Source organism: Lathamus discolor, chromosome 3 (assembly GCF_037157495.1).
Source record: "Lathamus discolor isolate bLatDis1 chromosome 3, bLatDis1.hap1, whole genome shotgun sequence".
NCBI lineage: Eukaryota > Metazoa > Chordata > Aves > Psittaciformes > Psittacidae > Lathamus > Lathamus discolor.
The window spans coordinates 73,588,424-73,822,748 of NC_088886.1; the positions used below are offsets into that span (position 1 = coordinate 73,588,424).

Genomic DNA, 234,325 nt, shown 5'->3' on the forward strand with positions numbered 1-234,325 from the left:
TTCTTGCAGAAAGTGATGCCGGGCCATTAGGAAATTGAATTATTCAACCTTCATATTGCTTTTTCTTTACCATATAGCTGACGTTATCACGCAGGGGCGCTTGCTTTGAGCTAGAATGGTTTGATTTGACAGCTCTCCTCACTCCTTTGCTTTCCTCTCTTTACCACCCCATCATTTCCAAGAGGAGGAGGTTTTGAAAGCCGTGTTGTGGAGTCATTCTGCTCCACCGTCAGGCTCCCCTTGTTGGCAGCCACACCAATGACGAGATTTGCCTGTCTCCGTACACAAACAGATCAGCCCGTTCGCTACCAGCCTCAGCACCGACACCACAGTATCCATGGCAACGCGCCAGCCTGCGCAAGCATCCGCAGGCGCCTCAAAATCCGAAATGCCGAGAGTGATGACAAGGAGTTGCTTCAGACAATGGATGTTTATAGGTGTCACAACCACCTGAAATGCTTCCCTCTCCACCCATCGGCTCCTTGATTATAATCTGCTTTACATTTGCCTTGCAGCTCCTTCGTCAGGATACAAGATTCCAGGGAGAATTAATCCTTGTTTTAATGTTGTTTTCTTCTAGATTTAGATCACTGGCAGAGTTGCCTCCTGGGAATGAGCACCCCAAGCTCCACTGCTGTCTTCCCTCTTTCAACAGTGCGGTTTCTTCAAATGGTAAAATCTGAAGTCATAGTTGAAGTGGCCTGTGTCAACTAAACTAACAGCTGGAGCTGTGTGACCACGAGGCTGAGTGGTGATTTGCCTCATCACATTGCATGAACTACTGTTTTCCTAGAGTGACAATAGAATCGCAGAACCATATAATGGTTTGTGTTGGAAGGGACCTTAAAGCTCATCCTGTTCCAACCCCCTGCCACGGGCAGGGACACCTTCCACTAGAGGAGGTTGCTTCAAGCTCCTTTGTCCACCCTGGCCTTGAACACTGCCAGGGATGGGGCAGCCACAGCTTCTCTGGGCACCCTGTGCCAGTGCCTCAGCACCCTCACAGGGAAGAGCTTCTGCCTCATCTCTAACCTGACCTTCCCCTGTTTCAGTCTGAACCCATCACCCCTCGTCCTATCACTGCAGTCCCTGATAAAGAGTCCCTCTCTGACAACCTTGTAGCCCCTTTCAGATACTGGAAGGCTGCTCTGAGGTCATAGATTTAATAAGATCCAATCAGTCATTTAGGGAGAATATTTTTTACATAAGATCATCCACTCTCTGGCATGGCAGGCACGCTGCTGTGTTTGCAGCCCATAGTCTTCACTGATCCTCTGGGTTCTTCAGCTCTGCTTTCAGGAGATAGCATCCAGGTGCTCAGGCTGCATTTCTGAAGCTGATTGCAGTAACTGCATCAGTTCATTAGTACAGGCACTTACATGCAAAACCATCTGTAATTCAGATTAGGTAACAGCACAGAGAGTACTGATTTGTGCAGCTGGATAACTGGGCAAATGTATAGGCATAGGTTAGCATGGGATGGATGTGCTGCTCCTCAGGACCCCACCTGTCATCTTTCATGTATGAAGCAGGCTGTTAGAAGCATGTACTGATAATGACCCTGAGTGAGGGGCAGTTTTATAACACAGCAAACCAACAGGTAGTCTTCAGAGGTTCAGGACCATGTTCTGCCACACTAGGATGTGATGGGGGCTGTTCATTGATCAGGCTGAGGCCATTCTCAAAACTAGGCTGGACCTATTTGTTGTTTGCACAAGAGGCTGAATTTAAAGCTTGGTCACGGGAAAGAGCTGAACTACATTAATGCTCAACTTAAAGCCACAGTTTTGGTGAGAAAATAGCCCTTCATTCTGTCTGCAATGTTTCCTCTCTCTTAACAGAGTGTTTTATACATAGAAAGGCAAAAACAAATACAAAGCTCAAACCCAAGATAAAGTAGGTTGCCCCATATTGTAGTGTTAACTTGATTAGGCTAATCTGTTTTCAGATGGTAACTTAAGCTTTAGGCTTGGAAAATGCAGTAACATTTGCATCTCCAAATATAACAAGAGAAGCCTATTAAAAGGCCTTACCAAAATCCCATATTAATAAAACAAGCTATCAGTGCATCAGAGAACTGAAGAACTTCCATGTGCAAGCATAGTAATGGATTCCTTCTAAGGTGTTTTCTCCTCAGTAGATACTGTTGGAAAGCTTCAGGGTTTTCCTAGAGCAGGAAATTAACTCTCAGAATTAGTGTACCTCTCCTGTTCAGTTTGACTGCTAACTTATACATCATATTTATTTTGAAAAGCAACCTTTTCATATCGTACAGTTTTGCTCCAGATGCAATGGGTAAAGAGATTTCACTATTTACACCCTAATGTATGTTCTGTTTGTCTTCAGTTTGATCTTGTAGGTAAGCAGTCAATGTTTGGGTGTTTTAATTTCATTAGAAGACCTAGTTAAGACTCAATGGTGCACTAGTTTTATTCCCACAGCTTTTGGGACAGATAAAGAAGGCAGTGCTTGTACTAGTGAGAAGGTAGAGATGGCAAAACAAACAACACAAGCTCAAGCTTGCATTTATTACTTCCTAGCAGTCATCATTCCCTGTTATAACTAGAAAATGTAAGTGCAACAAATCTTATTTTCCTAGAGGGTTTGGGTTGTTTTTCTTCTTGTGGGGATAGAACATTACAGCTGAACTGTTTCTCTGTACCTGAGAAAATGGGTTAAAGCAGTGAAAATTGGTTAAGGTTTAGAACTTTCTGCAGCTGAATCCTGCAGGGATCAGTAATCCCCCTGCTTCCTTTTGAATGTGTTTACAAAACTTCCCGTGAGATGTCTCTAACATGACATGTCTGACATCCAGCTTTTCCCTCTTCCGCAAAGGAGCCAGCCCCATAACCAAGATGTCACAAAGCATCAAGAGCTGAGAGGAGAAAGTAGCTGGCTTTAGGTAAATGACAGGGGAAGGAGGAAGCTCTGCACATAACCGCATACTCTGTAAGGGACCTCTAGCTGTCCCTTTTACCCATTGGCATGTTATCTGGGGAACCTTCACTTTCAATCACAGCCATGAGAAATGGAGATGTCCACTGGAGGGTATTCTCTACTTTAAGTCTTGTGTCCTTACATCTCCCAAAGCAGGTGGCACCAGGAGTTTGTATCCTCTCTCTGCTTTCAAATTATTCTACTTCTCATGCACAGACTGGCTTTTGACACTAAAACCATTTAGTAAATTACAGTGTAGCTCCCTAAAGCTAATTCTTCCATCATAATTCACATGGGTACCTACAGTCCCTTGGATAAAAACACCAAAGATAACTAAGGTCTACAAAGGCAGCACTGCTCTGGTACAAGCCCTTCCACTCTGGCTAGATCTCACCTTTGCTGAAAGCTTTCCTGTAGCAAGCTGAGGCATACATTTACAAGCAGGTAATATCTCCAAATAATCTTTAAAAGGTAAATGTTATCAACGGGAGACAGGCATGAAGGCTTTTACATGGTAATGTTACTATATGAGCTGATGAGATACAGTTGAGTTTCTTATCCAAAACAAAAACAAACTGAACATAGTTTGTTATTCAACACCAGGAATAAGTATGTACTATTTTCAGCCGAAGCTTTTATTTTTGCTTAGTGATTGACTTTCACCTTTCTTCCCCACTGCCTCCGTTGGTCACTAGAGGGACCCTAGAGTTTTCCAACCGATAGAAGCAGCAGCAATACCGAGGCAGGAGCACTGCGTTTCCCGGTCACCTTAGCCAAGGTGTATCTAAGGGGAACGGTGACAAAAACACTGCTCAACCGGTTGCTGAACGTGCCCAGAGACTGCAAACATGCCACTGGGGAAAGTGCGGCGCCATAGCCATACTTGCCCTTGTTTCATCCTCTCGTTGGTGCGCACAGCTCTTCCCATCACGAATAAATCAGAGCTGGCTTTGCCTTGACTGCTCTGTTCATTTGGATAATGTTGTGACTTTGGCACCAAGGCTTGAGTCACACTGTGCTTTTGAGAAATTAAAAGTTTCCTTCCTCAGTCTGAAGGGAAGCCAAACACCGAAGTTGCCAACAACTGCATCTCAATAAACTGTCATAGGAGCAGCAGCGGCTTGTTATTATAGCTATATAGCAAGAGAAGAACATATATTGACACAAGTCCCTTTTCAAACAGCATTTCCCAGCCACAGCTTCAAACGTATCTGTTCTAAACAGAGATACAGACAATGCCATTCTTTTTCTTTTTAGCAGGCAAGCAAAAATCCTCTGTGTTTGACTTACAAGACCTCCACACAGAGATCCATCAATGGATGGATCAGCATGTAAAAGCTTTACTATAAAGCTCATGGCTTGTGAAGTTATGTAAAAATTCATTTTTCCTTTGTACCCGAAAGATCTTTCCCCACTATCTCTTAGTGGGATGATGCTTTTTGATCTCTGCATGAATGTTTCTAATGACAATATGTGCATGCATTTTAATCTCCAACAGAAATTAAGGGAATTTTTCCCTGTCTTAATGTCTAGTGCCAACACTGCTGCTGAATATTTAATGTAAAGTATAATGTAATTTGACTAGATAATTATCTCGGGGAAAACGGCGAATGCCACGTTGTTTTTTTTCTGTGTCTATATTTCATCAGCTTTGATGATTGCTTAAAGCAGAGCAGCAGCTGAATGACTAACTTCCAGGATCCACTGGCTGCTGCTGAAGAGAGACAGGCTGCTACCGTACTGTATCTGAGCTAGAGGCCCTGGCTCCTCCATGGCACATGGGGTATTCTGAGTGTTTCTCTGGGTAGTTATATCACCCCTCTGATCTCTAGGAATGTTTATGGACACTGCGCAGTTGATATATTGTACGTGGTGTCTTTCTGCTAAGGCATCTCGTCAAGGATACCCAGCATTTGTATGCAGTACTTGTTTCCAACAAAAGTGTAAGCTCTCCTTTCCCTTTTAAATTGTTTTAATATTGTAAGCTTTAAATAAATCTAATTTCCATTTGGATGAAGTGTAACTGTTTCTCCTTGATCAAGTCAACTGCTCGTTCTCTTTCAGGGCTCCTTCTGATTAGGCTTTATGTAAGCCTGCATTCCTGTTATCTAGATGGTGAAAGGAAGGGCAAAGTCCCAGTGCTTGAGGGGAAAGCTCCACCAAGGTCTTTGCAAGGCCACGTAAGCTTCCAAGGGGAGGCACAGAAGAAGACAGGAGGGAAAAGGCACTGCTGATCCTTAGGGTGCTGGAGATGCTGGTGCACATTCCTGGTGCTCCTGGAAGAGCAAAATCTGGAAGAAAGACTGCAGCAAATCCATTTCCTCTGGAAAGCATCTCCTCTGGATGGATATATATCACTGAGAGTGGGTAACCAGAGGGGAACGTGATGGATTTGTTCTCTTGGCAAGCTCCTGCTCCCTTTGCATGCCGCCGATCTACAGATAAAATGCTCAAAGAGGGAAGCAGCAATGGTGGGAAGTTCTCCCAGACAGCTTGAGAAGGGTTCAGGAAAGGGACTGGAAGTGATGCCTGTAGCCTTGACGCACAAACTCAGACCTTTGAAGGAAAAGAAGGTGTTCTGATTTACAAATATAGCAACATATGTAACAGGATCATTTGGCATCCCCAAGTCACTTTATTGACATTAATATGAGACTGGAATACAACCTGATGCAGTTGAGTGATGGCCATCTCTGTATTGCAGCTGAAGCAACAGGAGCAATGGCAGGAGCCATGCCTCCCTGAGCCTGTGTTTTAACCGCATTTGTTAGGCTAATGCATACATGACATGCTCAGAGGGGCTGGTTAAAATTCTGACAGACTGGATTTTGCACTTTCATTTTTAACAAACCATTTGGACTAATTTGTTTAGGAAATAGGAAAGGTCAGAGAGTACCATTTCACTCCTTCATCTCCAGCAAAGGGAACTGAAGGGGTTCTGACTAGAAAGTGTGAGATGAGCCAGTGCTGTAGCTCCACCACACCAGAGGCACTGCTTGATGGATGGCTTTGCCCTTGCCTGCTTTATGGAATATGGAAACAGTAATGGGTTTCCTTAGGGGCTGAGGAGGAAAGTTCACTTGGAGAAGCTGGTAAATGACAAAGTAATAGATCTTTAATTGCCAGATTCCAGGAAACGGCTGGAGACCTTGGCCCTGCAAGAGCACAATTTGTAAGTTAGGCGCTGTAAAATTGTTTTTGTAACCTATCTCACCATTATGTGTCTTCTTTCTGTAGAGCGTAAAGGAGAAATTATATTGAGCTCAGACTTGCATTGTTGGAAAACTCTGATGGAATCAGATGAGGGACTCTCAGGATGCTTCTTCACGACTGAATGCCAGAGAGGGACTCTTCATCAGGGACTGTAGTGCTAGGACAAGGGGTGATGGGTTCAAAGTAAAACAGGGGAACTTGAGGTCAGATGTAAGGAGGAAATTCTTTCCTGTTAGGGTGTGAGGCCCTGGAATGGATTGTCCAAAGAAGTTGTGAGTGCTCCATCCCTGGCAGTGTTCAAGGCCAGGTTGGATGAAGCCGTGTGTGGGATGGTTTAGTGTGAGGTGTCCCTGCCCATGGCAGGGGTGTTGGACCCTGATGACCTTAAGGTCCTTTCCAACCCAGACCAGGCGGGGATTCTCTGACTGCCCACGGGCAGGGCAGGGCAGGGCAGGGCAGGGCAGGGCAGGGCAGGGCAGGACGACACCCGCTCGGCTGGGCGCTGGGTGCCGGAGCACCGCGGCGGCGATGCGCCCCCAGCGCCGCGCAAACCCCTCCGGCCGCGGGGCCCCTCCGCAATGCAGGGGCCGCGGCGGGGCGGTGCCGTGCCGAGGGGCCGGACCCGCCGCTGCCGCCGCGGGGGCCCTGCGGGAGCGGCGCCGGGGCGGGGCCGGGGGGCGGAGGAGCGGGGCGGGTCCCGGGAGCTCGCGGCGCGCAGGCGGCCGCGTCCCGGCGACAGCCCCGAGAGCGGCGGGGCGGGCTGAGGCGGGCACGGCGGCCGCGCGTCCTCCCTCTGTGCCTCGGCGCGTCCCGGTGCCGGCAGCCGCCGCGGCGTCAGGTAAGGACCCTTGCGCCGCCGCCCCGCTGCGGGCGGGCCGGTACCGGGCAGGAGGGCGGGCGCCTGGTGGAAGAGGAGAAGGAAAAGACCGAGAGCCATCGGGGGTAGTTGGGTGTCTGGGGGGCCGTCGGGAACCGTTGGGAACCGTTGGGAACCGTTAGGAGCCGTCGGGGGTCGCGCTCGCTTCCGTGGGCGGACCCGGGCCGAAGTTGGCAGCGGGTCGGCGCGGTGGCCCGAGGTAAAGCGGGCGGGCGGCTCCCCGGTAACGGCCGTTCTACCTCCATAAAGGGGCAGCCGACTTTTGCCTTGAAGGGTTTTGAGCATCTCTGGACGGTAAAACCCTCTAAAGGATGTAACCTTCCGTCCTCTCCTGCCCCCGCCCCTGCTAAGCTCCCCTAAAGGGATCTGTGAGGCTGAACAAAGAACGTCGTGCGAGACAAGGGGGTGCGGTGGTTGTAGGCGCTTTTAGTTTGCATCGGGGAGAGGGGGGCAAGACGTACATTAAAGAAAGACTCATTCCGTGTACCGAATGGGTGAGCTGCGGAGGGGAACCGTGCCGCTGGGGAGGCTGTAACCGCAGTGAGGCGGTGGAGAACAAAGCCTTTTTATGTAAGAGAGAATTATGCAAAATGTGCCTCGCTTGAGCTGCTGCAGGTACGAGCCGTGAGCATATGCAGCTCTGCGGTGCCCTAACGCTGCGCCCGATGTGGTGCTGCAAAGAAAGGCTGGCTCGCCTCAGTTTGTTGCATGTATGTTTGCGATGCTAATTGTGACCTGCCGTTTGAATGAGATGCGCTTTATGAAACACCTTTGGGAAAGAAGGGGGTGTGCCGGATGCCGGAAGAGTTGCTTTCTGTATGTGAGATACCAGCGTTGTTTCCTTCCCCATGCTAAGCAGGAGCTCCCAGTTTGCCTCTGAATAAAGGTATTCTCTACTTTGTTGGTTGGTTTCGATGTAGGTTTCTTCCGATGTAAAGTAGCAGGGCTTCATGTCTGAGTGGTTATTAACATAAAACCATGCAGCAGAATCGGGTGTCTTTTGTCAGTTTTACTTACTCTAGGTCTCTAGCATCCCGTTTTCATGTGTCATGTTTTTGTGTCAATAATCTTACTCCATCCTTTCTCAGAAAATCATTTGCTGTCCAGCATTTGTGCTGCTTGTGGTTCAGAAAACCCGCCCCTTTTGTTTTCACAAGGGTTATTCTTCGCAAGATTGAGGCACATGTCCATTCTGTTCTGTTTCTCTCCATTTCCTCCCCAAACCTTTGTTTTCTGGCTGTGAAAGAACCTGTTTCTTTTCACCTGTGCTGGTTTAGACTTGCAGCGATGTCTAGACTCCAGGTCTCATATGCACCCAAGAAGAGGCTCAGCAGCAGAATGTATTTTCTATAGCTCTTGACTGGATGACGTGATCACAGCGTCTCAATGCCTGCTGGGAAGAGAATGTGCTGAGAAAGCATTACCTGCTGAAGTTACCCCTGCCATTACTTCATAGATCACTAAGAAGTGATTCACCAGCATTGACAGGATGGGCACCTTCCCAGTGTGTGCTGGAAACTTCCTTCGGTTAGCATAGAGACGGCTCAGTTCAGTTTGTGGATGGGTGTATATTTCTGCTGCTGATGTTCTGACAGTGTGAGATGTAAAATGGAGCCCAGCGTGCCCCTTGCAGTGCCCAGGTTGAGGAATGGCTGAATTCCTCGCCGTGTGTTTCAGTGCACCCGTTTGCAAAACACCTCTGGTGCACTCAGCAATGGGCAAGTCCTCAGGTAATGTTTTACCAGGCTCCTGGAGCTCAGGGATTTGCTAACACACTGAAAACAACCCCAGCGGCTTGCACCATTCAGTGTGAAAGGTGCAAGTGAGCCCTTGTGCAGCAGGGCTCTGGGAAGAGGGGTGATTTCAGCAGTGAGGGGCAGTGGCATAAACTCTGTCTCTCTTCCACATCGTTTACCCAAGGGACAGGATTTGGTTAATGTAACTTAACAGTTTGTTGCACCCATATTGTGCATTGCCTGGGGGGGTTTGAGAGGAGCCAAAGAGCTGTCATCCTGAGAATAAAAAGTCGCTGTTCTGCGGGGAGTTTTAGCACGCTTTGAATGTGGAGGGCAGTTCATTGTGCTCGTAACGCGGTCCCCTACAGAAAGCGGCATTTGCTGCCTTGATTTAGAGATCTGATGTAATTGTTATGGTATGTTATGTCAGTGCCCACTTAGCCGTGCTCTTTAAGTATGTTCTCACAATAAAGAAGAAGTTGTAATTTAATGATCCCTGAGGTGCTGTGCCTCGGCATGAGTGATCTGATCACAGCAGTCCCTAAATGAATCTCTGCAGTCTGTGGCTGAAGAATTCCCTTGTTTATAGATGTTTTTCCAGGATACCTTTCCTTTCAGCCTGTGGCATGCTGCTTTCTGTATTAGTTATCGTTTGCTAAACCATATACCTGCATTCAGGAGAGCAAACATTTGCTATGTGCGCTGATGCCAGAGCAGGCTCTGGCCCCTGTAGCTCTGACCCTGTGCTCACTTAGCAGTTGTCTGAGCTGTGGAAATTGCTAGAAATAGCTAAACAGAGAAATGGGTGGGTGAGGCCCTTTGCAGGCTCTGATGGACTGTTTCAGCTATCACCCCCAAATGTGGCATTCCATACATGTGTTGGAGACAGACTTGTTTTATTAAAGGGGTAGGAAGAAGTAGGAAAAACCAATTAGCAAGCACCTGGTGATGATGGCTTTCAGAACATTTACCTCTTTGTTACTACAAGCTCTATGAAGTCTCAAGGTACTGACAGAGCTTGTAATATAGCTACAGTGTTTGTGGGATCTGAGATCTGATCTGCCATGCTGAACGAATTACAATTAGTTTAAGAAAGGAGGAAAAAGCCCCACTCTGATGGTAGTGTTTCTCTATAAATTGTGGGTCAGTCCAAAGGCCTGAGTTCCTTACGACTCTTCTGTAGATCACTGTAGATCACTGCACAGGCAGTGATTGTGCTGAGAAATGATCTGGTATAAAAGCCACCTCTTGGCTTTATTGTGGTTCCCCAAAGAGGCGCCGCTGCCTGCAGGACATTGGTAACTGAACTGAAGCCAGATGTAGAAAGGGATCAGGGAATGTCAAAGTTAACATGCACGTGAATGAGTGACAGCCAGAAACAGGCTGAGGGAGCTGGGCTGGTTCAGCCTGGAGAAGGCTCCTTAAAGGGAGACCTCAGAGCAGCTCCAGTGCCTAAAGGGGCTACAGGAAACCTGGAGAGAGGCTTTGGACAAGGGCCTCTAGGGACAGGGTAAGGGGAATGGCTTTAACCTGCCAGAACAGGGGAGACTGAGATGAGCTCTTAGGCAGAAGCTCTTCCCTGTGAGGGTGCTGAGGCGCTGGCACAGGGTGCCCAGAGAAGCTGTGGCTGCCCCATCCCTGGCAGTGTTCAAGGCCAGGTTGGACACAGGGGCTTGGAGCACCCTGCTCTAGTGGAAGGTGTCCCTGCCTGTGGCAGGGGTTGGAACTGGAGGAGCTTTAAGGTCCCTTCCAGTGCAAACCATTCTGTGATGATTCTATGAAATTCGGTAAGGTGTAGTATCCTGGGGTCTTAGGAGTAGGTGACTTCCCAAGGTCCCTTCTAAACTGAATTATCTGACAGTCTGGTTATTTTGTTTGTGTGCTGCTTTAAAGTCCATGTGTATACTTGATGAAGAAATAAAATTATCTATGAGCTTATAAGTAGAATTGTTCCCTAATACTCCAGGATGCTTGTTTTGGTCCATCTGGATTTATTCAGTTGTTTAAAATGCAAGCTTAATTGCCCATGAAAATGAGCCTTATGCATGCTTAAAAGTTGAGCATGTTTTTAACAGAAAAGGCAATATTTTTATTGCGAAGGGAAGGAGTGTAAATTCGGGGTGTGTAGGCTCAGTGGTGGGAAACCCTCAGTGATGTTTGGCGGTGCCAAGTGCCTCCAGAGAAAGCATGGAAATGAACAACGTTCCGTGAAACCCCCATGTTGCTTATCCCTCCCCAAACACACATGCACACGCTAAGGGAGAGGGGTTGGGCGTAACATGTTTAAGGGTGGTGCTTTTTCTTACATTCTTCTGCATCGTGTACAGGTGTGGTCATTAGCAGCATCTCAGCTAATAAGAGAAACAGCACGACACTGATTTCCATAGGGTGGAGCTGACATTAGAGGATTGGTGCTGCAAACAGAGGTGGTTTCTTAAGCCACCTGCCTCAGCAGAGGAAAAAGCTTCTATTTCATGGGTAGGTTTAATCACAGGTTATGCTACTAAACTATAGGAGGGTGTTTTAGAAGGTGATTCAGTGTAATATTCATAATTGCTTTCTAGGTATTGGAGGAAAGGGCTGATGTATCCATGGGGTTAATTTGGATTGCTGTGGCCACATGGATTGACTACGCTAGCTGTTAAGAAGATTTGAGGTCTTGATTGACCCATTTTATTTTAACACTAATTGTTTGCTGCTGTAGCAAGGAGAAAAGATGAGCTAATGCTGTTGCTCCTTATGGTTTTACACTCATAGGTGGTTTTCCCTAGAGCAGTCTTGCAGATGAAATTGATCTTTGTTCTTTTGTCTTGACGGGGGAGGTGGCTGGGAGCCTGTCACACTCATTCAGAATGATAAAGAAGGGGTTTCAGTGTCGGTGTTTGTACTCGGTATCTTGCATCTTTGTTAGGGTGCTAATTGGAAAGGAATTGTGATGAAAAGGGGAGGCTTGGGCAGCGACTGAAATATAAAGATTTATTAAACTGCGTTGTTTGCTGTAATCTGTGAGACAGGTTAGTGCTGCTTGATAGGTTTGAACAGTGTTACAGTGCACTGTTTCTGCTTTAAAGCACGTTGTTTTTCTAACTTTCCGTGGTATAATAAGCATTTGGGTTTCTTAGTGCGTAGTGTCCATCTTCCATATGAAATGTATACATGTGTCTGTTCATGTAGCATAAGGGAGACAATAACCCTATTACAAGCAGGAGTGTGAAGTGGAGAAAATCAATGTAACTGTGTTGGAGTCATTGAATCTACACCTGACTTGCACCATCTGGGAAAAGACAATGCCCCTTTCAGCTTTGCTTTCTCACTATTGCAAATCCGGTGTACTTTTCCCCTTCAGGGAAATAATCTGTGTATAGCTGTGTATTCCTAAGTTATGGATTTGTAGGTAAAATTCAGCCCCTCTGGCAGATTTTGCTCCTTCATTTGCAATCAGCACTCATGGGTACAGGCATCTGAGAAATACTTCTTGTCTTGTGTTGGTCAAGCCCCTGGCAAGAAGTAGGAGGATTGTTCTGCTGGTACTTCTACAGCTGTAATGCAGTTAGGTTAGAGTAGCTTCCAGTGAGCTGAGGCTATGAAAGCTTACTTTTCTGTTTGTGAAACTTGTCATTTTGTCCCCTGAGGGAGATTTAAACTACCTTTCAGTAGCTGTTTGCAATATTAGCTGTATTTAAAGTGCATCCAACCTCTGGATAAACAACATGAACAAAAACCCCCAAACCAAAACCAGCAGGCCAATCATGTCAGCTAACTTGGCAGCATTTAATTATAAGACCTATTGATTCAATTAACCCCATGGTTTCACTTTATTTTCTGGAGGGAATGATAGGGGCTGGTTTCTGGTTTAAAACCATGAGCTGTCAGTTCTGTTCTTAGGAACATACATTATCTGTTAGAAGAGCCACTTTGCCGTGCAAAACTTGCCGTTTTCACTAAGGTTCTGATCTTGGATGAACAAAAAGAGTTTGTCAAATGAGAACATAGTGTAGGAATATTATAGAGGTTCAGGACACAGTTAGGGTTGTGCTTTTGAAAACTGCATCAGTGGTCCAGATATGATCCAGAGGTGAGCAGAAGAAGAAGGCTGTGGACCGTCAAAAGTGACCTGGGTACTTCCCTCCTGGGCCGGAAAACCAGATTTGCTGGCTTTAGGTGCAGCTCTGCAGTGGTTGGCCTGCTTCCCTACACAGGGAAGAGCTAAGTCTCTTCGCTCTCTTCTGTTCTCCTCCCTTGCTGTTAGAAGGTATCTGTATATCTTGTTAAGCCAATTGCAAGGTACCAGGTCTTAAGTTCAGGGCCCCTCTTAGCCTCTGGGAAAGCTCGGAGACTGAGGAAAGCCTGTTTGCTGTGAAAAGGGCTGAAAGTGATGATCAAAATGATTTGACTTTAAAGAGGGTTCAGGTCTAGATCTGAATTCTGCTTAGCTGCAAATCTGGTTAGCTTGTTTTAACTCACCAGCTCTTTTGTGCCAAGTTACTCTGTTTTCTGCAGTAGCCTTTCTCTGACTGCCAGGTCTGAGCAGATTGTTTCCCCTCATGGAGAACTAAGGCTGTACGCTGCAGTGTAACGACTCCCATCCCAACATCCAGCATTTGCTCATGTTAATGTGATTCCACTGCCCCCTGACCGATTGTGGGACAAAGCGACCCCACAGCCTTGTAAAGCCCCTGTCCTGTGTTTGCAGCTGCTTCCTTGTGACCAGTAAGGTACGCTTGGGCACCCACTCCTGTTCTGGCCAGGTGGTATCACTCAGAAAGCAGAGCTACTACCTTTGTTTGAGCTACTGTGATTGTGCCTTGATCAGCAGGAGCTGTATGGTTGCATGCAGGGTGCCCCTTGCTGGCAAATCCCTGTCTGCTGGTGCCTGATGTGATTTTTGGGTGTCTCGAGCTGCTGGTGATGGTTGTGTCGCAGGGTGTGGTAGGCAGGCAGGCAGGCTGGCTGCTGTTCCTGCTTGCAGCAAGACTGTGTTCATGCAGTTAGGTGTTTGCCTGCTTCCTTTGAGTCACGCTGAAATCAATACTAGCTTTTATTTCCCCCAGTAATTAGAAAATGTTCAGGAAGGCTTGAGGAAGAAATCCAAGGGCTCAAAAAGGAGAGAGGCAGGGGTGGAGCTGAATGATTTTTTTCAAAGGAAAAGGAGAGTAGAGCTTGCTCAAGGGTTCGGCTGGGTATTTGGTCGCTCATATCCCATCCTGCTTGTCAACCTGCAGCTTAGGGTGGGAGTTGGAAATGAAGCTGGGTGTGCTGGCTCTAAGCTGCTTCCTCCCCTGCAGAACTGTCTTCAGCATTCCCCCCTACCTGCATTAGAAAATACATGGTGCAGGGACATAGCTACAAGAATAGGAGAGAGTTTTCTGAATTAACAGTCAGCTCCTCCAGATACGTGTTGGAGTTGGTTTTGATTTGTACTGATTCAGTCAGTGTGGAGTTTGGCCCTAAGGATGCTCTTCACAGGCTGTCAGCATGCTCATAATACACCTGGGAGTTAGAGTTGGTGTAGCTATGAGTCCAGAGCAGGCTTGGCATTTAGGATTGGCACTAAGTGTGGCTGGAAGGAAAGTGGCAAGGTAGTTTTTTGTCCCCATCCCTGTCTTTCCTAATATGATTGATTTGATGTCCTGTAAAGAAAATCTTCCCCAGGAAAGTGATGAAGAAATGCATAAATCAGGAGCAAGGAAACTGTGTATTTATTTTGGATTAGGGAGATAAAATACGTCTATTTCCTGAAGTAGTAAAGGGAAAGTTGGCAAACATTATGTGAGAGAGTCATTAAAGGAAAAGGCAAAAGAAAACCAAACAAACTGCTGTGCATGTGAATGAGCGGTTAATAACTTGATTCATTCTGAAAAGCAAGGGATAGAGTGTGGTAAATAAGAGCTTTCATTCCACGTCGTTGCTTTTCTGGCTATGAAGAGCTGGTTATACTTCTGAATAAGACTTAGCAAAATATTGAAGTGTTTTGTATTATCCAGTGCTATCTATTACAGCATATAATGAATTTATGTGTAAGATTTTGACTAAACGGCATTTGGTAATATGACAAATTAATATCTATAATTTTATATTCCACATAGTTTGCCAAAATTAGCAGCAGTGATTTATAGGTAATACTTACAGTCCTTTCGATTAGATCATTTTAAATGGCATGCTACTGGTGTTGCGTAAAACACTGTCAGTGGTTTGAATGCAAGATCAGAAATACTCTTAAATGTGCCTTTCAATATGAATAGTTACGATCTTTTTGTGGAATGCATTTGAAAAATGTAGTTAAATTGCATTCACTTTTTGACTTGTTTTGGCCCACTGTATACTTTCAGCATTGCTGTTAGCAGTGAGTGGAATTAATCATATATTGCAAAGTTTATTTGATAATTACAGGCACTTGGAGGTTAGCAACACGTTTTCTCATTTTGCGATATTTATGATATTGGTTCTACCTGCCTGAATGGCTGGGTGTTGTTTAGGTGGTAATGCTGCTATCAGGATGCCAGCACAGCCCTGCCTCATTACCTGCAATTACCAACAGGCACAGAGTCAGTCAAAGCTTTCCTATCAACTGCCCCAGCAGCCCTTGAGTCCAGTAACGCTGACTTTTGGGCGAGCACTGGCTTGTGCAGGTGCTGCTGGTGCTGCCTGGTGTGCCTCTGAACTAACAGGGTGTTCTGTTCTTTGGTTCGTCGGCATGCAGGCTTTGACACACTGATAGTAAGTCAAGTAGTAGCTACTGAAGCCTTATGGCTTGCTTTGAAATCTCTTTATGAACTTGATTCTTTTTGCTGTCTTGCAGCACAAATGGGCACGTACGCTGCCACTTATGGAGAGAGTAGCCCTTGCTTTCTTAAAGATACTGACAGTGGCAGCGTTTCCTTGATGGAAGATGGGTACCTTCCTGAGCCAGCACATACAAATGCTACTGGTTGTTTTAAGGCAGATACTCCTTTCTTGGGTGGGGTCGTGAATTTTCTGTTCCAGTGACAGGGACAGAGCAACATGGTGGTGGTGCAAGCTGTACTTTGAGTAGCTAACTCGTTTACACTTTGAATTAAGTGTTTTAAGACTGATTTCCACCAGCCCCCGACCCCTCAAGCCTGTTACAAGCAGGAGGAGGGAAGAACTACTTGGAAAAAAACATTGGGCAACCCTAATGTTTTCCATACTTCAGGACACGAAGCTATATTTAATACTAGGATCAGAAAGAACTATTTCCTTGAAGACATGGTATTGCAGAGTTGGCATTATGGGTCGTTGCCCTGAAATAGCAATAGTCATCAGCAGGTGATCTGCTGTGCCCTTACTGCCCTGCCGTTCTCAGGTGGATTTCAGTTCTGAGGTTTTAGTCACTTGGAAGATGGGAGATGTTTTGTTTCTAATTCCTTTTATATACTGGTAGAAGTAGTGATTTATTTCTGAAGAGGGTGAAATGTTCTTCTGCATGTGAACTTGTTGCAGGATCAGCCCCAGTGACATTGCTTATTCCAGCATGAAGTAGAGTAACTGATCTGTGCCCCAGGATGGGCGAGGGAATGAATGTTTTAGCTGTAGTGTGGGTTTGTGTTTTCTGTGGCAATGTTTTGGTGGGTTTCCCTCGCTTGCCTAAGGGAAAGGGAAGGTGAGTGAAAAATCAGTTTTCCTCCAGTGGGGGGAGGATGATCTCTGCATCAATCAATAAGGTAAAAAGAGAGGTCAGAAGCATTTGTTATGCTTTTATTGAAGAATCAGCTGTGGAGACTTGTTTCAGCTGTTACTGGTTGGTTTCTGAGCTGACACAACAGTAGGAATAGGATTTGCCTGTCCAGGATTTCTGGAGACTGTTGAACAACAGCTGTCTCCCTACGTTCACTTCTTTTCCTCATCCAAGCACAATATTCTGTTCCCCTCATGCCTTTGCATGTTGGAAAGACTGGTGTATTTATTGTTTGTTCTGGTGCCTTTACCTGCAGGCAAGGCATGATCTAGATCGAAGTATAATCCTGGTTGACTGTAAACAAGCCCTGCTCCATGCTTGTGTCACTAAGCAGATGAGTAGCGCTTTGAAGAATGTTTTGAGCCTTGCAAGAATAATATCTAGCAGAAACTTTCCTTTTACAAGATGCAAATAGTCAAATGAGCAAGCAAATGTGCCTCAAGAAGAAAGGTGCTGTGACTCTAGTCACTTATTAATGCCTCTCTTACTTCACAGCATGAAAATCCTGGTAGTGGTACTGTGCAGTTTTCCCTTCCCCTGTAGGTCTGGCTGCATTCAAGTGTTCCTCTCTTATCCTACTAATTCCAGTGGGAGCATCAAGCCTGACATTCTGGAGCTCCCCAGCACAGGCCCTTTCCATACACTGCGAGGAGTCACAAGGCCTTTTCTTTTTCTGTAGCGAACCACAGTTTTCCCTACCCTGTCTGAGAAATACCGAGGCAATTTGCTCTGTCATGTCCTGGTACTTGTATATCACCAGTCTGAAACCGTTCCTGAGAGGTGACTACTGCAAGTGCCCAAGTAAAGGTTTGTTGGCTTTAGCCTGAAACGTGAGATGCTTTAAGCAAACTAAATCTTGGTGCAATAGCAGAGACCAGGAGAAGCCTTCCAGTTTGGCAGCCTGGGATACGGTCTCTCTGCAGCCAAGGCTTATCTCAGCTGCTGCTGTGGGGGTCCTGTGCCTCTTTGCTCCCACGGTGCATAGTCCTTGCCTGACCCCATGGGAAGGCAGCTCAGGAAGCGGAGCCGGGGCAATGCCAGTGCTGGGCAAAAATGACTTTCTACCAGTCCAAGGCTCTGCAATGCTTGAGAGCACTGAGGACAGGGAGAGGCAGGAATGTATATCCGAATCTGAGAGCTGGAAGGCATTTACCTGTCTGAAAAACAGGGATTTGAATGAAGTTATTGCTCCATTTTGAAAATAAAGTTTAATTTTTATTTTTTAAATTATTTTAGTTTTGATTGTGATTTGAAGGGCACAAGACATAGGGTTACAGGAAAAATGTTGTACTTGGCTCTCTTCCCGTGAACAGTCAGAAATACACTTGGCACAGTCTTTTGCTGGTTGTCACAGGCAGATATGTATGGTAATAAAAAGCCCTTCCAGGCTTGCTGCTGCTGGCTCTGAACATTGCTGTGCTGCAGTCGACTTGTTTGCAATAAAGCCCCTGTCTGTGCCTTTAATGAGGGACTGTCCTGAGGTAGAAATTGCCTTCCTTGGAATTAGAGGAGGAGGAGGAGGGATGTGTGTTGTGAGGAAAAGCTAAGCCAAGGAACACCTGGCAACCAGATGGCCCCTAGCATGCTGCATCATACCCACATCTTCATTAAGGATTATTGTGGCTGTCTCTGGGTAATAGATTTAGAAGTTGGGGGTCACAAGGAATTAGAAAATTGTGACCAGTCACAATTAAACACAAGTAATTTTTAGAAAACAAAGAACTGAGCCGAAAGCCAAATTAGAGCTACTCGAAATGTTAGGGCTCAATTGGCTGCTGTTTTCTGAGCGACCAACAAAAGAGCCCATGCATTTGAGTTGGAGGCACAAAGCAGCCCAGGGTGGTGGCAGGTGGACTGGAGACAGCAAAGCTGAGCAGCAGCAGTAACATGGAACTGGCATTATTCTGCTTCCCCAAGGCAACTGGTGGTGTGTACTTGTCTCTGAATATTTATGTGTGCCACAGATAAGGGTTGCTCAGACCCTTAGTAGGACAGGACTGTGTTGTTTGCACTGATTTGTATGAGCCTGACTCGGTATCTTCTGCTAATGTTTTACTTGTATTTAATATTACTTTCTATTTGCCTTTCAGTGTGCCTGCGATCCAGAAAGGGCAAACTTGAAGGTTTCAGGTGAATTATGAGAATACCAGTAGGAAAAGAGAGGTTTGGGAAGAACTGTGCTGGCACACAAACCTTTTCAGTGCTGGTGGCCAGTCAGTAGCAGCAGTTGGTAATGTGATCAGGAAGCCAGGCTAGCCCTGTGTGGGTGCACAGAAGGGAGCAGTGAGGAAGCTGCTCTCACTCCTGCATCGCCTGTACTCGCCTCTGTACTCTGGCAGGTAAAAGAGGCACGGCAGTACTGAGATGCGTGGGGAGATTTTGGCTGGCTCACTGCTGCGCTGGAAGATGGGGGATGCCTCGTTTTCAGGGAGTTGTTTCTGTGAATCAGTGGCTCTTGCTGAATCTGAGACTGATACCATCTTGCACTGTTAACCTGCTCTCTGTTCTGCTCTTTAAAAGCTCTTCAGGTATGTGACAGGAATAACACAGAAGAAACTTTGCTAGTCCAGGGGCTATATAAACTCTGATTGCCTTCCTTACAGACGCTTTGGAGCATCCATAGGAAGCTTGAATGGGTTGTTCATTGCTTCCGTTCTGGTGACGTTGATGGAGTAGTAAGAGCATTGCTAGCTTTTGTCCTATATGTATTTTGTGCAGCTTCTATGTGGGCAGTGTATCTTATGTCACTTTCATGTTAAAATATCGATAAGCACAACTTCAAAACACTTATCATTGAAACATCTATGTAATTGCTAGGTAGTATTGATTTCAGTGCCCGTTTTGAATTTCATGTGAGTTCTGAGGAATCCACCTCAAAAAACTTATTTTAAATCTCACTTCAGTTTTTAAGGTTACTACCTATGGGGTTGGTTCTGCAGCTGAGATCCTTGTTGAAGATGAGCTAACTTGCATTATGTAATGTGTAAGTACTTGTATCTTATTAAAGACAAGCCAGTGGCACCCTACCACATGATATGGGGCAGCCACATGAATATGGAGCAACTCTGTCTTGAAAGGGTGGATCAAATTGTTCAGTAGGTCTTTTCATTTTCTAATCTCTCTGCATCTGAAAGGCTCTATGGTATTCCTTATTCTACCCTCGGGAGAGAAAAAGAAACCTCAGTTCTTGAAAGCTACTGCCCCAGGTTAGGCAGTCCTTACATCAACAGTTCATTATCCAGAGAAGCTGGAATATCCTTTTGTTGTGTGTTGATGGCCGTCTTCAACCAGTGCAAAACTGCACAGCAGTAACTTGGAAAGCAAAAATGGGGGAAGCGTGCCTGAAGGATTGACTGTGCTGCTGTTGGTTTTCCCCCGAGAGGAGCCCAGCTGTCTTGAAGCTGAAATTAAAATGCAAATCCGAAAATAGGCATAATTAGGGTACTTCCTTTAGACAATGTCTGGAGCAAGCAGCTTCAGTTTTTGGGGATGTGTTTCTTTTTTCAGTGGAGAAGTGTTTGAGCAGTGAATGAGGGAGAGGATGATTAGCAGCCGCACACTGTGGTGAGAAAGTGGTGCTCTCCAGCTTGCGAAAGTTGTAAGAGAACAGAGCAATGAGTTCTTTTTCCACGCCAGTCCTTCTGCTACCGTGTGTAAACCTGATGAAGACTTTGGAATGTACAGAATTGCTGTAACACATTGGGACTAAAATGAGCAGAAGGTGCTGGACTGGATCCTGTTGGAATTTTACATGGCATTTTGCAGAGTCAGGATGGAGAGCTCCTGGGGCGCTCATTTTAGTGGGGGCTGCCATGGTCCTGCTGAAGTGCTTAAAGACCTCTGTGAATTGGGCTTGCCATTGGTAGGAGCCTGTATTTTGGCACGGATGGACTTGGATTAGTCCTTCAAAGAAGCGTATCTTGCAGATACACACTGAAAGCAGAAAACCAGGCACAAGAACCTAATTTTTGTCAGGGAATTTGGGTTAGTTGTAATGCTGTGTGGAGCTTGCCGGAGACCTGAGCATGTATGAAGCAGTAGGGAGAGTCAGAGTTAGGTTTTAGTTGGAATAAGCCTGGGGAAGCAGGCTGGGACTTGTTCCCAGCTGAGAACTGAGTGGCTGTGGTGGTTGTTTTTCTTCTCTTTTGGCATCTGCTTTCACACTAAATCATCTGTTGGGAATGTGATCTATCTATGTACAGGTACTTAGAGCTCTGTGTGTGTGTCTGACAACATCGATGTATTTGCCTTACAGGTGGTATTTAGTTCTTTCTCCTAGGAAGACTTGTGTAATTACGTAGGGGATGTTAATGACAGAATAGTTTCAAGACTCCAAACTTGTGCCCACTTAATAGTAGTAATTATTGTTTCTAATATTAATTTTCATAGGGAATGCAATGCAGTACTTTATTGGGGGTAAGTTTGATGCAGTCATTCATGATCTAAAGAGATCTTAAATGTTCTTGAGTTTATTGCTAAGGTCCCTTTCAGCCTGGCTTTTTGACAGTGTTATAAAGTGGTGTTGTGTTTGATTTACTTATGGTCCTGTACATCAATGTTCATTCATGTCTCTGAGCCATCAAGATTAATCTTAAAAGAGTGCTTTAAAATACTGTTTTGGTTTGTAGTTTAGTTTTCTCACATTGCCAAGCTTAACACATTAAAACCCCCAAACTCGTGAGGGAGAAATCGGAGCAGATGCTTATTTTCCTTTTTCCATACTAAAAAAGGGTGTAGTTCTGTTTTGGTTTTGCCATTTGGATTTTTATGGTGACAACTGGTGAAACCATGCTGTTTGTCAGATGGAAACCCACGTTTTTATGCATTGGATTTAAGATACTGGAAAATGCCCAGCTGGGCTAACAATGTTGCTTACTCTAAGTAAATAGCTCTGATACTTTCTGTGCTCTCCTGGAGTCATGTAATGGTCTACTTTAAATCCTGTATTCATGAATCTTGGGCTATGGCTCAGTGCTTTGGGTTTTTTTCTCACTTGGGAAGGGACTGGGATAGAGGTGACTTTCCACAAGAGCCTAATCCTGAATCTGACAGAATTTTGTAAGAGAATTACTGCATTTCTGTCAAAGTTTTAAACCAAGCCCTGTCATTTACTAGAGAACTATCCCTGTTTCATAATGCCATCTGTTAGTTACTAAAAATTCTTGGGGAAGAGTATGTATAAATATATATGTGTATATATATGTGTGTGTGTACATACATATATATATATAATTTTTCCAAAGTGTTGAGGATATCAGAGTTTCTTGCAGAACTGAGTTACATCCCTGTGAAGTTCCCCAAGGCTTTTTCCATACTGATCAGTGTAGGTGCCTTGTAATATTTTTTAGTGAACTTTCCATTGTACATTCTTACTCTTAAAAGCATATGTGCGTGTATGTATAGATGCGCTTATGTAACTCCACTGAGCTGAATGGAACTTCTTATACCAATACTACCGGAGCCTAGTACTTGGACTGTGTTAAACAGAAATAGTGTCAACAGTAGGACCATTGCTGTCAGTACAGGAGAGCTGTCACCTGGATGCTTTCAAAGTGAAATGTTTTACCTGCAGTGTTAACTTCATTCGGTTCTGCATTGCTGCACACGGATGACTGTGAGTCCTTCTGCATGCTACATTCACATGCTAAAGCAATAGCTCTTCTATATATGGAAGGACTCTAAACAGGAAGCTTTTCCTATGACAGTAATGGCTTCTGCAACAAGAATAACGTGGTACTGTACCAAAGGAAAGAAATTGTTGTAAAGACCATCTTTGGATAGTCTCTCAGACATGATGTGCAGTAATTTATATGGAGTCTCTGTCAGTTCATTGAAAAACTCTGAAATAAAAAGAATGACAGAATAAACTGTGCATGTGTGTTGAAATATGAACATTTATCTTGTAACCATCTTTATAATCAACTGATAAGAAAAGAGCCATTAAATCATCGTATTCATTTCCTGTTTTGCCCTACTTGCTTTGCTGACACCTGGAGGACTTCTACAGTGTTTATTGGTAACTTTGCCCCTCATTCCTCTTCTGTCAGTGGCTCAGTAGCATTTTTGTTTGTATAAATTGTAACTGTGAGGACCTCATAGGTAAGAAACAGGTTTTCTTCCTTGCTGTGCAAGGGGGAAGGGTCTGTGATGTGTTTCCCATTGCAGTGGGAGAAGTTACACTGTTGTGAGCTGGTTGTCAAGAGACTGGTGTCATCATCAGTTGTGAGCCTCAGCTTCTTGATTGGCAGCTTTGTCCTAAAGGAAGGTAGTGGTCATGGAGGACTTTACCGGGATAGCAGCTCAGGCTTGGGAATTTCAGTGTGAATTCAATAGGAGAGCAGGAATAAAGGGTAGAAAGGTGGTGATATGTGATCTACATCCTGTTTGATTCAATGAAAAGAACCATGTATTAGTAATTAGCATATTCTATTGAAAGAGTTTCAAAAGGCAGATTGTATGTTGTGAGAAAACCCATAATCATCACTAATACAATCTCCTACTGAGATGTTCTTTACCTAGAATTACTAGAAGAGTTAAGGAATGTTTTGTTTTCAGTTGGTAAAGTTAGTTCAGCACCCATGTTATAACAAGCCTACAGCTTTCACTGATTCTCTATAAAGCCTGTGGGAAGGCCAGTAATAACTTGAATGAGATTGCTAGTGATTTTCAGTTATATTTGCTTTGTTTTTATTCATTACACCTATCAGAAATAGTAAATTAACCATAATTTTCTTGACTGCCTTACAAGTGAGCAGCATATAGACCTTGCTAAAGATTGGGGCTTAATTGCTGATGTATGAGGATTTATGAAAGGAGTCCTTGGAGACCGAGGGCAGTGTGTAGCAAAATCAGTGGCCTGCCAAGCTCTGGAACATCATCTTTCATCAAAGGGTGAAGGTGCACATATTTCAATGTCACTTGCCAATTATTGCATCTAACCTGCATTGTGACTTTTGGGGAGGAGGGAGGTTTCCTGCCAGCTTGGGCCATGAATATAAGGAGGCAAATACATGTAAGAATATCAGAGTCGGGCATTCATGCTTCTCTACTTCACTGTAGTATCAGGGAGAGAGAGATTGGTTTGTGCTGGGTCAGAATCTTAACTGCATTGTTTCAAAGGTAGTTGAAATTTCTATTCTCTGTATGGTATTCTACAGACTTGATAGTGCAATGACTATTAGCCCAGTCTGTAATCTCTGGACATCTTGTGAGTGTGATAGAGTTATGTTCCAGTAAAAGAGGTAGTGGCTTTATAAAATCTTGTGTCAGTGGAAGGTACCCTGCTAGAACACTGCCCAGCAGGATTTGCTGCTTAGGTATAAGTGAAATCTGAATTACTTGTTGGCCATTAGTTAATTTTTAGTTATTGTATGAGTTTAATTTTGACATTTTCTAAACGGGGCCAAAACCTGGTTTTGGGTGGTTTTGCCAGGTCCTAGTTCTCTAGCAAAAAGCAGGTACCTGTGGCACCAATGCCACAGCTCCCAGCCTCTTCATTAAAGAGTCTGTGCTTGTAGGGTATGTTGCAGGATTAGTACTTAAAGCATGATTATGTGCTTACCAGCTTGATTATTCCCTTTACTGCCCTTTGAACAGTGCACACCCTGCTGAGGCACTGTCCTTAGACCTTGCAGACCTCTGGGGCAAAATTTATCCTTTGCTCAGAACAGCCTATGTCAGGAGAGAATCTGTGGGCATAAATTTGACCCTTTTAAGTGTATTAACAAAAAGGCGGGTTTCAGTCTTCCTTTGCAGGTTTGGCTGTTGTCACGGTGCACTAAGGCAAGGGATGCTCCTAAATATGCAGGGAGAACCATGTTGGTGCCAAGGGATTCAGAGAGGAAAGACTTGTTTGAACTGAGTGTTTTGTCTGCATTGCTGCTCCCTTGGTCCTGGACTTCTGTGTTGCTGCTGAGGTAGGTGTTTGTGTTTGGCTGTTAGGTTGAACTGATGATTGTCAGTGAATGCTTATGGAAGTGGCAGTTGCCTTCTTTGCCCTACCTCCTGCACTAGTAGTATGGGCAGAAAGGAGAGTGCTGCCTTCTGGGAGACAACACTTCACAGTTCCTCTGTCCTGCAGGGATCTCTGGGCAATTTTGTCTGATTTCCTTCATGGTTTTGAGCTCAAGAACATTATATTTGGGGTAGGTTCTTAATGCTCTAACGCTCTTTCCAGCTGTGCTGCCGATAGCACCGCGCACTGCCCAGATAACCATGCAGACCTCCTGATGCATAAATGTTCATCAGTTTGTGTCATCCATGTTAATCCCATGAGCCAGCTCCAGTCAGCAGCTGAATTTGGGCCAGACTTATTAGGGGAGCCAACAAGTGTCTCTTTGAAGGCCAGGCACACAAGAGGAGAAAAGGGCAAGTCCTAAATCAGTTTAATTGTTTTTATTTTCTCAGAGGCCCTGAAGCAATGTAATGTAATGCAGGTTTTTCAAAGCTGACATCCCAAAATACTGGACGCGCTGCCAAGTTCCATGTGGGTGGAGAAGAAAGGAGGTGTTCTTGATTTTTATAAACACTTGTGCTTCTATTCTCAAGGAAGAAAAAAGGAACAAACTTTCCCCAATGATCTTCTGAGAATGTAAATGCCACATGAGCGTTTTGGCTAATGGCAGGAATGGCATTTCCTGCGCTGTCTTCACTGCTCAGTGCTCTTGTCCTAGTTACATAAGTTGTGTTTTATCAACTGGAGCATATGCATCAAAAACCAGTTGGAGAACTCTAAGAGTCATTTATCACCTCCTCACAACTTCCAGCAGAATTACTCATACAGCTGCTCTGAAATTGAGTGTTCAGGTGTTCTGCATCAAAGCATTGGTGCTGCATCCTTTCCCCTGCCAACTAAATATTTTATGTCTTGTATCTGGTGATACTTAGGTTGCAAAACCTGAAACTGAGCATGAATATCCATCATTTTCCTTAGGAAAGAACCTCAGAAGATTTTAGCACTTAAGCTGCTCTCTTACCGAGGGAGGATTGTTGAGCTAAATTCATCCTTGATAAAGCTTCATTTCTCTTAGTGCTTGGAGAGGAATTGCTTTTCACACTTATTTACAGCTTCTGTGGTGTGCAGCATGGGAGGGATGCCTGTCACCAGTTTACACTAATCATATGCTTTACAACAATATATTGACCAGCCCAATAGAGTGTTCTATTTACGTAACCAAATCTAAAGAAGATGCTTTTCATTCTGATGTTCTGTGTGTAGAAAATGAATTATGACACTTGTGGAAATGGTGTTCAGGTCATTGTTTATTCCTTAAAAGAGCTTGGCCAGTCACTTTTTGAGTGTTTGGCAGTTCATGGTGGAAACAAAGGCTCTTTAGAGGCTGTTCAGTTAGATTGATTCATAGTAGAAGAGGCTGAGAACTTCCTGGAGTCTTCACGCTGTTTGACTGGAGCTGCTTTTATCCATCTTTAAGAACCTGTGTTCTTGCTAATGCTGATACAAGATGGCTCTTTAAAGATGCTCTTTAGGTCTTATTAATCTTGTTATCAAGTGTACTCTACATAAAAGGGTGCTTTGCTGATTCAGAGCTCTGAGATGCTGCAGGGCTGGAGCAATGTTACTGGAAATAATGATGATCAACTCAGTTTCTGGCAAGCAAAGAAGGGGGATACGGGAAGAAGACAAATTAAAAACTCTGGTCCCAAATGGAGCAGAGGACACAGTGTTTAGCATAGCTGAGAGTGGTTTGGATGTGTGAATCTGAAAGGCCTACCTTATGTGGAGAGGGGCTCTTTGTCAGGGACTGGAGTGATAGGACAAGGGGTGATGGGTTCAGACTGAAATAGGGGAAGTTATTAAGGATGATCTTAAGGTCATTTCTAACCCAAACCATTCTATGATTCTGTGTTGCATATTGCTGTTTATGGGACTGGGGAATTGTGTAGTGTCTTCAGGAAAGTATTCATGTTCTCTGAGGACCTTGGGAAGGTGAATGGAGGAGCACGTTTGGCTTTGCCTCTTTTTGCATGCCTAACCTGAATGTGCTTGCAGGTGGAAGCTGTTAGCTGTGGAGCTGTTGATCCCAGCAGGGAAAACAGCTTGCTCTACTAATCATTGGGGCAGGTAGCAGACTGCTAAATCTTGTTTGCTTTAATTGGCCTAGTAGAGCCTTTGAATCAGTGTGGCTTGGGTGAATAATGTACTCAAGATTTGTGCTGGTATCTTTATTGTAGGCCATAGGTCTTACAATGTAAACTATTAAATTACTGGCAAGATTGGTGTTGGAGTCCCTTGGGGATTGTGGAATTGCAAATTAACTCCTCACCATTTACTCCATCAGAGTGGGTATTTAGTTTTCAGAAGACATTCTCTTGTGAGAAAGGTTCTTGAAGCAGCTAATTGGAACCGAGGTGCAGCTGGGACTCCCAGCTCCTGCTCAGAGGAGCAAGCTCCTTTGGTGTGTTTCTTTGTCTGCTCTCTGTGATATACTTAATGTGAGGACTTTACATGGAACCTCTGTCAGGGGCAGATAGGACCAAATCCCTCAGCTTTCAGTATGGAGGAAAGGAAAATGATTAGCTTCAGGTTCTTTCCCAGAAGTCTTGGCAAATGATGACTTAACGTGACACAGAAATGCACATGGGTCAGAATAACTGTGCTGACACCATGCCTTGTAGGTAATGGGGTTTGCTCCCAGTGTTCAATGTGTTCTTCTTTCTTTCCACTGTAATTAATGCTGTGGCAGATATTTTGGTTAATGCTACTTTTCTTCCAAAATGAGCATTTCTGCTGTTTTGCGACAAAGTGATGTGTCTACAGCTCCGTTGGATCTGCAGTGTCTACAGTTTGTGTAGTTTGGATTGTAGAACATAGCACAGGATCTTTCCTGACAGGCTGAAAAAGGTCCTCGGAGAAAATGAATGCAAATGTTTGTTTCTTCTGTACTTGATCTGTTGTCATTTACATGCTTGTAGGTATGGACCTTGGGGCCAAACCTTGAAGTCGGGCATTTTCTAAAGGATCTAAGGAGCGAAATGCAGTGAGGATCAGGGTGCACACAGATCCTGAATTTGATTGTACACAGTGCCATTAAATCACATGCAGATCCTGGGTGCTTGTGGCTACACCTGTAATGTGTTCCCTTGCATGTAATGTGAAGTAAAATGTTTCCCTTCCGAGCAGCTCAGTGTCTGGGTGGGTGACAGCATGGAGCTGTGTGTGCTCGGCATTCCCTGTGTCTACTGGTGGCTCCCAGTTATCCCAGAGGACCTGAGGGTAAGTCTTGGAGGCTATGTTTATGGGCATACCATTGATGTTGGTGGCCTAATTCCCTCCATGCAGTGTAAGACCAAAAGAGATCAAGGCCTTTGGGTCTTGAGTACAAGGATAGTATTTCTACTCAGAAGTGTACCACTATTTCAACTCGTGAGATGGAATGAGGATAGCGGTCGTATCTGGTTTTTATTGAAATAGGGAGAGAAGATGTGAACTTGTCTCTTTACCTAGTGTTCCTTAAATTTCAGTGCGTTTGCATTGTGCTCACATTGTCTGATCAGCTTGCAATTACTGTTTTATTCTCTCCCCCATTTCTCCTCTCCTCCATCACCGTGAGAGTAAGCATTCTATAGCAGTAGGTTTTGCTGCTCAGAAAGAAGGGAGTTCTGTTTAATAGAAGTTAATTTGGTGTCCAAAAGTGGAGAAGCCCTGGCTTGTCTCCTGGGTCAGGTGGTTACCTGAAGGCCACCCATCGCAGGAGTGTTTTGTTCTTGGGGACAAGCATTCTTCTGACTAAGAAGGATATGCAGCTTTAGGAAATGGGGAATTGTAGCTACTTTAAGGTCTGATATCAACCAAAGAAATGAACTGAGTGTGCTCAGATATCAGAGTATCATTTTTCTGTAGTTAAGGCTGGGTTTCCATCATAAGGACTTCCAATATCTACAGGAATTACAGGATAATCATTTAGCAAGTAAAATAAAATATTTGGCACTGGAAATTGGCTCCTGATGTGTTCTCCTGAGGGGATTGCTTTAACGGCATCATAAAAAAAAAAATACTGTTCTATTTAGATTATATCAGATTAGAGCAGTTCCTAGCAGCCTGTCATCTGGGGTTGTGTCTCTGTGCGGAGAACAGCCACCTTGAAAGCAAAAATGCAGTTTTGCTGTTGCCACTTGAAATCTTACTGGTTTGGGTAGAGCTTTGTAAAATGCATTGGTGATTTCCAGCTGGGTTTGTTTTAAAGAGCGCTCATCCTTCCTGTAGCTGCAAACAATCCTGGTGTCTACAGATCCCAGCTTTTACTGGAAGTGCTGGGAGGTGAAGTGCCAGTGGTAAATCCCAGCATGTTCCACTGTGCCCCTCTGAAGACATTTAAGGTTGTGTCCCTGCATGCCACTGGCTTTCAGTGGGAGCTGGCTTCTTAGTCATGCTATGACACTTCCATGTGGATGCCCCTTTGTTGGATACAGATCTTGTGCCTGCTGTAGAGCTGTTGTGGTTCCACTGGGGTCCTCTGAAAAGGAGTGCTTTGCTCTGGGAAGCTGAGGCTCTGCACATGGCACAGCTTTCCATTACCCTCGTACCTTGAGGAGAACTGGTGCCTTGCACAAAACCCAGATGATCTGCAGGAGCTCATTCCAGCCTGCTTTGCAATGTTTTTTCTCTTCAAGTGGTTTGTTTGGTAAACGAGCAATAGTGTCTGGCATAGGGTGCATGGCTTAATGAAAGAAAAACAAACATGCCCTTTAATATGAAGAGTTAACTTATGTGTTTCTGTTTTGGAAATGAGTTTTTGCACTGTTCTGGAAGCTGGATGGAAGTGTCCTGGAAGCATTCCAGAAACAGGAATAGCAAACCTGAAGCGTGAGTGCAGTATTTGAGGTGCTGTCCTCCTCTGTAGAAGCAGACCTGGAGACTCCACCTTTGAGGTGGAGCTGCTGAAACAATCCTCTGTAAATACCAGATTTGAGTGTTTGTTTTGCTGTTTTTGTAACAAGCCATTTGTGACTCATTGTTTTCGTTATTCATCCAGCCCCAGAGACAGAGAAATAACATACAATGAATTCGTGCACTAATAGTTTTCCATCAATGACTGACTAAATTACAGGAAGGTGAGGCATCCTCTTCCCTTTGAGGTGTGCGACCACTCAGTCCTTGGCCTCTTTGCTGGTGCTGGCACTGAAGGGGCCAGCTGCGTGGATAATGGATCTTCTGACCTGGATTTCTGTCCGTGAGCAGCTGGATTGCACCATCAAGGAATTCCAGCCAAGCTGTTTGCATGGAGGTTGGGTGGATGGAGCAGCAGGGTGAGGCCTGGGGAAGGGCAGTACAGACAGGCAATGCTGTGGTACCCTCTGGAATAAGAAGCTCTTGTTTGTTCTCTTCCTAGAGCACCTGTGCATGTAGCAGAGGTTAATGCTGCAGCCACTGATGCCCATTCCTGGCTAAGCTACCTGTGTCTGTAGGCTCCATCTCCCAGTTTGAACTGAGTTACTGTGCAGTGGTAACTCTGCTAACTTAGCTTGGTACAATGAACTCATGCAAGTGGCTGCATTGGCAGCTTGTGTTAATGGTGCCTAGGGAGCAATGACTGGGAGAGCTACTGATGTGTTTTCTTTCATAGGCAATATAGGAAGGCCAGTTTTGTGTTTAATTTCTGTTTTTAAAACTTTCTTGCAATTGAAGTCCAGCTCTCCATTTAGAGCAGGGGTTTGCATTTCAGCCCATGGAACTGCTGGCAACGCTTGCAGACTGACATCTCAGCTAATACATAGTCCCCCTTCAGTTCTCCGGCAGTTTGGGAAGGAAGATTAAAAGCCTTGGAAGACTGGTATGGATGAGTTGAAAACAAACTGGATTGGTCTAACCTGTAATTGTTGAGAGATGTGTTCACCTGTATTGTAGGACAGGACGCTTTGAAGGCCTTGCACTTGCTGAGAATAAACCAGTGGTGTCTCACAGCTGGATGGGATGGAATGTCTGACCAAATGATGCCGACAGTTTGTTAAAGGTGCTGTGGTTGCTGAACACCCTACTTCATAGAATAGAATAGTTAGGGTTGGAAAGGACCTTAAGATCACCCAGCTCCAACCCCACTGCCATGGGTGGGGACACCTCACACTAAACCATCTCACCCAAGGCTTCGTCCAACCTGGCCTTGAACACTGCCAGGGATGGAGCACTCACAACTTCCCTGGGCAATGCTTCATGCTTTAGAGGGTTGCAGTCACTGAAAGTGGGGGATCAGAAACACGTGAGATGAGTTCCTCTTGCAGAGTTTTGTTTAGTTGAATGGAGTATTGTGTGCAGTTCTGGTGTCCTCAACATAAAAAGGACATGGAACTTTTGGAACAAGTCCAGAGGAGGGCCATGAGGATGATCAGGGGACTGGAGCACCTCCCGTATGAAGATAGGCTGAGGAAGTTGGGGCTGTTCAGCCTGGAGAAGAGAAGGCTGCGTGGGGACCTAATAGCAGCCTTCCAGTGTCTGAAGGGGGCCTATAGGGATGCTGGGGAGGGACTCTTCGTCAGGGACTGTAGTGACAGGACAAGGGGTAATGGGTTAAAACTTAAACAGGGGAAGTTTAGATTGGATATAAGGAGGAAATTCTTTCCTGTTAGGGTGGTGAGACACTGGAATGGGTTGCCCAGGGAGGTTGTGAGTGCTCCATCCCTGGCAGTGTTCAAGGCCAGGTTGGATGAAGCCTTGTGTGGGATGGTTTAGTGTGAGGTGTCCCTGTCCATGGCAAGGGGGTTGGAACTAGATGATCTTGAGGTCCTTTCCAACCCTAACTATTCTATGATTCTATGATCATGCGGCACTGAGACCACCCTCTCCAGCCATTCAGATGTTCTTGCTGCAGAGACTGAAGTTTGTTTTCAGAACCTGGTGAAGATTTTGCCTTTCACTCGGGCTCAGCTTTCTGAGTCACTTAGGGAAGCTTTATTATGTTCTCTTCTTAGTAGGCAGTCCCTCTGCTGGGAGCTCAAACGGTTGCTGTCCTCTGTGTGAGAAGTACCTCTGTCCTTGCAGGCAGCGTGGATAGACCTGAACTCCACATATCCCATTGCAGCTCCAGGAGCTTCCAGAGCGGAGATACAACGTGTCATTGGGAGTTACTGTGCTGTTTGCTAGTAAGATTTAGCTCTGAACTGGAGCTTGTACCTGTAAAATACATGCTTTTGTTGGGATGTAATACACTGCGTCAGGGTGTGTGCAGGTGGGATTTCAAGATGGGAAACACAATGGAATTGCCAATGTGCACTGGAATGAGTACAATGGAGGGCCACTAGGGTGATAAGGGGACAAAGAGGTATGAGGAGAGACAGAGGGAGAAATTATTTTCTCCCATCTGGAAGGAGGGACACTCTGAGGGAATCTCAATGCTGCCTTTACCTACCCTGTGGGTAGGGAAGTTATTGCCGAACTATTCGTGGAAGTGCATGATGAACGGGCCAGGGCAAAGCATGCAAGTTACAAGGGAAACGGCAGGTAGATACAGCAATGTATCCATGACAGTTGATACCACGACAGTTGGTCAGATGCTGGAACAGAGGCTGTGAGGGGTTGTAGACTGTTCAGTCCCAGAGGGCAGAAGCTGAACTGGATGAGATCTCAGTCACCTTCTTGGGAGAGGCATTTGGACTAGAGACCTCCAGAGGCCATTCCAACCTATTTTGTTCTGTGTAAGGACCATGGCCTCTTGAATGGGAACTGACACTCAACTGCTGAACAACCACAGGGTCTGCGTGCGATTCATGACCACAACAGCTGTTTCTGCACGGCATCTATTCTCTCTCAGCAGCAGAGCGTGTCCACTGATCGCAGGTTACTTTATCCTCCTCTGGCCAGTCTGTGGGTGACAAATGTTTTTACCAAGATCAAGCTGCTGGCTGTTGTTGTAGCTTGTGCCAAGATTAAATCTCTTCTGCTTGGTTAAGGCTGACTTTTGTAAGGTGGGATGTGAAAAGCGCATGAGCCTGGGAGAAAATCAGAGGAGAGCAATACCGGCTTCTGGTTTGTCTCAGTACTTCCTTGGCAGTCTGCTATGGGAATGCTTAGACTACAAACTATCTTTTTCTAAAGGTTGAAAACATCTTTCAGAAGCTCTTAAAAAGTGCTTGAGGTAAGCAACACCCTTCATTTGCTGCTAGTATCACAACATGATTAAGATTTACTGCTTTCACAATGATTTCTTCAATCCAATGAATTACTGCACTTGGGCCCTCTGCCAGCCTTGAGCTGTGCCCAGTATCCCTTAGCAAATGAACATGGTGTGTGAACATGATACTCATGTGTCAATCACCCTAACAGAGCAGGACTCCTGAAATGTTATTTAATAGGTTCTGATCAGACAAAATTAGTCTGCATCATTTCCCTCTGCTGCTCTGTGCTTTTAGCTTCTGCAGTTTGAGACTTGTCTATAGGCTATTATCAGGCACCGTAAAGCCACAGCTGTCCATGTCCTTGAGTTGATTTATGTCTTCTGAAGAAGACTTGAAACTAGCAAACACTGTAGGTAGAATCACCCTATTCACAGAGGCTCTCAGTGGGGTTCAGCCCCACAGATGTGAACCTTGGAGCCTCGGTGTATCAAAACAGACCCCATGCAGCCTGAGTTGAAAGCTTTATGTGCTTTGCAAAATGGGGTTTTGGAAGATCTGCCAGGGTGCATTTCCTGAACAAATCACACTGTGGTACTTCCCCAGGACAGAGAAGCAATGATAATCCTCTAGAAACACTTGTTTCCCATCTGTCTTGGTGAATGAGAAAGGGAGCTGGAGTAGAAGACCTAAACTTGGCTTTAAAGGGCTTCTCACAAGCAACATTACCTATAGGCAGTGTGTTGTTTAATTACCAAGGGTCTGTTTGCTTAAGCTACTGGAAATCAGCCAGGAACACTTTACTTTTCTCAGTATTAGTACATTCTTTGGAAGTAAAAAGTTTGTTTGTTCTTGCTGTCCCAATGTTATTACTACCCAAAAAAAATTGGTGTATCCTTTGCAGTTCTATTTGAATAGATGGGTCGCACACAAAGACAAATAAATGTTGAAGAAGCAAACTCAAACCAGCCAAACCACCAAGAAAGCGAGCAAAACAACTGTGTCTGGATAGAGATGTTTGTTTAATTCTGCTGTGTGGTCTCTTTCTTACCCTTCTAACATTGCTGGAGTTAATATTAAAAATATATATGTTAATGTTTCCCAAACATGTAGTGTTTGGGTATTGCCCCACGCAGTAGCTGTGGTGTGTGGAGGTTGAGCTGGGGATGCTCGAGTACCAGGACCTCTGCCTTCACCTCTCCCTGTCCTCCCTGCTTAGACAGGTGCTGCAGGAGCTGTGCTGCCCCCCGTGGGGCTGTGTTTGGTGTCCTTAAATGAGAAACTCTTCCAAACAGAAGTCCTTAGAGTACTTATGATGCAGCACATGACTCAAGTGAGGTCCTGATTCCATCTGCGGCTCCACGACACATTTGGTATAAAGAAAATAGCATTTTATTTTCACGCTTGGTAAGTTGTTGCATACCATTGACCTTTCCTTAACAGGATATGTTTATTTCTGCTGCTACTAATTATAGTAAGATAAAGAAATAGATGTACTGCAGGCAGTAAAAGTGGCTTTCTGTGAATGGGAAATGCAACATCATTTTTAAGTGTCATGGTACTAAATGAATTGCATTTGCATCAAATAATTATTCATTTTCCATATGGCTGTTCCTGGTTTGCTGCTATTTTCCTGCTATTAATTATTGATTTCAGTTTGAACAGAGTAGCTTTTTTTGACTGCCTTTTTACTGTGGGTCAGGTTCCTGTGTATAATGACCAATGAGTTCCACTCATTGTAGATTTCCACATTCTTGACTGACAAGACTGTGCCAGATGTGCATCCCAGGATTTGTTGTCCAAGAAGATAAGTCATTTCCTGTGGGCCTCTGATATTCTGAACTTGGAGCTATAATCCATGAAGCTAATTCTGAATTGGGCTTGAGGGCATAAATGTTATTGTAGATGAGCCAGTAATAAAATTCCTAGGAGAGAAGCTGAACAACAGTGAATTGTTAATCAAGACTTGCTTTCCCTTCCTAAATAGAGTGGAAAGAAGTGTGTCCATCAAATGAGTACAGAAATCACTGTTCGTCCTTCCAAAGGGCCTTCTGGCTGTAATGAAAACTGCGTACACAATTAAGAAGAACCGAAACCAAAATATTTGTCTAGATGAGAAGCCATGAAGAGGAGATAAACAAGGCAATGAGAATGGGACAGTCAGAACTGCCGGAAAACCAGAGGAACAGAGGAGAAAATCAGTTTGGATTTCAGCAGCTGATTTAGGACAGAAGGTCACTGAGGGCAGCAAAACCCAACCTTTATCAGTATTTAGAGTATGTGCTAATATGTCCCAGGGCAGCTGTTTATTATTTTTCTTGCTGGGCTCGGAGACGTTGTTTAGCTCCAAAAGCAGAGCTTTCCCTTCTTATATTCAGCCAGTAGAGGAGAAGTTGAAGCCTGGTGAGTTGCAGCAGGGCTGAGAAATGCTGAAGTGACTCTTGCAAGCTACATGAAAACTTAAGTCCCGATTTCATTGGTGCTATAAAACTGTGCTGTAGCAGCATCTACCTGCTGCAGGGAAGTCTGCCTAGGCTAGACAACATAAAGACTGGTGGCAAGATGTGCATGGTTGTTCTGGACAATTGATATCAGAGTGGGGCAGAGATGGAGGGGTGCTGGGCACTGGTTCACCCACAGTTATTTGAGGGAGAGTGGGGGTGTGTGTGAGGGGTGTGTGGGAAGTGTTGTGTAGGAGCCTGACCTGCTGAGTGCCATCCCTGCCTATCCCCACACACCAGGGAAATGTTTGCTTTGTCTGTGGTCCCCAAACTGCACATGAGGGTGCTGAGGCGCTGGCACAGGGTGCCCAGAGAAGCTGTGGCTGCCCCATCCCTGGCAGTGTTCAAGGCCAGGGTGGACACAGGGGCTTGAAGCGACCTCCTCCAGTGGAAGGTGTCCCTGCCCGTGGCAGGGGTTGGAACTGGAGGAGCTTTAAGGTCTCTTCTAACCCAAACCAGTCTGTGGTTCTAGGAAGGGGAATAGCTGCATTTGAAGGGCTGTAGAAGGTAGTTTTCTTCCCTGAGCTGGTTAGAGCTGTTCCTTACAGGTCTTGCATTCAAAGGGGCTGAAAATGTCCATCTTTGGCTATTGGTACTTCATATGTGGGTTACAGCAGCTCCTGTTTAATAGCACAACTGTGAACTCAGTTCCAGAATGACCGAGGACCAGGTGTGAGGTGCTTACATTAGTGCTGATGTGTAATGAGGTATGATGTTGTACCAGCTGCTCACCACGCTGTACCAGACTGAGACATTCTCTGAAGTTAATCCTTGTGGTGCATCTTGCTGCTGAAATAATTGCTTATCAAAGGACATGCAGGAGTTGTTTCCCTCCTGCATCAAGATACTTCACCTTTACCTTCATGGATTGTGAAGTTTCTTGGTCTTGTGCCATATTCCCTCCCTACTCCACTTCCCGCTTTCCCACAGCATTGATTCTATGGTCCCATCCTGTTGAACCGCCCTGGATCCTGCCATTCCTACAGGCTGAGAAGTATAGCACATGGCTGGGCACTCTTGAAAAGAGACATCGGAGTAATAAATAAGATGAATTAACCTAAATATGCCAGACAGCCCTGGACACCCAAAGAGGATGCTCAAGGTGTTTTAAATTAACTATTACAGGGTGTGATTGAGTTTATATTAGTTTAAATCAGTCTGTCTTATAGCTGCATTTAAAAGGGAGAGGGATTTTCCCCTCCAAATGCTGCATCTAGTTCTTTTCCACAATCTTGGAATCACAGACTTTTCTGAAGCTCTTGACATCACCAGGTAGTATATGCTGGCAAACAAGGAGTATTTATTTCATGTAAGTCAGGCCAGCCTGATAGATGTAAAGGGTGGGGAGAGGGAGGTAATGAGACATCTGTGCTTTAATCCCCCTCTGGCTGTTTTTCTGGCAGTAAGAGCTAGATGAGGAGTCACATTTGCAGTAAGAAGTTCTTTGCTCGGCTTTGCTTTGCACTGACACTGGTTTTACTTGTGCACACGCTATGTGTTTGTGTTTTGGTTAAGACCACATTCTAACCGCAAACCAACCCAGCTGGAGCAGCAAGAGCAGACTCCCTTACTGTGCAGCTGGAGCAGGTCTTAGCGATGTGCGACAGATGTTGCCCACTGGATGACAGGCATTTAAAATCAGCTGTAAAACTGGATTCAGGATTTGGCAAATGAAGTTGAATGAGGACAAGTGCTATTTAACAGTCTGCGTGCTTTAACAGAGAACTGTATTTCTGTTACACCGAAGTTCTGAAAGAGAGCAAAAGCCAAGGAATTCTGCTTTAAGAAACAGGGCGCTGAGTTGTGTGGACATGGAGCTGTTGGAGCAACTCCAGAGAAGGGCCACGAGGATGATCAGGGGCTGGAGCACCTCCCATATGAAGATAGGCTGAGAAGGTTGGGGCTGTTCAACCTGGAGAAGAGAAGCTGCATGGACACTTCATAGCAGCATGTGGACTCTTACAAAGCCAGGTTTAGTCCTTGTTTTGTGTACAGATTGCACTTAGGTGACCCTATGTAGCTAGTGAAGTGGCATGCATGCTATATGATGCAGAGATCCCTGATGTAGTCCAAGACCTTGATGTGAGGATATTAATGTAGGTGTGAAGCCAATAGCCATTGTACTGCATGGAGACTTTTTTCTTGAGGTTTGCTACTGTATAATATACTGCAGATCTTCATAGGAAAAAATGCAACACCAAAGTACTGATGTCTTTTCTAGTTTCAAAATATTTATGTGGAGTAGAGGGCAAGACATCAAGCATCTGTTTGTGGTGAATTAAGGAGCACCAACAACAAAGTGAGAAGCGCAGAAGGAGTGAATAAAACACATTTTCCCCAGAAGGTTGCTGTGTACAGAGGGAACTCCTTTAATGGTTTGAATGTAGAATCCCTTTGTAAAACTTGGATCAGTTTGATGAAGAAGTTGAGGGATTTCCACTGGGAAAACTTGAGATCTAAGGAATAATCGTAAGGAACAGCGTATAAAATAGAACACAAAGATCCCCAAAACTATGTGTTTGACTTCTGTATGCAAAAAGCAGGCTGAAGAAGAGCATGCAGAGAGCATTCTTTGCTACATCTGATGTACGCAACACTAAAAATGATTGGGAATGTTTTCACAGTTTACATGTTATTATAAGAGCTAATTTAGAAAGGAATCCCAAACATTTGTGTCTGATGGACAAGTTTCAAACCCAGCATTTTCAAATTTATCTACTAAAGTAAATTCTTCTTTCAGTAGCAACAGGATCTTGTAATTGCTAATAATGATCTTAATGAAAACGTCCAGTATGCTGTTGTTGCTGTAATGGATTTTATGGCTTGGTGGGTTGAAAAGGATGGCAAACTTTCACCAGCAAAGGTTAGGGGAAGTTACTTATTGTTTGTCTTTGCAAATTTGTCTGTCTTTCACCTAAACGACTTGCACATTGTTTGCAGTCAGTTTGAATTTGGAAAATCCCGGTCCCAGAAACTGAACAAATAAGGCATGACCAGCAGGTTGAAGGAGGGGATCCTGCCCCTCTACTCTTCTCTTGTGAGACCTCACCTGGAGTATTGTGTGCAGTTCTGGTGTCCTCAGCATAAAAAGGACATGGAGCTGTTGGAACAAGTCCAGAGGAGGGCCACGAGGATGATCAGGGGACTGGAGCACCTCCCGTATGAAGACAGGCTGAGGAAGTTGGGGCTGTTCAGCCTGGAGAAGGGAAGCTGCGTGGAGACCTCATAGCAGCCTTCCAGTGTCTGAAGGAGGCATATAAGGATGCTGGGGAGGGACTCTTCATTAGGGACTGTAGTGGTAGGACAAGAGATGGTGGGTTTAAACTGGAACAGGGGAAGTTCATGTTAGATACAAGAAAGAAGTTCTTTACTGTGAGGGTGGTGAGGCACTGGAATCTGTTGCCCAGGGAAGTTGTGAATGCTCCATCCCTGGCAGTGTTCAAGGCCAGGCTGGACAGAGCCTTGGGTGGAATGGTTTGGTGTGAGGTGTCCCTGCCCACTGCGGTGGGTCAGAACTAAAAGAGCTTAAAGTCCTTTCCAACCCAAACCATTCTGTGATTCCTTTATTGGTGGTCAAAGCAAAGCAAGCAATCCTGAATATTAAAGAGACTTGAGTCAAACTGGAAAGGTTTTTGCTGGTTTTATCCAGGTAATAACATTTCACAAGATTTTACCTGTTGCAATCTGCAGCCAGGACATCATTGGAAAAGCAGTATTCCCATGGGGACTTTTTTTGTCTGTGGAAAACTAGATTTTAAAAAAACCACCCCAAATCATCGTCTTCTGTTTGCTTGAAAGTTTTTAATGGGCAGAAGTGCAGCAACTCCGAAGAGCAATAGATAAGTAATATTGTTGACAGCTTAATGAGACTTCTTGGTTACAGCATAACAGTGACATAGAAAGTACTGAGATCCTTGGTTTTCTCTTCCCCTGCGGCTTTTGCCAGATCAGTTGCAAAGTATCCAAACAAGATACATGCAAGCTCTGTGCAGCAAGATGCAGCTTTTTCTTCCTTGATTGCAGAAAGATCTTAGATTTGGCTTGATGAATGAAGAGTGGTCAAAGAATATGGTTTGTAATTCACAGTTCTAGATCTTAGTTTGGGTATAGGTAGTACTGTGGGTCCTGTTTCCCTCTTCAAAAGGGACTGACTATTTGAATGTGTGCTTTTATTGAAAGGGGATCAGGAATTTGCATTCTGTGGTCTTAAATTCTACCATGTTTCTAAAACTTTCTACCATAAAGGTAAGAAGTCTAAAGAATCAGGGCAACATATCCATTGTCTTGGAAAGCAAGAGGAATTTGATGCAGTTATTTTCTAATCTAAGAAAATAATAATTCCTTTACTGAAATGGATTCCATCTATACCATGTTTGGCATATCTTCGCTAAGGAAATCCTTGTTATAGCAGATTACTGAATAATACGGATGATTCAGAGACATATAGGGTTAGAATGTACAGGTTTATATTATAGGTGCTGGATAGGAATCAGAACTGCTGTCCTGGACAGGTAAGAATGGTGAAAGCAAAGCTGTCAGTGCGTATCGTCAGAGTTAACACTGGGTGGGATGATTAGAATGATCTTCCTGTGAAGATAAAGCATGTGAAAATGAATAAACCGCTCAGCAGCCACTGATTCTTCATTTACTCCTTTCCTATCCTTCAAGACAAGGAAAAGTGCAAACAATGTTCCGTGATGAGGCTGGTGAGGTGTGTTCCCTTTGCTTGCCTCATTTATTTAATGTTTGATTTATAGTCTCTGTTGGGAGTTTGTGTGTTGGTTCTATGCCTTGTCTTGGGGTTGGTACTTGCTGAGCAGATGTGAATGACAGAAAACACACAGGCTGTGACCACAGGACCAAGCGTTGTGTGCTGAATGTGTGTTTGATAGTTGTGCTTGCCTGCAGTACTGCTGTGTTCTGCTGCAGCACTCGGCCCTGCCATGCTGTGGTGATGGCTTCCTCTGCTGTGCCTGCCTGTGTCAGCTCTCCTGAACAAGATCTATTCCCAGTGCTCAAGTGACCTGCAGGTAAAAGCAGGTACTGAAGCTTTCTATTACTGGGGTTGTTCTGGCTTTCAAGTCAACCTTTACCAAATGTTGTGTCCATAGGCAGAATTATCCAGTTATTTGGTTCAGTTACCATTAGTGCTGGCATATTTGCCTTTGAGCTGGGGGCAGCACAGAATAGGTTCTAGCCTTAAAGACATCATCAACTCAATGTACCTATGTATGTAACCATGATTGCATTTGACTTGAGTGCTCTTTGTTGGTAATTTGCTCTACTGAATGCTCTTTCTTCCATGGTCAAGTGCAGAAGAGCCCTATCTGAGGTAATTATGGCTATGCAGTGTTATCCATAAGGCTTTAGCAAAAAAAGTTTGCCTCTCAAGGGCATGTAAGATCCCATTCTTAACAATTGAGGAGAGGAGATGGGAAAAATCCCAAAACCTGGGCAGAAAAGCACACACTTATATAGTTTTCAAATAAATTTTCACCCTAAAGATTCTTGCCTGAGTGTAGTAGACAGAGTCTGCCTCTATTTGTCATGGTGAAGAGTATCCAGCCACCCAAAGCTGGTGTACGTCTCACTAATGTTATTTAAGAAGAGTGATGAAAGGATGAGTATAGGAAGTGATTTGTCTGCATCACTGAGAAATCACAAAATGCTGCACAGCAAATTGGGAGGGGTGGACAGGAGAGAAAGCCTAAAACATAAAGCCAGTGTAATGCAGCCAGAAACTGAAATTGGATGATCTGCCTTACCAGTAAGAGACAACAGATTCTTTTCTGTAGAATTGTATATAGCAGAGAAAAACTGCTATATAGTAGAAGGGTGTTGTATAGCTACAAGCGTGGAAGGGCACTGTACAGCTACAAGCATGGAAGGGTGCTATACAGCTACAAGCGTGGAAGGGTGCTGTATAGCTACAAGTATAGAAGGGTACTATACAGCTACAAGTGCGGAAGGCTGCTGTATAGCTACAAGTGTGGAAGTATGCAGTGAGACTGCAGTCGTTAAGTTTCCTGTAACTCCTATAAGGTCCAGGGTCTGTTCAGCAGGGTTCAGCGGGCTGTTGCAGGCAGAGTCTCACCAGAGGTGAGCAGCAGAACTGAGTCTTTGGCTCACATGTCCAGTGACTGAATGGTCAGCAGTGGAGTTCCTGAACTCAACCTTTCTGATTTAAAGTGCCTGTACCTAAATTTAGGGACTGGTATTGCCCTTAGGAAATCAGTTTTGCTTGCAGTCTGCTCTTACAGCTCATGGGCTTACTATACCTCTGTGGATCACATACAGGTAATTCTGCCTATGGTTTGGCATTGATGCGTGTGAGGAGATTGCAGCCATTAGTACAGGCTTTGCATAGAAGTGATGTGGCATCTGAAGTCCTTTTCTTGTTGTGCTGTCCTTTGCATTGCTCTGTTAATGATCTGATTGGTGCTTTCTGAAGCCTGCAATTACAGTGAGCTCTGTGACGGATGGGAAGCAACATTAAAGGATTAATGAGTAGAACTGAATATTTGGTGATTCCTTGAAGTGTCAACATCAGCATGCAACAGCAAATGGCTGATTAGCCTGATTCAGCCTTTGGCAGCCAGCACAAGGCATTATCCTGATATAGTGTGCACTTCAGCTCCTGCAGAAGGACTCGGGGTCAGACTTAGTGTGATGCAGGATTAAGAAAACCCCCAGCAACAAGACAAACCTCTTTAAAAGTGGATCCATGGCTTGCATGCATTGCAGGTATAAATTGACATGACATGAAGGCTCAAATCAGGTGTGCTCTTGATTTTGCCTTACAAAGTGTAAGTAGTCATTCTTTGCTCTTCAGGCATTTGTGTCGTGGCTGCCTTTCCTTTTCTACGTGCTTTCCTTTCTGGGCTCTCCTTTAAAAACAATAAGGAGTTTGTGCAGTTAAAAATCACGCATACAGGCACATCCATACATGTGCACTGAAATATTAAGGATCGGAACATGTGTAGCTTTCATAAAGCCTTTGTTCTCTTTGATGTGGGTCCTGAATGTAATTACTTTAAGTGGCCTCTGCCTGTGTGGTTAGGTTAACGTTGCATGCCCTGTCAGACAGCTCTATCTCGAATCAACACATGGCCTAGAGACTTGACAAGTGTATTCTAATTTATTTAATGCTGCAGCTGTACTTGCTTGCTCCCAAGTGTTTTCCTTGTATCTCTTGGAATAAGACATCCAGAACAAAAATGTGTCAGTGGAAAGGTTGCATGGGATCCCTTGGGCCCTGTGCTTGGTATGTCTTGGTTTTACAAATGGCTTTGTGGTAGGACTGACTGAGGTTAGTAGGGCTGCCTGCATGATTCAGGACTCCTTTCAAGGATCATGGCTTGCTGCGTCAGAGCCCACTCTCATCTTTTGCTCACTGGAATAGTTGCCACAGCGCTCACCATAGGCCTGCTGGAGCACCTTGCTGTCTTCTTTGAGTGACCAGCCCCCTATTAAATCAGATCCCACCATTCTGAAAGCCCCTGAGTGTCTGAAAATCTCTACCATGCAAAAAGCAGGAGATGAATTATTTATGTAGCTGTCTGAAGTGTACCAAGACAAACTCTTTGCTCAGCACCTATAATTACAAACAGTGTTCTGATCCTGAATAGAGGGCTTTAAAAGATCACATTTGAAGCTGCTCATTATGTTACTGAGCGTCAGCCCTTTTAATAAAAGAAAAATTGCATTCTTCCTTGGCTGAAATAGAAATAATGTTACTGCCCAAGGACGGATTATTTCAGACTAAAGTGATACTTGTGCCCACTAATTGAAAGTTAATAAACCTGTAAAAAATGGAATTTCTAAGCCAGATTTGAATGAGTTTGCTATTGTCACTTGTGACTGTGCTGTCTGGCTGAGGTGCCCAGAAAGCCCTGCTATGTGCCCTTTTCTTCCCAAGTTAACTTTTAGACTGGGTAGTGTTGTTAATGTGCTGCCACTGTCATTCATGCAGAGACTTGGAGGCCACCAAACCCCTAATATTTATATATTTTTATTCATAATAATAATAAAAAGCTTATTTTAAAGGTTGCTTTAATGACTTCCAAGTTCTGTGCACTTCCACACATGTTTCTAGTATGACTGTAGGAATAGATTGAGTGCTAGTCAGCCCTTGTAGCTCAGACAGTGCCCCTTTTGTCATGTTGCAGCACAAAATGTTACTCAGATTCTTAATGCACTTGACCTCAGTTACATCTAGATGATGTATCACAGACTGGGAAAGCTGTTAAAGGAACCTTTGAACATCAGCAAGCCAAATGGCTCATTTCAGGAAATACTGGAATAAAGGGTGTTTGTGCAGGCTTTGTGGCAGCCTTACTCCTTACATATTATAAAGCAGTCTTTAATTATGAGATCACATTATTATTGCTGCCTCCTTAAGTGCATGATACAGATGTTGCCCCATTTGGGAAGAGCCACTCTGTTTTTGGGTTTTCTCTTGTATTTTTAGCGCAAGCCTTCATTCTTTTTATTTCTTACTGTTCTGAAAATACTGGACCAGTCATTCTGACATTATCTTGGCTGCATCACGTGTTTAGGAGTTTGTAGTTCAGAACCCTGCAGTGAAATGGAGGTGCACTCACATTGTAGAGGTGAACAAACTCTTAAAGTCCAAGTACATAAAGTCCCAGTGAGACCCCACTTGCAGCACTGTGTGCAGTTCTTGTGTCCCCAATATAAGAAGGACATGGAACTGTTGGAGCAAGTCCAGAGGAGGCCACGAGGATGATTAGGGACTGGAGTGCCTCCTGTACAAAGATGGGCTGAGAAAGTTGGGGCTGTTCAGCCTGGAGAAGAGAAGGCTGCGTGGAGACCTCATAGCAGCCTTCCAGTATCTGAAGGGGGCTGCAAGGATGCTGGAGAGGGACTCTTCATTAGGGACTGTAGTGACAGGGCAAGGGGTGACGGGTTCAGACTGAAACAGGGGAAGTTTAGACTGGATATAAGGAGGAAGTTCTTCACTGTAAGGGTGGTGAGGCCCTGGAATGGGTTGTCCAAAGAAGTTGTGAATGCTCCATCTCTGGTGGTGTTCAAGGCCAGGTTGGACAGAGCCTTGGGTGACATGGTCTAGTGTAAGGCCCATGCCAGGGGGTTGGAATTAGATGATCCTTAAGGTTCTTTCTAACTCAAACCATTCTGTTATTCTAACCCTACGTGTAGGTGTCCAGTGGAAGCTGCTCAGCTTCGCTGTGGAGTCACCCACCTTCTGCTCTGACCCTGTGTGAGCTGTCTGGGCATAGAGGTGCAGGTATGACACCAGAGACTGGGAATGAAACAGCTGTGCAGGACATCCTGCTTTGACTCTGAGGCCGACATCCTCACACCTGCACACTCCTTTCCTCATCCTCAGTCCTTGGTTTATTATGTGCCTTTGAGTCATGGTGTCAGGCAGAGCTGTCCTACAGATGCCTCCTGTGCTTCTTCCCTGAAGTAGCTTTAATTTCTGTAAGAGTGAGGAGCAGGTCCTGTGGAAAGCCACTGTGATTTTATGATTGAAACCTGTCCATCAGGAAGCTGGAGTTTAAACTGCTCAGAAAAGTGAATTCTTTAATTTCTTACCTTTTTTTAAATTATTTTTAACCTAGAATGGCAGAGTCGTCTTAGAGTATTCCAGACTCGTATTTACCAAAATAGCCCATTTGAGTGTTTCAGATCTTGAAGGTTACCACAGACTGCATTGATCTGTTATCTAATGAAAAAGCATGCTTCCCCAAATTAATCCTTCATGCTGTGACACTTCAAAACTGCAGAAGGACTCTCACTGATTTCTGATGTGAATACCTTAAATTGAACTTGATTTTCAGAAATTAGCATCATTTGGTTGCTCTTCCCCCCAAGACTGTAGGCTGGGAGATATTTGGACATAAATATAGTAGGAGCCTGTAAGACAGAGGGAGACTGTTCATTTAATGCTTCCTCTTGCAAAGCTGTGATTGGCAGGGCTGAGTGTGGTAATGGGGTTTGCAAGCGGTGGGCAGTGGTGAAGCTCTGATTGACTTTGTGGGCTCAGGAGAGAGTAAGATGAGGAGCGCTCAAGGATGTGTTTTAGGGAGAGAATGGGAACATGTAGGTTCTCAGGCAGCAGAAGCAAGCGAAGATACTTTTAAGGCATCTTTTCATCACTGCAGAGAAAGAAGCAGCTCACGTTGTGGTTACCCAAGGCACGTATCAAAGACGAATCCTTAACTACTATGAATCAGTGGCGTTCCCTGGCATTTTGGTAGAACTGTGCTGGTCTGCCCTTCTTAGGAGTCAGGCTGTTGAGTATGGAATCTCACTGAAGAATGAAGAAGTTTGAGGCAATTCTTCCCTTACGGAAATCTTCCAACATCTTTTACATTGTTGGTGCTAATAAGTTGAAAGTTGTCTAAGCAGGTAATAAAAAGATGTGATTTGGTTTAGTTTCACTTGCGACTCCAAAGGACTTGGGTAAACTTCCTGGAAATCAGAATTGCTATGAGGAAGAAGTTGTCTATGAATGAGAATAGAAAGCAATTCAGAATTTACAGGTTCGTACTGGCAGAAGTGCCTTGTCATGAGCGGATAATGAATTTCCTGGAATAGGAGCAGTGCTGGAGCCACACTGATTGCTCTCTAAAGGAATTCTTTTGTTGTTACTTATTTTCTTGCACTGTTGGCACCCTTGCAGGGTGTTGAGTTGCTTCTTTGAAAATGTGTTTAAACATTGAAAAATGGCAAAAGGATAACAGGATTAGCCAAAGAACCAAACAGGAACTTTGAAGTCCTTTTGCTGCAGAAGTATTGACAGCAGACCATGTCTTTTGGTGTGAATTCCTGTCCCTGAAATGGGGAGATTCAACTTGAAAGGGTATGTGGTCCATAGAGCTCCTGGGAAGCTGGGTTCTCAGCTTCCATTAATGATATCCAGTGTGTATCTGCTGCTTTTTTGCACAGCAGGGAACATGCCTCACAGATCTGTTCTATTACTCCCTCTTCAGCTCTGAGCCATAGATCACTTTTCATATGTAACCAGTCTAAAATATTCTGGGGTTTTTAGAACTCATTACACTACAAATTTCAATGGACATAGCAAGAGGGGCTAACAAAGGTACCACAGCAGCTGAGGAACAGTCTCTCTCCAATTAGAGAGAAAGCAGGGTTTGAAATTCCTGGCTTTCTAAAGAAACAAAAGATGAATTTGTTCTTATTTCATAGTGATGGCTGTGAGCGGGCTGCAGCAGTAGGCTTTGTCTGTGAACCTCACTTCGCTTGTGTATTGTCAAGGGTGAGGCCTTCATAGTACATCTACAGCTCCTGCTGCTCAGTTTCATCGCATGTAGGCAGGCAAACAGCCAAAACTTTCGGACTGTCCCTTATCTGCAGTGGACACATCAAAGAAAGGTAGATGCCCAAGGCTGGAAGGAAGTGCAGGAGATGCGATGCAGACCTTGGTTGAAGAGGCAGGTTCCCCAGGGTAACCCTGTCCTGTTTACCTGGTTCCTTTTGACTGCCCAGAAAAGGTGGTGTACAGTTTCCGTAGGTTCCTAATTTAGTTAGATTAGCCTAAATCTCTTTTGCAAGTCTTTCAGACATGTTGAACAACTGCTAGTTTTATACTTTGGAGGTTTATCTCTGTGTTAAGGCGTGTCTGTGTGCAGACAACAGTTGACAGTACTAGGTTGACAGCTCTGGTAAAAGAGCTCTGGAAAATCTGATTGTGGAAGCTGAATATCCAGTTCACTTTGCTTTTCTGTGGGGTGTGACTTGCCTCTGCTTAGGAGTCAGCACAGCAGAGTGATGTGGGCTTGCACCAGCTCCTCCAGTGCAAAGTGATGTACCTGGGCTCAGCCCTTTGGGTCTCAGCTAAGATGTTGGTGCAAGAAGCTATGTGCTGAAACATTCACTTTTGCTGCCTCTGCTTTGCATCATTGAGGGTCATAGCATTGGTTCTTGGATGATTTTGGACCTCATGAAATGCTTGTGAAGTCAGTTCAGTGTTCTCTTCCTGCCAGTCACATAACGTTATTGCAGAGAAGTGAGCCTCAGACTGACCCCTCTGAGAACTCGCTCAACCCCCTGAAGAGCAGAGCACATCTGGACTGCTCTTTTTCTGTTAAATGTGCTATACTGTAACAGAAAACTAGGTTAGAGTGGTTTGTGTTGGTTCTTTACAGGAGCAGATTTGCTGATTTTGATCCTCTAACCATTTTTGGGTATTAATAATTGATTACCGATTTATTTCAGCAATCTGAGTTACACTGACAGGTCTCTGGTTGTCTGTGTGGTCACCATCCTCTTTCCTTTATACCATGGCCCTGTGCTTGCCCTTGGGCAGTGCTTTAGGGCTTCCCTCCTCTCCCATAAGCTTGCAGTGCCAGTGGGTTCATCCATTCATGTGTGGTTGGTTGGTTGGTTTGTGGTTGGTGTTTTGTGGATGTTGTTTTGCATTTAAAAGATGTTGTAGTTCATAAAAGAACTGTACTTTAATCTGTTTCATCTGATTTACCTACATGAGTCTCTGCTTAATATTCTTTAGACATATCTCTCTCTTTTGGTCAGCACTGTAGTTACTTATGTCCTAGCATACTATTGCCCCAGATAGTTTACCTTTGTATCTTTATTCCGTCCCCATGGAGCTTCCCTGCACTCTCTTGGCCTCCCACGGATCCCTGCTGACCTGTGCAGAGTTGCTTGGAATCTGTCTTGTCTTTTTTTGAGCTTCACTGCCCTCAACCTGCTGCACTTGTTCCTTTCTTCTGTTTGAATGGTAGTGTCAGTTCAGGCTCACCTTACCCAATGCATCTCCTGCCTTCAGTTTCAAACAGCTTCTCCTTCTACCAAACCAGCTCAGTCTCCTGAAATGGAACATACCCAGGGTGTTAGAAGATCTAGATGTGTCCAGCTGTGCCAATGGGTATTTAGGATAAACACAGCTGTCTTCATAACATGTGCCTCTCTTGCAGAGCTGGAGTAGGCTGAAAGATGGGAAATGCTGGACAGCTTTCTCTTCCTATTGCATGTTGCTGGTAAGCTGTTAGTGAAGGACTTTGCGAACCAGACCTGCCAGTGTGACCCCTTGCAGGAACACCAACTTCATATTAAAGCTGATAGCATTAGCAAATGCTGCTGTATTTACAGGTGAGGGGTGGGTAGATTATTCAGTGTAGGTGTGTTCTTTAAAACCACCTCCTGATTTTGTTACCCAGCAAGTGTTCACAGGGCAAAATGCCAAGATGTAGCAGTGCTAATTGTGTTTTCTCTGAGCCAAACAGTAGACCTGGCACTTAATTATTAGTAGTCTTTTCCTACGTGTGACCTGGGTGTTCACCACAGGCTGCATGAGTCAGGGTTTTGACTCTGAAAATCCTCAGGTTCCTAAAGCAGAAAGAAGTGGTGAATGCCCCATCCCTGGCAGTGTTCAGTGCCAGTCTGGACAGAGCCCTGTGCGACCTGGTCTAGTGTGAGGTGAGCCCATGGCAGGGGTTTGGAACTGGATGATCTTAAGGTCCTTTTCAACCCAAACCATTCTATGAGCCTATAACTGTAGCAGAAAAGTAAATATGTGTCTGATTGATATTTCAGAGCCATATTATCTTGCTAGCAATAAGTCGTGTTTCCCTTTTATCATGACCTAAGATACTTGGATGAGTCTGAGTCTCTCAGGGAGTAAACACTGTGGACTGGGCCTTAAAGATGCTGGAAGCTGGTAGAGGTGCCAGGGTTATGTGCTGATCAGAAGTATTATAAAAGAGATCCTCCTTGTACCATCCCTACTCATCTCTTGCTTTGGATATGGATTGGGAGCTGCTCGGAGATTACGAGGTGCTGAATGGGGTTTTGCTCAAGAGGGGAATATTATATAGGAGTTGTGAGATGACTGTGTTTTGCTGACCATTATTGGCAGTGTCTGGAGGAGTAGCATCTTCCCAAGGAATGCCGAATCTTTGGTGCATGACACTACACCTGGGGGTGCGGCTGTAGACAAATCTCATTTAGCAAGTCTAACCGGCTTAGAGCTGTTTTCCTTCTCAGACATATGGAATTAACCAGAGATAATGGGGACCACGCCTGGGCAGTGTATTGTAAGAAATGACTTTTAATTTTCTGGTACTGGGAGGAAAGAAGAAAGAGCTGAGCTTGAGGTGTTTTCCACTTTTCCCCTGGTTGCACTTGGATCTTTCTCCTCAGTTACGGCAGCAATGTGCAGCACAGAGTTAGTCGTCTTTTTTGCTCTTAGAAAGTTGTACCTTAAAAGCAGGAGGTAGGGATGTTGTCCTGGCTTTCTGCTCCTGATTCAGCTAGTGACACGTTAACTTTGACAAGATGCTGAATGTGCCCTTCACTACCTTTCACTGTAATGCAATGCTTCCTTACCAAGTTCCAAGTCAAAGGCAAGAACCCCCTTGCTTTCAGTGACAACCCCTATGCTCATGGGTACAGTGAGACATAACAAAATTGATGCAAAGTACTTTTGTTCCTGCTAGTGTGTATCCTCTCCCCACCTTTCTTCTTTCAAGCAGTGAGTATTTTATTCAGTTCTGTTCAGCTGTGATTTTTGTTACCCATGTTCTGGCGGAAGTTAATGTTGCAGGTAGGGTGCATGCTGATGAAGAGTGATTTACAGGAAAATGGTCCATTTGCTGGCTGTTGGCCTGAAACTGGGAAGGGAAGTCTGTCTGTTCTTCTTGAGCAATTCATAGATACCAACCATTTGCACTTTATAGGAGCTTCTCCCCTGCCCGGCCTTTCCCAGGATTTGCAAAGCGGTAATTAATCCTCATTTATGCTGTTGCGATGATACTAAACTCATCATAAGATCTGGTAGTAACTAGAGCACAGAGTAGTTAAAGATGTGCCTAAGGTCATGCAATAAACAGCTGTAGCACCAGAAAGAATTCTCCTCTGTGAGTGCTCAGCAGCACTTCCCTACTGCAGCTTTTCTGTGGTACATGATACTCAATTACATGGTATTCAGTTTATAGGTCCCATAGGTCTGGGCTGCTGCTTGTAAGCACATAATTTTTTACTGCGCAGTGAAACTGTGGGATTCCAGAAAACAAAACTTTTGGTAACTGAAGTCACATAATCTCCATTCTTTGTTTGTTGGCTCCTTGTATTGTCAGTTGTTGCTGTTACCATCTTTTGTTAATTTGAGGTGAATGATCCCCAGTGAATCTGATACATGAAAGGTCTTCTGCCTGTGCATCATCTTGTTTCTGTAAAGGAAGAAGGGGCTTACTTGTGTCTGTGAAACTCCGGTCCTGACAGAAACCATCTGTTTTTAGCCTGGGTTTCAGTGGAATCTGCTTTTCTGTGGATACATGCTTTGTGTGGGAACAGGCATTCTAAAGGCCCAAGCTGGTTGGTGGGACATGGTCTGATGGATGAGAAGGCATTTAAGCTGTGATGACAGGAGAGGTTCTAGTCACTGGAAAGGAGAGTTTAGTGTAACTTTGCACATATTACCAGGGTAGAGAAGGAAGGTATTTTCTTAATCACACATTGCAGTTCACAAGCCTTTAAAGCATTCAGTAGAATGAGAGCCTTTTCCCTTTAGCAGCTGTCACTAACTGAGCGCTTTTGCTTTGTTTCAGGTGTGGAAACCTGAACTGAAATATCCTGTGACTGAGAACGTTACGACACCAAGAGGTGGGTTTTCTGTGTTTGTTCATCTCTTATCAGCCATTCCAGAGCACTGGATATGCTGTACGTCTTGACTTTCCTAGGATGGACTGCCTGATGAATCTCTGTGGCTTGTTCAGACAAAACCAAGGACAGGACTCCTCCCATGTCTGTGCATGCATGTGTTCAGTTGAAACAAACAGAGGGTGTCCATTTCCTGGGCTGCACAGTGAGAGGTGTCTATGGCATGGAGGTGGAAACTTAAGTGAAAATAAGAATGCGTTGGGGTTTTGCCAACCATTTTGTGCAGGTGTCTGTTCCCCGTAGGGAATGTCCGTTGGCAGTAGGAGTTGAGCTATCCAGAAGCTGTGCTGCTGAGTGCGAGCACTGCAAGGTGAATCTGTGACGTGGCATTTTCCTCCTCTCACACTTCAGATTTAGGCTTCATGGTTGCCAAGAATGTTTTATGCAATGTGCTCAGTACCTGTCTGTCAGTCGCCACATGCTCACCTTGTTTGAGGGTTTTGTTGCTCGGCTTTGTTGCAGTGCTTTATTGTGGTTGTTGACGGAATATGGAAATCTGCAATGCAGCCAGAAATGCTGATCCCTGGGTTTCCCACTGCAGCCTGGCATTAGCTGTTCAGAGAAAGGTTTGTGTAATGGGTGCAGGCAGCTTTTGCTGATTTGAACAGCTCAAGTGAAAACCAGCTGGTAAATACCATGTTGGTTTTATTCAGTGGTTGTTGCAAGAACAAGTATTTGGTCATTCCTCTTCAGCAATGGAGGTGCTCATCTCAGCTATACCTGAAGTTTTCAAGCATCAGGTTTATGTAGTGGCAAGGCACAGCCATGATGAAGTCATAGGTTTGGGTTTGGTTTGTTTTTTCTTTCCTGGAGCTAGTTCTTGCCCCTCTTTATAGGATGGGGAATGGAGTAGAAACTGGGACATGTGTTACTCACATCTGTGTGCTGAGGGCAGTTTCTTCTTGCTGCCTTTCCAGCTGCCCCTCATTTCTCTCTTGGAGGTCATAATTCTTTTTCCGATGTCTGAAGGCATGAGTCTTCCTGCAGTACATGTCCACAGCAGGAGGGCAAGCAGCAGCAGTATTTCAGTGCAGAGCAATAGTCTCTCTGTTGAGTATTTGAGTGCAGCGTTAGTCGCCAGCTCTGGAGTACTGCATTGCGACTGTGAGGGGCTGCACTGCAGACATGCTGCTTGCGTTTTTAAGAGGCTAAATGTATTGCCACAGTCATGTAAGCTTTGTCTTGTGTGTTTGTGGAAGGCAGTGAGAGAAACAGGTAAGGTGTGAAAATGTGTCAGCCAGGCTGCAGTTGTCAACATACTTGAAATGAAATGGCCAGTGTCATTGGCGTTAATACCAGCTCATGGTATTAATCCTTGTTCAGTGAGAAGGTGTCTGGCTTTGATTTCAGTGAGCTCAGGATGCTTCTTTTCGCTGCTCCTCTGCATGCCATTAAACAGGATTCATTAGGCAAAAAGGTCAGATGGTTGGCAGGAGCTGGAACTTTCAAAATGGTACTGAGGCCAGTCCAGTAACTCCAATGGAAGGGAGCGATTTGAGGATCTGAGCTTGAAGTGTAGACAGAGCTGTTTGGTGGATGCTCTTTGCAAAGAGCAACGCTGAAGTTGGGGAGAGTTCACTCTGCAGTCGAATTCACTTGTGCTAATTTGAGCTTCAAGAGCCTTGATGGCAGGTGTTGAATGTGCTGTCGGCTCTTACTGAGAGCTCCTTATGAACAGCAATGTGTGTAACCAGGAAAGTCAGCGCAGGCAGCTGAGCTGTCAGCTGAGCGGGATAGGTAAGCTGTCTGCTCTTAGAAGTGAGTAGTAATCCAGTTCTCTCAGTACCCATAATATGGGTACTTTCAGCTGTGTTTGAGCTGAATTTTGTCGTATAGAGATTTATCATATAGAGAAGTGGAGAGCAAAAAAAACTTACTGTATTAAAATAATCAGTTTCCTATATTTCATTTTAGTAAGCTGATCAAGCAGTGAGTGCAGGCTGCAGGAGCCGCCCTGGACCAAGGCTGAATCAACACTTGAAACATCTGAACTTTATTAGCTCTTGTTCTTCTCTCTGATAGTGTTCTTTCCCTCTTCTGCTATGTGAATCTAAGGCACATTCAGATGATGTTACATTTTCACAGCATGGTAAATATTCAGCTCTCCCTTTTGTCTTGATAACCTTCCTTATAACCTTCTCTTAACCTTGCATACAACCTGCTTAAGGGCAGAGAAGAAATTTACACCCGTTTCTTGGTCTCACTCTGTTGCATCACTTTCTGAACTGCCCCAAAGGACCTTCCCTCGCCTTCTTGCTCATCACATAGCAGTTGTGTATCTTGCACAAAGGAATGAAAGCAAGGTCATTTGTCTTGAGCCTGTCCCTGCAAGCTCAGGCACGTATTGAATCACACAGAGCATAAAACCCAAATCATCAAAACAAAACATGAAATATAAGGGCAACAGTTGTGTTTTACTGTGAATCTGGGAAAAAAAATCCTAACCCAACCCAAAACAAACAAAAACATGGAATCCCAGACTGGTTTGGCTTGGAAGGGACTTTAAAGCTCATTCAGTTCCAACCCTCTGCCATGGGCTGGGATACCTTTCACTAGAGCAGGTTGCAGATGAAGAACATAAGTGCATGTAGGAAATGGTTCCCAGACCTGTACTAACTCATGGTGAATTTCCATGTGATATGAACAAAAAAACTGAGAGAATTAGGTAATTTTATCAACAACTTGAAGACCTGCATTGCCTGCCTTAACATTAGGCTCTTGTGCGTGGCTACTGCTAGCAAGAAGTGTGCTCACCCTGCTCTTCGCTTGCAGAGAGCAGACTCTTTCTGGAGAACATCTCTTTCCACTGGGTCTAGAAGAAGCTTTTGGTGTTTGGATACCTCTGTTCTGTTCAATGCGAGGTATGAAGGAGCTGTGTGACCTCATGTTCTTACAAGCTCTGTAAACAGAGCTAGTTGAGCATTTACCCTCTACACTGTTAAAAGAGTGATATGAGAACTGTGATCACAACTTATCCCATGGAGACTTTTGCACTTCTGTCTTTAACAATGCTGATCTTTTGGGCTGCTTCTCTTGCAAAAGTGGTCTGCTACAGCACAGCAAGTAAATGATTGTAGTAAGGCACCTGATCTCTTGAAGAAATCTGTCGTTCCACCAGGGTGTACTGGTTCTCTGGTTCACAGCGTAAGATGATGCACCTCAAGCTGTTTTCTGAAGCTGCTCACATACACTTGCCATTACCACTGTCTCCTACCCTGCTGCTAGGAATGGAAAGTGTGAAAGGATTCAAGAATGCAAAGAGCTGCCACAGCAAAGGTTCCTGGGGAGGTTGATGCCACGTGTATGGTACAGGGAGTAAGAGCAATCTGCCCTGCCAAGCAACATGGATGTTATCCTTAGGCCCACTCCTTTCTCTGTCACAGGTTTCCTCTGTGATATTCTATTTGTGCTAAAATAAAACCAGAGAAAGCCGGACCCACTTCCCTGTTGAAGGCCTTGACATCACATCCAGCATCCTTTGGTTTGATGCTAAGGGCTGTTAAATACCACGGAGAGTCATGTGAGGCAGAAGCTAGATAGACTGAGCCTTGGCCGTTCATGTTGAAGTCACAAGAGACTTGAACTTACCCCCTGCAAGAAAAAAATCCAGTTGTTTGGAAGTGCTTGTTCTATTGTTGTTCCAAATGCTCCTCTTGTGAGACGGAGCCCTCCAGCATGTGGGTCTTGCAGACCTGTGCCATATGGAAAAGTAGGAAGGGTACTGGTATCATGCCTTCCTCCCCAAAAGCCTGTGTGTAGGATGAGGACCTAGGAGCCCATTTGCCCTGTGCTAGGGAGGAAATGAAGGGGGAGGTGTTGAATGAAGGTTGTGGCTGTACTGTTTCTTCTCCAGTAGTGCAAGCAACCCAGCTGGCGCCCACAGGACCCTGCACCAGCTAGACCTGCAGTGTTAAGTCTGATGGGCCAGATTTCGCTGCTGAAGTCAGCACAAGCATGTCAGTATTGCACAGCAGCAGAACTGGCTTCTTGTTTGTGTTGTCTTTCACGTGCCATCTGGGCAGTCTGAGTACCTGTCCAAACCTCACTTGCTCAAGTAATTCAAAGTCTGAGATGTAGTGACAGGGTAAGGGAATGGTTTTCAACTGAAAGAGGGTGGATGTAGATTAAATGTTAGGCAGAAGCTCTTCCCTGTGAGGGTGCTGAGGCGCTGGCACAGGGTGCCCAGAGAAGCTGTGGCTGCCCCATCCCTGGCAGTGTTCAAGGCCAGGTTGGACACAGGGGCTTGGAGCACCCTGCTCTAGTGGAAGGTGTCCCTGCCCGTGGCAGGGGGTTGGAACTGTGTGAGTTCTAAGGTCCCTTCCAACCCAACCCATTCTATGATTCTGTGATTATGAATATACAGAAATAGGTGCTCCTTTTGAGGGCCACTTCGTTTTTCGTTGTCTGACAGTACATATAATGTCTAAAGATGAAGAGTTTAAACCCCAGCACTTTTCTGAGTGCTAGCAAATGCTTGAGTTAATGTTCTACCAAACACCAGATGTGAAACCCGAAGGCAGGGCCAGAAAAATATTTATTGAGGGAGTATCATCTGAGGAAGCTGTTCTTATTGACGCCAGCATCTCTTGAGTGCTGGTGAGTTAACCAAGTAAGTGTTTGTGGGTTGTTTTGTAATGACTAATTCTATTGCCAGCAATGTCTTCAGGATAAAACAGCAAATGGAAGGAACAGGTGGGACACGACTTCTTTAACAGGAAACAACATATTGTAGAACTGCAAGCGTCTGCTTCTACTTAATGCTCAGTCTTCAAATGCTCTGTGAGGCAGTTCATTTCTGTGGAATAAATGACTAGACCAGCCAGCAGGCCTATACAATACCTTCATATTTTAAAAAACTCCTTATTTTAGTGATTCAGTGGGGTAAAAACGTCTGCCTTGTGCCCTCCTGCATGCCGTACCAGGAGGCTTGAAGGCACTAAGGAGAACAACAATTCTGATTAAATCCTTTTCCATAGCAATGAGTGGGAGTTTTGCTCCTGACTTCAGTGGGAGTAGGAGCCAGGCCCTTTCTTTGTAGTGCAGCAGTGACGTCTTCTTACACAGTATTAAAGAAGAGGTGTTATGCCCTTTAATCTGAAAAGCTTAAATTAAGCAAGACAAGTCTCTTTGAAAGGAGAAATCATCTTTTATGAGACGTTTGCTCCTCCTAAGTGATACAGCAGGGAAACCAGGTGAGTTTGCAGGTGAATGGTAAAGACCTGGGTAAAAGTTTCTATTCCCAAAAGCTTTTCTTGGTGTTTTGTTCTTTTTTTCCCCCTAGCTGTAGGAGATGCTATCACTACAAGGTCTGCTTTGCTTCCAGCTTTTAAGATAGTGGCTGTACTGCCTTTGACTCGAGTATCTTTTGTTATTGGTGGGGAGAAAGCATTTCAGTGTGTAGCATTCAGAAATAGAAGCTTTTCTGTTACTTATGGTCCCGATTCATATCCTGTTCACAGATTTTTTTATTCCAGTGCTTATATCCTCACATGTTTCTGGAGCCATTACCACTCAACATGTGATGTTAAGAGTTTTTCCTTTCTCCCATAAGGTCACTTGGGGGTTTTTTGCATTGGTACCAGCAACAACAGAACCAGGGTGGAAGCTCTTTGATCTGGTAGGGCAGCATGGAAGGTCTTACTGCAGGGCTGCCTAAAGGGAATGTCAGGTTTATGGCCAGGTCTGTTAGAGAAAAGGGAGGAGGGCATCCTGAGGGAAAGGAGATGACAGTCACAGGAAGAATCGGTTATGTTTCTTACAGCTCTTAACTGCTGTAGGCGTAACCATGCCTCATTGTCTAAAGGCACTGCAGTATCTTGTTTAGTGTTGCTTCTCACCTTGGAACCATATGGGATTAATGGCAGCCATTCACCAAATTCTTAATTTTCAGACTTTGAAGGTAGGTTGTAGAATTCAGTTCATTTGTCTGAACAATGTATAAAGGCAACAGTTATTTCACTTTAACACTTTCGCACAAAACCCCTCTGGTTTTGTTTGGAACTGATTTGCCTCTTTACTATTATAACTATCTGGTTATTTTACTGTATGAATGAAACACATGAAACACATGAGGATACATAAATCTTACATCTTCTGTTACCTCTCTTCTGAATATTTGTGTGTAGCTGAAATAACTTTGTCATTTGGCTTATAATTCCTAGTCTGTTTAGGATTGATTCTCAAATCCTGAGGAAATCAAGTCAGCCCTGTTGTTCTAGGGAATGTGGTCTGATTCAGTATGGGGAATGTTAGCTGGGAGTTGGGCATGAGTGGGACCTTATAACATTTTGATCCTGACCAGAAAAGAGGAAAATACTTGGTTAGAGATCCATGACAGTATCAACCTTATTTAACCACTGTAGAACAAGGAGCTGTTTATGCTTTCCTGGTTTTCTCCATCAGATAGGTTTATAATCCAAATGCTATACAGCACGGTGCTGTGCATTGCTTGAGGTCGATATGAATGCTGTTATCTTGTACTTTGATGCTGCAGTAGCAGTTGCTTTGAGCTAAGGCTTCCAAAGACACATCTCGACATGAGTCGAGGGGAATTGTGTGGCTGAAAATGTGAAAACCTCGATCCTTAGTTTTCAAGTGTAGTCCTAGGAGAAATTTGGCTATGGCACAGGACTGAAGGCAAGAATTGAACTGATTTGTTGCTTTTAGCTGAGCTGTTGCACTCGGCCTGCTCTTTTCAACTATTTAATCAAAAGCTCAGCACTAGGGAAGATACAATGCAATGGGGATACAAGCCAGTGTGGGGCAAGGCTCTGTTTTAGTGTTTGCACTGAAGAGAGGCTTTTGGATCTGGGGCTGGTTTGGAAAAACACCAGTCAGGGGGATAGTGCCTGCTCAGGAATCCTTGCTATGGAGGTGGGATGGGAGGTGAATGAAAAGGTGCCTGTTTCCAAGCCCAAACCTGTACTGGGTCATAAATGAGTTTGAACTCATACAGGAGTGTGGGTAGAGGGAAGCCCGTGTTCCCCAGCAGTGTACAGCCCACCCTGTGATTTAGGGGACTAAGGTTAGGAGCCAGAAAAATGCCATGTTACTGTGTTTAATTCCAGAGCCGAGGCAGATGGAGAGTGAAGGAGGAGCCTCCTTGGAGATCCACTCCTGAAGGGAGCATTAGTACCTCCTGTTCACACATGAGAAGATGAGGCACTTCTCAAGACATTAATACTATCTGCAGACAGTAGGCAAGTCTGTGCCCCAGCTGGGATCAGACTCCAGTCTGCTGGGTCCCATGCAGGGCTTTGTTGTCTTTCGTGTCAAAGTACCTGTTTCTGCTGTATGTCTTAACTAAACAGCTTACCCATATCTAACAAATAAGCAATAGCTATGCAGTGCAAAGAGTAACAGCATGGACAGATATGTGCATAAGCCTGCATTTTGTTTGTAATCGCATCACGGGTGCGTGCGGCTGAGGCATGGTGTACTCAGAAGGAGAAAACATGGAGCCTTACCCATCAAGTGGGAAACTATTGCTTTGAATGGAAAGCTCTTGGTTTTCTCAAGCAAATGCAAAGACAAGTTTTGGATGTGAGCTGTGGGAGCTGACTTGGAAAGCTTGGACTGATTCTGCCAGTAGTTTTGAGTCTACAATTATGCGTTTTCATAATAAGCAGGGGCTGAAACTAAGGATTCGTGTGTTTAAGCTCCTCGTGTCAGAATGCAGTTGTTTGTGCTAGAAAACTTGAAGCATCAGAAGCAGATGCTTATTTACCTCTGAAATTGCTGTAGCTCCATTGATTTCAGCAGACCTGCGCCCACATGCATTTATAACAGCCAGCAAGCAGGCTCTTGAGTCTCAGAAATGCACTATGAAGATGCCAAGCAACATCTGTAACATAGCAACAGGAAAGTCTTTATGCTGTTCTTGTCACTGCTGGTCTCAGAGGTTGGTGGAAATGGTAAGCATATGGTGGAGAATAGAATGCCTGCTGAATTTAAAACAACTGTCAGTTATGGTGGTGGGGTCAAGAGCCTCGGCTTTGGTTCAGAGGGAAGGCTTGGGAAGGCATCACACAGCAGCATGTCTCTATGGTTTCTTCTTGCTCTTCATGGGATTAATGCTTCCCCTGTGTGAAGTGTGACCTTCCTGAATCCATCAGGAACTTTGCCAGCAGGGTCTGGCATCTTTGTTTTCCCCTTCCAGGCTGTCTGGAGCGCTGCTGTGGGCTGCATGGGACCTTTGGTTTTGCTATGTCTGGGGATGAAAAGGAAATGAGTTTTGTGCATGGTAGAGAAGGAGGTGCTGGGGCTGGGAAAACAGCCATGGGCCATGAGCAGGGATTATGCGTTCCTCAGGATCAGCATCTCTGCCAGTGTTAATCAGCGCCGAGGCCTGAGATCAGTGCAGCACCTGCTGCTGCTGCTTCTTGCCTGCTGTCAGGTGTCTCACAGTCTTAGGCAAATAAACCATTTAAGGAAATGAATTACTTGGATCAAGCTGCTCTGAAATGAATAGCACCAGCTCCTGTACCAGCCAGGCAGACACCTGAAAGATGTCCTGTATTTACACAACACGGAGCAATTAGGTTTTCCCCTGGCACCTCTTGTAGTTTTCACATTGTTTGCCTATTATTTCTGCAAGGGCAGAGGGGGAGGGAATGTGAGTGTCGTAACTACTGCCTGTAATTATGCAGCCAAAAGAAGCAGGGGAGAAAAGCCTTCTGGGTGTTTTCTGCCCCTTGGGACTTATTAGGTGTCCTGTGCTGACAGAATGAGATGTAAAATTGGTTTCAGTATTCATCTGTCACTATGTGAGATGGAAGGAGCAAGTCTCACGGAAGTCCTGTAGCACAGAACTTGCCTATCATGGGCAATTCTCTCCCTTTTTTAGATGGCTTTCTGGTCTTGCAGTGCCCAAGTGCTGTGTCACTCCTTGCTGGAAAGACCAGAGAAGGATCAAAGAGGCATGGGGGATTCAGGCAGAGCCAGCTGCTGCTGGTGGGAAGACACTGCTGTTGGGAGCCCCCAGACCATGTTTTGTGTTGTGTGGTTGCAATGAAAGCAGCAGGTTTGGAGCTGGGTGGGCCTTGCAGCCTGTTTGCTGAGCCAAGAAGGTTAGAATTCAGCAGGGCAGTGCATGGAGATGCTGCCTGGTTGGAGACCTGTGGGTCTCACATGGGATGTAGACCCCACAGGCTGCCTGGACAAGCTGTGTGCCAGGTAAGTTCATCTGGGGTAGTTGCAAACCCTGATCCAGGAGCCAGGGTGTCTGTTTCCTTCATGCTGGTTTCACTCACCCTTCCTCTGTGAGTACCTGGGTCTGTGAAGAGAGTGAAAGCCATGACTGGCGCAGGGATGCCGCTCTCGTGTGTGGAAGCGTCTGCTGTATTTCTGGTTGAAAAGATGAATTCTGAGGATGCAAGCAGCCCTTTTTGGGAGCAGAATTTGTTTGGTGTATCACAGGCACACTGGGCACTGACGTCGCTGATGCAGTCTTTTTAAAGCTGTAATCTATTTGGGCATGTTCCGATGTGAACGTCATGCTGTCCGTGGTTTTAGCTGAAGCGTGTCAGGTGGTCGTGTCACCTCCTCATTGTAAATGGCTTTTAGAATGCTGCTTTTGCTGCCATGCAACCTGAATGAGTATTTGCCCAGAAGCAACAGGTTAAGGGCTGCCTTAAGAAGACTCTTGTTTTTTACAGGGTTTCCAGAAGCTGCTTTCTCCAGCCTGTATCTGGCGATGCTGATGTTTTGAAGATGTGGGATCTTAGAGCTCGTCTCTGAGTGCGAATGGGTTTTTTGCTGTTATTCAGCTTAGCTATGGAGAGAAGAAAGGCGTGGGAGATGCTAAGGGTAGTAACTTGCCTGTATGGTTCATGTTTTGCAGGTAAGATGCAGCTGAGGCTGAAGGTTACCCATCTCTCATGAAGGTTATGGAGTGTATTTGTGGAAGAAGCAATCTGCATCTCATTTTTAATCTTTAGAATTAGCGTCAGTGCAGAAGGGAGCAGGCAAGCCTCAGACAACTTTATTGTGGTTATGAAACATGTGTCTGGGCACAGCAACTGTGATTTGTGGTTTGAGGCATTTTTTGAAGTGCATGAGTTTGTGGATAAAACTTGCTCTTGCGGGATGGGGAGGGGGAAAGGGTAGTGAAGTGGGAAAGAGAGAGCGGCATTCGGCCAAGGTGGAGTGGCTGAGAGCTGCTCCAGAAATCCTTGAACAGCAAAGGGGTGTTTTTCTGTGTGTTAACCATCAGTTCAGAGCCTTTGAGCAGGAAAACCCAAGCTCAGCCCTGCAGGTCTGGAAATGCTGTTGGCCTGTCTGCAAATCCTGTTTTCCCCCTGCCAGAACCCTGTGGAGCAGGAGCAGGAAGTGGCATCTTGTAGAACTTTGTACCAGCGAGGGCAGTGTGACTCAGGCCTGCAGCCAGGTCAGTGTGGTTGAACCCATGCTGTAAGGCTGAGGATGGTCAGAACGTCCTTCTCTGGAATGGTGCAGACAGACATTGCCCTACCTCTTAGGTTGTGTCTGCCTCCATTAGGAAGCAGTATTAGCTTCCCAATTAGCTTTATACAGCAGTTGGAAGTTGGGGTTTGGGTATAGGTTCAGCAGCAGCAAGTGTGTGGAATTGGGAGAGGTGGGAAAGCAGGGGGAAGTCTGAATTTGCAGTTGCAGTCGTAATCATAGAATCATAAAATAGTTAGGGTTGGAAAGGACCTCAAGATCATCCAGTTCCAACCCCCCTGCCATGGGCAGGGACACCTCACACTAAACCATCTCACCCAAGGCTTCATCCAACCTGGCCTTGAACACCACCAGGGATGGAGCATTCACAGCTTCCCTGGGCAACCGATTCCAGTGCCTCACCACCGACCCTTACAGTAAAGAATTTCTTCCTTATATCCAATCTAAACTTCCCCTGTTTAAGTTTTAACCCTTTACCCCTTGTCCTGTCACTACAGTCCCTAATGAAGTCCCTCCCCAGCATCCCTATAGCCCCCCTTCAGATATTGGAAGGCTGCTATGAGGTCTCCACGCAGCCTTCTCTTCTCCAGGCTGAACAGCCCCAACTTTCTCAGGCTGTCTTCATAATATAGCCTATAAGCCTATCTTCATAATGGAGTTTCTCAGAGATACTGGCCCGCAGTATGTTTTTCATATCAGCTTTCACAAGAGCTGCAGATCTTGGGAGACTGTCATCTACCTTGGGAGACGACTGGAAACGTCTTGTTTGAGCAGGGGATAAGCAAAGGTGATGCTGCTGTGCTAATTGAAAGGGCTTGGGACCTGGTCTGGTCAGGTTGCTCCTGGCCTGTTCTCCAGGCAGATTGAACAAAATGGTTTAACAGTGAAATAAATCCATGTTCCTGAGAAGCAGCCTGTGAAATGTCAGTGCTTGCATTGCTAGAAAGGCTACTTTCTTCAGCTCCAATTGATAGCCCCTGCAAATACCCTCTGCAAAGTTTTGTAGGGTTATGTGGACATTGTGTGCCAGTGGACTGTCACATTTACCGCTTTGATTTAAAACTGAATCTCCTGTTTAATTCTTGCCCTTCTGATTTCCACTGGTTTGAAAAATATGCTGTAGACCCTCTTCTCCACCAGTGAGCAGTGGATGGGTGCATTGATGCATTGTTGAGAGATGAGTGCTGCCCTTGTCCCCGCTGCAGAGACCAGTCTGTATTTGGTGTACCCCTGTGATAGCATGTCTTGTCTTGGTCTTGTGTAGTGCAGTTGTGCTAGATCACACTTTTAAACTGCAGGACTTCTGAGTGCTGATTGCAAACTGAACAGGAAAGATTGCTTGTAATATCAGCAGGAACACAGTAGAAGGCATGACCTTTATTCTGCTCCTTAGGGCAGAGCAGAGATTTCTGTAGCATTCTGCTTTGAAACCAATTGGTAAATAGCAGGGATTTCTTAATCTATAACATGTTTAGCTGCTGAGGTGTCCATGGGCTTCTGAGGTGCTGAAGGAGATGGGGTGGAAAATACATTAAATAGAGACAAGAGCCTAAAAAAAGCCAGTCATGCAGAGATGTGGAAATAGCTTATTCAGGCAGGAATAACAAAATGTAGGAAAATTATGCCAAATCAAGCATTGCATATGAATTTTGCCTGAGCACAGGCTGTGACTATTTACTGTCGTGAGGTTAGATTGGGGATAGTGCGAGCTGCAGGGAGTGCAGCAGCTAGGAAATAAAAGTGGCCATAAGGTCAGTGCTCAGAGCCAGGTAAATGAGCCATGCTGTAGGACAGGACAGGGGCAGTGCCAGAGCTCCCTGGAGATCTGATTCCAGAAGTGGCTTATTCTGGTGTCGACCTTGACAAGGAGAACAGGGCTGACAGTGACTGGCTATTCCTTATGTACTTGTTTGAGTTAATGTGGGAATTGCTGTGATAAAGGCGGTGCAGCATGGCCTGCGTGTAAGGGACAAGGGGAAAATTTCAGGACTCTCTATGACCTTGTCGTGGTTTAAGCCCAGCCTCATGCATCATGCAGCCACTCACTCACACCCCCGGCTTCTTTGCCTGGTGGGATGGGGAGGAGAATCGAAAGCATATAAACCCCATGGGTTGAGGTGAGAACAGTTCAGCAGCTATGGTATAATTCAAACCCACTGCTACTACCACTAATAATAATAAGGGAAATAACAAAGTGAGAGAATATAAAACTATAAGAGGAAACGGAAAAGAAAACAAGAAACACAAATGATGCACAATACAACCGCTCACCACCCACCGACCAATACCCAGCCCGACCTGAGCAACGATCTGGGCCTTCTGGGTAACTGCCCCCAGTTTATATACTGGGCATGACGTGCTGTGGTATGGAATACCTCTTTGGTTAGTTTGGGTCAGGTGTCCTGCCTCTGCTTCCCCCCAGCTTCCCCTCCTCCCTGGCAGAGCGTGAGACTGAGAAGTCCTTGGTCAGAGTAAACATTACTGAGCAATAACTAAAACCATCGGTGTTATCAGCGCTGTTCCCAGGCTGAAAGTCAAAACCACAGCACTGCACCAGCTACCAAGAAGGAGAAAAATTACTGCTACTGCTGAACCAGGACAGACCTTCTTTTTTAACAGCTTTCATACTTCACAGTACCTGGGGTCACATATGATATAGGAGGAGAGACAGCTTGCCCCTTGGAGTGAAGAGGAGCCTAACAAACCTCTGAGTTTTGCAAGGGGCTGGAAAGAGCCTCCAACCCCCTCCTGATGGGCAGGGTGCAAAAAGGCTCCTGGGAGAGAGAGGCACTGTGTTTCAGCCCCATCTTATGTAAAAGCATGTTTTCATCTGGAAATGGTGCTGGTTTCAGATGTTAATGCTGGTGCAGAATAAAGGGAAAAGGGGTGTCTTAAACACCAAGAACTTTAAATCGTCTTTTAATAAGAGTACCTTTCAGATCCCCTTTTCTGTTTGCTAGCTGCTAGAAGATAATTTCCTTTATCTAACATGACCTGAGTATGTCTCCTGTGCCTTCAGGATCAATTCCTTGGCAAGTACTGGGGAAAAGCACGTATCTGCATATTAGAGGATACTTCTTTGCAGTATTTTTCTTTCAAAATACAAATAGGAAAAGATACCTGTTAGAGAAACGTAGGAGCAGTTGGTGCATGGTTTTATTGTGAAGGATCTAAAATAGGCATCACAGTGGCCTTAAATCCTAACTTCGAAATTCCTGGAATTTCTGACCATGTTATAGTTCCGAGAGCGAGTGCTGGGAGGTGACAGTAATGCCACATCTGGCCTGTGCCTTCGGGTGGGGAATCCAACAGCTTCTCTAGGCTTCCTAGGCCAGATGTTTTATGCGTTACGCATTTAAACCTTGCTGTTTCATATAACTTCTCCCCAGGCTGGTCCTTTCTTAGTCTCTACATTTTGGCATTCCTATCCATTGCTGCAGCCCAGTACTTGAATGAATTGCGAGTGAATGGTTTGGCTTTTTTTGAGAGAAGGCTGCCTGCAGAGCACTGAGGAGTAACTAGTGAAAGCTGCTTGAAGTCCTAGCCAGACCACAGGGCCAAATGGTGATTGTGACTGCACATCGCAGAAGCTGTCTGTTTGGAGGAGATGGAGCTATTTGTTCATTCATGGCTTAGACCCCATCATGCAACAGCAGCCACGTTTGTGCAAATATTCACTCATTCTGTGACAAACCCACTCCTATTGGCAGGTTAGGAAGTGTAGCATTTTCGTATTAAAAGGCAATAGGTAAGCTTTGCCTGTAGCTGTAGACCTGGTTAAGAAATATGCAATTAAGCTCAATTAGAGCGGCATGGGGAAAATAGGTGTAATACTTCTGCAATGAAACACCATGTAAAGACCTGAACAAATGAGATGTTGTTACTGCTCCCTCATGTGAGTAGAACCACTGCAGTCGGGGGCCATGTTCTGTTAACTTTGTTTTGATGCTTTATGTTGGCTGAAACATTTTAATGTTTATTTGAAAACTTCAGTAACAAACTTGCTAATGCACTGCGCAGAGCATCTTTGGGGACGCTTTTTGCTTTGCTGGTATGGATTGAGAGGGAGCAGCTTCTCCATTCCCTTTCTCCCTAGCCATACAGGATTGGAAGGTAGGTTGTCCTGTGGTAATGTGCTTTTTTTCAGTGTGTGCAAAACCATCCTGTCTCTGCATGATCCATGTAATACATGGGAAAAAAATTTCCCATCTAGTAACTGATGAGGGCAATTTCCTGTAAGCTGGTTCTTTTTGTGGTCTCTGGTTTCCAGCCAGTTCTATTTTTACTGCCTTCTCATTTTTTTTTCTCCCTCCTCCCTTAGTTTCTTTGTCTCTTTTTATTAAACAAAAAAGCTGTTTCTGTTTGACAATCTGGTACTATGATAGTTCTTATACCCAGGCAGGCTACAGTCTTAAAAGGTGCCAGCAAAAGCCATGAAGGTAATGTGTATCCTGATGAACTCTAAGCTTTTGAGCCACATCATAAAGTCCGCATCAGCTGATGGGAGCAGATGCAAGTCAAGCCTTTGCTGTGCTGGTACTGCTGAGCTAAAGCCAGGTCTAGGTAATTCCATATTATTGTAGTCAAAATTGTGTTGTTCCTGACCCTGCAAACACTTGGATTGATGTACCATCCTACTTATGTGAATAAGAATCTCTGAGCACGTAAGTAGTTGCAGTAGCAGGCCTGATACTTGACCTAACTGTAGTGAGTAAAGCTGGGGAGACTTACAGTGAGTGTGCAAGAGGAATCCAGTGCTCTGAAATCTGGTGTCAGTGGAGAAGGTCTGAATGTATGGGCGAAGTGAGGAAATGAAAGGAGATCTAAGTAGAAGCACAGGAGAGCAGAGATGTGAGAGGGGGCTCATTTGAACAGTCACTTTCCATTAAAGTAAATGGAAATCTTGGCCGCAGTTACAGAAATGTCATGCTGCACGGCCTGTGTGTATTTAAAACCAATCTCAGTCTGTTTGAACTTTTTCCCAAGACTTCAGGAATGTGGGAACCTTGGAAAAACCAGCAAATGTCATGCAGGAGAGCGGGTTGGAGTCACGGCTTTAGGATTGAAATTGTGCTTGAAAGGCATTCTGATAGCTGGATTCGTAGAAATACAAAAGGAAGAAAGCAAGGTAATGCCATGACAACACTTTCACAGGTGATGCTGTCAGCTTTGGAGTGTTTTGACCTTACTTAGGGAAGATTTGGCCCTTCTTCAGGCATATTTCCCCCCTGCCGCTTTGCAAATCACAGCTTTGGACTGGATCAAGAAAGCTGCCCATTCTGCAAGCCAAATACCACAGGAATGCAGCAAATACATAGGGCAAAGGGTGCATTTCCTAACTAAGGGGCAATGGATGTGGATTTTGGTGCTTGCAAACAGTTGCCCCGCTTTATGCCCACAGCAGTTAGTTAGCTGATTTGGAAGATGGGTATCTCTGCTTTCTCACATATAGTAACAGCTGACAAAAGGTGCTGAGAACTTAGCCCCAGGAGTCATCTGGCATCTGAAGCACAGTTTGTACAAGTCAGATCTAGCATCAGTTGCATTTTCTTCCCATTACATTAATTTCTTGAGTGTTTGAATGATACTGTTTGAAGTGTTTATTAATGTGGCTGCTCTGGAATGAGCACATCTGGTCCTGTGATATTGGAGAGGGGAAGCATTTGTCAAATGGCTTTCAGGTTTTCTCTGTGGTTTCTGGGTATCGGTCCTTCAATGCAGTAAGATATTTGTTAGTTTTCAATATTCAGAAAAGTGTGTGCTGAAATGCCCCTTTTCCCTTGTGAAATGTCAAAATTTTTGTGCTACAATGACAGTCATCAGGGTGGCAGATTTGGAAAGTAGTGTGACTTCTGCCCTCCTGACAATGGTGCCATCATTGCTTTGACCCATCGCCTCAGTCAATTCCATTCTAGCAACAAATACTTAGGTATGAGTGCAAAATATCTTAAGGAACAGGAGGTGCTGTTTGTTACTGCTGAACTCCGAAGGTGTTTGCTTCTGTTGTGCGTTTATTCTGCTTTCATTTTGCACTGAAATAGCCATGAATGACTGGAAAACATTGAAATCAATCGTATAGCTCTTGCTGCAGGTGGAATCTTTAAAGACATTCATTTCTGAGGTTCTAAACTGTGAACATTAAATAATAAAGCAAATAAATTTGCCTTGGAAGGTTGCTATTTCCTATCGCTTTAGTAAATCATAGGCTTTCTCCCTCCAGGAAAATAATCCAAGTACAGTCTTAATTTTCAAGCCCATAAATAGACTCTAGGGGATTACGTGCATGATTCAAGTTACAAGACCTACGTAAGGCCTTTTTTGTCAAGGCTAGAGCCAGAATTCTTAGTTGTGAATGTTTCTGTTTGTTGTCTGCTTAAATGGCCTTCTGCTCTGGGCTTCTGGTCATGCAGAAGGGAGGTTGCTGAACTCCACTCCTATCCTAAGAACATCGATGTCACAGTCAGGTTACCCGGATTACACCTTTCCAAGAAAGAGTGTGTTAATGCTACCACAGGAAGGACTCTCCAGCTGTTTAACAGATGAAAGAGACAATTCCTTCTCCATTGCAGCTGAATCCTTGAAGCTTTGGAGGGTCCAGGCTTGCGGTGTGTGCATCCACCTTCATCTGAATGACTTTGTTTTCCTTAGCAAAACTAAACTGCTCACTATTGCCCCCGTCTTTGGGATTGCACGGGTTTCTTGTTTGACTTTAGACTGATTTGGGCTGTAGAATTCTGCCCCCTCCCTGCTCTGATTTTGAATGTTTTCCATGAGGCAAGGAAATGAGTGCTCTAGGTGAAGCATACAGGAGGTATCTATGGATGCAGCTGTAGATCAGGCAGTTGAGGCAGATTCTTCAGGAGCTTGAGAATTAACAGAGGAGGTTTTGTGCTTCTGTGGGTGGAAACCAGTTTGTGCCAGTACTTTCAGGACTGTCCTAGCATTGGTTCACCTAACCGAGAAACATCAAAGGCCTGGACTGGTTGTGTTCTCCAAAGCTCCTGTTGCTTTTCAGAAGTGGAAGATCATTATCAAAGTGATGACTCGCCCAAATGGCTTGTTTTATCTACCCTGGCCTTTGGCCAGCTGCCTTTCCAGTTTAATGACATCAAGTCCTACCTTCCATTTCTACCCTTCAAGTCACAGACATCTCTCTTGTTGTCTGCTTAAGCAGAGCAAGAGAGGATTCAAGATGCTTTTCAGGCAGGAGAGTGGGGAAATCTTCTGTGATGCTCACTGAGTGTCAGGAAGGAGCTGCTCCAGCTTGATTCACAGTCTTGTAGGAAGGACCGCAGTGATGACACCTATGTGAAAGGCCAGGTTTCTCAGCACTGATGCAAGCCATAGCCTTGCTTTCCTGGTGTGCATGGGGCAGTTGGCAAAGGGGGAGCTTTGCTGGCAGGAGGCTTCTCCGCTAAAGCAGGTGCTCTGTGCCCCCATTGGACTGCCCAGGTGTGAAGCTTGGGACTGAGAACTGATCCCTGGGTTTCTAATCATTACAAGCCTGGATGTGTGCTTTTTGTTTCCTTACCTGCAGTGCATCTGAGAGTTCTGACTTGGATCCATTTCCATTTCTTTTTTTTTCTTGTTTTTCTTTCAGCTTCTTTCTCTCATAATCTCTGTAATGGGGTATATGTTGTGTAAGCTTTAGCAGGTTGGAAAACAGGTAGGTTGGTATTTGTATGGGAGACTTTTATCCCCTTTTTTGTGTTGCTCATGTTAGGACAGCAAGTTTTGTTTAATAAATAGCACATGACCCGCTCATGTTTTTGTGAGCCTATAATGACATGCAGTGTTTTATGCAAGCTATAAACCATGATACATGCATCTTCCATTTAAAAGGCTGTGTGCACTTTCTTTCTTTGATGTAATTGGGTTGACAGCAGTGGGGTTGTTCCTGTCTCGCACCTCGATAAATGAACAGGGAGTAAAGAGCAACACAAGTTCACACCCAGTGTCTGCTGACTCATCTGCTCATGATCTTATGTGTAGCAGAAAATGCTTTCAGAGTACTCCTGGGGAATGCAGCAAAGTAGTGTCTCGGATACCAAGTTCAAGGTGAGGTACGCTTAGCTGAGGGCTGTGTAAAGCCAGGAGATTGTGAGAGGATTTGTAATGAAGGTGAAAATGGGTGTTTTCAAACCAACAGTCACTGACCTGAGCAATTAACTATGATTTATTTATTTATTGATTCATTGCATTTCTAATTAAATTGGACCAAAGGGTGATTTTAAATGGGCTGCTTCTGGACAAAGAGTTGTTGATATGAACAAATGCAACCCTGCTTGTGCAGAGGCGGATGGGACTAGACAATCTCCAGAAGTCCCTGCCAACCTCAACGAGTCTGTGGTTCTGTTCCAGGGATGCACAAGGACTTTTGCTGTTGATAAAGTAGTTTGCTTTATGCTCTGCTTAGTTTCTGGTTGGGTGTTTCATTTGGGATGTTTCCAGTCTGTGATTTACCTCATCTCAAATTCCTCCTTGCCTTCTCCTTTGCTCTGCTGGGTCCCGATTCAGATGTTGATGTTTCATCATGGTGGTCTAGGAAAAAGTTGTCTTCTTGTGGTAGTTCTTGTATGTCTCTTAGCTCTGGATGGTTTTTGCAAAGTGTCATAGTTTAAACCAATCCACACAGGTCGTCCACTCACCCCCCCCCGACCCTCCCCACTCCCGGAGGGATGGGGAGGAAAATCAGGAGAATGTTAACTCCCACGGGTTGAGATAAGAACAGCCCAGTAACTAAGGTATAACACAAATCACTGCTGCTGCCACCAATGATAATATTGATAAGAGAAAATAACAAGAGAATACGATACCACCGCCGAACGAGTTCAACCCCCCCGGAAGAGAGAGAGCCTGCCCCTTCCGGGTAACTCCCAGTTCCCTCTCCGGGCATGACGTGCTGTGGTATGGAATACCTCTTTGGCTAGTTTGGGTCAGGTGTCCTGTCTCTGCTTCCTCCCGGCCTCCCTCGTCCCCAGCAGAGCATGAGACTCACAGAGTCCTTGGCCAGAATAAACATTACTTAACAACAATTAAAAACAATCGGTGTTATCAGCTCTCTGCCCAGGCTGGAAGTCAAAACACAGAGCTTGCACCAGTTACTAAGAAGGAGCAAAACGGCTCCTGGTAAACCCAGGACACAATGTGAAATAAGAAGTAGGCTCCAGCACATCAGAACTCACTGCGGATTGCCAGAGCCTGGCTTTGTGTCTTGGTTGAAGCTTCTGAAGAGTGCTTAGGTGGAGTCGTCTTCTCTAGTCTGCTGGTGGGCTGTCAGTAGCTTGCTTTGCTTTTCCTATGCCAAAGCCATCCAGATCACACCAATAGTCTGGGCCTCTGCTAAGATGCTGAATGTGACTAATCTCTTTGTCCAGAGAGCTTGGCTTGAAGCGTCTTCTTAGCATGAGCCAGGGATTTACAATATGGGTGGTGGGTGAGTCTGATCTGACAGCAGGCGCTTAAATGATGGTGTAGACATGTGCTTAGTGTCTTCTGTTTCTCTGAGGCTTTCAGAGGACAGCTTGGTCCTGCCTGAACACCTTGCTGGATCAGTTTTCTCTTCAGCCAGTGCTCTATGGTGTCCTAGTTAGCTTTTTCTTCTGTGTACACAGAAAGTGGGTGGCTCTGAAGAAGAAATGTCTTGCTCTCCTGTCTACAGCATTTCTAGGTTAATAAATACAGATCTCATCCAGGGGAACATAATGTATTGAAACTGGTGAAGATAAGTCATTGTCATTTAGGACTCTATTGCGATGTCCAGACCTTGGTGGTAGAGTGTCAGTACACCAAAGATTGATGGCTGGGAGTTCAGAGCCAATGTTTTTTTGATTAAGGATTACTTTATTTGATGAATGGTAACAGAAGTAGCTGAATTAGCAGCAAGCTTGCCAATGACTTTGGGCTTGTGATGAAAACTGGTCAGTAGTTGATCCACAGCTCAAACTGTATGCAGAAATCAGTGCCAGAAGTAAGTCCTATAGACCATTAACCTTGGAACCTGCAGAGGGCAAAATCCAGAGCCTTGTTTGGAGCACCTGGAGTAACTCAGTGTTTGGAGATTTGCATGGTGGGAAGACATCTAAATAAAAGCCACATAAACAACTGTTGGCTGAAGGGGAGGGGAAGGATGTGGTAGTTTCAGATGTGTTGCCATGGTGACAAGAGCCAGTAAACTAGAGCAAAACCAGGACTAGTCCATAATTGAGAAGTGTAGCAGCCGCAAAGTGGCGTTGCTGTTTGCAGGGACTCGGGTACATGGATGTGCTGTAGGTTTGCTACCATAGTGCTCAGTCCTGCCCTCATCCTGAAAAATAATGTTATTTACTGCTGGTTTCCAAAGGTTTCTTGTCGCTGAAACCATGGACACTTACTTCTGTTAACAGCACATTAATGGCACCTGCCAACATCTGATCCCAATCAGAGCTTTTTACGTACTGCATACAACAGGCTTGCAATGCACATACTCTGTCTGTTAACCATACTGTCTTCAAAAAGCGAAGCCAGTTTTGGTCTCTAACTTCTGGAGCTGTTGGCTCTGTATTTCGCTTGCACTGTGGAAGCTGGATAGTCCTATAAAGGCATCACATTAAAGCCTTGAGTCAGTGAAGCCACTAAGCACATGATTTACTGTAAGTGCTTAAGTGCTCTGCTCAGTGAGGCTGGATTGCCCAAGTGCCTGAAGTTATACAGATGCTTAAATGCTTTGTAAACTCGGTGTTTAAGGACCGTATCCCAAAGGATGCTGTAGGAACTTCTACTGAAGTAAGTTAGGATGAAGGGGACCTCCTGCCATGCTCAGCAGCTACAAGGATTGTGTGAGAGGACATTGACTCTTGCATATTTTAGCATGATCAAAAAAACACCAAAGGGCAGATTTCTGGGTTTGGGATGGTGTTTTTTTTGGTGTGCATGTACAGTGTGATTACAGTTTGGATAATATAGTATTAAAACCTGCCTTGAATATAAAACCAGTATAAGTGGGGAACAGGGCAGAATTCCCCAGGCAGTCCATGCCGCCAAGGTTGTGAGGAGTCCTTTTCATTTCCAGAAACACTTAAAAAATTGTTAAAATAGGAAGGAAATCTTGTCATTCAAAATCACGTTTAATGTTTATGATCCGTCCCTTGCAGCAGTACTCAAACTGATGCGGACACACTGGGGGACTTGTATTTCAATGTTATGGATCAGGGTTAGTGGAACGGTGCACTGTTTTACTTAGGTTTAAAACAAGAGAGACACTTTAAAACCAAACAAATCCTACTACAAAATGCCAACTCTCTACAAGTTCCCAACAAGTGAAAATAGGTGCCTATAACTTCATGCAACTTTATTGCACAGAAGAAGAGGTCCTGGAGTTGCTAGAAGATGTGCTTGTGGTACACTTTTCCTGCTCATTTTCCACAACACTGATGCTATGCAACATCTACATATCTATATAAATAGTCTTGCAGTGTGTTTGTACCTGGTACAGTGCCACCCCAGTCTCAGCTGTTTCCTGAACACTGCTGCAGTCAAAAGAAGCAGTAATAATCTTTGGCTTAGTAGGTGTAAGCTACTATAAACTTGCTCACAGAAGTGCTCAGGAATACCGCTGTGCTGAGGCAGCAATCTGAGTGTGGATGGGAAGGAGCATCTTGTGGGAAAAGAGAACAGCTAAGAGGAGCTTTTCAGTGTGGTGCCTGCTAGCTGGGCTTTGAGTCCAAGCATGCGCAGAGAGGGCAGACCTGCAGCACCGTGTGCTGCCACAGCCCTTGCTGGGTGCAGGGCAGGATGTCAGCTGTAGTATCTGTTGGTTTCTGCTTACTTGGCCAAGTTGGTGCTGAGACATGAATCCCTTTTAGAAAGGAGCCTGCTTTGTCTTGTTGCAGTCATAGCAGTCACTGATGGGGAAAGGGAGCTGCTGAAGTGAAGCATCAGCACAGCATCACGTCTGGCCTTGCGACGAGTGAGCAAAACATGAGGAGAGGACTTCATCTCCATGAAGTGGAGCAGCCACCTGGTCCTGGCTGAGCACCAGAACATAAAACTCTAAGACACCATCACCTCTGCAGAGCAATTGAGCACCATTACAAGTTTCTTGCTGGTTGTAAGGTTGGGGTTTTTGGTACTGGTGGCGAGATGTGTAAGCTGTGCCAAGCCTTGATGTGAAGGAGGCAAATCAAATTCTTCCCCATTGAGCTTAATTCCACAACCCTTATAGGGCCGTTTTTCACATTGGCCTGACCAGTTCAGTGTGAGACATTTCAGGAAGGAAAAATCTTGTGATTGGACAAAACGTTTCAGCTTCATTGCAGTTCTTCTGCTTTGATGGGGAGGGCCGGAGTGGCAAAACCCAAATAAATCCCCTAAGGAGGCAAGCTAAAAGGCTGGAGGATTTTGTGACTGTTTTTATTCTTGCACTTCCATATTTTTCCAGTTCAGATACTATGTTTCCCTTGAACTTAGATATTTACCCCAGTACTTGTAAGGCTCGGAGTTCTGTGCAAGAGGAGGAAGGCAGCCAAGCATTCTCTTTCGCTTGTGCCCATGTGTTCATATCCTGCTCAATTACATCCTGTGTTCACGCAGCTAAAGAAGATAATTGTTTTCCTCCTAACCTTGCTTGAAAACAGCCCTTGTTAAACTCTTTGCTGGTAGTGGGATTGGATGGGACACCAGCACATTAAAGGGCTTCTCTGTCTGGTTTAGGGAGCACCTTAGCTTAAGGAGCAGTCTCACCAGGGCAGAGCTGAGGGCATGGGGGCAGACGGCACTGTGGAATGTGACAAGAACTGGGATCCCATATAGAGATCTTGGAGCCCTGGGGTGGCCCTGGAGGAACAACGTGGTGGTACTTCCCCACCAGCCAAAGCACCTCTGTGCTGTGCCAGATGGAAGCTACATGTTGGCAGAGCCCTGTGGCTGCCTGCTGGGGTGAAATGGGCACAGAGCTGCATCCGGCCCTTTTACTACAGACAGGCATTGCAAAGGAGACAAGGCTTTGTCATCTAATGGCACCCTGGTGCTTGAAGGAATGATTGGTCTTTTTATGGCGATATATATATAGCACTTTTCTTATGCTTTCCTAGCTGCTTTTTCTCACCAAATGATCCAGCTAGTGCCTAGAAAGTGTTCCTGGAATTGCTTCTGAATTAAAAACTTTGTGCAGTGTAGCAATATGTACCCCATGGTGCATCGTGCATCGCAGAAAATGGAAAGCTAAAATCTAGCAGAAAGGCTCTTTCCTGCCCCTAGCAGAAGGGTATTTTCTCCAAGGGAATGGAGCAGGATGTAATGATGGTGTATTAAATTGAAAATCACAGTAATGGAGGGGAGAAGCAGCTGTATGGGGAGCTGCCAAAGCTGCAAACAAAAGTATTTGGGTGTGTGGGGGAAGTTGGTTAGCCAGAAGTTAGAGCTTGTTCCTCAGTTCCCTCGCTGTAGTTCAGGGATGTAGCGCATAGACTGGTGCTAGCGCTGCTTTACTTCTGATTCACTGTCCTTATTGATAGAAAACTTCTCTGAGTAACTACGCAGATTTTGAGTGCTTTGATACTCCTATTTTTCATATCCACTGCACGCATTCTCTGTGGTGCACAGCAGTCTTATACGTGTTTGAATATGATACTTTTATTATATCACTTCTTGGTGGCATCTGAGCTTTACTCCTGTTAATTCAGTCTTTCTGTGTGAGTGTTGCTTTACTGAAATAGAGTGACTTTTATTGCTGCAGCAGGCTGGGTAGCCGAGGGGACTGAACTCCAAATAATCCTCGCAGGAATGGCTATCAGTCTGCAGTGTTGATGGAGGGACTGCACTGTCTTTGACAGCTCTGCTGTCCTGAGCTGCAGATCTATGACACAGGTGAGGAGGGGAATGCTGCTGATACACAGATGAAATCAGAGTATGTCTTGTAATGTTCCGAAGTCCTATCTGCAATTGTATTTGGTTCAGTGGCTCTGCAAGTGGTTGCTTAAATCTGAGCTTTTTTTTTTCCTGCCCTGTCAGCTTTATCCTTGGCCACATCAAGTACTCAGAGCAAGTTGCCTTGGAGAATTCAGCCTTTGGCTGCTTCTAATTCAGAAGACAGATTTTCTGGATTGTGAATAACGTGTTTGCATCCTTGCATTTCCCTGCGGTTCTGTCAAACTGGAGTTCTTGTATTTCAGCTCAGAGGGACAGCGAGAGGTGGAAAGGGATGAGTTGAAAAAGGCAGAACTGCATTCAGTTCAGGAAGAAATGTACTCTGCACCATCATGGCCTGCTGTGTACAGCGGCTGTCCTGCTGCTTGTCATGCAGCCTGGCCCTGGCTCTGGTGGGCATATGTATGGGCGAACACCCTGTTGACATTGAAAGACTTGTCTTTCCAAGACAGTACAGCACTTCTGCCATATAGCAAGCCTACCTGGAGTCAGGCATTAGGAGGTTTGCACCATGAAAGACTACAATCCTGTAGATATTTAGGGTTTGTTTATATATGTAGACATACTTCACTTTACTGTAGAGCTAACAGAACAGTGATTTAACAGTAAGTGGGCTGTGTGACAATGTAGTAACTACTTAAGTGAGCGAGATACTTCGTGCTCTGTGTTAGTTTCCTGTTCATATGGGAATTTCTTGCAGACCTCTGGTCCTGTATGGGGCTCTGGGGAGATAGCAGAGGGGATCACAGGGCTACTTCAGCATGCTGCTTACGGAGGTGTCTGTTCTGGGCTAAAGGCTTTGCTGCTGCATGTGTATACGGCTGCGGCAGCATCAGTATCAGCATTTGTGCTTGTGAGAGTCTGGTCTTTGAGAGCAAGCGTTATCCTCTGCGAGTGAGAGGAAGAGCGCGTGTCCTGGGCGAGCAAGCTGGGAGAGCGGTCTCATGCTGGTGCGGCTGCACATGGTAAGTGTAGGGTGAAAAAGGCTGCTACAACAACATAATTCATGTTATTTAGGAAGTGCTCCCGAGTAAATTGGTGGGCCGGACACCAGTTTGCGACAATGCATGATGAAGGGTATTGCCTTGTGCCTGCCTGCTGCTTTTTTTGTGGCTTCTCTTGCCCTATTTCACATTGAGGAATTTGGGTAGGTGTTGTAATTTAAGTTTTATCTCTCTCCTAACACTAGGAGATAGACATGACATGGTACATATTATGATGCATCAGGTTCCCTTGGTCTGTTCACTGGATTCTCATTTGGTTTAGTAATGCCTATAAATCTTGCAGCTGCTTCCATATAGAACCTACACCTGTGGTTTATCAGCCAGAAAGAAGATGGGTAGGTGAGGGCAAGCTGTGAAATAGCAATCTATTAATGGTTGGTTACCAGAGCTGTTTCTACCAAGAGTTTATGGTGGTATAAGAATGAACAGCAATGAATTTTGTGCAGTCCATAAACCTTTAGAACAGAGCCAATTTGGGCATGTAGCTCATAAACCACATAACCCCATCTCTGAAATAACAGTGGGTTCTTAAGCACACATGCATAAGAGTTGCTACTAAAGCGGCGATTTATACAGGATGTTTAAGAAACTGTTTCAGGTATCTGACTCAGGAAGTGTATTTCATGTTTCTTACCACCAGGTTCTTTTGCTTGCATATGCTCTAGCTTTAGTTAAGAGTTTTCAGTAAGACTAGCTTTACATTTAAAGTCACAGGTATTATGCTGCTGCTGTCCTTGAAGGAGGAGCTTGTTCCTTTGGTGGTCCAATATGTTAAGAAATAGTCTTCCGTGCAGTGATGTAAACATCTTTAAGCAGTAGTTAGAAAGGAGATGTAACATGTGCCTTTGCCCATTAGGACAGGCATAGACGAGTGAAATGGAATCTTGGTTTATTGGAAGTGAGGAGTGCAGTGTGCTGGATGGAGAGTCCTGGTGTCTCATCCAGACCGGATAGATAATAACTGGTGCAAGCATCTCTAGATGCTCTCCATCATTTGGGGTAGCAGAAGTCCTGTGCTTTCAAGCAAAGGACTTGGAGTCCTCGCTTTCCAACAGCATGTGAGCAAAACATTCGTGGTAGTTATATTTATCTGAATATTTGTTATGTTGATTCATGACATTGGCATTAGGCTGCTGAATTAAAGATTGCTTGACCCTAGAAACTGTTTGTGCTCACAAGAGAACAAAACGTCGCTTTGTGCGATGGTGCAAATGGGACCCTGTTGCATTATGGGTGAAACATAAGCATCGAGCTTACTTCTACCAGCAGCTGAAATGGGGAAATCTGGTCCCGCAGTCCACACAGGAGAAGCATCCGACCGCTTCTAGATAGTGTGATGAAGATACAGTATTTGGCACAAGAGTCTGGTGTGAGGAAGCACGGCTCTGGGGAGCGTGCCGAGTCTCTCTGCAGTGGCATGGGACTCTCTGCGGCTAAAACTCCAGAGAGGAGGAAGAAAGCCAACCAGAGTCACATGTCAGTGTTTTGTGGGTCCCTTTAGGTAAGGTTTATTTGGGGAGCTGCGGTATTTAATCTGACCTGAAGCAGCAAACAGATGGAGGGGTATATTCTGTCAGAGAGCTGTATTTTTGGCTTTGACTTCAAGCAAGAGGTTTGTAGGTGGCTTGCTTACTGTTCTATGAATTTGATGCTCTATATATTGTGAAACCGGGCCTTTTTTCTGCAAGTACCATACATACTTTTTCAGTCTCTTTTAAGTTTAAACTTCTTTGCCCAGAAGTTAAAAACAGGTTCCTGCAAAATGAGGTGTCCTGTTAGACCACACGTTCTGTGGCTGCAGGGAGCAACTCATTCGTGTTGTCTTAACTGGGAGTTATTTATACCCTGAAGTGGGACCATGTATTTCACTTTTCAGATGAACCAGTGAATTCTGGTTCTATGCTTGCATATCTAAAATACAGGATTCTTTTCTTTATAAGGCTTTAAAGTGAACAGAGGCTTTTTCCTCATGGAGCTCAACTTTCATCTGTATGTGTGGAAATTTCCCCCCTCTCCCTTAGCCCATGTCCAGTTAATAGAGGAGGGGAAAAGTGAACATTCCTGGGAAGGTTTGTTCTCATTGTGCAGTAATTTCTTATAAAATAAAAACAAGAACAGAATTACTGCAATGCTACTTAAATGGCGGTAGAAGTCAGGGGCTTGGAAAGAGCGGGGTTCTCCCTTTTTCAGGGTAAGCTGCTCAGCATTCCAAACTGGCTTGTGCTGGGAGAAGCAGACATCACCAGCAAGGTATTTCCTGGCTCCTTTTGGCAAATGCTAGTAATAATAATAACAACAATAATAGAAATAATAACAAAAAAAGGCTCAAATCTGAACGAAGCCCCTTGTGACTTCATTTGGCAGCACAGGCCTGTTCTACGTAACTTCTGCCTTACGTTTGTTACTCGTATGCCTGCCAAGAGCTTCTGAATTAATTTGCCCCCTTCTTTTTCCTCCCCCTCTTCCCCCCAGTGAAGCAAAGGCATAGCATATCACAGCCCGTGAGCCAGAGGAACATATGGGCTGGGGGAGCTTCAGCTGACCAGATTGAGGGCTTGGCTGCGAGCTACTCTGAGCAAGGGCAGTACCTTGGCTGCAGAGGCTGGGGGGGTCTTTCTCCTTGGGCTCCATCTCAGGCATGCTGCTTCTGCTGAGCTCTTGCTCCTTGAGGGTTTAATCCCTTGCTGGCTTTTCCTAGTGGTTGTGTCTCAGCTTGGTTCTCCCAGTTGAGTTTGGCCACAATGGCTATGAGGGATAGTTGCCCACCATTTCTTCCCTACCTCCTTGAGAGAAGGAGTAGAAACCTCCTTTATTCGTGCTAGTCTAATGAGAAGACAGCTTTTGTGGGAGCGCCGGGTCCCTGTTCCTTTATGTGGGTGCCTAATCCATGTCAGATCATAGCCCTCCTTTAAGATGCTTCACATCCCTTGATCTGTGGTTACATTGGGGCTAGTGAAATAAAATGTCTACAGTGGTGGTAAGAGACTTTGTATGTGGAGGGTGAAAGCCTGACCTGCTGCGGATGTGCAACAAGAAGGCACATCCTTGCCAACACATTCCAGTGTTGCATGGAAAGATAGGGGAGTGTTTCTGAAGTTTGAGTCCTGCAGAGTAACCAGGAAGGAATGACTGGGAATTCCTTTGTCATTGAGGGAAAAGGAAATACAAGAGGCTCGAAGCTGGCTCTGCTTGTGAAATGGTGGTACCCTGAAGAGGCAGGCGAAGATTTGTGGTACATTAAAATGAAGTAACAGTTTCATGGTAATTGATAGTGGTTTATGACACATCAGTTCCAGTTTCTGCTCTGTTAAACACTTTTAAAGCTGCTTCAGTGCACCCAGCTTCCCTTCCTGAACTGCTGGGAACTCTGTGAACCACTAGCTTGTCTCAACTCAGAGCTGGAAATGCTGGATTGGTCCCAGCCTCCTCCCATTTTGCCTAGGCAGTGCGGGCATTTCCTCAGGTAAAATCTAACATGCAAATGTGAGCATCATTTCTGGTATCAGTTAGAAACTGTATTCATGTGGTCCTCTGTGTATGTGTGTGTGAGCTGCTTTTCTTTCAGTTGTTGAATTTGTTGTGAAAGAAAATGCATCCAGTGATGCCTGATTCCAATGAGCCCCTACAATTAAAAGGAAAGGAGTTATTGTCCAGAAATCACTTTCCTTTGGCACATGTTCCCTGTAATTTTCTGTGACCTCACCTGAAGCTTTATACCTGACATTGGTTTTGGATGAAGTCTGCATCACTGATGGTGCATTTGGCTGGAAAGATGAGGTTGGTAATGGTTTTATTGATTTTTCAAGGGTAAGGGAAAATGCAGTTCTTGATAACCATTGCAGTTTCACGTAATATATGCTCTCACTGCTGTATGGGCTGCTCAGAGCCGATAATAACCTGGCTGACCTGACCTGCTGTGGCTTTAAAATGCCTGGTAGAGCTTGCGGTGGCCTTGTAAAGAGATTTTTCATCTTCCTGTCTGTCTGCTGATGGATCCCTGCTGTGAGTCTCCCTAGCTTTGCTTCAGGATTTAATTACCAGCATACAAACAAACCAGGTTGCTCCAATTATTTCTCCTGCCAAGACTTTGACTGTGTTGTTGGGGGGTGAAAAAACCCTCCTGGCTTATACCAGAGGACAAAAACCAGTGTGGGCTCTTCTTTAGCTGTTTCTTGGGGCAGCACACAATTCATGTGTGTCTTGATGGTGTTTCTTGAAAGCTCAGACTAATAAATACCATGGTAGCTTTGACAGTGAAAACTGGGCATCCGTATTAAGACATCTCACAGCTACTTCAGGAGGGCAGCAGGAGGCTGGGGAAACTGCAGTGCGTTAGCTCCTGCCTGACCTACTATTGCTGCTGCTCCCACCAAGGAGCTCAGAGGGAAACTGAGCTTTATTTCAGAGCACTAAAAGCTATTGAAGGGTTTGGAGATGAGTTGTCAGTGCTGGAAGTGGGGCTTGCCAGAAGTAGTGACAGACCAGGCTCAGAAGGCAAACAATGCTGCACCGTGGACTGACAATATCCCCCATAATCTGTGTTAAAAATAGATTTTTACGGGCTCTGGTTTTAGCATGATCCATTCAGTATTTCATATGGCATTCCATATGTTAGGGTGAGAGGAAGGTGGAAATAGTGGGAGTGGGGGGAAAAAGACACTGACTGATCCAGATCCTTATGCCATTTCAGTTCAGTTAATTGCATGCGTTTAAAGTGTTGTAACGTGAGCAGATGGGGTGTTTCACAGTTACGTGGTCTATGTGTGTACATACACATACACATATATATATGAAGTTCTCTAGCACTTCATTCCTCAGAGCTGCATTGAGGCTTTACCAACAGCCCAGGTTGGGCATGTATGGGAAAGAGGATGGCAGTAATCAGTGGTAGGATGGGGCGAGTGATTGATCTAACACTGGGATCCCCAAAACGGTGTCAGATGTGCATGTGGGCAATGAATGGTCCATAGCTTGCAGCTTTGTTGCATGTGCTGGCAACCTCAAGGCACCCTTTCTGAGGTTGTTGGGTCTCCTTGTTAAAATCCACCCGGCTCTAAAAGCAGTAAACAAACATCTTCAGGGACCTGCACCTCAAGGTTGCTTAGTGCTTGGACACCAGGGCAGCATCGTTCATCCGAGGAGGAGAGTTTGCCCTGGAAGCAGCGACTTTGTGTGCTGTGGAGTTGGCAGGACTGTGGGTTCCCTCCCCTGGCCAAGACTGCTGGAGCAGCAGCGAACACCATCCAGCTCTGGCGATGCTCTGGTTACAGCCAGGATAAGGGATGTTCCCCTGAGCACGGATGGAATCCCACTGACCCTATCTCTGTGGTCTCCCTGCTCCCCTCGCTGCAGTGCTGGCACTCAGCCTGCAATGAACCCGAGTCATGGCCATGTGAGATGAGAGTGCTCTGCTCTTTGCAGCCATTTCCCCAGTGCTGTTCCTCCTGCCTGCCCCACACTTCAGCCCCTTCCCTGTGGGTGCTCTTGTGGATGGGGCAGCCTCCCATTGGCACAGAGCAGCCTGCTCACCCCTGCTGTACAGAGGGAGGATGGCAAACAGGCTGCCTGCCTCCTCCCTGCTACAGCCTCTTGAAGGGTAGAGTGAAGCAGATGGTGCTGTGCTCATACATAATAAACAGCGAGCAAATGAAGAAGCCTGTGTCAGCTTGGGCTTTGCTTTGCACCATCTATCCCTTGTTGGCAAGTGCTGGGCCTTTCTGCTGGAACATCTATTCCTGCTGGGAGCTCTCTGGGGAGAGGTTTGCCTGGAAGGGCCCATCCCATCTGCCCCAAAACCTCTGGTCCGGCTTTGCTCAGATCACCCATTCCCTGACAGCAGCCAGTCTTTCAGCAGGACATTGATGTAGGGTTGGCCTTCACTTAGTGCAAGGTCATCTCGCTGAATCTTTAGGTAAGACAGAGTTTTTTCTTTCTTACTCCTTTTTCTCTTCTATTTTTCTTACCTTAAAGTATTCTGTGTTCTAGTCTTCAGGTTTTAATAGCTTGAAGGGACCTGGCCATCAGGAGTTTGGCTTTCACTCTCACTGGTAGAGACATTGCATTTGCTTGGCCAAGGTCAGCATGAGCTGTAAGAGGTTTGGACCTGCTTTCTGCTTACAGGGATTTTGTTGGGGGGGGGGGGGGGGGGGGTGTGTTGTGTGTGTTATTCCTGTTCCCAGTCCAAACAGCACTTGCTGCTTGTTTTCAAGCTGTATTCTCTCTGCTTTCATTCCTGCTTTCCCTCCATGTGGGTTGGGAGGTGCTTGTGCAGCTGAGAAAGCTCCCACTCCTGAAGTGCCTGTGTGGACTTCAGAGGGAAAATAGTAATAATGGGACTAGGCAGTGCAGGCAAGGATCAGCTGCCGCTGCCCTTGGTATGCCCGGGGGAGATAAGGAGATTCAGTCCAGTGCCTTTCAGGAATGAAAGATTAATTCGGGATGAGAGTGTCTTTTGGTCTCTTAAAAGGGGCAAAACATTGAGCCACAGAAATTAAACAGCAACATGTGGGGTGGTAGTTAAATAAAGTGAAAAAGCCTTAAGCTTTTTAGGTTATCTTGTTCTCCGACTAGTCTATCAGATGGCAGGTACCTGCTCAGTGTAGTGGATATTAGGGGCATGCTGTTTGGAGGCTTACCTTCAAGTGATACCCGCCTCTGCACTCTGCCTTTTGCTCATCATATTGCATGTTGCAGGGTGGAAGGTGTTTGCTGGTCACAGTGACTTGTTTTTCAAGTTACTGAACTGTGAAATCATTTCTGCCAAGGCATAAAAAATAAGTGTTCAGTTATTTCTATCTTGGCCATGTGCTGGAGTCAATCTGAACCAATGTGTGTGTGTATACTTATTAATAATATATAGCTTTATAAAGAGAAGGCTCCTGCACTTGATTTCTCCCTTGTTCATGGGGATGGAGAGAGATGAGGGAAAAGGCTGTAAGGTTAGGTGGGAAGGGTGTAGAGAAGACACTGCTCCATTTTGCTTGCCCCACTGGCACGCTCATTGGATTTTTGGGAGCAGTTTGACAATGGGGTCCAGCACATATACTAAAGCTTTCACTTGAGGATTGAGGCATGCATTGCAAAAGAGTAAGGATTTAGGCCTCCTGACATGACCACTGTGGGATGATTAAGCAGCATTTGGTCTGCTTGGGATGAGGAGGAGTGAGAATCAGAGGGTGGAGGAGTGCAGTGAAGGATGCACCGGGGCACTGGGTGGGTTTGGAGCATGGTGGGGTGTGAGTATTTGTGCCGCATGGAGGATGACCTGGCTGGGGCATGCATGTAGTATGCACCCAAGGAGCTGCAGCATGTAGAGGGCATGTATTGTGGCTGTGGAAGCCTTGCTCTTGGGAGGGCTGGGAGATTGCAGGCCTTTAGTAGGAGCCTGGGCAGATGGCAGGCACGGCCACAGCGATGAAATGGACAAGGTGACCTGGCAGAGCTGGTGCAAACCTTGAGGGCATGAGTGATGGAGAAAGATGAGAAATTGAATGGAAGATAATACAGAGTTGCAAAGAAGCAGCAGGAAGGGGAAAGGGATGGATGGAAGACAAAGAGTCAGGATTGTTAGATATTACAGAAAAGGTTGAAGAGGAGAAAAGATGGAAGAAGTGGAGTGCCAGTATTGTAACGTTGCACATTGAGCTCACTTTAGATTTATTTACATTTGCTGTTACATTTATAACACGGAAGCATTTCCGAATTATCCTAAATGTTTCAGGAGAGGCCAGTGTTTCCTTTCTCTGAAAGCTTGAGGTGTGACCCCTGGGTGACTCAGGGAGCAGAAATCGGAGGATAAGATAAGCTCATGGGTTTACCTTTCTAAATGGAAGGTTTGACTATTCTAAGTATTCACAGCTTTTAACTGTGTTCAGTGGTTCGCAGATGCTGTTAAACTCTAGAGCGACAGAGTATTTTGGAATTTGGGAAAGGTGGGAGGCAGGAATCAGCTGACTGTTTCACAGTCAGTAGATGGGACATGTGCAGAGAGATGTTTCTACTAAGAAGATGCTCCAAGTGTCTCCAAAAGGTGCAAGGGAAAGAAAGCCCTTTCATCCTGCCAGATTCTTTTGGCTGGATGTGTTCCTTCCATGACTTGCCTCTGTAATGTTGAACCCTGCCCTCCAGACTGACTGAAGAAGAGAACAGAGAAGAGATCTGTGAGCGTAAGAGTGGGGAACAGGGCAGGAAGAAAATCTGTTCTGAGAAAGCTGATTGCATTAGGGCTCCCTCCTGATGGACTAACAGGGCTCAGCAACTGGAAGCGGCCTAAATCAAGCAAGAAGGATCAGCAAATACAATCTGCTGGGAGAGCAAAAAGGGCTGGAGGAAACGTGTCTTCCGCAGCGCTGCAGTGGTTAAAGCTCAGATGATTTCAGCATGCAGGTATAACCAGGGGGATGCTGTTGGAGAAACACTTGGCGTGCATTTTTCTGGAGCTCCCAATCTGTTGATGGCTTTAACAGATGATGTCTTGTGGCAAAGAATCAAAATAGCCTGGAGAAATATCCTAAGCTAACAAAGGCTCGGGCAGCCTTTCCAGATGTGAAGGTTCTGACTCCTGACCTGCAACTCCCCACAGCAGGTGTAGGCTTCTTGTGTCTTGTTTGTGTGCTGGGTTTTTTGTGTGTGAAAGCTGGTTGTTTTGGCATGGCTCTCTGGGTTTTTATTAGTAAAGCTGTTCATGATTTATTAATGACTGTCATGGTTTCCCTTTATTAAGGAATGCAGTAAATATTTATTTCTCTTCAAAATATAGTCTATTAATAGGGCAGAATAAGGAATTCAGTTGAAGGAAGAATTGGTAGTTTCCAAATGAACACACAGGCTGATTTTATCCCTTAGAAACCTCACATATGCAACAAATAGAGAATAAATCCTATAATGAAAACTCATTTCTTTTCCACTAATCTCTTGTCCCATGAAAGCTCTGTCAGGCAGAAGATTTATATCTAAGTGTAAGCAATGGAACGCTGAAGGATGATGTTGCCAGTTGTCCAGGTTCAGAGGTTTTTGGCATGCATTGACTGGCAAGCAGAAATGATTGATGAAGGCATACGAAGTATTAGGCAATTTGCAAGTCCTGTAAGTAAGGGCTGTCTTGGAGTTTAGTTTCTAGTCTAAGCTAAAGTCAAGGCTCTGTTCTAAGCGTGTGTCTCTGTGGAGACTTAGTACTGATTGAACTGAGGTTAAATCAGTGAGTAAATGGGTGAATTGTCTCTGGAGCTACCTCCTTGCCACTTCTGTGGCTCCATGCATGTGCCTGGCAAGTGCAGCTCTGCAGCGTCTGTCCTGCCACACCTCCCTCAGCCGAGTCACTGTTCCAGGTCCAGTCCTGCTGATTGTGGTGGGGTATTCAGAGGACAGCAGCAGGTGACTTGTGCAAAGCTATCAGAGCAGAAAATGCACTCTGTGCCGGTGGGAGGAAGTCCTGCGGGTGTGAAGAGTTGCAGGAGGGCACACCCTCCTCCTGTCTATGGTTTAGGTTCAGGTGGAGCTGCAGGCTGGTTCTGTTGTGTTGTGATGCTCTCTTGCGTTTTCTGTCTTAGTTCCCTATACAGTAGTGGCTCGGTTGTTTCCCATTGACTTAGCTGTGGCGAGTGATGTTGTTATAGTGGAATTGTGAAAATGCCTTTGTGGTTTACTCTGCCCTGTTCCTGGGGCTTGAAAGGGTTTGCAAGAATAGCTTTTTGGGTGAATATATCAGCTATTAAGTTGGAGTCAGTTACTGTGACAGAGCTTTTGGTTCATGACCAGTTGCTAGTAGCTCTTTCTGCAGATGATGTAGAGTTGTGGGTTTTTTTGATGGTTTTTTGTTTGTTTGGCCCTTGCCCCCTTTCCCTCCATCCTATGAGATGTACCTAATCTGATATTTTCTGTACTGTTCTTGAAATTGTAGCTTTTCGTTCTTTCTGATGAAAACAATGCATTTCAGTCTTACTGAGTTTTCATTAACATCTTTCCCCTCAGCTATGGCAGCGAGCCAGTAAAATTAACATGCCCTTTGTTTGTCTCGTTTCACAGTAACTGTCTTGTGCAAAACTCAAGGCTTTGAACCAGAGGCAGACATGAGTGTGCCTGACTCCACTGCTGATGGCCTTCAAAAGGTATCGGTGGAGATTCCTATGTCCAAGATTTGACTCCTACAATGTCCTCCCAATCTCTTTTACTAGTAATGGGGTCTGCAGGGCCAACTTCCAAAAGCAGCGAAAGCTTAAGCTCCCATCAACTACATGCAGAGAATCATCAGAGTTAAGAAAAGTTCAGGAGATTGGATGCTTGTTAGGGTTGGAAGGGCCCTTAAAGCTCACCCAGTTCCAACCCCTGCCATGGGCAGGGACACCTTCCACTAGAGCAGGGTGCTCCAAGCCCCTGTGTCCAACCTGGCCTTGAACACTGCCAGGGATGGGGCAGCCACAGCTTCTCTGGCACCCTGTAACAGCGCCTCAGCACCCTCACAGGGAAGAGCTTCTTCCCAATATCTAACCTAAATCTCCTCTGTCAGTTTAAAACTATACCCCCTTGTCCCATCCCTACACATCCTTGTAAAAAGTCCCTCTCCAGCTTTTTTGTAGGCCCCCGTTGGGTACTGGAAGGCTGTTATTCATCCTTTAATGATTTGAGAGGCTAAAAAGTATAAACAAATGACACTTTCTGTTTTGCTACAGCAGTCTCCTATCCTTGTTTAATATTGTTAGTGGAGAGCTTGTGTCCAAAGGGTGTTCAGTGACACCGTCAGCTGAATAAGGTCTTTCAGATGCGCCTGTCTGTGTTAGTAATGAGAATACTTGCTCTCATTTTACAGAGGAACCTCTTCTTTTAACTATAACCCCCTCCTTCCTAGTCCTCAAATGATACCATCATCAGAATTCTCATTACTGTCCTCTTTCATCCCTTTATCTCATGTTGGCTGAAAATGCCATTGTCTTCGAGTTCCTTCACTTATTAATGATTCAGATGTATTCTTTTTGCCAATTGGTGCAGAGCAAACCTTGGAGCTAATGTGCATTAGCTATTCCATTTATTCTCTCCTCAGCATTCCTTCTGTGTGTTTTGGGGTTTTTTCTTCTTCTTTTAATCATACTGCTCTCCTGGTTCTTCACTTGCAAGTTCCACATCGTTGCTTGTGTTTTTTTGGCTCAAATACAGGAGCCATTGTGCCCCAAAGACTGACTTTGATTCTGAAATGCTTTACAAAGGGGTAGGGAACCTTCGTGTAAATGCTAGGAGTATCTCTGTTCTTCAGTCTCTACTTCGATGTTAATAAGTGGACAGATATCTTCATCTGAACCAGTCCCATGCTGTGGACCAGCTGGAAATCTGGGGGATGGCAGGTCACAGACCCAGTGAAGCTTTGCTCACAGACCCTAAAGAATGACCTCAGTGGCAGCCTTACTGCCCTCCCCATCCTGCTGCGGTGCTCCAGCAGCAAAGAGGGGAGCACTAGGTAGGATTCTCATGGAAGACCTACAGGGCTTATCACACCTGCCTTGTCCTCTGAGACTGTGTTACTGCAGTTGGAGCAGCGTCGGTACTGTGCTGCCCTTTGCGTGCCTTTTTCAGACCCAGTGTCCCTAGAGCTGTAGGCATTGTGGTTCTCTGAACCCTAATGGCAGACTGGGGCTGAAGCTGAGGTCCCCAGCACCATGGCTGGCCCACATGAGAAAAGTGTGGAGGGAGCAATGTTGGTGCAGTGCCATGTTCTGCACCAGCGATCCTGATTTGGCTTCATGGGAAGCTTCTGAAGGATGGAGGGAAGTGGTTGTGGTTTAAGCCTTTAAGCCCTGCTTAATAATTGATCTAAAAGTAAAATACAATAATAATACTAGGAAATAGAGAAATAACCACACACACCTCCTTCTTACCTTCCCCAGAAGTGATGCACAATACAATCGCTCACCACCCACTGACACATGAGTGACTCAGCCTGACCCCAGCAGCAATCAGGCCCTCCCAGCTAACTGCCCCCAGTTTCTATACTGGGCATGATGTGCCTTTGGCTAGTTTGGGTCAGGTGTCCTGTCTCTGCTTCCTCCCTGCTTCCCGTGCCCCTCCTCACTGGCAGAGCATGAGACTGAAAAGTCCTTGATCAGGATAAGTGCCTGTAGAATAGGACAATGGGATCCTCATTGACTCCGAGGAGGATGCCAGCGAGTCTAGGCACTGTCCTTGGGGCTCTTTTAAAAACAAGCACATAAATAAATGGTTTAAATGGTTTGACCTTCCTCAGGAACAGGTTGGTTGTTGTTGGGTTTAGCACCACACCAAAACCTTATCTTCATTTTCAATTAGTCCAGTGAATTCCTCGTTTATTTTTTCCCCTATACACCACTTTGATTTAGAATGTCATTGCTTGATTGATCTTCACAAGTGATATAATCTGGACAATTCTTATTACTGTTTGGTTTTCTGTATTTGAAGAAATCTATTTGGAACATGTGCTTTACAAGGAAAGGTTAGAAGAATGTTTTCCCACACTCTCCCTTTTTCTCATAGCTGAGCTCTCCCCAGTTTGCCAATATCTTTCTTACTGTGCAAATCCCAAATTCTGGCACTTCTCCCGCTGAGACATCACCACCAACAAAGAAAATGGAATAATTATCCCAGTGTTTTCAGGACAGCATGCCCATTAGGATAAATAAAACCGTGATATGTCTCTTTTTTTGCCCACAGTAAGCCTTTCCTGCCAAGCAACTGCCTAGCTACTTACTCCTGATTTGTCTAGTTACGTGTTTGAGGCCTCAGCTCTCACTATGATGATCAGTCTTTCACTTTCTTGGTTTCCTGCTTTCAGATCTGGGAGGTGCTGTGCAGCATGCTGCCATGAAGTCTTGTTGCAGATGCTTACCTCAGTGTGACAAGCTCATTCCAACTTGGGCTCAGACCCCAATTTTATAGATGCAAAATCAGGAGGGAACGAGATGAAATGCTGGGACTTGTTACTCACCATTGCATATTGCCAGCAGTATGTTTTCAGTAGTGCTCTTGTTCTGTAGGTGCTTGTAAAATGCTTGTTTAGTTCTTCAAAGTCTTTGTAAGGATGAGGTTTAACTGACTGGTTTATCATTTCCCAAGGCTTCCTTTCAAGAGAGCCTGCCGTGTTTGATCGTCCCTAGGGTCTGTGCTGAAACCTTAAATGCTCCTCTTGAGTCAAGGAGGATTCACAGAATATTCTGAGCTGTGTCTGTCTTGTGTTGAGTGTTTCTTAAGATGCTCTTTCCTATCCTGACCCGAGGTTCCACAGCTCCTTAAAACTAATTGCATGCAGTGCTGCTGATTGCTGATCTTAACTTGTGAAAATTGAGGCAGATGTTGGGTATGCAGAGTCGTGCCCTTCTGAGCATCGTCTTTGCTGGGCCTCGCTGCTGAACCGTGACTTGCCCCATCTGCTTTTCACGTTGTATTTAATCGTTTTTGGTTGCCTTTTCTGTTCCTTTCTAATTCATTTTGTTCCTTAGCTTTCTGATCGTATTCCTGTGCTTTCGCTGTCTCTTAGTTACATGATGTTTGTCTCTGGTTTTTGTATGATTTTTATTTGAGTATTTGGGATCTTAAAAAGCTTAGCGTATTCTTCCTCTGTACTAGTAGAGTTTGTTGTTAAAGCCGCTAAACTCTCCTATATCTGTCTCTCCTTTCTGGTTCTGTGTTTCTTGGGAGCCTTGCACAGAGCATAAACCCTCAGCTGTTGAGCTGCCCATGCTTTCTTCTTTTGCCTGCCAATGTGAACTGAAATACTCCAAATAAACCCAGGCAGGATGGTAGAGAAGCTGAGACTGGCAGTTTCTTTCTCTGTTCTTTCTCTCACTTTTATCTACACACTGTATTCGCATTGGTGCCCTAGTGTTGCTGAACAGTACCAACCTTTGAGTACAGCCTAAACCAGTGTCTGGATGACTTACAGTAGCAAGAATTCCTGTATCAGTTGTTGAAATGGCAGGAGAAATTCCCTGACTTACCGGCACTGCTGCTGTTTGGGCCCATCATCTAAAATGCCATTGATGTCCTACTTCATCTAAAAGAAGGTCACATCCCTTAAGGTATATCAGATAAGTTCCAAGGTCCTTCATTTATCTGAAACTCCATTTTTCCTAATGACTTTCTTGTTTTCCATCCCATTCTGGTAAACCAGATTTGACTATAATCACATTACACCTCCCAAAAGTCTCCCTGGTGATGGCGATTGGATGTGGCACTGTTCCCTTCATCCCCTGAGCTCATGGGCAGTGTAACTGAGTGCTGTTAAACAGCTCCTCCTGCTTTTCATCCTCGAGGCAACTACCTGGTGGAGATGTAATTCTCATGTACAAAGAGGTTAAAAATCATTTTGGACAGCGCTGTGAGACCAGGGTCAGTGAAACCTGCGTTTAAGTTACCCAGTCCAAGTCTCCAGTTGTTGATCCAGTCTTGATGCAGCAAATGCTGGGGACTCAGTGGAGCGGTGGCTGACTTAAATGTGTGTAAGCAAAGAGGGAATCGCATCATTATGTTAACCACAGGAAATCTGATTTTATGGTGATGAAACAAGAATCAGTCACAAGAAGCTAATGAATTAGCCTGCAGTATCTGCAAAGTTCATTTCTCCGTAAATGCAACAGAATCCATTAAAGAGCCTTTTGGAAAGGGGTCTTCTGCATAGACAGAGTCTGTAACATGCAGTGCATGCACTGCCAGCTGTCCTTGCCTTTAGCTGAAGCTTTCCGAGAGCATGTGTGAAATACAAGTTCTGATCCAAATGTGCTGAAGTCAAGGAGGAGCTTCTGGTGGGTTTAGCTGGGCTTTTTCACAGAGGTTAAAGTGGCTGTCAGTTGCTGGTTTTACTGGAAGCTATTGGACAGGCACATATGCATGCAAAGGACCTGGATGCCCATACAGTGAGGGAGTAAGCTGTGGTATAATGCTGGCATGGTGTCATATCTGCACCCATGTGGGTCAAGCTGACTGTTAGGAGCATCCTCATAAGGCAGCTTTTGTTGTCTCTTCTTTGGAGCGAGGACAGAGCTGCTTCCCCTCCACGTGGCTCAGGGGCTGGCATCTCTACCGCAGGTTTCTGCCTGACTGCCTTCCTTACATAAAGTCTGCTAAGTGAGAAGCTGTTCAGAGCAGTTCTGCTCCATGTTACTACATGTTACTGCAATCGCTATTGCTTGTCTGGTTTTGCTGTCGAGGAAACACAGTGAGTTGTTAGGGCTGACCAGTTTTTAAGCCAATGTCTTGAAGGGAAGTGTGAACACGGGAGGAAGTAACTAACTGGGGGCTTCTAGGAAGGCAGCACTCAGCTGCTAGGGAAGGTATCTCTAGGAAAAGATTGATCTTTAGATTGACTTGCAAAAGCAAAGGAGCAAATACCTTTTCTCTGAAAGGAATCGACCCATTTCAGGGAAACCTCTCTTTTCCATCCTGTGTTTCACTACATGCCAGTGTCCCACATTGTCCTAAATGTGAATGGGATTTAAATCAAAATACTACCCCAAACCTATGATTAGACAAAACAGAGGTATTTGTGCATTCTACATTGCAGTTACTGCTTTATAGATGGTCAGGGCCATGCCAGCTCAGAGTTTATCTTCAAATTAATGTGTCATGCCAAATCTGAATCAACAAATGATTCATGAATGTAAAATGTTTTACTTATAAATTTAATACAGAATAATAACTAAAGCTTCCGCTGTGAGGTATGACATGGCAGCTAATTGAAAAACATTAGGTTACATGGTTAAATGAAGTACACACTGACATTTGAATAACTCCTGCCACGGTAGCTGTGATATTTTACTAGAAGCAAGTTTTTGTCTTGATTCGACACCCCACTGGTAGGTAAGGAGAGAGAAGAGATGAGAAGAAGCAGCAGGGTTTGTATCTGCAGTATTTCCTTAGTCTTAAGCCATGTGATAGGGTGGAGAAACACTCAGTGTGTCTCTAAGCTGCACATGGCATGCCAGGCTTTCGCATGGACAAGGGCTGTGTGTACTCAAGGGCTACCAGAGCACTGTGGCTAAGTTGAGGTTAAGGCTGGGGTTGAAGAGAGTGGTACCAACCATTATATGCTGTCAGGAGTGTCAGTCATTCTAGGCAGAAGTGTAATGGGGAAGTTGGCCATGGTTTTCAGCATTAACTGGTGGGTTTGCATCCCTCAGCTTTAGGAGCTTGGTTTAAACACCTCTCAATAGGATGCATGTGTGTGTTGGGCAATCAATTTCCTTCTGTCAGCAAGCAGAGAGTGAAGGGCAGTATTGCCCCTCAAGGCAGGATGAAGCTGTGGAGGAAGGACTAATGCAGACAAGTAGAGTAAGTAATGCAGTGTTCAATGGATGTCATGCAGCACTCATCTCTGTGTCCTTTACCTGCTGGGAGGAGGCAAGGGTTGTTGTGGGGAGGCATCAGTAAGAGGGAGATGAAAGAAGGATGCCTGAAAAAGAAAGGGCAGTGAGGGAAGTGAAAGGAGAAGAGCAGGAAACATGGAACAGGAAGAGTGAGGATGAAGCAGCATCTGGAAACTGCCAGCTACCTGCCTCTATCTCTTGTTGACTCTGACAGAGTCTGTCTATCTCCTAGTGGTGTGTGAGGGAGGATTTGTAGGAAAAACTGTGAGTGAATACTATTCCCTGAAAACGTGCCCTCCGTTGCTTGCTGTGGCTATAACACTACAGCTACTACTTCATGTGGTAATGCAAATCTATGCAGATTAGCTCCCTTCGGGAAGCAGAATTAAGGATGAAACAAACATTAAAAAGAAGAGTAGACCCACATCTTTCACTTACAAGCTTAAACCAATAATGAATCCATTGTTGACACTCGGGAATGTCAGAGAGGAGCTTTGTGTTAGCTCGTGTCATCTTTGAGGCTCCTAATACTACAGTGTTGACTGCCTGTCTCTCAGGACATTGTGCTCATGGGTGTGTGCAGTGGTTTTGTGGGAAGTCATGGCACTCTCAGGTGTCGCTGGTTTCTGCAACAGTGTTGGTGCGATCGATTATTTCCAGTATTGCAGGCTCCAGGAACCACCTGAAAATAGGAATTGCCTTCCAGAGCCAGTTGGGAAATCACTGGGTCCAGTGTGTTGGTGGCAAGGTACTTGCAGGCTGAGATGATAGGGACACGTCGGATGAGTTTAGTGATGTTTCAGTACTTCTCAGAGATGGAGGTTTTATTCTGCTGTGTCAGAATATGGAATGTAACCACTCCTTCATGTCTTTACTTCTTGTTTTCCCTCTATGGATGGATTTTGAGCTTGGGGTGTTTTACCCAACTGACACTGGCCCCCCAGAAGCAGTGGGCTGAACGAGCGGTGAGGCTGTTCCGCTCCACCTGCAGTACCCAGTGCAGAGGTGATGGCTTATTATGGGGGTTTTATACAGAAGCTTGCATTGCAGCTTTTAACAGTAACAACACCAAATATACATACAAGGGACTAACAAACACCTTTCATGGATTTTGCTTTCTTGTTCTTTTGGTCTCACTGGGTCTCTGAGCTGGAAACCAAGGATTTCCCAAGGAAACCCAAGAATGTGCTTATGTGGTAGCCTCAAAGGGTTCTGTGCAGAATTGGTTGTTCTGAAATGCAGGCCTGGGAGGATTTGAATATCGTACCTCTTCCAGCTTGATTTCAGTGACATGCTGGCAGAGGGCGAAATAGAAATAGGAGATCCTTTCTCTGTATTCCTCATATCTATTATTTAGTTAAGGAGAGACAGCTTGGGTTCCCAAAAGACAGATTATGCCTAAAAACATCTGTCTGAAAGGTTTCAAACAAATAAGCTGAGATAGGAGAAAAGGAAGACATCATTTGCCTGGGTTTAGAAGGCTTGTTTCTAGAACCATGCTACACAAAAGCCTGTGTTGTATCAGCTGCTGGTTTAATGGCTGCTGTGGTACTTGGCATGGAGGGATGCATTTGCGTGGATGCTGGAAAAGGACAGTGTCATCAGTGCAGGCCTGTTTTATTGGTAGCTGGGAGGAAGGAGAGGTCAGTCCTGTAAAGATGCTGAAATCTGCTGTGGAAACAAAGCTGGGGGCACCACTGGTGTGAAAGAAATGATGCAGTTGAACAGGCTCTAGCGGGGCTGTTTCATGAGGTGGGTACATCAGGTAGTGCACACTTGTTCTTTGGGGGTCAGGCCAGCCTCTGCATCCTGAAAGCTTCTAACCTGCCTTGAAATCCCTTGCACCTTGTTACCCACAAGAGCTGCCCACTCAGCCTGCGGCTTTTCCCAGATCCTCTGTTATCAGTAACCATAGATACAGATGGTGACTTCAGCCTCAGCTTTCCTCACCGTGTAGCCCCAGTGAAAGAGCCAGTCTGCTGTACTGCGTGTGTGTCTCCAGGATTCATTAATGCCCTGCTATTCTGGTTTTTGCCTCTCAAGGAAGTGGGGGTGGGGAAGGCAAGGTTATCCCTCAGATGTCTGATAAAGTAGGATAGTCTGATGTATATTACTGCTGCAGAAGAATAGGCAATACTTACAGAGTCTGGTGAAGTATCTGTCTCCTCTCAAGCTCTCCAGAGCCATCCATCCCCAGCACTGTTCTGAGTGGTAACACAATAGTGAATAAAGAAGTAAATTCCCTGTTCCAGGGCTGTTTTTACCAGAGTGGTGCAGTTTCTGTTCAGTAGATTTACTCCTTATCATCTACATCACTGATGATATGGGTTGCTATTTTAGGCATTGCATAAAATGTTCACCCCTTCTTTGCTAAAGAAGAAGCAACCAGCCTCTAAGTCCTTTGTTAAAGGTTATTAAGGTTTTGGCAGTGGCAGTAGATCTGAGGTTCTAGGAGGGTCTTCCAGCTTGGCTTGGCAACAGAGGCTGTGTGTTTCATCATGACAGTGAGGAGGATGCTGCCACTACCCCCTTTTGTGGTTTGGCTCTTGTAAGTGATCCATTATAACAGAAGCTGTCTCCTGTTCTGCCCAGCACTTTGCACAGAGGGGCCCAGTATGCAGCCAGATTTTCTAAGCTCTCCTACAATGCAGTGATGAAGCTGAGTGCACTGTCGTGCCTGAATCTCAGAATTAAAGAGAAAAGCCCACCTGAACCTGCTGCAAGGGCTTTTAGAGTTTTTAGACCAGGTTTTTGAAGTCACAGTCTTCCCACGTCCTTTGCTGAGACTGTAAACGTCGTTATGCCTCTTTGAGAGCTATGGCACTGAAAGTGGTGCTGCAGAGCATGAGGTCATCATTTAAACGTTTCCAGGACATTGCCTTGTCAACTTCCTAATGTTTGTGTCTTCTTTTTGCTCGCAAGTATTCCTGTTTCAGTGTGTTGGAGTGCGTTAATTGTGTGTGATAAGTTTGCTTTGTGGCTGATGCTGTTTTCCTGTCTGAGCCAGGAAAACATGAGGTTAAATCTCTAAGGATGAGAGTTTTCTGTGTTCCAGCATTTACCTGGATTAGGCCCTTCATCCCTGTCTCCTCCTGCGCCTTTTGTCTTGTCAGAAATACAAATTGTAGGGCAGCCAGAACAAACTTGATCATTAAGATTGTTTCCTATTTGCAGTATCTTATGATGAAACCATTTTCATGGGCTGTTTTGGCAGATTGGGTGCCTGGAAATGCTTGCATGGGCAGAGTGAAGGCGATTTGGATGGTTGGATGAAGATTCAGCCATGGGCTCCAGCATGGCAATGTGTGTCAGTCCCTTGGGAACTACACGAGGTCCGTCAGGAACATCCGAGAGAAACTAGAGGGCAGTTTTCAGCACTTCATGATACTCTTTCGCCACCCCAGCTCCATGGTGCTCTTTCTGGACCTCCCAGAACTCCTGATTGCTTTGGGGCAAGGGCGGCTGGTGGAGGGGAGCTGTAGAAGTGAGGAGGGGATGGCAGCAGTGCTGTGAACAAGCGCCAACTTTTAGATGGTGGAGCTGGGGAAGACGAGGGCAGGCTTAGGGTTTCCTTGGTTTCTGCAGAGGAAGAGCTCTGCAGTGGGAGGTTTGGCAGCAGCAGGCACCCTTCTGATGAGTCACGGGAGGCTTTCTCAGAGGAGAGGTCCAGGATTTGCACTAGTGCTGCTCTTGCTCATTTTTTCCCTTCCTTCTGAAGGCCTTTTGCCACCATACGTTACCTTCTCCACCACCAGCCCTGTCCCATCCAGGCTGGCTTTAGGGGCCGTATTCCTCCATTTTGTTGTCCTCTTCACTGTTGTGGTGGTTTAGAGAGTGTGGGGAAAACTGTTTGGTCAGGACAGATGCTTTTAAGACAGTAGGATCTGTTTATAGCAATGAGGGTGGAACTTGTGGTTGATGCAAAGTTTGATGGGTCTGTGAAAAGTCATCTTCTTGTGGTTGGAGGGGGAAGCAAAAGGGAATCTATTCCCTTTGCAGCCTTCCACCCTGACAGCGAGAGAAGCCCTGGAGATCCATGGGAGGGGAGGTTTGTTACTCCTTCCTGTGATCCCCTTGTCCCTCTCAAAGGTAAATGGGGTTTGTTGCCCTCTCCCAAACTTTGTGACAGGGAGATGTTTCCTTCCCTTATTGACATCCTGCTGTCTCAAGGACTCTGCTGTCACAGGGACTGAGAAACACCAGCTTGCTGCTGGAAACTGGATCGTGTTGGCTTCATGTTCCTCCATTCCTTCTCTGCTGCCCCTCTCTAGCCATGCTGGGTCTTCTCTCAAAACACTGCCTCATTTCCCAATGCTCAGGTCCCTCGTGCTGCTCAGATTAACATTGGTCTGAAGAAAGCCTTGGAAGGAGGTGAGATCAAGGCAGATGGTGGCTGAAGAATGGCAGTAAAACTGCACCCCTCACAGCAGCTTGTTAGCAAGCTGAACTGTGCAGTGAGCTCTGCTCCACTCATGTACTAGTCCCAAAGCATCCCTGCAGTCCTGCAGCACTTCTGCATTTTCCCTGGTTTTATTTCCCTGTTGGTGGCTTAAATAACAGCATAGCCGAGCTGGTTCCAACACGTGAGCAGAAGTGCTAGATAGAAAAATAAAGGGGGGAGAGCGAATCGCCCTCCTAATCCATAGTGCAGAAAATGCTAAATCCCTCAAGACCTCCTTTTCAGTGTGTACCATCCCTAAAACCTGTTTAGGATTTGGATCGGCATCGCAGCGGAGACCGGGTGTGCTGCTGCCTGTGTGCGGTGCCTGCCTGTGTGTGCTTGGCAGCAGCACAAAAGAAACCAGTTGATGATATCTGCAGGATTAAAGGCCCCGTTCCTGGGGACACACTTGGTTGGATGCAATTAAAATGCCTGTCAGGCATTCGATACCAGCACCCCCTTGACAAACTGCTTCAGCAGCCGCGAGGTGCAGCATCCTATTGTAAGTGGATGATGGCGGAGCTGGCTGGTTTGTCATCATTCTGGAAATTTCTGTGGCCAGTGAACTCCCTCTTCCTCTCCCACTCACCCTCTTTTCCTTTTCACCACTGCGGGGACTTCTTCTAATTTGCAGTTTTCCTTTTCCTGACGTACACATGGTAGAGACAAGCTGGTGGCTTGCAGACTGCGTCTGTCTGGAGATAGGCAGCGAGCCGATGGATAACAACACTCCATGAGAATGATTATGCAGCAGTTATTTAAGAATAGGCTTTTGGGGTATGGCAGCGTGTGAGCTGGTAATGATTTTCCTTTAAAAATGTCAGCTTTGTTTGCTTGCTGAGGGTTTGAAAGAGTTTATCCCTTTATGCTGTAGCTTTCTGGGTTTGATCTGCTTGTGAGTTAAATTCTACAGTGGTGCACACTGCATGAATTAAAATGTATAGGCAATAAACTTCTGTAGCTCTGTTTATAAATCTATTTGATGCATACATTATACGCATACACCTTCATAAACATGTCTGGCTATCTTTATGCATCTGTGTCTTTGTATAATAGACAAAACCTTCTTATAGCTGAAAACTGTTTTCCAGAAAAAAAAATAAGTATTTTCAGTTTTTTTTTCCCTCCTGTTTGTTTTATATTAACAGATTCTCTGGTATATAGGCTTGGACGTGACTCACTGATTGGAATCTGCTTGTTCACGGATCAAAAAGGTAGGACACCTCTGTGTTTGAATGCGACTTTGGGAATGGGGGAATGAATATGATAAAGGGTTTGGACTGGGTTGTGTTTTTTTGGTGTTTAGTTTTTACTGCTATTTAAACAATACCTGTTATTCTGCGTTGTTATCCTGCATTTTGTCAAGCTGTGTTTTTTTGCAGCTTTGCATAGGTTTTCAAATAGCTTTGGCAGGCTCTGTAAAGTTATTTTTGCTGTGTACGCATATGCTCTTGCTATTTAATCAGTCCTTTCAGCTGCAGCTACCGAAGGGTGAGATACAAACCCGGGTGCTTGTCAGTTGTCTTGGGTCAGTATAGTGAGGGTGCAAAACTGCCTTTGGTTATATCAGATGTGGGTTGTTTCGGTATTGAGTTTAGCATCAGCAAGAGCAGGGTTAAAATCACTGCTTGGCTCAGAGCAGATAGGATCTATCGGCACACAGCAGAAAGCATAGTGGAGGTTTCATACTGGATCTCTTTCCCGGAGGAGGGAAACTTCTTTTAACCCCTTTATTGCTGCCCCAAACCCACATGTGTGTCAGCTCAGGGTTTAATGCACAGCATTTCAGTAGCCAGGCAGGGCTGGAAGAGCCACTGATGGCTTCTTGACATATCACCAGCACTGCAGAAGTGATTTCTCTGTATCAAAATAAAGCAAACAGACTGGGGGTTTTGACAGTGTCATTGCTAGTTCCTAAGAGAAGCAGTTTGTTATCCTCTTCCCCCCAATATCTTTCGGGTTTGGTTCCTTGCTGTAAAGGAAACTGTGAGATAAACCCCTGCAGAATAAAAATGCATTCATTTTTTGATATTAAACTTTGAGATGTGCGAAGCGGTTGGGGAGTGCACATCTCATTGGTTTGCAATGGGGACTGTGCCCTTAAAAATACATAAACACCCCCCAGATCCCAGCAGGATTGAAAATCTGCTCCCTCCACCTCTATGGAGAGAAGGAAAGGTGTATCCATCATGTATTAACTTCTGAGGTGCCAGTTCTCACCCAATAGCTTCCAAACCGTGTGTGTTCTTCCCCAGTGTCCTACAGGTGATTGTATTTCTTAGCTCTACATTTAGACCTGGAGGGAATATGTGTGTTTGTAGGGCAGCAGTCAAAATCTGTATGTGTTTTAGTCTGGAGTTCCAGGGTGCCTCTTGGAAACCTGGTAAGCCAGGAGTAATGATCACCCTGTGAGCAAGCCTGCTCTCCTGGAAGGGCCAGTCTGGATCCCCAGGCAAGCAGGAACCCCGGACCAGAACAGCAGCACTAGCAAGGGCATGGGCCACTGCTAGCAGTAATGCATCCCTCTGGAATGTGATGAGTAATCAATTTTATGGCAATAAATTACTAGGGCTGATTGATAGCTGCTGTTTCCTGTGGGAAAGCATTTGTGATGTTTTCAGGCTATGCTCTCTCCTGTTTTTACATACAATTCTGTTCCTTGTTTTCCTCTTCTACACATCTTTGTTTTCTCAGTCCTTGTATTTTTTCCATCCTTGGCAGAAGGCTTCTTACCTTATAGCTTTTCCTGGCTAAATAAAGTGCTTCAAAGGAATGCTTTACCTGTTAGTTTTTCTTAGTTGCTTTTAATTTCCTCCTGGTATCAATTATCACTAAAGTGAAGTGAAAACCCAAAGTAAATAGCGTATAAAGTGCTTTAATTCTTGAGAAACGCATTCAGCGATCTGTTTCTAGCTATGAACAACCCCCTCTTCCCTCTACTTTTAATTTCACTTCCATTATCCAAGGGCAGCAAGCCAAGCTGCAGTCTGATTTCATTAATGTTTTGCAAACTCTGTCTCAAGGACTAGCACTGCTTGCTGGGCTTGCTGTCAGGATCCAAGATTTTGCTGCAGCATAGGGAAGGGGAAGGCAAGCAGCTCTCCCATATAGAAGCGATGGTATTGTCATCAGGCAAGTAGAACTGCTTGTGTTTTACAGCATCAGTGGGTAATGAGTCAGATCTGTTGACTGTGTGATCCCCTCAGATGAATGCTTTTCATCTCCTATGGGGCTGCCTCCTGTGCACAGCATCTTACCAGTCCTCTCTGGTCTCCTAAAACCAAAGACAGGGTGTTAGCTATTTGTTAATAGATCAGCGGTGGCGAGGAGGTTTGTATTTTTAATAAACAATACCTCTGTATTTTGCACCTCTGATTTATCAGTCGTTTTAACCTCCTCCTCTGATCAGGGTTTTTAAGATTCACATTACAAATCATTCCTTCGGGCCGCAAAGAAGAAAATGAGATGTTAGGCTGGCAAAAAATGGAAATCATTTCAAGCAATGTAATTTTCTTGAAGTAGAGGTAAGGGGCACTTATGCTGTAAGAAGAGAAATGATTCCAGATTGGCAGGACTTAAAGGTCCTGTGGCCACAGGGGTAGCAGATGATGGCTTGGAGTACCAAGAGAAAAAAATTGTGTTAGCTGATACAGAAAGGCAACAGGAGCCAGAGTGTACAGTGGCAGGGAGGTGTGTTGGGTTACAGTCTGTCGACTCCAGGGCATGCACCCAGAATGACTTGATGTTTGGCAGTGGCCTTCGTTTAAACAATCACATGGTGACCACACATGCAGGAGACTTTAAGAAGCGGTGTGTGGCATCAGTTCATCACCAGGGAGCAGCCGCAGGAGCGAGCCTGGGATGCTGTGCTTAGCTCTGGCCTGAGATCATCGCCCCTTCTTTAAGCCCATGTGTTAGACAGCCCTGTTAGAGCATGTGCCATGGAGGTAGGCAGGGAGTTTGTTTTGCAGCTGTTTCAGGCTGGGTCTCAACATCCTCAGTTTTACTAAGTAGTTTTACTAAGGTAGGTTAGGTCACCAGTATTAACGTTGTCTTGTCCTGTGCTTGCATGAAACAAGTATTTTTCTGAGCACCAGAATAAATGGTTTTGGCTTTCCTGTTGATTTAGAATCATAGAAGGGCTTCGGTTGGAAAGCACCTTAAATGTCATCCAAGTCCCAACCCTTGCCATGGGCAGGGACACCTTCCACTAGAGCAGGGTGCTCCAAGCCCCTGTGTCCAACCTGGCCTTGAACACTGCCAGGGATGGGGCAGCCACAGCTTCTCTGGGCACCCTGTGCCCGTGCCTCAGCACCCTCACAGGGAAGAGCTTCTTTGTTATCTCCAACCTGAACTTCCTCTATTTAAGTCTGAAATTAAGATTTATGTCTTGTGCTTGATGAGAAGTTCTTAGTGAAGATTCTCCTGCTGATCTATCGATTACAAAGTCTGTCTCTTTGGCAGATTTTTCAGTGCAAATAGGGGTCCTATGTTATAGCTTTCCTTCCGGTTGTGACATGAGGGGAGGGTCGCTTGCAGGGTCCATCTTTTCTCCTTGGATGTATGCTTTCATATGAAGTGTAGGAAGACAGTTATCTCTGCTTCTGCATCAAAGCAGGCTGAAATTGTTCAATGGACTAAAAAATTATAGCTGGGGAGAACACAATCCTCATGAAAACGGTTTTCTGTGGGGAAGACTGGAGTTAATGGTCCTGATAAGAGTTGTTTTCCCACAGCTTTATGTCTTTTGTCCTCCCCTACCACGTTTTCCCTTACTTTGGCACCAGAGTACCCCAGTTTCTCTGTGGCCCTTCTGTCAGCTGGGCAGGACATGGCATGTGCTATAGCTGCTCCGGGGTGCTGGCTGCCTATCATGCGCATGTATTGCCAGCTTGGAAGATCAAAGGCATCAAGTGGTGAGGTTACGTCAATGCTTTCTTCATTTCAGGGAAGGGAGCACTCATTTCAGCTTAGGTTTTCATTTCTAGGAAGAAAATACGTTTGTCCTTTGCTCTCTGTCAAGCTATGTTTAAATAGTGAGTGAGAGACAGCAGAAGTTGGGTTTAGTAACTTTAGGAAGGACCTTGTATAACCTGTCAAGAAAATAATGACTGCCAAAGTGCAGAAATCCAGTGAAAGATGAACAGGATCAGGAGTTCAGCTGACATGGCCTCAACTGGAGGATGGAGTGATTAAGTGCAGGCCTGTAGTTGAAGGCTGTAGGCTGCCATGTTCATTTCTGCAAGTTTGTGTCTTCCTTCTTTTCCTTGTCTTTGTCTGTAAACCAAAGCAGTGCCAATGTACCCATCATTAGGGGTATTCGTTGGGTTCACAAAATGATTGAGAATCCTTGGTTAGAGGAAGCTGCATGTGTGCAAAATTGCATCATGAGACGTGTTATGGTGTTTTTTGTTGTGAGTGCAGTAACAAAGGTGGCCATGGTGTTACTGTAGAAGCAGGACCAGTGAGAATGAAAAGACTTGATTTCCCCCACATTCACCCATCAGCTTGACTCTTTCTTCCTGTGGAGCTCTTTGCTGTGAAGAATTATATTGCGAGCATACAGGACTGCGATGACTTTTAATATGATAACGAACAGATGGCAATCAATACACCTGTCCCATTTGATACAAAGGGTATCTATTTCCCTATGGACACTTGTGCTGCCATACCAAAGCTGAGAAATGCGAGTAGCATCTGGTAGGGAAAAACCTCTATAGCAGCAATGCTGCTGAGTCATGCTTTAAAAACCTGGAACATTCCCCAAAAGGCTGGAGATGCAGAGTAACTTCCTTTCCCTGGACTGGTCAGGGGATTATTTGCCACCAAGTGAGGCCTCTGGATAGTTATGTGCCGCTGACGTTTTATGGAGGGCATTAGCATGGAGCTTGTGAGAAATAATGGCCAATTTCTTTTAATGCAACGGGTGTCAGTCAGTGCTAAATCACAGGAGCTATTTACATTTGTTTTCTGAATCATCCTGGTTCCTGCAATAAGGTGATTTTTCAGTATGTGTGGTTAGAAAATTGGGTTCATCTTTCCTTTTTCCTCCTTGGCGTACATATTTGCTCTTAAAAATGCAAATGTATGCCTAATTGGCTAAAAGAAAGTGACTCGGATTTAAGGAAGTGCCTTTCTTGAGCCTTTTAATCATCAAGGGGAAGAGGTCCATGACTGCTAGAGACAGGAATAGAGTGCAGTGGGGGGGAGTGATCACAGAACTGTGTATTTAAATGTCAGTATAAAACTCCCCATATCATTCAGTTCCATGTCTTTCTGGTTCCTGAGTCGTTTCCATCCACGTGCCCAAAGGGACCTGAGCACTTCACTGATGAGATACCAGTCATGCTAAACTGACACCTTGTTTTTGCACTGGGGAAAGCCCCTAGCTCTGCTCTGCAGCAAGGCGCACTGTTCACCACTCTGTTCATCAGTAGTGTTGGTCAGCACGCTGTCAGGACCTTCTGACAGCAGTGCACAGCCTACTGACTGCTACTCGCTTGCTGGTTTACATCCTCTCCGAGTGTCAGGAAGACTGTTTGGGTTTTATGGGCATTTCTGCGCTGAGAATTCCCAACCTAAGATGTCAATAGAACTGATTTGAAGTGTCACAGGGTTGGAAGCCTCTCTTGCCACTGTAGACTCCTCCAAATTCCCCTGCTATTTTTCTAACCATTTGTGACTGAGATACTGTGGAGAAAGGGCAGGAGTGGAAAACATGGGGTTGTAAGGATCTGGAGATGGATCAAGTTCTGCCTTTGGGCACTAGCACTGGAAACCAGGCTGCCCTGTGCCGGACTCAGCACTGCTGAGTCTTTGGTCCCTGAGCACACACAGGAATCTCTCACGGATAGCTCCAGTTTGCTTTTGTTTCTATCTGGAAGCAAAGGCTTCAAAATGCTGTCTGCAGTCACAGCCCACCTGAAGTGCTCGGAGAAGGGGCAAACCCAGTAACATTTAATGATTTAGGGCAGAGTTACCTTCTTCAGGATTTCTATAGTCTCAGCAATGTAACTGAAATCTGTTGTAAGGGTGGATTTGCTTTCTATGCATCTAAACCCCTTTGCAGCACTGCTTCATCTGGTCATGGTGGCCTGGCTGATGGTTGGCATTAGGGTCCTCCATAACAACTTAATGCAGTATAAACCATGTTTATAATGATTCAGGATGGCTGATAACTTGATAACTTGATGTTAAGTCAGGGCTTTGTTACTGCTGCAGTTTCACTGTATGCCAGCAAGTCTGTGTTGCAAGGTCTCATCTGGTGCTACAGCAGGGTGTAATCCTGGCCAGCCATGGAGGTGCTCTGCCTGCTTCTGACCAAGTTGAGTAGAGTCTGACTTCAGATCCACTTGTCTCTCTAAGGTTCATAGGACATTTGAAACACAAGTGAAACAAAGTGCAGCTGAATGTGCTGTGCAGTGAGCTCCCCACTCGTGTGCTCTGCTAGAGCCAGCGTGCGGCTTCTACACTGTATGCTCCGAATCTGTAAAGGACAAGACAACAGTTGAGTAATCTTTTCTTGGTTTTAGCAACATGATGATAAAGCTCAAGGAACATTAGGTGCCAAAGGATGAGTCAAGATTGCACTGGTAATTGTTTCTTTTTCAGTCATGGTAAGATAGAAGCTCAAGCAACAAATTGGGATGCTCAGTAATGTGCTGAGTGCCCACAGGGAAGAGAGAAATCTGGGATATAAATCTCTGTGATCTCCCCCTCACCCCGTAGTCATATATATATATATATGTCTATATGACTACATATATATATATGTATATATGACTACATATATATATATACACATACATACACACATGTACCAAAGGGGTCTCTGTCTCTTTTCAAAACCCACTTTCATCCTCACAGGCTTGTGCTCTCAGCTCCTGATGCTGTGGGCTTGCTGTACTCAGAGCTGTGGTTAACACCCCCCCGAGCTTGGGTTCTCCTTGGATGGATGTGCAGTTCCTAGGAAAATTGAATCTTCCTTGGAAAGTTGCCACTGCAGTACAACTAAGTATATTAATAATCATCAGAATAAGTATTGAGGCTATTTGTAGTGGTGGTATGTAATGATAATAATTGTAATGGCAGCCCTGAGACATGGACAGAATTGCTCACTGCAGCAACCTTTCTTGGAGGATACACAAAATGCCCTTGAGTATTCCAATGAATGTGATTATTCTTAGGTTTGTTGTATTTAGTGTCCATTAGTGAAAACGTCTTTCGGCAACACTTGTGGAAGTAATTATGAACAGGTAAATTGAAGACAGATGTATACAACTACTAAAAGTACTTTTTCAATTGTAGAACTAGCCAGTGTGTGTGAAAACTTTAAATACCAACGTGTGCATTACTCACAAGCAGGAAACCTCAGCACTTCAGTGATTAATTACAGAACAGAAGGGATGGAGACCATGCTCCGTAATACAAGTAATGCGTTCATGTGACTTGCGGTTTGCAAACCAAGAATAATTCCCTGAAAGAACTCACTAAAGAATAATGGAATTAAAATAGCTTCCAAACTCTGTAGCTTTATCATAGACAAAAGGAAACTAAGAGACTGCCATTGTGAACTGTTGTACTACTCAGCTGGTCCTCATTCTGTCTGCTGTGTGGCCTTAGTGTTGTGTTTGCTGAGGGGAGCATAAGAGCGAGCACTGTGTACAGTTCTGGTGTGCCCAACATAAGAAGCACATGGGGCTGTTGGAGCAAGTCCAGAGTAGGCCACAAGGATGATCAGGGGCTGGAGCACTCCCATATGAAGACAGGCTGAGAAAGTTGGGACTGTTCAGCCTGGAGAAGAGAACCTGCGTGGAGACCACAGAGCAGCCTTCCAGTATCTGAAGGGGGTTACAAGGATGCTGGAGAGGGACTCTTCGTCAGGGACTGCAGTGATAGGACGAGGGGTGATGGGTTCAGACTGAAACAGGGGAAGTTCAGGTTGGAGATAAGGCAGAAGCTCTTCCCTGTGAGGGTGCTGAGGCGCTGGCACAGGGTGCCCAGAGAAGCTGTGGCTGCCCCATCCCTGGCAGTGTTCAAGGCCAGGTTGGACACAGGGGCTTGGAGCACCCTGCTCTAGTGGAAGGTGTCCCTGCCCGTGGCAGGGGTTGGAACTGGATGAGCTTTGAGGTCCCTTCCACCACAGACCAGTCTGGGATCCTTTCTTGCAGTATCCAGATGGGCAGGAGGGATAACAAAACAAGTGTTTCTTCCTAATATCAATGAAGATGTGCTGGAGTTAAAAGTATTTTTTGGGAGCTCTGTTGGAATATAGTACTGTGGACAAAGTAATTACTTGGAACAAATCAGCTTCTCTCTGTAACCAGGTACGAATTTGGCCTTTGTATATATGTGTATGTGTGTAATCATAATAGAATACAGAAAAGTAGACTTAAAGTCCATAATACTGGGGGGAGAGGGGGGAAGGATTCACTCAGCCGGAATTTCACTCAGTTTATGAAGAAACAGTGGGGCTTTCTTTTAGCTTTCTACCTGTCAAATGGGAGATGCTTATTTCTGTCTTGTCTGTCAAAAAAGATTATTTGGGTGGTTTTGAATACTGTTACTGAATTAAAATTGATTAAAAGTACCTTTACTGGGCCTATCTAACATCTATGGAGTTGACTGATGACTTGAAAGCCTTATCCTGGGCTTGTAGTGAAGGGTAGTCCCAGATGCAAGCATCTCCTTTCCACCTGCATTCTGTTTGTATAGTTCACTAATGTGATAAGGGGCCCAAAACTGCTCATAAGCATCCTGCCAAAAAGATGTTATCACCTTTGGATTCAGTTCATGTCACAGTGCTAATACACCTCTTTGCCATTATGCACCCTTTCTTTTATGACCAGGGGAAGAAAAAGTTGTATAATAAACAGTGTCATGGGAAAGAAAGTCATATGTTATGACAGAGCTTAAAAAGGCTTTTGAGGATTTACAGCTGGGAGTGTTTAAGAGAACTGAACCCGGAGCATTTTCAATTCCCAGCAATGCTGCTCGCAGAGATCGTCATAAGACGGGCCTATATAAAGATGAAGTAGTGCAGGATGTCAGTCAGGTGGCAAGTGGGGCACTTGGCCCCCTGCAAGAAGCTATAGCTGCTCTGGCCATGCTTGAGACACTGACTAGGCAGGCTGGGGCAGCAGGCAGGCAGTGGCACTCTGTCTTGTGCAGGTTGGCTGTAGGCAGGTTAAGTCTATGGATGGAGGTAATCCTTACAATCCTCGAAGCCCCAGTTGTGCAGTGTCTGGGGAGGAAGGGTCTGTCTGACTTGACAGAAACTTGCTGACATGGTCTTTCCCACCAGCCCTCTGATGCCTCCCCTCTGGCTTTTCCACTTGTCTTTAGCCACTGGTTTCTCAGGCTCAACAGCACCTTTGCTTTTGGTAGAATGCTCCCTATAGCAGAAACTGGCCTTGGATCCGAGGCCCTTGGCTCGTAGTGCCATTAAATCATCCACTGATCTATGCCAGTCAATATTCACTGCAGCCTGCCCACTCGTACCACCCTGGCTGACACTATCAGCTTTCTGTTCCCTTTTCCCTGCCTGTCACTGATTCTGTCACTGAATGTCTGCCTGGGCATGGCCTGCATCTCTGAAGTGGTACGGGCATCACTTGTGCAGCCCTCTGCCATCCATGGCAGCTTGTCTCTGCTGGGGCTCAGAAACCCCATGAAGCACTGGGCTTGCCAGGCTGAGCACTGCATTCCCAATGCAGTGCTGCTGTGGTGCTTTGTCCTGGGCTCTGAAGCAAGACACAGAGGCGTAGCTTATCGCTGCTGGGCAGGAGCATCTGTCCTGGGCTCTGCTTTTTTTGTGCTCGGTGGAGAGAATGGGCAGATTTGTAAATGAGAGCATGGAAGGAAAAACCGTGACCCCTGCGCCTGTCTCAGGTTAGAGGGCTCCATGCGATCAGAGCCAGTCTTTGAATTAGCACATGTGGAGAGCTGGAGTGGGCCTAGGGAGGCTACTTATCTGTTTAAATAGACTTGATGGCTATTGTGTGCCTGCCATCTGTCCTCTTTCACACAGGATAACTTCCCTTGATTATTATCTTTAAGCATATCTCACTAGGTCTCTAAACTGCTGGTCAGTCTGCATTCAGTGTTGGATAAAGGAGCTGCCACTTTGCTTAACAGAGGGTAATCTTACTACAATAGTGGTACATGAGCCTTTCTCCTGCTTTTTTAGCACAAGTACCTTTCTGCACAAGAAATGTGATTGATAACAGGGGCCTTTCTACAGCATTTATCATCTTGATTAGTCCTTGCTTTAAACAGAAGACTGTAGCCCTATAAACACTAGCTGAGGCATTAAGCGTTGAAAGCCAAAATACCTTTTATGATTTAATACATTAGGAGGAAAATGCAAGTTTTAGAGAAGAACAAATGTTGGACATGGAAGATGCTTCAGGGAACTCCGTAAAGATCTTGCTAGCAAGAGCTGGAATGTTTGGAGTTTTAACGTGGGCTAACATTAATAAAAACATCATGGCAAATGTGTAGCGTACTGCGAACACTGTTCGTTGTGCCAGTTCATGTCCAAATCGGTCTGCTCACCTGCTGTCAGGAGGTGGTACCGGTGCATACGCCAGTGGTGGATCTGCTGTCTGTGCAGCAGGGTTGAGCAGACTGAAGGTCTTTGCATCCCTGGACTGAGTCCAGACCCGGTTACGTGCAGCATCTGCAGAAGGTCTGCAGCACTGCATGCAACTAGAAGTAGGAATCAGGCTGCAGTTCATGTTTTATTGATCTGTTCTACCCAGGTGTCTCAGTATCAGCGATGAAGACTTATTAAAAGGGCTGCAAGCATTGACATGCCCAAGTGAAGTTCTTCCCTTTGACAAACTGTCCAAGCCCCAAGGCTTTTAAGAAGAGCAAGAAAGCAGGAATATTCTGGAAGATCTCTGAAGGTGTTTATGATCCTGGCCCCTGAGCTGCAGGGTAGCCCCGTGGTTTTACAGAGGGTGGAGACTATTGAACTGTCCTTGGGTGCTTAACAAAGCCTGTTGCTTGGCGGTGCACGTCCATGAATGAAAACTTAGCTCACTCCATAGCAAAATCATGTACAGCTTCCTGTGCTGGCAGGCTTTTGGGAAGGGGTGACTCCTCCAGCATGTGAAATGCAGCAACACTCCCAAGACCTTTCTTCCTTCACTGGATGTGAAAGCTGGGAGGTGGTTGGTGCACGACTGGGTTAATAAACTTCTAAATTTTGAGGTCTTTGCTGTTATGTATTGCTCCTTTTTTGGCAGTTTTCAGTCCTTGGCTCATAGATATCTGTTGAACTTCTACAGAAGGTTTGAAGCACCCCATTAAGCACCACATAAATCCATTCTTAATCCATCCTAAAGGGTATGTTTTTATGGAGTGCTGTGCCTGTGCTGTTGAGTCAGAACAAGCTGAATAGGGTGAGCAAGACATGATTTTCCCCTGATTCTCCTGGTCACAGATACAGTGTGTTGGGGGTCCCTTGCAGGAAGGTGGCTGCTGAAGGGTCACTTGCCAAGACTGGGCCTAGATCTTGCAGGAGGCTTGCAGTCCTCCCAGGAGGTTTGCGGGTTGAAGGCATTGCTGTGGGAATGTGGTTGATGTGTGTTGATGGGGTGAGTGCAAAGAGCTGAGTGACAGTATTTTGATTTTTGCAGCAAGCAGACACTGCAGTCTGTAGCATGGGAGGGCACTAGCCCAGCAATCACTTGTATAAGCACAAATGGCAAATGCTTTTCCTGTGATCCTTAAAATACCAGAAATGAACAGTTTGACTGCCTAAAATTCACTGTATGTAAAACTTGCCATTAAGGCCAAAGGTGTATTGCACAGCATATGTTATATGAAATTCCTGTAGGCACTCTTGGGTCTTGAAACTGCCAGGAAAGCCACTTCAAGGGTGAATCCTGTTGGATTGTGTTGAGGCAGAGCTCTCAAAGAGCCTGGGTGTAGTAGTTTCCTGGTGTAAGAAAAACCCAGTTGTTGATACTGAAGGCCAGAAACAAGATAAATGCTCCTGGACTTAAGGCAAAGAACTCCATACTATGTTTTACTGCGCTCCCTCACAGAGTTGGGATCTAACAACCGATGTTAGCAGTTTAACATGCAGGTTCACCTTCCTGGTGATTGTCCTCTTCCTTGAATCATCTCACTGTGTCATGGCATGGAGTGAGTCTGTGTGTGTGTGCGTGCAGTCAGTTCTTGTAGGCTTGTCTGCATGCAAAACCTCTACTGTTTCGCCCAGACATGCATTAAGGGGCTATAGATAATTAAAGAAACTTGCATTTTCTTTGTTTCTAGGGTCCAAGAAACTCTGAAGTTTCTTTCGTTGTGGGGCCATGCCCTCTTCTTCTTTTCAGTCCATCTGGATCTTAGATCTGGAGAGATTTTTATGTTATGTGAGATGTTGTTTGGTGTTGTGTCACTCTTGTTCAATGGTCTGTGTGGTTTCAGCCTTGATATGTGAGTTCCCATCTGGGAGAGAACTCTCTCCCTGGGAGAGGGTTAAGGACTGGAGGTGATGTCCACAGGGGCAAATACTCTGCTCCTGTAAATAGTCTCTCTGCATATCTACATCCAAGAAGGAAGCAGATTTGCTTCCTCTGAGAATATACCCCACATTGCCACTGGGTCTCTTCAGCTGATAGCTGTCGGTGCACTGTGCACCACAGCTATGAAATCGTCTTGTGATGAATTCCTGAAATCATCTCTTAGGTCCTAACTACTGCTGGTGTAACAGAATGATCCTTTTGACCACTCTTTTCTGAAGGTCAGGAGGACACAGGGTTAGGTTAAAACAGATTCTCTCCCTCTTCTCCTTATGTATCTTGTGGGAAGGGTATGATGGTATCAATAGAACTTGGTTCAGAGCCTACTGGAGCCCAGGTAAAAACTGATTAGCTTCAGTGGGTTTTGGATTGGGCCCCTAAGGACCTGCTTTCATCAGTGAAGAGAGCACACTCGGCCAGTTTAGATAATGGCATGAGAAGGGCTGCTCTTGCTAGTGGGGGCTTTTTTTGGTGAGGTCCATAGGATGAAGTTAGTGGTTCTTTGGCTTGCATTCTGCTGCCAAGGGAAGTAGAGGCATCTCAGCCCAGCAGCTGGAAAGGATGCATGCCAAATGATGGCTTGCACAACATGCAGAGTGTTGTACAAACTGGAGTTGAGGTGGTGTGACCTATATGACTTAGAAGACCACTTCACTTCCACTGCAGTCAGTCTTGTTCTGAGAGAAGATGGAGTAAACATGCATTTTTTAACAGGTGACCTGTGAGACAAAGACTAGGAAAGTTAATTGGAATTGTCACCGCAGAGCCTCTTGCCAGAGGCTGTCATTATGCTGAAAAGTAACATTAATGATGTTGGCAGGGTGGGACAATTTAATATTAACTACTAAAACTCACCTTTGAGTTATTCACTCATGTTGAAGTGGTAGAGCTTTGGCCTCCTTTGGTTCCCAAATTGCCATTTCCTTGAAAATGCTCATGGCACACTTGTAACACAACTCTTACATCCAAAAAACTCTGAACATCTGCTTTTTGCTGGTGGTATCTATTTCTTGGTTGATCATCTTCAGTAAAGTGGCGTAATGACACCCCATATATTGCTGGTGAAGGTGTAGTTGTCGTGTAAATGTGGCGGTGTTCAGGTATATGCTATGCTTACACAGACAAAGGTATTTTAATTCACATATCTATATAGTTATAATGAACACCTAGGCAGCAGTTGTTATGGACTTAGCTGAATGTTTAAGGGTCAGAATGGTGGGAGGAAATACCAAAAAGGTTGCTTAAACTTTGTTTCTTCCAAGTGGTTTAATAGCAACACACGCGTCTGTGTGGGCTCAACCTTAAAGCTGAAACTCATATTGAAATGCTTTGATTTCCATATTCAAACAGATTTATGTGGTTTTAGTGATAGGTTGCAAACAGTACATTAAAGCATATGCTGTCAAAATTAGGGCACTGTTTCCCACAGTGTAGTTCCTTTCTGTGTATTATTTACTCTTTCCATCTACAGAAAACCCGGTGGCAGAAGTCCCTGCATATGTTCTCCATAAACCTACCAATGATGTGTGTGTGTTACAAAGAATGGGGTTCATTAACAGTGTGAAAATAGTGCAGAGTTTTGAGGTGGCTTTTAGCTTTCTTGTACAAGTTTCTGGGTTTCAGAATACATTAGAAATGACTGGTTCTCGGTTGAGCACCTTCTTAGCTGTTGGAGATCACTGAAAGTTGGACGTGAGCTTTGAACTCATGGCGTTCATAGGACAGGCTACAGTGAGTATCCCCCCTTTTGCTCCCTTGTGGCTTCCTTTAACTGTTGCCAGTTGATGCTGGCTTCCTCTTAAACTACCTCACTTCTATAAGTTTTTTTCCATCAGTTGGTGCTATTAATCAGTGTAGTTATAGAAACAACTTGTAGCAGGATGTCCTTTTGGCTCAGTTACCTTCATACAAAGGCAGTTGTGTGTAGAACAAAAGAAGCCTTTTATGCCCTTGTGGCTCTCAGTTTCTTATATCTGGAAACAAGTCACACACTAGTCCTCACTATGCAAGGGATTGCTTCACGTTCAGTGTAGTTCAGTTATTGTTTCCAATGATAAAATACCTTTTTGCAAGATTTTTTCTGCAGGCAGCAAGGTTGGGGTGGATTATTTGTTTATTTTAACAAGTTAATTTATTTTTCTTGGGAATAATAAGATTGGAACAAGTAATTCACAGCATGCAATTTATCTGAAGAGTAAGTCCCTCTTCCAACCTCTTGAGGTGTGTAAGCACCCATTAGACTCTTAACATTAAACCAGCCATGTGGACATGGAGTAGTGTTAGGCTGGTTCTTCATTGACTGTTAATCAACAGTGGAAAATCACTGAAGCAAACTGATTACAAGTGCACACATAAATACGGGAAATAGTTTTGCAGTAGTGTTTTCTTGCTTGAAACAGTTACCTTCGTACCACGCAAGTGCTCATCTTTGTTTCAGCATTTCTTTGTATTGCTTTCCTTGGAGTTTGTGCTGGTTGATTAAATCCTCTTCACCTGTTCAAGCTGTTACTTGTGAAGCTGGAACTAAGGGATGCTATCTCCTACAGCCATTGAATTGAAAATACCATGGCTAACTTTGCTGAGTGAGCCACTGAGGTATGAGAATATAGAAGAATGATTTTATCCAGTAATCACTGATTAGGAAGTGGTTGGGTTTGTGTAGCTGTGCAGTTGCCAAGTAGAGGTTGGTGACAGCAGGAGGATGTAGCTTGATTAAGGCAAATGGATTATTTATCTTGTGACACTGAGCACATGTACTGGGTTACAGAAGATTCATTCTGTCTTCTGCTTCCCAGACTCCGTTGCCCTCCTGTCGCATATATTCAGGATGAGTTCTGTCCTGTCCATATTTACTTCTAGTGGAACCTGTTACTGGAACACCTTATGTCTCTACAGAATTCAGACACACATTCTTGGTACTGTTATTTTGGTGGCAGCTTCTCCTGTCCTTATGCCCTTGCTTTTCCTGAGTGAAGAGCACCGTGTTGTAGTTCTGCCTTTGTAAGTCAGACTGGACTCGGTTGTTGGCAGGAGGCCTTTCAACTTCCTTGTCTCAGCTTTAGGAATTAAGGTCTCCGCTATCCCCATCATCAAGCTGCCATGCAGCCCAGCCTGCTGCACTCACCTATGGGCTCTTTTGCCACAGGAGGGAAGACTGTAGTTACCCTCAAGTAATTTGGGGCTAATGTCCTCATGACTGGTGTATAGCAAGGACATAAAAGATGATGATATTCAATAAGGAGAGCAAAATACATCTTCGTGAAAATATGCGCAGCCAAATGGCAATTCCTTTTGAAAACCATTTTAATTGGTGTGGAGTAATTTGGGGTGAACTACTTCCCATGGCATATGTTTTCAGGGAAATGGGCCAGCTCTGTAACAAGCTACCAGAAAATTGGCACTACATACATGGATGCAAGGGGCTCAGAGGATGAAGCCTTGATAAAGGCTGATAGTACCTGAATAACCTCACAGAGGCTCAGTGTGGGTGCCTTGTAGTTTCCAGGAGTACTGACAGTTCTGCTGCCATGACCAGGTGTTGTACTGGTGAACAAACTTAGAGGTCTACCTGAACTAGCTCCTGCTCTGAGGCCATATCCTTGGCTGGTACAATCTAGAGTTGTGCCATTTAGGTCACTGTGGCTGGTTTGACTCGGGTCAGGTAACAGTATACCGCTTTAGGCAGAGATACAGTTCTGGTCAGGTAGGCATTGGGAAGTGTAGGTGTGATTAAGTTAGGTGCAATTGTATTGATAAGGTGCAGTTGGATATCTGATCATGAGGGGCCAGACAAAGCGCCCTGCTCATTTCCTGCTTTCATGTATTCCCCCAATTCCTGCAAAACCCAGCAAAGACTGTTTCTTAATGCCTGAGAACGAGCAGCAGTAAAGCACTGGGATTTCGAAGGTTGCATTAAAAATGCCATGCCTTCTAATCATCTCAGAGCAACAGACATGAAAGCTCCTTCCAGAGAGATGTCACAAAAGGTCACACGTTTTCCTTTGAATAATGAGCGGTGCTTTTAAAGGAGCTTTGGATAAACTTGAGTCCTGTAGCTCTTATGATCTGTTTACTGCAGCCCTTAGCTAAGCAGAAGCAGTGATTCTGTTGCTCCAGCCCAGACTGAAACTCAGGAAATCTTCTGTGCACTTCCCTGTTGTGCTATAGAGCCTGTGCGTGTTTCCAGGCAAGGCATTTTGTCTTCCTTGGCCTCAATTCATAGCCTTAAAATAAAAATTACTATAATAATAATACCATAACACAGTTCTTAAAACTGTTTTCCTTCAGAATGCATCCACAGATAATCCTCAAAAATCAGAGGCAATAGAGCAACAGCTGGGGAATAGGGGACAGGTTGTGGAAGACCAACTCACCTTGCCCTTATGCTTTTCTAGCGCACAAGTTTGCCCTCAGTAGAACTCGTAGGCTGAGAGGTGCTCAACCAAGAGCAATCCCTGAACTTTGGACCAAGGATGGCATGTGTCACTACGTCCTCTTGCACATGATGGTGTGGGCAGAACGTGATTCTGGAGTTGAAAGCGAGGCCTTTTACTTGTGGCATTGTGTTATATCCCTAAGCAGTGCGGTTCATCCTCTTCTTTTAAGGAGATTCAGTATCTCTTCACATTTATGGAAACAGTTTCTGAGCTAGAGGGTGGTTTATAAAATTGTAATATCCCCAAAATAGAAAGTATAAATTCTGTTAGCAAATGCATCAGTGCAGAAGTTGAGATTCTCCTTATTGCTCGTTGCTCTCCACGAGTGTTTTAAAACGGCTTCCTATTGCTCTGTAATGTTGTCTCCAGATCTGTGAATCCATTTTCAAATGTGTGAATTGAAAGCGGATTGGGAATGTAAAGAAGAGTACCTGTTGGAGGGCAGACGTGCTGGTCTCTGTGTAACTGAATTTTCTTTAGGACTTCCCATACTGTGTGTGACTCATTTGACGTGAGGTCTAAATTGTGCTGAAGTACCTTAAAGCCTCTGTTATAGAAGGCTGCAGCCCCTGTGGTCAGTTGGGTCAGTAACCTTTGGGTTTCAGTCACTTTAATCTTTTTAAGGTGTATATGTTACACAGCATAGTGTTATAAGGAAGCTATTATGCACTTCTGAGTAATGAGCTGCTGTTTTGAAAGCTGCCCAAGTTTTACATGCGAGCTTTACGAAAGAGGCGAATTTACTGGGTAAATTAGGTAATAAACTAGTTGGTTTTAAAGTTGTTCCAGCAGAAGTTTAGTGTTAATGGCTTTGCTATGACTCATACAGTCCATAATCTTAAGGTCAAAACACTATTTTTGTCTTCATGAAAGTATTGCAATCAGTGTTGTCTTTTGTTGGAGAAGGCATGGCGCTGGGAAGAGCCGGTGCAGCCTGGCACTTAGGTAGTCTCCAGCAAGTGAAGTACAGCTTTCAGCCTGTAAATCATTTCCTGAGATTGGTCAGCTTAGGAAATGGCATTATTTCTTGAATGCATTTTGATATGTTCAGGACCATGTGGTGCTGAGAGAGATTAATAATTTTCTTTACAGGGATTTAGTTTCAAGAGGGTAGAAATCTGTATTTGCCCTGCTTTTCTTGTTGGCTTGCCACTTGCTAAGTGTTTTCAGATGCGTCATACAGTTCTTTTTGAGGGGAGAAATAAGCCATCTAAAGCTTTCTACTGGGTTGCATCATGGTTTCTCATCTCCTTAGCACTGCCTGCTTGCTTAATCATAAGCCAATTAAAGTATAATAACGGAACGCTCTTTTGAACTGCTCATAAATAAAGGGAATTATGAGAGGAAGGGGGAACTGTGGGCATTGTGGCCAGCAGTATAATCTGCGCCTCCTGCAGTGTTAGTAATGTTCATGGTGAGTTTGTCTCATGTTGTGTGGTCACCCACAACAGGAGGGAAGGGGGATAGGTACACCAGGGCCCATTGAACTTCCTCCAGTTTGTTTCGCTGCTGTGTTTTGCACTAGTCTCATATGACAATGCTGTTAGCTGTCAGTCAGTTGTTGGGAAGCATCGCTATCAAACAGGATCTGAGACCCCTGCCTACCCTTGTCGCTGTCGGTGAAGCCTATGGTGAGGTGCGGGGCTTCACCCTGGAAGCAATGAAGCCTCCATGGGTGAATGTTGACCAGCCCATCCCAAACTCACTGCTGGAACCAAGGCCTTTGTTGTTAACCTGATCTCACCTGATACTCAAAACCTCCATAATTTGCAGCTAAGGGCAGTCACAATCACAGGCTCATCTTAGCAGAGCTGATGCCTGTAACAGAGGAGGCAGGACTGATGGCTGTAGGATTTCTAGCCCATCCATGGGAAGTTTTCCCAAAGCTCAGGAGCCTCCACACAGCTTCTGACTTCTAACAAAGGTGGGCTTGGCATTATTGTTTAATTATGTGGACAAAAAGTGCAGCAGTTCCTTGTGAGTGGGCAGTACAGTGGCCTCCCACTGCCAGCAGCTTCTGTTAGGTTAGATGTTGTGAAAGCTGTGGGGTATTTTATGAAAGGAAACAAAGTTATCTGAGATGAGTGCTCTAAAAGGAAAACACTCCTGGGTTTATGAAGCCCCTCAACTTTAATAAGGACACACAAGTGTGTATTCTTTATAGGCTTGCTGGCCTCAGGGTGACCTCAGCTAGCCATCTGGATCCCTATTTCTTAATAACGTATCGCCTGCTGAATTTGGCTTTTATAACTTATAGCTTAAGCTATTAAACACAGAACATTTGGTTTCACAGGAACTACATGGTTTTCAAATAAACAAGTGCTTGGAAGATCTATGTTACAGGAAAGAGTCCTCACAGCCAACTCCTCTCCCAGATGAGAGCAGATCTGGTTTCCCTGTCTTATCTTTGGGGAAAGTAATGGAGGACTCATTTCCCACAGTTAGGTTTCGAGTTGATGTTGAAGGTAGTATGGAGGTGAGCTCAAGGGATTTTTTTTTTTCTAATCAAATCCCATTTTTTAATCAGAAAAAAGCTGTTCATAAAATGAAAACTGTTCTTGGGAAAGGATTAGTTTAAAAAACTTCCCATTCCTGAGAAAAATTCCTCCCCCTTAATTCTGATTTTAGAATGCCTTTTTTAGGCATGCTGAAAATGGGAGAAAAAGGTCATTCTGTCTGGAATAGCTCAAATTTCTGAGGGAAAACTCTAAAACCAAGTAAAACTCAGCTGTAACATTTGAGTTGACCGAGTCTGAAATATGCAGCGATGGGGGCCTTTTGGTATCTTGAGCTTGGATTGAGAAGACATTTCAGGATGTCTGTCAGCTCTGCCCTTTGATGGTTGGTCAGTGCAGCACCACCCCAAGCAGTGCTGATCTACCCCCAGGAATTCCCACCTGGTTCAGTGTAGCTCAGTAAGGAAACACTAACTCCCATTTCAAAGCATGGCTGCTTTGCCCAGCACCTCAGCCCAGCTGAAAACGCTCCTGTTTGAGCAAGGCTCATTGGCTCAGGGCGCTGGGGACTGAACCAGCCTGAGGGTACCCAGAGTGTGAGGGGACCGCTCCAATAGCTGCCCATTTACGAGCATGTTGAGAACGCCAGGCAATGGTTTCTTTCAAAGCAAAAGAATCAGCAAATTGAAATTAGAAAAGACGAAAAGGAAAGGGAAAGGGAAGGAAAGGAAAAGGGGAAGGAAAAGTAAAAGGGAAAGGGAAGGAAAGGAAAGTTAAGGGAAAGGAAAAGAAGGAAAAGGAAAGGGAAAATGCATTGGTCAAATGGGTAGAAGCAAGACTTTCGTCACTAGCTTTGTTTGTGGGCACATTGTTTCACTCCAGACCTGCTGTTGGTATCCTGAGCAGAAAGAGCCCTGAAAATGAAGTGGGATTTCTCTCCAGAGCAGACAGGCACAGTGGATTAATGACAGGATGCAAGTGCCCACGAACCCAAACACAGCTGGGGATTGCAATGGCTGCTCCCAGCTGAGGCTGGCCCTTTGTGCCTGCTTGTTGTGATGCTGCTGAGCACTGAGCCTGGCTGGGGCTGTGGTGGGGGACTGCATCCCCTAGAGCCTGTGCAGGATAAATGAGCTGGGGAGTGGGTGCCTGAGCCGCAGGGGAATGGGCTCAGAAGTTTCTGCTGCGAGTTGGGCTCCGGAGGATTTATGGAGTGTGTAGATGGAGGGTGAAATGATCTAAATTCTGTGGCTGGAAATGGTTTACACATCCGTTATGGAGGGAAGATCAGAGCCTGATCCTGACAGCCTCTTGGGAGGCACCCACCGGCTGTTTTGGAACCTCTACCCCAGCTTGAAATTCTGCTTTATGATGCTCTCTGCCCAGTCTCAAAACTGTATTTACAGGTTTTACCTGCTTAGAATCGTAGAATAGTTAGGGTTGGAAAGGACCTTAAGATCATCCAGTTCCAACCCCCTTCCATGGGCAGGGACACCTCACACTAAACCATCCCACACAAGGCTTCATCCAGCCTGGCCTTGAACACCGCCAGGGATGGAGCACTCACAACCTCCCTGGGCAACCCATTCCAGTGCCTCACCACCCTAACAGGAAAGAATTTCCTCCTTATATCCAATCTAAACTTCCCCTGTTTAAGTTTGAACCTGTTACCCCTTGTCCTGTCAGTAGAGTCCCTAAGGAATAGTCCCTCCCCAGCATCCTTATAAGCCTCCTTCATGCAGTGAGACAGCTCTGTGTATTCTTATCGCTGAATTGGCCTGTACTCTACTGCAAAAAGTCCAAGGCTTTCATGTAACTAGGAGAACAGAAGAGGTTTTGTCATTGTTTTTAAGATTTCTTTATTAGATACAAAAGTAACAGCTTTGGGGTTTATGGAATCCAGGGACTGAGGCTTTTAAGGGCTAGAGAACTATCGTGCTTCAGTCTCTTCAGTCAGCTTTCCTACTGCGGTACCTCTGAGGACCAAGTGACTGTGGCACTTGTGGGACCCATGTCCCATAAGCATCACTGATCTTTTCATGGAATTGGCTTTTCTTACCAAATGCCTGATGTTTCGAAAATCTCATTTGAGTTTGCTGCTCTTAAGGGTTTAACAAAGAGGAGGGAAAAGATAGGTGGACAGCAGAATGACAGGAAAACAGGAGAAGGGGACAAGGCTGGCTATGGATGTGCTGGTGCCAGCCAGCCTGTGTTCTAGGCCTGAAAATGTGACTGCGGGTGAGTTCTGTTTCACAGTGGAACATATATCTTCCTGGCTGGGTCTGGTATCGGAGTTTCTCTGGCATGGAGCACTGCTCATTTACTTTATTCATCACCAGGTTACTGCTTCTTCCCCAAAGCAGGAAGCAGATGCTAAAAGGAATTTTATGGCACATGTGGTTGCTTCAGCAGTTGCCAGCCTAGGAGGGACAGTCCACTTCAGGAGCATTGACATTGGCCGAGCAGAGGATGAAGTGATGCAGCTGTATTTCAGGTTTGGGGATAGATGTAGTTGAAGTGAGAAGAAGCTGAGATTTTTCGAAGATGAATTACAGCAAGGCATGCACATATGCAAGTCTGTCTGCTGCCACCACAAGTGGCATCATGGAGTGTGCACTCCCTGGTGGTTATGTCTGGCTGTTTGTGCAGTGCTTCTCCCATGCCCAGTCTTCATTCCCGATAGATAAAACCCATCAGCAATCACTGCCATGACTTCAGATGTTCCTCACACGATGTCTTCACCTGTTTCTCTGTGGTGGTCTCCCCCTTGAAAGGACAGTGAGACAGACCATGTCATGGGGCTGCAGGGGACTCAGTCACAGCTCAGCATGTGAAGTGACCCAGTGACATGGTGAGGGTGAGCTGAGATTCAAAAGGAACGACAGAGTTGAACAGCCAAGGCACATACAGCTATTTCCCCCATCACTCTGGCTACCAGGCAGGGCACCTCTTGTAGCAGTCAAGGACTTGGCCTGCGACAACCATATCTTAACCCTAGATAAGATGCTATCTATCTTGCCTTGGTGAGACTGTGTCTACCCAGAGTATGGAGATGCTGCTGATCCTGTCCTCAAGGGCTGCTCTCATGCCCTGTCCCCTTCTAAGCTATCTCTCACTTTGGGTTCTTGCTGCAGGCCCTGGTGTGGTCTCAGCTGTGGTCTTTGGTGAGCTCTACCTTGGCATAGAAGGGAGGCTGATGCTTGCCAGGGTAGAAGTCCAGTCTGTAGGCATCTTTTGGTGAAAGCACCTGACAGGCTTCACAGAATCACAGAATCACAGAATCCCAAGGGTTGGAAGGGACCTAAAAAGATCATCTAGTCCAACCCCCCTGCAAGAGCAGGGTAACCTACAGTACATCACACAGGAACTTGTCCAGGTGGGCCTTGAATATCTCCAGTGTAGGAGACTCCACAACCCCCCTGGGCAACCTGTTCCAGTGCTCTGTCACTCTTACAGTAAAGAAGTTCTTCCTGATGTTAACGTGGAACTTCCTATGTTCCAGTTTACACCCATTGCCCCTTGTCCTATCACTGGATATCACTGAAAAAGCCTAGCTCCATCATCCTGACACCTACCCTTCACATATTTGTAAACATTGATGAGGTCACCCCTCAGTCTCCTCTTCTCCAAGCTAAAGAGACCCAGCTCCCTCAGCCTCTCCTCATAAGGGAGATGTTCCACTCCCTTAATCATCTTTGTGGCTCTGCGCTGGACTCCTTCAAGCAATTCCCTGTCCTTCTTGAACAGAGGGGCCCAGAACTGGACGCAATATTCCAGATGCGGCCTCACCAAGGCTGAGTAGAGGGGGAGGAGAACCTCTCTTGACCTACTAACCACTCCCTTTCTAATGCACCCTAAGATGCCATTTGCCTTCTTGGCCACAAGAGCACATTGCTGGCTCATGGTCATCCTCCTATCCACCAGGACCCCCAGGTCCCTTTCCCCTTCGCTACTTTCCAGCAGGTCACCCCCCAACCTGTACTGGTACATGGGGTTGTTCTTCCCCAGATGCAAGACTCTACACTTGCCCTTGTTAAATTTCATCAAGTTTCTCCCCGCCCAACTCTCCAGCCTGTCCAGGTCTCGCTGAATGGCAGCACAGTCCTCTGGTGTGTCAGCCACTCCTCCCAGTTTTGTGTCATCAGCAAACTTTCTGAGGGTGCACTCAGTTCCCTCATCCAGGTCATTGATGAAAATATTAAACAGCACCGGTCCCAGCACCGACCCCTGAGGAACTCCACTAGTCACAGACCTCCAGCTAGATTCTGCGCCATTGACCACCCCAGAGCCTCTGCAGCTGCACAAGGAAGGTGTTTGGTGGGCTGTGTGCTATGGTCTCATTCGGCTGATAACAGTTTGTAGATACTGTTCCTGGGGTGCCTGGCTGGCATGTGCAGGGGGTGATGGAGGGCCTTTCCCAGGGCTCCAGAGGGGCAGATGTGGAGGCAATGACAGCAGGAGAGGGTGTCTGGAAAATCCCCAGCAAAGCAAGCAAAAAGCTTCCATTTGTCAACTACCGAAAGACTTTGGTTTGCTTAATTCCCCTTCAGCCTGTGACAGGTGACTTGTGCATTCCAGATTGCTAATGGAGATAAGCAGTTTAGAGGTGATTTAAAAGATAAAAGGTTTAAAGCCTCTGGAGCTTTTGCTCTGCAGTTGTATTGTGCATGGGAAGTGCATGTATTACTGGAACGTGTGTGAAATGGGTCTGTAGTGTGATCATGAGCACAGCAATGTGGTTTGTACCAAAACAGTGCCAGCAAAACTTCCATAAGGTGCCGTGGGATGTGGTCAGACCCCCCCACACCACTGCTTGGCTAGGATGCTGTAAACTAGGGAGAAGGAAGGAGCAGAAATACACAGTATGGTGCTGATATTTCTGCAGAAATAGGCTGGGAATGCCTGCTGACCTATGCTGCGTCCCCTGCCATGTTTGTTCCCAGGTGGAGGTCTTCAGGCAATGGTTTTATGCTGTTTGTATTTGTCTTGGGTGTCTCTGGTGGCACATATGCCACAACATCGGAGCTGTGCCTTGGAAGATGTGATCTAGTCAATGTCTTCTGTGCCCCTTCCTTATTTAATCTGGTGCTTTAGGCCTTATTATCTCAAATATATCCATCTCAGTATAAAAACTGCAGCTTAAACTGTTACTATGGGTACCACACAACTGCTCTCTGCTCCTCAAAGTTAACTTTGGAGCCTTTAAAATTAGAGCTAACGTATAGCCAGCTGGTCACAGAAACCTGTGGACTAGCTGGAGGCTAACGTGGCTTCCCCATGCAGCCCCAGAGCAGCCCTGAATCCTGAACTGTTGCCCTTCTCCTGGCATCGTGTAATTTGTGTTAGCAGGCACGCTGGGAAAAGGCTGCACTTAGTTACTACAGGGTTGTAGAGTTACACACTGTGTTGCATCAGGGGCAATGCTGGGAATATATGTTTGACCTTATTACTAGAGGCAAGAGCTGGTTTTCTCCCTGTCTCGGGCAGTAACCCGCTCTTACCCACAGTAAGTTTCAGTCTACAAACCTGTGAAATGGGATTTTACCACCTTTTCATCAGATCATCTAAAGTTTGACGTTTACAATAATATCACACTGACAAAAAAGTAAACCCAACCCAAGTGACATTTTAATTGTCGTGCTTGCGTTTCCATCACACCTGAAATACCAAGTTGGTTCTTGGGTATAGGAGGTACCAAGGGAATTTTCTGTCTGCCTAGTACATCACGGGAGAATCTGCAGGATCAACAGAACTAGTGTGTTGGAAAAGGATCTCAGAATCACAGAATGGTTTGGGGTGGAAGGGACCTTAGAGATGATCTAGTTCAAAGCCCCATCCAAGCAAGATCCTCAAGCAAGAGGATGGAGCCGAGCCAATGCAACGGCTCATGTTTTTTAACCCCTTCTCTTACATCCCTAATTTCTCAGCTGCAGAAAGCCCCCTTCCTGCCCCTTAAGACCACCAGTAATTGTGAAAGACAGGACTGTGGAAGGCAGTTGTTGCAGCTGCCTTGTGTGTCCACCTCCATCCACCCCACACATGGGCTATTCTTGTATTACAGCCCTGGATGATGCAGGGAAAGGAACCCCACCTTTAACTTAGACAAGAAAGCATAGAGCTTATCATGGAGTGATGTGTCGCTGCTTTCCCTCTGGGGTGAATCTTCCACCAGGACAGGACTCAACACCAGCAGCTGAGAAGATGCCCTCATTGCTGCGGGGTTGGAGTGGTCCCTGGAGCAGCAGTGTCGACAGTGTGGACCCATGGCTGGTCTGTGCTATGTGCTCATGCCAGGCTCAGCCAGATGTGCAGGCTCCTGTCTGGGCAGTGCATCTCCAGCTTCCCTAAACCCATGCCTAGCAAAGCTGAAATGGCTCTGCCCAGCCATGACTCTTTGTCCCAGCTCCTCAGGCCCTCTTCTGCCTTCCTCCCTTCCTCTCCTTTTCCTGCCCCCAAATTAACATGCTGTCTGAGGGAAAGACTCCCATGCTGCCAGTGTGCAGCAGCTTGGCTCTCAAGGCTTTTGTACAGAGATGAAAGGCAGTGGCTGATTTTCTCTGTTGATGGTGTCTGCCATTCATGGCTGAGACAGAAAGCCCTCTGCAGTCTTGGCACATCATGGCTTTATTTGCTTGGGAACAGTCTCATTTCAACACGCACTTTTGGTTTTGCATCCATGAGCTTACTGAAGGCTATGGCTTGTTTTAGAAAGTGGTGCTAGTCCAAAAACAGATTAAATGCAGTGTTTAATGAGATGCCTGTACTACAGTACCCTTGTTCTGAAGCAGGGTTGGGTTCCCCCCCACCCCGTTCATTTAGTGCTTGGCAAGGTCTTGGTCCTGAGAGGTAGGGGGAATGCAAAGTAATGTCCCAGATGGGTAAGTCTCCAGCTCCCTATGGGAGCTCTGTGTGTGTGGTGCTAGACTGAAGTGTGGAAACATGCCTTGTGCTGTGTGATACTGAGGTGAGGACAGTGTGCCCTTCGTCAGTGGAAGATTTCACAGTCCCAGGTCTTAACTGAGGAGTTTCTCCTGGCTACCAACACTCTGGGTTGCTGGTTTCTGTTTCACCAAACGACTGTAGCACACAGTCCTTGTCCAGAAAGGGTTCTTGAGTGAGGTTTTCCTCTCCAGCATGTGAAGATACAGCTTGTGCCCATATAGTGGTTTGATGGGTGTCTGAAAGACATGAGACGTCTTAAAGCAAATGGCAAAAGCTATCATTGCCATGGCAGCAGTGAGAGCCCTACAGTGGCCCTTCTCCTGGAAGCCAGATTCTTCTGTGGATGAAGCCAGCCAGAGCTGCAGCCAAAGCAGGTGTCTGGAGGAACTCAAAGTGACCTGAGCCGGTCCGGCTTTGCTGACGAGCTGAGAAACAACTAGGCCAGCGATTCATTTTGCAAGTCTCTTAAGCTATCATAAGGATTTATAGGCACTCATTATACAATAAATTATAGATATAAAATAGCAGGTGGCACATCTTTCAAGCAGTATGCATTAAAATTCATCTTGACAAGACCAGGAAAACAGCCCCCAGACCTATCATCGCTGAGCAACTACAAAGGAAGTAAGTTGTGGTGAAGAGAAATGGAGTGTTAATGACAGGACTGTGCCAGTAGTCGCGGCAAAATGCCTCGGCAGTAATTGTCATCAGAGCCATTTCTTTCCCTGCTATTTATAAAATCGGATACACTATTAGAGACACCATTTATAAAGCCCAGACACCATGTATTTTCATCAAATGTACCAATTGTCTCCATCCCTGAGGTTCCTGAAACAAACCCCCTTAGGGTCCTAGCTGGGCTGCTCTGTGCAAGCTGTGAAAATATTGATGTACTCATTTTATCCTTTGCTTTCCTTCTCCTTCTGTTTCCTTTCTTTATTCCTTACTTACTGGCAGCCACTAATGTAGCCAAGTTACTTCTGTGTCAACAGGGTGAGCATACTTGTTTCCTCCCAAGCCAGCTATGCTGACGCTGCTTACCTCGACTTCGCATAAATGATTGAGCAGTGTCTCCTGTCTGCAGAGTATTTCAGGCTCCAGTTACCAAGTTTCTTGGATGCTGAGAGAGCTTTTCATCTTCCCCATCTCCTCCTCAGGGTCATACCCAGCCTGCCTCGTCTCCTCTGCCTTCGTGGCTGTGAGCTGCTCAGACTAGCAGTTAGCATCCCCAAGATGCTTTTCCCCATGTATAGATTTTCTCAACTTGTGGGGCTTTCTTTTAAACTACTGAAACCTTTGAAGTGGATATTACAGTGAGAGGAGATTGCTGTAGTCACTGGATGAGCAGTGGGAATGCTCATCCAGTGAGCTGGCATCAGTGCTGAGAGTGGCACTGAACTCTTGATTCTTGAGTTAAGGCAGCATCCTGCTGCAGTCCTTCCTCAGTTTTTGGGCCGTGTCTGCAGGCAGGGTAAGCTACTGACTTCTGCTCATGGTCAGCAATTTACACCAGCAGAACCTGGCCTCTGGATCACCTCCTTTAGCTGCAGTGCTTGGAAGACATTTGCTGTCCACATCAACACCAGCTGGGAAAGCATGGCGGGGGGGGGGGGGGGGGGGCATAGAAAGTAGGAAGGAGGAGGAGAGTGTGCTCTAAAAGGAAAAGCTGTGTGGAAAGCTTTGGTGCTAATGGATCAGATCCATTTGCAGCCTTAGTGTTTGCAGACTAATGTGTGTAAAATGCATTGTTGGGCAGAACACTAAATGCTTGAAAGTAATTTGTGGCAATTTAGGTTTTTACCATTGCTTGCACGCTGCTCTGAGGGAGTATGTAGCAAAAAACAAGCTCCCACATGGAAGAGTTTCTACTCTTAACTGTGGAGTTGGGCAGGAGCTTGGTGAAGCCAATGGAACTGTGCAAGGCATGGTCAGGGCATCAGGTCAGCAGGATGGGCTGACCCCTCAGGATAACAGCACAGCTCTTTTGTGAGGGGAAGAAGTGGAACAGTTTTGGAAGAGTATGCACTTGGTCCTTACTATTTTCATTGCAGATAACTGCAGAACGGGTGCGTTGTTGGATGGATGATCCAGGAGTCTTTGAAAAAGTCCCCCAAAAGGAAAGAAAGGGAAACAGCTCCTGTAAAATACAGATGTGTTATTTATTTGAATAAAATATATACGTCTATCAAGCCAGGGTGGTTTTTAAAGTTTAATAAGAGGAGAAGCAGGATTAGGTGTATGTAAGTGAAGAGTAGTTGCAAATAACCTTGTGCATAAAAGCAAGACTTAGTCCTCTGTTGTGTGTGTATGTATATGCACTTTGAGTCTTTTTTTTCTATCAGTTTTTATAGATAGATGTCAAAGTGTTTAACAAAAAGAAGGAAGTGTAATCCCTAATATACACAACAGGGGAAGGAGGATGCTATCAGTGACATGCTCTACCCACAGGGTGAATGGAAGAGGCAAAGTAAACAGGTACCTATATCCATTTGATGGTAGGTCACAGTGCATCCAGCCTAGAGCCACCTAGACCTGCATAAGTCTGCATCAGCAGAAACCTGTACATGTTCTTCAGTGAAAGGAAATGTGTGCTGAGTACATTTAGCATTCTGAGTGTGTAAATGAGACTCCAGCAAGGTTTCTGCATTGTGAGAAGCTTGCATGGTCTTCATAAAGGTTTCCATATCCAAGATCGAAGAGTCTCCTGATGGCAGCTTCCCATTAGGAGTGACAAGCAGCTTGTCTGTAGTGTGCCCTTTCCCTGGGACGGGCAACGCTTGGAGCAGCCCAGGTGCTGTCCTGGCTCCAACGCATTGGCAAGCCAGCATTTTCCTGCATCAAAGAATGAAGCTTTTCTAAAGACTGTGCCAATTTCAGTGACTTTCTTACTGGGGTAGGTTCTTCAGAGGGTTCTGTCTAAAGAAAGAGGGTTGGGGAGTAAAACAAACAAGAAGAAACCTTTCCTAAGACGTTCTGTACTACGGTTATTAGAATCATAGAATCATAGAATAGTTAGGGCTGGAAAGGACCTCAAGATCATCTAGTTCCAACCCCCCTGCCATGGGCAGGGACACCTCACACTAAACCATCCCACACAAGGCTTCATCCAACCTGGCCTTGAACACTGCCAGGGATGGAGCACTCACAACCTCCCTGGGCAACCCATTCCAGTGCCTCACCACCCTAACAGGAAAGAATTTCCTCCTTATATCCAATCTAAACTTCCCCTGTTTAAGTTTGAACCTGTTACCCCTTGTCCTGTCACTACAGTCCCTGATGAAGAGTCCCTCCCCAGCATCCCTATAGGCCCCCTTCAGGTACTGGAAGGCTGCTATGAGGTCCCCATGCAGCCTTCTCTTCTCCATGCTGAACAGCCCCAACTTTCTCACCCTATCTTCATATGGGAGGTGCTCCAGTCCCCTGATCATCCTCGTGGCCCTCCTCTGGACTTGTTCCAGCAGTTCCATGTCCTTTTTATGTTGAGGACACCAGAACTGCACACAATACTCCAGGTGAGGTCTCACAAGAGCAGAGTAGAGGGGCAGGTTCACCTCCTTCGACCAGGTCACCTCCTTCCTCCAGGTCACGCTCCTTTTGATGCAGCCCAGGATACGGTTGGCTTTCTGGGCTGCGGGCGCACACTGAAGCCGGCTCATGTTCATTTTCTCATCGACCAGCACCCCCAAGTCCTTCTCCGCAGGGCTGCTCTGAATCTCTTCTCTGCCCAACCTGTAGCTGTGCCTGGGATTGCTCCGACCCAAGTGTAGGACCTTGCACTTGGCATGGTTGAACTTCATAAGGCTGGCATCAGCCCACCTCACAAGCATGTCAAGGTCCCTCTGGATGGCATCCCTTCCCTCCAGCGTATCAACCGGACCACACAGCTTGGTGTCATCGGCAAACTTGCTGAGGGCGCACTCAATCCCACTGTCCATGTCAGCGATAAAGATGTTAAACAAGACCAGTCCCAACACCGATCCCTGTGGGACACCACTCGTTACTGGTCTCCAGCCGGACATTGAGCCATTGACCACAACTCTTTTTGTGCGGCCATCCAGCCAGTTCTTTATCCACCGAGTGGTCCATCCATCAAATTGATATCTCTCCAATTTAGAGAGAAGGATGTCGTGTGGGACAGTGTCAAACGCTTTGCACAAGTCCAGGTAGATGACATCAACTGCTTTACCCTTGTCCATCAGTTCTGTAGCCCCATCATAGAAGGCCACCAAATTGGTCAGGCAGGATTTCCCCTTAGTGAAGCCATGCTGGCTGTCACCAAGCACCTTGTTGTTTTTCATGTGCCTTAGCATGCCTTCCAGGAGGATCTGCTCCAAGATTTCTCCAGGCACAGAGGTGAGACTGACTGGGCTGTAATTCCCCGGGTCTTCCATTTTCCCCTTCTTGACAATGGGGGTTATATTTCCCTTTTTCCAGTCATCGGGAACTTCACCTGACTACCATGATTTTTCAAATACGATGGCCAGTGGCTTAGCAACTTCATTCGCCAGCTCCTTCAGGACCCGCGGATGATTTCATCAGGTCCCATGGACTTGTGCGCATTCAGGTTCTTAAGATGGTCTCGAACCAGATCCTCTCCTACAGTGGGCCCAAGGTCTTCATTCTCACAGTCCTTGCGTCTACTTTCTAAGAACTGGGTGGTGCAGTCAGAGCCTTTGCCAGTGAAGACCGAGGCAAAGAAGTCATTCAGAACCTCAGCCTTATCCAAATCCTGTGTAGCCAGTTCTCCCGAGAGCTTCCTCAGGGGGCCTATGTTGTCCCTAGTCTGTTTTTTGTTTGCTACGTACCTGTAGAATCCCTTCCTGTTATCCTTAACATCCCTGGCCCAGTTTAATTCTAACTGGGCCTTAGCCTTCCTGACCTGGTCCCTCGCTTCCCGGACAACATCCCTGTACTCTTCCCAGGCCGCCTGTCCTTGCTTCCACTTTTTATAAGCCTCTTTTTTCCTTTGAATTTTCCTCAGCAGCTCCTTATCCATCCAAGGAGGTCTCCTGGCCCTTCTGCCGCACTTCCTTCTAGTTGGGATGCAGCACTCCTGAGCCTGTAGCAGATGATCCTTGAATATCAACCAAGAGTCTTGGGCCCCCTGCCCTCCAGGGCTATATCCCATGGAACCTTACTAAGCAGGCTCCTGAAGAGGCCAAAGTCTGCTCTTTTGAAGTCCAGGGCAGTGAGCTTGCTGCATGCTCTTCTCACTGTCCTGGGGATCTCAAATTTGACCATCTCGTGATCACTGCATCCAAGGCTGCCCCAGAGCACCACATTCTCAACCAGCCCTTCCCTGTTGGTGAGCACAAGGTCAAGCACGGCACCTCTCCTTGTCGGCTCCTCTATTACTTGCAGAAGGAAGTTGTCTTCCACACAATTGAGGAACCTCCTGGATTGCTTGTGCCGTGCAGTGCCATCGGTCCAACAGATGGTCAGGGTGGTTGAAGTCCCCCATGAGGACAAGGGCCTGCGAGCGTGAGGCTTTTCCTATCTGTCTGTAGAGTGCTTCATCCACAGGTTCTCCTTGATCAGGCAGCCTGTAACAGATCCCCACAGTAATGTCTCCCACGGCTGTTTTCCCTCTAACTCTGACCCACAAACTCTCTGTAAACTGCTCACCTGTCCCCAGACAGAGTTCCATACTCTCCAGCCTATCCCTAACATAAAGGGCAACTCCCCCTCCCCGCCTGCCAGGCCTGTCCTTTCTAAAGAGCCTGTAACCTTCCATTCCAACACTCCAGTCATAGCAGCCATCCCACCATGTTTCTGTGATGCCTATTAGAAGATGCTCGTAGGAAGTCAAAAACCCCATTCATGCATGTGGTGCCAGGTTCTGACCAGGCACTTGAATGTTAACTTCTTGCTTCCTAGACAACTGCCCCGAGCACGGAGCTGTTGGCTCCTTGGTGTGGGGGGGTCTCTAATCTGTTTTCTAGGGGAGGAATCTTTGAACCATCTCATTTTCTTCCTGGTCAGCAAGAGGTGGAAATGCTGATCACAGCCTGTCCCCAGCAAATTCCTGGGGCAGCAGAACTGCCTCCCGCTTCTGTATTTTGATTGTCTGGTATTTTGGTATTCTGCTGCTGGCTAAAGCCACATTTATTGCAGTAGACCTTTAGCAGAGGGGGTTCAGTTCAGCCTATTAGAGTGCGTGTTTAAGGTCCTTTCCAACACAAACCATTCTATGGTTCTGTGTTCAGTGGTGGTAGACAATACGAAAGCACAAAGCAGTATTTTTGATGTCAAAATGCCATCTGATCATTGGGCACACGTGCTGCAGGTATGTCTATCTTTCTGTTAGTGCTCCTGTTGAATGCTTCTGTCTTCTGCTGTTACCTCTGCCAGGAGGCGAGCATCCGCCTCCCCTGATTCTGGCTCCATGGCGTTGCAGCAGTGACACATCAGAGGGCTGTTGGGATGCCGAGTGCGCAGCACTCAGCTGTCGAGAACATCGATCTTTTTGCTGAGCCAGAGCAAATTTAATTAGCTTATTTTAACATTCCTCTTCATCCCGCGGTGGGGGGGTAGGATTGATGCTGGCTGGAGCCTCATCTCCGTGTAGCTCACTTAGTGTAACTAATTATTGCCTGTAAGTGAACGGTGCACTCTGATGACGGCCTCTGCAGTAAGGTGGAGCAGTCGCTTCCCATTTATTTGCTGTCAAAACCATCTGAAACCTTCCCCCTTCAAGGCAACAAAGTCTTTCCATTCCTGCTGGTTGTTAACTGGGCAAACTGGTGGAAAGCTGTAGCTAGCACAGCCCCATGCCAGTGACATGGTGTAGGCAAGGAGAGTAATTCGCTGTCGAAGGATGAGAGTCCAAGCTTGGAAATAGGAAAGGCGTGAACTCCAGCTTAAGGTTGCTCCCCTTTGTGCATATGCATTATGGTTCTCTTTAATTCCATACTTGTATCTTATTTTTCCTCACTACCTTAATCCTATCCTTGTTTTTAACTTGGTTTTAGTCATGAATTCCTCATTAATCTGGTTCTTGGAAATGCCTGGCTTGTTCTTGCTGAACCTTTGAAAGAAACAACTCCCAAAGAGAAGCATTAGCTTGAGTCACGTATCCTATATGGGGAATTAAGTTCTGCCCAATTAAAAGCAGCACGGTTACAAGCATCTGCGAGGATGCTTAGGGGATACTCAAAGATACATGTGGCAGAAGGGCCCTCTGCTCTACAAGTGAGGCGAGAGAAACAGGTTTAAGAAGAAAATGGAGGAGTTCCCTGCATTGATATTTTTGGGTGCTGGGAAGTCAGCGGGGGGCTCCTGATCTTCTTTCATTACTTTCTAGGCGTCTTGGCAGACGCTTTCCTTGTTCCTGCCTGAGATGCTCCTGCAGCAGAAGCTGTGCATGTAGCAGCCTGCCAGGTCTCCCAGTGGAGGGAGGCTGGCTTGGGGGTGTGCTGTGCTCCATTTGCTTTCCCTGAATCCAGGGAAGGTGGCATTTTGAAGCCATTGCCAGCTTTTCTTAGGGAAAGCCGAAGGATTTAGCAACTCCTTGGTGGTCCCGAAGCAGGCTGGACATAACAGGGATCTGAATTAGTGTGTCTCTAGTGAGCCTTGGGAAACAAAGCCGAGAGAAAAAGGCTGGAATATAAGTGTACACATTTACAGCATCTTGTAGTCCTCATAGTGTTGAGTTTATGCAAAATTCACTGAACAGAGACTAAATAGAGCATGTTTTTTCTCTATTTCTTTATAGGAACAGAGAGTTTCCCTTGCTTAAGAACCAGACACAGCATCCTGTCATCTGCTTAACCAGGTATGACCTTTTTACGTGTTGGCATAGTTTCACAAGGAGGCTGCTTCAACAGACCAAGGAGGCTTGAGAAAAGAGCAAAAAGAAAACTCCTCTGGCTCCTGGAGCACTTTATTCTTCTGGGGTTGGTTCCCGCTTTTGTAGCCACTGTACCCATTGTCAAAGCAGCTGTCTTCTTGCTTTTGGCTTAGCAGGAGCTTGCTTACAGCTCTGGGTGGAAAGGGCCTAAGATGGTGTTGACACAAAGATGGAGCAGCTGAGATTGGTGACGGTGTTGCTGCACACGGCTCTGGTGTGTCATGTCCTGCCACTGCAGTGAGTTAACACCACAGAAAAGATAAGAACAGTGGCAGAGTAAGGGCACGCACAGTACCGCCTCAGCTCCAGAATTGGAATTGATTGGATTAGATCAAAGAAATGCACTTTTTCTCTGCTTTGGAAGAGAGAAAACATTCAGGAGACCCCTGTCTCAGCAGACTGAAAACAAGTGTTAGAGAGAACATGTGCTGCCTGTGTCATTTGTTTTGCCAGTGTTTCTGTATGCACGTGTATTCATTTCGGTTTGATTTACAAGCGAACGTAGCTTCTGTTCTCACAAGCATCAGTTCGAAATGCTAAAGACAGAATACTGAACTTCAGCAAACGGGAATGGAGTTTTATTGGCAGACAGTGTATGAAGCGTAAGGAAGAAATGCAGGAGGGCAGTGTAAGTAAGGTGGCAAAGTGCCCGAGTTCCTGCTGCTCTAACTCTGCTTGGGCAGGGTAGGGTGAAATACTGCTGTTCATTTGGGGTGAAATGTGTTTGCTCTGGCCTTACAACAAAGGCAAAGCAAAAGGGTTTCAGTGAGCTCAGGAGATGGCTGTAGAAGCTCATGGAGAGTGAGATGTAGGGCATAATGGGATGGTGGTCCCCTTCCCAGGATCTCCTCTGAGCTCAGCAAGCTAGAGGAGGTTCAGATGCTTCATGAGCACCATGAACACACACACACACAATTAATTATTCAAGTAGGCTGTGCCATGCTTCTGAGGCTGCTGAGATGCTTCATGAGGAAAGAATGGAAAGATGAAGCACAGCCATAAAGGGAGGCAAGGTGGTACTGCAGAAGGAAGCCAACATAATAGTGTGTGATCTGGGATCTGTGTGTACATGCATGGATGCACTCGTGTGTATATGTGTTGGGTACAAGGCTGGTTTTGTACTTCCTGAGCTTTTATAAGCCCATAAATCTGTTTCCTGACCAGCTCCTAGTTTACTTCTGCATGCAGTCTCTCCTGGCTTTGTGAATCTGAAGGAAATGGAGATCAAGAATCAAATTTGGCCCTCTGAGTTTTTAGGCTGTATAAAGCACACACACAAATACGCTTTTCACCTGTGGACTCCTCTCTCTCACAAGCTATGGCCTGCCATGGCTGTGGGAGTCGATGAGTGCTGTGTGTGCAAGCTGTCCCGTCCCTGAGACGCATGCTGCTGTCATTCCTGAGGTTTAAGGTGCCTTTTGTTGTGGCACTGAGTTTCAGTGCTACTCCTTCTTTTGGGAAGCATAGCACAAGCAGCCCAGCAGTGTGGGAAGGAGCACAGGAGGGCAGGGGCTGCCCTAGAGGAAGGAGCACAGGAGGGCAGGGGCTGCCCTAGAGGCAGCCGTCCCGTTGAGCACCATCCCAGTGTGCCCACAGGCTGGCTCCCTGCAGTAATCCTGCACACTTCAGGAATTTTCCCATGGCCCCAGAAAACCCTTGTATTAAATGAGGGATTAAATTAGCCTGTAAGACTTAAAGTAACGGGTAGTTTTATTGCAGTCACCTCCCCTCCACTGATAATATTCCACTGGCAATAAAGTAAATTCTCAGACATCCACTGTGCAAAGCTTAAATTGTCTCTGCAGGTCCCATCTTTAACTGACATTGCTCTTGAAATAAAAGAGTATATCTGTGAAGTGCCCCATAACCTTTTGGTGCTACTGGGATGCCACAGGCAGTTAAAGTGGGCAAGTCTGAAATGAAAAGAGCCAGCATGGCTTCACTAAGGGGAAGTCCTGCCTGACCAATTTGGTGGCTTTCTGTGATGGGGCTACAGAACTGATGGACAGGGGCAGAGCAGTTGATGTCATCTACCTGGACTTGTGCAAAGCGTTTGACACTGTCCCACACGACACCCTTGTCTCTAAATTGGAGAGACATCAATTTGATGGATGGACCACTCGGTGGATAAAGAACCGGCTGGATGGCCGCACACAAAGAGTTGTGGTCAATGGCTCGATGTCCGACTGGAGACCGGTAACGAGTGGTGTCCCTCAGGGATCGGAGTTGGGACCGGTCTTGTTTAACATCTTCATCACTGACATGGACAGTGGGATTGAGTGCGCCCTCAGCAAGTTTGCCAATGACACCAAGCTGTGTGGTTCGGTTGATATGCTGGAGGGAAAGGATGCCATCCAGAGGGACCTTGACACGCTTGTGAGGTGGGCTGATGCCAACCTTATGAAGTTCAACCATGCCAAGTGCAAGGTCCTGCACCTGGGTCGGAGCAATCCCAGGCACAGCTACAGGTTGGGCAGAGAAGAGATTCAGAGCGGCCCTGCAGAGAAGGATTTGGGGGTGCTGGTCGATGAGAAAATGAACATGAGCTGGCTTCAGTGTGCGCTCGCAGCCCAGAAAGCCAACCGTATCCTGGGCTGCATCAAAAGCAGTGTGACCAGCAGGTCGAAGGAGGTGATCCTGCCCCTCTACTCTGCTCTTGTGAGACCTCACCTGGAGTATTGTGTGCAGTTCTGGTGTCCTCAACATAAAAAGGACATGGAACTGCTGGAACAAGTCCAGAGGAGGGCCACGAGGATGATCAGGGGACTGGAGCACCTCCCGTATGGATACAGGCTGAGGAAGTTGGGGCTGTTCAGCCTGGAGAAGAGAAGGCTGCGTGGAGACCTCATAGCAGCCTTCCAGTACCTGAAGGGGGCCTATAGGGATGCTGGGGAGGGACTCTTCATCAGGGACTGTAGTGACAGGACAAGGGGTAACGGGTTCAAACTTAAACAGGGGAAGTTTAGATTGGATATAAGGAGGAAATTCTTTCCTGTAAGGGTGGTGAGGCACTGGAATCGGTTGCCCAGGGCGGTTGTGAGTGCTCCATCCCTGGCAGTGTTCAAGGCCAGGTTGAACAGAGCCTTGTGTGGGATGGTTTAGTGTGAGGTGTCCCTGCCCATGGCAGGGGGTTGGAACTTGATGATCTTAAGGTCCTTTCCAACCCTAACTATTCTATGGTTCTATGAAAATAGGGAAATCAGAACTAGCATTTTCTACACAGAGTCACTGCATCAGTGGCTAGGAGATAGAAATGGGTTACGATGTCTTGTGAGCATTGCTGTCTGTTCTGTGTCCCGTTGTCTCTGTAGTGACTGAAAATAACAGTGGAAACTAGCAGTGGAAATAATGTGCTGGAGGTGAGTGATGGGAAAGTTGTATAAATGAGGTAGGGATTCAGGAAAAGGAGGATGTCACGTTGTCTCCTGTGTGAGAGCATCCCCCAAGACTGGTCTGTTGCACGTGGAGGAGGAGTACCAGAACCAGCAAGGTGGCACAGAGGGCTCGCATCCCTCTGAGCTGGGGTGCTAGTACAGCCTGTTTGCAGCTGAGGGCTCAGCTTTGGAAGTGTTATAGCATTCTCTGATGGTGTGGTTTTAGTTCCAGTGCTTCTGGGGCTGATACAGTGACTCTTCATGCTGGTCAGTGAGCCCTGTGATTCCCTGCACACTGTGAACAAAATCAGTATCTCCTTCTGGCACGACGTTTTCACTAGGCTGGTTTTATTAAGGCCCTCCACAAAAGGAAGAAGATACCAAGACAAATTGCTCACCTGGGCACTGCGTAGGCCTAGTGTGGGGCTGTTTTCTATGCAGGAGGGGGGACTCACCCTCTAAAGGCTCTGCCACATTGAGATTCCTAATAATGTTGAGTAACGCATAAATGTTAACGCTGCTTTTTCTACTGTCAACCTATGGATGCTCAGGAGGAGAGCACACAAATGGGGTTGGTGCTTGGCAGCAGCCATCCTGAGCACAGGCTTGAAGACAGCATGAGACCAAGGAGGACATGCAGTGTACTCAGGGAGAGCATGGGTGCATCAGTATTTTGTTCAGTTAGGTCAGAACCTCTTCTCTAGCTCATCTTGTATGAGTTCTGAGGAGAGATGAGTGTACTTTAAATGACTACAGTTTAAATACACTTTAGCTTGTATTTCAGACTTAGAGACTTCCCTCACTGTTGATTGGAAGTTAACATTGTACAGAAAGGTGTCAGTGAGCAGTGGTTAGAACAGTTTTTAGGAGAAGAGGATTTCTTCTAGTACCTGCAGGTGAAATATCTTGATTTCTGGAGAGTCAAAAGCTCATTGATTTATAATCAACCTGTCTCTTTACTCCTTTCCTGTGATTATCTTAATAGCCATTATCTGCACCTTCTTCCGTTTGAAAACACCTGTTTTGAGCATATGCCGTAAAGGCAAAACACTGGGTTGCTTGTTTTTATCAGCTATCAAAGGTGGTATTTACTGCATGTTGAAAGGACTCAGGCAGGGTTGTCAAGCAGTGGAAAGGAAGGAGAATGTCCTGTCACTAGTAAATCATGATGATGGTAGTAGAATCATGGTGGTGTTAGTAATAATCCTACCTAGCAGGCTGAGTCACTAGTAGATGCTTGACACTTGTTTACAGCCAAGAAGGAAGACTGTTCAGGCAGGAATTGACAGGCAGATGTTATATGACATGCTGCAGCTTTTAAGTAAACATCTCTCCAACCCCTTGGACACAAAAGGTGGGCTAGAGGGAAATGTCACCCTTCCTGTCCCCTCTGAGCAAAGGAGCTTAGGTTTTGAGGAAGAGGTTGGCAAGTAAGGGGAACCGAACTGCTCTGTGTGTTGCAGGTAGTGCTTGATGCTTTTGTCGGGCTCAACAGCCAGCCCCAGTGCTGAGCTTTTCCATTGCTGGGTGGTGTTTAAGTGTCTTTATAGAAGAACAGAATTAAGCAAGATGAAGGTGACCTGCTCAAAAAGCCTCCTCCAGTGACCTGCCTACCAGGCACCCTTTGTTTATCTCCACAGCAAGCCCTGCTGCTGCCTAAAGCCACCTTTGTCTTTCTACCACTGAGTTCTGCTGAATTTCCCTTGGAAATGTGGTTCTGGCTGGTGTCAGGATGCAGCACACAGGGGATGTGCTGTCACCCGTCAGCAGGGAGAGTGCTGCATGGCAAAGCCCTTGTGAATAAAAGGAACCCGTTCTCGCTTGATAGCTGAAAATGGCTTTGTAGTGCGAGTCACCAAATGCCTAAGCGTGTGCTGGGAGACTCAGGCTCAGACTTAAGCCTGAGTTGTGTGTGCTTAAGCAGTTGTGTTAGTAAACATGCTTTTGAAAGAGATAGTGGGAGTAATGATGGGAGTGCTCTGAGCATTCTCAGGGGGGGTGCAGTTTGGGAGAGGTGCACATTCATTTGTCTTGAGGAGTGAGGCTTATGAGAAGAGCAGATGTTTGAATCATAATGTTCTTTCCAGCATAGCTGATGAAAGAAAACTCTTCATAATCATGACCAGAAAGCACTCTAGTTGTCATCCTTGAAATGAGTCATTTTTTCCCCTCATTTCTAAACCCTCTGAGGCTTCAGTCCCTTCCGAAGCAGGAAGTTATAATTCGGCCTGCTCTCTGGCCATGACACATTGGCAGCTGCGGTAGTTATGCAGGGAGAGGGATATTATGGGCTGTGCCATTCGTGTACAATGCTACGATTGGGAGATCCTGATGTTACAACTTGTGCTCCATTGTTCTCCAAATCATCCTTGAGTTCTAAATCAAGAGGTTTCAGGGTGTTTTTGTAGTGAAATGGTGAGATTGCCTGTTGTTCTGCCTGTTGCCATGTCTGTGTGGGGTATCTGGGGTAGGTTGCAAGGCACTGGTCCTTACTCAGCAATTAATTCCTAATGTTACCTGTACCTACAGCTGTAAGGTTTTTCTACAGCATGCTCTTAATAACAGCTCCCTGGTACCCTTATTGTAGTTACAACTTCTTTTGTGCAGACATTTAATTTGCTTGCTTTCACAGTTACTCTCCCTTCAGTTTTGCTGCTAAAAATCCTAAGAACACAGGCGAATTCTATTTCATTTTATGAGTTTAATGAAAACAGAATTAGACACAAGAGGGTCAAGTCTGGGGTTAATGGCAGCATGCCTGGCAACTACTACTGTCTGCAACAGCTTTTGCTGTGATTCTTGCTAATGCTCCGTGATTCATTGCTGTAGCTACCATAATAGTAGTAACTGGGTGTCCAAGTCTGGGTTAGATCACTGTTGTGTTAGATGCTGCGTGCTGAAACAGCAGGGTTGTTCCAGACCCCTAGGAGCTTACAGTTGAGTCTACAAAGAGGCATGGAGGTGTAAGCAGCCACCATGCTGGTGAGATGCTCTTTGTCAGTGTAATTAGTAGCTTAGAGACTGTGTAGTTCATGCTGGCAAATTGTAGATGGAAAACCATACTCACGTGATGCAGTTCACCTGGGACATACCAGCGCGAAAGCACATACATTATGCAGCTAACAAGGGATCTAATCCTATTTTACTTGGGGGTGGGGTTTTGATTTAAGATCCAATGTACTATGAGTTGTAAAATACATGAGGCCAGCTTCATCTCTAGTCTGTCTCTATTATTCTAGAATGCTTCCATTGGGAATATTTTTCTCCCTAATACAGCATAAGTCTTGTTACTAACGCAGCTCGGTATTTCTGCGTGTTGGCCAGTGTACCAAGTAACGGAAATGGACAAAATAGTTCAGCTCCATTAAAAACTAATCTAAACCTTGGCCTTAAAAAGGAATTAGATCTGCCCTGCCCCTTTTTCCCCCCAGGTTCTGAGTGTTTAGATATCTGGCTTCACTAGCAATAGAACTGCCAAATTAAGATAAGAAAAGCTATTCTTTTCTGGTCTGAGTGAGTAGGATCTAATAAGGTCATGAAAATGCCTTGTCTCACAATCTGAAACGTATCTTTCAGAACAAACCTATACTTTGAGATGCCTGGAGTCAGGTCTTCCTCTTGGTTTGAGTTCAGCTCCCTGCTGGTGATGGTTGTGCCAGTTAAACTGCCTTATAAATGAAAATACTTGGTGGTATTTCCCAGTGTGCAGTGGTAGCCAGTAGCAGGGCTCTGCTTCCAGCTTGTGACCTGTTTCACCGCTACCTGCAGCCTACCCCCACCTCTCCAGCCTCTGTATTCCCTTCCTGTGGCACCAGGTACCACAGGAAGTTTTCTCATCCCCTTGGTTCCCTTTGAAGGATTCACACTCTCTCCTGTAATCCATCAGACCCACAGCACTTGGTTCTTCCCTGCATCCCCTGCTCTCTTCCCCCTTGTTTTTGCTGATTCCTCACCAGATTCTCCTCTTACTCCTTTGGGGGTCTCCTGCCTTCATTTGAGTTCCATGTAGCAACTTTCAATGTGTTCTCTGCAATGACTTCCCACTGTAGGTTAAGCAGCATCTGTTTCATCCTCTACCTGTCTTTGCTTAGACAGGTAATGGGGCCAGAAAGAGCATATGCTATGGCTGCATGCGAGCTCTGCATCTCCTGGTTAGACCACCAGGACACTGTCAAGCAGAAGGAATAAGGGCTGTGCTCTTCTCCTTCTATTTCCCTTCCCAGAGGCATTAATATTTTCTCGCTGCTCTCCCAATGTGTGGATTTCCTAAGGTAGTAGGTAGGAGCTTAGTATCTTCTGTCAAACGTGACAAGGATGTCCAGTGTGATTCACAGTTACGGATGTGGATAGGCACAGCAGACAGGCAGAGACAGGAAACCTGGGCACAACCATAATGAGAGAATTAGGGAGCAAGTATTTTTGAGTTGCTTGTACATTTAGGTATCTTCAGCTGACTTAACCAGCAGAATCGAGCAGGGGATCGGCAACACTGGTTTAATGTCAGAGAGGAATTTTAAGGACCCGGTATGTGGTTGTGGAGGCAGGTTGGTGTCAGGGACATGATGCGTACCTTGTGATCTCTGTTTTCTGAAATGTGTTCTGGCACTAGGTTGTGTCATATTTTAATTGCTACCAAAGGCAGTTCTTTGTAGAAGTATTTTTAGAAGTGAGCATCCATCAGAAGAGGAAATGTAGAAAGCTTTATATAGATCCCTGGAGGAAAGAGTGGGGAAGTGTTGTGGAGATGCTGTGAAAGGATGAAGTCATTCGGAGACACCCCAGTTGGTCAGGCCAGCAGTTGGAATAAGAATCTGCTTTTTTGTTTGTTTTCATGCTAACACCAACAGCAGGGGCTCCTCAACGTGGGCTGCAGGCTGCAACCTCCCTCGGGGACTTCACATACGCGTTTTAAACTGGGGCTATTCTTGATGCTCCTGCCTGGTTGTCAAGCGGTGTAAGAGATCAGGGTCCTATTCAGCAGTGCGGGGGACCTGAACTGAGCTCCTGGCTCCCACAGGCTGGAGCTGTGAGACAGTCAAAGCCCAGGGTTGCCTCTGTCCCCAGCGCTGCCAAGTGGGGACACAGAGTCCCAGATTCCTCTGCTTCCCCAACATGCTCAGGGAGCAACTCGGGCTCTGCTGTCAGTCCCAGCGTTGTAGTCCTGTCCTTTTGGGTCTCCTTTTTGATTTGCTGCCTTCAGGCAGATGCTGTGTCTGATAAATGCTGCGTCTGGAGCAAAACTTTCTGGGATCTGGATCCAAAGGCTTTGGTTGGGAGCCAGAGCATCCTCACACATATGGGAAGAGACAGCCCTTGCCCTGAAGGCTTTGCAGCATAAATAGGCAAGTTACAGACAGCGTGAATGTTATAATCCGTGTTTTAAAGCTGGGAGAACTGAGGCACAGGCTTATTTATTCATAAGTTCAAGGTCATGGAGCAGGTGAACGGCAGAGCCCTGGACTGAACTCCGAGCTTGTATCGTGGTGCCTTGACCATAAACTGTTCTGCCTTGTGAAAGATCGTGTAATACTCTTTTAGGAGTATCTATATTACACATCAGTGGAAGGAGGAGGAAAACCTGTATTTGAGTGAGATAATCCTGAAGGCATTTAAATAGTGCATGGATTTCTTCATCCTTTAGCAAATTCTGTGCAGCTAATGCCTAATGGAAAAAGATAAATTGCCAGCAAATAATAAATTAACAATAATCCAAAGAAGAGGTGAGACAATCATAGTCTCAGCAGTCTATAGATAATAAAAGGGCAGTCTCTTTATTTAAAGTACCTTATAATTGCTGATGTTATTATTAATCTCCTGGAAAATCCATTTCTATGAAAAATAACAAGCTTTTCCTTGGAAAAAAAAAAGGAGAGAAGTTTTTCATCACTGGGAGGTTTGGATGATTGTAGCATTCTTCTTTGTGCCATGTTCCACCCTCCGGTATGACATGCCCATTGTCTTCTGTGTATATAAGGTCAAGCTTTGCACGTGTTTTGCCTGCATGGTGTTGAGGCCCTCAGCGACATGGTTTAGTCCTGGCAGTCTTAAGGAATGGTTGGACTTCATCTTGAAGGTCTTTTCCAACCCACTTGATTCTATGATTCTACATCCCATGGAAGCTGGTGGGAGTCAGTCCTGTAAGCGTGTGGGAGCAAGAAGGGGTTGAGGTGGCAGCACCAGGCAGTCAGTGGGTACCAGATTTCGAGCTGGGGTAGGTCAGGGTAGTTCTCTTGACTTCACTGGAGTCACTGGTGATGAGTGCCATGTGCAGTTCTTCCCAAAAATATTGATTGGCAGTGCTTAAAAGCCATCTCCTTTCGGATCTCGCCTAGAGGGGGGTATGGCACACTCCCTGCCTGGCCTTCGGAGTGCCAGCAAGTACACCTGTATTCTTCTTCACGGCTGAGAGCCTCTGGTGTCACTGCTGTTTGCGCCTCCCCACCCCAGCTGGTACAATCACCCTGTGCAGCCTGAGCAGTTCAGGTGGGACATCGCCATCTTTTAGGGTGTCCCCTTGCTGCCGGTTCCTGGATCCATTGCCCCCTTTGGGGAAGAACACTTGATCATTGGTGATGTTTAACTCATAACAGGTCAAAGTGTAGCTGCAAATATCAGAACCTGTAGACCTGCTCCTGATGTTGTGTGGAGATGTGCGTGGAGAACTGGGAGAGCTGACTGCTCCACTGAACTTACATCAGAGGTCTATTTTTAACCCCTCTTTCAACTCACTTTGCACTTCCCTCATGAGAAGATGGCAGCCAGGATTTCTGGCATGGTGCATGCTATCTCTCTGTGTCTGATAGGTTGTTCCTCTTGGAGCTGATTTGTTTGAAGTCTAAAGGATGCCTAATGCTCTGGCAGGGACAGTGTCCTTGAGAGTGTGATTGATCTTCCACGGGGGAGCTCACTGTGTTCTCACCTTAAATGGGACACAGTCTGGCCACTCTCTTCATTACAATAGGGGCAGTTTTCCTCCTGTGGGTGAGCACATATGTCTCCTTTTTAAAAGAGAGCTGTGTGATGACTCCTTGAGTAAGTAGCTAGTAAGTTATTCTGATCAGAGGTGTGAAACGTGCTGTTCCTATAGCCTGCATCGGCTGTGGCATTTAGCACATATACTGCTGAACAAGCTACTTTAAGTGGTTTCTTACTGGCTCTTGATTCAGCCACCCTGCTAATTACGTGCTTTGAAGGGCCTGCAGGTTTGAGGTGCCTGTTCTGCCAACTCTGGCTCCAGGTCGGGCTGCAGTGATGTGGTGCCCACAGCTATTCATCCAAAAGTGATGAAACTGTAGTGACAGGACAAGGGGTAACGGGTTAAAACTTAAACAGGGGAAGTTTAGATTGGATATAAGGAGGAAATTCTTTCCTGTTAGGGTGGTGAGGCACTGGAATCGGTTGCCCAGGGAGGTTGTGAGTGCTCCATCCCTGGAGGTGGTCAAGGCCAGGTTGGATGAAGCCTTGGGTGACACGGTTTAGTGTGAGGTGTCCCTGTCCATGGCAGGGGGGTTAGAACTGGATGATCTTAAGGTCCTATCCAACCCTAACTATTCTATGATTCTATGAAAAAAGCCTGGATGATACGGCGCTATCATTTGTATTTCCTGGTGTATGTGTACATCAAAATCAGCCTAAATGTATACAGCTAGCACATGGGTAAGGTGGAGGGACAACCAGAGTGTTTATAGCTTTGATTTATCTCAGATGAGATAAACTTCTGTCCAGAGTGGCTGTCAGAGTTGCCCCCCCCGCCCCCAGCACATACATGTAATGATTTAGTATTCATATCAAGCCTTGTGACAGGGTGCAGAACATGTATGTACATGTGCTTTATCTCCCTTGAATGGAACATTGTGTAACAGCACTGGATGACAACTGTCAGCTGGATTTTTCTCCTAGGATAAAGTATTCGGCAAACCAGATCTGTCTGAGCATCTCTGCTGCCTCTTCCTGCGGAATGGTGTGGAGCTGAGGAAAATGCTGCAATGCAGCAAGTGTACTACCACTGATTAAAAGTATATTGTTGTTGTTGTTGTTTCCCCCCCTACCCTTCTGCAAGCTTGTGGGTGGCATTTTAATCAAGTTCTCATGGTAACAAACATAATTTAAAAGCACTGAAGCCTACAACATTAGGGCTTTTTTCTGGATGTGCTTAAGGTGGGTGTTCAGTCATTACAACTGCAGTGATGCTGGGCTGGTTATTTCAGTGTTTCTGGTGCAGAGATGACAAGGGAAGTAAAATGGAAGGGGGTGTTGCTCAATGCAGAAAATCTTCGTCATCTTCTTACCAGGTTCTATTGTTGTCTTTCCTGTGAAGAGGGTGCAACTGAAGTAATGTGTAATGTACTCCTTACGTTGCTTTTTCACTGTTTCAGGCATATTCTGGCGTCACAGTTATGTCATGTTTGTAATTCCTGAGAGAGGCAGCTTTCCTGACAGATGTTCCGATTCACTGTCGTGAACACGAGTGCCCATCAAAACAGAGATGAAAATGCATGAGAAACTGTGGAATGCTGTATGGAGTCGTCATTTATTTCCCTACTCATGAATAGGTGCAGAGAAAAGGAGCAAAGAAGGGGTTAAAATGAAACTGGGGAGGATCTAAATTGAGTGCTTCACTTCCTGTTAATGAATTGGTCTCAAAAACACCACATGGCTAAAACATGGAAACTCATGGAAGTCAGGCAGTCATGTCTCAGCATTAGGTGGCCTGCTGCTTTGCCATGTGCTGTGTAAAGGTGCTCAATTGCATTTGATCCTGTCTGTGTTGCACTTAATGAATTTCTACTGCACTGTGTTTGCAGTCCTGCAGATACGCAGCTTTCAAGGGAATACAAGTCAATAATCCTGTCCTAAAATGTAAGGTACAGCTCACTCGTAGCTGCTGAGAAAGCAGTTTATTTACAGTGAGAAAATGTGCTGGCTGTGCCCTGCTCTTTAATACATTCCTGCTTACCTGCAGAAGAACTACAGCCTTGTCCCTGGAGCTGTGCATCAGGAGTGGTTAATGCGCATTGGGGATCTCCCAGCATAGACGTGCCTGGCTCTGTCAGCGAGACCAAGCCCATAGCTTCAAAGTATTGAATGTTGGAATTTCAGGAATACCAGGATTGCCACTAAGACAGAGTGCTGCACTTAGGGGTTGGAAAGGGCAGAAACATCCCCACTATGGGGAAGAAAGCTCTCCTTGTTTCCCTGGTCTTCCACACAGGCATTGATCTGCTTTGCAGCAAGGTTGGACTGCTCTCCTCATCCTCCTCCTCAAGAGCACATTGGATGCTTAGACTTGTAGCTGCAAAGGGCTGGTTCCTCGTTTTTGTGTATAAAAGTCCAGTTGTGCCCTTTCCTGCCTAATTTGGCCTTGCATAAACACTTCACAATGATTTGCAGAGGTGGGACAGCCCAGCAACCTTAATGTGTTTTCTAGCCTGGCTACAACACTGGGTTTTGCTGCTGCTTCCAGTTTTTAAATCTTCTGACTTCCTCATTCAGCAATTGCTGAAATAGGAAAATAAATGTTAGGAATGAAGTCACAATGGATTTTTAATCTAGATTTTGAAGAATTATCTTACTGACCAGGCTTCAGGGTGTTTTCCCTGACCATTTTCCATATCACTGGCAGAGAGTTGGGCTGGGAATTTGAGTAGCAGGCTGTGAATGCTGTACTGATCCTTCCTAACATGAGCTACTTCTGCGCCCTTCTTGCTGTTCTGGCATGGTTAGGAGAACACTGCTCAATGTTCATACACCTCATCTTTGATTTTGGGAGTCTTTCCTGTTAAGACCTGGGATTCTGAACAGGTAAACCAGTAAGAAGGCAGTAAAGGGTCAAAAGCCAAGTAAAATGGAGCCACATTGGTTTTTGTACTAGGAAGCAAAGAGAGCAGTGTAATATTAAACTACATGGAGAGAACGGATTATACAGTAACTTCCCGCCGCCTTTGTGTTCCTTTAGATAGAAAGAAGCCTTCTCTTTTAAAGCATGTTGTCTCGATCGTCATTTCTTGCTGTGGAAAAAGGAAGAATACCATGCCTCATTTCAGAAGCTGCACATGGTTATGAGCAACGCTCCTTGGAAGCAGTACAACAAAGCAAAGCGCAATGTAGTCTTCAAAGCAGCATATCACTTGAAGGGCTGGTGTTTGAAATATCAACTGTATCTTTTAAATGGTAATTTGTTGCACTTGATCATGGGCTTGATGTCAAATATGATGATGTGGATGCGGAAGTCTTTATTAGCCTGATGTTCACAATTCCCACATCACTAAGACCCTCTAAAATGTTCAGGAATTTAAAGGACGTTGAGATGTGTTGAGGGCTGCAGTTCTGGAACATCCTCCCACACCAAATCCTTCTGGATCAAGTAAGGTGCCTCTTTGAAGGACAAGTAAAAATTTGCTTTGGGAAAAACCTCCTGATTTTTGTCACATTCCGAAAGAACACTGACAGAGCACCAGAGGAAACCTCTGCTGAAAATCCCTGCTGACTGGCATGCACACAGGAAGGTGGGATCCTGGCGCTGCTTCAGGAAAGGGAGCTTTAGGTGTTTATTCTTCAAGTCTGTGCTGCGGCCTCAGCCATGTGAAGTGTTTCAAACTGGTCACAGCTTAAAAGGGCAGCAGCAGAGCCCTTCTTTTTAGAACATTTAGGTATTGTATTTAAAAAACAGCGGGTTTCATCAGTTCTTTGTTCTTGACAGAGCACACGTACAGTACCCAGTGATGCTGGAAGACAACTCAGTATTGTACCCTGGAGAAACACCCCAAGTACCAGCTCAGCCTGCTACAGTGCAGAAATCAGGTGTAGGTGGGGTGGATAAGAGTTCCATGATCTGTAATTGATTAGGATCTCAATGCCTGAACCAGTATATTTATCTGTGAGGATTTAGCACTGGCCATAGGCTGGCATGAGGGTAGACATGGGCTGTACACTGAGGCATGTCTTCTTTTGTGCCAGAGGAAGGGTAAGAGGGGAATAGACTGACAAGAGACACCCTGGTGCTGGTGCTGGTGCAGTTAGTTTGTGTCTGACTGAATTTAGTGCCTGTTTCTTCATAGGTACGTGTTTCATGGTTCTGTAGGGATGCTCAGTATCTGATGTGGGGGCTCTTTTGTTTCCACATGGTGTAAGTCTCAATGCAGAGAAGCTGATAGTTGTTTATCACCTCAGAACATTTAGGTGAAGAGGTGTCTGGGTGTCAGAAGAAGGTGCTCTGCTGCTTTGTATGTGTCTGCCCTGCAGACTGCAAGGAACCCAAGTATAACTTCTTTGGCCGACAGCCTGGGTTCTGGCTGCGGCAAACCTCAGTTCAGGGCCCAGGCTGAGTAAATTGGGGTCCTCTTGCACCTTTGAGTCAGGAACTGGGACAAGTATCTTGCTGCCTGTTCCTCAGCACTAACTTGCTGAAAGAAGAGATTAGTGGGAGGCCCCAACATGGTGTGCCCCTTTGGGTGGCCTGTGGAGGTCACACATAGTGGTGACTGCACCAGAAAAAAGGACCAAACATTATGGGGACCACAACAGGAGGCTGCATTGCAGTCAGCAAGAGGGGCCCAGAGAGTTCAAAGCCTTTGCAGTTCCATCATCCAAGCTGGCTCTTCCTCAGAGCCACTCCAGCAGCAGCAGGAGTTTGGTCAGGAATAGAGCCCAGCTCTAAATGGCCACCATCTCTCTGCCAATGAAGAGGGTATAGCAGAGCCTTTGAGATGCTTTTGTTGGGAGCTGCTAAACTTTCCACTGATGGAACCTGTACTTTCTTCCAGGGAATATGAAGAAGGGTTGTCTGCCTCTTTGGAAAAGTCTTTCCAGGTCTTTTTACACCCTGTACTTCAAATCAGACTGTCAGACTCTATCCTGCAGTACTGCTAGCTTATCACTTGCCGTCACTATGGATACAGCGATCTTATGCTCAGACATGCACTAGTAGATAACATGTACATCACTTCACGCACGGTTCATTTGCTGATTGTGATGTTACGGGTGAGCCTGCCAGCTAAGGTGCCTTGCTACTTTCCATTACAAGACTGTTTCCATCACCACTTTGCCAAACTCTTTGTGCTTTAGGCTGCAGTTTTCCTCTTGGGCAGCCAGGCTCACCTTGCTCTCTTATCCATGTGTTCTGGCTCAAGCTGCACTTTCCTGGAGCCAGGCTGCCTTTCCAGGCTGGGTTGGCCCAGGTTTGCTGTTTCAACCCAGCATCTTGCCTGTGAAGTTCTTTAGCATCTTCCTTGCTGAGGAGGGGACACCTTGCTGACTGTCAGGAAAGACTTGCTAGAGCCTCCGCTACTTCCAGCCTCCCTGAGCCCAACCAGCCCAATTTACGTTGTGTCATATAGTATCTCTGTGAGTGGGAATAAAACAATAACCTGCCTCACCTTTGTTTGTAGTCTCTGGGAGAGGAGAAAGTCCACAGTTTCAAATGCAGAGGCAACTGATGTTAGAAAACATGGCCAAGGACTTGTGGAAGTAAGAAGAGACAGCTCTGATAGAGGGTGCATGGGGAAAGGTGAGGATGAGTGAGCTGGGAGGAAAGGAAGGAAAACTGGAAGTTAATAAAGAAATGGGAATGAGGAGACTGCTGCTTGGGATGAAACTTGCAGGAGGGGATATGAAAGTGAACCTTGATATGAAGAGGATAAAGATTTTGAAGTTTGCAGAGGTGAAAGCTGTAGTCTGGACAGCAAACATGGATGGGCCTTGGGTGAGGAACTGGAGGCCAGAGGGGCAATGCCTGAGCTGGGATGGGAAGCTGATGCGGTGGAGCCTGGATAATCTAGGCAGACAGAATGGGAAGAATAAAATATGTTTATCGACTAGGCAGTAGCCTGGTACACGTGCAGAAAGGGACCCAGTTACAGTTAGGCAGTCGTCTCCCGTTTCTTTCACAGCCAAACTCTTGAGGTGTAACCTTGCAACCTTAATGCCGTTTCAGACAGCTTTGTTAGTGTGATACGTGTTGATGAACCTCTAGACAAAATCCGCTTTGTGACAGTCACTTCTTTCTGCTGCGTTTTTGGTAGTCGTTAATATGCTCTGTCAACGAAGGCAGAATAAAACTTTCCATCCCTGAACAAATAAAGTTCAGCACTAGCCAGATGTGTATATCTAAGTGGCTGCCGTGGCTGGATTTTGTTGCTGCCAGATAGACAGTGATTTATTCTGTAAGGTCTGTGCCCTGAGCTTTCAGAAGCACACTTCTTTTCATCCCGAAGCCCTGCAGAAGTCTAGCAATAATAATTAGCAAGCCATAAAAATCGACCTGATTTGTGGGAACCACTGAAGGATGCAAAGAGACATTTCTGTTCAAGGAGCTAGGAACAAAAGCGTGTGGTTACTGACCCACTCATGTCAGACCTAAATTTTGAGGGAATCCCAAGTGATAGGCGTTGTGCAGTCTGAATACTGCCTATTCATTCAGCCCTTCTAGCAGAGTGAATGAATCATCTTTTCAAGCAGACAGCCCCTCTGGGTCAGCGTTGAGGTCAATGGTGGGGCATGTGTTTCATACTGCTTGTCCTAAATGGAAAAGAAAACATATAAGACTTTGCTTACGCTATTGCAGCTTTGAGCATCTCAGCTATAAAACAGTTACATACAGTACCTCATGAGACCTCTTACAAGTGGCAGCTCTGGAGACATAACCAGGTCCTTCTGGAAGGGCCATCTGCCTTCCTAGCTGCTCATGTGCTTTTTCTCTTCAGCATCACCCCTGCCCCAGAACTCTCTTCTCCGCTGAACTTCCTGTTGATGTCCCCAACCTAGTTACTAGATCAGTGTCCCTGTGTGCTGTCTGTAGGTTTTTAGCATGAGGTGGTCAGGTTGGTTCTCTGGAACGGGTTGGAAATGAGCACCTCCCTTCTCCATGTGGGGAACCAGCCCATGCGAGTGGCAAGGGGAAGCCTGCAGAGCCTGTTTGTTTTCTCCATTGGCAGAGGGATATGGAAGAGCACGTGTCTGGGATGTAGCGTCGTGTTTCAGTTACAAACTTATCAGACCGACAAAGCTGTTCGTTTGCTAGAGCCTGGCAGTGCAATGAGTGCTTTTCATTTACAGTGCAGTACAGTCTCTGTCATCTGCAGTGTATTTTCATTTTGAACACTGTGATGCTCAGCGAGAGGCTGCGACATTCCATCACACTCGATGGGGAAGGGACGCCTTTAAAAATCAGTGAAGGGAAACCACGCAATTATTTAAAGTCAATATTAAAATAGGAAATAAAGCCTCTAGATCTAGATATTATTTACATGTGAAAACATTCCCTTCCCAGAAGAGGCTGTCCAATTGAGAAACCATGGGCAAATTAATGGAAGAAAAATTCAGCAATTGTATAACTATATAAACTTTTATTATGCAGCACCTCCTGCGTAGTGTAATTCCCTACAGTGGGAAGAATCACCATTCGCTTGCAGGGAGCCTGCCACCAGCGAGTTCTGTTTGATGCACCACAGCTCTCTTTGGAGAGACTGATGGATTCTTTTCTCTTCTCTGCTTATCTTCTCTGTGCTGCACACGTTGTTGTAAATGTCTGTCCCATTCCCCTCTTTCCCAGGATGAAGGGTCACGGTCTGTCTAGTCATTCCTCGCACAGAAGCTTCTCCAGATCTTTTGTCATCCTTATTGAGTTCTGTACCTTTTCCAGGCCTACTTTATTTCATTTGTGATTAATACTTAATGCTTTCAGGCTGCCTAAACCAACATCAGCATTAGTGCTGCTGAAAGACTTTGCAGAAGAAAGCATACAGAGTAATTGAAGATGAATCATATGTTGGATCCTGGGTACCAGTCAAAAAAGGTGTCAGAAGCACCTGAACGCATGAATACATGTGTGAATTTTGTCTTCATCAATGCTCTACATGTCCTAGATCCCACTGCGGGTTTTGTATCTTGTTGCCTTCTTAATGGAAATCTCTGATGGCAGTCAGTGGGAGGACACGGGTTTGTCCTGGAGGTCACCATGAGGGTATCTTCTATGTATGTTGCTTGTATTGGAAAGACCATGGTGATCATAGGCATGTAGGCACCTGGCTCTGATGGGTATCAGCGGGTCTGTGTCACTGCCTGGAGTCTGTGCATTGAGAACATGCTGATGTGAGACTGAAGCTCTGTGGAACTTCTTATCTCTTCATGTGGAGCATCTCGTGCTGGCCACTGCTTGAGGCATGAGTCTAGACTGGATGGGTTGATTGGACATGGCAAATCCTAGCTTCCCTGCGTCCCCCTGGCTGTCTCTTTATATTAAAACAACACCCCTTCACCCCTGTGGCTTGGGTTTTTCCAGACTTTTTCCTCACTTACTGAATTTGTTCATCAGTCACTTCTTATCATTCTTGACATGCACTTGCTTCATCCAACGCAACTTTCTTACCCTTCCCTACTCCTCGGCCCTGGGCTTGTTCCTCTCCTCCCACAAAACTCATTTGTCCTTCATCTTAGCCCAGGAGAATGCCGCTGACTTCATAGGCATACGTCAGCCCCTCGGCACAGGGTGGGAATCGCAGAGCAAGGTTGAACCCAACCAGTGGCAAGAATTGGGTAAGCCTGAGGAGGAAGCGGACCCCTAAAGCAGGTATTTGCTGTGACAGCAAGTCCTGCAGTTCAGATGTTGGGCTGAATGACTCAGTGGGTTCGTTCCTCCTCACACTTCAGGTACCTTCCTTTTATTAGCTATAAAAGCTCTGAATGCAAGGGCTGCAAAATAACTACTGTGGCTTCAGGTTCCTTCACTGGTGTCTCAGTCTTCCCTGCCCTTCTCCCCCTGTGCTGGAACAGGCTGGAGGAGTGGCTGTTGCTTTCTTTTCTTCTGAAGGCAGCAGGCTTGGTTGAGTAAAGATTTGGCGAGAAAAGCTACCGCATGATAAAATGATACCCCAAATATTGTGATTTTGCTGTCTAGAGCGTTTAAGAGCACAAAAGATTTCTGGGTATTCTCATTTCCAGGAAGGGAGAGATTATTTTATTTGCCTGGGTACAACAGGCATGGGTCACAGGAGTGGGAGGCTGAATGTGGGTGGACAGCGTATTTCTAAGTCATACAAGCATAAGGGTATATTTAAATTAAAAGAAGTCATTTGTCTGTAACGTTGTTGGTTAGAAAATAATACGAAGAATCCTACCGCTTCTGTAGGACCAAGGGTTTGCAGCACAACAGTCACTGCTCTGACACTTCCTGGGAGAGAAAGTTCTAGCACTTGCTAATCCATGCCAAGTTTGCCGTAAATATAGAAGCAAGCAGACGTTGCCGATGACCTGTTTCACAACCAGTTTTCCAACCCTTTGTCTCCTTATTTCTGTTTGTTTGTTTGCAGTTAGATGTTTTGCTCTGCAGCTGAAAGCATTGGCTTCTCTTGGCTGTAATGGGTTCCTGGGTCCCTGCCTCTAAGGTTTTCTGACTGCGACACTGGGAGTCAAAGCTGCTTAAGTGAGTCTGGATGGAGTGACCTCGGAACAAGCTTTCTTCTATCTAATGCTGTTTTTCAGCATGAATAGGCAATGCCAATAGACAATAAGATGCTTCTGTTTCCACTGTGTGCATGGCATGATTGCCTGGCGTGTCTGAGTAGGATGAAGTGAAGCTAAAAGCACTCTCAGCAAAGGAATAATCTGCTGCCCTTGACCTGGGGAGGAAACTTTTCATGTGAGCAACAAATTTTACCCAGACTGGAGCAGCACGTGGCCTTGAACATCAGCTTCTGTCATCACCTCCATACTTGTCACACCAGCATCTTTGTGTTGCTTGTGGAATAACTGACTGTGTCCTTTCACTTTAGCATATGGAAGGACAGAATTAAGCTGGGGTGGCAGCTGCAGCAGGGAGTCTACCCCTCGAGTTACTGAACAACCCTTTTCTGAGGATCCATGGCCCTGGAAAGGCTGCAGAGAGCTGGAGTGTGGTGCAGATGCTGCATCCCAGATTTCTGCTGTAAGCTGGTTCTCCCCCATGTGTTTTATGGGAAAGAATCTGCCAGAAATTAGCCCAGAACATGCTTTTTACCATTTGTAGTAGCTGACGTGATGAGGTTCCCAAAGTAGCGTCTGGGTGTTGTAGCAGGGGTGGAATTAGTTTGAAAAGTTAGGTAAAGCCTTTGAAAAGGCACCAAATGCTGACACGTTTGTAGAGGCAGCGTTTATCATTGTTTTCTAATTAAAAGCTCAGTGAGTAAAGTTAAGATTGTGTGAAATCGTGTCACGTTTGATGAGATCTCAGTGAAACTGGAAGCAAGAAGGGATGTGAAAGCAAGTCAAGTGTGCAAAGAAGGAAAAGACACCCCAGTGTAGTTAAAGTGCTTATGCTGGATACATGAGATCTTCTTGTGGGTGTTCTTGCTTAGCAGCGGAGTTGGTAGCATCTCTGCTAAATGGTCTGGTTTGTCTCACCTGCATGCAGAGCAGCTCCACTGAAACTTGGCAAGAGCATAGGCCTGTCCTACATGGAGAATCTGCAAGTAACACATTAGCATAGTTAATTAATTCCTCACTCCCTAATCCGAGCAGTCATCCATCATGGAGTCTGCGGGGAGAAGGAATGCAATGATCTTGAACTGGGTAGAGTCACAGAATCACAGAATGGTTGGGGTTGGAAGGGACCTTCAAAGGTCATCTAGTCCAAACCACTTCAATGAGCAGAGTACTGTGCGCTGGCCTCACCTTCTGTACCCATGAGCTAAATAAGCAGAAGATGACTTTGTTTCAGCCATTTATAAGTACTGAACATTAAAATGGAGGTGGCAATGGGGAGGGAAGCCCTTGATTTCTATAGTGTATGCTCCAGTGTTGTTGGGATGGATCTTCAACTGTCTTCTTGCTAAGGTTTGATGTGACCGCTGTGGTAAGAAGGAAATATGAAACACAGAAAAGCAGTTTCCTCTCTTGGAGATGTGTTTTCTGGATGCTCTCTGAATCTTCTTCCACTTCAAAACCATTTCCTTAAACCAAAGGTTTCCTCTGTTCTTAGCTTTTTGAAAATGTGTTTGTGAAAAGTGGGGTGAAGGAGGTGATCCTGCCCCTCTACTCTGCTCTTGGGAGACCTCACCTGGAGTATTGTGTGCAGTTCTGGTGTCCTCAACATAAAAAGGACATGGAACTGCTGGAACAAGTCCAGAGGAGGGCCACGAGGATGATCAGGGGACTGGAGCACCTCCCGTATGAAGACAGGCTGAGCAAGTTGGGGCTGTTCAGCCTGGAGAAGAGAAGGCTGCATGGGGACCTCATAGCAGCTTCCAGTACCTGAAGGGGGCCTATAGGGATGCTGGGGAGGGACTCTTCATCAGGGACTGTAGTGACAGGACAAGGGGTAACGGGTTCAAACTTAAACAGGGGAAGTTTAAATTGGATATAAGGAGGAAATTCTTTACTGTAAGGGTGGTGAGGCACTGGAATCGGTTGCCCAGGGCGGTTGTGAGTGCTCCATCACTGGCGGTGTTCAAGGCCAGGTTGGATGAAGCCTTGTGTGGGCTGGTTTAGTGTGAGGTGTCCCTGCCCATGGCAGGGGGGTTGGAACTGGGTGATCTTGAGGTCCTTTCCAACCCTAACTATTCTATGATTCTATGAAATCTTTCATAATTACTTTGGTAGTGAAAAGCAGACTGTAAAAATACAAGTAATGGCTGAGTTGAGTGTTTATTTCAGTAAGGCTTAAAATGTAGAGCTGAAAATCTCCATTTATTCATATTGCGGAAGAAGCAAAGTGTATCATGCAGAAAGGTCTCATTTCCAGTTAGATTACTGCAGTACTTTGAAAAGCAAGGAGCTTATGAAAGAGAGGCTGTGCACACCAGAGTGTTTCAATGGGGAAAGACTACTTCAGTGTGCCCACCCTGAGAAGTCCTGTGTTGTAAACTGGTGCATTGAATCCCCCCCCCAGTAAAGCCCCAGGAAGGGCAGGTTGTGCAGCTGCTTCTTGGGACATTTCCCTGCCTGATCACCCCCCAGGTCACTTCATCTGCACGCAGCCCTTGGAGCTTGTGCTGGTTATTTGGGGTGGTTCTCCTGTGCCTCCCGCACTGGGGGTGAAAAAGCCAATGTGGCCACAAGCGTTGGGTTGTGTTCTCTGCCAGGGTTGTAAGCCAGGGCCTTGGCATGGGTTGCTGAGGTGGCCGCTGGCTGGGGGCTGTGGAGCCTCATGTTGCAGACAAGCCTGCCAACCGCAGTGCCTTCTCTAGAGTGCACGGCGAGGGCTCCCGGTGCCCGTTTCAAACCGTGCTTGCTGGAAAAATCAATGCAGTGAGTCTGGCTGAGGTGCTGCCCTGGGAGCAAGCCTGTCCTTTTTCAGGGCTCGTTTCAACCGGTCTCCTGGAAACAAAAGACTCCACTGAGAAAGCCGGGAGTCCTGTGGCTGCCAGGAAACATCCCGGCTTCCCGGCAGCGCTCCTTCCATCCTTCAGCCCCACTGGCTCCCCAAGGCAGGAGAGATCTCAGGTAGGATTGAGCAGGGACCACCTTGTCTTTACTGATCAAGAGAAGACAAGGCTGTCATGGTGCCTCATCCTAAAATTTGCAGGGGAGCTTCATGCAATTTAATCCAGAGACTTGTGTCTCTTCGTGTTGGCACCTTTGCTGACTGGTATTGCCTATTTCTTGCCTTCGCCATCCTTATCATGGGCAAAATGTATTGGCAATAAGTTTTTTTGCCTTAATTCTTGTTTCAGATACCGCAGTTGTCATGGTGCTGTTGTTATGGTTACCATCTCCTTCACCAGCTAAAATGCCTTTCTTCTCTCCTGCAGGAAACAATTATCGTTACAATAGATGGGGGTGTGTGTGAGGGTGTTTGAATGGTAAATGGTGTAAAAATGCAGCATCGTGGATAGAAATGGGTTGTCAGGAAGGGCTGGGGTTGGAGCAGGGAGGGGTGTACAGGGATTCTTCTGGCGTTTTAGCTATAGGTGAGCTCTGTGGTAGCTGTTTCTGCAGGCTGAAGCTGCTAGTACCATGGTTTCACAATTGCAATAGAGCAGGGCACCTTGTTGTAAGTCCCTGGAGTATGAGCAAGTTGATGAGTCCCTTGGTGTGGGAGCGAGGGCAGCCCTGCGTGTGCTTGCAGGGGGGAGCACCCAACAGCTCTGCCGTGCGGCAGAAACGAATACCTGCCCCGGGGAGGAAGAGCTCTGTGGGTCAGGCGTGGCAGCTCAAGGGCTCGTTCTCATGCAGTTACCTGTACGTGTGTTCTGCAGCAGGACAGACCTGCTTGCTCCCGACGGAAATGCAGCCGGTGCTGCGTCCGAGCTTCCTGGCCGAGCAGGGTGCGTGACCTGGAGCAGAGCGGGGGAGCTTTGCGAGGTGACAGCATTTCCCTTCCGTCAGGAGCGGGGTGAGGCAGCCTCCCCACCTGCCTGCCGGTGCTCAGCCCAACCGCGGGACACGGGAGAGGGCTCGGAGCAGCGGGAATGCGATGTGAGCAGCCGCTCCTGCGGCTCTCCGCTCGCTCCCTGCCGTGCAGTGCTGCCGGTCTGACGGAGTGCTTCAGAGGCTCCAGCCGTCCCTCCTCCTCAGCTCCGGTAAGGATGCAGACTGCGGTGAGTTTTGCTTCCACAGTGAGCCTCCCTTGTTCAGCCCCTGGTCCGGGTGCCGGCCGTTGTTTTTCTCCCGTTCTGTAATCCAAGGTACAAGCAAAAGGGTCTTCTGCAACGAGTAAGTGACTATTGACTGTGTGCAGTGTAGGGATGGAAAAGCCTTTAAAAAACACCAAACGCTAATACAAGCGTGAGGGAATGAACAGTGTCTGCATTTTAACCAATGCAAGGTGGTGTTTGAGAGGACAGTCTTGCTTGTATTGTCCAGGAAGAGGGGTCTATCTGCAAGCTAGTAACTCAAACAGTGGGCAAGAAATAAACTATACTTGTTATAATTAGTGGAGAAACTTGTCCAGCCTTTATTAGGCTTGAGAGGTAGAGTGGCTTCAATTGCTAGAATGTATAGTTCTGTCTAATAATATACCATATTACTGGAATTACAGCACTTAGACCTTTAACATCTACTGGTGACTTCTGTTAATCGTTCTGTGGCTTCTGGACCATGACTGAGCATTTTAAGTAAGAGGGAAGCTGACATGGTCCCTGTCAGATGCCATGAGACCTCCTCCCCATCCCTGCTGTTTGCCGTGATTCTTTTTGATGAGTGTGAAGCACGCTGCTCACATCTGAATAATAATCATGTTAATTTGAGAGAAGGTGCGTGTTAGCTAAAACGAAGGAGTGAAATGCAGATGCAAAGCTCTCTGTGTATTCGTGACATCCAAAATTAGCCCTCCTTTTCTGTAAATAGGTGAAGGGCCCATGAGGACAATAGCACCAACAGGGTTTGGGTACCACATACCACAGGCTGAGCTTTTTGATGGTGGCAGGAAGTGACTGGAATTTGTCTAGATTCCCTACCTTCTGTCTCTTGTTGTTTCTGTTCCGGCCTCCTGATCCCTGCCTGCTTTCCTTGGCTCTTCTAGACAGAAGTTATTGGTAAGTTAAATTTCCCGGCAAATTCCCTCGGGACCTTTTAATCCACATTGCCTGGTATTTAATGTTCAGACACATCATCCCAGTTGGCCAGTTGATACGTGGACATGAATTAAAGGTTTTCTTGGTTGCGTTATTCACCAGTGTCAGTTAGGTTGCACCCTGTACATGGTTTGGGGCTTTTACATTGAGGAAGGAATTCAGTTAATATGTGTTGCTTGTTTGTTTGGTTTCATTGTGTTGGCTTTGGTTTTACTATAACTAATTTGAAGGCATCTTAACTGCATTCTTCTCTAGTTCTTGGTGCCCTCTTCAAATATGTATGAACACCTTGTCTCATAAATTCATCTTCTCTGAAAGGCACCCTCTGAATTTCTTAAGTTTCATCTAAAAAAGCTCTTTTAGGCTTAAGCCTCCTCCAGGAGTTCCGGCAGCCCTGGGTACCTGAGGCCATGCTGCCCATGCCTACCTGCCCCAGCCTGCGTTCATGGAGCAGGATAGCCTGAGTCAGTGCTATTGGGACATCTGAGCTAGATAGTCCCCTGGGAAGTAGGATGTGGCCCTGGAGCCGTATAGGGAGCACACCCCTTCTCATTCCCCCTCCCTCCCACTGAGCTCAGGGTTTGGCCATGACCCTGCCAGGGATTGTTTTTCTTTCTGCAGGAGTGTGTTGTGTCTCCTTTCAGGAACTCTGGTGGTGTTTTTACTGCTCTGAACTGTAACTGTAGCTCTTCATCCATGTATCCAGGTGGCTGTTTCTCTTAGCTAATGAATTAGCTTCCCTGAAACCAAATAGCCCCATTGCACTGTGAAGGGACAATAGACACAGGAGTAGGTAAAAGCATGGCTTGAAGCAGGGTATTTGCAAAATCCTTCAGTACTGGTTTAATTCTGTTCTCTTAAAAAGTACTCCTAAAAAGTGGAATTTGTAGAAAATTCATCTGTTTACCTGCAAAGGCAATGTTAATACAGTGCTAAGGTGATTCTGCAGGATGTACCCGGGTAATACATACAAGGATAGCTAGAATGACAGGATACTTAAATCAGCGTTATCTTGGGTTTCGCATATCATGGTCTTGTGCTGTATTACTGTGGGTGATTTGTTGTTTGTGGAGTTGTCGTGGCTTCAACACAACACATGGGGCTCAGAAAATCCTTGGTCAGACTAAAACATTTGTGTTATCAGCTCTGTTCCCAGGCCGAAAGTCAAAACACAGCGCTGCACCAGCTACTAAGGAGGAGAAAAATAACTGCTACTGCTGAACCCAGGACAGGAATTCAAAGCACTCAGGCTTGGTTCAACCCAGCCATGGCAGCAGGAGCCGGTGTCACATAAAAGAGCGTATGGGTTAGGAGGCATGTTTACAGTGCCTGTGAAGGGAGGAGGTAACAGCAAAGGAGTTCCACATGTTCTCATGAGGTTTGTCCCTCTGTGTTAATTCAAAGTTACTGAAGTACTTTCTGTCTCTATACAGTTCCCAAATGGCTGGAAAGAGTGCGGGGATTTCTTTTTGCCATCATTTCTGCTACAGGTTGTCAGTTTAGAAGGCAGGATGCCCAGTTCAGATCCATAATGCTGTCCCTAGGGCACTGCCTGAGTTGCAAGGATACGAATTCAAGGTCTGTGAAGTGTCTCTTCACTGCTGCTTTTCTATTGCTGGTGGCTGCCCATGGAGCAGAGTCTCAGTAGCATCCTCCATGTCAGTGTGGACAAGGAAGACCATTTAGGGAGGGTTATGCATGGCTCACAGATGTAGGTCAGTACCACTGAGGTGGTTTCCATGGTGCACATCAGGGGTCATTTCCAGCCCACTCCCATGCCCTGGTTTGCATGTCTGGCTTTGATCAGGCTTCAGGGTGAGGAACACACCGATGGAGGAGTGTTTCCATGATCCCATGTCATGTAGCTAACAAAGCCTGCACTGAGGCTCGTACTTGTGCCCATGGGTTGTTAGCATTGTGTCGCCAGTGTGGCTTTGGTGTGCCGGGTGTTGATGCAGCTGAGGCTGGTACAGGGTTGTGCTGCCCTCCCTGCCACAGTCCAGCACCTGCCTGGTCACCTCTCACCACCACTAACGTCAGCTGGTGGAGAAGAGAGAGAACATCCCAGTAAGACCAGTGCTGTGTGTTCCTTGTTAATGAGGTTCTGCTGTCATGGGTAAGGAGGCTCAGGTACCCAAATTCATTTTAACCAAGACAGCATGACATTCCAGAGGACTGGCTGCGCTGCTTTTCAGATGTCTTTTGGAAGCCTTCGTTGCCATTTATACAAAGAATAACACAATCATGGTGGAAGGTGGAACTTTTCGGTTCTCAAACACTGCGTTTCCTTAGATTGTCCAAACTCTTCCAAGTTTCTTCTTTCTATATACGTAACACTATGTAAGTTCTGCCATAATACTTGTCCACTCTTGGTATTTCTGTGTCAATATTTCAATTACCCGATTAATTGAATTCCATGGTATGTATTGAAATGGCAGAAAACCAACTAACCTGATGGTGAAAAGCACACCTGTGGAGTCTGGATGTGAACCTGAGCTGCAGATGAATCACGCCACGCAGCAGAGAGTCGGGGCTAAAGTGCTGAGTATAAAGATGCATTGTGTGACTCACTCGCTGTGTTTCTACTACCATTATAAACTCAGAGAGTACTTGATGAATAACAGAGTCAAGAATGAATTCATCCATGTTTCACTCTGTAACCATCTATTATAAATACTGAGCCAAATTCTGCCTCCAGATACACACAGCCCTCATTGGAGCCTGCCCGCTGTATTTATTTTTAAAGATAAAAGCACTTCTGTTGCTTTCACAGGGGACTCTGACACAGTCCATTGTAAAGATGTGAATGCCCTTCCTCAGGAGCTTCGAGTGAAGCAGGGAGTGTCTGCCTGGAGCCAGGAAGGGCACTTGAGGGATAATAGCCTCCAGACTGCGGCGGTAGGATGTAACAGTTACGTTTGTAGCTGAGCATTCTCACCTCAGAGATGAGGATGTGCCCTTTTTCCCTAGAACAGGCTCTGTTCTGTGCTTGGACCCCAAACACTGGTGGCTTTGGCTGTGTGCTTCTCACTCCTACAGAGAGGGAGGCATTTGTGCCGTGACCTCGTGTTTTGGAAAGGCTCTCATCATAGATTATTTCATAGTGTCGTGCAGCAAACAGACCTGGAGGTAGAGGGTTGTCTCTTGACTACACAGGGGATGCTCTTTGCTCAGCTCAGGCTCTCTCCTTCGTTATTACTGCATCTACTTTCCTGGTAGGGTTTGAGGTGACTGCATTGAGGCTCTTGTGGTGTGTGCAGAACAGCTCACTGATGAGTGTCCCATCAGGGTAAAGGAGGTGGCGAAGGCAGAGGGTTGCGGATTGTGTTTACTGTTTCTGTGCTTGACCAAGGCAAGTCTCGTTGCCACCAAGCTCTGTGAGCCTGCTCAGCCACCGTTTTCATTGCAGCTCGGAGGAAATGCTGTGCTTGAAGTTGTACCTGCTTCTGGAGTCATCCCCAGGGAATGGTGCTGAGTGAGGGCGAGAGCAGAGCTGCACAAAAGTGATGAGTCCTTTTTGGGGTGGAACCGCACTTTGAGTCACTTACTTATCATGAGTGAAATCTGATTTTCATGATTCACAATTATCTGTTTAATTTAAAGTACCTCTGAAAGCCATTACTATTCAGTGTTGATATCCAATGAGAAAGGGGTTGAGTTACCAATTGGGAATGATTATCTGACAAATAACGACAGCTTTTCCCAATGTTTAGAGGTTTTCTGTGAGCTAACGACTTTGCGGGAACTGGGGATTTTGCTGGTTTAGTTGGCTGATTTTGTTAAATGCCTGCAGAATATACAGAATCCCAGACTGGTTTGGGTTGGAAGGGGCCTTAAAGCTCACCCAGCTCCAACCCCCTGCCTCTGGCAGGGACACCTTCCACTAGAGCAGGGTGCTCCAAGCCCCGGTGTCCAACCTGGCCTTGAACACTGCCAGGGATGGGGCAGCCACAGCTTCTCTGGGCACCCTGTGCCAGTGCCTCAGCACCCTCACAGGGATGAGCTTCTTCCTTAGATCTAACCTGGCTGTTTCAGTTTGAACCCATCACTCCTTGCCCTATCGCTACAGTCCCTAATGAATAATATGCACCATCCAGTTTTGTGCTGCATTCCCTGGGCTGCTATGGTACACCCAGCCTCTATGGTACATGGCTGAGTGACTGCATACTACTGATTTCGTTTACGTGTTAGTTTCTTCTCCCAGCAGAAATAAACGTGGTCAGTGCTGTTGGGAAAGGCCTGCTGGTTTTCGCTTTGAAGTAGCTGGCTCAGGTCAAGCCTTACTCTACTCCCCAGGGTTACCTGATCATGGAAACATGGTTATGGTATGTTGTCTTCCTAGGTTTGCTAGTGAGGAACTGCTACTACCATGTTTTTCTGCGAGGAGTAGCCAAAGCTTGTGACTTGTGCAATTCCTTCTATTCTTGGCTTGGACGAATGAGAGCTGATTAGCGGGAGTGAAATAAGTATGAATTTCAACTAATGATTAGTTTTGTTTATGTATAAATACACAAGAGAATCATAAGAGAATGCAACTGCTTGTGTGGGAAACAACTGTTCCCCACGGGCTGTTCTGGACAAAAGGGAATGAGTGTGAATGTTCGCAAAACAGCAAGTGTGAGGGGATATAAGCAGAGTCAGATAGCACATATGTTCAGGAGCCCATCAGTGAATGTTCTCAGACATGGCTAGCAGCAGATTGCTTGTGCTGCAGAGGACCCATCCATTGCCTTGTGGTTCTGTGCCTGAAGAGCACCTGCTCTTTGCAACTGCATTGAAAATAGCAGCAGCAGCTTCACCTCTTTCAGCAGTCATGGCATGCTGACGACTGATTCATTTCTTATTAAGTGGGTCGGCATTTAACTGTAATTAATGAGTTAAAAACAGATTAACAGAAGGGCAGCTCTCAAGAAACTCCTGCTAATAATTGCAAGGCAATACGAGAGTCAGGGAGGACTTGACCCGTAATTTTTACTGCTCGTGGTTTGGTTTAGTTTTAAAGCAGTTCCCTCACACCCCAGGACAGACAAGCAGAGACACTTCTGCATGTAAACCCTCTCTCATCTGCTGGACCTGAGTTTCTCTGGCATACTGACCCATGGTGAGGGGCACAGTCACCTGCTTGGAGCTGACCTTTCCTGCTCATGTCGTTACAGGCCAAGTGGTGAAGGCAAGAGGCCATGGCGGAGGATAGGAAGGACGAAGCCAAGGCACCACGCTGGACTGCAGGTCAGCTAACAGAGGCCTCTGCGCACCCACATTCACCCGAAATTAAGGAACAGGGCGGCGCGGGTGCCGGACTGGTCAGAAGTGCCAATGGATTTCCCTACCGAGAGGATGAGGAGCCAGGGCTGGGCAGCCACGAGCAGCCAGGGACATATGCTCGGACCAAAGAAAATGGGATCAACGGGGAGCTGTCAGCGGGAGACAGGGAGACTGCAGGTAACTCACCTCCATAGCCCACCATGGAACTCTGCAGACCACTGGATAATGGTCCTCCATGGGAAAACGTTAGGTGGAACCAAGAGTGCCCTGGGGAGCTAACATGAGGGAGTAGTGCTTTGGAAGGGCACTAGCTCTCCACAGCAAGGGCTGCATCTTCACCCAGGTTTGCACAGCTTGCATCCTTACCCAGAATCCTGGGCAGTGCTCTGAGGAGCCTTCAGGAAAGGCATGATGGTGCATTGGTGCCTCTTAATGGGTGGGATAGGGTCATCTCCCTGGGGGCAAGAGGACAGGCTGGTGCAGAGCAGCTGCTCAGCTCCTCTGGGCTCGGGTAGGAAACCACCCTGCTGCTGTGCATGGATGGCTCACGTTGCTCTTGTGTGCATTCCTGTGTGTGTGAAGGATGGATTCTCCTGTTGTGGCTTGCGAGAAACACCGCATTGAAACCACCGACTATGTGCATAGTAATGTTTTGCTCAATCTGACCAGGAATACCACAGTTCGGTGTCGGCATCTATTCACCCTTGCCCAGGCATATTTCACTGGATGCTCGCTGAGTCTATTTGTAAACTGTGTCAGGATTTTAGGATTCAGATTGTTATTTGGGAGACCCAAAAAAAAAAGTGTGACTGTGTCAAAATGAAATATGCAAAGCAGGCTTTCTGGTTTAGAAGTAAATGCTAATTCTCTGTGTGCAGAGTTCCCACTTTAAATCCCAAAGGCACAGTGCAAGAGGAATTTCTCTTGTACAGACACAGCTGCCCTTGATGCATCCATCCATGCATGCTAAAGAGATCTTTCTAGCAATGTTTCTTGGCTGTTGACACCATTTTGAGATGCTATCCATAATTTCTCAGCAGCTGAAGAATTTTAAGGCTCTTGGACCCTATAGCCATTTCATAAGCAATTGTGCTGGAAATGGATCTCTCTGCTGAAAGTAAATGGGTTTAGATTTGAAGAGTCTCCTCTTGGGGATAGCCAAAATTTAAAAGCCAAAGGTAAAAGAAATCCTGTGTAAGCATTCAGGTGACCATGCTGCTTGATGATTGTTTAGGGGGGATGATGACAAGGTCGTGTCTCTTTGCTGTAACCCAACTTAGCGCTATGCGTAGTCAGCAAATAAGCAGGACCAGGCATGCAGGAATCACGGAGCTAAGATACTGCAGTTCTTAGGGGCTGACACAGGCTATGGGGAGACGGTGCATTTCTCATCTTTGCCACATGTTTTTCATGCAGGCTGGACCACTCTCACCCATACACATGGAAAGGGGGGAATAAGTCTCCTTAGAATGGGGAGAGAGAAATGCTTTTGTGGGCTACTTCAAGCTCAGGTTCTGAGTGGTGCCCCCCATAGCATTTAATTGAGGAGTCTGCAGCTGATGGGTGAGAGAAGGCAGGAACCCACTGCTGCCCATCCATGGGCATTGTAGTAGTGTATTTTCATGTTGCTTTTTGAGGGAAGGGATTAAACAGCAGAACAAGAGCAAATGAGGCAGCGGGACTGGGGACACGCACGTGCCAAGGGAGCAAGACTACTCTTGTAGTGACATTTGCTTCCATCACCACTTCGTGGCCTCATTTCCTCCTCCCCTGCTTTTTTCTCACTGCTTAGATTGCAGAATCTCTGGTGTGGAGACTTACCGTTGATACATACAGTTTTTGTTTGGGAGTCTTAATATAGCTTACCTCGTGGCATCTTTGTCCTTGAACACCTCAGAAGTCCCTAAAGCTGCTTGCCTTCATGTGTGAATTCCTTGCTCTCTGTAAACTCATGCCCTGCAGACACACACTGGCTATCCCCATATTTGGTTAATGCAATGTAAGTCATCTTAGGATACTTATGATATGTTTTTAATAATTTTTCACTTTTTAAAGGAGAAACCTTCAAAAACTTCCTGTAGAGGTACAAGATGACCCTGGAGTCTGTTGCCATTTTACACTAGGATCTACTAGCTGGATGTGCTGAATGTGTTGTGAAGCAGGAAATTTAGAGTTGGAGCTGGGTGTTTGATTCAGAGTTTGATCTTGGAATCAAGATTGCCATTTGCCGCTAAATTCAATCATCTTTGCTATATTAGTCTGCAAATGTCAACTGCCATGAGGTGTTGTGTCAGGTAGGGTTTAAATGCCGCTCTGATACACATGATTGTCAATAATGGGAATCGTTTAATTCACTGACTCTAAACAGCTGAGGAGAAGGTGCACAGGAAGCCAAGGTCGACTGGGGTAATTAAACCAAACTGTGGGTTTGAGTGGATTTGCAGGGATTTTGTTTTCCCTGGTACAATTCCAGAACCATAACCTGGGAAAATCTCTTGCTTCTCAGCCTTTGTATTGGGGTCTGTAGATCCGCAGCAACTGCAACAACAACCTCATGTACAGCAGAGCACTCGTACAACCAGGACATTCCCCGGCCCCTGCTGATGGGAGCTCAGTTACAATTTGAGGCACTTCACCTAAGGATGCTCTCCAGCAGCTGACTGACCCAGGGGCTGAGATTTAGTCACAAAATGGGCCTCTCCTAGGGCGAGGTGTTCTGCAGCAGTGCAATAGTCCCTGCAGGGCACAGCAAAGCAGCAGGGCACCCATCTGCAGGGCCTGTGATGTAAAATCTGTGGGCTGTGCATTAAGGGGAAGGTTAGTGTCAGGCCACCAGGACAAAGGCACCTTATGGAACACTGGTGCAGAGGCGAGGGCTGGTGATGGGGGAGGAAATAACAGTTCTTGCCAAAATGCATTCAATCCATCACTGCAAGTGACATTTTTAGGTTTGCACAGTTAAAATTTGCCTTCCTGTATATATGTGTGTGTCTCTCTCTTGGCGTCTGTCTAAGAGTTATTGAGCCTGACCTCAATTTTGGAATCCTCTGAATCTGGCTGTTGTGTTGCCTTTGATTGATCTGTCTCGGTATCGTGCTGGTAATGGCTGCATTATGGAGACACATCAATGCCCTTCTTTCAAATGGACTGATGGGAACGTGGGAGAGTGCACAGGCTGTGGACAGGGCAGCCTCAGGGCCTGTTCTGGCATCCACTGAAGTCAAAGGCAAACACGTGTGAGAGAATAGGCTGTTTTTTTGGCAGAAGGCAAAAAAACCTGCTCTGGATGTGATATAAGTAAGGGCAGTAAAGCAGCTATTTCTTTTTCATATGTATTTGTGTATGTATTTTTGTATATACTTGGGTTTAGGCTCTCTCCATCCTCAGCCCTCTGCCAGCCACAAGTCCCGCACTGTTTCTGAGGAGCTCATGCAGTCGCCTTGCCTTTGGCACAGTCTGCAGCATCCCACAGCCTGAGATCCACTGAGCTTCAGTATGTTCTTCCTAATCCATGCCTGTCCATGTCCTTTCTCACTTGCACACACGCACCGCATCCTTGGTGAAGATTTTGGAAGTATTAGGAGTGGAGGATGAGATCTGTAGCTCTTGTCAAACCGAACATTTTTACGTCATGTGAGACACTCGCTGCAAAGTAGGCGTGATAGATTAACCTTCAGAAACTCACTCTGAAGCGGGCTGATGTGGGAAGCTTCCCATTGGAGCCTGTGGTAGAGCTCAGGATGTGTTTGATGAAGGATGTGTTGTAATGAAGGATGAGAGTGGCGGAACGAAGCTTACTGAAAAGCTGTAGTCAGCTCGCTGGGAGCAGGGAGGAAGCACTGAGGAGCAGTACAGATGTGCTGCAGTGTTCTCTGGGAACCAGCAATTCAGCACAGTCCAGCGTGTTTTACTTGCAAGGAACATAAGGCTGCAAAGGTTTGGGTTTTTTACGCTTAAAATTAATCTATTTTTTCGTTTAATTTTCCCTATAATATAATGACTAACCTGTCAAATTTATATGAACAGGGTAAAGGTGGTTAGATGCATTGTGAAGCATCTTCTGTACTACGTTGTTATGTACAGTGACTCAACTGATTGAGTGCTTTCTTCATTATATGCCAAATTCAGGTTTATAATCAGAGGGGGCTTGGATTACCCGCACAGTTACTTGATGAATTATTTTCATGACAGACGAAGGGAAAGCATTTCCTGAAATCCTATTAGTAGAGCCTCAGGACAGCGACTGTCCTGGTGTCACTCAGTGTTAAGGACAGTAACACGTCCTGCCAGTGACACACAGAGCCCTTCATTAACTGGCAGGGTACCCAAACCATGTGGGATGCAAAGAGGCTGCCAGAGAATCGTAGCAGACTTCCTGACACCGCACACTGGACCGAATGCAGGCTGAGTGCTCCTGCCGTGCTTTCAGAGCTCTTCAGGCACCGGAAAGGTGGGTGAGGAGGGGGGCCTGTGGCAGCTGAAGGAGAGTAGCAGTATTAAGCTGAGGGAGGAGTAACAGGCTGAGGGAATGGTGGGGGAACAGATCCAGCAGTGTGAGAGCTGGGAGAGGCAAAGGACCAAGAGCTGGTGAGATGAAAACGGTGAGGGGGCAAAGATGGGTCAGGAAGTGGGAGGGAAAAAAAGGAGAAATTGAAGGACAATAGAAAGAGGTTCAGTTTTATCTGTTCATCCAGAGGTTCTCAGCTTTTGCACGATGGCAGATATTACCTCAGAGAGGAGGGGATTCAGACAGTAGGAATAGCACAGTCTGCAGGAAACAGCCAAAAAGAAAAGTGGGAAGGGGCAAATCATGTTACAGCCTTGAATGTAGTTTATCCTGATTCAGACATTTGTTTTAGGCTTCGTTCAGTGGACATATGCATGGGCATCTGCATCATATCTATTCCTGTGACCAACTACTCTTTAAATAAATGCATTTCAATAAGCTGCAGGGAATGTCAGCCTGAAAGACTGCCCTGGCGTAGCCAGTAATACTTGAGCAAAGGTGGGAAGTCCCTTTAGGTTGGCAAAAACAAAGCCAAACATGGAACACAGGGATTGTGCTTGTTTTAGCTGCCTGGCAGTGTGTCAAGGAAGCAGTCTGTATCCCATTACCTTCCGTAGCCTTGCCTTGTCGTAACCAGTCTTCAAGTGAAGAGGACCTTGTTCACATCCCTCACTACCTCTGCACTGTTGGCAAGTCACTGTGGCACTCAGTTCTGCCAGCTCAGGGCCCTCAGGCCATGAGGGGTAGGGCTGGAGCCATGATGGTGGGTTGTGCTGGGACAGGGTTGCAGCCTCTTCAAGCTGAAACTGCACTGAGTCATTCTCCGGGTACACATCTCATTTGATCTTTTCCTTTTTTCCCCTTTCTTGCTATACAAGTGATAATACCCCCGATGGCACTGCCAGTAAACATACAAACAGGCCTTCTTTGTACAGGGCCCTTTTTAGTCTTTCTTTCCAACAAGACTGCTTTGTCAGAGCTTTCCTTTTCGTTTGGCTGTTTGCACTGGCTGTCCTGCTGCTGCCCAAGCCCTCCTGGAGTTACCAAAGTACCCTCCAGACTGTCTGAATGCCCCTTTCCCAAAGGAGCCTCCCAGTCTTGTTCTCCAAGGTGCGTTTCCAACAAGCTGCGTGTTTTGAGCACTACCACCAAGGTGCACGGAAGGATGCAAACTCGATGACAATCGAAGGCGAATTTGATCACTGGGTTTGCCCTGATTCAGTTGTTTGTTTTACAAAGCTGGAAGAATGCATCTTACCATGTCGTTGATGGCTCCCATGGGAAAGAAGCTGTTAATTGGGCATTTTGATCTCCCTGCCTTTGCCGAGGAAATGTGACAGTAATTACTGCGCACTTTCCTTCTCCATGTTAAGAGTAATACAAGTGTCATTTCTGGGACACATAATCGGGATATTTTAGACATGTTCAAATTACGTTGCTGACAACAGCACTTGGAGAAAATGTCTTTTTTACCATTCTCTGCTAAGCTTGCTGTAGAGGTCCTAATCAGTTGCTCATCTGCAGAGGACCAGGAGTGAAGCCACAGAAATCCCATCTTTCCCACATGTCCCCAACCCCCAGCTGCCCTCTCCCTGACTCAGTATTCACTAACTGCTGTAGAGACCAGACTCTGCAGGTTTTTCTGTGGCTGGCAATATGGGTCACTAAATCCAGTAACACATCCTTCTTTGTCTGACTGTAACCTCTGTAAGGGGCTGGCTCTGCTGTCCCACCTCCTCTTGGGACTTCAGAAATCAGTTTGTGATTGACATGTATTGGTAGGAGCTGGAGGGTTTGACACAGTTTTGGGCAGTGCCTGAAAAGTTGTTGCCTGAAAGGGAGTGGGGTGAGATAACCCAGTGTGCAGGTGCTAACTGCTGTGGCTTAGAGTCAGACACCCAGAGAAGCTCAGCCATCAGTCTCTTTTATCCCTAAAGCTCCTCTGAAAATGTGTGTGGCTCAAATTTGCTTTTGAAGGTGGTATCTCAAACCAGGTGCAGTAACACCCTTAGAGTCAACTGTTGCATTGTGCCACATCAGCATTGAATCTGGCCAAGACAAAGCATCAGCCAGCCATTTCCTTTGGGCTCCCTCTTGGTGTTTTGATTCACTTTGGTGTTTTTTTTTTGTTACAGTATGAGCATCGTAAGAGGGAATTGCATAAGCAGCTGTGCTTCCTTAACGAGTAAGAGCAAAACACCTTCTGAGTGTGTTGGCCTGGCAACCAGCGCTCACTTGGTGCCGTCAGCATTCCCAGAAAACATAATCAATCACAGCCTCGGAGATGCAACAAGGAGCAATAAGGCCAGGAGATGGAGGAAATATCTTTCATAACATGTTGTTCCAGCCACACTGGTACTTCAGAGTGTATGCCATGGACGTTGCCTTTTGAAAACATCTGCAGCCCTTTCTGGGGGGCTGCTGTAGCCAGGAGAGCTGTTGCTGCTGAAGGATGAATATCCTGTCAAATTCAGAACGCATCCTGGCAGTTAAAGTTTTGCTTTTTGGCTCCCTTTTTTATGGAGAAAAAATTGCTCTTTGTCTGTTCACCTCTTCCCATCCTCCCCATCATCTGCATTTGGCTGCCTGCCTGATGGGGTCTGTCAGTGCAGGCTGTTGTTTCCATGGGCCAGATCTTGACCCTTCAGTACTGGAGTTAGCTCAGTGGCTGGTGGGGCAGTTGTGTTTGGAGACCATGTTCTAAATTGTGGCCTGTTGTGCTGGAGTCATTTCTAGTGTATGGTAGGAGACAACTTGTACATTTATGAATTACGTAAAGTATAGAAGGCTTTTAAAAGTCAGAAGGAACCTGGGTGGTTCCTGACTTTTGCACAGTTGTGTGATGCCTCTCTGCAGGCTGCTGCCCTCTAGGCTTGGCTCAGCCTTGCCCCGTGCTGAGAGGTGTAGATAGAGGGCTTCAGCAGCGATTCTGTCTTATGTCTGAGGGGATACCATCATGGTCTCCATCCCCAGGATGGCAGCATGAAGGACATGCAGGAGCACTGGGCAGTATTTGGCAACAGGAAGAGGTCTTTGTGATTGTAGCTGGAAGGTGGTACTGCTGAGGACTGTGCCAGCATATAATCTTCAATTCCAGTTTTGATCCAAGGGCAGGAAGATTTGGAGGAAGGTTCGTTACCAAACAACAGTGCCTTGTTTTGCAGACACACAGCTGCTCTTGTTTCAGGCAGAGCTGAAATGGCAATTTCTCCTCCAAAGTCACCTTGAGAGGGAAGCAGCAAGTTCTTAGGTGGCAGCCCGGGATGTGCTGGTGGGCATGGCTTGCCTCATCTCTTAGCCCCTCACCCTGTGCATAGGCTGTTGTAAGCTCCCGGAGATGGAGCTGACACACTGTGGAGCAGAGGAGTGTGGAGGTACAGTCATTCACCTGCTCACCCTTGTGCTTCACAGATCCCTTCCTGCCCTTTTCCATGTAGAAGTCCACATGTGTGGCTTGGTGCACTTGCCAGCCATGGCTAACCGGTCAGCCCAGCACAAGGCACAGCTCCCCGCTACTGTCCCCTAGGGTGTCCGGCTGGACGTGTGCCCTTCCACACACCACCAGGTGTGGGTTAACCTGTGATGGAGAGGAGGAAAGTACCATCAGATCACTTACAAAACCCGTCTGCTGTTCCTGTGAGGGGTGCCAGGAGCTGCTGACTCCTTTTTCCCTGTTGCCATGCCAATACATCCCTGGACAGAGCAAGATCTCTTCATAAGCTCCGCTGAGAGAACGTGTATAGCCTGCAAGTTTAGTTAGCATTCAGAGTGCACAGCCTCTCCGGAGTGGTCCTGTGCCGCAGACAGCCTGTCTGGCAAAGGAAAGGAGGATTTCATTTTTCTTCCTCCTTTCCTCTAGCATTTGTTTCTCAAGGTTAAGGGAAGCAGGGTAGGTGGGGAGAGAGACTGAGAGCGCTTTGCTGTCCTCACCAGGGCACAACTTTAGTGGAAATGAAAAGGAAATACTACTTTGGGGTGTATTTATGGTGCACAGTACATGTGTATTATATACATACGCAAATTTCTTGGTTCAGCTAACCCTGATGAGCTACTCTATATTAAAATTGGAAAGCAAAGGCAATCTGGGTTTCAATTTGAGTGAGGAACTCCAAGAAAAGATCAGAAGCCACGGACAAACCCCTGTCTTTGTCTTTCCTGCTGGTTTAGTCTCTGAGGATACACTATAGGGCAAGAAAGTGTCTCTTCTCATGCTATATTCATATCCTGAGTAAGGACAGCAAAACATGGTGTTTTGGTTTGGGTTTTTCTGTTTTGTGGAGTTGCTACTGGTAGATTAACTGCTCACTTTAAGTGAAATCCTTATAATCATAATTAATACAGGGCTGCTTGCCTTTGCCAGCTGAAGGATGGAGATCAGCATAAAGCAGCTGGCGTTAGCTGGCAGATGAGCACTGATGATCCAGTGCCTGTCTGTACCCACTGCGAGAAGGCTGATCTTGAAATTCAAAGGCAAGACTCAAAGTGAGGGGGCTGCCTGCTGGTGTGGACTCTGCCATTCATTCCTTGGGAGGTGCTGAGCAAAACATCCCTCTTTTCTGTGCTGTTTCACAGAGCAACTGCCAAACGGAGACAGTGGTGCTTGGAAAACCCATTTTGAGGTGATGGTTTAGAAATGTAGTCTTGGTTGGGTTTTGGGGGGTTGTTTTTACTGGGTATTCTTCATGACATACAGAAAGCGTAGGAAACACAAGGCCCCCCCAGCTGTGTACATTAGATCATGTGAGTGAGCCTTTCCCCTATGTGTGGAAAATACCTGGTCAAAGCTTTAGTACTTGAATTTTAGTTTGCAAGCAGTATATGGAAAAGAACTGTGAGATATCATTAACTCCAAGGCAGGAAAACCTGTTAGCTGCTTCCCAGAGCATCATTTTCACTCGGGACTGAGTTGATTGAATACTTATGGAAATCAGTTTCAGTTGGAGGCACTGTATATTTTGAGAGGGGAAAATGAACCTCAGGTATTTCACTTTTTTTATTCCTATTTCTTTCCTTGAGATTAATTTATAGTGATATATGATCAGTTTGGTACAGCTCTCGGCAACTCATAGATTGTGGCAGTTATGATAAAATAAGGTACAGTCTGGTCCTCCATCCATGAAGCCCATGCATCTGGCAAGACAGATACTTCTGCTCTTCTTTATTATGTATGAGCTGCCAGTGCTGCATAGATGTGGCAGTCTCGCTGACATACCCAAACTGTTTTCATCCATAGCCTTATACCACATATGAGAGAAGGAAAAGGCTTCAGCTGTGACTGTTGCTTTTTACCTCAGATTTAGGGTATGTGCTAAATCCAGGGTAATACAGCCTGTACAGGTTGTTGGTTAGCTGTAAAAGGAACTAATCCTTAGCTGTTAATGTCCATGTGTTCCTTTCTCTTTCCTTTTGCTATCATCTTTTCTCTGTGCTTAAGAATATAGTATCACAGACTGGTTTGAGTTGGAAGGGACCTTAAAGCTCATCCAGTTCCAAACCCTGCCACAGGCCGGACACCTGCCACAAGACCACATTGCTCAAAGCCCCGTCTAACCTTGAGCACTTCCAGGGATGAAGCATATATTATCCTTCTCAACAATTGCTCTGTCAGCTCTTCCTTCTTTTCCTCTTTTCTCACTTAGGTTGCTTTTAGCCCCCCCACCCTCCTTCTTCTCTCTGTGTACTCCCAGCTTTATCCCAGCCATCCAGTGTACCTCCTCTGCGACCTTGACCTTCGCTGCTGCTTCTCACTTTCAGTACACTTGAGAGCTCTCCCTCTGGATGCAGATGCAGACCTCTCCCAGTGGCTGCAGTGACCCAAGCCCTGGTCTCGGCTCTCCCCACAGCACTCAGATGTCTCCAGCGCTGTGGCTGCAGAAGCTTGTAGGTGTTTCAGTGCCCGGAGAAGGCAGCTCTGTCAGAGGTAGTTCAGAAGATGCACTGAGGGCTTCGATGTCCATCTCTCACATCTCCCTTTCCTAATCACTTTGCATACTGGGAGGTATGAGCCTGTAGTCTCCAAGGTGGGCAGTCCATGGATGGGAGCAGGTAGTGCTGGAAGAGGGGGAGAGATGACAGAACTGCTGAGCAGGGCTGAGGACTGCTCTGAAAATCCATCCGCACCACCACCTCTGAGGAACTTGGTTTGTATGTGACGCCTATCTGCGGGAACACTTGCGCACCCGCATCAGTGAGTACGCAACACTGCTCCTTACAGTCAACAGAAGGACATCTCTCTTGGTACAGGCGTAGGGCTAGGCTGGGAAGCAGAGGGGGGGGGTGGGGTGAGAAGAGCCCTGCAGCTCTTGCTGCATTGCAGAACTGGCTGGGGAAGCAGTTTTTGACTGGCAGCATGAACCCTGAGGTGAACAGGGCAGGGTACTGCTGCATTTTAGGTGTTACTGTATCCCCTGATGGGATAAACTAACATTGTGTTGCATTGACAGAATGATCTTCAGTCCTTCTGACCAGGTACGACTAGAAATGCCACACAATGCATGCACAGGTTAATTTTAAACTCCCATTCAGCAGGGTTTGTATAGCATACTTTGAATTCTCTTTCTAAAAGATCACAGGAAACACTGTAAAAAGCATTCAGTATCAGCTCAAAAGGAGCTAAAAGTGAAGTTTAAGGAATATGTCACCTCCTGCTGTAGGTGGCTGAAGGTCCATGGACTTCTATGGGTGTTCTTAAAATTCTAACTTGTACTGAAGTTCAAAACAAATATTGTTTTAAAAGTGAGTTACCTGTTACATATACTTACTTGCACTTAAAGGATTAAATAGCCAGTTCTTTGCTTTGAAGCTGAAGTGGTTTCTTCTGCGTGAGTATTGAGCTGTTCATGTTTTGACGAAAAATAGAGCTGCTTCATATGTGCAAGTGATGTTTTTAACTGATGTGGCTGAGGGTGTCATGGTCTCTGCTTCAGTACTGCATGTTAGCTGTAAATTGTGTTGCCAATGCATCAGACAGAACTGGTTAGCTTTTCCCACCTCGGAGTTGGCTGGGAAATGCTGATGGCAGTAAATATTTTGTTCCAGGCAGTAGACTTCAGAAGATGCGACTCAGGGGATGCACAGGGAGCAAGTATTTGTGGTAATGAGGACTCATTTTTAAAGCATTGCTTTATTGTACTGACATTTGTATGACTCCTTTTTAGCAGACTTTCATATTTCAAGGGTGGGGACTGATCCCTTGGTGGTTTGTTTTACAGCTGCCAGACAGCGTGGCAGAGGCCTCTGCCTGATGAATGTGCTCTGGGAGCTGGAGCAGGGGGCTCCAGCTTCCAGAATTGTGCCTGGCTCTTAGCACGAGTCCTCCTGGATTTAGCCACTTGTATGCCTGGGAGATTTGGACTTACCTGTTCAGTTCTCTCGCTGAAGAAGGTGATCAGGACAATGCAGGCAGGGCAGTGGAGCTGGAGTACAGGCAGAGCAGAACACGTGGAGGCTGTTCAAGGACAGGCAGCTGGAGCTGCTACTTCCCCGAGTTCTGCAAAAAAGCAGGGAAAGGCACCTACCAGCCTCTGCTTTGTACTAGAGCACAGCTGGTGAGACACAGCTCAGCTGCAGCTAGGACACCAGTTGTGTGCCAGATTTATGCTGCTGTAAAGCTGGATAATGGTGATCCAGAGCTTAAGGAGAAGGTAGGAGGGGCTGTTGAATACCTGAAGTACCCCAAAACACAGAGGTGTAAGCTGTCTGCTGGGGCTCACCAGGGGCTGCTGTCAGGTATCCAGCTGTAGCTCCCGTGTACATGATCTTCTCAGTTACAGCAATGCATCTTTCTCCACAGGTAGTCTGAGTGTTCATACCTGTGGGGTTCAATGCATTGAACAATCAATGCTCTTTTCCCAAACACAAGCCTTTTCTGACCTGTTCAGTTGGTTAGCTGGTAAATCCTGGTGATTAATCTGTCACTATCCGTGTTGATGCTACAGTAGCTTAAAGTCAACAAGTTTATTAGGGAAATGATAGTTGTCAGTTGTGGTTTCCTTTAATTTAAAAGCTGATGTTCCCATTATTTGCCTTCATACCCCCTGCCAATTGCTGTTGATGTTGCCAGCATCCAGATCAAGGACCTACTTACAACAAAATATTTACACTCACGAAAGCCATTTGAAAGCAAATATTTTAATTCTGTAAAGCTGTGTTACTGCTTTTCTTCCAATTGCAAGCACTAATCTGTTGGCATTATTTGGATTTTATGTAACTTATTCATACTGCTTTGATTGCTGCTGTGCATTTCTCTTTTAATCTAAGTGCAAAAGGCAGTACTTAGAGTTGCCGTGATCCCAGCAATAAAGTCCAAGATGTGTCTTTGGTTTTTCCATTAGAAATGTCACTGGATGAAGCCCAGGTCTTTTTTACCCAGCATTTCAGCAGTCTTCACTGCAACAAGAGTCATCCACCTGCTTCCAGGAGAGCTGAGCATGACTTCAGGACCTGTCCTTAGGGGTCTGGCTAATGCCTCTGAACAAATGGAATAGCTATTGGGCTTGGAGTCCTGCTGACCTTGCAGTTGCAGTTGCTTGGTGGGGGGAAATCTGTAGGTCCTGTTTGCTTTTCAAGTTGGCAAAGATCACAAGTAGCTGCTTTGTTTCTTTCCTTTGTGCAGGACCGTATTTGGGTGTGTTGCCTCACTAAGCAGTGCAGGTTGCTGTGTGCTTTTGTTGTTGACTGGATTCCACTGTGCCAACAATTAGTGCTGGTTACCTTGGAAACTGCTCTGCACCCCACGGAGGACTTTGACAGGCGCGTTTTGACTGAAATTGCTTTGTTTTCCCAATTCTGCAAGCACACATGTAGCTAAGCCTTTTTCTGTGCTCTGCCTGTGTTTCTTCCCTAAAATGCAGCAAAACTAATGAAACATATTATTTTATCCTTTCCATCTGTTTGCATCTTTCTTTATCCCTGTTTTAGCCTCAGTGCTCCAGGAGCATTAATTACCGTTTGCTTTAACCGAGCTCACTGTTCATTTTCTTGTAGATGTCTGAGGTGACACTGTGAATGCATGTGATGTTCTGACAGTTTTTAGCCTCTTCTTCTCTGTCTCTTCTTTCCATCATCCTTTTCCTTCGGTTTCCTCCTGGAGCATTTGCTATGCTGTGCACTGTAAACTTTGTTTATGCCTTAAACAGTTTCTGCTCTGCAAAGACCAGATGGCATCTTCCATGGCTGCGGCAAATTCAAGATCTGCTGCCATTGTAGTGGTACCTAGGAGGAGCGAGGGATGATGCTGCCCCGGTCTGGGAAGAGTGTCCTGGTGAAATCGTGGGGATGTGAAATGCTTTTTTTTTTTTTTTTCAGGAGGAGATTTCCCTGTTGCTGTGAAATGGGTTTGCAAGTGGGAAGAAGCAATCGATAGGTGACTCAAGTGAACTCGCTGAATGGTAGTGATGAAACACAGGCAGCTACAGGCAGGGAAGGAGAAGAGCTGGGGACACATTCTGTCTGACTCGGGTAACTCCAGCCTAAGCCATGACTGACACTGTCATGCGAGGTGATGAGCCGTCTGTTCCCCAGGGCGAGCTGTACCAGCCTGTTCCTCTGGCGGCAGTGCTGGGTCACGTCCCCGTCAGGCAGGGAGATGCTGTGAGTGCTGCCCACAGGATGCTTCTCCTGTCAAAAACAATCCTCAGAATAATAATACAAGTGTTGCATAGAGGGGTGGGGAGAGAGGGAAGAAGATAAAAGGTGCTGCTGGACAAAAGCTGTCAGAGGCAAATATCTGAGCCTGAGCAGGTTCACCTCAATGGATTGAGCCTGAGGTCATGGTAGGTTGGGAGAGAAAAAAGTGCCCAAGGCTGAAGGAAAACCATTTGAAAAGGCACAAAAGAAGTGGACACCACACATGACTGCAGAGATGTGTCACAGATCTAATTTTTGCTCTTGTCTTTATAGTTGCCAATTATTTCTAACAATTTCCTAGAAATATTTGGTGAAAGCTCAGACACCTTTTGCCACCATCTGTACATCTATCTCTGGGGTGGGTAAGCCTGTCTGTTAGAAAGCTTAATGGACTGGAAAGGCTTCCTGGGAAATGAAAGTATTGTACATAATGGACTCAGGTGCCAGTGGAGACATCTGCAGTCCATTGAAAACTGCAGCAGCATCAATAAAAAATGAAGGAGGGCTTTGCAATGACATCTGGGCCTTGCTCAGGATCTGATCCCAGATCCTTGCCTCTGCTGTAGCGATGCTTTGGTTGAACAGTCCCCAGTTGAGTCTCTGTGGATGATCAGGTGTCTGGATCATGCCTGCTGCAGTTCAGACCAGTGCCAGAACTGGGCTGTGGATTGGGCAGCTGTTGTGCCCTTTGGTGTGCTTATGAGGAAGGCAGCAGCTTTTGTGGGTACCAGGCCTTCTAAACCAAACAGGGAGGAAAGGCTGTGGCTCCCCATACAATCAGCAGCTAGTTCAGCATCCCCTGTGCATCCCAGTGCTCTGAAAGGGTTTACATCTCTGAGTTACCTGTGGGGCAGGGAGATTCCTGATGCCCTGATTTGATATGCAGCAGGCTGTGGTTTGTAGGAGAATTGAGCTGACTTCCAAACTGGGAAACAGAGAGTGCTTCCGCATTGGTGTTTTAACTTTGGTTTAAATTAGCGTAGTGGCCTAGACAGGGGGCTGCCCTCAGCCAGGGCACAGTCCTCTGTTTCTGCCACATAGCAGCTGTGGCACCCATAGCAACTGAGCAAACTTGACCTGACAGCCCAGTCAGAGCTTGGTTTGAAGAGAGAACCTTTAAGGGAGCAGTGGAATGGAGCAGTCTCTGCATGTGAGCTCCTAGCCTCTTGGCTCAGCCTGCTTGTGGGCAGGGGCTTTTAAAATCTCCTGCTGAGGATCTTTCACATCTCCTTATGGACATCATATTTTAGGGACACCTGTACTTTTGGGTACTGCATTCCCTAAAATCAAACTGGGACACTCAGTGTCCTGTATCATGAACAGTTGACATCTTGGTAAAAAAGGAGCAGCATTTTACTCACTGCAAAATGCAAAGGAAAGCCATGTTGCCATTCTACATTGTCTTATGTGAAGCCAAGATCCTGCTGCCTTTAAGAAATGTGTGTTTGATGTTGTTTCTCATTTGTCAGTGCCATTTTCGTGGCACAAAGTACAGTCAGAGAATGTCTACCTGCTTAAAGAGAGAGAAAATAGATCTCTACAAGCAGAACAATCTACTGAATCCAGAGCATTTAGGCCATGAAGAATTTGCCTGGTATCCAGGCTGGCTCACTCTGCTTTTTCTTTTTTTGTTCTTTATCATTAGGCTCCCTTGAACTTTAACTGAACCATAAGGAAACTATGAAAAGTCTCAATAGCTGCCCTGTGAGGATTTGACTTACCCGTTGGATCTGCTATTTATAGTGTCCATTAGTACAAAAATGTCTGTCCTTTTGCAGCAGTCGTGTATAGCAAAAGCATTCCTCTTCTGGCAAGCTGCCTGTGCCTCCTATGTCACCCAAAATATCCATCAAAAGAGTGTTCAGAAGTGAACCTTTCTTGATTAAAATGAAGGAAAAAAAAAAACAGGGAGAAAACCCAACAAACCAAAAAGGCACCCAAGCCCCAGAGGTCATTTGTATTTTTATTTACTTGTTTTGCATAGCCTGAAATTGAAATTTCCGTTTTTCATAAGGCAACCTTTCACCCCCAGTCATATCTCCCTGTGGAACATAATCTTTGTCCCAAGCAAATTATATCGGGAAGGGAGCTGAGAGGGTCTGAACAGTCTCCCAACCTTGGAGAGCCCATTTGCACCAGGGCACCAGGCCGGATGTGCACAAGTATAAATTCTGTAACAAAGGAGGCCACTTTTAGTAGGGAGTTGTTTCACCTTGCTGGGAGAGGGGGTGGCTCGCAGTAGCTCGGGTGATGTGGAACAGGTGACTGAGTGGGTTTCCTTTGGATATGCTCCAGGGTACTAAATCTGGTATGGATTTGCATGTTCTATATCTGAAAAATTAATTGGAGCCTTTTCTTAAAATTTTCCTGTGAAAATAAGCTTACCAAATTGATTCTGCTGTGTTCCTAATTGAGTCTTGATCTGTTCATCTGAGCTAACAGTACAGACTCGATGATGTTGCTTTTGTCAGTAGTGCTGTGATCAGTAGAGTAATGGAAGTTTGGGTCCCACGTCACATCCTCCAGGCATCGAGTGTTGGTGGCAGTTGGCGAGGGGTCTGCTGGAGCCATGGTCCTCTGAAGCTCTGTGCTCACCAAGGCTGTCTGGGCTATACTCATTCCTTCTGAAAGCAGAATGTGAACAGGGATATAACAAGTATCAAAGTATGGTTTATGGAAGAGCAGTTTGTGTCCTACACCATGTCCCACCTGTGCAAAGTGCCGCAGCATGCCAGCTGCGTGGGCTGGCATGACAAGCCACCATCTGCCCCAAAACAAGGTGCAGGCCTGTGAACGGCAGCTGGGAAGATTGATGGGCTTTGAATCAATATCCCTGTTCTTTGGTCGGTAGGACTAGCTACATGCATGACTTGTTTTATGGGGTTATGGTGCTCAATTCGATCTACTTAAGCACGAAGTGGAGTTTCACCTCATACTAGGGGCATGTTGTTGAATAGAGGGACAGAGAACTACAGCTGCCATTCACAGTCTCCTGCTAATACAGGTTTCTATGTCATATATAGTCCCTTTTAAATGTGTCGAGTTCAATCTCAAAACCAGTTATTTCCTGCAATGTGGAAGACTGCCAGAACTTCACACCCCGCCAGCAGGAAAGCAGCGTCTTCAGCTTTCTAGTCTGCATTTATCCTGAGCAAGTTTATACTTACGGATTCTTGGACTAGCAGGTTTTTAAATCAGGTTTTTGTTGTTGCTGTGACTTGGTAGTTATTCTGACATATTCATCCATCTACTCTTGCTGTTGGCCACAGCCTATAACACTGTTGTAGTCCCTGCCTTCCTGGCAACCAGTCAGGAGGGAAGTGAATTGTAAGTTCTTAATACCAAGAGTTATGACAGTTCTTTGCCAGTGGATGAGTTTTTTAAATATCTCATTACACCATTTGTGCAAAAGGAAGATTAACCTATCATTTTGCTTTTAGACAAACATGATTCTGAAAGCCAAATAACACACATCTTTGCTTTTTGGGATGAAAAAAAATCAGTTTTTCTAAATGACAAGAGAAGTAACTTTACATTAGAAGTACAAAGGAATCCTCTACTAATTATGAGAAGAAATCATCATTGCAAATCTAATAGGCAGCGTCCCCTATTAGGGTGGTTGCTGGAAGGTTACATGTAGGGCATTGATTTAAATATACTTCCCTTCCCAGCTGGTCCTTGCCTGAAGGATGCAGTAATGGATCAGAGAGCTTTTATTTGTGCCCTCAGGATGATGATTGATGGGGGCTTGGTCTCCTCTGCAGGAGCAGGGAGTGTTGCTGTCTGCCATTAGAACCCTCTGTCTCCATGTGAGGGGTACAGCAGTGCACCAGTCCTTGCTCTGTTCTGAGGTGTGTGCCCAGCCAGGCAGCCTGTTGCCTTCCCCAGAGCTCAGCACTGTTCCAGGTCCCAGCACCCTGCACTTGAAACAGCTGTCAGCTAGCACCCAGAAATAGCTGGAGTATGAAGTGGGTTATTTCGACTGAATTTGGCTATGAGAGGGAGGAATATGTTCATTAATGAGTAAGGGAGAGTGGGTTAATGCACAGATAAGAAAACAAAACCGTTTTTCTCTGAATTCTTTTGTAGGTGGTTCTGTTGGACCAATCCCTAAGTCCCTGATTTGCTAGATCAAAGGTGCCTGAACTGAAACCTCCAGTGACTTCCAGATACAGCAGTGTACCTGATGACATTTCACTGCACCTTTGAGTGGCTGAGATACCATTTCTCAGTTTGGAAGTATTAATTCTAGAGTGATCCCACCGCCATCCTCTGCCCGCCAGAGCAGAGCATCTGGTTACTCAGCCCGTGTGGGACATGCCACACATTGAGGGCAATGGGGAAGAGCAAAGCACGAGTCCTGTGTCACCCAGGTCAAGCATGCAGAGACCAGGGCATGAGCGCCCATGCCACCAAATTGGTATTATCCTCTGCAATCCCTCTGCATGATATTAGACCTACTATTTAAATAAAGCTTTGTGTTGCAGTCTTAAAAGGGGTGAGGGGGACAAAGTACATATTTGAATCATACAGAAATGTTATTCGACCCTTTTTTCCCCAAGTCCCTCATCTGCATAGATATCTGTTGTGGAAGTGCCTTTAATTCATACTAACTGTGTACTGATGGGGAGAAAATGTCATCTGAAGTACATGTAAGAATGCAGCTAACTCCATGTATTAAATGTCAAGAAATCCCATTACTCAGCTGGCCATTTCACCTTTGTTTGCAAAACAGTACCTGCAAAACCAATTCTATATAAATGATCACCTTAAAACTTTGCAGTTGCTGCACCTTGTCCCTAACAGAACTTTTAATAATGATGCTCTGTGCATGTTACTGTAAAGGCTGAAGTCCTGGTTTTTTACAAATACTCAGCATTTTCCACTGAGGTCTTTGGAATACCTGGTCCTTCTATTTAATTTTTAATGATTTGCTTATATGTCAGAAAAAGAGATTACCTTTTAAAAACGGCTTAAGGCAGTCTCCATATGTTGTTTAAGCTAATCTTTATGATTTTAGAACATTGTTCTCATGACAATGTTTTCCTTTGTTTTTTTCTGACTTTGCTGCTGCCACAGAGGAAGTGTCTGCGAGGATAGTACAAGTAGTAACAGCTGAAGCCGTAGCAGTCCTGAAAGGAGAACAGGAAAAAGAAGCCCAGCACAAAGACCAGCCTGGACCACTACCTTTAGGTAAAAGGAGACAAAGGATGTTCAAAGTATCCTCCTGTCTGCAAATGTTCTACGTATGTATACTAAACAAAGAGTTACAGAACCCACCCATAGGTTATGGTCATGGGTAAACTGCAGCACCGCTGGATAATTGCTGGAAGCACATGATGATAGTGGTATCCTTGTTGCCTCAACTCTTCACGCCATTGTGACTGTCTCATTCACTCTTTGCTCTAACAGCAGTTCTCCACCTGGTTTCTGACTCCTGAGTGGCAGAGCCATGAATAGAACTGGTGGTAGTGGTTTGATCATCATGTTTGGTGGGAGCCAGCAGCACTTGGAGCTAGGCAGGGTGAAGGGAGACTGGTGGGGAGGGAGTTATATATGCTAGAAGCAAATGCCAGTGATCTGGGCTGGGAATGGTACCATTGCACTGGTCCATGGTGTGCCCCCATCCTTCTGCTGGCTCCTTTGTGAAATGTCTTTCTAAAATACAAGGGTGGATGGATAGATAGATATGAAAAAGTAAGTATACTGCCATTTGTACTTACAGTGCTTCCTCTCTCCCAGAAAACTTCCACAGTAGATCAAAACACATACACCAAAGGCCAGAGAAAGGCCATGCTCCATCCTGAGGTAGGTCAGGTCTTGGCAAATCTTGCAAGCCTGCCCCAGAGTAAGTTCTGCTGAGTGCACGTATGTTGTGACTGAGTCAAAATAATGCCTTGTGATATTTTCTCCACAGGCAGTCTGTTTGGTACAGTGACTGGACCCTGTCTGGGAGTGAATTAAAGTCAATGAGTAATCTAGAATAGTCATTGGACATTTCGTTCCCAGGGTTTCTCACTTCACTGAACTAATTCTGAACTGCAGCAGGGAGGTGTGTTGCTTGGTAATTCCAGTCTTTAGAGAGACACAGTTTTAATCGAAAGACCCCAGTTCTGCAAAGCACTTCATACACATGTAAACACAGATTCCTTAGCTGGGGCCTGGGTGAGGTACAATGGATATTAGGGTGGTGAGGCACTGGAATGGGTTGCCCAGGGAGGTTGTGAATGCTCCATCCCTGGTAGTGTTCAAGGCCAGGTTGGATGAAGCCTTGGTTGTCATGGATTATTGTGAGGTGTCCCTGCCCATGGCAGGGGCGTTGGAACTGGATGATCTTAAGGTCCTTTCCAGCCCTAACTATTCTATGATTCTATGATACTCAGTTCCATCTGGTTAGATTTAAAAATACTGTGAGAAGCATGTCTTCAGTTAGCAATTGTTGGCTTTCTTGTGGTCAGTGTCTCTTAAATAAATGCAGGTAGGATTGCATTGTGATTAAGATACAAGTACTCTGTCCCTGAACAGCACATCTTAAGGACAAGTCACATAAAGGTCACTTCCAAATCACACTGAAATCAATAGAAGGAGGCAAATTCTGCTGGGGCTTTGAAACTGGTCTTTCTACACTTGGGAAGAAGTCCTGAATCTCAGACTGAGTGAGATCTGCCTGTTGAGAGATGCTGTTTATAAGACAGATCTGTTAAAACGGATTTGTCACTTTTGGTTGTTTGGTTTGTTTTTTGTTTAAAAAGCATTGATTAAGCCCCAGTAGTGGATCTGGTTTCAAACAGAAACAAATCCTCAAAGTGGCTGGTATGAAATCAGATGCAGAGGCTATGCTGAGTTCACTTAAGAAGCAATTTATTTATTTATAAATTATTAATTTATTTATTTATTAATTGTACTTGAATTGAAACAATTGAAAAAACATCATTTGTTTTCAGCATCTAGTCTCATGATGGAGAATGAGTCTAAAACCCAATCTGAGTACATTTAAGATTTCACTCTGCCTTGCTCAGCTGAATCACTATTATGTCATGCCTGACACAAGTTACCTGTGCTGATGTCTCTTGTCTATAGACAAGCAGTCTTTGCATTGAACTTTGATTTGATTAACATTGAACTCAGCAGAAGGCAAAGAGAAAAAAAAAGGCTTGCAGAATGTTTTTGTTCATGTACTGCAGGTAAACTGAAGAGATGGGATGCCAGGTTCTGATAGTCAGCCAGAGTTTATAAAATCTCTTATGCTCAGATGCTTTATTGTTGTTGCCTTGGGTTACTGAAGGTTTTCTAAATGGCAGTACTAATTTAAAGGATTATTTTGTACTTGATTTTTTATTGTACTTTATGGCCATAATTTTGAAAAGCATTCATACCATTTGAAAAAAAATATAATCCTTTCATTATAACTTTAATAATCCATGTATTCTGAAAGGGTCTATTTGAAAATCCACTAGGCGCAAGTCCCCATTCAGTAATTCTCTCAGCTGGGCAGAACAGGCTGGCTTGTGTCAAGCATCAGTCTCCCTGGAATTAATTGCTGTATCTCATTTTCACTGTTTGGTTTCCAGCAGTCGAGGAGTCAGCCAACCTGCCTCCTTCCCCACCTCCATCACCAGCTTCCGAAAAGACTGGAGCTCTGGAGGAAGGTAAGGGTCTCCTGGGTGTTGCAGTGCACAGCTGTCAGCAGAGGGATGAGACATGAATCTAAAGGATGGGGGAATAAAAAAATGGAGATACTTTCAGCACCTTCGTGTGAAAAGATAAGGCATTCTCCAGCAGTAACTCCCCATCTGCAAACCAACTGCAATGCATGGATGAAGTAGACACATAAGCACAGAGGTAACTGACAAGACATGTTAAGCACATCCATATTAAAGAAAAAAAAGGTGATGATGCTCACCTTTTTGTCTGTTATATGCAATATGAGTCAAGATGTGTGCTGTCCCAGTGTGGTCACCAGAAAGGTGATTCAGTGTGGGTCACCCTTCTTTTCTTAGGATTTGTTTGGTTGCTTTTTTTTTTTTTTTTTTTTTTTAGCTTTGTTTTTGCAATCTTAACACATGGAAAGCAAGGAGATTCAGAGTTGGATCATGTCTTTGGTCTTCAATCTGTAATTCGTGCTTCAATGCCTATGTGTATTGGGGGTTCTGTACACAGAGTGCAGGAGTCAAATTCTAGTCTCACAAAACAGTTTTCTACTCAGCTCTGCACAACAAATGTTCAGTTTCATTAGCCCATGGTCACTGAATTTTCTCCTGCTAAAATCCCCTCCTGTGAAGAACTTAAGCATTGGCTTAATCTTAAACAGAGGCCTAAATCCCAGTGAACTTGTCACAGTGGTCAGCATGTGTGTGAGTGCTTTGTTCAGGAGCAGATTGCTGCATCAGGGCCATCGGGGCAAGGAGACAGCAATATGTTAAAGCTGAACTGTATCATGTGGGTAAGAGGGAAGGATTTGGGTTCAGAATCTCCAGGGGGGGCGTCAGATGAACTCTGCCATGTCAACAGCAGTTTTATGTGTCCATTTATTTCCTTACCTGATTTATTTATTTTTTTTTAGCATTTTTTTCTGTCTTGTTTGTTACATAAATGCATGAAAATAATTTATTATCTGCTTGCACAAACTTTATTGGTATTTTAACACAGAGCCTCTATACACGTTGCAAGTGGATGGTTGCTGTTTCATGTGCTAACAGAGTCTGACTTGCAGTTTGTCAGGACACTGCAATTAGGCAGGTTCCATCCTGCAGTCATTTGTGAGCTAATGCAATTACAGGCGGTGTTAACATTTGTTAGTCCACTGTACTGGAAATCTGGAAATCCCTGCTGGATGTGGTTAGTAAGCAATCTAAAGACTTTATTCATTGATTTGGTTGGTTGGTTGGGGGGGGCGTTTACAAAGCCTATCTGCCTGTTGTGTGTTTAAAACAGTACAAGACATCCTGGACTCATCACCCCAAGGTACTGGCAATCAAAACTACTAACTGAAAAGGAAGCAAGTGGGGCATTAGCAAAGGCTTTTGAATTGTTACCAGAGTTTTACCACTATTTTTAGACATCTAATTCACTTGACTAGTTCAGTGTGTGCTATTTGATTTTTCAGATCACAATATAGGACTTGTTCTTCTGCTTCAGGCCAGTGTCAAGGTTCTTCCATTACCCGTAGCTGAGGATGAGCTTTGCAGACTCTTTCTATTCGCAATGTTATTTGCATGTATTTCAGGGTTTTATAAAGTACTCATATTGATTAATTGACTGGAGGTTGTAGATTTCCCTCTAAGCAACTGGAAACCATTTTGCTAGTTGTATTAACACTAGAAGGTGGCAAAGCAGTATACAGCTTGAGGTTATTATGAACTACTGGACTGTGCTTTTCCCAGCTGTGCATATGGCTCAGCAAGTCACTTAGCATCGTTGATTCTCTCTTTTCTTGCATGTAGAATTGAGTTAATATAATAGCACTTCCTTAGCTACCCCACAGTGCAGGGACTGAAAGGTCAGTGTTTGGGAGATGATTTACACAATACCACAGTATTTAAAAACATTCACATAATTTCCTTTAATGTTAGTCAAAAGAGACTTTTCCATGACAGCATTTTGATTCAGCTCTTCAGTTTGCAGAGCGGATTGCCTTTATAAATCCTAAAAGTGTAGGTTTGTAAGGGGAGTATGGTTAGAAATGATGTGCTGAGTCATTAATGCACTCTGCTGGAAGCTTTTTGTTTATGTCCAGCTCTGAAACTGGAACTCACAGTAGAGTTGGTTGATGAACAGAAGGAACTTACAATTTCACCACAAGTACATTATGTTGCTTTTTCCCAAAATATCAATGTTGTCAATTCAGTGTAGTTAATGGTAGTAGAAATCTTGTGTTCTGCTCTGTGTTAGAAGATGTAGTCCTTATTTTCTGTGGGCAAGTTGATCTTTTGCTGACTTGAGTGAGCTAGACCTGTCATTTTTATTCAGGCAAAGCTCCCAGTAAGAAGAGTTTGCCTCAGTAGGGTTTGACCCATTTTTACTGTACTTGTTTAAACCTTCAGTTCCCTATACCATCTGGCTCTCCATCCTCATGCACCTTTACATTGTCTGTCTTTCTGTCTGGTAGAATACAATTTATTAATTTAACCCAATTCTAGAGTTGTTGAACAAAAAAAGGTGAGCACTTGGTGTGTGTATTTACCTCAGAGCTCCTTTTCCCCCTTCTCTTAGAATGTTTTCCTAATGCACTTGTCAGTGTGTGTTGCATTGCTTTGAATATGAAAGAGACTTCCTTCAGTCAGAGGAGGAAGGAAATCACTGCTGTAGACATGACAAAGGTGGATGTGGCCAGCCATGCAGCAAACACAAATTAAAAGGGAAAAAAAAGGGTAGCAAAGACAGGGAGGTTTGTGGGTCAAGTGTGTTTCAGGAGAGAAAGGAGTCGGTGGATGTAGGTTTCTTTCCTTTGGCTGCAGAAAAACATTCAAATGAGCCTGTCTCTTTTGCCTGCTGCAGAAGGTAAGATAACTAATTTGTCTTATTGAAATGATTCCATTTATTTCAACGACAGTACCATGATTGTGCTCAGGAAATGCAATTTTCCCTGGCACCTTCTAATCCTTGTAACAGTTGTATCTGGTCATGAAGGGCTGATGTGATATTCTCTTGCCAGCTTGGCATTTCTTTTGTGCTTTGCGCCTTTCGACAGTGGTCAACACCATCTTCACATAAGAATGTTTCTTAATGTTGCAAGCTAGAAGGATGCCTTTGATGGACTGTCTTCCATTTTGAAATGGGCATTTCAGATTAGGCTTTATATACCATGTAAGAATATTTTGCAAACTGAAAGGAATGAAGTGTCCTGTAAAAATTGATCTATTTACAGTGGATATTATTTCTTCAAAGCTATTTTCAAAAGATACCTGGAAGCTAAAGCAGAATTAGCCCTTGTGAAAAGTGATTTTAGTCTTGAACTTCAGCATACATAGGGGTTTTTTCCCATGCTTCAGCATGAAAAGGAACTATTAGGAGGGACTAAAATAACAAACAAAGGATTTTTCTTGTTGCTGAAATAAAAGCATATCCTCATTTTAAGACATTATTATCCTGTTAATGAAAGGATCTGCAGTGATTTTAAAAATATCTTTACTGAAAGTGATGAAAGACTAATGTAAATCTGTAATAGCCACAGACATAACAGCCCCAAGCAATACTAGACTTTGCACTCCTAATGATTTTTGGACCATCACAACAATATGTATAAGCATTTTTACTGTTGTCAGTTCTTGTCATTTTCAGGAGCAGGGGCAGGGCTTGTATTTTCTTGCCTACAAACCATTCAGAGCCAATAAAGAAGGAATTTTCGGCCTTGTTTGTGTCAGTATAGAGAAGTCATGGGGTTTCATCTTCACTCTTGTTGTTGCATTTTACTTCTGAATGGTACCTGGGTAAATATGACCCACAGCTGGAAGGAGAACCTTCCCTTTTGTGCATCCTGGTTCTCCGTGTTCTGCTTCTGACCGTATCAATTTCCTGTTCTTTTCTCCACAATATGCCAGTTCCAGCAGAAGGGGCGGCAAGTGCTTTCCACTCTTGCCCACAGTAACACATGGACTAGAGTGAGAGCACCCTGCAAAGAAGCAGGAGTTGTTGTTTTGAATCTTCTCAACTTTAGGAGGGAGTTGATTCCTGGTCTCTCGCACCGGGATGTGTCCTCTCTCCCTGTGACTGGCCTTTTGCAAACTGCAGGCCTCTCAAATCTGTCGCTGAATTTTGCAGAAGCTTCTGTGGAGGAGAAATCCACAGGTTCTGCATTGCAAGTGGGTCAAGGTGTTTCCCTGTAGCCTTGCTGCTGGCTCTTAAGCACTAGGGAAAGGTGAGAAGGTCAGGTACAGACCTGTGTTCAGCATTTCCTACTGCAGTGCTCTGCAGAGCTTCCTGCTTGGCAGTAGCAGGTTGCTGGCTTCTCTTTCCACACCCGCCTCTTTTAAACATGCATAAACCCCTCAATCTGGGGTTTGGATTCCACTGCAAGCACAAAGCAACTAAACTATCAGTGCTTCAGGCATTTTTTGTGCCCTGAAAGAAATAGTGAGGACAGTTCTCTTAAGCTGAGTTGCATGGGTGGTATTTGTGTCTGTGCATGGGTGCACATAGCATACCTTCAGTCCTGACCAGCTGGAATCTTAAACATGGATAATCTTTCTTTTGCAGCACTGTGATACGTATTTGAGCTACTGATACTGCCATCAATTGATAATTTTCCTTCCTTTTTTTGTGGGTGATCAAGCCTGGATGGGTTGATACCATGGCATTCTTTTCCCTGGCAGAAGAAATGCATGTCATTACATTACAGGACATTTGTTGCCATATTGCTATAGAAGAGGGTGCTTTTTTTAAAGACACAGATATCTTGTCATGGTGTGTGTCATGGTTTAAGCGTGTGCTATAGAAAGAAACTTAAAACTTAAGTGTGATTTGCCAGGAAGAACCTTAGAGCTCTTATAGATTGAATTGGTTTGGATAAAAGTTGTTTTCCAAAACTTGAGTAATGGTAGTTACAGCAGCATTCATGAGCCAATGTGTTTTCACACACAGAGATCTGGTTAATATCTGTTACACTGCCTGTGTTAAAGCCTTGCTTCCTGACTCAGTGTTTTGGATCTGAGAGGAAAGTTTTGTAGGCTCTGGGGAAAATTTAAGTTGTTATTGCCTGGAGAAAAGCCACAGACACTGGGCATAGACTTGTTCTTGAAACTAGTAGGAAATCCAAAGGGATAGCTGCAGCTGCTAAAGGCACCCTATGAAAGTAGTGTTCATCAAACTGCTAGTTGTCATGCACACAGAATGGGCTTCAATGTATTTTCTTTAGCACTAGATGTTTAGTTTTTCATTGCTTTATACATGGTGAGAGGGCTCTCAAGTCTCACCTTCAGGCCCAGATGGATCAGGTAACACGCCAACCATGTTTATTGGGCATTATTATTTTCCTTTGTCTAGCAAAAACCTGCCCAAGCTCCCCCTCCCTGCAGCTGTCAGTAGCTAGTGTGGTCCTGAGATGCTTATGCGATTATCTGCAATGCTGCAGCGATGGGTGAATAAAGCTGTCATTCCAAAGCATTGGCAAGCACTGAGGTGGGAGCTAGTTCACCCACAGAAACAGGATACGACAGCGTAAAATACAGGACTAACAGAGATTGTTGTGAGCAGCTTTATGTGGTCTTCATTGGGAGAAAAGGTAGCTAGCTATATGGGGAAGGGGTTTTTTAGTTGTTTAAATGTTACCAAGTTATAGGGAAAAGAAGAAAGTGATGAATTTTGAACTAGATGCAATGAGAAACAAAACCACCATTAAGCAACATGGTTTGTGTTTTCATTAAGGGGCTTTTTAACATTTATGCTTTCAAGTACTTTTACCTGATGACTATGAAGGGTACAACTGTGTTGGGATAGAATCATAGAATCCCAGACTGGTTTGGGTTGGAAGGGACCTTAGAGCTCATCCAGTTCCAACCCCTGCCACAGGCAGGGACACCTTCCACTAGAGCAGCTTACTCCAAGCCCCATCCAACCTGGCCTTGAGCACTGCCAGGGATGGGGCAGCCACAGCTTCTCTGGGCACCCTGTGCCAGCGCCTCAGCACTTTCAAAGGGAAGAACTTCTGCCTAAGAGGTCATCTCAGTCTCCCCGCTATTAGTTTAAATCCATTCCCTCTTGTGCTGACCTTACAGTCCCTTGTATACTTCAGAGGTTTTTAATACAGTTAAGTGTATAGTACCTGTGAGTGGCAGTGCAAGTTGTAAGATGTGGTTTGCATACAGTATGTGTTCCTCTAAACAATGAGTATATGGTTTTGAAATTCACTTGTTCTGGGGGTTGGTTTCCCACATCCACAAGCACTATAGGAAAGGCTCCTGTGTATACATGGCCCCTGTGTTAAAATGCACAGCAGCCTCATTCCTCAGTCCTGCCTTAACCTGTAGCCTGGCTGATTTCATCCACCTGACAGGATGACACAGTGGCTGGTGTTACTAGTGCATGTGTCCATCCTGTCTTGTCTTTTCTTTGTCTGTCCTGCAGTCTTTGTCTGTGTGTCTGTTTATAGATGAAGGGGCAGAGGATAAGGTGGGACTGCTGCACCACTTCCCAGGCTGTAGGCCTGCTGCCAGCAGGGAGTGGGGTAAGCGCCTGGCCCCCTCCATTTCAGTGTCTCTACCCGATGATGAGTCCTGCAATTCACATGAGGAGTACTATGAACACTCTTTGTTCAGCTCAGAGTGGACTGGCTTTAGTATACATCCCAGTGCCACAGTGAAGAGCACAGAGGTCTTGTTGGGCCAGGATGAAGGTGAACTGATCATGGTCCCATTTTATTCCTCTTCCCCTCTACCTGCCTGCCATCCATCACATATATCACATTATAGCCTGCGATGTTTTGTGGATACATCCAGTTAACACTGTGTCAGCTGACTGGAAACGAGGGGAAAAAAAATTTCACTATTTCTATGTTTCTGTATGCCCTTTTTCTATGTCTTAAGCACATCAGTAAGTCTTGCTTTATCAGTGGGGGTTACATAAAAGTGAAATGGCCTTTGAGGAATCAAGGGAGAATGTGTTTTGGTGACTTACAGGAATGCTGACTTCTTCAAGGCAAAATAGATCACATTTCATCTTGCAGCATTTGACTAACTCAATTTTGAAGTTAAAACCAATACTGAATCCTAAGAGGTTTGTGTCTTAGGAAAGTGGAGATGTATACCTGAAGTTGCTCACTGGGTCATTTCATCAAAACCAGATTTGTTCAGAGTTAACAGGATAATATAGCTTAATACTGCAACAGAGCCAGAAGGAGATCAATGCTAATGATTGAAGATCGTTATGTCAGCTTGTCTGCCTGAAGCTAGGGGAGGCAGCAAAAAGTGGCTGGATGCCTGTAGCTGTACTTGGAGCACTCCTGGATTGGTTAGTTCTTGGTCAGCTTCCTTTTCAGTCATATGCATCTGTCTCTGGTGAAAGTGGAAAATCTCAGAACACCTATGAGGAACAGAGAGAAAAAACTAGGAAATAAGCTGGATCATTAGTGAAAAGATAGGCATTAGGAAGCAGCCCTCCTCACCTGCTGCCTGTAAGCTAGCAGCCTGTTTGGCATTAAAAAGTCTGCTGTACAAAGTCAGTCTCTAGGTTTCCTTTATTAAGACAGGGATAGCTTTCTACTGTGGTGAGTAATTAGTTTTAATCATGGCACATTGTGTGAAGTGTCTCAGGAAATGGAGGGGTACAGATTAAATTGCTCAGAGTAAAACGAGAGGCTTTCCTTAAGATTGTTTAACTGAAAGGGATGCACGTACAAAGTTTGGTAAAATCAGAGAAAGAAAAGTAAAGCAAGTTATTCAAGTCAGGACCTCTTGTAGTTGGACATCTCCTGTTCTGCCAGGCTGCCTCTGTAATCTGCCCATGTATCAATATCCCTGTAACAGCCAGTCCAGTTCTGATTCTGAATCTTCTGTCTTCTGTTAATTTAAGATACAGCATCTAACCTTAATTACATTTTTATATGTTGTTAATAATGTGTTGTACTTTACATAGTAATATTTTCTCAGCCTCAGTGTTTATGTTCCCTAAATTAGTTTTTAAAGGCCATAACTGAAGTGAATGGTTGATGGTGTGCTTTTTTGCCAGGCCAGTCTCAGGAGAAAAATCAAGCCCTGGTAAAGAGGTTTTACCTCAATGCCAAGAGGCTGGATACAGCCAATTCCAGCTTTGAAGCCACTTTTGTTTTGAAGTCTGATTCAGTAAAGTCCTTAATCATAAGACACGCATTAAACCCAAAGAGGTCATCAGGTTGACTGCAGCATGGCTGCTGATCAGCTGCTTAAGTATGTTGCTGAATCAAAGTTTTCACACTTAATCCTGAATTCTTACTGGAAGGGACACTTACAGAGCACGGTAGTATTCTGTCTGAGAAGCAATGGCAGGAGTACAGTCCCGAATGGAGATTTTTCTAATCATTCTTCTGACGTGGCATGAATAAAGACTGGTGTTGATACTACAGTAAATTCAGATGAACAAGTAGCTATATTGCACTCGTGGGTTTCTTTGATTTAATTGGTGACAAGGAGCCTAGGGGCTGGTGGGGAAACAGGAAGGGAAATAAAGAGTCCTGGTGTTAAAACTGATTTTTCACACACAGAGCTCAGATGTCAGGCAGCCTAGGGGTGTAATTGTTTATAAACCTGTTCAGTGTAGGACTCCAGGCTGAATTCTTGTGAAACCATTAGCTATCAGCTATGCACAGGGCTTATTAAGCCTATAGAAGTGGCTTAATGTTTTACCAAATCCAGGATTCATGTGGTAGATTGACTAGCTGGCATTTAGCAGTCTGTATTGCCAAGGTCAGCTGAAAGAAATTAATGCCTCATACCTTCCTTCACCTCAGTTGAATGTCTTGTACTGGACTGAACAGGACATTTAGCAGAAAAATACCAGTGTACTTTGAGATCATTGATGTGTTGGTGTTCTCAGAGCCATCTATCATTCAGTACCATCTCCATTTGCAATCACGATTTGACCCACAGTCATCTCTGGGAGAGGTATACATGTAAAGCACTTTCAGCTCTCATCTTACAGCATAACCATGTTTCTGTGTGGGAGACAGGTTTCTGGTTTGGCTTTTACGTTAAGGAAAATTCAGTTCCACAATGACTAAAATGGCTGGATACTAGCTGTCCTTTGACACACTTGCACCCAAAATATTCAGAGCTGAAAGTGTTATGTAAAAGCAGTCCTGTTGAGCTGTGTGCTTGGTGTTTACTGTTGGTGTTGATGTCGCCTCCTTTTTCCATCCCCAAGAAGAAGAACCAGTAAAGAGTCTGATGGCTGTGGAAGTGAAACCTGCTGCTCTTCCAGGGAAGCAACTGGGGAAAGAGCATGGGCCCACTGAGCCTTCGGACCAGACAAAGGGCCTCTCTCAGAGTCAGTCGGATTCTGGTTTGGAGGCCAAACTGTGTCATGAAGACAAAGTGCCAAGTGTGGCATCCAGCAGGGAAAGTGTAACCGTTGTGACACCCCTGAAAGACACATCCCCTTCCTCGGCTGAGGAAGGTGTGTCCTCCTTAGGTTTGCATGTGTTTGCTGCCGGTGAATCCTTCAGCTTTCTCCAGTGCTTTCCAAGGCTGCTTCATTTCCTGTTCTTCCCATTTATGACTGCTCTTGTTATTATGCTTGAAGAGTGTGTAGCAGATAATATGATTGCATAGGTGTTGTATGACAACATGGTTTCCCACCACTGTGGCTGATTCCTGAATTTTTACTTTGCCATGACAAAATGTGCTTTGCAGCTAAGCTGATTCCTCTGCCTAAGCCTTTTTCCCCCATCTCAGATGTGTTTGCCAGTCACATTGCTAATCTATGTACATTTTTTATTTTTTGGTGCAGAGATTCATCTGCTTTTCTTTCAAAAAGTAGATTTATTGACTTTGATTATGACATAAAGAGGCTTAAACTCTAGAAATGTTTCCATTTGCAGTGTGCAGGTTTTTTGTTTGGTTTTGGGTTTTTGTGTGTGTGCTTCAGTGCATTCTGGTTTAGCTTCCCTAAAGCTATTGCTTTTTATGTCATATCCTTGCCATTCATCGCAGCCTACCCTTCCTCTCCTCAGTCATTGCCAGAACTCTGATTTTTTGTGTCTTAACCTTATCACAGATTTTTAACCCTGCTGGAATGACCTTCTTTGGCAAAACCTCCATCACTTCCACTGGGATGTTTGCCTTCATAGTGAAGCAATTCAGTAGATTGGGGTTGTAGGGTGAAGTTCTGATCTACTCACTCAGCAAAATATTTACTGAATTCATATTGTAGTGTGGAAGAACTAGGCTACTTTTTAATGGTATTTCTCTGTAGCCAGCGCAACAGAGTGTAAAGACACACTGTGTGGAGTAGTAATGTACCCATTCACTACCTGGCTAAGAAATGCTGCATTTGGGAGGCTGGTGTTCTGGCTGGTCCAGCTAAAGAATATTAAATTCCCTTGGCAGTGAGACTATGTTTTGATGTCATTGGTATTGTTCATTTGCACTACAGTAAGAGGCACAGTAGGACACATAAAGAAAGTCAGTATCTAGCTATTTAATTCCTGTGAAACAAGACTGACATGGGCTCACTGGCCATGTTTTTATACTTCATAGGGCTGTCGAATGTACCAAATGTAAAACATAAAAGGAGCAAAATTACTGTAGTTGCAGACCTCTGCTTTTTCTACCTGGAGAGTTTCGAATAGTGGTGGCCATTTTGACTAAATGCTAATGTATGGAAATATTTAAAGAATGACCAATGCTTCAGTATTAATTGATCTAAAAAATTCTGATTCATCAAAAAGATGGCTCTGCAGACTTGAAATAAGAGACAGAGATTCAGAGTCAGCCCAACGCTTGCTGTAACAAGCTCTGGAAGACCACTCATAAAGCTTTTTTTACAGATCACTGCAGAAAGTTCTGCCACATTTTGCAGTGTCTCGCTTCATATTTTCCATGATAGATCTCTATAGGATGGAAATCATTATTTTCCATAAGACATTAAAAAAGTACAAGCTATTAATGATAACAGAGTGCGCATAAACCCCCCGCCCAACAACTACGTGTTATTCCCTAAAATTATAGTGGCAGACCATAAGAGTAGTATTTTTTGTTTTAAATTAATTTAATTAGGGCCTAATGTACAGCCATTGAAACAAGCCATGTATTCTTTGACTTCAGCTAGAGCTGAAAATGGCTGTCCATTTTGAAGACCAGACCTCCAAGATCTGGGACTATTAATAGCTATATTGCTGATTTATACAGGGTTCATGACAGCAGTGAGATTTTTGTCATTTGACAAAGAGTGAATGTCAGAAATCAGTAGGATTAAATCCCCAGCCTCTTCTGACACTTGTAAACCATTTTGTATGCAATATTTCTTTAGTTTAGGCTGCATGTAGAAGAATAATGTAGAAAGGATATAGAAATGCGTAACTATGTATATTTTAAATGTCAGCACCATACAAAGATACCATTGATTGGACTTAATCTTGCAGACTTGACTGTCGCAAATCTAACATAAGCTACAGAGTCCATCAAAGCATACCAAGGAAGTGAGGATTACTTGTGGTTTTGCTGTTGCGTACAAACCATGAAATGAAGAAATCACATGAAATCATCTCATTTCAGTGGTCACATATTTATATGTGTTCAACTCACATTTTCACTATAAAACCTCATATATTGAAAGGAAACTAGGATTTTACACTTTAAAGCAGATTTCTAAGTGGATGGCCTTGCTGCATGCTTGCATCTTCCTCCCTTTCCTTTCCATCATTCATACCAAGATGTTGTTTGTTGTAAGCCACATGACTGCCTGCCTGTAAGTGCTTTAAATAATCTTGTTATAAAACCCAAACAAACTACTTCAGATTTACTTGCAGCCACGAAGATGGAATTCCGTGTCCAGGAGGGCTCACGCCCTTTCGCAGCAGAACCATTAGACACAAAGCAACATGAATCTGGGAAAGACAGTAAGACTGGTGAGCAACCTAAATATGATGCCTTAGTTCCACAGCCAGCAAAAACAGAGGCTATAGATAAAAAGGATTTACAGAGCAAAGACACCGAAAAAATGCCTTCACCTCTATCAGAACAGATCTTGGAAACCGATTCACAAAAGAAAGGGGAAGCCAGTTTTGCAGCCAAGCCTCCTGCTTCTCAAGAACAAAAGGACTTGTCATTTGAACTGCCTAAAGGGAGTAAAACGGAAGAAAGGACTGCAGATGTGCCCTCACCATCCAACCAAGCTATGTCTATGATGTTTAAAGACGATCTTAAAGATGTCCGAGATCGTGCCATCAGCCATGGTGAAAGTTCTCTATTGCTATCAGAATTCAAGGCAGAAGGAGTCAAAAGTGAACTTCCTTCAGGCCCGTCTCCTGATGTACCCCAGGAGCTTCCACTTGAAGACAGTTCCAAAACAAAACAAGAACCCATAGACCAACTGTTTGCCAAAGATCTCACTAAAGACAGGACACTAGCTCTGCAGGAAGTCTCAACAGTAACTGTAGATGGCCTGAAAACGCCAAGCACCCAGAAAATCCCTGCATGGGGGGAGGAAAAGGACATGACCAAGGATGAGAGTGATGAGGAAGAAAGGTATGACTTCTATGATAAAGGGGATGCTCGAGCATTAGATGGTGGTAAATTGACCACAGAACCTGAAGTTAAGGCACTTTCCTTAGACAAAGCAGATTTTCAAAAGGATGGTGAAGCTAAAAAGTCACCTGATATTCTCACAGCAGAAAAAGAAATGGACCAAAGTGGACTCCTAGCAACAGCAGACATGAAAAAGGAGGTGCAGCCAAGCACACACGTACCCCCAGCCAAGTTAGGCCATGAGCTGACCCTTGAGAAAACAGTAGAGCACCCTGATACCACTCAGCTATCCAGAATAACAGAGAGAGCCCCTGAGGCACCAAGTTTAACCACTGACAAGACTCTTACTAACGAAGCTTCTCAAGAGAAAGATGTTAAAAAAGATAAGACAAGTGTTTCCACTCCTCAAACCAAAGAAGAGGAGGATCGATCAGGAATGTCAAAGTACTTTGAAACCTCTGCTCTGAAAGATGAAGCCTTCAAAGCAGATGCTCTGAAACAAGGCAGTGATTACTATGAGCTAAGTGACACTAAAGAGAGTGTCTATGAGCCTTATCAGACAGATCGTCTAATACCTGAAGACAAAGAAGAAGAGGACGAAGAATTGCAGACAGAATTGGATCAGCAGCAGAGTGTGCCTGCTCATGAAATAGGGTACAGTACCCTGGCTCAAAGCTTTACACCAGACAAGTCAGAAGAACCAAGTTCCCCAACAGAACGAATGTTCACAATTGACCCCAAAGTCTATGGGGATAAGAGAGAACTCCACAGTAAAAATAAAGATGACCTAACTCTGAGTAGGAGCCTGGGACTTGGGGGCAGATCTGCAATTGAACAGAGAAGTATGTCTATTAACTTGCCCATGTCCTGCCTGGATTCAATAGCCTTAGGATTTAGCTTTGGTCGTGCACATGATCTTTCTCCACTTGCTTCAGATATACTAACTAACACTAGTGGCAGCATGGATGAAGGTGATGACTACTTGCCAGCAACCACACCAGCATTGGAGAAGGCTCCCTGCTTCCCTATTGATAGTAGAGAGGAAGATGAGCATATTGAAGAAGAAAAAGCAATGGCAGAAGAAAAAGTCCAGCCTGAGACTGTGGCCGAATCACCTTTCCTGGCCAAAGACTATTACAAAAATGGGGCTGTCCTGGCTCCTGACCTGCCCGAAATGTTAGACTTAGCAGGGACAAGATCTAGATTAGCCTCTGTGAGCGCAGATGCTGAGGTGGCACAGAAGAAATCAGTTTCTTCTGACACTATTGTAGAAGACAGCAGCGCAGCCCTGCCGCCTGTAACAGATGAAAACCACGTGACTCTCAAAGCTGAAAGTCAGCTAGAAGACTTGGGCTACTGTGTTTTCAATAAGTACACAGTCCCACTCCCTTCTCCAGTTCAGGACAGTGAGAATTTAACGAGTGAAACCTGTCCCTTTTACGAAGGCACAGATGAGAAACTGAGACGTGGCTTAGCTCCCGACCTGTCTTTGATAGAAGTAAAGCTGGCAGCAGCTGAAAAATCCAAAGAATTCCTCAGTGAAAAAGACTTAGGTCAGCATGCCACTGGTGAGCCTGTTCTGGTGAGGGACTTTGAGCAGGAGAAAAGAGAGAAGCTGGATACTGTGCTAGAAAAAAATGAAGATCATCTTGACTCTAAAGAGGTCTGTCCCATTAAAGGTGTGGAGCCAGAGAAGACAAGACCTGAGGCAATCTTAGAAATGAAAGAGGAAAGTGTGGCTGATAAAGTTCATGTAACTGGTGATACAATGTATGACAGAATATCAGCTTCCGAGACAGCAGTAGAAAAAGGTGCTGTTTCTTTGTCAGTAGAGAAGGAGGAGAAGACTCTTAGTGTTGTTCCTGAGTTAGCTGAGGTAGAAGCTCCAATTAAACCAGATTACAATGCTATAAAGCATGATATGGAAGTGGCTGCAATGAGAGCTGACCAAGAATATCAGAGTCAGTTAGAAGCTAAGATAAGCGAGGTTGCTTCTCTCTCTTCAGGGAAGGACAAAGCCTCTGTTAAAAGAGCAGAGCCTGAACCCAAAGACACTCAACAGAAAGATCAGATCATCTTGTCCAGAGAAGCAAAGGATGCAGATGTACTTTCCAAGATCGAGCCTAGTTACATGAAGGAGAGCAGCAAACTGTCAGAAACAGAAATTAAAGAAAAAGTAACTAAGCCCGATCTGGTACATCAAGAGGCAGTTGATAAAGAAGAATCTTATGAATCTAGCGGAGAGCATGACCAAGGCCAAGAAGGTTTGAATGGAGAATCCTTGAAACCAGAGGATATCAAAGCAGAACCTGCAAAACGTCCTCTGTCTGGCGAAGAGCTGCCTCCACAGTTACCAGCAAAGGAGCCTTGTATGGAGCTCCTCCTTCCAAAAGCTGAGCCTCTCCAGGAAGAGCCTGCTGAGATTCAGATGGAGAGCATACCACAGCCTGCAGAAGGAACTGAAATGACTCCCTATACAGCTGTGAAACCTATGGAAGACCAAAATCTGCTGCCATGTGAAGTGACAGCTGGGGCCTCAAAAGAGGAAGAACATGAGGAAGAAGAGGTGGAAGTAGGGCTAGAAGAAATCAAAGAAGATAAACAGCATCTCCTATCAGAAATGCCCCCCGAAATAGACTTTGGGAAACCTACTACTGAAGAAGTGCTAGCCAAGGGTAGCCCAGAAGCACTGCCTGAACTGAAAGGCATTGTTGAATCAGTGGTGACAGTAGAGGATGACTTTATCACAGTGGTCCAGACAACAGTTGATGAGGGTGAATCTGCTTCTCACAGCGTGCGCTTTGCTGCTACTCAGCAGGAAGACATTGAAACAGGGGACTCCCAGGCTGAAGAGGAGCTGGAGGTTGAGGAACTGCCAGACATTCAAGTTGAGCCCAAGGAGGGCTCCCCAGAAGCGCCTGCTTCACCCCAGAGAGAAGAAATCCTGCTCACTGACTACAAGACAGAGACGTGTGATGATTACAAAGATGAAACAACAATCGATGACTCCGTCATGGACACAGACAGTCTCTGGGCAGATACTCAAGGTGTGCATTATCCTTTCTGTTTTGTCTGTTAAATACTTTTGCTTTCAAATCATAATGATCAAAAAGCAAGATTATTATAGTTATAATAGTAAACTCAGCATGTTTCAGAAAAATGGTAAAATAGTCTGCCTTTTTCTATTAATGTCTACTCTGTCTTCAACTATTTTTCCCTGCTCCACCTCAGTATTGTTAACATTTGTTACTAATCTTTTGTTTGTTGTTATAATTTCCTCTGATCCTACAGATGATGATAGGAGCATCATGACTGAACAGTTAGAGACTGTTCCTAAAGAGGAGAAGGCAGAGAGAGAATTGCGAAGATCATCTCTCGATAAGCATAAAAAAGAGAAACCTTTTAAAACTGGGAGAGGCAGGATTTCTACTCCTGAAAGGAAAATAGCTAAAAAGGAACCTAGCACACTCTCCAGAGATGAAGTGAGAAGGAAAAAAGGTTCATTTAACACTCCCTATTACAATATATATATTTTTATTTATTTACTTTTTTACTGTTGTACAGTACTATCCGATTACTCTGTTGTAGATGATGTGCACCGTAACCGTATTAGCGGTGGTGCTTTCTCATGAGATAGTGTACAACTCCATGAAAAGCCATGTGCGAGGCTCACTGCTCCACCGGCCCCATTTCACTGTAGGCATCCCCACTGACCACTGGCTGGCACACCTGACGTTAATACACCAGTGGTGTCCCCCCTTTCCCTACTTAGGCTTTGTTCACCCCAGTAGAAGCAACGCGTTGGGTTGGAGTGGTGGAGCAGTGGGCCTGCCGCTTGATGTATTGTCATATGAAACTGTTTGCTGGGTTCTTTTCCTGATTCTATGTTTTTGTGTTTTTTTGTCCATAGCAGTGTATAAGAAAGCTGAACTTGCTAAAAAAACTGAAGTTCAGACCCACTCTCCTTCCAGGAAAATCATTTTAAAACCTGCTATCAAATATACTAGACCAACTCATCTCTCCTGTGTTAAACGGAAGCAGACAGGTGACTGCGTTCTGTTCAGTTATGCAATGTGGCTGGCAAACATAGACATTTTTGTTTTTGTAACTCTCATGGCTATAGCAGCTTCTCTATTTTTTATTTCTTCCTCCAAGAATATCAGTCTTCACAAATAGTATTGCTTTTTTTTGTGTGGTTTGTATCATTTTTCTTTTTTCTTTCCTGGTTTTGGTTTATTTCTTTACTGGAGGCCATGATCATGTATGCTTGTCATTGCTTGGACCTCCAAATGCTGTGGTTGTAACTTGGCATCGTGCTTATAGTGTGGTGTTGTAGGAATCCCTACTCATCATTTTGGTTTTTTTTTTTTTTTTTTTTTAATTATGCTTTTTTTTTTCTGGTGGGAAAATGTTGACAGCTTCAACCATGGGATGCATTTCCATTACTTTGCTTTTTTACTCTCATGCATAATAAGAAGTGTTTCAGGCTTATATTTTGTTGATTGATGATATCTATATTGACACTTCACAATCTGTCACTGATGTTTCTGCTGTACAGTCAAAATCCACAGGGAGAATCCAGCCACACGCAGCGTGAAGCTGAGAGAGAAGAAATCTGGGCTCACACTACGAATGCATTCCAAGCACAAATCTTAATATTTGGTAGAGGAAGATGAAAGGATGAAACAAATGATTCCTGTTCCAGCTTGATAGGTGTATCATTATTTAGCAAACCAAAAAGAATACTTTCAGCACTTTTGTCATATTATTCATTGTTACTGTGAGTTCAGGGTGAAAAGATGAACATCTTGACCTTTTTGGTGATCTTAAAAGAAAAAAATTGTTAAAAGAGGCCAGGTTTTCTGTCATGTAACAGCCACATGCTGCAGTGCAGTTGTTAAAGAGTGTAACCAGGGCTACTAAGAGAAGAACCATGCACAGCAATGTAGAACTACGTGAGCCTCTTCTCATAGCTTAGAAAGGAAGAACAGGATTACCCATCCTGTAGTTACACAGTGCAATACCAAAAGTGTTCTTCCCGAGAAGTCACTCCCATTCAGTTTTGTACCAGTGAGTCTCTCCTGTTCCAAATTCAGATCAGTCTCAAGATACTTATGCAAGGGCACCTTTAATGTCATGCCTCAACTGTAGGAAGTTTGTACTGCCTCCTGGTTGTATTCCATTAGGAAAACAGAACTAAATATTCAGTCCCATTGCCTTGCTCCTCTGGGGGAATCTAGTCATTTTACTTCCTCCTGCTTCCCTCATGAGAAATGAAGCCAGGGAAGGAAAGGCTGATCCAGGCCCTTCTGTGCTGCAGTGATGACTCCTCCTCAGTTTGCAGTCTTTAGGCTGTCCTAACTTGCACCTGGACCAGAAGTAGCGAGGAGGGAGGAATCTTTAAAAAGCATTAGAACAACTCCTGTAGCTCCCTTTTACAGTTTGCTGAAGGACAGCTTGATCAGCTCAGAAGTTATAATTCACATATTCTTTCAAAAGACCCAAGGGGTTCAGTAAGCTGTGGAAATGGGGGGAAGGGGGGAAGCATTGTCTCTGTAGTGTTCTCACCTTTGCCTACCCTTCTGTAGCCATGTGGCTGGTGCTGTCTTGTCTTCACTCTACGTATAACTCCTCTGAACTCTTCTGGTCCATAGTGTCCTGTAGAGGCCTGAGTCACACCAATAGACTTGCATAAGGAATCTGCCTAGTGCCTTAAACATGTGCTGCCTGGCAACTGTCAGAGCTGCTTTTCTCTTGCTCCAGTACATAGTGCAGCAGATATTTTAATCAAAATGAAGAATGTAATAGAAGAATGAACTCCTGGTACATTTAAATACTGAGATAGAAAGCAACCAACAAGTGATGGACCCAGATTGATCATAAAATCTTCAGTAATGAGGGTTGAACTTTGAGGCTTGGGCTGTAAAGGACAAGAGCTTGAACTGCACCACAATATGAACAATGTGAAAAATATCTCATGTTTCATCAGCTCTTTCCAGGATCTGTAATTTTGAGGGACATTGTCTCTCTCCCGCTATTATGTAAAATATAGCACTGTTTCTTGAAGCCATTTTTAACTGTCACTGTGTCCTATTTGGAATAGTCTTGTCAGCTTTAGCAATAGCTGGCCAACAGACCCCCACCGAAAGTCCCTGAGCAGTGTAGTCTGTATAACTTTTGAGTTTATTGCAGTTAAAACCTAAATGTTTCATTTACTGTGACTTAAAATTGGAACATACAAGTGCCTACAAAAAATATTTGCTCCTATTTTCTACACAGTGGCCAGGGAAATGACAACTTTCCCATTTCCCCTCAACACCAGAAAAAAATCCCCATGTCACTGGTGAGCACTGGCAAATACTGGTAACTTACAGTGCCATATCCACAAGGGAGGAACTGCTTTTTAAGAGACTCACCTGGGCCATTTGAAAAAGACACTTCGTGGCCACCTCTGAGGAAAGGCTTGTAAAGTCTTTGCCTTGGCTGGTGGAGGTTCATGAATGAAACCCCAGTCTGACTGGTGTTTTGTTAGTGGCTGTGAAATGCCACTGCAGTTGTGCCATCAGAGGAGTGTTTACGGTTGCAAGACCCAGACCATTACCTGGCTATGAGTAGGAGTCACTATGTGATACACTTCTGTTCCTTGTCTTCAATTCTGGGGTCACCCCCTGAGGTAGAACATGTTTGTTGTGTATTTAAACTGGCAGCAGTGCCTTTAGAGATGTTTTGCTCAGATGGAGAAGTTGTGATGCTTTCAGGTAAGTCCACAAAAGCAGCACAGTTAGTCTTCCTACTTCATAGTGGTGGCTGGTTAAGGCTCCATGCCAAGGGAAGGAGAAAGGATGCTATTTGTGATTATTTAGAAGAGATGCAAACCAGAACAAACCCAGCAGTAACAGATGTGGTCAAATGTGATGCAGGAGGACTGTGCTGTACTCATCCCTCTTATGCATCCAGAACTGAAGTACACAGTTACATTCTTTTCCTCCTCACAAGCTTTCTCCCCTACTCCTTCAATTTACTGAATAAGTATTTTATTAAGATGGCAGAACTAGAGTGGGAAGTGTGGCAGAAAACCAAGGATCTCCTCACCATGCCTGGGAACTGCACAGAGAACGGAGAAAATGAATTGGCTCTGTCCTGTATGATGCATTAGGGTTGGGTTACAGTTGGAAGACAGTTGGGTTTACTGTCAGAAGATTGTCACCTGTGACGACTGTCCTGTGTCTACATTTACTAAGGACATCCTGGCACAGATGCCCTAAGATTTCACCTCTAGTTTTTGTGTGGCAGATCACTTCCTGAGCAGCAGTGTTGGGGTGAAACTAATAACCTGCTTTCCAAAAAGCTGCTTTGTTCCAAAACTTTTCATAAGGAGGGAAGCCAAGTCTGAGAGCACAGTCTTACCTCAAACCATGTTCTATCAAATAAACAAAATACTAAATTAACATACTTGAAGTCACAGAATTTGAATTGCTGAAGTCTCAGGCCTTAGTTGACCCACGGCACACGGACCTTGTTGACACAACTAGGATGATAATTCAGCAGTGCAGCTCACTCTTTCCATGAGGAGTTAGGTCTAACATTTTGAAAACTGGTGATTTTAGGGTCTCTCAACATTTTCATTTGTGGATTACTTAAAAGGAGCCTAATTTTTAGAGGATAGTCCTGAAAATCAGGTTACAAAGGCATTTGAGTGTTTGCCTTCATAACCAGACCTTCTTGTCAGTTATTTCTTGAACTTCTTACTGTCGTTTCTAGACTTCAAGAAACACGGATACAAAACTTTGAAATGTGCAGAATATAATTTTTATCTCAAGTATGATGAGTACAGGACATGTTTAAGGCAGGTACATTTCTGCATACAGTTCACTGAAAGTAATTCACAAAGTACTTCATTTGCACAGTAGTTCCAAGGCACTTAATTGTTCTAACAAGTGTATTAAGCTTATTATTATTGTTTTTAACTCTCAAGTCTTTCTTTGGGTCTCTCAGCAGCAGGTGGTGAAACAAACCAGGCTCCTGGTGTATTTAAACAAGCAAAGGAAAAACTCTCAGTGAGTAAATTTATCTTATCATTCATCTTTATAATCTCCTTTGTCCTTATTTCAGATCTTTTTGTGTTAATTCAGTAATTGTGTGTTCCATTTAAAACTTGTGTTCCAGTTAGAATTTGTTTGCCATATTCATTATTCATTTAAGAGTAATTAAAACCACCTTTCCTGAATAACCCAAATTACAGTCCTGAGTGGTAGGTGATGACAGTTTGGAGATGCATAGGGGCACACAGGCTGCACACAGTTGTCATCCTGGGATGAACTGTGTACCTTGGCCCTTTCTGCAGCATCCGATTCATACAGCCACCTTGCTCAGTTGCTACATAGGCAGAAACCCTCCCCCAGGACTCACTGGGTGTATGATGCACTATTTCATAGCCATGCATTCTGCAGAGCTCTTGCCTGTACTGGCTGGTAGCATTTTATATGCAATTAAGTGCTTTTTGAATGGCCGTCTCCTGGACTGCTGATTTCTGCCAGTGATTCAACCTAACAGTTACGTGTCCTGCCTTAAGCTGTTCTTCAGCCTGTTCTGCTCCTTCTTTCTGGCTTGCTTCTGCTGTTTCCTTCAGCAAATACTGCAGTGTTCAAACTCTGTTCCCACGCTGAACCTACACTCCTCCTGTCCCATCACTCCAAAATCCCCAAGAAACCAGCCTCCTTTCACTATGTCCTATGCAACTGGTTTTTACATGGCACTGACACATGCTAATACACATCTATAGCACTGACAGCACTGTGCCGTTATTAGCCGCCATTAACAATGAGTGAGTTTCTTAGGATCCCTCTTAATTTCCTCATGTATTCCATGGCTGATTTATTTCAACCAGATAGTCAGTTCTTTGAGGAACAAAAAGATCAGCCTCTTAAAGTGCTACACATAGTTTATGACTCATAAGAAATTTTTAATGATGATAGCAGCATAACTGATTGGAGGCTTTGGAGGAGGCTGTGAAATTTAGACCTGGATTCAGCCATGGATTCTGGGATTTCATGTGGGTTTTCAGGTCTGACTCATTTCAGCTCATAACCTGCTGAAAACTGCTAGAATTTCTTTACTAGTACAGTAAGAAATACCTAGACAGGTTTCTGGTCTGAGTCAACAGTATGGTTTATTACTGTCTTTTCTTAAGCGATGATCAATTCACAAGAGAAGTCAATACTAGCCCATTTTCAGAGTTATCTGTGTTCAGGGAGTACTCCAAGTATAAACTGCAAGATCGTTCTCTGAAATTATCTCCTTGCTACAGATTATCTGCTGTCAACTTACAGCAAAGATCAGAAGTCTGTCCCCTGCTTACTTTCTCTCCCTCTTGCTTCACTTCTCTGATTGCTACAGTTGTGCAACCCCTAGACATTTTCTGTTCTGTGCCTTGGCTTCACCTCTGCTTTTATAAAGACCCCTCTTTTTGTTGTATTTCTTTCTGATTTTCAGCTTTTATGTCCTTCAAATGCAGCTTTTTCCTCTCCACTGGTTAAGGCTAGATCATCCAACCCAATCAGTTTTGTTACCTATCTTCAAACTGCAAGTTTACATATTGCTTTGCAGAACAAGTTCAGAAAGGCTGAGCAGTTCCATCTGCTGGAAGGAGCTGTGTACCTGCAGTAGTGATATGTTGAGAACATCAGTCATGTTAGGAACACCTCTGAAATAAAGTGAGGTTTCTGCATCCCAACTTGAGCAATTCCTGAGTTTTAGAGTTATACAGATGTGTCCTGTGGACAGCTAGCACTTCCAGCAACATGAATTGTAACAAAGATCAAAGGTAATGTATTGCTAACAGAGAGTAAGAACAGTTTTCTGGGTAAAGGACAGGAAGGGATCGAGGCATTTGGTTTCTTTGCTTGCTCTACCAGCCTTCAGCATGTCACTGAAATCCAATTGGGCAAGATTCTGCTTCTGTTGCTGATGCTAAGAACTGACTTGCCTCCCTAAATAACACTGAGGGGATCTAGACTGTGATAATCTTCAAGCAGTGCATTAGCTCAAGATCATGCCTTTCCGCCAGCTGTTTGATCGAAAGATCTCAGTCTCGTCCATGTTTAGCATCCACATTAGATGCACATATTAATGGAGGTCACTGTGTGCAGTTTGAGTGAAGAGGACAAGGTCTCTACATCATGCGTAGGATATTAATCTGTAAAAGCTTTCCAGTCTTGTTAGGGGAAACATTTGCATGACCCACATGTTGAAAAAGGCAAAAACCACTGAGTGAACATTTGTGCCTAAAACTGTGTGCTGCATTATAGCTCGAGTTCAGAAAATCAGGAGAAAGGTGTTTGCAGAATCTCTGCTTCCTGAGGCCAACCAACATAGATACTCTGCTTCCAAAAATTCAGCATCAGTAACCACCCTAGTGGGTTTGTAAATATGCCCCAAAGTTTCACAAGTGGATGGAACCCATAAATTGAGCTGTGACAAATCAAAGTCTGGAGAAGCCTTTGATGTGACAGAAACACGCATTGTGTAGTTTCTGTGTAAAATAATTATTCAAGGACTTTATTCTGTTTATTCCCAGACAGTGAAATGAGTATTAACAGAAAGAGGCATAAATATGTTGCAAAAGTCATTCTAGGAATACATTCTTGCTAGTGAAGTACTTCCATCCTTTGAAGTAATTTCTTGCCTTGTTACTTGTTATGGATGATGATAACCAACAGAAGTCATCTCAGCTATTGTAGGACAGGAATGGTTTATTACACAGTTCTGCAACTTTTAATTATATTGATGATACCATGGATGACATTGAGCACACCAGCCTCAGATTTCTGTGGGCTGGGTATGCAGCCTAAGCCAGATGGCTGTCAGGGCTGGATAACCCATTCTTTTCTCATTTTCTAATAAAAACAACTTGAGAAATAACTCATACACCTTTTCTGAGCATTGAGAAAGTCTAGGTGACTGACTTTGATCAAATGCCAGATTTTTCATGGTTAAAGTTCTGTACCAAATCCTGTAGTTACAGACCTGTTGGGATCGCTAGTGTTTGTATCTTCAAGCTAGTGTGAATACAGATTGAATCAGAACTACATTGCCAAGGGGTGCATTAGGGATTTTGTGTGTACACACAAGAAGCAATACTTTCATGTCCTTCTGCCAGTGTGGGAATACTGCTGTAACTTTGCTTTTAAGATTCCCACATTTTTATTCTTGACCGTAGCCTGGAAGGATATATTTCAAAAGTGCAACTGGGTTTTAAAGGACTAGGATCTCTTGGTGCTCCTGTAGTTTTGCACTTGTTTCTAATGCAGACAATCAGCAGCTGTACCAGTGAAATGCCATATATGGCACCAGTTTTGTCCTAGGAAGACAAGACAAATACAGCATCTGCAGAAAAAAGTACTTCCTACAATCAGTAACTGTCCAGCCCCCGATGATTTCAGTCCAACAACACAGAACTGAAAGTTGCATGCATGTCAGAACTGCATAGACACCATTACCAGACACAAGGAAAGTATTCATTCATAGCTTGGGCTGTGGTGGTGGTTTGTTTTTCTTTTTTTTGCTCCATGTTGCATGTGGTTTCTTTTTGTCCAGCTTCATGTTGTGTTTTCTTTTGTTTGTTTTCTCATGACTAGACTGCCTCTTTGTCAAAGATTCCTGCCTCAAAGTCTAGAGCAAAGTCATTGCTCCCACCAAGACCCAGCTCAGCTTGCTCCTTAACTACTAAAAGGGCCACTTTTCTTGATACAGACAGTTGTTATGTACGGCCTTCCTCAGCAGGCCCAAGAGACTGCTTGCCCTACTCAAAATCAGACACTAAGGTAAGGTAGCAGAGTTGGTAGAGAGGGTTAGCTTGGAGATGTACAGGTGAACCTCTTGGATCACATTCTCTACCCACTGTATCTGAGTAATTCTCTGTGAAGCTTAGTGGGATTACTTACATCCAGTGGCACGAGAATTGATTATTAGGCTACAAGATTTGTGCTACAAAATGGATAAAACAGAAAAGATTCTCCAGAGGAAACATAAGTGAAATAAATTACAACTAGAAGAACATAATCTTCTTTCTATTGATTATATGGATCTGCTTCTGCTAAGAAGCCACACCCATTTGCATGTGGGTAGGTGGCAAAGAACAGCAGTATTGAAGTACCCTCCAAGTTTAAAAGAATTTAACTTTCAATCAATTAATATTCTCTGAAAAGAAATTCAGTCCCCAGTATAGGAGGGTACAGTTCTAATCACTAACAGTAAGGGCAGAAGCCAAGTGCTCTAGGATCCAAGTCTTGTCTATGTGTGGGGCCATGCTGAAGAAGTTGCAATTGAAAGAGATGTTTGGCAGTCCATCCTAGCTTCTCCGTGTTTACATTTCACTTGTGTTTCACATCTGCTTGATGCTGAGTTGATGACTATCCCCACTGAAAAACTGTTTTCACTCTTCATTTCCATTTTTCTGTGCTAACACTATGCTTGGTGTGTCTTTTACTGTTTGGGACCATCATCATATTTGTCTGTCTGCTTATGCAAGACTGTCTTTGGCCGTGTGTCCCATAGATTCAAAAATATTCTAACATACATGTCCATTGCTCTAACCATAGTAAAAAGAAGTACGTAAGGAAATAAGACACCAGGATTAATAATCCTGAATTGAAAAAATAAGCTGTAGCTAAAATTTGTTCTCCAAAAGAAAAGTGCAAGGTACAGTTGAAGAATGCAAAAAATCACACCTCACCTAATAGTGTACTGTAGGGTATATTCTGGGCACCAGTACTGCAGTTACTTTGCAGGTAAATTCATGTAAGAATTCCACACCTGAGCTCCAGAGAGTAAATTCTTCAACTTGCAGTAAAATAACCCCTTGTTTCTTACTAAGAAACAAATGTGGAATCCATTAATTTAGATCTGAGTATCTGTGTTAAGCAGATCAGATTACTGGTGTTTTGATGCAGTAAACAAGCACTAGGGAGCTATGCAGAGCATGGGAGCTAGCTGGATCCCCACAGGTTCCTGTGTGAGTGGTAAGTTGGGCCCGTAGGATGAGGTTTCCCCTTCTATATAGGTTAAGAGAAATCACAGCCTATTGATCTTTGAGTTTTGAAAACTAAACCTTCCTCTTCTATGTTGCTACTACTAGGATGGAGTAAGCAAGAGTCCTGAAAAGCGTTCCTCTCTACCAAGACCTTCCTCTATCCTTCCTGCTCGAAGAGGTGTATCAGGAGACCGAGATAGAGAGGAGAATTCTCTCTCCCTCACAGCTTCTCTCTCTTCAGTACGACGGACCACCCGTATGTTTTTTGCATATTAACCCTCTCCTACTGCTGTTGGTGTCTCCCATCCTTGTTAGATGTGTCATATTGCCATAGCGTCATGTGTTCTTGCCTGTTACACAGAGGGGCAGGTCTGGGATATGCTCTTGGAAATCAAGCCCCACAGACTGATTTTGTCCAGGTACCAGGTGCTGAGCAGCATGGGCTTGAAAACAGAGACAGGATGCACCCTTTCTGTCCTCTGCAATGCCCAGACCTAGGACTGCTGTTCAGACTCATCGCGGATACCTGAAAGTGCCTTTGCAGGGAGATCAGAGCTGGGCAAGTGGCTTAAACCATGACAGCAAGATACTTAACACAAGGCATTTACAAAGTAAATTACAAGTGAAAAAATGAGACAAACTTGAAGTAAGCAACATAAAATATTCTGATGGATCTTGGGAAAGGGAACCTGGTAGTTATGGTCTTTAATTTGCTGTTTCACAGTAATGATCTCCCTGTGCCGTAATACTAGGGTAAACTCTCTGCTGGGAATTGAGATGTTGGCTAGTGGAGTGACTCATAGGAGGAGGTTAGGATAGTAAGCCAACAAGGTCCTTTTAGGAGGACTAATCTTATCGAATCAAAACCCAGAAGAAATCACAGAACAAAGAGAATTTTATCAAATACCCCAGGACTTTTAGTTAGATGTGCATTCAACACAGGCCTCAGAACCTGGATGTAGCTCCTTGCCTTCCCATAGGAATTCTTCTGGTTTCTCTCTTTAGAAACCAATCTTTTTTAAGAGAGCTACAGGGAAATAGATGATTAAATTCTACAGAAAAAGTGCTTTGAAATTCTTGCGTGATTCTCCAAGGGTAAAACAGAGACCCTTTGTAAGCAGAGTGACCCCCAGCTGGCACAGCAGCCCATTCTGCTGATGAGGAGTGAGAGGCCATTGAGCATTTACCAATGTGGTGAAGGGCTGAGGAATGAAAAAATAAACAAACCAAAGCTGCAGGGAGTTGGGGAACAAAATAATATTCCCTTTCTGTCTCAGTTGGTATGGTGAGAAGGTTCCGGTTTAGCGTTGGTTTGGAAATAAAGAAATCTTTCAGGGAAACTGGAGGTGAGAGGAGTATGCTCTATCTATCTAATGAATCATGTAAAGCAAAGTTTCTCCTGGACCCCAGGGGCAGCAGTGCCTTGCGTTTGGTCCCTCACTGTTACTTAAACAGAATGATTGACAATACTTCAGATAAGTTTTTTATTAGCCCCACTGGATGCTCTAGAGAGGCCCATTGGATTTATAACTCCTGAACATTTCAAAGGTGAAAATGTACATGCACCCATCCAGCATTGGGGTTTCCAGGCTTTGAGGTTGGTTTGGTCTTTCTCTCCCTGAGTATTCTCAGCGGAACTTTACTTAAAGCAGCATATGGAGGTACCTCAGCTTGTTTATTTGTGTTTGAGAGTTACTAGCAGAGCTGGCTGCAGAAAACACAGTGCCACTACTAAACTGTTCTTGTGCTCAGTGAGAACGACTGGCAACGCCACAAGCACTGAGTGGAGCTGCTATAAAACATTACAATATTTATTTAATTCTAACTCGCATGCAGATGTAACTAGAATGTGACTTTTCATCTAGGTTGACTTCTGTAATTGCTTTCTTTCACTGCACTAGTGAAAAATAGCTATTGAATGTGAGGAACGTCTGCCTATCCACACAACAGAGCCATGACTTGTTCATTAGTTGAATGCTGACCCAGGGTTCAGCTGCAGACACTGGGTAACCAGCGATGGTATGTGACTAGCAGCTGCCAGGCACTCAGAGCCTTTAGTTTCAGTATTACGATCAGAATTTTTCCCACTCTCTAGTTTAATGCTCAAATCCATTGAAGTTGGTGACAGCATTCTTACTGGCTAGTCAGGTTGTCAGATTGAGTCCCTCAGTGTCAGGTTAGATTCCAAGGGTACTTCTCATCCTTTACCCAAAATGGAAATCAGTGTGGTACTGTGCCTCATTTAGCGAGCTTTGTGGGAAGCATGGCTGTGTTACAGGACAGGGAACTCAGTCACCATATGGGGAGTTTACCAGCTCAACCATACATGACAAGGTAACTCCCGACAGGTTGATGAGCAAAGTAAGACACAGAGATAGACATCCAGTGTGCCATTCTGTAACTAGCACTGCCATCTTAGAACTGTATCTCTCCTGGCACACAGGGATGCAGCACTGGGAGGAGCAGAGGGAAGAAGAGCTGTATTTCTGTGGGTCTAATGTTAGTTTTTGTCCTGCATGTAGGATCAGAGCCAATTCGTAGCAGAACAGGAAAAAGTGGAACTTCGACTCCCACTACTCCGGGCTCCACTGCCATCACTCCAGGGACACCACCAAGCTATGCCTCCCGTACCCCAGGCACTCCAGGGACACCCAGCTACTCCAGGACCCCACACACTCCTGGCACCCCCAAATCTGCCATACTGGTACCTACTGAAAAAAAGGTTGCCATAATTCGCACTCCTCCTAAATCTCCAGCCACTCCAAAGCAGCTACGGGTTATTAATCAGCCTCTACCTGACCTCAAGAACGTCAGGTCCAAAATTGGATCAACAGATAATATCAAATACCAGCCTAAAGGGGGTCAGGTAAGGATTCCACTTTTCATGTTGGGATGGGTGTGGGATGGGAGCCATTTGAGTTGCCTTGCAAATGCTGCTTCTGTTGTCCATCTGCATGGGTTGTTTCAGTGATGATAAAAGGCAGGGGCCAGGACAATCTTGAGAACGTATTTTGTCCCCTGAAAACTAACGGTGCCTCGCTGAGAGCAGTTGGAAAACTTCAGAGTTTGCACTCCATGCCATAGGTAACTTTCAGCCTGAGTCTCATCAGTTGCTGCTTATCTAGTCTTTATCAGTACCAACAAATGGAAGAGTTTTTTTTTTTTTAATTCAAGCAAGTTCACATTCAGCCTAGATAGATGTTAGTAGGATTTCACACTACCATGACCTTTTCTTGGGTCATTCCACATTGCATGTGCATTGTGTTGGGTGATGTTAATGGGGGTTATAGCCTCCAACCTGGCAAATCCACCCCAAGTTAAAGATGATGGGAGGGGACAGATATTAGACTTCACTGTTTTTTTTGCTGCAGGGTTTGAATAAGGAGGAACAGGGCTTAAATTGTATAAACTGGAGAATGAATGTAATAAAAGGAAAGATGAATGTGTAATAAGGCAGATCATGATTTTCTGTTCCCACTGTCTGAAAGAACAAGAATTCAGGGACACGATGCAATTAAAAAGACATAGTTCCATACCTTGCAGAGTTATGCAGTGAAGTGCATTGTCATGAGTATCACTTTTGGCTGAAGACTTAACATGTGTTAAGCAAAGTCATAAAATCAGAGAATGGTTTGGCTTGGAAGAGACCTTAAAGCTCATCCAGTTCCAACCCCCTGCCATAGGCAGGGACACCTTCCACTAGAGCAGGTTTCTCCAAGGCCCGTTCCAACCTGGCCTTGAACACTGCCAGGGATGGGGCAGCCACAGCTTCTCTGGGCACCCTGTGCCAGCACTTCAGCACCCTCACAGGGAAGAACTTCTGCCTAAGATCTCATCTCAGTCTTCCCTCTGGCAGATTAAAGCCATTCCCCTTGCCTTGTTCCTACAGGGCCTTTTCCAAAGCCCCCCTCCAGCTTTCCTATAGCCCCTTTAGGCACTGAGGCTGTTGTAAGGCCTCCCCTTAAGGGGCCTTCTCTTCTCCAGGCTGAACCAGCCCAGCTCTCTCAGCCTGGCTCCATAGCAGTGCTGCTGCAGCCCTCACAGCATCTCCATGGCCTCCTCTGGCCTTGCTCCAACAGCTCCACATCCCTCTTGTGCTGTTGCCCCAGAGCTGGATCAGGACTGTAGGGGGGGTCTCCCCAGAGCATAGCAGAGGGGGATAATCCCCTCCCTGCTGCTCACGTTCTGGGGCACACATTCCAGAAAGCTGGGTTGCACAGTGCTTGCACATTAGATACTTCTATATATATGTGAGATTTCGAATTCATAGTGGAATATACATAGCAGTGAGGTTTGCTTAATTGTGTCTCAGAAAAAAATATTAGATTGGATCAAATCTTAACATTGCAACCTCCTGCAGGTGTTGCAGGGAAAAAAAACTAGGCTCATGTTGTAAACAATAAGGTATCTCTTAGAAGCTGATCCTGTTTTCATGGTAAATTAACGCATTTATTGCTTTCCAGGCTTTGGACAGTAGCCAGTTACTCAGATAAAGTCAAGATAATGCCTCAGCAAAGGTTCTTCTGCCTTTCTTTTGACAAGTATCTGTGTAATTATTTTGTGGGGGAGTTCAACACCCATTTGACATATTGCATGGCAGATGGTAGCAGTGCGCAGGGGCTGCAGGAGGCTCGGAACACAAATTCAGCCTGTGCATCTGGATTAGCATGCCTCATAACAAGCCCAGCTGCTGGACCTCCGGCTCAAAACCAGCACCATGTTAGCCAGCCCTCCTCCTCTTTGGTACTCTCTGTGGACTGTTAACAGCCATACAAGGCCTGCCGGGGAGCACAGCAATTGTATTTCTTTGTGAACGGCATGCCTAGACAGCTACACTTCATAGAGTTGCAGTCTTTGCAGGGTAGTGAAGGATGGCACAGCACTTAGCATTTCACTCTTCCAGGGATCACAGGGGAAATCTGCTGGGTGGGCATAATGTCACTGAAGCTAAAGCATTTTTTAATTCCCAGTGATATGTGGCCACTGAGCTCTGGGTTGAGCAGAGAGAGACTCACTGAAGTTTTCCTTTTTGTCTCATTTATGCCATAGTTGCTTAGTCTAGACAAGAGGTTTTAGGATTAATTCTTGTCCAGTTTAATTTCATAGGGTCTGTGATAGGAACACATGAAAGCTAATTTCATTTCCTTGTGTCCGCTCACTTCTTTAAAGTCTGGTGGCAAATACTGTGCCGTCTGAAATGAGCTGTTATCTGCTATCTGCTTTTAGTGATGATACAGGAAACAAACCGAAAGCTGCTGGAGTTTTATAACCTGAGCTGGAAGTGCTGATAGCAATAACCATAGGAAAAATAAGCAGACAAAAAGCCAGCATATATCTGGGCAAGTTAAGTACATACACATGACATGCAAATCACTAAAAGAATACAGATATGCAGCCCAAAAGTGTCATTTGATACAAGAGGCATATCTGAACCTAGCAGAAGGTCTTCTTTTAGCTTACAGCTGTCCTAGAGAAAGCATCCCCACTCTGAAACTGCCAGAGGCTGAGGTGCAGAACTGAAGAAGCAGGGGATGTTTGAATGCTAAATAAATCAAGAAATACAGTGCTTGAGCCTTGAATTTCATCAAAAGCTCATCAGACAGCAGACTGATTTCACTTCAGCTCTGGCTTGCAGCCTCAGACACAAAGAAGAGAAATAGCTTAACCTGATAGGAAGGATTAAAAAAAAAGGAGCATGCTTCTAGGGGCAGAAGCAAGTTAACTTTGCACTTCATTAAGGTCCTACTAAGAATAGATGGCTTGAGATGTGTTTAATTGGTACTCTGCAGGCTGGAGAAATAAGGGCTTCTCAGCTCTGTGTTGCAGCCAGTAGGTGGTTGTCTGGTTTTCTCTTTATAGTGGAGTATGGTGAAATGTATCATTCTTGGCAAAGCTCAGAGGCGACTCGCTCATGGGTATGTCTTCTGGGCTTCAGATGGATTTTCACACTGCATCAGCTGTGGAGGAAATGCTGTGCTTTCAAATGTAACCCATTTGCATCTGTTATTTCTCAGACAGCCCAAGGGAAGCATGGAGGAACTAGGGGAAGGGGTTGGAAATCTGTTTCAGATGCCAAGACTGGGGTTTTTCTTTTCAGATTTTTGATCTTGAAATTCTGTCTATAAATGGAGTTTGTACCATATCAGAGTGCAGAAGTGCACTGATTGAGTCTTGCCATTACTGACCATGCAGACTATTCATAAAGCAGCACAGGCCAGCAACCAAGGGTAAAGCCAACGTAGATTTGTTTTAATTTAATCTTAAAATGTATACCTAAACCCTGAGCCATGGGCAAGAACTTAAGTGGATGTGAGTCAGCAGAGCTTCATCAAAGTGAATGGAGCTGTATAGACTAGAATGCCACACACAAGGTTTCAATATCGCTACAGTAAGAGCCAGGCATCTTGTAAGAAGTAAGATGACATGTAGAAAAACTCAATCCCTGAGCAAAGTATTCCTTAAAGGTTTTTAGGAAGATGAAGGAAGAACTTCACCATCTTCACTAAACAGTAGAAAACAAAGTGCAGTTACTCATGGCTCAGAACGTCCGAATAAATTGATGACAACGCTATTCAGCAGAACCTGTCCAGAAACCACAAGAATGCTGGCAAGGAGAATAGGCATCTGCGTTAGATGATAAAATAGACCAGCACAGGGAAGTATAAGACATCTCAGAGCTACACAGAGGAGGAGGTTTGTGTGAATATCTGCCATCTTTTTGTTAGCTTCAAAATCAGTTTGGTTGGCAGGAGAGATGACAACACACCTCACCCCCCTCCATCATCACAATTTACAACCCCACCTGCAGAGAGCAGTAGGCTCCTGAATTGTTCCCTGCCTCAGCTATAGGCTGCCAGGATGCAGAGACAGAGACAGACAGATCCGGTGGCACACCAGAGCTGAGCACCTCCTGGGAGAACTACAGGTCAAAAGGGCATTCAGTAAGTTCCCCTTGGGATGGCATCTTGTAACTCTTTGTCCTCTGTTTCATGTGTCTTTGCACCATGTTATGATCACTGATGACTGCCCAAAAATTAATCTGAAGATCTAGATTATATGCTGTTGGTGCACTGGTTGACAGAAAGCGTCCTAAAAGGTAGTGAAGAATATAGACCTAATTAAAGTGCAGACTGAGCTGTTGCTGGGTCCCATTCTGTCTCTCACCTCCTTCTGGCACATCATGCACTGTTTCTCCAATACATTGTGATCTAAAAGCACTTTCATAGAATCATAGAATCCTAGACTGGTTTGAGTTGCAAGAGACCTTAAAGCTTGTCCAGTTCCAAACCCCTGCCATGGGCAGGGACACCTTCCAGCAGCGCAGGGTGCTTCAAGCCCCTTCCAACCTGGCCTTGAACACTGCCAGGGATGGGGCAGCCACAGCTTCTCTGGGCACCCTGTGCCAGCGCCTCAGCACCCTCACAGGGAAGAACTTCTGCCTAAGAGTTCATCTCAGTCTCCTCTCTGGCTGGTTAAAGCCTTTCCCCCTTGTCCTGTCACTTTGGCCCAAGTTAAGAGAATGTGCCTGCTCAGGACAGTGAAGAACATAAATGAACTTAAAAGGTTTGATGCTTCCCCAACCAGAGCCACAGGAGGCAGCTGCACAGGGAAATGTGGATTGACAGTGTGACACGGCAGCAGTGAAAGTACTTAGCTAATGAGAGGCTGGGAGGCAGTTGTTTCCACACTGATAGCTGCGTTCGCTGGAACCAGTTTGTGCATTTACCAAGTCACCAGTTCACAACTGTGAGATAAATTCATCTGTGTCAGTCTGGTTTGGTTTTCTTTATAGATTCCCGGATTTGTGGATTTGCAAGACATTTGAAGGGATTTGTTCTGGACTGAAAATTAGAAATGGATTCATCCCTTGTTAATTGAAGATGGAATGCAAAGAGCCATGGGGAGTTTCAGGCACACCTTCAAAACTCTCACAGCTCAAACCCATAATTTTTAAGGTTTTGAAATTCGGAATTTTGGCTGATCATTACAGATTGCACAGAAATAACATCTTGCAGCTCCCGTGTTCAGACTGCACTCATTTAATGGAAAGCTTGCCCAAGAACAGTCTGTACAGTTAAGCCCTGAATTATTCTGGATAAAAAGGAAGATCTTCCTGACTCATATTTTAGAAAAATGAAGCAATCAGTGCCAAGCTTTAGCAAGTTTTAGAAAGTTTCTTTGAGGAAAGGTATTTGGTTGATAGAAATGAGCAGGGAATTGGAAATTCCTGTCCCAGTCTGACATTCCATCCAGAGGGACCTTGACATGCTTGTAAGGTGGGCTGATGCCAACCTTATGAAGTTCAACCATGACAAGTGCAAGGTCTTACACCTGGGTCGGAGCAATCCCAGGCACAGCTACAGGCTGGGCAGAGAAGAGATTCAGAGCAGCCCTGCAGAGAAGGACTTGGGGGTGCTGGTCAATGAGAAAATGAACATGGGCCGGCTTCAGTGTGCGCTCGCAGCCCAGAAAGCCAACCGTATCCTGGGCTGCATCAAAAGCAGTGTGACCAGCAGGTCGAAGGAGGTGATCCTGCCCCTCTACTCTGCTCTTGTGAGACCTCACCTGGAGTATTGTGTGCAGTTCTGGTGTCCTCAACATAAAAAGGGCATGGAACTGTTGGAACAAGTCCAGAGGAGGGCCATGAGGATGATCAGGGGACTGGAGCACCTCCCGTATGAAGATAGGCTGAGGAAGTTGAGGCTGTTCAGCCTGGAGAAGAGAAGGCTGCGTGGAGACCTCATAGCAGCCTTCCAGTATCTGAAGGGGGCCTATAGGGATGCTGGGGAGGGACTCTTCATCAGGGACTGTAGTGACAGGACAAGGGGTAATGGGTTCAAACTTAAACAGGGGAAGTTTAGATTGGATTTAAGGAGGAAATTCTTTCCTGTTAGGGTGGTGAGGCACTGGAATCGGTTGCCCAGGGGGGTTGTGAGTCCCTGGCAGTGTTCAAGGCCAGGTTGGATGAAGCCTTGGGTGAGATGGTTTAGTGTGAGGTGTCCCTGCCTATGGCAGGGGGGTTGGAACTTGATGATCTTGAGGTCCTTTCCAACCGTAACTATTCTATGATTCTATGATTCTATGTTTATGATACTAGCCAAAGGGGTATTCTGTACCACAGCGCATCATGCCCAATATAGAAACTGAAGGGAGTTAGATGGAGGGGACTGAACACTGCTCAAGTCAGGCTGGGTATCGGTCAGGGGGTGGTGAGCATCGCTTCTATGGGGTTTTTTCTTCATTTTATTCCTCTTTTGCTCTCTCTTTATGTCCTAGTATAATTATTATTATTATTTTATTAATATTATTAATAATAATTTATTATTATTATTAACACCCGTGAGGTTTTTTACCTTTCTTTCAGTTCTCTCCCCCATCCCACCGGGGTAGGGGGGCAGTGCACTGGCAGCAGCATGGTACTTGGTTGCCCGTTATGGTTGAACCACGACAGTCACCAGCTGTCTGATAGGTCTCTAGGCACTAACAAAACCTCCACTGACTACAGTAGCCATAACCTGATGTTTCTCCTTCTTTCGAAGGCTGTTAGCAGCAGTGCACTGATTTCTGCCAGTCAGATCTGGTATATTCAGTCTGTCTAGTTAGAGCTGAAGGTATCACTTTCTGGAGGATCTTTCCAGTGTCTACAGTGGCAGCTTAAGTGACCAGTTCCAACTTTTAGGTAGCTAATGACAGAGGAGACAAATTCTGGCCATGAGGAACCATATGCTACTGGTCTCTTGGTAATAGTGAGGGGAGAAGCTGTAATTTATTTCTTTTTCTAGAGTAGATTGAAATTCCCAGGACATAAATTCTGTGCAAGTCTGAGTCATGCCAGCAGCAGGTTCCGCAGAGGAGGTATTTTCAGCTAAGAAAGAACTAGTCTAGATTTTGAGAAATAAAATAGGGAAAGTTCTTCTTTTGGGAAAAAAATTTCAGGCAATACATAATCTGCATCAGAGCTGTTTGGTCATATAACAGTGTTCTGTCTTGCACAGCAAGATGAGAAAAAGAGTTTATTTTGCTCGATGAGAAAGGGCAGGAAAGAAAAGGATAAAATGCTTAGGGTTTATCTTGGAAATCTGGATTTGAATAAAAAGAGATTCTAAGGGACATGTCTGCTGAGCTTTGGGAAAGCCAGCTTGCATGAAGAGCGAAACACAAGAGAATTTTTTGAACTTGAAGTGAGCAACTGAATTTTCTCCACTATGCTGCAGTAAAGATAATCCAGACACAGTGATTCAAAACTCACCCCTTCTTAAAAATAAGGAACATGATTGGAAAACTGTGATACTTGATGCTCAACACTTGATATTTAAAGCTATTAGTACTCTTGCCACATGTAGGGACTGTTGCCTCTAAAATTTAAGTATCAAACTCTGTAGTTTAGTAATCTGTTTTGTTTAAGGGAGGACTAAAGCAAGGATTCTGTGGTTTAGCTGAATTAACGGAGCTTATAGGGTCTCTTTTATTCGGCATGTGTGAATCTCCTTCAATTTCTTTTGCCATTCTTTGGATGAGCTCCCCAGATTTAGTAAGGGGTGTGATTCCAGAACACGTTACACTTCATCTGATGTGGATCTTGCACTTCCTTGAATTGTCTGTTAAATTCAGCTGGTGTCTCTTGACTGTAAACTCTTTGGCATGGCAAGTGGTCATTTCACTTTGTATTTCCCTGCACAATTATGCAAAACCTGTCACCATCTCTCTATAAGCCTTTTCTCCCTTTATTAGTGGGACTGTACCTAGTTCAGTGTGGTCTCACCTTATTACAGTTATTTGTAAATAGGTAGAAAGCAGCTTGTAAATCAGCTATTGTTGTCCTATGCAAGTATTGAAGATGTATGTGGCTGATTGCAAGACATCTGTTTATTTTACTGATACTTCCCTTTGGAAGTATTGTGGGAATCGCCGGGAGACGAGCTCATCAGATGATGACCAACAAGTCTCGTCTATTGCTAAGCAGATGGATACTTATATACCTTGCTTGCATGTTTATAGTTTGGTTACAGAGAGATCATTGGCTTATAGCTTTTACATGTTACAAGATCATTGGTTTATAGCTTCTACATTTTTGCAGCTACACCGTGCACCCCCCCACCATCCTCCTTCTCATGCACTTATCACTTAGTGGCCTTGGCTGTGATTGGTCATAGTATGTTGCTGTTTGCCGGTGTCCTTCATTTCCTCATTATCTGGCATGAGAGGTTTGCACCATCTTCTACACAGATGTCTTGTTTCAGCTCGTTGATGGGAGCATGACCTTTGACCTTTTTTCAACAAGCCAATCCTCCACAAAGTATCTATTTTCAACTGGTTTTTTTTTTTTTTTTTACAATTTAACTGTTCAGGCTGAAATATTATATGCTGAGTGTCTGCTCTGTACTTAGAGAAATGTCAGAAATGAACCTGTCTTGTTCACCCTTTAGGAAAAGTAAGGTGAGGATGGAATGTTATTTTGCTTATGCTATGTCCAGTACAGCCTTTTCTTTTGAATCTCACTAGTTTATATGCTGGCAGCTTCCCTAGTATGTGTAGCCAGTAATTTCAGGAGTGCAAGGGCTGAACATGATCACAAACTCTTTTTGTAGATGTGGAAAGTCTGAGGCACGGTCTTTCTCTTCAAGAACTTTACTAGGCCAAATAAACACCCTTTCCTCTCCCTCTACCTGTAGCCTCTGCCAGAAACATGAAAACTGTAGTATCATCTGTGCTTGGGAACATGTAGATTTGGAAGCACTGCAGAACTGCCTCTTGATGCTAATAAGATTTTAACCTTAACGTTGGTTCCTATGCAAGACCAATTCTTATCTTACTTAATCCCTGTGTTAACCAGGAGACCAAACACTGAATAATGTCTAGTTCTGTCAAATTACTGTGATGCTGTGGTAAGTAGGAGGAACCTGGCCCTTTCTCATAAGTTGTTAGGAGTCTGGGAGCTTTTCCCAACATCACAGCCTGACAGCATGTTCATACGGCAAGTGGAGCTTTTGTAAATGCTTTAGGCACAGTGTTTGTGGTAGAGCTTCTCAGAGGCCATAACTGCAAGGCAGGGAAAACATAAATGCGTCTCTTGAGGGCCCACGGACTTGTGGACGTCAAGTTTGTCTAAATGATTTCTAACCCAATCCTCCTCAACCAAGGGAAAGACTTCTTTTTCCAGGCCTTCTCCCTGCTCTCCTGGATCAGGGGTTCCTGAGGGCGGGCACTGGCATTGAAGACTGAAGCTAAGAAGGCATTCAGTTTCTCTGCCTTCTCTGCATCCTCTGTCACCACAGTCCCTGCTCCATTCAGTAGTGGGCCCACATTTTCCCTAGTTTTCCTATTATTAATGTATTTGAAGAAGCCCTTCTTGTTGTCTTTGATATCCTTAGCCAGATATAATTCCAAATGGGCCTTGGCTCTCCTAGTTGCATTTGTGTCTACTCTGACAATGCCCCTATATTCCAAAGCTGCCTGTCCCTGCTTCCACCTCCTGTCTCCTGCTTGTCTCTGAGTTTTCACAGAAGTTCCATGTTATCCCTGCAGGTATCCTGTCCCCTTTGCTCAATTTCTTGCTTGTGGGTATGCACTGTTCTTGAGCCTGGAGGAAGAGATCCTTGAATATTAACCAGCTCTCAAGGACCCTTCTTCCTTTTAGGGCCCATTCCTGTGGGATTCTCCCACGAAGGCCCCCGAAGAGTCCAAAGTTAGCTCTCCTGAAGTCCAGGGTTGTGATCTTATTGCCCTGCTTCATCCTTGCATGATACTGAGCTCCAAGATTTCATGGTCACTGGTCACTGTAGCCCAGGTTGCCCCAACTTTCACATCACCAGCCGGTCCTTCCTTGTTTGTTAGTACAAGGTCCAGCAGTACACCTTTCCTTGCTGGTTCCTGCATCACCTGGATCAGAAAGTTATCAGTGCTTTCTAGGAATCTCCCACATTGTTTGTTCCTCCAGCAGATGTCTGCCTCCAGTAGGTGACAGGGTGATTGAAGTCTCCCATGAGAACCAGAGCCTGTGATTGTAAGGCTGCTCCTTGACTCACTCATCATCCACCCTGAGACAAAGTTCCAGACATTCCAGGTGTTCTCTCACATAAAGGACAACTCCACCACCTTGCCTTACTGGCCTGTCTTTCGTAAAACACATGTAGCCATTCATGACAACATTCCAGTCACGCCAGCTATGCCACCATGTCTCTGGAATTGCAGCCAGATCAAAGCCCAGCGACTGCACATGGATTTCTAATTCTTCCTGTCCATTTCCCATACTATGTGCACTGGTATACATTTGGTTTCCTACCCATGCCCTGCATCTCCCAGTACTTTGATAGATAGCATTCAAACAGCACAGAAGGTGCTGGAGCACAGTTTCTGATTCCTGCTGGGGTCTCCTAGAAGTAGTGTGAGTTACTGAGGCTATGCTATGTGCACATCAGCACAGTCTGCTCTAGGCTTCAGTTCTGGATCATTGCTTAGGAGTTGTCAGAGGACAGAGTGGGGGAAAGTCTGTCAGACTTTCAGAGCTTCAGACAGAAGCTAATTTTTCCTTGGGCAGTGTGGTTTTGTGGTATAAACCCAGCATTGTCTGTAAGGCTTAATTTTTCCACTGTGGTTTAACTTTACATGGATATGACAAATGCTGAGGAACCTCAGCTTGGTCCAGATCAAAATCCTGACTTCCAGGATCCAGCATACCTGGGCAAACCAGCATCAGGTCAGAAGAGAATGTACCCATTTCAGACTGGTAGGTCAGTGCAAGAGCTGTGACGGACCCTGTCAGGATATTATCTTGTTGGAATGTTTAGTGAGCATGAATAGAAAGTAGTCCTGTTTCTGCCACAGACTACGATGTTCCCTTTCCTGAATGAGAGCATGAGCAGGCTTCATCTTTCTTTTAATGTGCAGCACAATTGAGGTGCATATATGTATGTCCCTACCACACCTCCACCCCCACAGAAGACGTACTTACACATTCAGGAGCACAGAGACCTCCCTGGTGAGTAATGGTGTTTGTGCTGCTTCTGTCACAGAGAGCTGCATAATCTAATTCCTTTCATCAAGTGCCATCATAAATGTTTATAATTTTGTTGTCATAGCTCTGTTCCTTTAAGAGGCAGTTCCAGAGCTTGCCTTCTCTGACAGTTACAAATTTCCCTCTAGATTCCAGCTTCAAATAATTCACAGTCACTTTATATTCTTTGTTTGCAAGCCAAAGTTTCTCTTTAACCTAAATAGTTCCTGCCCCTCTCTGGTACTTTCCCTCTCCTGTTTACAGTCTGATTTCTCAAAGGAAACAAAGCTTGTGCAGTCATGCTGGCTGGCTGGCAATCTCAGCCATCCTCAAGTCATTTGTAAGCTGTTGGCCAGTTTCAGCCAGTGCTGGCAAGGGAGCAGTGGTTAGAAACACAGGCAGTCCCTCCAAGTTGGGTGGTAGTTGTTGACTGGGTACAAAACAGATTCAGCATAACACAGTCATTGGGGTAAAGGCAGTGATAACTCAGCCCTTCTCCTTACTCAGAGACAACAAAAAGCTAGCTGGTTGTGTACTGGTTTCTGTTTGCCCTGTCTACCAAACCTGAGAAAAAAATTGGGAGATACTGTTGGCAAGAGGGAATAGGGCTTGCTGAAGAATATAGGATGGAGGGATTAAGCAATTTAAAGCTGTAGTCTACAGGAAACAAGGTTCCAGTAGTTGTGGAATTCTTTAGCTATAGAAGGTAGTCATGATTTAAATGTGTGCAGGGAAGGGGAGAAATGGATCATCAGAGAAAACCTTGGATCAGTGCAGTTCTTCCCTGTGCCAGAGGACCAGCACAGCACATCCACATCACTCAGCTCACTTCAGCCCTCAGAACAGGACATAAATGATACATAGGTCTCCTGCTCGCCCTTCCACACAGGGGCACATTTCACTCAGTGAGACAGAGAGGATAATTGAGGTGATTGGTCCTTTACAGATCTGCTAGCCAGGTCCATAGGCCAGGAAACTCATAAACTGTCAAGACTTCTGGGTGAAAATCAGCCTTTAGGCACTTGATCAAAGGCACCATCTCAACTTATCACCTTGCTTTGGGTCCATTTTAAGCTACAGGCCCCTGAGCTGAGGCAGCACTTAAGGTCTTGTCATGTCCCCTACGTGAGCATTTTCAGAGCAAATGCACCCCTGTGGCCATTGCAAAGAGGTGCTGCTGATCCATTGCTTAGAGATGTGATCAGAAAGTGCTAGGAAGGCTTTCTGTTTTGCCCAGTTGTGTCTAGCCTGAAGCTCCCTGGGAGCCAGATCTGTCTCCACATCAGACGTGTGTTTCTCTAACTGATGTGACACCTGTCTTGTATAGTACTGTGGTACATTTTTAAACAAATAGGCTATTGAGAGAAAGCACAAGAATAAAACTCCAAAGGCATTTGCTTTCATGTTTCAGCATACGTTGGTTTACTTGGATGGATTAAGCAAATAGGAGGGAGGAAGACAGAAATCTGCTTACTGAATATGCCCATCTGAAGGTGACCTACCAGTTGTGTTTTCTGGTGTTGTCATCACCCTTATTGCTAAGAATGCCACCACACACATCTTTGCTAGTTAAAGCCAGAGAACACTTAACATCCTAATAGTTTGACTGATTCAGTGGTTATATGTAATGAGGGGGACCCATGAAAACAGCTTGCTGTGAAGAAATTCTTCACATTAGCTGCAAAGTGTGACCCTCTGAAGATTTCTTCTTTTTTACTGGGCTTAAGTGCTTAGTGCTAGAGGGATTCGACTCATCAAAACATGACGTCCCCACTGCAAGAGCTGGGAGCTGCAAAATCTGGTATCCCTGTAAGGAGGTAAATAGTCTTGTCCTAGTATGGAGAGGCAAGGCATAGAGGGAGTGATGTGTCTCAGATTTATCAGGCAGCATGGAGCAGTTTGGGGACCTGAAGCCAGGCAGCAGCAACTGCACAGGGTTCTTCTCTGACTGGCCACTTTAGCTCCTTTTCAGCTGCTTTGTGTTTCTGGAGTGGAAAAAAGTCACAATAAGGTACCCCCATGTATCCTTCCCTTTCTCTTACCTCAATATCAGTCACTTTAAGTTTCCCTACAATAGCAGCCAACAGGACTGTGCTAAGCAGTATGCCAGCGAAGGCTCTACAAATGCCACTTAGCAAAATGAAGAGACAACCCCCAAAATTCTGTGGCTTTCTGTACCGTAGAGTGTAAATTCATACTGTATATTAATAACAGAGAGATAAATAAAATCCAACCTAACACTTGAATAAAGACTTCATATTTAATCCAGAGAAAGAATAAGATGCATGGGTGGCACTCTTTGAGTAATTAAAACCTCCTGGTACAATGAAAACAGGTGCAGCCTTGGCCAGAAACACCTTCTCACACATCTGAAAAGCTTAATACTGGTGATCCCGTGCCCCTGCTCAGGAAGAAGTCTGGAAGTGGTGTCACTTATATGTGCAGCCTGCACCCAGGTGTCCCTGCCTACTCATAACTGCTGGCCAGCAGCATATCATTCCTGGGGAGGACAGTCATTGGTGGCAGCCGGCTTCTGCCAGGTGGAGGAACTGTTTTGACATGGGGGTCAAGATGACATTTGAGATGGGGGTAACACTCAGGACAGCATGGCCGGCCCTTTGCGGAGTTCACCTCCAGGCACTGTCGTATGCCTGTGGTGCAGCTGAGGTGACACAAAAAAATGCAGGCTCCTAGTGTCTGTAAAGGAGGCTAGCACCATCAAGGGACAGCGGGGTACTTGTTCTGCCAGAAACAGAGAACACAGGGGAGAAGCACCAGAAATCAGAAAGCAGTGATTGCAGCTGTAGGTTTCCAGATCTCGTTTTCTGCATTGCCCTTTAGTGGATGACAGTAAAGAGAGAGAGCAGTAGAGAGCTCTGACTTCAGATTAATTTTGTCGGTCCCATTTCACAGGACACTGTAATCTATGAGCTGCTGTTATGACTGTATGGCAGGAGGGGCAAAATACCTCAGGATTTCAACCTATGCGTGATCTGGCTGGATCTGGGATTTCTGCATGAAATCATAGAGTACTGAGTTGTGGGAAGGAGGGTTTCCATCTTTTCCTTGTGGCTGGTCCAGCAGAAATACAGACATCACTCAAACCAGCCTAGGACAGGCTGTCCAAGGACTATCCAGTCCTGGCAAGCAAGGAGTTCATTGAGGTTTTCAGGCAAAAGCCACCTCTCTTATCTCCCAGTATAAAAACTTTCTCCTTTGTATTTCACCACCACTTTGTAAAGTAGAAAGAGAGCAGCATAGTGTATTTACATATGCTGTATTAGCATACTAAGCATAGAGATTGGCATGGTTTGCTTTCTTACATTTCAGTACAAGTGGGAAGGAGTCACAGCAGGAGGTAAAATTACCCTGTCTCCCTTGTCCTGCACCCTGATGGAGTGTGTGTATGGTATATAGTAAGTTACCTCCGATTCCTTTTAGGTTAGGATTTTAAACAAGAAGATCGATTTTAGCGATATTCAATCCCGCTGTGGTTCCAGAGATAACATCAAACATTCTGCAGGGGGAGGAAATGTAAGTAGTATGGACACCCTGTGAACAGGAATCTCCACTGTGGTGACCTGCCTCGCACAGCCAGACCCTTCTGTCTCCCTTCCTCTGAGCACTACTTTCCTTCTTGCTACTGTTTCACGTGTGAGTCCGGTCTGGTAGTCCTGTGAGCCCTGTGTATGCAATGGTAGCCTCCTGATCTTTCCGCACAGTGCACAATACATTTCCAGAATTTGGATGGGCAAAGGAAATGAGAATAGAAGAGTTATCTCTGAACGTCCAAGGGTGCTGATGGTAAAAGTCCAGTGTGGGCTGAAATGATTCAGTGCCTTTCATGGGAGTGGCCCAAAAAAGTAATTTCCAGAGACTACAGCTCACAGTGAGACTGCAGCCTCACAGATGGGCATCTTCCAGTGCCTCAGTCCTTCCTCAGCTAACCTTTCAGTTATGTGCATTCATCAGAGAGAAAGAAGAAAAATAAAACATAAGAACAAAGAAAGCTTAGAGGATGTGATGGGCCAGCATGCTGAGTACTAATGCCACAGCATTATTCCAGTGTGACAAATTGAGGTTGCTCAGGGTTTGACCAGACACCTCTCAGTTCAATGGAACATCTTAAGGAAGACCTTAAGGCAGCTATGACCCTCCTGATGGAAATGCTCTCCTCTGAGATGGAAGAGCTGATGGTGTGGGCATGTCTGATCCAAACAGATTCAGTACAGCCGCCAGTGCTGGCTTAACTCATTGCTGGTGATGTGAGCAAACCAATGGCACTGTAGTTACCCTGGAGCTCCTGTCTAGCCTGGAGGGGCTGCCACCTGCTACCACAGTCGCTGTGATTGTGGGCTGCATCTGGAAGGTGTTTGGGAGTGTAGCAAGGCAGCAGTGTGGCTCTGTGGCTGTTCCCAAGCTGGGCTCAGCACAGTCATGGTAATGCAGCCAACAGTAGGGCAGGGAGCAACAGGGGGAAGGAGGGTGCCTGTGCTGCTGCCTGACTGAGTGTAGCAGTGCTGCCGCTCTTGGGTAGGCACCACCAAGCCAGCTAGCTGTCTGAACACCAACCAGCTCAGGTAGAGCTGCAGGAGTCACACATGACCTTCCATAGTGGACTGACATGAAATACATACTGTATATGAATGCAGAAAAGTACGAAACAGATAGTAGAGAGGAAGAAAAGTTGCCACAATGCACATTCAAGAGGAGAAGCAAACGGATGGGTCCTGCTGCATGCATGGCTTTGCAGCATCCACCTCAAGAGGAGGCTCAGAAACATGTTAGAAAGAACTCACAAGCTGATCTGCTTTGTCCTTCTCTTTGTTCTGCTGATAGTAAAGCTTAACCCAGCTCTGTCACTCCCTACGTGGGAAGGAAGCTTGCTGTATTAATCCAGGTGTTTCCTCCTTTGTGGCATGGTCTGTTTTCAACTAAACATCTCTCTTTTTCCAGTGGTTTCTAGAGGCTTAGGCTCTTCCTCTGCAGGGCTTGGATTTTAACTTATTTGACTCTCTTCATGCCTGTAATTTGTGTATGTGTGCTTTTGACAGGTGCAAATTGTAACCAAGAAGATTGACTTGAGTCATGTGACTTCCAAGTGTGGCTCACTCAAGAATATCCACCACAAGCCAGGTATTGTAGGAATTTCTGGGATGTGGGACAAAGCAAAGACCTAATCCTGTTATGTCAAAGAGAAATCATGGATGATACCATTCTCTTTTATAGTCTAAGAGAAAGTAAATACACTTTGCAAATAAAACTAATAGTCTTACCTCTCTTTGACTAGATATATAAAGGCATAAAGGTATGGGGCCACCTGCTTTAGAGAGGAGATAAAAAAAAAGTAATGCAGAAAGATGCTGTTGTGGCATAATGTTAGTCTGATATGATACTGAATGCAGACTGAAGTCAGCAAAATACTTAAGCATGTGCTTAAATCCCATGAAAATCAGTAGGGCTACAGCACATGCTTACAGTTTGAATATGCGTTGAAGATTTTATGTTTTACTGTGGTCTGTTCATTGTATTCTGTGCTTCTCTAAAACCATTGGATCTCAGCTAAAAGGGAAGTAACGTGAAGCATCCGTGTGCATCAAGTCAAACTTTCTCCTGAAACATTCCAGCCTCTTACTCGGTATTTCCTTTTCCTGCGCAGGAGGCGGGCGTGTGAAAATCGAGAGCGTGAAACTGGATTTCAAAGAAAAAGCTCAGGCTAAAGTTGGTTCACTGGAAAATGCCCACCACGTACCTGGCGGTGGTAACGTCAAGGTAAGGGGACAGCCATCACAGAAAAGGCCACCACTGTGCCCCTCACCCACTGAAACGATCAGAGCTGTGAATTCAGTGATGCCTCTGAATTGAGTAGGAACATCTGTTTGTTCTCTTTCAAGTGCACTCACATGCTGTTTGTTCCCTTTGGAATTTGGAGTGACAAGTCTCACATCCACATCTAAGCTGAGAGTGAATTTTAAAAGTGCAGCATCCTGTAGCTTGTGCACTGGCTTTCCCCATAAAGATTAACCTAGGTCGGGACTGTTGTACAGTGTGATCTAATCAGTTTGTAGTATGTATCAGGGCTGCTTTGTGAAACAGAAGGAAAACGTCTTGAAAGTAAGATCAACTCCTACAGACATTTGAAAATACAGATTTCAGAAACAAAGCACAATGCCCATAAAATGTATATTAAATTCATAGAAATAGGAACAATGGTACTGCTCATTAAAGCATCCATCCATCAGAGACAGAAATAGTAAGAGAATGTAATATATTAAACTAGTATATATTAAACAAGGTGAAAAAAATCTTCAGTTTCAGTTATTCTAAGGAGTGAAGAAGCTTCAGTCATTGTAAGAGTTCTTAAAAGTAAACAAAATGAGACCCAAATGATGATCTATAACAAGATAATTTGGTGAATATCTAATGTTTTAAATTCTTTGCTTTCCTGGAGCAGATTGACAGCCAGAAGCTAAACTTCAGAGAGCACGCTAAAGCCCGAGTCGATCACGGGGCTGAGATCATCACACAGTCACCAGGCAGGTCCAGCGTGGCTTCACCACGCAGACTCAGCAACGTCTCATCCTCTGGAAGCATCAACCTGCTTGAGTCACCCCAGCTTGCTACCCTCGCTGAAGATGTCACAGCAGCCCTTGCTAAGCAGGGCTTATGAATCTGCTCGTTTCGCATTGTATGAAGTAATAATATCTAGGCATGAGCTCTTGGCAGGAATGGGCTCAGAGCAGGTGTTACATTCATTCTTTACCATGTCTAAAATAAAGTCCCATCCCAAGACTTGTAGTTAAGATACAGTTAAATAAACAGAAAAAAATATAATTAAATAGATGCAGAAATTGGCCTGATCTCCATTTATAACAGGAAGACACTGGCTTTATATGGGTAATACAACTGCAGTATGTTACATTGGACAGTTATTGTTGCTCTGCTCTGTCTTGCATGGAGTACCGTACTATGATAAAATGCATTTTTACCTTTCATGTGCCTGAAGGCCATCCACCTCTTTCTGAAGAGCCTTGTTAATATCCCAAGTTGCTCATTTCACTGTTCTGTTGATAGCTGGGGAAATAAAAGAAATTGCCCATTGTAAGTTATGACAGCTTAAATGAACAGTTTGCTTAGCAGAAGGAAGGGCATATAGAGAAATTCAAGTTTAATTAAAAAAAAAAAAAAAGGGTGTTATTTTGTATAAATGAGTAGAACAAAAGTTGAATTAAGTTATTAACATTTTTTGGGGGCCTGGTTAATTATGTCAGTGTATAGCTGAAAAGCCAATAAATTATTTAACTAATAACTAAAAGTAGTAGTTGAAAACACTCAAACCATGCTTGGGGAAGTGCTGTAATAAAGCTATTGAAAGCAGCACTTCCACCCCAACAGACTTGTGTCTGATTAGAAAGTTGGTTAAGCGGCTAGATTTGTGTATGCACCACTGGTTTCACATCCTTTCCATCTGTTTGATACAGTATTATAGATATATATATATTTCTCTGTGGCCATTTGTGATACGCCCTCCTCATATACTTGAATATTCTACTTCTTTATTCACAGTATCTGTGTTTCTTGCACCCTTTGGTGTTGCAATTTTAGGTATGTAAAACTAGATGTTAGCAGGGGTTTTTTTCCCTATTCGTAAGAATACATTTAAAAAAAAGATGAAAATTTTAGCATGAAGTTGCTTTCTGTAACAACTAAAAGCCGTGACCCTGTTTTAGTGCCAGATGCAAGTCTCTTCTGTGATGCTACAAAAAGGATTCCTTCCCTCTTCCCTTCTCTCCCTTTCTTCACAAAGGTATGATTTTGTGGGGTCCGGATGTTTGTAAAAGGGTCTCCAAAGATGGCTGAGTTTGGATTCTGAATTTAAAAAACAAATCCACAATAGTTTGGTTCTGGGGTTGTTGTTTTGTTTTTTTTCCTTTCTTCGTCTTATTTTATTTTTTATTTTTAGTTGGTTGGTCTTGTTTTTTTTTTAACTCCTGTAGTAACAGTGAATGTTAGATTTATTTATTTTTTTTCTTTTGCTAAAGTTGAAACACAGAAAAAAAAGTATTAATATGTTTTTTTCCACTCCTTTAGTGATGACTTATGCACTCAGGCACTCAGATAACAGTGATAAACATAACAGAGATGCCTGTAAGTTGTAGTATGTGGATAAATAAAATGAGCCCCCTAGACTGGGTTGCCATAGCGGTTCATCAGTAAATAGGGCATCTTAAAACCTGAGCAAAGTGGGATCATACTGACTATAAAAAGTATAAGGAAAAGTGTGCATAAAAGATGGAAGGCAGAGATACATAAACAAGCGATCCAACGGAGTTACCTGTGGGAACTCTGACACTATCTTATGGACACTAAGAGAACACTGAAGGTAATATTGTAGTATTATGCATCAGCAGATGATCGCCTGCTGGTACTATATGTACAGTAGACATATGGAATGACCAGTTTACATTCTTGCAGATTGTTTGATGTTTTCCTTTTGAAATCTCTCAGCTAAACTTTGCACTGTCAGTTGAGCTATACTCAATACATGTATTAGGTTAACATTGTGTGTTGGAAGCTTTTGATCTGTTCTTTTTCCTTCTTAATTTGTATGTGTGCGTGTGTGTGTGTTGGGCTTTGATCTGAAAAGACTCATAGAGATTTTTATGTCTGTGGAGAAGGATTCAGATAATCAATAGCACAGGATTCCCCGCCATTAAATTCAGGTAGTAAATGCACAGTTACTAGACAGTAAATGTTCAGTGGACCAAAGGGGGATTTTGGGTAAGCTGTCACAGTAGCACAAAGACAAAACAAAAAGGTTATATCTCTAAAAATTTTACTGAAGATGAACTAACAGCCCCACACATGACACTGCAGCTCTGCAAAAAGCTTTTTCACACTGTAAAGTACCTAATACTGCTTGTAAGTCAGTTGTTTTATACAAAGGACAGGGAGTTTAGAACCATGCTAAGTGCATCTGGATTTCTGCCTTGTATTTGTTATACTTTTGGTTAGAGTGATACTACAATTTCCATGGAAACAGTGTCAAGGGAGGTACATTAAAAGCCTCTTCCCCTTTTTCCTGGAAAAACAACAAAGATGGAAAGGAAAACCGACAGCATAGCACATTGCTCTGATCATCCTGTCAATTACTATAAATTAACCTTGAGCAGGGTTTTTTTAATGCCTTTGGCCAATGTGGGAGAGAAACTACAGTACTACTGAACCTCAGCTTCTCTGAAGCTGAACACTAGCTAGTGAGCACAGCTTTCACTAGGGAGTCAGGGTTTTTTGATTACCCTTTGAAATTGACAAATTCTAGAAAATGAAGCTTAGTTAATCCACCTATGAGTCCAGAGTAATTTATTTTGTGCATTAAAATGAGCTTTCTTGTCTTGATTTGAGCAAAGATCTTTGTAATCATAATCATACTTCCATAGACAGAATGCTAGAACACTGTGGAGTCAGATGAAAAGAAAGAGTTTTGTGCTGTTAAATAAATAAAACCCCAAAGTTATGTTACATGACTCTAGATGTTCACTGAAATGCTCATACTAATCTTCTCCAGAAGAGTGCTGGTTTTTAAAACAACAGTTTGTAAATACGTAATGCCCACTAAAGAAGATAGGGCCAGCTTCCTGGAACCCACATCCGTTCTGTTTCTTTTCCACAGGCATGTTGAGCCAGCAGGTATGCTGGGTGCCTAAGACCCAACCCTGTAACAAAGCAGAGATAATCCAGATAAAAGGAATGGTGAAATCTTGTTTGGATAGATAGGGGAGAGCCCCAGATTAATAATGCATCAAGTTGCAGAGACAAAAATGCTTCTGCCCCATCTGCAGAGTTCTGTTTCTATGTAACCACAAGCAGAAAGAAATCAAAGTTGAGCAAAGCTCTGTCCAGCAACTGTTAAGGAAAAACTGATACTGATGAGGGACATTGTATGCCCACAAGGGCTATGTATATTTTCCCTGTACGGCAGTAAATGGTACTATCCATTCAACATGCTGCTAAGGTACAGTAGTAACCTCATCGTGACTGCTTACAGACCTAAGTTTGCCTATATGCACGACCCAAAGGGAGTCGAAAGGCAGCCTCTGTGGACTACCACACATGAGCAGAAGTTTTTTCCATGCTGGACCAAATACCAAGTACAAATATCCCTTCAAAGGCAAATGCCTTGAAGAGTAGATCACATTTGCTATGAAAATCAGCGCAGGTAGATTTCTAGGCTAGGTGTCTGTTGAGTTCACTGATTGCTAAAGCAACTCCCTCTGCAACTCCAGCAATTCCCACTGCAGGAAGGTAAATTAGTTTCACACTTGGAAAAGTCAAGCACATAAAAGCCACTTCAACTTTAGCAAAGAGAAAAAGCCAACAAATAATCATGCTGTATGCTGGGATATCAAGGAATACAGTCTGCTGTTACAAACCTGTGTTTTTCTCTGGTAATTCTAGAGCCTGTTACCATAAGAGGCATTTCTTGAATGGCTGGTGGTAGGTAGTTCATGTTTTTCACTCCAATTTGCAATTGTATTTGTTGCTGTATAGTGATTGTTTTGCAAAATAAAATCGCTTGTCATCTAAACGCTTGTGTTGGTTTCCAGTGTTTGTGGTGCAGCTCCTCCTGTGTTCAACCACTGCGCACTGCTGCCCTGCTGCCCTGCATGGAAACAAGTTGTGGTGCACCCCCTGCCACTGCGGTCAGCCTTACCAGGAGGGCCAGAAAGGATTAAGTGTCCCTTTTCCTCAGTTAATCTCTGTTAATTCTTGCCAAAGGAACCAGTTTTTATAGCTAGTGCTCTCTCCTGCGGGATGTATTTCCCTGCTTTATGTGAACATACAATCCTGTCCATCCTGCAGTCCCAGCCTA

General features: G+C 45.0%; 1 protein-coding gene across 9 annotated transcripts; it reads left to right on the top strand.

Annotated features, from left to right (window-relative positions):
• The first annotated feature begins 6,871 nt into the window (after positions 1–6,871).
• On the top strand, positions 6,872–234,040 carry MAP2 (microtubule associated protein 2). Of its 9 annotated transcripts, XM_065669792.1 has the most exons (18): positions 6,872–6,988; positions 50,598–50,652; positions 97,949–98,014; positions 131,884–131,943; positions 162,034–162,319; positions 181,356–181,469; positions 183,848–183,925; positions 195,712–199,476; positions 199,721–199,927; positions 200,340–200,474; positions 204,428–204,486; positions 208,066–208,251; positions 209,565–209,715; positions 211,982–212,325; positions 226,894–226,986; positions 228,507–228,588; positions 229,112–229,224; positions 229,907–234,040. In XM_065669792.1, exons 5-18 carry the CDS (start codon positions 162,058–162,060, stop codon positions 230,120–230,122), a joined length of 5,805 nt encoding a protein of 1,934 aa, XP_065525864.1. In that variant the 5' UTR covers positions 6,872–6,988; positions 50,598–50,652; positions 97,949–98,014; positions 131,884–131,943; positions 162,034–162,057; the 3' UTR covers positions 230,123–234,040. The 9 variants fall into 9 exon arrangements, with proteins under 9 accessions (XP_065525864.1, XP_065525865.1, XP_065525873.1 ...); XM_065669793.1 differs by lacking the exon at positions 208,066–208,251; XM_065669801.1 differs by lacking the exon at positions 208,066–208,251 and having other exon boundaries at positions 183,851–183,925.
• The last annotated feature ends 285 nt before the right edge of the window (positions 234,041–234,325 follow it).

What these genes read in the sequence shown, in the direction of transcription:
- MAP2 (XM_065669792.1), top strand. Translation starts at nt 162,058, where the DNA reads ATGGCGGAGGATAGGAAGGACGAAGCCAAGGCACCACGCTGGACTGCA. An exon ending in GCCTGGACCACTACCTTTAG is followed by an intron (nt 181,470 to 183,847) that starts GTAAAAGGAGAC and finishes TTTGGTTTCCAG; the next exon opens with CAGTCGAGGAGTCAGCCAAC. An exon ending in ACCAGCCTAAAGGGGGTCAG is followed by an intron (nt 212,326 to 226,893) that starts GTAAGGATTCCA and finishes GATTCCTTTTAG; the next exon opens with GTTAGGATTTTAAACAAGAA.